This window comes from Atractosteus spatula, chromosome 4 (assembly GCF_055471065.1).
Source record: "Atractosteus spatula isolate fAtrSpa1 chromosome 4, fAtrSpa1.hap1, whole genome shotgun sequence".
In the NCBI taxonomy this organism is placed as follows: Eukaryota; Metazoa; Chordata; class Actinopteri; order Semionotiformes; family Lepisosteidae; genus Atractosteus; species Atractosteus spatula.
This window is the reverse complement of record NC_142709.1, coordinates 12,258,326-12,502,118: the sequence shown is the minus strand read 5'-3', so window position 1 is coordinate 12,502,118 and position 243,793 is coordinate 12,258,326. Positions and strand designations below refer to the sequence as shown.

General features: G+C 38.5%; 2 protein-coding genes across 15 annotated transcripts; both read left to right on the top strand.

Annotated features, from left to right (window-relative positions):
• The first annotated feature begins 323 nt into the window (after positions 1-323).
• Positions 324-76,410, top strand: herc2 (HECT and RLD domain containing E3 ubiquitin protein ligase 2). Of its 14 annotated transcripts, none has more exons than XM_088913090.1 (94): positions 324-401; positions 1,271-1,381; positions 7,926-8,019; positions 9,332-9,463; positions 14,027-14,249; positions 14,770-14,870; positions 16,321-16,462; positions 16,906-17,016; positions 17,453-17,624; positions 17,871-18,044; positions 18,662-18,679; positions 19,569-19,757; positions 19,865-20,016; positions 20,505-20,662; positions 20,989-21,102; positions 21,709-21,960; positions 22,262-22,455; positions 24,654-24,854; positions 25,130-25,358; positions 25,648-25,772; positions 26,225-26,403; positions 26,602-26,786; positions 27,404-27,559; positions 27,822-28,007; positions 28,691-28,846; positions 29,062-29,165; positions 29,412-29,562; positions 29,984-30,198; positions 30,865-30,997; positions 31,416-31,543; positions 32,015-32,210; positions 33,084-33,220; positions 33,375-33,551; positions 33,677-33,813; positions 34,167-34,318; positions 34,673-34,864; positions 35,354-35,541; positions 35,825-36,017; positions 36,235-36,447; positions 36,967-37,154; positions 37,496-37,643; positions 37,897-38,093; positions 38,622-38,852; positions 39,325-39,463; positions 39,732-39,875; positions 40,377-40,516; positions 40,966-41,233; positions 41,679-41,821; positions 42,303-42,401; positions 42,688-42,856; positions 42,949-43,074; positions 43,361-43,469; positions 43,971-44,110; positions 45,099-45,289; positions 45,601-45,706; positions 45,835-45,926; positions 46,174-46,391; positions 47,718-47,829; positions 48,121-48,202; positions 48,326-48,469; positions 49,057-49,147; positions 49,321-49,498; positions 49,938-50,019; positions 50,136-50,307; positions 50,528-50,672; positions 51,367-51,592; positions 51,710-51,881; positions 52,114-52,300; positions 54,301-54,444; positions 54,691-54,882; positions 55,116-55,269; positions 56,121-56,228; positions 56,545-56,676; positions 57,111-57,269; positions 57,698-57,816; positions 58,156-58,281; positions 58,423-58,578; positions 58,938-59,053; positions 59,590-59,788; positions 60,875-61,089; positions 63,059-63,236; positions 64,182-64,343; positions 64,746-64,837; positions 65,663-65,802; positions 66,642-66,829; positions 67,292-67,489; positions 67,990-68,073; positions 69,084-69,225; positions 69,687-69,881; positions 70,039-70,151; positions 71,378-71,568; positions 72,705-72,810; positions 73,986-74,198; positions 74,593-76,410. In XM_088913090.1, exons 2-94 carry the CDS (start codon positions 1,310-1,312, stop codon positions 74,863-74,865), a joined length of 14,565 nt encoding a protein of 4,854 aa, XP_088769216.1. In that variant the 5' UTR covers positions 324-401; positions 1,271-1,309; the 3' UTR covers positions 74,866-76,410. The 14 variants fall into 14 exon arrangements, with proteins under 14 accessions (XP_088769216.1, XP_088769221.1, XP_088769219.1 ...); XM_088913095.1 differs by having other exon boundaries at positions 28,676-28,846; positions 36,265-36,447; positions 36,970-37,154; positions 46,174-46,349; XM_088913093.1 differs by having other exon boundaries at positions 28,676-28,846; positions 36,265-36,447; positions 36,970-37,154.
• Positions 76,411-88,762: 12,352 nt separating this feature from the next.
• Positions 88,763-221,853, top strand: oca2 (oculocutaneous albinism II). The gene is made up of 24 exons (XM_088913271.1): positions 88,763-89,038; positions 95,812-96,047; positions 123,041-123,139; positions 127,041-127,232; positions 129,897-129,954; positions 130,408-130,480; positions 135,247-135,404; positions 136,253-136,335; positions 136,871-137,024; positions 143,261-143,332; positions 144,895-144,960; positions 147,620-147,676; positions 150,494-150,618; positions 152,687-152,825; positions 164,102-164,234; positions 173,069-173,216; positions 174,847-174,904; positions 175,331-175,439; positions 183,253-183,380; positions 184,521-184,580; positions 186,893-186,997; positions 193,948-194,041; positions 197,564-197,657; positions 221,663-221,853. Exons 2-24 carry the CDS (start codon positions 95,839-95,841, stop codon positions 221,748-221,750), a joined length of 2,502 nt encoding a protein of 833 aa, XP_088769397.1. The 5' UTR covers positions 88,763-89,038; positions 95,812-95,838; the 3' UTR covers positions 221,751-221,853.
• The last annotated feature ends 21,940 nt before the right edge of the window (positions 221,854-243,793 follow it).

Below are 243,793 nucleotides of genomic sequence, written 5' to 3'. Positions count from 1 at the left end.
CACCATTATGACAATTGTACAGATAATTTGCAATAGCATGTTGCTAGTGTTTAGGGTGCCCTCATTAAAATGTTTAAAAAATATTGACACTGTTTTATTAAACCTGAACATTTCAAGCCCATCTATTAATAGCAGAACAACAACAACAACAACAACAAAAAAATGATGTAATGCCCTCTGTCCCTTTAAATTTAGGCTCGGACCCTTTGATGAGTCTACCAAGCTTTAACAAGGCTCACACGATACCTCCCCCTTTACCCGTTGTGTCTTCAGCCATTGGCTTCGTTTCCTAAACCTCGTTGGCGTACGCGCATGTCAATCATGGTCCAACATGGATGGGATTAGAATGCAGTAGGGCTGGTAACGGGGGAGTCGGTGATTAAATAAGTCAAATTAAACAGGTAAGTTTAGCAGCGTTTTACATGATGGACAATCCGCTCTTGGGGGCGTTATACCAGCGAAAGCAAGAGCGATAATGTCGGGGGGCACTCGGGATTTTGGATAGCGTCGTCCCATCTTTCCGCGTATGTCGGGGACTGTCTACACTTGATGCAGCACCAACATCAACAGCCTGAAACCAGCCGGGAGTAGTCAGGACAGTCGGTGACATTGCTAAAATAATGTAATGATAAATCTGTAGCTGTAGACCACAGCCCTAGTGGCTTGCTGTCGTTTCCTTTAAAGGCCCAGACCTTGCACTTAACCTGTTCAACGATGGTGTCCCTATGTAACTAAGCTGCTTGAAATGAAAGTACATTCTGGACAGCCTCGGCGTCTGTAATGCTGTCTTGTTAATAAGGTGTCGGCGTAAGCGACATTTTATGTTGCCAGGTACAAATGCTCTCACTAGTAATAATATAACTAAAAAGAACCAAGATATGTGAAAGCTTTTAGCATGTTTGGATTTTAGACATGCACAATGTTAAAAAAAATGCAAGTGTCTCTGCATTGCCTGGATGCTATCACCTGCACGTTTCGAAACTTTAATTTCTTTCCCTACTGGAGGAACAAGGAGCACAAATATGTAGAGCCTGGACAGGTGAAAAGCTTATTTTTGAAGCCCTTAAGGTGCAGTATAAACCCCAGAGTAGTGAATTAAATTTCTTAAAATACACGTAGTTCGTATATAGCGTAGTAAGTGTAATTGCAAGGTTTTGCTTTGGGCAAGATAAACTAATCGTCAACTAATATCGTCAACTTGCGTCAGTGAAGCTAGAACGGTACACGTAATTAATAAGATTTGTGTGGTACAATTTCTCTGTGGTTATAGGATTGGCTGCTAGAGCAGCCAGGGGAGACGAGGGAAAAGATGCCTTCTCCGTCTTTCTCCCTGAATGCCCAGTCAAGGTTTGATTCCAAATGGCTGAAGACAGACTTGCAGGTAAGCGGGTTTTACAGATATTTTTTTCCTCCCCTATAGTGTGATAAAGGTGTCACAACGATTATTGGCATGGACGATTACAAGCTTTTTACGCGTTGTGTTTATTTTCTGGGTAAACGAGGAAGTTTTTAAAATCAACCTTTTTGCTGCCCTTTAGAGTTAGTCTTCAGCTTGATTGTTAAGCACCTCGACGTTGTTTAGCTTTGAGAAACTTCATCATACAAGGTGGTTCAAACTACTGAAATGGAGTGGCCATAAACATGTTAGCACATGTATGGAAAAATCAATATTCTTGCCCATTAATCATTTTTTAAGTTCATGTCACGGTCTGGACCTTTGCTTCACACAGGTAGGAATTCTCTCTCTTCATTGATGACCTCTCTGTTGTTTCTTTGTACTTGGACCTGAGTATTAGAAAAACCTGCTACAGTAGAAATTATTCTTCCAAGGTGGTTAGAGTAAAAAATTTTAGCTGCAATATTTCATACACTCCATTATTTGTACTGTTTTATTCTGGATTGCCAGAATAAAACGGTAGAAATAATCGGGCAATGTTCGGTGCTGTTTTGGTGCAAATGTTTCCTTTCAGATGTTTTATTGTGGTAGTAAGATTTCAGCAAGAGGGAACTGGCAATTTTCTTACCTTTATGGCCACAGTTGTTCATTAAGCACCTTGTAACTCAGATGAGGCTCAGTATGTTTCTGGAGGATAGCTTTGTGTCTGCTGATGAGAGACAGGAACGTGATGATACCAAGTACTACTCTAATAATGGCATGTTCTTTCAATTTCAGAGGCTTGTGTGGATAATCTGCTAGTGCTGGCTGTTTACTTCTGAAATTCTGTTGTGCAGGGAATATCCTCATTGTGAGTCCATGATTGAGTGAGGAATGGGAAGTTGTTGTGTCTCTTGGCAGGTGACTGACTCATCCCCTGAGTTAGGAGCCCTGTGCTCACTTCTCCTGGGTTCGGTAGCTTAGCAACGTCCTCAGAGCCTCACTGTTCCATGTTTTGGGTGGTTATTTTATAGTTACATACCCTCCTTTAAAGGTATCATTGTGTCTCAATTTGATTCTGATTAATTGCCATCGGGGGTTTGAGATGGTTATTTTATTATTCATCATTATTTAAAATATGACCTTTCTGATGAATAAACATGCAACCACAAACACAATTAACAGTTGGGAATTTGCAGGACTGAATGGGAGTTAACAGGCAGAAGGGTCAGTGATCAATGTCACCTGTACATTGAGCTAGAGGAATTGGTGAGAAAAAGAGCCAAGGGGCTGAGATGTCAAGAAGCATCTTGCCTTGTTTCGGAATTTACCAGTATTGTTTTTTAAGTTTAAAGGAGCTTCACATGGCAAAAATAAAAAGTATCAACTCAGAATATTTGTCAAGTAAAGACAAATACAAGGGTATTCTATACTTTCACTTAGGTTATAACTGGGAAACAAAATTTAAATATGGTTAGGACCAAAAAAAAAAGGCCTGATTGGAGATTTGCCCCATATTTCCAATTCTTTGGTATTTTTGCGGATTCTCTGTCCTTTGCTCCTCTTGCTTTATGTCTCTGTCCTTTACTCCTTCACACCTGAAGTTGTGAACCCTCAACAGGAGAGAAATTTCCTAAGTGTAGAATTAACCCCCTTAAAATAGCTAATATCTGAATTTTCCCCCCAAAAAAGCTCTTGTCGGCTTTCAACTCGGAAAGGGAGAATAAAATAAAATGTTCTGCCATGCAGCTTCCCGTCTGTTTTGCTGTCTGTTGCCCAGTTCCTTCTTAAGTGTGTTAATGCGGGCCTGTTTCATGCTCTGGCAGGCAGCTGGCAAGCCAGTGTTTTGACTGTTACTGTCAATGGCCAAGGAATACAATAGACAGATGTTTACCTACTGTACTTTCAGCAAGCATTTTCCATTCCTTGTCTTAAGGCATCGTCCTCAGGTCTTGTGCATCATGAGATAAAGGCCTGTGTAGATGTAGGCCTTTTAATACAAGGTTTTCTGTTACCGTTCACTTTCTCCCTTTTGTAAGAGGATGAGTGATCCGTGTCAGTGAAAAGTAAGTGTGAGAGAGCAACTATGTTGTGGTGGCAAATCCGAACATTACATGATGTAACTGGGAAGTATGGGTGACCAGATCTCCAACCCTCTGACTTCCACAAGTCAGAGATGTAACATGGTTCCTAGGCCCATCCACATCATTTAATCGTAATCAGGTTTAGAAATTTCACTACAATATGAAACTAAAAAGGCTTTTGGTTTTCTTGATGTGTACTGTAAAATGTCATCTATGGGTACTGTTTTTTTAAATGACAAGTGACCACCCATCTAGCATTTACCAGTGGAGCAGCTGTACTCTGCATTAGCAAGGTGATTGAGATTTCTCCTTAGCTGCCTTACTAAACTTTTAACAAATGATTTCTGCTGATAGCATCTGGAGCTGAAGTTCAAATGATAAATGAAGAGCCCATTTCCTTTCTTAATGGCTGTGGAGATCCTCTTTTAGTTCTACCGGCTTTTTGCGCAGAGTGCTTTTATGCATATTTAATTGGACGTTCTGTTTATTGAAAATGTTGCACATGGTTTCATATTGCCTCACAGTTGTTTGAATAATTCAGTACTTTCTGGTCTATTTTTAAATTGATTGTGTCCTGAAACAGAAGAAAAACTGCAAGCCTTGCTGTTTTAGGTGTTTATTTTGTTGTGCTTTTGATGGATAACTAAGCAGAGTCATACTGAGCATGAATAAAAAGGATATTGAATAATTAATGGGGCAATTCGTGAAAGGTGTTCTTCATTGAGGAAAATATTTTGTGTTTGAAATGAACAGCACTGGAATTTGCTTTAGGGTTTAATCTTTAACATTGCTGTTTCTACAACACTCTACAGTGACACAGCTGTGGACTATAGGTTTATCATTATTGGGATATCATTTTTATTTTAGCATCAATTATTTGAATTGAAGTCACATACTATATATTGTGTAATATGATACAAGTAAGAGTTTAAATGTCATTTTAAACCTTTTGGTTTCAGGCAAATGTTGATCTGTAGTTTTAGGGAAGTCTGACATTTATAGCCTGTGATAAAACTAGGCCTTCTGGAGTACCAAATATGGGATCTAGATGCTGTATTGTGGTTTATAAGGTCTAAGGCTATGAATACTTGAAGCTCATTACTGTGGAGACAAGATATAGTACTCGGAATGTTTAGAAAACTAAGAAGGCGGCCAGATGACATTTGTAATCCTGCTTTTTTTGTCTGTTTCAACAAAAGGTTGAATTCCAGCACATCATTTACAGGGTGGATGTTACAATATGCATCTCCTGATCATTTTGCGCTTGAAGTGCAATTGAGAAAGGGAAATACCTAATCCATGAATCTATCCAGTTGTAGACCTACAGTATCTTTTCACAATTTTAATAAAATTATTATTATATAGATGTAAAGTAAAAGATATATGCTGTTGTGTTCCTTTAATTCACAAAGAGGAGATCCTTCTCAAGTCAGGCTTGCCATTAGAAGGTACTTACATTATTGGACTTTCAGTGGTCTTGACTCTTGTTGATACTTGAAATAAATGAGATACTTATGAGTCTTGTTGTAATGCCAGCCTTTCTGTTCCTAAACACTGCTAAAAGTTCATAGCCCCAGTCAGCTGCTCGCTGTATTGCTCTGCAGAATATCCCATGCATGTTTGCTTTGAAAGATATTTGACACAGTCTTGCACAAGGATTAGGATGTGTACTTGTAGCCAGAATTAGAATGGCTTCAATGGTTTCTAATGAAAGACGCGTCTCACAGCACTGCTCTGAAGTGTAGGGTGTGTTTAGTGTCGCATTTAATTTATTTCAGCATCTGAAACGGAGATCATGGGAATAAAATATCAGATGGTTTTGAAACTTGCTGTGATGATAGTTGTATGGTTATTGTTTTTTAGTAAAATTACTTAGATCTGATTAATAAGCTGTATCCCATGGATCATAATTTTGATTTGAATCTACAAATGCAATAAGCTTTCAGTAGACTGGGTGGCTGATAGAACATTTATAAACCACATTTGAAGCTAGTAAATTATTTTTTCTCTTTTGAAGTTTGTTGAGAATTAAAAAACTCTTCAATATTGGAGCTGTGGACGATCAGACTATTCATTCATTGGCTTTATGTACCATTACCGTTTATTAAACGAGCGTCGTTGTTCATAATTGCACGTAAACATGAATATTTTGAATGTTACTTGCAGTGCTTGCTGGGATGGACCCTGCATTGGATGAAGAGGTTGGGAAATAGATGTTTCTTTCTGTCAAGAAATGCATTTGTAGTCTGAGATAGACTTAGCTGTGTTAATACTAGATTTCTAAAATGTGAACCCAAGACATGAACATCTTTAGCTATCTGAGAAAAGCTATTGCTCAATAAGACTTTGGATTTTTTTATTGTTTTCTGGGCTCTTTCCTGACATTTGTGAAAACAAAAGGCTGTTGAAGAGCAAAGTTGTGTGTGTCTGGGAGACTGTTTGCAGGGTAGCTGGGTGTCCAGTGATCTTTTGATGTCTGTAGACCTTCAAGATCATTAATTCATGATTTGCTTGTAATTGCTTGTAGCAGTGCTATGATTTGAAATGGGATAGTAAAACACCATTGTTTCAATCAAGTTGTACAGAACCCTGTTAGTAAAGATCAATTCTAAAATGGCGGCCTCTGGTTAGTTTCTGTTTGGCATAGTTTGGGGGGGAAAGCTATTCTGATTTTTTTAAAAATATATTCAGAACTGGCCTATTTTCTTAGCAATTTTTAACTGGGTTATGAGTAAATGTTTAACAAAAAATAATTACCATTGATGAAGATTAAATGAATGTCGAGGCATACATTAGGGAACATGTATTTTGTTTTTTAATGGTTTAAAAATGTGAGTAGTTTTGACCAAGTATAGGGCTGTTCTTGTAAGTTTTAAACCCGTTACCCCTGAAGGGTGCGACAGCCTGTTCTGCTGCACATGAGTTCTAATAATGTAGCTGCATGAGATTTGCTGGGCGGCTTGTCGCAGGTTTCTCCCGTCCTCCTGTGACCCTGATGGACAGCTAAAAGGAGGCAGAGTGGACTTGCCACTTCACTGATTCTTCAGCGTTCCACTTGCTGCTTTAAGACTCGCTGTCAAATGTTTTTTTTGGAATTTCATGTGACCCCCCCCCCCCCCACCCCTACTGCATTTGGGTCACTTTTATAGCACAGTCTCTCTCTCTCTCTCTCTCTCTCTCTCTCTCCCTCCTTGAGTTGAAAGCTGCTTTTTAGGTAGAACTGAGGAAGAAAGATGTTCAGTTTATTTGTCATATGCACAAGTGCAATTAAATGCTTATTTGCACGTATGCTCCAATACAAACATGAAAGGAATCACCAAAAACATAAACACTGAACAGCAGCAGCAGCAGCAACAAGTTAAATATAGAGCTTAAAAAAAAAAAGGTCAGACAAGCAGTGTGAGCAAAAAAAATCAGTGTGAGCTAGAGGTAGAGTTTGGTAATCTGACAGTTCGTGGGGAGAAACTGTCTCTGAATCTGGAAGTTCGTGCCTTTATGAGATGTAGGATCCCTTCTGAGAATTTAGGATCTGGCTGTAGAGCCTAGGCTACCTGTCATAGCAGTGGGCAGCACCAGGAAGGGCTGTGTAATGTACAATGTGTGTGCATGGTTTGTGCCTTTGTGTGACACTGTACTTTTCAGTTTACTAATAATACTTGCAGGTAGAATAGAAGTATGATGTTCTTATGAAAATGAGTACTTCACTATTTGGTAGATGAATATGTACTTACTATGAAAATCCCTGTGAAGACAGGCTTGAAGAACTATGTCTAAAGCTGCCTTGAACTTGGGCTGTAACAGTGATAGGAATGTAGGGCAGGCAGTCCTCTTATCTTTCAGTACATGTTGTGAAGGCATGTCTGTTGAGGCATAACTCTAAATGTTTGCAAAACAATTAATTTTATGTCTCACTCTCTCCCATCCCTGTCCTAAACTAACTTTTGATTCAGTTTCAAAACTTCCTGGATCCAGTTTACTTGGTGACCTTTTTTTATGTAAGTGAAGGACAGACTGAAAAGTGTTTGCTGATAAGCGTCTAGACCAAAGACTCTTCTTGATGCTGTTATGCCTGACTTTGAATATGATCTGTTGTGGACACTTGGCAGCTGTTTCAAGTACAGTATATTACACCTTTATACAATGTGGAATAATAAGTATTTGCAATTTCTTATTGAAATATTTATGAATTTGACTTTTGAATTCCTCTAAGCGTCGTGTTCTTAGAAATAAATCACTAGCTTCCTCAGTAAGAGATTTGCAAGTTCCATTAAGGCGAGATCACCTTGTACACCCTATTGCTTGCCTGTTTCTTAAAAGCTTCTCTCCACCAGCTGCGTGACTTACTGTTTGCAAAATTAAACGTAGCAGTAATTGTTTCCAGTGTTTTGCATTAAGTGTAAAACGTTTATTGACATTTTTTAAATGGTAAATGTGGGGAAAAAATATGAATGCCTTTTCTTTTGCAGCGTGTATTTTCTCCAGATGGGTTATGTGAGTTATGGAATGAGTTGGTAAAAGATGAAGAAATTACTTGCAATGGAGAAGAATCTGCACAGCCAGGTGAGGCTTTCACTAGTTCTTACTAGTGATGGCAAAAGGTATTTGCTCTTGATGTCAGTGCCTACTGTATTAGTCCATTACAAATAGTATTTAAGTATTAGAAACTACAGTATGTGGATACATCTCGTCTCACCCCAAGGTGGCTTACTTGAAGAATTATTTTTTACATGCACAATCCTCTAAAAATTCAGTGCGGAACAAAATAACGAGGAACTGATTAGAAATATAAAAGAAAATGGAAGATGTGTTGATATTCGACTGTCGGTATGTTAGCACCGGATAAAATGAAGACCAGTTTTTATTACAAAACGTTTACCAATGAGGTGAGGCCATGCAGCCCATTGTGGGCATTTGGCTGGTAGTAGTTTAATGATTCAGGAATTCTATCTCCCAACACAGTGGTTCTCAATCTTTCAAACACACTGCCCTGCTTTCGGTTAACCCAGCACGACAGGACCCACCTTAGCGTGTGGGCTAATAATCATGAGCATGATTTTTTTTTTGCAAAATGATTGAATTTCAGCTGCTGTTTGTGAATGTGATCTTGCATCCATGAAAAATATTTTTTTTAATTTAAAAAAATCGTAAGGACACGTTGAAGGTAATCCGGATTCACGTTGGAATCTTCATGAAAGGTCTGCTTAACGGGTTTTTATTCTCAAACTGCTGTGAATGCATCAAGATTTGTCTATGGGGAATTTGCTAGCTAAACTTTTGTTTCAAAGAATTTGCTGGTGTGCCGCAAATACATGTCGGTGACTAAAACACTGAATATCGGGAGAAGCATGATTATAAGGCGAATGCTCGTTTATACTTCTAAATTGCTGTAACAGACATGGCCGTGTGGTTGGAAAAATTTGGTACGCATCTCGAATCGGCTGTGTATAAAGAGATCTCTCACCCCCTTTGGATCCTCGTATGCCCCTCTAGGGGGCTGTGACCCACCGGTTGAGAACCCCCGTTCTAAAGCATTCCACAGAGTCGGCTTCACCAGCTGAATCCCAACCTGACCACCTACTGGGAAGAGGAAGGGTCTGAAATTTCCGTTGAGTTCACATTTACGCGTGTGCATCGCCGTAAAGACCTGGGTAAAGAATGTGGATTGGCTACGCGTATTCAGTCATATTGAGGGTGGCCGGGGCTTAGTCGGAAAAGCAGTTTTGTTAGCTCGCACGAGAATGTTGAAATGGGCGTATATCATCTAGGAAACTCGCAGTAGATCCTAGTGTTTATCCCCACGAAGAGTTGGCTTGTACTGTGTTAAGGTATGTGCCTGGCACACGGTAACCTGGATTGGTTTTATCCCTCCCAGAAGACAGCGTGGATTGTGTTGGAAGCCAGAAGAAGGATGAGTCTAATGACAAGGAGAAGAAAGAGGAAGAAGAAGCGTCAACGTCTGTCCATCACTCCATCATTGAGACATGGGACTGGGGCCGGCAGCCAGGTAGGCCACGCACGGCACTTGTATGGCACAACCAGGCCTCCATAATTGTTGAAGCGAAGGATTGGTGTTGCTGAAAGCTGCTGCCATGTTGGATCGGCTTAGCTTTGCGACTATCTTAGTTCACCAGCCATTGCTTTCTGCCTATGCTCCTGTAAGACCATAACAGAAATTACAAGTGAAAAAAGGCCATTTGACCCATCTGGCTTAGCTACTAGTAGCTAATTGATCTGAGGATCTTTTACAGCCTTCTTAAAAGGAAACAGGGGTGGTTTGTTGCTTGTTCCAGACTCCCACTGCTTTTTGTGGAATCAAAACTGTTCAAAGTTTTAAATCTCCACATAGTTTCCATCTGGTTTTTCTTGCTTGTTTTTTTGTTGATTCTAAAGAGGCCATTAATGTTGCTTTTGTTTGGTTTGGTGATTTTGAATAGTTGAATCCAACCCCTTTGTATTCTTCTCTGTTCAAGACTAAAAAGGTTAACTTCTTTTAGTCTATGTAGAAAACATCCCTGAGCCTGCGAACGGACCAGTTACATTTGCCTTTTTAATTGCTTCTTCACATTGTCTAGGTTTTAGATTTTTAGAAGAATCTTTTTCAGGCGTGGCATTTCCCATTTTATACTCATAGTTTTTTCTACTTGCACATAACACTTGTTCTTGTTTACATTTAATGTAAACTGCCTGGTGTCTGCCAGTGTTGCATTATGTCTAAATAATTCTGATTTTTTGAATGTTATGGTTGGCCACTCATCATCTTTTTGTATCACTTGCAAACATGACATTATGTGATTAGAAAGAGCCATTACAAAACCTTTTGGTTCTCTGCTAATGACATCATGAAAGCAAAATTTCCTTCAGCCAGTTGCTTGTCAGGTTGTCTGAATAGTTTTCATCGAATGTTGATATAATATCACATAATTTGTCATGTCTTATCGATACCTAATATTACACATCAGATCCCTTTTGGTTAAATTTCAGCTTCAAATGAGATGTTTTCAACAAAAAGACATCTTCCAAGATGGTGGATGTGAAAAGCTTCAGGAAGTCTCTATAGGTTGTGAATGGACAGGAGCTGGTACATCTGTCATGGAAGTCTTTGATATTGTGTTTTAGATTGATTAGCTTTGATTTGCACGTGTTCCATCTTGGAATCGGTGTGTTCAGAAAAGGAATTCAAAGCTGCTAAATGACATTTTATTATCGGAATATTTAATCCAGTTCCTAGATAGATCTTGCTTGTTTGCTCAGGGAATACATTTGGTATTTTTAACTCGTGTTCCAGGAAAACGAAAATCGACTCTACTTGGCCAGAGTGAAATTTTGTCACCTAGTATTTAGATTGCGACAATTAATAGAACAGGCTGTATATATCCATGCGAAGCCCTGGCTAATAATAGCTTGTTGGTTGATTCCGAGTCGATGGTTAGAGAAACCTATCCATGTGTTCCAGAAATATTAAGCCACAGGACTGTGTTTACTTACAGAGTAAAAACATGTTGCAACACATGCGTAATGAGCCAGTGTCAACATTAAGACATGGAAATTATGACCCGACGCCATGTCTTCATGATAAGTACTGTAAGGCCTAGTGTGCTTTTGTTGCGTAACTGTGTATTTCTCTGTCACACTGCGAAGAATCCTTGACGCTTGTGAAGTTTAAGAAAAAAGCTGAAGAGCAAAAAGAGCAAACCTGAAGCTGAGATTTAATAGAACTAGTAACATTTTTCACAGCTTTGAGGATCCCTAAAGTTCTAAAAACTATCACTTCTGGTCGGAAAGCTCTGTTTTTAGAAGAGCACTTGTCTTTAACAAAATGACCCCCGTCAGTTCTTTCGTGATGCTTTCAAAGGTAATGATCAGTTACCGCTACACAGTAATTATAGCTCAAAAATCTGAACCTAATGTCTAACTGAATGTATAGTATTATTTTTATTTTGAATGTTGGCCTTTCCTTGTTTATTTTTCCCACTCCGACGTCGTCACTGGGAACTGCTCTGGGGATCAGTGAGCATGTGACATCAGGACACCTTTTCCTTCTCCAGCTCCTGAACGGATACAGCTGGGCTCTAGAGGATGGAGTTCTGGCATCTTCCTCCCGCGCAGGGCAGCACTGCTGTTTGTGGCCTCTTTGTCCTTTTTATAGAACCAGCACTTCTCGCATAATTTCCCCAAATATTGTATTTGTCTGCCTCTGATGTTTTGGCCTGATGAGGCTAGCCCTCGTTTATCGGGCGCGCGCTGAGGGGGGGCTGTTTTCAGTGGATGCTACTCTTATAGCCCATATATGAGGTCTTGGCTGTAAATTTAGGGTGAATTTTATGGCTATTATGTGGCACTCCTGATCCCTCCCCCCCCACAAAAAATCTTTGTCCTTAGCATATTATTTGCCGTAGGCCTCTTCCCTGTCCATGTCTCAAATCCTGGTTAGAGTTGCACGTTATTTCTGCAGGGAGTAAGATGTTTATGGCCAGCAGTTGCACTTGTCACAGCATAAATGGAACTGCACAAAGAAAATATCCGTATTTAATGACAATCCGGTGCTGTCTTTGAATATGCCGATCATCCTGCCTCTATTACTTCTACCCTGCGAGTAAAGTTTCTCTTAATGTGTTTGTGTCCCCTGCCACACGTGCCTGCGTGGGGGAGGTTACGTATCTGCACAGACTGTCTGCAGGAGCTCTATTTTTATACACCCGCAGTCTGGGCCTTGACTTGACAGGCCTGGGAGCTTGAATCGGAGAACGTGGTTGTTTTCTGTCTGCAGTGACCAGTTTGTTTACGGCCCGGTCTGGGTGGGGCTGCAGGGTTATCTCGAGAGATAAGGAGCTGTCAGTGCATTTTGCATGGAGACAGGGGAGGCGGTTTGGTATGCGCTGCAGCTGAGAGGTGCGCCAGTGCAGTTGGCTGGATTTTACCCACAGTGTGAAGTGCATTCCGCTATGAAAATGCGTCAGAATGCTTGGTTAATGAAACACTGTTTGAGTTCTGTATCTGCATGTGTCTTTAGGCCTTTTAACGTTATTGGTTTGTTACAACTCGAGCCTTCACTGAATCAGTATTTTCTGCCCCATGGTGTCCTGTGTATTTATACTTGACCTGCCCTTTTTGCAGCTCTACAAGAAATGGTTATTCCCCTAGGAAAACTGTTTCCTCTCCAGAATTACCATTTACTGTGGAGGATGTGTTCTATAACGGCTTTGTATTTGGGGAAGTTGAGGGGGTGTTCCTTTTTACATTTTTTTTTATACACAGCCTAATTTAAGCACTCAAAATTCTCAGGCTTAGAAAATATTGTAGTATTTATATGGGAAAGGCATAAATAAATGAATTTCATATGAATCACTTTTATTATGGATTTTTCTGTATACATAGTGTTGAAGTATTGAATCAAAACAGTTACTGCATGGTTAGTTAAGTACAGCTTGAAGAGCAATAGAAACAGATTTAATAAAAATGGATACTTCTCTACATTATTTTAATATACTGTAGTATTTGTAATATTGCTGGAGTATCATACTTTCTGTTTAATAGTCCTGGGTTGGAATTTATTGGCAAAATTAGTATATGGTCCCTTTTGGAATAAAGGCTCATAGGAACAACTAGCTAGCTGGGTCAGCCTGAGACTGTATGTTCACATATATTATCTTGGCTCTAGTTACAATTCAGAAGGAAAATAATGTTTTCAAGAATTTTTCTTTAAGGATGAATGTGTATCTGGGCTTGGATGTCCTTGCTCTACCTCCAGTGTTTCAGAAAATTCAGGATTGTAAAGTGTGGGTGAAGTTGTCTTTGACTTCATTTTGGAGTAGTATAACTTTAAATTGCCCTACCTCCAAAATAAAGGGATAAAATGATCGGTTACATAGGCTCCTCGGCAGTAAGCCGTGTTCTTGTTATTAAAATACTTTCTCCAACACGATCAGTGTTGCACATTTCTTGACACGGTGCAAAGTCATGTAGGCTTCTCCTGTACTCTGTCAAAACCTGGCATACTGACAGCAGTTGTTTTCTGGCATTTCAAAAATCAGGATTTGTCAGCATTTAAAAAAAAGCAGGACCTTTTCTTGTCTAGATAAATGGATACTTTATTGATCCCATGAGGGAAATTGCAGAATGTCTGTGTTAAGTGTTAGGACTGGGGCATCCAGTTTCTTCCCGTTTCCCATGCTTGTTAAGCTCTAGGTTGCCACAACCCTTGCCAGGGTTAAGTGTCTTTCTCATAATTGGTGGACAAATTGAATGTGTATGGTATTGATTGTTAAGGAAACAACTATCAGTGCTGTAGAATGAAAGGGATGTTTGCGGTTTGGTTTTGGGATTCTTGTTGACTTTTCCGATGCTTAACATCTTGATCTTTCTTTTTGGTATGACGGGCGTTAACTGCTGTGAACCTAATGTTGTACTAGGCGTTCTGTGAGTGAGACCCGGTGTTTTACAGGAGATTACTGCTAGCTAATGTCTTCTGTTGAATCATGCAAGCAATTGCCCTGCTAAAGGGCTTCAGCAGCCTCGGGCTGTGCCTTGGGCATCTCTTGACGGGTTTCCTGGCTCTCTCCCCGCGCAGACGAGAGCGAGCTGAAGGAGTGCCTGATGGTGCTGGTGGATGACCAGCAGAAGCTGGCGGCCACCACGGCCAAGAGCACGCTGTCCGCGGTGCGGCTGCGGCAGAGGCTGGCCGTCCTGGAGCGCTACCTCATCGCGCTGAGCCGGAGCATGCGGGAGGAGAAGTACAAGGCCCGGTGGAAGAGCTCGCCCAGCCCCCCGCTGCCGGCCGCTGACAAGAAAAGGTACACCACCCGCCCGGCCTCGCTCCTCCGTCCCCTTTCTCTGCGTTTCGTCCTGCCACTTGACGGCCCTCTGATCTAGTGCTCTTCACGGGATCAGGCTTTCCCCTTCGCCCCAAAATCAGAGCCCGTGTTTGCTCCCCGAAAGGCTCCTGCGTAAGATTAAAAAGTAGTTTTAAAATGTATACATGTTGAGAGGCAGCTTTGTGCTTTGGGTCACAAAAATAGTTCATTTTTAATATGATCGGCATTTCATAAAACATGTAGGTTTTTTAATTATATCCTAGCATTTTTTAATATCCTGTGATTATATTTTCAACTCTCCTGTACAGACAGTTGAAATATCAAGTCCTTTGTATAATGTGGTATTTGTGCACTTGACGGACCTTATCTGTAGTGCACACACTGCCTACTGCTTTGAAAAATAATTTTTCCTCTTGGGGCAAATTTCTCTGTTTTCTGTGTGTGTGTGGTGGGAGATGTTAAGGAGAGGGGTGCATTCATGTGGTTCCTGTGATTGCAGCTCACGGCCTGCTGGCAAGGGGGTGGAAGGCCTGGCCAGGGTGGGCTCCAGGGCGGCGCTCTCCTTCGCTTTCGCATTCCTTCGCAGAGCATGGAGGTCAGGTAGGCTTCCGACTGCACACCGTGCCCCATAATTACAGTGCGCAGATATTTCGGGACCTGAGACCTTCTTCATTCCACGTGATAAAACGGGATCAGCATTTCAAGAAAAGCAAGGCCTTCACTTAACCAAAGCAAACCTCTGAGGAGTGGCTTTCGTTGGAGCTGGCGCGTGGAAATGCGTGCAGCTCTGCCCTGGGCACCTCAGACATGCTTGAAAGTCAAAAACAAGGGTCGGAGTTATTTTCTAATGCTGGATGTAGTTGAATGAGCTGCAGGCTGAGGTACCAAGCACAACAGAGACACGCCAGCTCTGCCAGTGGAATTGGCATTGCTGTTCATGAATTGTTTCCAAGATATCAAGGTCAGAGGCTTGTAGAGCTCCGAGTGTTTTGCAATCTATGTAGGTCTTTTTGATTATCCCCTCCATAACACTGCAATCGGTTTTGGGCTGTCTTGGCATGCTTTGTCCAAATCTGTTAGTTTTTAGGATTTGTTAGTGTTCCTGATTGAATTAAAACATTTTCCAGCGATACACTTTACTATTGATTATGCAGTTCATTTATTAACATTTTATTTAAATTATAGATCTTGTCCTTTCACATGTGCTCGATCTTTTAATGATGTGCCTAGTATTTGTTTGGTTTCTAATGTACTGTATGCCATCAAGGACATAAGCTGTATAATAAAGCACATGTTCAAATTAAAGTATTAATAACCTGTAAGCAATATTTCTCTTAATGAGGGAAAAGCACCAGTAAAAATAATTTACTCATTTATTACTTTAAGTTATGAGGGTTTTAATGCAAGTGATTTTAGCAGGTACAACAGGTGCACAGCCAGCAAAATTGGACGAGTACTCCAGCCTAATGATTTATACAGTGTACTGTGCACATGTATTTAATAGATTAGTTACCAACAGGATCAGTTAACTTCTGTTAAACAGGCTAGATGGACTGAATGGCCACCACACACAGTTCTTACAGCCCGGCTTGTAACGGTGTTCTCACAATATGGCTTGGAAGAGTGCTGGCAGCTGTCCTTGTGGACTGGGTGGGAGGTGGTGTGCTTGGCTCTGTCAGTGTAGTTAGTGTGTTAAAAGCTCCTGCCAAATGCATGTCATGCGGATAAGCTGACTCAGTGGGACTCAATTTCTAACGGATTGGAGAAGAGCATTAAAGATCAAGTTGAAGGGAGAACTGCTTGGGGGGAAAAAATGACAGTCATCCTTTATTTCATGTTGTTTTCCCTCTACAATCGATCTTAATCATAACCACTGTAATCGAGATTGACCACAGGTCAATTGAACGACTACAACTACAATTGAATTGAAGCCGCAAGGGGATTTGTTAAATACTGACCCATAAATCCTAGCTCCCTCAAGACAATGTTCTTTCCACCATATGCCCACAATCCAGATGGGGCCTGACTTGTCTTGTCTCTTACGGGTCAGGTGAGGATGCTGATCTGTGCAGCGAGCTGCTTCAGGAGTCCCTTGATGCTCTCCGGGCTCTGCCAGAGGCCTCTCTGTTTGACGAGGGAACAGTGTCGTCTGTGTGGCTGGAAGTGGTGGAGAGGGCAACCAAATTCCTGAGGTGGGTGGCTGAACCGGATGTGATGGACCGGTGGCATCCCATCGTTTTCATCTTTGACGACTTGTCGAGCTGTCATTTGTCCTCTAAAAGATGCATTAGATGTCTATAACGAAAAGGGCTTTAAGATTCTTTTGTGGTCTTTTTTGAAAAAAACAATAGATCTAAAACCTGATCTCACTAGTACTTGTTCAGCGTTATAGTGGTGCTTGGTTTTGCAAGTGGCCACAGCCTGTTAACTGTCGTCAGTATAGGGACTGTAACTGTTAACGTCATCAGTATAGAGAGTCAACAGCATGACACCATTTTCCCAGGTCATTAGTGCAAGGTGACTAAAGAAATGACTGACTATGCAGCTATAGAATTTGGAGACTTGCAACTTGCTTCATGTATTGTTGCGTGTTACAATGCATGTTTTTTTTTAATACTTTGCCTGGTTCAAGCAGTGATGTCCACGGAAGTCCAAGCGTCAAAGGACCAGGGAACATTCCGCTGCAGGATCAGCACTTAGCTCTGGCAATCCTGCTGGAGCTGGCAGTGCAGAGGGGCACCCTGAGGTGAGGAGGGCATATGGGCTGGCGGCTTCTTTACGAATGACAGCAGTGGAGACGTCAACCTGACCCCTGTCTAGAAAGGAACCGAGAAGAATTTCCACTGCTGGGAGGTGTAACCACGAAAGTGCAAAGCTGTAGTTTTAGATCTAAAATGCTTAAGGTTTAGGTTATTTCTTAAAGTCTATTATAAAGTGTCTCCGCTGGGACTAGCATCTTGTATTACACAGTATAGTGTGATTTACAAACCACCTTTCACACTCTGAAAAAATAAAACTTTTATTATATAGCCATTCTGCGCCACAGGACCTTATAGTAGCCTATATGTATGGAAATCAACAGTTTAATATCCCCGTCTCTTCAAATATATATCGTAGTGTAACTCAGAACCCTCAGTTTGCCTCACTATGCTGGTCCAAGCTCCCTTCCCTCCGTTTTGCAGTCAGCTGTTGTCTGCTGTATTGTTGCTGCTGCGTCTGTGGGACAGTGGCACCAGGGAGACGGACAATGAGCGATCAGCTCAGGGCACCAGTGCCCCTCTCCTGCCCCTGCTTCAGCGATTTCAGAACATACACTGCAGCAAAGACCTGCCCAGCACCGAGGAGGAGATGGAGGTTAGTGAAGCTCATTGGGAATGATACTTCTTTTAATGTAGAAAATGTAACCTTGACCCTAGGTGGTTTTTGCACTGGGGTTTGGACTAGCACCTAAAGGCTACTCTAAGTCTAATCTTATCATTCATCCTATCTTTAGCCATAGTCTTAAACCTAATCCTGTTCACAAAATATTAAATACCACATTTAAAAAACATTTGAGTTTTTTTCCAGTATTAGCTGCGAATGTTTCTTCGTTTCTTTCAGATTTTGACTGCACCACTGAGCCCCAATGAAAGCTTTCTGCGCTACCTGACTCTGCCGCAGGACAATGACCTTGCTATTGACCTCCGGCAGACAGCGGTGGTGATAATGGCCCACCTGGATCGTCTGGCAGGCCCCTGTAGCCCCCCACAGTGCAGCTCACCAACCTCCCACAAGGTACAGTACCACCACGGAAGTACACCCTTTACCTTCTTGAAAGATAAGAGAAGGATAATCAGATTAATCTGGTTAAAAGAAGCAGAAGAAACATTCCAATTTGTGTTCAACAAGGAGTCCTGTACTTGTATTATGACAATAGGCGTCTACCACCAAAGTGATGAAAAACAGTGATGAATTTAAATGTACTCACCCCGTCATATCTACAAAGTGCTATGGGACCTGTATTCTTTAACCTAGGGAGTGATTTACTAGTTTCAACAGTTACCACACTGACTAAGTGTAAATATCTAAGGGTTTTGTGTCTGTGATGTTTTCTAGTTTCAAATAAGTCCTTTAACTATGTGAGCTAGGCCATAGACTTAATATGGATATAGTCCAGGACAATTTTGACCCACCCTTTAAACTTAAACGCTAGCTAATCACAGTGGATATTGTTCCATTATGATGTGGGATCTTAGATTTTCATAAGAACCAAATAAAAAATCAGATCTTTGTTATTAAAGTAGCATGCAGCACATTTTCAGTGTCAGGGACGTGATTTTTTTCTGAGTAATATACGTAGAGCTGTGCTATCTTCAGCTCTCTGTTTTTCTCTCCTTGTCTCTGTACTTTAGGACCTTGGAATTCTACAGGTATTCCAAACGCATTCCTTGTGCATGAATGTTTTTTTTACCCTCGTTTGCAAAAAGAAAGTCCTGTTGCTCTTGTGTTTTTGATTTGCTCGGATGCTGTCATTCTGCTTCAGAAAAAAAATAATTTGAATCAAGAGCTTTGCTGGAGGAGGATGGTGTGCTGTAAGAGATTTGAATTAGTTACCATATTGAATACTGTGCTTCCACTCTATTTAGCTTTTTTAAAAGCCTTTGCTCTGAGATTTTCAATAACTTAACTTATTGTCATTATATGGTGAAAAAAATTAGAGGTTCATCAGTAATGTTTTCCATGACAAATATGCATAACTTGTAAAAGCACAGAGGAACTGTAGATCAAAATCTTTGCATTTCCACAGTTTACTTTCTTGCTGATCTTAAATCATTTTCTAAGGTCTCTTAATGCCTTTCTTTGACTCATCAGTACATCTATAAAATCTTAATTAGCGGAGAAATCAATGGACAGAAGTTTTGTGGTGTTCAGGCAATAGATGATAATTCGTTTTAATTTGGTGCTTGCTTGTGCAGAGCTGTGAGAGCCTGCAGAGTCAAAGGGCCCTTGGTATTTACAATACTTTGAGACGGGGCAATGTATAGACATAAAAAAATAAGAACTGTGCCATTATGTAAACAGATATTAAGCAAATGTGTTCAGATATCGAGAAAGTGTATTCACTTCAATTACTGTTGGGTTCTTATACATTATCCAGAGGGGTATTTAATGGGCTGTGAGTGCTGTGCTTTTGATTGTTGATCATGATGGTCTGTTTTCACAGTTTGGTGCATCATTCCAAATTAAGGTCTGCTTCGCATAGTTGCAGGAGAGTCCTGTGGCCCTGCAGTCACTGATGCAGTTGTTCGGCTTCTTCAGGGCACTCTGCAGGAGGTGATCGGCTGGGGGATGCTGGGCTGGAAAGCCCACGCGAATGTGAGCGGTCCAGTGCAGTGCAAGACTCTGGCTAACCTTGGAGTCATTCAGATTGTGTGCTCAGAGAAGGGCTTCCTGATCCTCTCAAGGAATGGAGGAGTCTACACCCAGAATTATAAGAGCACCACCCTGGTAAGCTGCTTGTGTACTTTTGTGTTCTTCTCTGAAGAGAAGTCCAGGCCCCATGGCTGATCTGAGCCTGCACGGTTCCTGAGAATGCCGCGGGTGTGTTATTCCAGGCTCCAGTGCTGGTGCAGGGCCTGGCCTCCAGGAAGATTGTGAAGATTGCGGCCCATCCCGATGGGCAGCACTACCTGGCGCTGTCGGCCAATGGGGAGGTTTTCTCTTGGGGCTGCGGGGACGGAGGCCGCCTGGGGCATGGGGACACCACGTATGTATTTACCACACCATCCGCGGGGATATGAGGGATGTAATTGATTTTCTGTGTTGTCCTTGGTTAGACTACAGCAATTTAAACGATAAAACATGCAGGAATAGAAATATGTAGCTGCTGGAAATTTACAGCTAGAGTTAAGGGTTGTGGTAATGTTAAGGATTTTGTTTCCACCAAGTTAACGAAAATTGATATTTGTCGTTTTAGCTGTTGGAATGTTTGTTGTAGTGATGCTTATTGAGTTTCAGCCAATGTGTTGCACTACAATTTACCTAAGAATTTCTAACAACACAGCGAGCAAGTTCATTGTAAATATTCTCCACAAGGTCTGTTGGCGGTTATCTGAAGAAGATGTATTTATTAAGATCTTTTCTATTTTTGCTATTTGTTTGTTTTTGGTACCTGGTCACTGCATGAAACGGGGCTTTCTAGTTTGTGTATACTTACATGTCAGATATGTGAAGTGGTTGGCCCCTTTTCCGCAGGTACCTGGAAGAGCCGGCGATGATCTCTGCCTTCACGGGGAAGCAGTCTGGGAAACACGTTGTGCACGTCGCCTGCGGGAGCACGTATAGCGCCGCCATTACTGCAGACGGGGAGCTGTACACCTGGGGCAGAGGAAACTATGGCCGACTTGGACACGGTACCTGGTGCTCTTTATACGGTTTAGTTTATCGGAATAGGTTACATGACAAAGTCATCTTTTGTATCTAAACAAATTCACTTCAGGATTCTTCTGTCCTGAAGGCATCAGATGAAAGGAGCCTCATCAGCTCTGCTACCTTCATACTTTGTCACTATTATGGGTGTTTGTTTGCGTACAAGTACAGGTATGAAGTTTAACTATGAGCCGACGATCTTGTACTCCTCTCTTACCAGCGAGGTAAACATGCTTAAAATGCCACGGTGGATGGTAGAGGAGCAAGAAAATAAAATAAAACTGCTGTCATTCATTGTTTTTTTTCACAGGATCCAGTGAAGATCAGACCACTCCCATGCTTGTCACTGGGCTCAAGGGTCTGAAGGTCATTGATGTGGCCTGTGGAAGTGGGGATGCTCAGACACTGGCGGTTACGGAGAACGGTGAGTGAGGGGCAGATTCCTTTGTATGAGAAATCATGAGCCAGCAGCCCACTAAATCCTTGCTGTCACTTTAGATCCTTTCTTTAGGAGGGAAAAGGAAAAGCCAAAACCTAGGGAGAACTGGGTTTCTTCTTTAAGAGTTGTTGTTGGACCAGTAGGTGGTGCTCTTCTTCCCTCTAGTTCACCATTTACAAAATTCATGCCTCAGTGTAGTGACCGTGGATGTTGTGTTGGAGGAGATGCCATTCTTTGTATAAAACTCGGATCCGAGCTGCATGGTCTTCAAAGATCTAATGGCACTGTTTGAAAGTTTAGGGAAGTTAACCTTGGTGTCCTGGCTAAATTAAACTCTGGGCTCCTTTATTTTCTGTTATTAATTCAGCCGGTGAACCATTTGCTCTTTTCTTCACCCGATAGAGCATAATGGATGTTGCGCATCACCCAGGTGTGTGCTGCACTCTTATATGTGAGGAGGTCCTTTGGGTTGAGGTTACGCCATTAACGATGTTTACAGCGCAATACCTGCAATTTCGTGTTTTTCGAGACGGTAACTTCTGTGTTTTTTCTTGACTTTTATGTGGCGCGTTTTCATCTGGCCTCCTGCAGGTCAGGTGTGGTCCTGGGGTGACGGGGACTATGGGAAGCTGGGAAGGGGGGGGAGCGACGGCTGCAAGACCCCCAAGCTGGTAGAGAAGCTGCAGGACCTGGACATCGTGAAGGTGTGCTGCGGGAGCCAGTTCTCCGTGGCTCTGACGAAGGATGGCCAGGTGTACACGTGGGGCAAGGGGGACAACCAGCGCCTTGGCCACGGCACAGACGAGCACGTCCGGTACCCCAAGCTGCTGGACAGTTTACAAGGTGCACTCTCTCGGCCAGGTTACGGCTCCTCTCTTTGAATTTATCTTTATCAGTTAGTGCGTAATTCGCTTTTGTGTAGAGGCATACCTCTCTGACTGCTCCCCCTGTCAGGAAATAGTGTACAAGTGTCACACCTGGGGTCTTTCAGGATGTGTGAAAAGTGGTGATGTTATGCTTCGACAGGGTGTGAGTGCGATGTGTGATGTGAGGTCCTTGTAAAGTCAGAGGAAAATCAGTGTTTCTGCACGGTCAGGAATAATACTACGCTTTCTTGCTCAAAGTCATTTTTCCTTTCAAATAGGCAAAAAAGTGGTCGACATTGCAGTTGGTTCTACGCATTGCTTAGCCCTCACTGACGAAGGGGAAGTGCATAGCTGGGGCAGCAACGACAAGTTCCAGCATTTCGACACGCTGTTCTCCAACAAAAAACAGCCCAAAGCTCTGCCCGGTCTCAATTCCAAACATATTGTGGGAATTTCCTGTGGCCCTGGTCAGGTATGTTTACCAAGCTGAATGAAGTCTTTAGAGTACTATATGTTGCATGTTAAAGGGCTCTGAAATGAAAGAGAAAGAAAAGCAAAAAATTGGCTCTCACAGTTGAAGCATGTTGATCAGAAAACAAGAACACTTAAAGCTTTAGTTTAACAGGATGCTTAGTTTTTTCTATGGGAGACATTTACAGTTGATAGAAAAAGTTTGTGAACCCTTTGGAACTACCTGGATTTCTGCATTAATTACTCATAAAAATGTGGTCTGATCTTCAACCAAGTCACAATAATAGATGAACACAATCTGCTTAAACTGATAACACAGAAACAATTGTACTTCTTGGCAGTACTGAACACAAAGCTGGAAAAGGCTACAAAAGCATTTCTAAAGTCCTGGGTGTTCATCAATCCACAGTAAGACAAATTGTCTACAAATGGAGGAAATTCAGTGCTACTTTCCCTAGGAGTGGGCGTCCTGCAAAGATCACAGCAAGAGTGTAGTGTGCAGGAGGTGAAAAAGAACCCTAGGATAACAGCAAAGGACCTGCAGAAATCTCTTGAACTTGCCAAAGTCTCTGTTCATGTGTCCACTGTAAGAAAAACACTGAACAAGAATGGTGTTAATGGAAGGACACCACGGTGGAAACCACTGTTCTCCAAAAGAAAAACATTGCTGCCCGTCTCAAGTTTGCAAAAGACCACCTGGATGTTCCACAATGCTTCTGAGACAATGTTCTGTGGACGGATAAGACAAAAGTTGAACTCTTTGGCAGAAACGCGCAACGATATGTTTGGAGGAAGAAAAGCACTGCACACCAACACCAAAACCTCATCCCACCCGTGAAGCATGGTGGAGGGAGCATCATAGTTTGGGGCTGCTTTGCAGCCTCAGGGCCTGGACAGCTTGCTTTCATAGAGGGAACAATTAATTCAAAATTGTATCAAGAAATTTTACAGGAGAATGTCAGGGTAGCGGTCTGTCACCTGAAGCTTAATAGAAGTTGGGTGATGCAACAAGACAGTGACCCGAAACACAGGAGTAAATCAACAACAGAATGGCTGAAACAGAGGAAAATTAGTCCAGACCTCAACCCAACTGAGATGCTGTGGCCATGACCTGAAGAGAGCTGTTCATGCAAGAAATCCCAGAAATATCAATGAACTGAAACAGTTTTGTAAGGAGGAATAGTCTAAAATTCCTCCTAACCATTGTGCAAGTCTCATCAGCAGCTACAGGAAACGTTTGGTGGAGGTTATTGCTGCTAAAGGAGGTTCTACCAGTTACTAAGTACAAGGGTTCACATACTTTTTTCAGCCTGGGCTGTGAATGTTTAAACGATGTGTTCAATATTGACAGGGAGTACAATTGTGTACTTCTAGTTTAAGCAGATTGTGTCTGTCTACTATTGTGACTTAATTGAAGATCAGACCACATTTTTATGAGTAATTAATGCAGTAATCCAGGTAATTCCAAAGGGTTCATAAACATTTTCTTGCTACTGTATTTATGGCATGCTTACATACCCAGGAGTATGTGGAATCTGGTTTTTATTCTCACACTGATCTAAATGACCTAACTGATCTTGAATCATTTGGAAAAACAATCATCAGTTGGCTTGAATTAGTTGCTGGTTGAAAAATCCATGTAAAACATGCAGCAGTCTGGCTCTCAAGAGCTGGAGTTCCTCACCTCTGCCTAGAAAGAGAACTCCATATTTATGAGCTGCCCCGTGTTTTCTTGGCTTTGGTGTTCAGTATCCATATCCTTCCATTTACAATTGTCTTGGACAGCTTTGATAGATTACTCAAAAAGGCATTTTATAGATTTTGTTTTTAGATGCGTTGTAATAAAAATAACTCAATATAAAAATAATTTATTATATGCTCAGCAGCCATTCCCTGCAGTGGAAAACCTTGTAAATTTTGAAGTCTAATGGATCGCTGCTTGGCCTTACTTGCATGGTGGACTGAAGAAAGTACCTGTACACAAAGGAATTGATGCTGTGACAATCATGACTCTAGCTCTGATGTTTGCCTGTTGATCACAATCACTGTTGAAAGCAGCAGAGGATTTACTGTACAAATGTGGAGGTCTGAATCGCACATTAAGTGCCGTGTGTCATTTTTAACCTGGCAGCTTGTGGGGTTCAGAGCACTCTCGAAAACAAAGGTCTGAGAGAGATGGTGGTATGGTTGCCGTTGCAGAGTTTTGCCTGGTCTTCGTGTTCGGAGTGGTCCATCGGCCTGCGGGTGCCGTTTGTGGTGGACGTGTGCCCCATGACCTTTGAGCAGCTGGACCTGCTGCTGCGGCAAGTGAGCGAGGGAATGGACGGCAGCTCCGACTGGCCCCCTCCGCAGGAGAAGGAGTGTATGGTGGTGGCCACGCTCAACCTGCTGAGGCTTCAGGTATCGCGCAAGTGAGCTGCAGCTGGGGGCTCAGTGAATATCCCAGTTCCTTTTTGCATCTTGCATTATGCATTGCATGTAGGGCACCTAAAATTGATTTTTTATATTAAATGAATGGGGTGTATCTAATGTGCTGGATTCTCGAAGTGCGAATCCTTGAAGTCTTGACGCTCTAAGATCAAGCATCCGATTGCTATTAGCCGCACCAGCTACTTGGAATAAAGTTAGTTCAGCGGTTAAAATTGCTCCCTTGTTGCCCTGTTGTTCTGTTGCAGCTTCACGCGGCCATCAGTAACCAGGTGGACCCTGAAGTCCTGGGCCTGGGCTTAGGCAGTGTGCTCCTGAACAGCCTGAAGCAGACGGTGGTGACCCTGGCCAGCAACGCCGGGGTCCTCAACACGGTGCAGTCCGCAGCCCAAGCGGTTCTCCAGAGCGGCTGGTCGGTGCTGCTGCCCACGGCGGAGGAAAGAGCAAGAGCTCTCTCTGCGCTTTTGCCAAACGCAGGTCAGAGTCCTCTCTTCGCACCTGCTGGGGTTGAGCCTGTGCGGGGTCTTTCCTTCGTGTAACCCCGGCAACTTCCCATGCAGGAGAAAGGAATTTTGGTTTTCCTGTTATTCATAGGATAATGCTGTCTCTGAAGACTGATGGTGACAGTCGAGTGTGTTTTCTGACATTCAACAGGTGTTCTCACTTGGGTTTGATAAAAGCTTGCACAAAGCCCGTTCTAACTGGTTAAAGTCATTGGCATTTGCTCTTTGCATAAGGCACGGCTTTTCTGGAATGTATTTTGCAGTGTTGGGAAATGAGACGAGTGTGAGCCCTGGTCGTCGTTTCATGATCGATCTCCTAGTGAGCAGCCTCATGGCGGACGGAGGCCTGGAATCGGCACTGAGTGCTGCTATTACTGCTGAAATACAGGTTGTTTTTTTAATACTAGGTGGTCCTTCTACTTCTTGGAATAAATTATTATTCAGTGATTTAAAATGAAGGCAGTTTGCTATTATTTCTGTTGCATTTGTGTTCAATTGCGTTTCAAATGCGTAATTTCCTCCATGGTTCTTGTGTCTTGAAATAAAGTGGCTGCTGTTTTCTGTTTGGCAAATAAGTAATGCCTTCAGTGAATGGCATCTTGGGCTACAAGATATGTTTAACTTAGTAAAAGTTTTTTTTTTCCTGTATAGATGTTAAATCTGTACAGATAAATTCCGTACATGATAATGTAAGTAGCTGGGCTTACTCGGGGTCTGTAGTGCGAATGGTTTGGATTTGTGATTCTCCTTTTTTGGGAGAAAGAAAATTTAAAATGCAATAGTGAAACATAGAGGAATTCAATGCAATAAATGTACTGATGTGTTGGGAACTTTTCTTAGGACATTGAGGCTAAGAAGGAGGCCCAGAAGGAAAAGGAAATAGACGAACAGGAAGCTAACGCATCGACACTGCACCGCAGCAGGACTCCCCTGGACAAGGACCTCATTAACACCGGGATCTACGAGTCGGCTGGGAAGCAGAGCCTGCCTCTGGTGCAACTTGTTCAGCAGTTACTTAGGTAAGGCCCAGACCCAGGTCTTTGCTTGAACGATCGTTATTTCAACCATCGTTTCTTGGGTATTGTTTTATTTGAACCTTTTTGGCTGTATCCAAAAAATATCCAAGAATTATAATGCTACGACTTAGTCCCTGATATGTCTCCATTTTCATGGCAGTTTTAAAACTAAGACACGACTGGGGTTTCCTTTGTTTGTAGGAATATAGCCTCCCAGACGATAGCCAGGCTGAAGGATGTAGCCCGGCGGATTTCTAATTGTCTGGATGCGGAACACTTCAGCAAGGAGAGGTCGGCTTCCCTGGACCTGCTGCTGCGCTTTCAGAGGCTGCTGGTCAGCAAACTGTACCTTGGGGTGAACGGACCAGAGGGTGTTGGTGGATACAGTGAGTATTAGTAAAGCAGTCCGTCTCATCTTTAAGAAACATGAGATGGCATGGCCAAACAAATTCACCCTGTCTTCTATATCAAATAATCAAATATGCAATGATTAGGGTTCTGGACTCGCACCTGGAGGGGTGTGGGTTCAAATCCCAGGTGAGACACTGCCGTTCTAACCTTGAGCAAGGTACATGACCTGAATTGTTCCAATCAAATACCAAGCTGTAGAAATGAGTGCAAATCGAAGTCGCTTTGGATAAAAGGGCCAGTTGAATAAATGCGTAATTTGTAGATATTTTAGAAATTAGTGAAAATCTAGTGAAAAGAAATAATGAAATGGATTATTTTCTAGATTTTCTTCTGCCTGATAGTATCGCAGATGTTTCTTTTGTTTTTCTCAAATATTGTTTGTGGTATTGGATATTCATCCACATTTCAAGACATGCCAAGCATCTCTAAATAAGCATATGTAGAAATGTTTACAGGTGTCCTTTTTGGAATGAATGTATCGGCATCCTGATGGAGAAAGTCATTTGTTTTTCTTTTTGGACATTATTTTACTTGTTTAGTTATGCCACCTATGTTAAATGCATAGCAGTCAGTCCATCTCTTCTGCTTCCAGGCCCGGAGCTTTTGGGAGTGGGGTCCTTGTTGAAGAAATACATTGCACTGCTATGTACGCACATTGGAGACATCCTTCCTGTAGCCACCAGCATCGCATTCACTGGTTACAGGCCTTTTGCAGAGGTGTCTCGTATCATTGAAGGTGACCTGACAGGTAACTCTTTTTGTTTCTTAACTGCTTGTATGAATTTGTTGATTCTGGTCTGAATATTCAATATTTTAAAAGTTACTGCATCAAGAATCTGCACTGTGCAAGAGCTTCGACATGGAAATTATGATACTTAGTGGTTAACTGGACATTTACCCACCATGTATGGTATTTTTGTATGGGGATTGCTAGGTTTTTTCTTGTCTGCATAAACACAATTATAATTTGTTTAAATAGCTGTATGACTTTTGGGTATTGTCTGTTCCAGGTGTGTTGCTGCCTGAGTTAGTCGTGTCTATAGTTCTCTTACTGACCATGGATGCAGGTTTAATGCAAGAGACTGGGTCCATTCCTTTGTTGGCTGGATTACTGGAACATCTGGATCGATTCAATCACCTGGCGCCAGGGAGGGAGAGAGATGATAATGAAGACCTGGCCTGGCCTGGGATAATGGGTAAACCTGGGTCCTAGCTTTGTGGAATTCAGTAGCTGAAATTATATTGCATTTAGTAACACAGCAGCCTGTTTTAATTGCCATTTCTTTAAGACTTTAATACTTGAGCAAGGAAGACAGTACTGTCTTGACTAAAATTGGTCATCAAAGCCTGCTTCAAGATACATGTGACAAATGTCCAAGTTTAATTTTCAGCGCTGTCTAACTTTGCTTCATAATCTGGAAGATATAAGGCAATTTACTCCTGTAGAAATATAAGAGGTAACAGAAAAGTTGGTAAAATTAGCATTTTCTTCTATTTTACTCATTGTATACACTGACCTTTTATAGTGATGATTCATAACCAGAAGGAGGATCCCAGATCATTTCTCATCAGTCCACCTTTATGACGTGTTAATTGTAGCTTGACTTTTTATAGTACATTAGGGCCAAAAACAGAACAAGTAAAGATTAATATTATGCTGAAAAATCTTTCTGCTTTTCAAAATGGAATTAAACTGGTTCTATTTACTGCTCATTTAACTGCAGATCAGCAACTGGCTTACCAAAATTAAGGCAGAAGAATACTTTTAATGTGTAATGCCAACCAAAAATTAATTAAATTGGTTTTTGAAATTGGAGGGGTGTCTTTTTCTGTTCACTTAAGATGTGATATTCTGCTGTTGAAGGTTCATTCTTCACAGGACAGAGTTCTAGGAACAATGAGGAAGTGTCTCTCATTCGCAAAGCTGACCTGGAGAACCACAACAAAGATGGAGGCTTCTGGACTGTGATTGATGGGAAGGTTTATGACATCAAGGATTTCCAGGCTCAGTCCCTGACAGGAAACAGCATTCTTGGTACCAATCTGAATCTTCATAATGTACAGTTTTTAACTTTAGAGTAAGAACATCAGCTGATTAGTACCTTCTTCTGCAGCTAAATTGAGTTCACTGAAGTGCTAAAACTAGCCAAATCTGAAAGTAATTTGACATTTTTTGGTCAGCATTTTGTAAAATCTGTTGCTAAACAGCCCTGGGGAAATCCTTGTTTAACAATATTATTTACAATTCAGCCCAGTTTGCAGGAGAGGACCCTGTTGTTGCTTTAGAAGCTGCCCTGCAGTTTGAAGACACCAGGGAATCCATGCAGGCCTTTTGTGTTGGCCAGTACATAGAGGTCAGTATGATCTTGTGTTTCCCAGATCGACATGTCTTACCTTGTGCCAGTATTACTGTTACTGAATCGTACCTCGCTGACAAATTAACCACAACTCTAAACATCTGTTTTGTGATCCTTATGTTAAATAATATTGGTTTAACATAAGAATATTGCATTCCTTTAATTTGTTTGCCTCTTGGTTTTTTTGGGGGCTGTGAAGTGCATCTTCACTTACCAGGCCTACGTTGTCTCCCCTGTCCTCAGCCTAACCAGGAGACAGTGACTACTCCTGACCTTGGCAGTCTTTCGTCCCCTCTGATGGACACGGAGAGAAACCTGGGGCTTCTGCTAGGCTTGCATGCCTCCTATCTGGTCATGAGCACACCGCTTTCCCCAATGGAGATTGAATGTGCTAGTAAGTTTGCCGCATCTATAAATCTGCTCTGTAACCACTACACACTGCTGTGGCACATAGTCCAAATATATCTTCCATAATGTCCTGTCAGTTGAATCGGTTCCTGTCTGTTCGGTTCCCCGTCTTGTTAAAAAAAATGGGGATGTTTTCCTTTGTAAGCTGACTTAGCTACATAGTGCAAAGGTTATACACCTTAGGCTTTAGAGAATAAAGTTCAAATTGTGGAGTAACTTATCAGGCCTTCAGAACAAATTCATCAGACCCTACAAATAAACTAGGCTAATTTTATTTCACTGGATCAGTTCACCTTAAATATTAGTAAGAGCCAGACTCAAAGTTTTCTACAAAAAAAATAGAAGTTTGGTAATAACCATGATATTCAAACATCTTTGCCTAATTATTTTGTATTTCTTTTGTGCAGAATGGCTTCAGTCCTCCATTTTCTCTGGAGGACTGCAGACCAGCCAGATCCACTACAACTACAATGAGGAGAAAGATGAAGATCACTGCAGTTCCCCTGGGACCACCACCCCAGACAAGTCCAAACTGTATTCCCGGAGGCTCACACTCAGTGACCATTCCCAGCCCTTCTTACAAGCCATTGCGGACAACAACATCCAGGACCACACTGTGAAGGTACTGCCTGGCTCAGAGAGGAGCAGTGCAGGTTTTGGGATGAACTCCGGCAGCATAAAATTGAAACGCGGCATCGAATTCTGATGATTTTTGCAGTTGATCCTTTTAATGAAAATATTCCGTAACTGCGTCTTGCATTGCTGGAAGGTGTGATGTGGGGCTTCCACATAAAATTGTGAAAAGCGTGTAATCGCTGTTTGTCTTTGTAATAGTGCTTGGTATCCTGAAGGACTCCAGTGCGCTTCACATATAGCTGCAGTCCACTCACCACTAAAGTGTAGCTCCCACTTTGGCGACATACAGCAGCCACTGTGAGCCAGCAAGGCTCTCGTAGGGAAGTGAAAAATAGGATTTGTCTAGATCGGTTAATTTAAGCGTGAAATTTACTGAGGCCGCATTGTGTAAGCCCAATGGAAATTTAGTCAGGATACTGGAGTAATGCCCCTTAACAATTTGGTAAGCTTGATGTGACCCATCAGGCTACAAAGCGATAACACTTGTGGACTCCTTACAAAGTGAGTGTATTTTAGTGAACTTCACAGATGGCTGTCCACAAGTAATGCATAAATCTTGAAATATTTGCTGAATGTTGTGAGGTCTGGGGATAAGTAAGTAGACAGTTGAGTTTCAGTGCTTTAATACACTTTCAACTTTTCTAATTTCTAGGACTTTTTATGCCAAATTGAGCGTTGCTGCAAGCAGTACCACCTCATCACACCCATCATATTCCCTCCAGAGCACCCCGTGGAAGAAGTAGGCCGTCTGCTTCTGTGCTGTCTTCTCAAACACCAGGACTTGGGTAAACTGGATTAGTTTGGCACTTTGTGAGAACTAGCGCACATGCTGGAGAAAATATACGTTTCTTTCTACAGACTGTAAACGCGAGCAAAATTATGTGAATTCACTTAAAAAGAATGTGCTAAATAATGACTTTGTAGAAAGCACTCGGATTGTTTGCCATCCTGACACCAGGACTTATTAAATCCTTCGTGCTATATTTCTTGGCTTTGTGAAATATTTTTTGCCTTCTTACAGTCTTCAGATACCAGTGAGCTTTTTTTACTTTTTGTATTTATTTCAGTCTTTTCTGTAGTCAGGTTTTCAATGTTTGTTTTTTTAGGGATCTGTTCCTGCGTGTTTTACATTTTTATTTTTGCCTGTTTGAATGCTGTCATCTGCAGTAAGATTCATTGTTTTGCATACTGCCTTTCCTCCAGGTCATGTTGCTCTTTCCCTTGTGAATCAAAGTGCCTTGGGTGTCGATCAGGGAAAACAGCGATCACTTCCTAAATCAGTGACTGATGTCTGTCGCATGGTGTACCAGGCTAAGTGCTCATTGATAAAGGTAAAAACAGCTGAGTTTTTGTTTTTCTTCAATGACTGGTGTTTTTTTGGAAATGCTTGTTAAGGACATTTATAATAAACCTAAAATCAAAAGAGACTTATGTCAATCAAAAAAAGCGTAACCATTTTATCAGCCTTTGACATTGCTGTGTGTCCAATTTTTTGACTACCTAATTTCATTACATCTTAAACCTTATAAAAGCTGACCGTGTATATCTTTCCTTTTTATTTGGAATTTTGTTTTATTATTCCCATTCTAAGAAATCGGAATCTGTAACTAAGTGAGGAAATGATATTAGTAGGACAGGATCTGACAATGTGTTGCAAATGACAAAAAGTTAGGTTGCTATGTGTTACACAAACTTGATTTCTATCTACACCTAGAAATGACCTGATTACTGCCAAGTCTGCTGGTTATTTGCATTAAGGTGGCCAGTGTGGTGTGTTACCTGTTCTCCGTTTTGCTTTGCAGACTCACCAGGAGCAGGGACGCTCCTATAAAGAGGTGTGTGCTCCAGTCATAGAGCGCCTTCGCTTCCTGTTCAACGAGCTGCGTCCAGCTGTCAGCAATGACCTGTCTATCATGTCCAAGCTGAAGCTACTGAGCTCCCAGCCTCGATGGAAGAGAATCGTACAGAAGCTTATTCGTGATTGCCGGAAAAAGAAAGGTAGCCTCTCAGGAGCGTTTCATTGTCTATTGGCAAATGCTTTGACCTTAGACTTTAAGGAGTTGTTTTGGAGGTAGGAGTTCTTCTGTTTATATAAAATGGAGGGAGAAAATGGTAATCTGTATGTAATGATATTCCTTTGAAACATACAAAGCCATAAAGTTGTCTGTCCTGCTTGTTTTTCACATACACGGAACTAGCATAGAGCAACGTGCTGTATCTTATGCCTAATGTATTGCAAAATAGAAAATATACCTTACATTATTGTCCCAGTTGGGGAAACTTGCTTTGCAGACCGGTAAAAGACAACACATTACACAATACCTTTAACACAACACATGACTGTATTTACTGTACAAATAAGATACGTATATGTATGATGAGAAACATAATAAAATATTTAAAATATACAGTCAGTTGTCCAAATTGAGCAGGTTAATTGTGGTGGGAATAAAAGGTGACGTAATCCTTTTGCACTTGAATCTAGGCAGTCTAAATCAACCCACCACTGTGCAAGGGGTGGTCCTGACAGACCAATATAAGACTGTAATTTTACTCTATTGACTGTAAATTTAGCTTTTTAGAGCGTAATGTCAAATTGAAATACATCATATAGAATATGCATTGAGGGCTCTTTGTAATGAATAGAATCAGACGTGACATTTTCTGTAGTTCACAGCAGTAGAGTTTGTACGTGAATGGGGTGCAGTGTTTTGTCATAAGCAGTGTTGTGAAGATGATGCCAAGGTTATGTGAAGGAGAAATGAAAAACCCCTGCAAAATTAAATGCAGTTATTGTTTGTAATTTTACAATTTGAGGTTAACTGACAGTAAATTGTTTATCTTTTTTCTGTTGATTTTTGTCCTCTGCAGTTCCTAAGAAGTCTGAGTCTGCTGATGTAGAAGAGTCTAAAATGGAAAATGAAGAGACCAATTCAGAAGACCCCCGTGTGGGCCCCATCAGTCCAGCCCCAGTTGATAAGAAGCCACTGCCCGTGAAATCACCCAAGGTGAACCTTAAAGGACATCAAAATGTCCTTTAGAACATTTTTTAGGCACTAAGTGCATTGAAATTTGCACAACATTCCAAAATAGTGAGTAATAGCTCCTAAGCAAAATATAAGAAATTGGGAAATTAACAGATTTTTTTCTTGATCTTTTTAGCAGGACAAGTGGCAGCCTCTGTTGAGCACAGTGACCAGCGTCCAGAGGTACAAGTGGCTTAAACACACCGTTAAGGGGGTCTTTCCTCAGTCAGCCCTCATGGCCACCATTGTGGAATTTGCGCTGAAAGAGGAGCCCTTGGATGTAGAGAAAATGAGGAAGTGTCTCTTAAAACAGGTGAGGAAAGAAAATAGGATTTCGGACTGTTGTGACCTCCTCCTAATATGTTTTTAAGAGCCATGTGTTAAAGTCTGCTGCCTCCGTTAAACCCCAGGTCCTGTTTTTTTCCCTCTTCCGCACAGCTGGAACGGGCAGAGGTGCGGCTGGAAGGAATCGACACGATGCTGAAGCTGGCATCGAAGAGCTTCCTGCTCCCCTCAGTGCAGTATGCCATGCTGTGTGGCTGGCAGAGGCTCATTCCCGAAGGGACCAATATAGGGCACGTATTTGTTTTATTTGTCCAGTTTCACACCAGTCCTTCGGAAAAGAAACATCAATGTCCTTGGAATTGTCTAAAAAAATGCAACCAGTTCTGTAGGATTTTCACATTTCAGTTTGAGCTGTCTCATACTTACAGCTGGCTTTCTAAAGAAACTGGCATCTAATCACCATTTCTAAGAATCCACATGTCCGTGTTAGGTGACAGGTTAATTGCCATGAGCCTTTTACAGAGCTGTAAATAATTTTAAAGTTTTAGTAACTTTTTCCTCTTGTATCTTGCCGCCACTAAAACTTGATCAGTCTGTGAACAGGGATCTTCTGCTGTTGTAAATGTGGTTTAAAATCTTGCAGGGAACCGCTGTCAGACTGCTTGAAGGATGTGGATCTTATTCCTCCTTTTAACCGAATGCTGCTTGAAGTTACTTTTGGTAAACTGTATGCTTGGGCGATTCAAAATGTCCGCAATATTCTGCTGGATGCCAGTACCAGGTTTAAAGAACTTGGTAAGTCACCTACAAATACCTAGCACCCTGCCTATTGGAATTATATCATAGTTTTTGAAAATTGCTTTATATGACACTGTTAGATGTGTTGAAAGACAAATGAATGCCTTTGTTCAGCAGGATATTTTTTCAACTGAAATTATGGCACATATTTAAAAATATTCTAAAATACTGCACATCTGTAGACTCATGTCAAAGACTATATGTTTCTTCCTGTTTGATTTAAAAAGTAACATCTTTATAAACTGTGTAGCAGAATTAAATGAATAATGCAGTTGACTGAATGCTCATGCATCCAGATAAAGATTTAAAAAGCTGACACTGCTACCTGTTGGGGTCTCTCTGTGAGCGCAGGTGTACAGCCTGTTCCTTTGCAAACCATCACCAATGAAAACCCAGCGGGACCAAGTCTTGGCACCATTCCACAAGCTCGCTTCCTCCTGGTCATGTTGAACATGCTGTCCTTGAAACACGGAGCCAACAGCCTCAGCCTGCTCCTGAATTCAGGCATGCTGGCCCTGACACAGTCCATCCTTCGACTGATCGGTGAGCAGTACTGACATTTCAGCAGAGCTGTTGAATTGATTAAAAAAAATCAATTTTTGTAGTGTAGTTCTCCAAGACACTGTATTCAGTTAACAACGTTTCACTGCTTGCTTCTATGTGCTCCCTAAATGGAGACCATACTGGGGTTTATATCATTGGCATTCATTGCTGAAAATTAATTGTTCCTGCTGGACTCTGAGATAAAAATGTGTATGAATCTCCAAGATATATTGTGTGCAGAAAATGCACTTTTATAGCATAATGCATATATCCAGTATAAACAAGAGATTAAGAATCTTTAGAATTTGCCATGTCTGTAATCTGGACACCTAGTTCTTTTCCTTGCGAGTGCTGTGGTGTTCAGAAACGAAATCTGTATGAGAAAAGTGGAGTTAATGTCGGGTGGTGTGTCATGGTGCTGCTCTGATACTTGGAGAGTCAATAGAACTAGGTTCCTGCTGTTCATCTGTTTCTGTGCTGTGTGGACAGGTCCCAGCTCTGACACCAACGAGGAGGACCTGGGCTCCAATGTCCATGGGGGTTCGGCAACAGTGCTGGAGGAGTCCAGGAAGGAATCGGCTCCGATCCCCTTGCCTGCTTCCGGTCCCGAGCTGGCTGCCATGATGAAGATAGGGACTAGAGTGATGAGGGGAGTGGACTGGAAATGGGGGGATCAGGTGAGCTATCCAGGTGTTCCTCTTCTGTAAAACCAAACCCCTGGGAACCCAGCTTAAAGAAAATGCAAAGCTGGATGGAATCTTTCGTATCTTCTATGTATGGGGTGTTTTATCCTGCTTATAAATCAATTGAACTGCATCGCATGTACCCCAGCTGCAGCACAAATGTTGAACAAAGAGAAAAAGTCCTGCATTTAACAAACCGTTCCTGCCGGGAACAGTTTCTCGTCATTCGTCCCAGATGACGGTCTAGAATGCTGACACCCCATATGGATGTTTACAGGACGGCCCAGCTCCGGGGCTGGGGCGTGTGATTGGAGAGCTGGGAGAGGACGGTTGGATCAGGGTCCAGTGGGACACGGGCAGCACCAACTCTTACAGAATGGGCAAGGAGGGCAAATACGATCTGAAGCTGGCAGAGTCTCCGCCTGCCGCCCAGCCTACAACGGAGGACTCCGACACGGAAGATGATGCGGGTGAGCGCCCATGTGGTGATGTGCTTTGTAAGCCATGTGGAAAGGCTTGACCAATGCCATGCTGTTCCCTGTGCGTTGGATCCTTGGATGCCTTTAGTCAGCCTGAAATCTATCAGTAATACACAGCTAGGAATTAAGCATAAAACAAGCTAAACAAGGTCTCTTCCCTCAGCTCGGGCTGGTAAAGCAGTCGTTTTCCCGTTGGTATTCTATACAGTTCATTCACCTCTGCCTCTGTGGTTGCCAGAAGGAGAGCCCGCAGAGAGGAGCGTCCACCCCACTGCCATGATGCTGACCAGCACTGTGAACCTGCTCAAGACTCTGGCCCTTTCTGCTGGGATCCACGCTGACGTGATGCAGACTGAAGCCATTAAGACCCTCTGCGGCCTACTGCGAATGCTGGTGGAAAATGGAACCACAGACAAAACAAGTAATTGCTTTATCACTTCATAAATCTTTTGCTGTTAATTTATTCTAATGAAATAAAGCAGTAGAGAGCCCATTAGTCTAGTTGGGGAGTAAGGTTTCTTATTTAAGACCTTGTTTTGTCAAGCAAATTAGTTCATAGTGCAGGATGACCACAGTTTGATTACATAAAAGCATATGCTAAGATCAGCCAGGAATTACTTTCTTGATGTTAATTATCCTCTTTTGTTTGGACAGCAATTCCGTAGGCACTGCAGAAGTGCAGTTTAAACTCTGTTAAATTCTTTTGTGTCCTCTGTCAAGATTGATCAGTTCATATCACAGTTAAATATAGAAGTTAAAGAAGTTATTGTAATGTTACTTCTGCTGAAGTTAGATGATTTCTGCAGAATGTTGACTGTAGAATTTAGAGAGTATGTAAATCAGGTTCAGGGCACAAGCCTTCTAAGTCCCCTTGCATATCTGTACATCACGTGCATGTTAGTCCACATAGGTAGAATGTTTTTTTGCTGTTTGTGGGCAGCAGGTTGCTCTACAAGTAAGCAAGTGTCCAGGGAGCAACATAAGAGCTGGTGCACTCTGGGCTTTATCCGAAGCATTGCTCTGATGCCCCAGATGTGCAGCACACTCAGCACCTCCCAGTGGATCAACCTGCTCATCAAGATTGTTGAGGGACACCAGTCATTTACTGCTGTCACTCTGCAGAGACAGGTGAGTGTTCAGACAGAAGAGAGAGACATGCTGAAGATACCAAGGCTAAAATATTACTGTATCAGTCATATCGTGATGATTCTTGGCTCCTGTACAGTGGAATTTGTTCTTGCCATTAATATTAATTACTGCGACAATAAAATAATGATACTTTGTAATAAAAAAATTCAGTTTAATTAATATACTACTTTTTTTATTTAAATTATGATTTATTCTTGAGGTCTTTAAATATTTAAACATATTTAAATACTTGTTTAAGGTGTGTAAGTATTTGGATACTTCCGATTATTACTCTTGTTCCCACGTTTTTCTAACCCTGTTGTGTTCTTGAATTCCTGCAGATCTTAGCTCTCCGTCTACTTCAGGCGGTTCTTCCTTCCTGGGATAAAATGGAAAGATCTCAGGATATGAAGTTCCTGGTGGAGAAGCTCTTTGGATTTTTGGGGAGTTTGCTGGCTACCTGCTCATCGGATCTCCCGCTTTTAAGAGGTGGCGTTCATAACACCGCAACTTTCAGAGATTTAGAAAGCTAAAACGATTAGTTTGAAGCCAGTGACTTTTGCCCAGCTGGGTACTTCAACAGAGACGTGTAAGAGGTTGAAATGAGATCTCCAAGACGCCTGAGTAGGAAAATTGTGGAGTTTTCTGGAAATTTCTTAGTGTTTCTTGTCTTTGAAAAGAGCTAATGCGAAGTGCGTTGCGTAGCTGATGCTAATCTCGTTGTCACTCTCTCGTTGCACAGAAGGTTCCCTGAGGAGGCGGAAGTCTCGGCCTCAGGCGTCCCTCACTGCCACCCACAGCAGCACTCTGGCGGAGGAAATTGTGGCAGTGCTCCGGAGCCTGCACTCCCTCGGCCAGTGGAACGGCCTCATCAACGACTACATCAACTCCCAGCTCAGCTGCATCAGCGACGTCATGGCCGGGAGGCAGGCCGAAGCGGTAGGCTTTCAGCAGGGTTGCCACGTTTCACAAGTCGGGGAATAAAAAGGACACTTCGTTGACGAGGGGGTGAAGCAGACGTTTGTCCAAGTATCAAATTTAGGTTTACTGTGTTTGAACTTCCACATGAGACACTCCTGTTGATGTGTACCTTTATCCGTGAAATCCAGGGTTTCTACAAGGGCAGGTTTGAATATAAAACCTGTGGGGGAAATGAATAAGGGAAACATTTCATACATATTTTAAGATTTTTGAAAATTACTCCCTGATGGAGGAGGACATGCTAAGGAAAATCTGGACATGTGGTAACCCTGCTTTCAAAGGCATGCGGAAATAAAAAGTAAATGGAAAAACACAGCTTGTGCTATTCAACCGGTGGCAAACTGAAATTAAGTCAGGGGCAGATTTGCTTCATTGTGTAGGTTTAATAGCTTCTTATAACAGTGCTGCATGGTTTTAGAAAGCTTGTGAGCTCGAGAGACCCTCTTCAGCCCTGTCCTCGTTGTTTTCCTCACGCGTGGCCTGCAGACTCTCCTGGAGGAGTACTTCCCTGACTCGGAGGGCCCTGAGGTGGGCAGCCTAATGGCTGTCTTGGCAGTGATTGGAGGGATAGACAGCCGGCTGCGCCTCGGGGGCCAGGTCACCCACGAGGAGTACGGAGAGGGCACCGTGACCCGGATCACCCCCAAGGGCAGGATCACGGTGCAGTTCCACGACATGCGGACCTGTCGCGTGTGTCCCCTGAGCCAGCTCAAACCGGTAACGTACAAACTGCGGCAAGGGCAGACGAGTGCAGGAATAAAGCAGGAGCTATGAGAGGGTGGGAAATAAGGAGACCTGAATGTAATCACTTACACTAGCTAATAGTCCATAATCATGCTTTTTAAACTAAAAAATTTGAAGGTGTTCATAGTTTCTGTTCTTCTTACATAGAATTATTTGTCAATCACTTGGGCGTTCCTATAGCATCTAGGTAGTTCAGGAGGTAGTTGTAACTTATGATCTCTGCAGCAATTTTAGGTTGTTTTGTTTACAAAATGGCAGGGATTTATGAATGATTTTCATAATTGCATTAACTGATGTTATGCACAAAATGGGACACTTAAGCATTCAGTTGCCTGACGCTATACTTAACTCCTCTCTTTTCATTTTGTTTATTAGCTTTCTGGTTGCCAATAAAAGATAAATAATTTGGATCCTGGATGCGACTCATCCTGTTGTGTCCCCTCAGCTGCCGGTGATGGCCTTCAGTGTGAATAACTTGCCCTTCACCGAGCCCATGCTGGCAGTCTGGGCCCAGCTGGTCAACCTGGCAGGGAGCAAACTGGAGAAGCACCGGCTGAAGAAGCCCCCCGGGCGGGGTCTGCCAGGTACAGTGGCCGTGACGGGCCCCTCTCTCGAGGCAGGGAGACTCCTCCACAGCTCTGGGATCTTCACAGGCAGGGAAACCCATGGGAGGCATTTTGTGTTGTCACTTGTCTGTTTCAATGTCTAGAAATATTTAAAATACATCTTTAAGGGTAAAAATCTGCCTTAGTAACCTATTTTTCCTGTATTTTTAGTAGAAGTTTCTTTTGCCTTTGCTGAAAATTGAAATGTGAAATAAACGTTTTCTTTTTGCTGTCCCCACCCTCGCAGATCAAGTGGACTTGCACTTGCTGAGATGTCAGCAGCTGCGGTTATACATCCTAAAAGCAGCCAGGGCTTTGCTTTCCCATCAGGACAAACTGCGACAGATTCTGTCTCAGCCGGCCGTCCTGGAAGTGGGATCCAATCATGGGGGTGAGTGCTAAAACCTGATTGTCCTTCCTCAAATTTCAGTGAGTCGAGAATGAAGAGGCTTCATCCTCATTTTTATTCCAAAATGTAAAGTTTCCCGTTTTTTTTTTTACCTTTTAAATCAGCCAGTTTTCAAAAGGCTGATAGCTCAGCTTAGATCTCTTGCAATGTTTTGTTAAGGCGTTTCCTTATCGTCACTCTTCAAGGCCGGAGTTCAGACACCGTGGTCTTCATGTGAAGCAGGGGTCTCACATGGCCCTTAGTGACCTACCGGTGCCGCTGTCACCCAATCTGGTCTGCTAGATGCATGGCGTAGATTTGCAACGGCAGTCTTTGGACGTCTTTGTCATGCACATACAGTACTTTCCCTTTATTAAAAATCCGGGGACCTTCCAGCTGCTCGTGTGTAGTAAATGCTTCATATCTTCCTTTACTGAAGAAGGAAGTGGGGGGTGGCTAGGCTATTGTAGCAGTGTGTGACTCATAGGCTGTCCCCCTGTGCAGAAGAAGTGGCGTCGTCTCCTGACGTGGGGGACCTGTCCCCCGAGGGCCCCCTGCCCCCACTCATCCTCCTGCAGCAGCTGCTGTCCGCAGCCACGCAGCCCTCCCCGGTCAAGGCCATCTTCGACAGGCAGGAGCTCGAGGTAAGCTGCGCTCTGTGGAGGCGGAAGCATGGGTAGGGTCTACAGCCGCTCGGGTTACCCTCCTTTTCTTTCTCCCTCCCATGGAGAGATGGCAGTATGCATTGATGAGATTTGTATGGTTAAGGAGAAGAGCTTGCTGAAGACGGAGAATGGGATCTCGCAGCCTAAGATAAAAAGGGAATATTTCACTTTAAAAAATAAACTTTATGGAAACTCCGTGTGTGCCTTTTGGTGCATCACCCATTATTTTTTATCCTTTTCCTCGTGCTATTTTGAAAACGGTAATAAAACTCATCCTGAAATAATTGAGCTATTTCAGTTGTTAAGTATATAACCTAAGGACAAAAATAATGGGAGTCCCCATCAATTAGACCTGTACTCGAATATTCCAGGTAAAACACTGGTTTCCTTGCTGTAACTTGCTTCTGCTTCTGTCTGTCCATTTGTAGGCCGCAGCCCTGGCTGTGTGTCAGTATCTGGCAGTGGAGTCCACACACCCCTCATCCCCACTGTTCGACGACAGCAGCTCCAGCGAGGCCACCACACCAGTCACCGTGCAGCAAGTTCGGCCCCCAAGGCCAAAGAAGCACAAGGCTTCGCCGATACCACCACTGCCCATTGTCGTCCAGCTGATGGAAATGGGCTTCCAGAGGAAGAATATAGAGTTTGCACTGAAGTCCTTGTCGGGGACTACTGGGAGTGCATCTGGGCTGCCAGGTAAAACCCTGTTAGAGGACGTTGCCCAAAGCTGTCTTCCAAGCAAAAAGAAATACATTATTTTAAGAATCTTGTTTTTTTTTTATTTGTATGTAATGTTAAAGTGTTAGCACTCTGCATGCCGAAATTGACATAAAACAACTAATTTATTTAAACAGGGAAAAATGTATAGGTCTGTTTAGTTACGTTTCATTTATTATAAAGGTTTGTGGTCAGCATTCTACATGGTTCCCCGATACATGATTTTGTTAAAGGTCAGCATGAACCAGCTCAATTTGCAGTTACAGTTTTGTGCAGTACTGACAAACGTGTGCAGGGCAGCTGGGTTCTGCCAGGTCTTCACCCTGGGTCTTGATGCCCACACAAGTGCAGAGAACACCTGTAGAAAGCCCTGTTCCGCGGTGCCTTCCTGCACTGACCCCTGCCCATCCTCTTGGTGCCGCAGGTGTGGAGGCGCTGGTGGGCTGGCTGCTGGATCACCCCGACGTGCAGATCGCTGACCTGTCCGATGCTGACACCGTCTCCGATGAGTATTCGGATGATGAGGTCCTGGATGACTTGGAGGAGCCCGAGGCTGCCTATCCTGTGGTCTGTATTGATTGGCCTGAAATTACGCACATTACTGATCAGCTGCCTGGAATTAAATTAAGCTAAATGAAAGTTTCATAGATTTGACAATGAAAGGATTTTCATTACGTCATGAATTAATGATAGCCTATAGCGAAATAGAAACGCAAGTTAAACGTGGTTCAGCTGAGTATTATTCCAATTATAAAAGCTTGTTTTTTCAGGCTAATGCAAAACAAACCCATAACATGACAATTCCTTCAGAATAGTTAAGTATTCAGTCCGTTTACTAATCAAATACTTTATATTGTCTGATTCTTTTTAATATGATAATTGTGTACCATTTCTCTTGCAGTCTGAGAGGGGATTTCATAGAACTTAAATAGGTTGTAAAATTAGTTGTATTTTCAAGCAGATACAGTATACAGCTACTGTTAAAAATGCACAGCGAAGTGGCAGAATATTTCCAGCAGGGTCTACATTTTTTCTGTTGATTTTGCAGCCCCTTGGTGCCGTGGTGACGGAGAGTCAGACATTCAAGAAGAGATCCGATTTTCAAAGCAATGATGATTATGCTGTGTACGTGCGAGAGAACATCCAGGTAAAGCTTTACCGCTTGAGAATATGTAGTTTAGAACTGTCGTTATTCACTTTTCGGTGTTGTCTTATGTGGGAATTGAAGTCGAAGAGAGTTAGTGAAATCCAGTTCACTTTCAGCATGTTTTCGGTAAATTTGTATTTTGATTAAAATTGCAGCAGTGACAGTACCTAGAAAACAGTCCGTTCTTATTTTCTAGTTTAATTGACTTGCCTTAACGGAGAAATCCCCAAAGCTGGGTAACATGCTAACCCATGGGTCCTGCTGCTGAGCCACTGTGTTTGTGCAGGTGGGGATGATGGTGAGGTGCTGCAGGACATACGAGGAGGTGTATGAAGGGGACGTCGGGAAAGTCATTAAACTGGACAGAGATGGACTTCATGACCTGAATGTGCAGTGTGACTGGCAGCAAAAAGGTGGCACGTACTGGGTCAGATACATCCACACGGAACTCCTGGGTACGATGAGCGTTCGTTTCCTCTTCGTTTCGGCGGGCTCTGTTTTTCAAAGCACCCTGTGACAGGCTCGCGGGTCTCTTTCTTCCCTCCAGGTTTCCCACCGCAGAACTCTCCCTCGCACATTAAGATCGGGGATAAAGTGAGAGTCAAGCCTTCAGTCACGACTCCAAAGTACAAATGGGGCTCTGTTACTCATCGGAGTGTGGGAGTTGTGAAAGGTATCTTTTTTTTTCTTCCGCCAGAATCGTGAGGTTAAAGAATTTGTTGAAGATTTGTGTACGGTGTGGAAAAAATAAACATCCTGCTTGGAAGTAGGTTTGTCCTATTCTGTAAGACCTTGATGCCTTAGTCCTGTTTTATTTACTCACCAGAGCGTTACTTTTATTTAGTTTTGTTCGGTGTGCCTGATGCAAAAATGAGGCTTTTGAATATGCTTGTTAAGGACTGGTTGGTCTTTAGTGTTAATATCAGAAAGGAAGAGCGCATCATTGCCTTTTCCCTCAGCTTTCAGTGCCAACGGCAAAGATGTGATAGTGGACTTCCCTCAGCAGTCTCACTGGACAGGCTTGCTGTCCGAAATGGAGTTGGTGCCCAGTGTTCACCCTGGAGTCAGGTAAGAACTGCGGACAGCTTGTAGCTACTGTTCTCTGAGGTTGGGCACTCTTAAGTGTAGTTTTTCCCTGGTCACCACTAGCTGGAAGAAGACACTGGAACGCCACCGACAGTCAAATTTGCTTCAACAATAAAATAAAGTAATTTGCCAATGAACTACAAAGTTTTTTTTTAAATAATTAGTTTTGAAACATCTACGCACCCATTGTGGAACATGTTTTGAGCATTAAATCTTTGTAGAAATCTGATATTTTTTAAGTAGTGGACCCTGTAGAGTACCCAAGGTATATGCATAATGATGCTAATATCTGAGCTGAAAGACTGCTGGAAACCTTTTGTTTTAATGCCTTCCATAATATAACTGTCTGTATGAAAGAGTTACATTTGGATGGAATATGCAGTATTTGGTGGTTTGTCCTCCTGTGTTTCTTCTAAATGTCATTGTAAAATGTTGTAAGACTCTGGCTCTCGGTAATGTTGAAATGGTTGCTTGCTGTTACAGATGTGATGGCTGCCAGATGTTCCCCATCAATGGCCCCAGATTCAAGTGCAGAAACTGTGATGATTTTGACTTCTGTGAAAACTGTTTCAAAACTCGGAAGCACAACACCAGGCACACGTTTGGCAGGATAAATGAACCAGGTTAGTTTAAAAAATGCACAATGAATGAGGAAGAAAGTCATTTTGTAGCTTTAATTCAAGGTCTAATTTGCATTTTGTTCCCTATGAATTTGGTAATTGACATGAATTCAAGCGAGAACCAACCTGTGAATTCTTTCAAATTGTCTGTCAAGACCTTTGTCCAATAAATACAAATATTTTAAATTGCGCCCTTAGGCTTATAGATGTTGGTATAAGATTTGCTTTTCGGGTAAAACCAGACTGGATTAGATCTATCCATCTTTTCTAACTTTTCAAGTTTTCGAGTTAGATTATTGGATTTGATTATACCCTCACTTTCCTTTAGCCTGTGTTAAAAAAATTATTGGAGTCCCTTCTCCTATAATTTCTACAAGTATGTTTTGTTTCATTTTCATTTTTTACCTTCAGTAAGAACACTTCTTACTGAAGTGTTCTTACTCGTTAGTAGAGTCATTATAAACTTTCAGAGTTTTCAGGATTGTTTTGGGGGTCATTATCAACTTTCAGAGTTTTCAGGATTGTTTTGGGGGGTTTAGCCAAGCCCAAAGGCTCTTACTGAAATCCTAGTGCTCAGAAACCATTGTATCATCCTTTGTAAGTGGCAATAACATTATCTAAGTTAATTACCTGACTTAGATGTCTTTGTGAGAAAGAGCATTGTTGCAGGTTATTAAAGAAGCTATTATTTTGCTTCTTTAATAACCTGCACCAATTTATTATCAAAATAAAGTAGAATTTTCTGTTTCACCCTAAGTCATATAAAATTATCAGAGCTGGCTTAAATTGTCTTAATATAGTGTATCTGCTTACATTTTGTCATCCACAGCTCTTTACATTTCAGCTCTAATTGAAAGCGCATACAGCCAGAGTTAGAGTTAAAGCTTTGGCAGTTAAGCATGTTCTTGTAGTGCCTTTCAGAGAGGAGATCCTGGCTTTCCCGTCAGTGTCCTTCAGTGTCTGCCTCTGTGCCTGCCCGCACGTTTTCCAGGTCAGTCCCCAGCTTTCTGCGGACGCTCCGGGAAGCAGCTGAAACGGCACCACAGCAGCCAGCGGGGCATGCTGATAGACGAGTGGTCCCGGGCGGTGAAGACCCTCAGCGTCTCGTCCTCCGTGAACCAGGCCTCTCGCCTCGTGGATGGCAGCGAGCAGTGCTGGCAGTCCTCGGGGTCACAGGGCAAAGTAAGTAGAGCCTAGCTGCCTCCCTCAAAAGAAACCGCTGGCCGCAGTCTGAAATGAGCCTTAGTATCGTCAAGGATGGCAGCTAATTGATGATGGTTTCATGGCAGCTAATTGATGGTTCATTAGAATAATGTACAGAAGATGGGTGTATCGTTTATCGCACCTAAAAAGGGACAGAATATCGTCTCAGCAGTTTTTTTGTTCAACCCTTGCAGTAATCTGCAGTTAGTTATACCTTGATGTCTGCTGTCAAAGGCTTGACATTTTTTTCCAGGGGCAGCACTTTCATATCTCCTTCTCCTCTGTCTTAGCACTGGATTCGCTTGGAGCTCTTCCCAGACGTGCTTGTTCACAGGCTGAAGATGATTGTGGACCCTGCAGACAGCAGCTACATGCCTTCTCTCGTGGTGGTCTCAGGTATGATGCATCTGAGCTCTGGTGCTTGCAGGTGAAGGACCCACACCTGTTGATTGCACTTGTTTTTTTATGTGCGCTGGGACTACCATGGCTTATTTTGCTTTCGTTTCACAATGCTTCATTTGTAGGTGGGAATTCCCTGAATAACCTTATTGAACTGAAAACCATCAACATCAACCCCACAGACACCACTGTTCCCCTGCTGAGTGACTGCTCTGAGGTAGGATGTTGAAGAAGGTTCCTCGACTGATTGCATGGTCCCTCATCTGTAAAGTTACAGACAAAAGCTTTGCCCCTTTCATTTGAAAGTGTTCTTAACTAAATTTAAAAATACAATTGTTTAGAACACAAGAGACATGTAAATGAAAATGATCCTAAAGAGCTAGCAGCGTTGAGTAGGAAAACTAATACATCTGCTTTGTCGAGCTCTGGAGCATATTTTGACTGTTTTTCTTATCTGGGGTCAGTACCACCGGTATATTGAAATAGCCATCAAGCAGTGTCGCAGCTCTGGGATAGACTGCAAGATCCATGGCCTGGGCATTGTGGGCCGCATCAGAGCAGAGGACGAAGACCTGGCCACTGTACCATTCCTGGCGTCCGACAACGAGGAGGATGATGACGACAAGGCTAATACTGGAAGGTATCAGCGTAGATGTGCCATTTTTATAAACTGGACACGTCGGTACGTTTTCTGCTGAGAATACATTTAATGAAGTTGAAAGGGCAGTGGCCTCTCTGCACTTGGCATATGGCAGGCTTTAGTGTTTCTGGGAGATTGTATGACTGCCGATGTGTCTTTTTTCTAAAGGCTTGTGATTTACTTAGTTATGCATGACAAGCTTGATTAACATGCAAGTGAATCCAAACCTCTGCAGTGCCATCTTGGGATTACTCTGTAACACAATTATCAGATTGTTCAGCGATTTGAAATACGTGCAAGACTAGCTCCTTTTTGGTTGAGTACGTAATCTGGCAGTTTGACAAGGCAATGTACAAAGGCCTTGATTCAGGAAGATGAAGGGGGGGGGGGGGAGGTTAAGTCGTTACACAAAAGCAAAGCTGTGGGAAGCTCCTTAAGGTCAGTCATATCAGTGGGTGTCTTTTCTTCTGGAGCACTAAGGCGGATTGGTAAGGATTTACTTACTACTGCTGTGAGTCAGGAATGTTTCCTTCATACTGCAGCATAATGAAAAATGGATGTTTTTATCTCAATATAGCAACTACACGCATCTCAAAGTACACATCAGACAGTAATGTTTTATAATTATATAGAATTATGTGTCTGCCCACACAGTGGAAGAACAATCTTACAGCAATTAAGACAACACAATTCAAAGAGCCAAGCAGTAAAGGACCACATATAGTCACGGACAAGATACGCCTGAGAACCTGTCTTGAATAAAGGATGCATTAAATATACTAAAGGCAGAAGCTTTTTTGTGAGAGACTTGGCCAAGAGAGAGTGCTCTATTATACTAAATTAGCTGTTAGGCATTTGTTAAGAATAATACAGAAGCCACACATCACATGATTTGTTTTAAACTCGCAACAGCATTCATCTGTTCATTGGGGAAATCTCAAAACCTCTTATTCCTTTGAATTCAATATATACATCTTATGACGCATTGTAAGGTTTGGGTGGCTGATTACTTGATATCATGCCATTGTGTTTTTCTTGGGCACTCATTTAAAAACGTCCAGAGAAGTCTGAAGAGCCTTCGTGAATGCATTGAAAAGCAAAGAATAATATAGTAATATAGAAATCATACCAAACGAACAGTTTTTCTCTTTATAAAGTGCAGGACTGGAAAAATGTGACTTAAACTAACATCCATTAAGCTTTCTTTTCCATTGCACTTGTTTGACTTAAATGTCGTCTGACAAATGTGCACGTTCAACAGAATACTGAGGAATACAACTAAAAAGTGGAAAATAAACGTTGTTCATTAAAATAGTCACGTTGGTGTCCTGAAATGCTTGCTGGCGTTTCTGCTTCCTCCTTGGCTAGCCTCGTTCGAAAGAAATCTGCTGGGCTGGAGTCGGCAGCCACCGTTAGAACCAAAGTCTTCGTCTGGGGGCTGAATGATAAAGACCAGCTTGGTGGACTCAAGGGTTCGAAGGTACTGTCAACTCTACTGTTTCTAGCAAGTCACTGGTGCTGTTTTGTTTTTTGAGAGCTTAATTTCTCCCTTTTTTGGCCTTTTCTTGTGTACTTATCAAATATTTGTCAGTTATTTCAGTTCACTCATCAAGGTATCAGTAGTCTAGGAATAGGAAAATGTCTGAACAATTTATTACCTTCATTGTAACGAGGAGCCCCAAAGTGCACATAGCTGATGGGTTTAAGAGAATTAGTGAATTATTCTGCTTTCATACTAATCTCGGTCTGTTCAATTTGCTTGTTTTTGTAGATAAAGGTGCCTTCCTTTTCCGAAACGCTGTCCGCACTCAATGTGGTGCAGGTTGCTGGCGGTTCAAAGAGCTTGTTTGCAGGTAAGCCTCCTTTCTTACCTGCTGTCCCTGTGACGCGCAGATGGAGGGTTGGGGTGTTAGGTGTGCTACGATCAGCTTGATGTCCCAAAGCATCTGCTGGCTCATGCCCTGCTGTGTTCACAGTGACGGCAGAGGGAAAGGTGTACGCCTGTGGCGAAGCCACCAATGGCAGGCTAGGCTTGGGGCTCTCCAGTGGAACCATACCCATTCCCAGGCAGATCACTGCTCTCAGCAACTACGTGGTGAAGAAGGTGGCTGTGCACTCAGGTGAGTACATGTCTTTACACAGGACCCGATCAGATGTTTGGGCTTTATAGATTGAAGTTCTACTGTACTTAATTGTAGCCTTCATTGTGATCTTTCTTACCTGATAGATCCTTTTATTTTGGAATTTCTATTATGAATCTAGGTTGTTTGAGGCACAGATTGGTTTGGTGGCGTGTATTTAATGAGCTGAGTGTTGAGGATGTGCAGGGCCTTTGCAGATTTAAATGGGTATTGTGCACGTTCCCCAGTTTTGTCTAGTACTAAATGCTTGTGGCTCTGCATGTAAGGTGATTGCTCATTATTGCCAAGTCTGTGACATGACATAGATGTTACAGAGTAATGTTAACTGCTGTGTCATGAGGAAAAAAAATCCTTAGATGAGATGGCAGAGTACAGTGCCTTTCTGACGTTCAACAATAGCAATAATTTTCTTAAATGAGTTGCTGGAATTGCTGATTGTAATATGTACTGATTATTGCTTACAAAAACAAATGTAAAACGATGGCTGTAGGGCAACGTTTTCTTTTTCTGCTGGTATTGAAAATAATATTCGGAGTCTGCTTCACAATGCCATCCTGTTCTTTCAGGTGGGCGCCATGCAATGGCTCTAACAGTGGATGGGAAGGTCTTTTCTTGGGGAGAAGGAGATGATGGAAAACTTGGACACTTCAGTAGAATGTAAGGAATTGTAGTTTTTAATCTAATTTATAATGCATTTAAAACCTACCTTTCCCAACATTTGGTACCATTGTTGTGGTGATAACACTTCCATTTGTGTTAATTGCACATTCCCTGTATGTAATAATATCTCCAGGGCATTTGAAATAAATGTATACTTTTGCCACATGCAGGAACTGCGACAAACCGCGGCTCATTGAGGCCTTGAAGACCAAGCGAATCCGGGACATTGCCTGTGGGAGCTCCCACAGCGCAGCCATCACCTCCAGTGGGGAGCTGTACACCTGGGGCCTGGGCGAGTATGGCAGGCTGGGCCACGGTGACAACACGACTCAGCTGAGGCCCAAACTGGTGGGTTCTCTCAGAGGTCTGCTGGCGCCGTTGCTTTCAATACTGACAAGCCAGCCCCAGTCAGTAGGGTAGTCGCTAGAAGCTCAGTAAAGCAATTTGAATTGTCTTTGACAGGATGAGAGACCACATGTTCATGTTATTTTCTCATTGTCTGTAATTATTCTCAGCAGTAAACTGAGTAACCGCCATCAGTCTTTAAGTATTCAGCAGCCTAAAAACCGAGTTTCTTGACAGGTTTATGTCTGGTACATAGTGTATTGCTGGAAAGTCCTGCTACTCCTGTGTTTCAGTTTTGCCAGAGGTGTTTTTACTTAACACAGATTCCTTTAGTTCTGGACTGCACACATAACAGGCTACATTGAAGTACATTGCACCCAATATTGTGTAAATTCTCCTCGTATATACTTGATTTGAAATGATTCTCATTTCCTTCCCTCAGGTGAAAGTCCTTCTGGGTCATCGCGTTATTCAAGTGGCCTGTGGAAGCAGAGATGCTCAGACATTGGCTTTGACTGATGAAGGTAACTCGTTTTGTTTCTCCGATTTTGTTCAGTTTTAGTCCCTGCAAAAGAACCGCGAGGATCTTTTTTGCGTTTGTGGTGCTGTCCCTTTAAGACGGTGCTCTATAACCTTACAGGGCTGGTGTTCTCCTGGGGAGACGGGGACTTTGGGAAGCTCGGCCGAGGGGGAAGCGAGGGCTGCAACGTTCCCCAGAACATCGAGAGGCTCAATGGCCAAGGAGTGTGTCAGATTGAGTGCGGAGCCCAGTTCTCCTTGGCCTTGACCAAGTCGGGAGTGGTGTGGACCTGGTAGGCTTCTTGGAAAAGAAGGAAGCATTTCACTTTTGCCTTCTTTTTAATCAGCTGAACAAATCTCCTTTTCTGACATCTAAATTTCAAATGTAGAAGTATTATTTTTTTGGTACAGTACGTATTTTTATTTGTAAATTTAATTCTAAATGTCTGAGAGGCAATAACGTATGTACATGGGAATTCAGCATTTGATCACAGCTTTTTTTTTTTAATCAAGGGGAAAGGGAGACTACTTCAGACTGGGTCATGGGACAGATGTCCATGTTCGCAAACCACAGGTTGTGGAGGGTCTGAGAGGCAAGAAGATTGTCCATGTGGCTGTGGGGGCGCTGCACTGTCTTGCCGTCACAGACGCAGGACAAGTATGTCTCATCTCCTTCTTATTTTTGTTCTGAATTGCAGTTCTTTGTTCGGGTGTAATGTAACTGGCACAGAGTTCTTGGAGTTCTTGTGGTTAATGAAAATAAATTGGGAAAACTTATTTTCCTGAAGCATTTGGAATCGGTTGTTGTTTTTCGTTTTATACCCATTCAGTTTGTGCATCACCAAATGTCTATGAAGTTAGTTTTGTAGCTACAGTCCCTGTACTGTATGACGAGATTAAAAACACTTCTCCGCTATTCCTCAGCTGAGGCAGAGTTAGAGCACTGGTGTGTCAGGCAGGCGTTTCTCAGGTCCCTAGAGCCACTCCACTCTGGAAATCTTTGGCCACTATTGCACTGGCCCTGGCACATGACATGGCTGTGATTGACCTGGCCGTGTGTGGACTGACAGCTCAACCGGCACTCTTATTAGCACGTTTAGGAACCACGTGAAAGAACTTTAAATCTCTTAAATGAAAGATCAAAATTAAACCTTTTCATTTGCTTTGACTGTCTTGTAATTTTGTTATTGTTACATTACCTGATAATTCACATCAATATTGTTAACATGGGAAACCAGCCACTGTCAGTTGAGCAACTGAATTGCACATCAGGGCAGGAGACCATAGGTAACAAGCAAGGTTAAGCAATCCTTAAGAGTTCTGCAGCTTTTAAATGTGACTTTTCCTGACAGGTGTATGCCTGGGGTGACAATGACCATGGCCAACAGGGGAATGGGACCACCACTGTCAACAGAAAGCCCACCCTGGTGCAGGGTCTGGAGGGCCAGAAGATCACCCGTGTGGCCTGTGGCTCATCCCACAGCGTCGCATGGACCACTGTGGATGTCACCACTCCCTCCGTGCATGAGCCAGTCCTCTTTCAGACCGCCAGGGATCCACTGGGAGCCTCCTATTTAGGTAACCCCTGCCTCCTGCCCTTTTCTCCTAAATGACCAGCCTTCTTGCCCAAATTAAGCCGTATTAACAGCTGTTATGTTGGCGGAAAGCAAAGTGTTTAAATATTTCATTTTCCAGGTGTGCAATCAGACAGTGATTCTTCCACAGTCAGCAATAAAATCAGTGGTCAGAGTAACGTCAAGCCCAACCGGCCCTCCTTGGCCAAAATCCTGCTGTCCCTGGATGGAAACCTGGCCAAGCAGCAGGCCCTGTCTCATGTGCTCACTGCTCTGCAGATCATGTATGCCAGGTAGGCGTGGCAGTGCCTAGCATTCCCTTTTTCCTCTAGATGACCCATTGGTTTTGGTTGTTCGCCTTTGACTTGGGCGTCAACACATCTGTTTCCTGGTTTATAGAATTAAAACGGGGTGTTAGAAGAAGGAAAAGGTTGAACGCCTCCTTGTTAATGATTATGTATGAGAAGGGGTGTGTGCAGTGCGCACGCTGGCTGTTTCCTGCGGCTGACGGTACTGTCTGTGCAGAGATGCGGTGGTTGGAGCCCTGATGCCCGCCAGTATGATCGTGCCGAAGGAATGCCCTTCCAGCTCCCCAGTGCCACCCCCCGACTCCTCCGCTGCCTCCAGCCCTGTGGAGGCAGAGGGGCCCCCTTTACCAGCCGAGGTGGAGGAGCGCCTCAGCCCAAACCCCTGGCAGGACCGCAGGGGGGAGGTGAGGACAGCAGCACATCCCGAGCCTTCAGTCACCTTCTGCTTGCTACCTATCCAGAGATTCTCACTTGTTTATTCCTTTCTTCATCTGAGAAAACGAATCCTTTTGTGATGGTAACTTTTTTTTTTGGTGTTGGTGGTGGAAGAGAATCTTGTGGCTCAGTGTTTCTTTCTCCTTGAAATTTCAATTTTCTCTTCATAGTTCATTTTTATACATACTCACACAATTAGGAATGGCTTCAGAGCTACAGCCTCCTACGTCACACCTGCCTGCCAGAACCGTTTGTCTTTGGCATTTGCTTCCAAGGGAGCTCTGACTAGAGGGGCACATTTTTATCATTGGCATCACTGCAGGCCTTGCCTTAAGTCACTCAGGTTGGCGTTTCCACAAAGCCAAGAGATCCCTGGCCAGCTTCTGCCCATCGTGGCCTGTGGCACTTTAAAAGTTATGTGCAGCTTTTTGCAAAAACGCTGGTTTCATGATATGGGAAGCCCTTTGTTAAAAGTCTTCAAATTAAAGCTAAAACATTTTGTTACCGTACTGATGTTTTGAAGAAGATATGAGTCTCTTAGAATCGTGGGGCACAGCGTTACAGACAACGGAGTCATTAAATAAATTTACACTAATGATATATCCCCTCCAACATTAACATCGTACCTGTAATTTAATTTTGTCCGTTATATTATTTAAATCTTTATTACAGTTGTTTTAGAATTGGCATAAACGGATCCAAATTAAGTCTTCAGCCTTTTAGCTATACAAGCAATGAGAAGTTTACACATTCAAATAATGAAAGATACAAAAGTTTTACACTTAATACACCAAACAGTAACAAACTGAATTGCAGTCTTACGAGATTCTCAAGATAATGATACTAATCTTAAACTGAGAGGAAACTAGTTTTGGTCTGTTGTTTAACCTCACAACACCAATCGAAAGCTGTTTCCCTGTTCCACGCTCCTGATGGAGATTATCCAGTCTCATGATTGTTGCGGATAGGAGAAAACACTGGCAACCAGTCCTGGCAACTTCTTCTCTGTGCTGCATTGCACTTTATTACCATAAGAAGAGAAGCAGCAAGTCTTTTCTGACGCATCTGCCCTTTACGATGGCAGTTCTCAGAACATAAAACAAAAATGAGCTCCTGGAACGGAGTATTAGAAACTTCTTTCATTACCATGCCTGGTTTCAAGACCTCGCATACACACTGTGTGAACATGCTATCACTGATCTTGGATGTATTGGGCTACAAGGCAGGACTATACCCTGGATAGGGTGTCAGTCCATCTCGGGGCATTGGGACAACTTAAAAATAGGAGAACCAGGAAAACATGCAAATTCCACAGAGAAACCTGTCTGAAATTGAACCCAGGATCCAAAAGCTGTAAGGCAGCAGTGTTAAATGCCATGCCACTGGGCCATTAATGTTAAAACTTCTTTTTAATAGATCTTGGTAATTCCACCAATGCTGGAAACTTTTCAGGGACAGGTTTGCTATTCATTTTTTAAAAGAAATCAGTTGTGTGACGTTCTGTAATGCTCTTCAATGCAGTTATGAACTGCGTGACTTTGAAGATTTATTTTCCTTCCTCAAAATAGTTGACTTCATGTGAGAATGCTGAAGGCTTAGACTATGGAAAACCGTTTCATCATCAGTTTTTTTTAAGGTGTTACGTCCTTAAATTGTAATACTACTTCTGTCAGTCCTGGGTGAATTGAATCTTAAATTGAACTTTCGTAAAAAAACTTATCCGGAAGTTCTCGATTGTATAAAAAGCCATAACATGGCTTGGAAATTGGATGCATTATGCAAATCAGTATTATTTTCATTTTACGCATTTTTACTCGTATTGTTTTTTTTTCTGTACATAAGAAAAATGTTCATGTCTAAGATGTACAGTATTTTAAATGGCAGCAGGTGATGTGACTAATCGCATATTTTGACAGCAGGGGTTTTGCAGAAGGTGTTGACTGTGCGATGGTGTGGTTTGTGTGAACAGGTCGGTTCTTCAGAAGATGCCATCACGCCTTCTTCTGCAGTGACCCCATCTGCTGTCGCTGCCTCCTCACGCCCCTTCATCCCCGTCACTGATGACCCAGGTGCTGCCAGCATCATCGCCGAGACCATGACAAAAACCAAAGAGGTCAGCTTTTCTTATTTTTTAAAAGAGGTTCATCAAGTCATTCGCTTTTTTGTTCTCCAAAAATTGCATCTCAGATGGGGAAAGTAGGTCCATGCGAGATGTTTAACGTAACTGTGAAGGGGGAAAATTATGGAATTTATTGTGTAGATTGCTCGATATGTTTAATGTTCTGATCCACATCGTGTTCACATGTTTCAGATTTTGATCAGCTTGATTCTCTGAGCACGTCTTCATTTGTCTGAGCAGGATGCTGAGAGCCAAAACAAAACAACTGGCCCCGAGCCCCAGTACTTGGACGAGTTCACCAGCCTGCTGGTTCCCGATGACACTCGCGTTATGGTGGACCTGCTGAAGCTGGGAGTGTCTGCCCGCTCGGGGGAGAAGGGAAAGGAAGTCCTGTCCGCGGTTCTGTCTGGCATGGGCACAGCCTACCCACAGGTCTGTGCCCAATTTACAACACTCCAACAAATGAAAACTACAGCTTGAAAATTTTTTGGTACCTGGCCCTTCTACAGTATGTCTATCCCTTTACCTTTTGCAGTGTATTTCAGATAAGTTATTAGACAAGCCTGCTGTCTATGTTGGGTTTGTGAACAGTGTAAAACTAAAAGTCAATGCATCGAAGTGGACTTTCCTAAAGGGTTGCTTCCCCCCCGCCTGCCTGTCTCTAGGTGGCTGATATGCTGCTAGAGCTGTGTGTGACAGAGCTGGAGGATGTGGCCACTGACTCCCAGAGCGGCCGCCTGTCTTCCCAGCCTGTAGTGGTGGAAAGCAGCCACCCCTACACTGATGACACCTCTACCAGCGGCACCGTCAAAATACCAGGTAACTGGTCATCTGGGCGACTGGAGATAATTGATGAAAAAAAGAAAAATAATTGCCTGGATATTTTTTATTTAAAGTACCTGTAATGGTAATAATTCTTTACAGTTTTATAGCACTTTCTGGGCACTCCACTCATAGCACTTTACAGGTAATGGGGAACCCCACTACCACCACCAATGTGCAGCCCCACCTGGAAGATGTGAGGTTAGCCATAGTGGGGAGGAGAACAGAGTAATGAAGCCAATTCATAGATGGGGATTATTAGAAGGCCATGATTTGTAAAGGCCAAGGGAGGGAAATCTGGTCATTTGACAAATGCCATGAGATCTTTAATGACCACTGTGAGTCGGGACCTTGGTTTTATGTCCCATCCGAAGGACGGCACCTTTTTTTTACAGCATAGTGTCCCAGTCACTTTACTGGGGAATTAGGACCCACACAGACCACAGTGTGAGCAAACCCTACTGGTCCCACTAACACCTTTTCCAGCAGCAGTCTTACCTTTCCCAGGAGGTCTCCCATCCAGATACTGACCAGGCTCACACCTGCGCAGCTTCAGTGGGCTGCCAGTTGATTTGTAGGGTGATATAGCTGCTGGTTATATCCTGGTAATGTAGTTTTAAAGCCCAGACAGAGGGGTGCTTCCCTCCACTGTGGAGCATGCATTTGTTTTGTTTTTTGTTCAAGTGGATAGTTTTTAGTAATTGAACACAAAGAATAAAAGATCTATAGTATTTAATTTCTATGCCTACAAACATGAACATATATATTTCTGATAAGGCAAGGTAGTGTGTCTGTCTGTCGTTTGGCTTATATTGCTAAGCCAATTGATCACTGCTTGCGTGGATTAGGTGCGGAAGGACTGAGAGTGGAATTCGACCGTCAGTGTTCCACTGAAAGACGCCATGATCCACTCACCATCATGGATGGAGCCAACAGGATAGTGTCTGTCCGATCAGGTGAGCTCGGCTTTCTCAAGGAGACTGTCTTAGGATTTTCTTTAAGATTGTGAATAATATTTGAAGTAAACGCCTCCTTTTCATTATGCAGCGTGTTCACAAAATGCAGGTATCAAAATGTATTTGAACATTTTCTAATGCACCTTTAATGTTCGCTTAAAGCACAATGTGTTTTGCTGTGTTCTTTGTTGATGGGATCAGCCCTTATTTTGTGCTTCGGGGCGCACGGGAGCTGATCCTTCTCTCGCTCTCACGGTGTCTGGGGAGGGCTGCCTGCCTGCGCCAGTCTCCGGTCTGATTGTTGTGTGCGCCGCAGGTAGGGAGTGGTCCGATTGGTCCAGCGAGCTGCGCATTCCCGGAGACGAGCTGAAGTGGAAGTTCACCAGCGATGGCTCCGTCAACGGCTGGGGCTGGCGCTTCACGGTTTATCCCATCATGCCCGCTGCAGGTACTGCCATGGCCATTCCCCCTCATTTGGGATTTAATCTGAAATGCAGAAAAAGCGCAGCTGTGTAAAACTTCAGGCTTTGTATTTGAAACATTTCCAGAAACTGGCCTCACTTTTTGCCTCACTAGACTGGGACACTTACTAGCAAAGTTCCCTTGGAAAAAGCAATGTGCTTGATGTTAGGACAGATTGTGAAATATTTTTCGCTTTGTTGTTTATTCGAAATATGCAGTGGTTTTTCCTATCGGTAATATAATTCGTAGCCAGCTTGTGTGTTGTTTTGGGGAATTTACTGGAAGAGTGAGATCTCAGACTGGTCATTTGCAGTTTAGCACGGACCGTCAGCTGTGCCACAGAGAGATTGCACTCCCTGGACTTGAAGTGAGGGAAGATTTTACGGGTAATTTTAAAGCAATCCGGCTCTTTTGGTCCAGGGCCCAAGGATCTGCTGTCCGATCGCTGCATCCTTTCCTGTCCCTCGATGGACCTTGTCACCTGTCTGCTGGATTTCCGCCTCAACTTCGCCTCTAACCGGGGGATCGTTCCTCGGCTGGCCGCCTCACTGGCAGCCTGTGCTCAGCTCAGTGCGCTGGGTAAGCTCACGGTGCTGTTACAGCACTCCCCGTGGGGCAGAGCACTGCTTGGCCTAATGCTCCTTTAAATGTCCATTTCAGTGTCTTAAATGTATAACATCGTTATTGTAAAAAGTGATCAAATTTATATATTTTTTTCCTGTTAATACAAATATCCTTTCAGGGATGTTTTGGGAGGGTTTTGGTGCCAAAAGATTATTTTGATTAAGTCGGATTAATCCAGAGAAAGCAAGAAATGAAGTTTCTAGTCATTTTAAAGACTTTATTTTAAATTACTAACGTCTGCTCCTCCCATGCTGGTCAGGGATACACAAGCTCGAATATGTAATTATCCAGACGTACGTCTGGCAGGTTTTTGTAATGGTTTTAGGTCATCTCGTGACCGTGCAGAACGGTGTCTGACTACTCCCTCTCCCTCTCTTCTTCAGCTGCAGGGCATCGCATGTGGGCCCTGCAGAGGCTTCGCAAGCTCCTCACCACAGAGTTCGGCCAGTCCATCAATATCAACAGGCTGCTGGGAGATTCCGAGGGGGAAGCGCGCTCCATGGTATGCCGTCTGCCTGGGTTGTCTTGAGTTAATAGAACATTTCGTTATTTGAAGTCTGTCGTTCTCCCGGGGACATCCCAGAAAAAACAAGTGGCAGCTCCTCAGCGATGGGGTCGGACTGAAAATAAAGGCATCTCGTTACCCCACCTGTGTTATTATCTCGAAATATTTGGAAGAGCCTGGAATGTCTTGGTAATTCATTGCTCTGGTTTGCAGACTGGCTGTTGGGTCACTTACTGCACATGATAATCAATTCATCCTCAACGGTGCTTTATTAGTAATCAGCTCAGTGTTGGCAGGGAAGCTAATTCTGCCGTCTCTCCTTCACTGCTCTTGCAGAGTTTTACAGGCAGTGCCTTGGCAGCTTTGGTGAAGGGACTTCCGGAGGCCCTGCAACGACAGTATGAATACGAAGATCCGATTGTGAGAGGAGGCAAGCAGCTGCTCCACAGTCCATTCTTCAAGGTACTTGCGACCATAAGCAGTCATCCCACAGACTTCGCAGAAGGACAGACATGTAAAATGCATTGCAGTATTTCTCGTAGGCTTCACGTGTGCTGTCGGTTGTGATGCTGTGGTTCTCAGGTATTTGTCTTCGCTGTGCAGGTGCTGGTAGCCCTGGCCTGTGACCTGGAACTGGACACTCTGCCCTGCTGTGCAGAGACGCACAAGTGGGCCTGGTTCAGGAGATACTGCACAGCCTCCAGAGTGGCTGTAGCCTTGGATAAGAGAACGCCTTTGCCTCGCCAGTTTCTTGATGAGGTAGTTTGTGTTTTTAGCTGCTACACTCTACAAGGATACCCTCCTGATATTTCTATTAGTTTATAATCTTACCGTTTCCAAGAATTGGTATTGAGTTCATTGGAGTTATACAAAGGTTTGTTTCTTTGCTTTGCTGACAAGTAGTTTTATCAGTACATTAATTCATTAATACTCTTATGTTGGATAACTGAGCTTCTAAAAGCTTTTACATGGTCTCCATTCAGCTGCTGACTCAGTGTCCGAGCCCCCCCCTGCACTTCTTGATATCACTGTACTTGTAGTCAGTTCATGAGCCCTTTTATTTTAAAATGGATTTATTGCTTTGAATGAAATTCCTGCATTTTGTCTTTTTTTTTTAGGTGGCCAAGAAAATCAGAGAGCTGATGGCGGACAATGAGAACATGAATGTCCTTCATGAAAGTCACGAAGTGTTCAAGAGGGAGCAGGATGAACAGCTGGTGCAGTGGATGAACAGGTGGGATCGAGCAGGACGGCCTTCAGAGCAGATAAACAGATGTGCTTCTCAAAAATTGAGGTTTTTTTTTTCATCCTTTAAAGGGGAACTGCTGTCTGAATTTCTCAGACAGTCAAATCTTGGTAACAAAAAAAAATGATTAACCGTATCGCAAAATGTTACAAATTCCAAATTAAGCGCCATATTGTCACAAAGCCATGAGATCAAGAGTTTGTGAGGATTGTGATGTGAAGCCCTCCTACTCATTAGTCACTATAGTGACTAATGTAATCTGATGTACGAGCAAATGAGTTCAGGTTTTGCAGCAGACATTTCACCACAGAATTTGTGATGAAAATTGGAGGTTTTACACGTTAATGTATGTCTAAATGTTACTTTTATTGTGGTTTGAAATGCACTTATCAATGCTGACTCTCTCTAGCCCTGCAATATAAAAATAGTGTTGCATTTCCCCTTTAAATAAGAGTAGGCGGACAAATTTTAAATTTAAAAATTCTAAATTCGTAAGCCATGACTCGGTAAGATGCCCATTGCAGGAGGCCGGATGACTGGACCTTATCCGCTGGGGGAAGTGGGACCATCTACGGCTGGGGCCATAACCACAGAGGGCAACTTGGGGGCATCGAAGGGGCAAAGGTCAAAGTTCCTACCCCATGTGAAGCCCTGGCCACTCTGAGGCCCGTGCAGCTGATCGGCGGAGAGCAGACTCTCTTCGCAGTGACAGCTGATGGGAAGGTGAGCAGCCGCCTGCTGTTTAGAATGACGTTATCTTATTGTGCTGAAACTTTCCAGGGAGTGGAAAAGATGCATTTTCACTGTACAAGGCACTTGCCACTTCTGTGTTGCACAGAAAAATTGAATAGAGGATGGCATTCTCTCATACTTTAGGGTAAGAGTCAGAGGAAGTCACTTGCCCTGTCCTTCATGTTCCATATTAAAAGGGGAATCTGGACTTCAATATGTGTCTTATTTCCAGGGATTTGTAAGGGATTTGATTGATATCTTCAGAAGTTTAGTATCATATTCAGATATGCACCATTTGTATCTCATTCTTTTCCTAAATATTAACCTAAGAGTTTTTGAATGGTTAAGAAAAGATGGTGCCTTTCGTAATTTTGTAGTTTGCATAATCTTGCCGTTTATCTTTATCTTTACAGTAAAGCAAAAGAGATGTATAGAAAAGAAACAGTAAATTGAGTTTTATTAAGATGTAGTATAAACTTGAGTTAAAAAGGGATTTGAAAGAACTAATTGATTTACGAGGTGTATTATGGGCTGGGTGCTCTTGGTTGCTGGATTGCCTTGGAGCATCAGAAGAGAAAACACAATCTTTGGCAGTGAGTGGGGAAAAAGGCGAATGACATGTACAGTAGGTGTCCAGGGATTTAATGGTTCACTGATGCAAGTCAGGAGCCAAATCATTCCAAGTCCTTAAAAGGAAAGGAGCAGTATTTTGAATTTTATTCTCCATTGTCGGAAGATGCAAAATGAGTGTAAAGTTAACATGTTCAGATCATATTACCATTTGAACCTTTTTTTTCCCCCAGTATCGTTTTGATTGAGGGAATGTTATACTGTCATCTGTAGGAGCCAGTGTACCTCTTTTGCATTTTGATTTGAAATGTGTTGATCTGTGGGCAGTCGGCAGCATAGTGATAGTGAGAGCACGTTTCTGGGCCCCACGTCCCCCCACCCACCCTTGGAGAAGATGCCAGCCCATCGCAGAATCATAGAGTAACCTCCCTGCCACGGTACTGCCCAAAGCGTGATTGTGTATTTCTGATTCTGCCTTGCCTTTTTTTAAATTCCTTTTCCCTGTAGCTGTATGCTACAGGCTACGGCGCAGGAGGAAGGCTGGGGATTGGCGGCACTGAGTCAGTGTCCACGCCCACTCTCCTGGAGTCCATCCAGCACGTCTTCATCAAGAAGGTGGCTGTGAACTCCGGGGGCAAGCACTGCCTGGCCCTCTCCTCGGAGGGGGAGGTGTATTCCTGGGGCGAGGCCGAGGATGGCAAGCTGGGCCACGGCAACAGGAGGTGAGCGCGGAGTGGCACACGTTGACGTCGCGATAACGCAATGCTGGACTCTCTCACCAACTGATGAGCGAGGCTCGATGTACAGGGAAACTGTTACCTGTGACGCCGTTACTCATACTTTCCAAATTAGGAAATTAGTTCAAGTGATGTTTTGTTGATATGAATGAATGTCCCCGTTTTGTCTGTCAGTTTGAGAATGGAGTGTACATAGGAGATTTTATCAGGATTTTAAAAATGAAAAGGGCTGAAGTTTATGGTTTAAATGGGGAGTTTTCAGGTTGAGTCCTTTGTTTTACGAAGTGTCCGGAGCCCCTGCTCCTACCTGTCTAGTATATTATTAAAAAGTGATTATTTGATTTACTTCCGAATGGGGCTTATTGAAGTACACTTTCCTATGAGCCTGTGTTGCGAGTGTCGCAGTCCTTCTGGCGAAAGGTAATGCTCACTGTAAGAGATTAGTCTCTGAGTAGGTCTGAGGCAGTTGTCAATGCAGAGACAGAAAGCTGAACATAGTGTTGTGAAAAAGTAAGTACAGCCCATGAAATGGTTTCTTTTTTTACATTTTTATACAAAAGGATATTTGATCATCATTTCAACAATGTTGATAGATAAAGGTGATCTAATTAAAAAAAATAACATTAGAAAATCAGATTTTGCACTCATTTGTATTATTTAAATCAACAGAAATGCAATTTCTGTTGTACACCCCTACCTTTATCATTGCATCAAATGCCTAAAATTAGAATCAGGTGCGACAAAACAGGTGCAAATGATCAGAACATCATAAGAGTAACTTGGAGGGCACTGCTTTATATAAACATCAGAAACCTGTTTCTTCATGCCAAGATCGAAAGAGCTCTTTGAGGCACTTGGGGAAAAAAGATTGTTGATGCCCATGAGTCTGGGAAGGGTTTTAAAGCCATTTCCAAGCAATTTGTAGTCAATCACTGTCCGAAAAATCATCTACAAATGGAGAAAATTTTAAACCCTTGCCAGTCTATCCAGGCCAGGTCGTCCCACCAAATTCAGCCCAAGAGCTGACCAAAAAATGCTGTAGGAAGTCTCCGAGAACCCCAGGGTAACATCAAGGGATTTACAGGCAAGTCTTGCCTCAGTCAGCGTCAAAGTGCATGAGTCAACCATCCGAAAGAGACTGCACAACTTTGCCCTACATGCAAGGTCAGGAAGAACTGACTGAAGTTTGCCAGACAACACCTAGGTGAAGATCAGGACTATTGGAACAATGTACTCTGGGCGGATGAGACAAAGGTAGAGCTGTTTGGCCACAGTGCCATCATTGTCATGTTTGGCGAAAACCGAAAACTGCCTTTGACCAAAAGAACCTCATACCAACTGTAAAGCATGGTGGAGTTCTACATTGTACCAGAAAGGACTTGAATGTGAGGCCGTCTTTCAAAAAGAGGCAGCACCAGCAGTTGAAGCTAGGTGGTGTACTTATTCTTTCCACAGCAGACAATTGCATTTCTGACTTTTTTGGTTGAATAAATGATTGCATAATTTTCATTGTTATTTTTTAACTTTGATCACCTTTATCAGTATTGTTGAAATGAAGATCAAGTATCCATACAGTACATGCAAATATTTTAAAAAACACACTCCTTTTCATGGGGTGTATTTACTTTTTCACAGCCCTGTTGAAGATCTGCTGAGCTCTCTGTGCATTACTGATTTGAACCACTAGAGGCCAGTGATGTCCAGCTTTTTTTGAAGTGTACGGTTTGGTGTTTCATTACATTTTAACACCCTAGGAATTCATGAAGTAGCCCTGATAAATGGAATTTGTTGATTTATATATATTTTAAATAATTTCAGTGATTAGAGGAAGAGTATTACAAATGTATTTTTTGTTTGTAGGGTATTTTGTACTGTTCTTGGGGAATAATTGTATCTTTGTAGGTTTCTAATTTAAAAAAAATGCCAAAGCTTCTGTTTCCTTGAATGTCCCCAGCCCTTGTGACCGCCCCCGTGTGATTGAGTCTCTGAGAGGCATCGAGGTGGTAGATATCGCCGCAGGGGGCGCTCACAGTGCCTGCATCACGGCCAGTGGGGAGCTGTACACCTGGGGCAAAGGTCGCTACGGGCGCCTGGGACACGGAGACAGCGAGGATCAACTCAAACCCAAACTGGTGTGTGTCTGTCTTCTCAAAGCACTTAGTGAGGCGAGCTCATAAACAATAAGAAGCTGGCATTGCAGCTTGAAGAAGAGGCCCATGAAACTCAACCGACAACTCGGAGCTTCACAGCATTTAAAGAAAGATTTCAAAGTATTCTCAGTGCTTGGTGTTAAAGCCTCAAAAGCCAAACTTGCTCCCGTTGTAATGTACTAAAGAAGTGATTTATATTCTCTCCATGCAAAAGACTAGCTTTATTAACTCCCAGAACAGATTGCATGGCATTTGCACTGTTTGCCATGACCTTTAATAACCTGTCTTGCCGTCTGCGGAGAGACAGAAGGGGAGAGCCTTTGGAGAGTGCTTCATCAATATTCATTCTTTATTGTTTGCATATTCCATATAGCGCTAATCTGATTCTAAGAAGTGACATCTTCGATGTCTAGAATTTTCCCCGTGTTCAGCTTTTGAGTGAACAGGTCTTGCATACCATACCATGTCTGCTGTATCTGTCATTTTGGTTTTTGAAACCCTGAAAAACTGGGCAGCACACAAGATCACAAAGTGGCTGGCAGTAGTCATGGACTCCATAGAAATAGGGGAAAATGCTTGTGTTTGCAGAACATAGGCCTGTGGGCTTGAGTAACTGTGGTTAGTGTATCTGAAGCTTGTTTTCTAGCTACAGTAGATAGTAGTAGAGAATTTTATTGCCATCTGTACATTGGAATTCTTATTTGTTCTGATCTCTCGGGACATACACAGTACAACAGACAACACCACACAAGGATAGGACATTACAAACGATAAATAATAATCACAGGAACAATGACTATGTGCAGTAGTAATGACCTGAGTGTGGGAAGTACAATCGCCGGTTGTCGCCCCGCAATACCGCGCGGGGCCCCGTACAGCAGCCCGTTGTGGGGCGGGCGCCGCTGACCCTGCCCGCGGTCTCCTCAGGTGGACGCCCTGCAGGGCCACCGCGTGATCGACGTGGCCTGCGGCAGCGGGGACGCCCAGACGCTCTGCTTGACGGACGACGACACGGTGTGGTCCTGGGGGGACGGGGACTACGGCAAGCTGGGGAGGGGAGGCAGCGACGGCTGCAAGGTCCCCATGAAGGTAGGGGGGGCCGCCCAGGGTTTCCCCACTTTCGACACGATTCGCACACTTTTCAGAAACGTCAGCGCCAACGTGGTTCGTCATTTTATTACTAAATTCTGCAAAAATTAAAGTACCGTCCACAGGAGAAGCTGTAAATTTTTTACTTGCTGAACTTGCACCAGCCGGTCCTGTTGCGAGTTAGCCTAAGAGAACAGCAACTTCCTGACAAGTTAAAACAAAGCATCTTTTAAACAGGGTTGTGTTCTTAATGACGGAGAATGCAGTTAATGGTTTGATTTTGAGTTTTGGACTCATTCATGTGAACTGGACTGGAGCAGTTTTCCTCTCTTCTGCCGGAGATTTCACTCTTGCTGGGTCAGTAGTCCATACTAATTTTTTTTTCTTTTTATTTTATTACAGATTGATTCTCTTACTGGCCTTGGAGTTATTAAGGTCGAGTGTGGCTCTCAGTTTTCTGTGGCATTAACCAAGTCTGGAGCTGTTTATACATGGTACGCTTTAAGGAAATTGTTACACTATATAAATCTGTGATACAGTTAGACATAACGGTAGTTGTAAATTCAGACATAATGATGCTGTCAGCAAAGGCTTTTTGTGAAACAATCCGAGTCATTCTGTTGAGCTCCCCGAGAAAGTACTGTGAAGCATCAAACTTATTTTTTCACCCTGTAATCTTTTTCGCTTTTTTACACCAAAAGCATTTTGACTCCTGACATTGTTGTTGTTGGTTGTTAATCTTAATTTTTCAGGGATACATATTTACAGTGCCATAAGCCTTATCAATTTCAGGCGAGGCAAATAAACACAGCAACATCCTGCTAATCCCATACATGGCTTGGATTATGCACTCCATTGTTTGCATGACTGCTTATTTTAAATAGGGAAACCCAGATAAAGCTCTGCAGCGATCTAAGAGATAAAGGGTGACCTTATGTAGCTCTGAACGAAGATCTACAGTAACTCTGAACTGAAAGGGAAATATTCTGGTAGTATTTCACTCTTGGCTTCAGCCATTCCAATCCTCCTTAACTCTGGTGAAAGTTTCTAAAACTCGTGGCCATGCATCATACCACATACAGGTGAATACATTTTTATTAGGAACAAAGTTGAGGTTAAACCTGTGCTGAGAAATAAGAGTTTTTCAGATGTCTTCTTTTCATCATGGAGTTCACCTCTGTTTGTTCGTTTTGCAGCCTGCACGTTTAGACTGGCTCTTTGCTGGAACTTTATTTCTTGCCTTAAGTCACGCTTTTTAAAAAAAATAAATACAGTTGAAGAATGTAGCTTCATTTCCTGTGCTCTGTCTCGCCATTCAGGGGGAAAGGGGACTACCATAGGCTGGGCCACGGCTCTGATGATCATGTGAGGAGGCCGAGGCAGGTCCAGGGCCTGCAGGGCAAGAAAGTGATCGCCATCGCCACGGGCTCCCTGCACTGTGTCTCCTGCACTGAGGATGGTGAGACGAGACGAGAGCATGCGAGCGTGCGCACACACGAGCAAGCACTTTGCTCGGCCGCAGTGCCGCCTATAATCCTTAGACATAGCCTCCGCCACCTCCAGCCTGTGGTAAATATTGAATGGGTATATCATGGGAGCTGCTCGTTAAGCACGGAGAGGTGAATGGGGGTGATCAGCTGGGCGCTGTGGTAATGTGAAAGCCCCTTTCGCTCCTCTGATTAATGCGGAGCTCTAGCATTGCCTCGTTTGTTCTGTACCACAGCGCTGTCCAAACTTGTCTTGGGAGTTTTTTTTTTTATACACAGTTGTTGTTTTTTACTTTGTAACATTTGTTAGTCGACTGTTGAACCACTTATTCTTACAGCACACATTTATCCCTGGGCTTCATTATGGCATCTTTGTGTTGAAAGTTTTGTATTTATGAATCCATAGCATACAGTAATCATACGCCTAGAAAGGATATATTGCATTTGTGAGTCATTTACTGCTGCTCTCGTTTGGGCGGAACAGAGTATTAGGTACGTTTTAATTAAGTCTTTGTGTGATTAAATCTTTGTTTTTAGTAATAGCAAAAACAAATCTCCTATGCAATTTCTGTCTCTGCTTTGGAGGATTTGTGCTCATAAAGAAACCTTTTTCAAGCCTTATCTGAAATTAAAGTATAAAAAACAAGCAATAAAAATCCATTCTTCAACCAGTAAATTATATGTCATTTATAATAGCTGTACATTTCCAAAGATTCCAAGTCGTGCCGAGCTGCAAGTGCAGTCGAAGCTCCGCTCGTGGCGCGAGTGGCAGTGTTGTCAGGGCAAGGTGACACTCTCTTGTCTGAACCAGGGGAAGTGTACACGTGGGGAGACAACGACGAAGGGCAGCTGGGAGACGGCACCACCAACGCCATCCAGAGGCCTCGGCTGGTGGCGGCGCTTCAGGGGAAGAAGATAAACCGGGTGGCCTGCGGCTCAGCACACACTCTGGCCTGGTCCACCAGCAAGCCTGCCAACGCTGGCAAGCTGCCTGCTCAGGTAGGCTGCCTCCCTGAGGAACATACCAGTGTTGGCGAACAGGAGAGAGTTATCAAAACTACAGATGGGAAAGAATTTGTTGGAGTGAGGAGAATATAGATACTCATCCTACTTTTCCTCTTTTTGGTTATGTGTGTATAAAGCTCAGTGATGTAAGTATCTTAAGACTGTAGCTAGATTGGGGCTCTTTAGCCCTGTTCCTGGGTTTAGAAATCACCCATCTCTAAAGATTGACAGCATTTAAAAGGTATTGGTCAATTAAGCAAGTAATTTGTTCAATTGTGAGAATTCTGGTCCTAGAGGGCTGGACCACACTTGGGTTTTTGTTCCATATCCTTGAATGCGTGCTTGATCACTGATGCCTATATACAGTAATTCTACCTATATAAATCTGCTTTTTTAGGATAGAGCGCCAGTATTTGAGGCCTCCATTGTAGGTGAGCATTCCCTTCTATCTTTCAGGTTCCCATGGAGTACAATCACCTCCAGGAGATTCCCATCATTGCCCTGCGGAACAGGCTGCTCCTGCTGCATCACATTTCCGAGCTCTTCTGCCCCTGTATTCCCATGTTTGACCTGGAGGGACGCCTGGGGGAGACGGGCCAGGGGCCTTCAGTGGGGTTTGACACACTCAGGGGAATACTGATATCGCAAGGCAAGGTGAGGAGAATCATCCCACCCACATAGCCAGAGGTTAACGCTTCTGAGGTACTAATAGGACTTGGAAGTACAAAATGAAACTGAAACATGAAATGAGTAGGATGGCAAATGAAGAGTAGCGGTCTGGGTAGAGAATTGCTGTGTGATGCATGGTTCTGTTAATAACATTGAACTTGCTGCTAGGGCAGGGCAGTAAGTAGGGCCCATTTTGATCTCAAAGTATAGTTCTTGTAAATTAATGCAGCATCAAGTCTTGAATGAAGTATTGAAATGATCTTTCTGGCCTATATTTATAAAAATGTATTAAAAAAAAAAGTCATTTGGGAGTTTGCTGCTTACAAAAAAAAGTCATTCAGTAAACACCGTTTTTTTCTAAGTCATCGAAGATAATAGATGCATTACTGTGGAGCTGGTTGAATCCAGGCTTTTTAAAACCAAAGCACACGCATAAGGTCGTTAGGTGTCTGTTGTCTGTATATGATCTGAACCTTCTCTCCTAGGAAGCTGCGTTTCGAAAGGTGGTTCAAGCCACCATGGTTAGGGATCGTCAGCATGGACCTGTGGTTGAACTGAACAGAATTCAGGTAATGTGAGAAAGGCAGGTCCAAGATGATCTTGAATCTGCAAAAGAAGGACCAGTGGCAGCATTAAGGTCATTTTAAGCGGTTTCCTGTTTTGTATGTGAAATGTATTTGAAACAGATTTAATTACATCACAATTCAGAATGATTATATCTTCAGTTCTGTTTTTTTGCAAGACAGTTTTTCCTTTGGAATTCTGTGGAAAACTCTTTGTGTAATGCTTATGGTCTCTTCTAATCACTCTTGTACTGAACTGAAATTTTGACCTATCTATTTTCTAAAACTGCAGTTCACTTTTTAAGGGCCTAAATACATTCAGTACCACTGTTTTTTAAATGTAGCCCTGGTGAAGTTATTCGGTTGTCCAGTTCCCTGTAGGAGCGTCAGAGGTGAAATGGGGTTTTTAGAGAGCCAGCGTTTCAGTCAGCGGATCTAAGTAATTCCCTGGGAGCAGCAGCTCGTGAATCTGTGCTGACTGCTGATATTTCCCCTCTGTCTGACCAGCATAGCTCCTCGGCTTCTGGTGTTTTGCTCTAGGTCCCTGACTGTGCTCTACATGTGATTTCTTTCATAATGAAAAAGATTATTATCCATGTGTGTGAGCCTTCTTTATCTTCCCCGTGTTGTCAGATGAATTTAACTTTTCATTTCGTCTGTCTTGGATATTGCTTAATAGTGGTCCTGAATTCAGGCCACTGCACCTTGACCCCCAGTAATTAGGCAATGTAACTGTATCAAGTCCTTGTTAAAAACCTCCCATATTATCATTGTATCTAGATCATTTTGCTTCTTGGAAGTAAGGCTGTGACATTAATATTTTGAAAGAAGCTACTGGTTTTCCACAGTTTTCTAAAGAACAGAGTTGATGGAACTTCTGTAGCGGTTGTAAGTTTCATGTTTTCAGGAGCGAGTTTGAGAGGACAACGTTTGTGCATCATTTCAGTGGAGAATGCCGTAGCACTCTGTACATCTCCTGTACTTGAAGATCAGTGCTTGTATTGTCTGTGTTCTAGGTGAAACGTTCCAGAAGTAAAGGAGGTTTAGCAGGACCTGATGGCACCAAGTCCGTCTTCGGGCAGATGTGTGCCAAAATGACCTCCTTCAGCCCAGACAGCCTGCTCCTTCCGCACCGCGTCTGGAAGGTCAAGTTTGTGGGTATGTTAACGTTCAGCTTCATGGGGGGGAAGAAAACATCTGTCCTTTAATGTCCGGAATCTGCTAGGAAGAGCATGTAATAAAATATCAGATGGACTTTATGGCACCTGTTATTCTAAGTTGTCCATCACTGCATTAGGCACAATTTACTAAATGTATATGAACTAGAACTTGGGAGTATATTTAAAGACATAAGAAAAAGGAGAGCCCCACAGTGAAATTCATTATTACCACCATTAACACAAAATAAGGAATTACTTGCAGTGGGTTTTTTTCATGTTCTTTTTTTTTCTTGAGCCAAGATGTTTATCTCATTGAAGTCCATCCTCTGATCTCTGAGCCATTCAAGTACAACATTTGCAAAACAAATCTCCAAGGAAGCTGCCTGTAACCTTGAAAGACAGTTTTAAGTAGCGATGTTCCATTACGCCACTCTCGTGTGTGTGTGGGGGCGCTTGCAGGGGAGTCTGTTGATGACTGTGGAGGAGGGTACAGCGAGTCCATAGCGGAGATGTGCGAGGAGCTGCAGAACGGCCTGACTCCGCTGCTCATCGTCACCCCCAACGGAAGAGACGAGTCGGGAGCCAATCGGGACTGCTTCCTCCTTAACCCGGCCGCCAAGTCGCCACTGCACATGAACATGTTCCGCTTTTTAGGCAAGTTAGACCAGCATCGGGGGCTGAAGGGGGCGGGGGTGTGGGGGCAGCATGTGCCCTCTGTGATGCGTGTGTGTGTGTGTGTATATATATGCTATTGATTTCTGTAGTTTAGATTGATCGATCTGTATCTGTTGTGACCACTTTCTTCTCTCAGGTGTGCTCCTGGGCATCGCAATCCGCACTGGAAGCCCACTGAGCCTCAACCTGGCTGAGCCTGTTTGGAAGCAGCTGGCTGGCATGAACCTGACAATTGCTGACCTCAGTGAGGTAGCTTTCGTTTTTTTTTGTTTTTACGGCTTGTGCCAACAGTATGGGAGAGAGTTACTGTTTATGTGGTCTGTAGTAGGACAGTAAAACAGCAGATGCTTGTGAAGTTTTAAGAGTTCAATCTGACAATGAGACCTCCCAGACTCTTACTCCGCCAGGTGACAGCATATTGAAACAGTCTAATTGCAAGGCCCCTAACGATTATTCTCAAACCATTTGTCTTAAAGTTATCAGCTGTTGGATGTGTTCTTGTATTTTATGCAGAATTTGTTTGTTTTTTTTCATTTCATGTTCATACGTCATCTGAGCAAAAAAGGTTTTCCAAAGGCAGTGGTTCAGAAATAGATTGATATTTATCTATGCTGGTAAACATTGTGCACTGAAGTGTGTTACCCAGATAAAGTTCCCAACAGCATTTCTTGTCATTTGGTTTTGTGAACTGAATCAGTTAATTGGCATGGAAAATGATTTTAGCAGAAATAGAATAATATAGAGCTCATAACTGAGCAAACAGAGTAACAGGAAAGTAATTTCTGCAATTGAATCCTCCTTTGCTATTAAATATGAAATACAAAATAAACAAATGACTTGTGATTTTAGCTTAAAGTGGTTCTGATTTAAAAGTATTAAAAATAGGAGTTTCAGCTTTGTCATTTAAGATAAAGTAATGTGTGTCTTTAATTTTGTTGCCTGAGTTTGTGTTTTTGTATATTGTATAATGGCCATTTTTAAGTGCTTTGTAAATTGTGAACATCCACCACTAACTCTTGATACGCCCTTTATGAAGTACTGTGCATGTCTATACAATGTCTTGTATATCGGAAATGCTTGCGAATTCTTTTTCGAACTGCCCTATTTTAAAGCCCAACACTAAAAAGAATCTTTGCTTTTTCCTGTGTGTGATGGTTTTTCCCTTGAGCTCATGATTTAATCATGAGCTTCCTAACGTGTTCAGATATAGTATTTGATCATAAACGATCTCAGTTAATGACTTCGCTTGTTACAGAGCCGGCTGTTGTTGAACAGTTTTGCCTCGAGGTATTTGAAAGGTTAACTGAAAGATACTTGTGCATGTGGCTTTTGAATGGTAACTTTTCAGCTCCTTAACCCTGACGATGCGTATTGTTAGCTGCCTTACTGAGCTAGTTGTAATTGGATAGGATAGTAGGTTGATTGCCATTGACTAATTGAATATGTAATGTGGCTGTGAATTTTTCCTCCAACAGGTTGATAAAGACTTTATCCCGGGGCTCATGTACATCCGTGATAATGAGGCTACAGCTGAGGAATTTGAAGCCATGACCCTTCCTTTCACTGTGCCAAATGCTAGTGGCCAAGACATTCAATTGAGCTCCAAATATTCGCATATAACACTGGAGAACCGTGCAGAGTATGTGAGATTAGCAATAAATTACAGGTGAGTCCTAGAACTAGGGCTATACTTATTTGACCTTTTTTGGGTTACTCATAAGTACTTATTTTTAGCCAATTTAAGATTTTGAAGTCTTTTTTCTAAACTCAGTACTTAATAATGCATAACACTGATTTCATATACTGTACATTTTCACTCTTCAGTGTAGACGATTATTAGATGAGTATTAAAATGAACAATAATAATAATAATAATAACATCACTTTATTAACCCTTTACAATTTCTTGTTATTATCTTTTATCAATTATCTTTTCGCATATCCCAGCTTGCTCTCCATGAGACACACAGACACACAGATAGGGAGAGAGCCTGGGGTCAGAGCGCAGGGTCAGCCATTGTACGGCGCCCCTGGAGCAGTTGGGGTTAAGGGCCTTGCTCAGGAGCCCGACGGAGCAGGATTCCTCTGCCGGCTGCGGCATTTAAACCGGAAACCTTCCAGCCACAGGCGCAGATCCTTAACCACAGAGCCACCGCTCCTCCCAAATGATAACTATGATAACTTTTCCCATTCAAATGCATAATTATTTTAGGTTTTGTGTTCGCATTATGAGATATTGAACTAGAATTTTGAAATACAAGATTATTCTTAGTGCAGCAGTTTCAGAACTGCTATGTTATATGATATGGTATATAGGTAAATAATTTTAAGAAAATTGAATTTCTAGAAACATTCTCTGTTCTGTGCAGACATCCAGGACGCAGTGATTCCACTACAGTGCTGCTTCACACATCCTGGTTACTCTCTTCACTTGAGGATTAGAATGTCTAGGAGGCAGTCTGTGCTGCAGAAGAGTTCTGTGTTTAGCAGCCCCCTTTTTGTTCTTTGCATAAAATAGTGTGTAATGCATAGCATCGCAATCACAGCTATCTCAATGCAGTAGGTTCACAGATAATGGGAAGCATCGCCTTGTAAAATAAGAAATGCACTGTTGAGTAAAGAGTAAAATTGACATCTTGCTGTCCACCTTTTATTGCAAAAAATTAGCCAGACTCGTAGCTGACAGTCAAAAGCTTGAATTCCTAGAGACCTGCTTGTGTAGTAGGCGTCGGGCAGTGCCGGTGCTGGTGACTCATTGCCGTTGTCCCTCACTCTTGTCCTGTGCTGCTGTGTTCCCCTCAGGCTCCATGAGTTTGATGAGCAGGTGTCCGCAGTGCGGGAGGGAATGGCTCGAGTGGTGCCTGTGCCTCTCCTTTCACTCTTCACCGGATATGAGCTGGAAACCATGGTAAATTGTCTGATCTTCTCCCAAGACCTTATGATGGCAAAGTCTAAGTCCATTTGGAAAGCGTTTTTTTCGGAATCCAATTTTATACTATAGGTTTCTCTAGAATCTTTTGGGTGTGACCACCGTCCATCATGGCATTTGTTTTTGTATGAAAAAATAGCCATTGTTATTCAGCAATAATTCTGACTGTTATTGTGTTGGGACTTTAGTTTTCACATTCTTGATAATGGTAAAGGATGGGACATTTTGCTAGTTTTATCCTCATCATTGTTGTGGAGAGATGTACTTGGAATTCCTCTTGATATCTGAGGCAAGATGAAATAATGAGAACATTTGCAGAAACATACTGGTAGGTCAGACAGCAGATCTTAATGAATCAGACTGGGAACGTAGGATGGGATGATGCTGTACAGTCAGAGGCAAAATGACTAGCGGTGTGTAATATAGTCTTGTACTCCGGTTGTAAAAGAAGTAAAACAAAGGAAACAGTGTTGAGGTCTGTGGAAGTCACTAGCAGCTCTAAGGTTTTTTTAAAAGAAGAGCAGTGTCTTCCCAGAGATTATAAGAAGAGAACACATCTATTTATATAACTTAATATGAGAATGCTCAGTTGTGCGTCTTTTAACCAGGGTAATTATACCTCCCATTCGACTGTAAGGGCGAAGTTATGAGTAGAAGAGGACGGCTGTTACTATTCTTCATTGTTCAATATCCATATGGACACCTAATTAAATGTGATTCATAAAACTCTCACAAACACACTGTACCACAAAGACCCATCTTCAGTATTGTAAGAGGCATTAAATCCAACTCAAACCTTGTATTCAGTACTCATGTTGTAATACCTCTCAGGATATTAATAAAGAGAAGCTGAAAATGATCATAAAGCAGTTAAGCTTAGTGTTGAGCTAAACTGTTTAACTTGTTTGTTGGAGCAGGTCTTGTTCTTCCTACCTCCTGTCCTGTTTGTGTGGCCATGAAGTGAATTGTAGAGTGTACAGTATGTCCAGTGTTGTCCAGGAGCATGTGAATGTCAGAGGAAGGGTAGGAAGAAGCAGCCTAGTGCAGCTGCCAAGCACTGAAGAGTCACAGCCCAGTCAGGCGGCTCTCCCCTTCCCCACCTCAGATCCATTTCTCTGGCGTGTGTGTTTGCTAACTGCACTGGTGTTTTGTAGGTGTGTGGGAGCCCAGATATCCCTCTCCATCTCCTGAAGTCAGTCGCTACATACAAAGGCGTGGAACCCACTGCCCCTCTGATCCAGTGGTTCTGGGAGGTGATGGAGTCCTTCTCCAACACGGAGAGGTCTCTGTTCCTCAGATTTGTGTGGGGCAGGACCAGGCTCCCCAGGACCATCGCTGACTTCCGAGGCCGTGACTTCGTTGTTCAGGTAAGGAGCTCTGCTTGAGGAAAGTCGTCTGTAGAAAGGGTTTCATGTCACTGACTTCAGGGCTTTGTACTGAAACTACAGAAGCCTTATGTGGACATAGCATTTCTTTTTCCCTTAACAGTTGCACACTTAGGGATGATGAATAAAGCCAAGGGCAAAGGTTTAGTTTGTGGCTCAACATGAACACATCGGTGGTGTGTTGATCAAAATCCGTTTTGTGTCCGATTTAAACAGATTGAAGTTCTACTCAAGATTGAAAGAATATTTTCCAAAACATATCAGCACTGTGTCCCGAACCTACACACGCAGAATGTTGTTTAGAATGAAGTCAACTGTATTTTCTTTCATGTAAGGTGTACTGGGGAAAAAAAAACAAAGCCATTCCTATTTTCAGGTGCTGGATAAATACAATCCCCCAGATCACTTCCTGCCGGAGTCGTATACCTGCTTCTTCCTGCTGAAACTGCCCAGGTACTCCTGCAGGCAGGTCCTAGAGGAGAAGCTGAAGTACGCCATTCACTTCTGCAAGTCCATAGACACGGACGACTACGCGCGCATCGCCCTGACCGGGGAGCCGGCTGCTGATGACAGCAGTGAGGACTCAGACAATGAGGACGCAGACTCCTTTGCCTCAGACTCCACACAAGACTACTTAACAGGGCACTGAGGAGACTTTCTCCCCACTACTGAAGGAAGCGCATCAGTAACAGGGGAATGCAAAGCTGCCACACAAACTGATCCAATAGTTTGTTTTAACTATCCTTACCAATTCAGAAATCCTAGTTGTATAAGAGTCCTGTAAATGATGATATTGAATTAGCTTTGAAGGCACTGTAACCTGAAGTAGGTTCTCCATTTTTTTTTCCTAAAAAAAGAAAACTGCACAGTTTAGCTTTTGTGTTTACTTATGCCATGTAAATGTTTATATATTATTATTACAAGAAGTGAGACATCCCAAAAAGGGCATTAAGCCTGGCACTGTGGTAGACTTTTCCCATTAGTTTGTGATCTTCACATTAGTTTGTTGTATATTGAAGCTAATGTGCAACAAATGACTAGTATTAGAGGTGCGGTAGTCTCTCAGTAATTCATTTTAGGGATAAACTGTCAAATTTTGAAACCACCTTCTTGCCTTCTAAAAAAAAAGTAAAACATGTTTTACTGAAGCCCACTGATCTTTCACCAAGTTTGGTAATTTGAAATCCGTATTAAATTGTGGTGATTGTTATACACTTTGCTGGAGGATTTGTTGTAAATGCCTTTCCGGTGCTGAAATTCTTTAGGCAGGGGCATTGAGAAGAATTGATACACAATCAAAAATTTGGGCAGCTCATTTTTCTGTAGCCTTCTCAATTCAGCTTTCTGAAACTTCTTCCATCTTGTGTCTTCTCTCTCTGTTACAGTGATCCAAGCCTGTAGAAATTTCAGAAAGCTGAACTGAGAAGGCTACAGAAAAACGACCTGTCCAAATGTTTTGTGTATCAGTTCTTCTCAATGTAAACATTGTCCTTGTATCACTGGGGATCCAATGAGCTTATTTTATGTAGGAGATCAGTTGCTGGTGTAAAATATAAGGAAAAAGCTCAGTTCAGAGTTTTAACTCCATGTAACATCTCTGTTGGGAGGTCAAGGGAGTTTGACTTAATTCAGGAATCTGAATAGTGAAGTGTTGGTGTACTTTAAAAAAAAAAGCTTCTGGTTTTACTGTTAAAATCAACAGCATTTGATTTGAAAAAGAATTAATTTTGAACTCCTCAACCTGTCCTCAAAAGGTTTCATACTGTATCAGCGGGCTGTTGGTTTCTTTGTCTCTTAGTACTCCAGCTGGGCGTTCCATATTCCAGTGATGTTTGAATATGGGGAAAAATCTGCTGTAAAATAACTTTCCACTTGAGACTTAGTGTGAAGGTTTCTTAGGAGAGACTAGCTCCTTGAAGTTACTGAGAGATTACTGCATGTCATTTGATGGTAATAGCAGTGTTTCTTTATAAGAACTGTTCTTGGATTATGATAGGATCAGTATTTCTCACTCCACAGACGTGAAACACGGCCCAGTGATGTATCATTTTAGAAAGCTTGTGTGTCTTTAATTACCTTCTCAAATGTATGTGTGCACTGTCGTCATCCTGGAATGTATATAATATGATTGTGTCATGTATACACAAAGAGCGGCTCATTTTCTGTGAATAAATTTAATCCAAGATTACCAAAATTTGTGTTTAGTTTTGTAACAGGATGAAGATAGCCATCTTTGTTTTGCAATGTCAAGTCTTGTTCAAATTCATACCTTATCATTTTAAGAAATTAGGAAAACTCAGAACCTGTTAGGAGACTTGGAGCATGAGGTGCAATGGGAAAGGAGCATTGCAAAGAAATGTTTGGATTTGTCATCTTGCATTTCAGTTTAAACTGTAAGCATCTTGATTTCTTATCTTCCGTGAGATCCTGTTGTGTGTCATTTTTACCACTTCTTTTTCTGTCTTCAAACAAAAAGACAAGAGGATTTCCTTTAGAAAATTATTTTAAGTAGAAAGCATTTTTTCCTCTAGAACACTAGAATATCAGCATGTTAAAAGATGCTATTATTTATTCATTCATTCAGATTTGGTTCACTGCATTAGAAAAAATCACATTGGCTCAAAAGCCTGTAAACAATGTAGCATAAACCTCTACTGTAGGTATCTAAAATATTGCTTATTTTTCCTTGAATCAGAGTGAATAAGAGTATAGCACATCTGAATCCTTATATTTACAGTACTTCTCAATAGTTACTTAAGATGAACATATTTTAGGTAAATGTTTAATTTGGGTTTTCCTTAAAGTATTCACAAAATAAAAAAAAAAACTAAGTCTCATTCACAGACTTTTCTGGTATTTCATGTTTTAACTAAAAAAATGCCCACACAGCAGAAAAGTTTTTAATACAAATTCTAGGACACAGCTGATTTAGAATGCTTACCTGGGATTTCTACAAAGTAAGCGTGACATCTAATTAATTTTCAAAGCGCCATCTAATACATCAGTCTGCTGCCTTCAGGGGGTCTAACATTGCAGATGGAGTGAAAAATGAATCGCGTGTGAGTGGTGAGTGTTCAATTTTGGTAATAAATTTCACAAATGGAAGGATCGGAGGAGGGGTACTTTAGTCTGCCAGTTGGTCTGTCTTATAAGAAATACAATTTTACATAAAGTTGTAATGAATTAGGGAATGTTCATATTAGGTTTTCCTTGTAAGATGTTTGCACCTATTTCACCCAAATTAGCGTTGCCCAGCTTATGAACCCTATTAAGAATGAAACAGCTTTTGTGGCTACTTACAAATGCCAAGCAGCGTTGTCTAATTAGATGGTTTTGCATTCCAGTGTTGTGAAATGTCCAGACCTAATTCACATTACCATTCCCATAATATCACCAATAGTGCTTACTCTTAAAAGGTCATAGTCTTTAAAGTTATTCCTTGTAAGATTTATTTGCCTGTTTCAATGGTCCAATTTAGAATGGCAGTGCCCGACTAATAAACCCTAATAAAGATGAAGCATCTGTCGGTAGCTGCTGACTTAGGCTTCATGTATGTTGAGTGCAAGTACAGGTCTATTAGAGGTTTCTCTTTCCCTTGCGCAACAATGAGAGCTGCTTAATATTCACAATCCCAACCTACCTGTAGGTGGTCCATTGCTATTAAAACATGCCATATCCCTGAAACGTGCTCCTTTTAAAATCTCAGTCTTAGTAAATATTCAGAAACTTTTACAGGTAAAGTGATTAACAGAAATGTATCTAATGTATTTAAGGCAACTTATCTTATCTCCTCTCGTTTTCTAACCACTAAGTCCTATTGAGGGCTGCCTGGAGTTGAGGCAGCTTATAAGTAGTGTAATTAGTTGACATTGCAACATGCATATACTGTAGTTCTTTCCTGTTCTTATCTTCACAGGTATTATCCAATAAAATGTCCTGGAAACCTGTTCTGTGCACTGCACTCTGGTATGTACAGTACAGTATAATGTTGGTATTCACAGGCCATTAAAGCCTGTACAAAATACAGCAATGAGATTCAGCCACTGAAAGCACAGTGCCTTATATGTTTCTTTGCCTCACAGAAGTCAAGATTTCAGATGACTGCAAAAAAATCTGATTTTCAGTATATTAAGATCTCTTTCAGTGCTTTTTAGGAGTCCTGATGATTTGCACACCTGTATGGGAAAAAAACTGAATCATCTCATTTTTACATTTACTCTAAAAGGCAGTCTATGAAGTACAATGCTTTATGGAATTTATAATCTCTACTCAAATAGCTTTCAGAACAGTCCTAGCAGTGGTACTCATTGGTACTCAGAATTTTTTTTTAATGTTTAGGTCTTAAAGGCCAATTTACTTCATATGCTTTTTTATTCCCAAAGTTCAGCTTCGGTTCACATGTGTTTCTTTTCTTGTGGCTCTTAATTAGCCGATTATGCCAAAGTTCACTTGTATGTTTTTTTTTTTCCGCCCCACTTCAAAAATATATAGCCATACCAGGTCTACTGTAGTTCAAAGGACTGCAGTTCCACATGATAAAACATGGTATTTTATCATGGCTTAATTTGGCTTAAAATGATAAGCATACTTCATGGACTTAGCCTGTCATTTTTAGAAAAATTACAGTCAGGTGCTGCTTTCATGTGCGTCTCTGCAGGCAGTGGAAGTGTGTGTAAACCCAGCCCAGGAAAGCAGAAGGCAAAAACAGTAACAATTATACAAGGCAAATGGTTTGTAGTATCAATATCTAATCAACAAATGCTTCTAAAACTTAGAGAAATCAGTCTGAACCCTGTGAAACTTGTTTGTTCAATTCTTAATGTTTCAGCCTCCTCTGAGTATCTGTACTTAATTGTTAACAAAGTCCTGTGGAGGATGGATTTAACAATACCTTTTCTGCAGGATTCCTGGCAGAGAGATCATGCATTGCTATCAATATAATGTATGCTTGTGTATTTTTGAGAATGTGATTGCATTGAGGATATTGATGTAGTTTTTCATATGAAAATTGCTATATATGCTATATAGAAAGGACATCTAGACGATGTGGGGAAAATTAAAAAGGGACACAAAGTTTTAGGATATATAGTTCAAAGTCTAGAATTTAAATCAATTTTAAAATTGTTTAATATAAAATTGTGAACAATTTTGTTTGCACTGTTACGGTAAAAAGCGTTGCATTCTGGGATTGAGGGAAATATCCTATACTGACAGGCTGAGACTGAATCTTTTCACCCTTGAACAGAGAAGAGTTCAAGGTGACCCGATACAAGTTTTCAAAATTCTCAAAGGCATCAACAGTCAGTCCAGCACATTTCCTCAGACTGAACTGTGAATGAACGTGGAGAAACTGAATCTGTAGATTTAAAATTGAGAACAGGAGGCACTTCGAATGTTTTGCTTTGTATTTTTCCTTTGCATTCAACTGACTGGAAGAAGCGAGAGATTCATGGGCATGCTATCATCTCTATAACTCTATACCTCCATCCCCATTCTTGTCACCAGTAAAATCATAGTAACACCTGAGAAGCTCCATGCAAAGCTTGAGTGGGCCGCAAATCATTATTTCCAACCCAGACATTCAATTAAAGCTTTATTTTCAAAAGCGGCGTAATGCTAACAGGTTTTGTAGACATAAAGTATGCGATGTTGATCACAGTCGTGTATGGAACAGCTGTGACGATTTTTGAGAGAAAAGATCTCCAGCAAGGAGTGGTCTATCATTTGTGCAGATGAGTTGTTGCCATTTATAGAAGGCGTGTACCTGGACTATAGTCAGAAACCACAAAAAAAGCAGAAATATAATACTGACACATCCTTCAATCATAACTTGATCAATTTTATCAGTGAGACATACTGTAGGTAGCTTCAGATTCTGGGTATGTCCGTGCAATGTATGATAACCAGAAAAAAGTTTACCCCAGTTGACCCCCTGAAGACCACAGCCCGGGAATTTATCACAGACTGGTAAAAAGCAGATGGTACTCTGAAGTCCAACCATACCTGAGATTTTCTCGCAGGAAGCTGATGTCGCAGATGATGTACAGTATGACTTCTGCAACTAAGGACCTGAGCTGGACCATTACCTTTCTGGTGAGTGAAAAGGCACCTGACAAGGTTGGTATCCCAGCCAAAATTCTTGAAATTGGGAAAACACCTCTTATAAAACCTCGACAGACTTTCTGCTCTGGTGGAGAAAGGGAAAGGTTTCCTGAAAAAGCCTGTGGAACTTGGCTGATTGTATTTACCCTTAAGGCTGACTGTAGAAGTATTTTCTGTCTAGAAGCTAAATGTAAAGAGCACGGAGAAAAGAAAACCAATTTAGTCTCTTGTTGACACTATCAGCAGAGTAGGTTTGTTCAGAGTACTTGAGAAAATGGGCTATCTTCCCAGACGTCCAGGGCTGATCCACTCCTTCAATAAGAAACTGCAAGCTGCAGTCTGAGGAATGTACTGCAACAATTTTGAAGTTTAAAGTGGTGTGAAAGTAAGCTGTGTACTAATCCTGATTGGCTTGATTTTCTCCATAGGTCTTAATTTTACTCTTCTGGGAATCATGCAATCATATGTACCGAAAGTTTTAGAACCTGTCTTGACTCACAAGCTAAGAGTGAGCCCCAAAGTCATCAGGAACCAAATCTTTGCACTTGCAGCCCGTAAAAAAGTTCTTCAGGAACTTGTCCCTTTTGTGCATGTGAACTCTTTGCCACAGTGAGGGGTTCATGTGAGGTAGAGGTTTATATTTGATACCTTCTATCCCTTCCTGGGAATTAATCATTTGGCTATTGTGGCTAAATATATGCATTGGAGTGGCCACTGCTACCTTTGCTATACTATACAGTATACTCTAAAGAAACAAGTAATACTGTAGGTATATTCCATGCTAAAAAATGAAGAAAGAAAACACGTTTTGGCTGTGGAGCCTTCTAAACCTATTACTTGTTCCTTTGCAGACCACGCATGCTAACGCAGCTACCCACCCGAACTACTGTACTTCAGCCTACTTCTGCTGCGACCCACTTTGCCTTCTTTTAAATCTATTTCTAGATCTCTTTGTCATTCCTTCTCCATTTCCCTGGGCTACTTGCCCCCTTCTCTTACTAAACCAGCATTCCTTCTCTTCACATCGATCTGTTCCAAGACCAGGCTTTCTAACCACCTCCTATTCCTTTACAGATGTTGTCGTTCTAATATAATTCCTAAAGGATTTCGCCCTTAAACCCAAAGAAGGCTCCACAGCCGAAACGTTGCATTTTCTTTCTTCTCTATTCAGTATGGAATAAACCTTTACTTGTTCCTTTGCAGCCTACGCATGCTGACGCAGCTACTCACCTGAGCTACTTCAGTATACAGTATATTCTTAAGTACTTTAAATGATCCTAATACTCTAAATGAGCCTAAAACAAGTCAGTTCACAATGAAACCCAAAGTGTTCATCTGTCAGAATAGTGCACTAAACATACAAGACAGCAGTGAGACTAGACTATAACATTCAAGGAGAAGCACACCTTCCACCTCTGATATCTACATTATATTTTAGATATCAGTAGAATGTAGAATGTGCTCTCTGAGGTCACTGTGCAAAAAGCTTGACTACTCCTTAAGCAGAGAAGCCTGTGATGGCTAGGCCACCCCTACAGAATGATGATGATAAGAATGGATGATGGCTGTATTCTGCAAGACTTCCTCAAGAGAGAGTGTCCAATGTTTTGTTTTTTTAAAGCCAGCTGCCCACACAAAATGACCATTGAAATTGCATTAATGCACTCTCCGTGGTCTGAATTGAAGAATCGTGCTCGTTACTGAGATGCCTGGAGCCTGCAGTGTTAGTGAGTTTGTTTTTCATGATGCTTTGTGAAAGCAGGACATGAAGTCTTTTGGAAATGATCCAAATCAATGCGAGGTATTGGCAGCAGACTGAGACAGATGGCAGCACGCTCTCCAGCACGGAATCCAGCATCACAGTAAGAACATTTGCAACTGCAACAGAAACCAGACCACGTGGAACAACAGGATAGACGTGTTCCATCGACATCTGTTGTAGTATAAAACTGCGAAACTGTGTGCCAATTCAGAATTAGTTTTCGCAGCCGCCAAACCAAATACAATACATTCTACTGAACAGTATACTCAAATGATGCTGAAAGACATCTTTCTGAGAAGAAATTGATGCTAATGATAGTGGTTAGCACAATTTGGTCTACAGAAAATGGCAAAGACATTTTAAACACCATTGAAGTTTATTTTTAGGTCTATAGGTGTAGTGTTCACAGGAGTGGAAGTTAGTTGGAGACCACATTTTTTTCCTTTGTATGGTGTTGCAAGTGCTCTGTGATTTTTTTATCTATATAGTTTAATTGCTGAGCAGAGTAATTACGATTTGACCAGATGGTGCAATCATCCCTAATTTTCAAAGTTTCCTTATTTGTGCATATCATAAGAAGCTACATTCTAGGCATTGTAAACTATCATGTCCTGTTTTATCCATTCAGAATTTAAAATCCCATTTCTTCATGTTCTGAAATGAAGCAAGGTTCTTTGAATGTGCAGCTTTTTGAAGATCTTTTGAAGGTCCTTCCTATTGCTTCAGTGTTTCAGATGTCTGGTTAATGACAGCAGTATTGCCTTCGTGCCTGATTAAGCATGGCTGGTCCTGGTTGGTACAGTGGTACAGAGATGGGAAACCTCTAAGGTAAGCAGTGTTGATATTTCAGTATAGTGACCATAGTTTCATGTTGTAAAAGGTGCTATACGTCTGATAAGACAATTGGAAATGTTGTCCTGTTTTGGTTTAGATTAGAAGTATTTGGATTAGAGGTATTAACCAACCTGTCCTGGCTTAATTACACTCTAGGCTTGTACAATCTTGCCTCTATAAAGTCCCCCCCTTAATTCAAATGCTGAAACAATTTCTCATTTCTCTACCTTATCTGGCACATAATAGCTACTGCACGTCACTCAGATACTGGATGAAGTGGCTTATCTCCTGTATTTAAAGTGCTTTGGGTTCCTTTGTAATGTAAATCACACTATAAATCCAGATAATATTATTATCAATGTTACTTCACCAAGTGCTACATTTTGGAGATGCCTGGTTTCTGCAACATTATTGTATTTGCATTAAATTATGCAAGTTCCACATGGAATATGCCTTCTTGCAGAGAAGCACATCTTGTCTTTACTCACTGTTGCTCACTGTAGTTGGGCCTGGTGATGTTGAGGTAGGCTTGGCAACATGGGGCCGAGAGTCACACTGTATTATAGCAACAAGTAATAGGTTCATTCCATGCTGAAAAGAGAAGAAAGAAAACACTACGTTGTGTTTTCTTTCTCCTCTTTTCAGCATTGAATAAACCTATTACTTGTTCCTTTGCATCCTACGCATGCTGACGCAGCTACCCACCTGAACTACTGTATTACAGTATATTGTACCATAGATTGTTCATTTTACTTTATATATATTTTTTCTTTCTCGTTATCCATGTATGGCTCTTATTTGTTTACAGGTTCATGTTCATGTGTTAAATGCACTGTGTGCTATGTTATGTCTTTTACGTGCCCGAAAAGCAATTTTTCCATCTGGGACAATAAAAGGAAGTAACTTTATTAACAGACACCAGAAGTTCAGTACTTCAGTTGATGGTGATGGGTGAGACATGCACAAGTGGAATAATGTACTTAAAAGCTAAAGTTAACAGTGCATTTTAATGTAATAACAGTACTAAGCTACTAACCTCCCCAAATATGTCTGGCAACTATCTGAATTTGCATTACATTCATGAGAATGATGTTTGGTATCCATACCTCTATAAAAATCCAAGCTTCTGAATTCTGCACATGTACTGTAGATCATTTGGTTGAACTGTAATATACACACATTTTCCACCAGTATTCAAGCAAGTCTGTTTTTCATTTCCTTTCTCTATTTCAGCTTATGTACAGTATGTGAACTGGGTCTGAAACTTGGGTTTCATTGTAATTTAATATTATACAGAGTATCTTTCTTCTTTTACTTAAATGTTTTAAACTTTTATATTCTTTCTGTGTGGTCTAATTGAGCTATGGATTCACAGAAGTTAAGGATTCTAAGACAGGAAGGGATTAATAGTTATTCTGGATTTATAAAAGGAGCTGTTACCCTTGCATCAGTTCACTGCTAAATACGAGTTAAAAAGGTAATGAAGACTAGTTCAGTTTGCTGGTTCATTATAAATGAGTTCTGCAGAGTACAACCAAAAAGGACATAAAATTGTTGTGCTTACATCTTTAATCAGTTAGTTACTTTGTAAAAAGTAGCCAAATATGAGGATTTATTCAGGCTTAAAATAAAATGTTATTTTTTTAATGAAAATGCCATCATTTATATTTAAATACTAATGAAACATAAATTTTTAATAGGATAGATGTTTTCCTGTACAAGCCCACTTAAATCTCTAATTTTCATTTTTGTATTGTATGCAGTCCAGTTATATTGTTATATGTTATCATATTCAACATGCATGCTTTTTTTAAGGTAACCACTAATAGCAGTTAGAATTTAACTGTTGTGAAATTTGTGTAACAGTTGTAAAATTTAACTTCTGTTCATTAAAACAATGACTTCTTTAGACCAAAACCAATCTTGATTATTCACATATTCTAGAAAACAATCACATGATTAAATCATTGCTGAGTCTTGAAGTACTATTTTCTTTTTTTTTCTTTGAGTTTCAGCACCCCGTGTGCTGTAACTACTTTTTAAAATTCAGTTTAAAACATCTTTCCGTAAATATAAAGTTTTTAAACCTTTGCAGAGTTTATGGAAACTATACAGTAAATATCATTGAGATGTTAATACAAGCTGAATCGCTAAAATAATGTGCTCTTGCAAACAAATGAGTACGTTTTCTAAGAACGATATTATGTAGTGAACGTACACGAGCCCAAGAGGTTTGGTGCTCTGTCACATGAGAATCAGATTCATCTCACAAGTCCTCTGATGAAACAGCTCCAGATGATCCATGTGGGCTCTGTTAATTACTCTTAAACGGATCCTCTGATGCACAGCACTGAGTCACATGCGGCATCCTTCTTCCAGGACAGCCTACTCCCTCCCTCCTGAGATCCTGCAGCAAGGCTTCATGTGATTAAGTGGATAGTGCAGTCTCCATGAAATTAATGAGCAAACTTGTTTCCCTGAGAAAGAATGAGTTTGGGAGGGGAGGGGGGCAAAATGAGCCTTTCCCTGGATTCTTGCAATAGAAACATAGTACAGTTGGAGACAAAAGTGGGACATTATTTGGCCTGTCTATTTTGTTTGATTTCTAGATGAAGATTTTCCAAGGATCTTACCCATCTGTTTCTTGAGAAAGAGCTGGGCTTGTCCTCCTGTTTCTATTCTTGCTACATCCTATATTTTTATATAGATAGAATCCCTTACTGTTATCAGGGAATTACTTATAAACAACTACTATATATATCATAGTTGTTTATACAGTATATCGTATAATGTTTACAATCTACAGTATAACCAGGGAGTGATCAGGGTTGTAGTGTTTTAAAGTGGAAAACGTTTACAAAGTTATTGATAAGGTCTACTTAAACTTATCCTTTCGCACCCCGTATGTTGTTAGTTTTTTTATTTGTATTGACTGCCTTGTCCGTGAACATTTTGTGGAGCTTAACAAATATTTCAAGGCACCACCCTCCTCTTATTTTGACATAACTAAAATAATCAAACTAATGAGTAGATATTAATTGCAATGGATAATTAAATATGTCAGAAAACAATCACATTTGTTTGCAGGAGAGAAAATACCGAACGGTATTTAACACAAGCAATAGTTAAAATCACAAACGCCAGCTGAAATTGTGTATGTAAAGACGTAACAATCACATTTTCAGGATTAGAACTAACTTGAATCATAGGGTTGGTATTTTTCATTTTGGGAAAATCATATTATTTTATGGTTTTTCCATCTTTTCTCAATTTATTTTAGCAATTTTTCGATCGATGAATTACCTCACGATTTAAATAAGGAGTACAGACTGAATAAAGTACGTGTTTCCGTGTGTTACACTGCTTTTAAATTATATATCACGCAAGTCCTGCTCCAATTCCTGAGGTAAAATGAATTACCTCACGATTTTAATAAGGAGTACAGACTGAATAAAGTACGTGTTTCCGTGTGTTACACTGCTTTTAAATTATATATCACGCAATTCCTGCTCCAATTCCTGAGGTAAAATGAATTACCTCACGATTTTAATAAGGAGTACAGACTGAATAAAGTACGTGTTTCCGTGTGTTACACTGCTTTTAAATTATATATCACGCAATTCCTGCTCAATCGGTTTAGAATTCCATTCAGACCCCCCACGTGCAACCAACAAGAAAGGTTTCCCTTTTCTTTTCTTGTCATATGTTACGGCCGCAACTTCTAATGTGACGCTCCTCAGGCGTAAGAACAAACTTATTCCTTCTGGCACTGCATCGCAACACGGCAGTCGAGCACTGATGTAGGGAAAAAAAAGCCATTGATTTTAAATAAGGTGATTGTTAACTCAAAGGACTTCATTGTGTTTAGATAGTAGTCATGATGCGCATGCATAGCAACTGATCATTCTTCTGAAGAACATTTTTATCCGTAATAAGGACGGGAGCACATACTCTAAAACTATCCGACGACGATCATTTTTTATCTGTTATTTTTTTAGAGGGTTCAAACAAAATGATCAGAGGTAGTCAGTGCAAAGCAATGTTGTTTTTCTCCAAAAAGAGTCTTGTGCAATGGCTTTTTTTAAAACTCACCCTCCTCCTCCTATTCTCTCTGTCAAAAACTATAATCCTACCAAAAAGTGCATTTTGTGGTTTATTGGCCCACTTTCAATCAAATAAAAAGTGACCTTAAAAATATGTTTAGAAAACTTTCAGAATGATTTAAAGCGATGCTGGTTTAGGCGGTATGGTGGCTAGTATTGCTACCTTGCAGAGCTTAAGCCCTGAGTCCAATTCTGCACCTGGGGTGCAATCTGTGTGGAGGCTGCATGCTCGCCCTGTGTTTAATGGGCTTTCCACGAGGTGGTCCTGTTTCCTACCCCTGTCCAAAAAAGTACTGTCAGGTTAATTGGCTTGTGGGAAAATTGGCTTTGGTGTGAATGTTAAGGCCCTGAAAGGATTGCTGTGCTAAATGAGCCCAAATGAGCCCAAAAAATAATAATAATAATAATAATAATAAATAAAAATAATAATACAATTTAAATTTTACATCAGGGTAATTTTCAGGGTAATATGATGCAAAGGAAAAACCAAACATACATGTACAGCATATATGCCATAATGCCATATAACATACATGTACAGTATAATGCCATACTGCCATTCTCTAAAGTGACTCTTCACCAGAAGGCATTATATAGTCTCTTCACTGTAGCCCTTGGGTCAAGAACAAAGACTTCTCTAGCTCAGTGGTCTCAAACTCTCAACCTGGAGGGCCTTGGGTCATCTGGTTTTATTCCAACCTGAATAGTCAATTAAACATTAAACCTAATTATATTCTAAATGAGACATGTATAGGATTTTTCTTAAGGTTGAGCGCACAAGACATTCTCTTCATTAAAGGCACAGTTACCTACAAATTGCCTCGTCGCCTGGTTAGAAGTATTATAATTACGCAGCTAATTAAACACTTAGACAGACTAACTGGGAACAAGTACCAAAAGACATGAGACCCTCCTGGGAACATTCAGAAATTTCATTTCTGGTCCTCTATCCTAGGTTGTTAGATATTATAAAGTTACGTTTAACCAACTTGTTCTGTGTATGTAAATATTTGTATCAAAAGAAATACAATAAATAAAATAGCGCTTGCTAAGGCTCAGAAATACATGGCAAAAGCAAATTTTCCTGTACGAAGTGCTACAGTAGCTCAATCTCGAGAACTATAATGCTATAATATCTAGATACATTATACAGAGAACGTCTTATTAATTACTTGTACACAACAGGCAGCTAATTGTACTTTGTACAAAGCCTTCTTATTTATATTGTTGCTGAAATAATACAAACACTCCACAAATAGTAATCATAAACTGTCTCAAGCGGCAGCTTCCCAGCATGTCATCTCAATGTTACTCGGGGTTTGTTTGGATGAATGCTCTTAATATGTACTGAGTACAAACATTATGTGTATCTGTCACACAAGAGGTAACAAATGTCAACTAGTACTTGAATATACTGGAGTGGTGAAAAGGGCAATGAAGATCAACATTCAGAGGTTTGAATTGGGATTCACTTTCAATTAACCTAAGCAAATCTCACAGACTGCTCCTAAAAAGCAGCCCAATTTGTGTTTTGTTTAGAAGGCAAAGAGCACAGCCACTTCCTGTGGTTTACAGGTCTCTCTTCAGGATTAGCAGAAGAAAAACTGCCTATTCCGGTCAAATAAAACATAGCTTGGTAATCAGGCATCACGTGACAGGAAAAACCCTAAGCAGTTCGTCTTTTTATGTCAATGTAGAAAAGTTGGAAAAAGCCCCTCCCACCTGCTGCAAGATTTTGCCTTGCAGTAAACTGGTCCCTTTTCTCCTGAGAGCCCAGCCAGAGAACAGCTCAACTGATGTTTCTTCCAAGGCAAATCTGAGGATCTGTGTCAGTCATTTTAGAAACGGCAACATTTGTGTTTCACTGCGTCTCCTGTTACCCTCACCCTTGACATTTCTACCGTTTCTTATGGGACATTTGATTATATTTGCAATTGTGGTTGTGTTCTCGTTGTCGTCATCACCGTCACCACCATCATCATCATCATTATCACTGCCCTCCTTTTTCTCATCATTTAAAGGTAAATGTTTGAGTTTTTATGGTATTTATTGTCTCTTTACTAATATTCTCATTTTCATGGAACATGTCTTATGCTCTGTAATTGTTTTCAGGAGGCATTACGTTGTTTTAGTGGTGTTATGGGAATGTGATATCTTTGAAGAAATAAAGTTTGTTATGCAGAACTTTTCACATCCATGTTTCTTTAGTTTTACTTTGTAGCACTAATTGCTGTCAATCTGCTTGTGTTGCCATAGCACCGGTACAACCAAAATCCTTCCTAATTTCCTTTAACTCACGTTTCAATTGAACAAATGTTTAAGAATTACTTCAAATCCATAACTATTACATCTGCAGACGTTTTGAGTCTGAAACAAAATTTAAAAAATACAGATTAATAACATTTCACAGCTGACATTTTTTTTATAGGAGAAAAAAATGACATATTGGTACAGTAAATAGACCACAGTGACTTCAAGTTAGTCTCCAGTTTATTTGGGGGAAAATCCCATTGTGACAAAAAATATTTTTTAATTACAAGCATCTGCAGAATAAATTTCATGTTTAGGGTTAGTGTTAACTCATTGTTCAGTTCACAACTGATATGAAAGTGAATCACGCCATTGGGTTACTCTGAGCAGTTGACTTACTGAATGTCTGCATGAAATGAGTGAAACATTTGATAGGAGGCCAGCAATTTTCCCATTTCCTCATTTCTCTATTAAAATAAGGTCAGGGCACTATTTTATCCTGATACGAGGTTAACAAAAAGTTGTTTTTAAATAAGCAGTTTTACTATTTTTGTGACACCATTATGAAATGAGAAATGAGGTTAAATGCTGTTGTTTTAATTAAATAATTGAAAAAGTCATTTGCTTAGTTGTCTTGTCTCCATATAGTGAGTTCAGGCCAAACTACATAATCCTGCATAGACCTCTGGTTTTATGGAAAAACAAGGTATTTTCTGAATTCTTGTGATCTTAAGGGATAAGTGCAGGAAATTAAAGCTTAAAGTGTGATGAGGAATTATGGGTATTAAATCCAGTTCAATGTATCACATTCATATTCAATGTCAATTTACAGTATCACATAAAAGAGATGACAATATATCAGCTATTGGCTGATTTACAATCCTGACTAGTGAGGCACTTCTATTTCATTACAGTTCTTCCATTAATTGTGACCATTATTACAACGTTCAAAGCAAAATGGAGCTGAGTATTGATTGGGTTTCATGCCAATGATAAATCTGACTGACAATAAGTTCAATTTCTTTTCCCAAATTGATGCATATAACAAGAGATGCACAGTATGTATAGTACATTCATGTTCAAAACTGTCAACAAAGCTGTGTGCTTATAAATCACCAGTTAAAGTCACAGAATCACAGTGATTCTTCATCAATTTCTCCTGCAAATTGCTGAGTAGCTGATCAATAAGTAACCGGGAATGGCTAGTGGAAACTTTATTCATTCACACATTCTATTTGTTCATTGTGTTTTTAAACAGGCATGGAATAAACAATGAAACAACAATATGAACACATTGCTTGGAAGCTTGGAAATTAGTAAAAGAAAAGCCTTTTATTTTCACTACTGCTATTATCAGGATATAATCTTTGGGAGTTTTATTATGAAATGTCTTTCTCTGATAGTATTAGTAATTTCTTCCTTGGTAAAGTGGATTAGCAGCTGCTGACTGTAATCGTATGAGTGCATTATGTACCAATGGCTTAAGAGCTGAGGTATTAAAAGAGCTTAATACTTCATCTACAAGCCTGTCAGAGTCTTGGAATTCCTGTTTTATCAGAAAGAGTACCCTGAAACGGAATTGAAAACCCAGAGGGGGGAAATACAAAAATACATTGTATTCTTTTGCACAACGCAAAAAGAAGTCAGCCAGTGGTGGAATAAAATGTTTGTATGCGGAAAAGGAATAAAATGCTTGTGACAGAGGTTTAATTTCCATTTTGCAGATAAAAGTATTGCATGGAAAAAATAATGAGGTAAGTATGAATTTGATGAAATCGCAATTGACATTTTATTTCACCTTGGAAAGCAAGAAGGAAAGGTCTACAACAAATTTAGTTTATCCAGATGAAATTAAAGTGCAAGAGTTGATGTGGGTGAATTTTTGCACTAAAGTCATTGGTGTTACAGTATGTATGTTTCGTATTTTTAAAGCCATATTAACCTCACCCTGTAAATAACAGCTCAATTCTTATAGAGAAAGGATCTTACACATTTACATAAAATGCTGAAACTTCATCCTGAAAAGTGTTAGTAGTTTTATATCTCACTCAATATAGCTATAAGGAATTTACAACGTCTGATGCTAGCAATATTGATGTTGAAAGGATTATGAATGTGGCCAATGGGAATTTAGAACCTAATCCTGTTATTGCAGAAACCATTTAAGAGTTTAATCTCCCTGTAGCACTACAAACAGCTTTTTGTTTCCCTTTTGTCTCTTCTTGCGACTCTCTCTTTTGAAACCGAACATAGAAGTTTCCGTTTGCTCACCCACACTGAAGCCATTTCTCTTGATTATTCAAATCCTTCATTTTTAAGCAAACACATCTTAAATGATTAGTCACAGTTAAAATACATGGAAATCAATCGGGAAGCTAATATCTCATTATATATTTGATTTAAGGAGAAAAACTGATTACCCTTTCATAAAGATGTCATGCTCGTAACTGAATTTTATGCAAGGCCTGACTTTCTTCCCCCCTTAGGGGACACCAGCTTCTTTTCTGAATGAACATGAAAATGGAGAAATAATTGCATATTCAAACTGGCAATTGAACTCGGAGACACCCCACAGAAAGACCACACAATGATTATCTTTGTATACTGTCAAAATGACTCTGGTGCTCTTCCTGTAAGCAGTAAAATGCAGTCTAAAGTCAACAAATGCTGGGCTGCTTTAACTCATTTAACACTCGTTTAAAAAAACCTCAAATATATGCATCTGGTGAATCCACCTTCTTTCTATGGTAGTTTCATAACAGCCCTTCAATCGACTATATTTATGTCAGTAGATGTTGGATCTACATTTAATACTGACTTTTGCTTTGATAGATTTAAAAAACAGGTAAGCTTTTTCCAGGTTTCTGTTTTTTCTTGGTTTTATTTCGCTCTTTGTCTTGGAGAACAGAATTCTGGCGGTTCCACAGAGTCAGTCTCTAGAGTCTGTTAAAAATAAAATAAAAAAAACACTTTTATGAATTGGAAGGGCCAGCCTGATGGAAGGCTGTCAGCGTCAAATATATTTTCTAGTCATTATTTCATTGGCTGGTCCAGCGTGGAAGTTTAATTTGTGCAACACCACCACTGAGTTTATGGTTCATCCTGCTTTTTGACATTCCTCCTCTGGGGGCAGGCTGTCTAAAACTGTTCTGTAAAAGGTGAAATAAATTCTGTCTTACAAAGAACACAGGCAAATATCCATGGGGAGTATCGTTATTAACTTTGTTACACAGCTCTCTTCCTAGAGAATAGATGGCTCAGACTACCAGTGCAAGGCCACGGAGGCCATGTCAGTGAGTGTTCATTTCAAATAAAACTAAACGAGTCAGAAAGGAAAATGGGTTTTCTAAACGTTTTTAGCTGTTGGTGTCACTGAAGATCGACGACACATCGCAATAACTTGAACTTAATCCATATACTGTACTTCTGGTTTAGATTTCATAAGTAGTGATGAGTTAATATATTGAAAAACGGTAACGCTTTGGAAAGAATTACAGGGTGAAGGCTTCATCTGAGAGAGCTATCAGGAGGAGGTATACTGTACATTCTTTGTCACAGCAACACCATATTGTAAACTGTTTTTTTTAATTATCTCCTATATGAGAAAACCTGATCTAGAATAATCACCATGTGCCAATATACAATCCTTAATTAAAAAAAAACATCTGGAAAGAAAATTCAATTAGACTAAATATATGGTAGTCTGCTTTCAACAAGATAGTGCAAGCTGTTCCCTTTCTATTTAAGTATGTTGCTCTAGGGCTTAATTCAAAAGATTACTACCTGGGTTATTTAAAACTTCTATTAAAGAGTATAGCTAAATTTTCAGTCACCTCCTTACAAAAAAATCGAATTGAGACTTAGAAAAAAAATTATAGTCCCAGCGGAGAATTCCTATTAACCCGCTTTCACAATTCAGCCTCAAAACACTTCAAGAGTTGAAAGCTGTGCAAAGGTTTAAAAAAACGGCTGTCTAACCATTTAATAAGGAATGTCTCTATTTAGATTGTGGAGCTTTTTAAACTACCATAACAAACCATAGTGATAAAACAGAAAACGATTGCAAAGTCGAAAGCTTGAACCTCGCTGGTAACTTAAAAAAAGCACAAGTTTTTCTCAAAAAATATCTTAGGCTCACTTTGGAATGGGTTCTCAAGATGAGGATGCCAGCGCTGAAGGTTCAAATATGTTTTAGGCCTTTCATTGGGAAAATACTTTTCCTCTTCTCTCGATAATGTATGTAGTAACAGTTCATGTAAGCCCCGTCAACATGCACGGCACACTGTATTTACTTTGTAATTGACGATCTTTACACAAGGTGTCACTGTATACCTTGTTTCAATGCCGAAGGGAGAACCGAATCAGACGTTTATTTTACAGATAATATCTAAATACCCTTCAAAAAGCATTTGTAGTGTAAAATAATAGGTTAACAGAAATATCAAACGCAACGCATTTAGGCCAATCAATCTGAATTTAAAGGCTTTTATCGCCCACAAGCTGTTTACATATTTAGATCGTTGATTAGAAGAGCAGTCAGCTCGGCTATAATGGCAGTACCCTGCGACTATATTCAAAAACAGCTACAGTGGAACAGCAAATGTTTCTTTTTGCTCAAAATCTCGAACGCTGACCAGCGGAAAGCCTTCAAATCATTTAGTTTTAAAGTCATCCTCTCCTGACAGGGTTTCTTTTTTTTTTGTCTGCTCAAAGATCATGAAGTTAACACCAACACTCTTAAAAGTGGAGCTATATTCTCCAGAAGCGAACCTATTTAATACTGTAAGATTCCTAGCTAAAGCTAAATGTTTGCGCCTAGTTTCAATTCCGAACCTTATCACCTGTAAATTCCAACGTATTTTATTTACTGAGGTTGTTACGTCTACGTTAATTCTACAATATCAGTTTGTCACCTGGTTTTCTCCAGCGTGATGAAGTACAGTATATACACAATGAAATGTCAGAAATTGCTTGGAGCGGTACAGTACAGCCTGTTGCTGTAAATGTGCTTCTTGTTTTAGGAAACCTAGTACAGATGCTATGAGCATATATAAAACTTCTTAATGCAATCAATTCTAGTTCCGTACCGTGTATCTTTACTGTATGAAATTTTAAGACACGTTTTAGTTTGTAAAACAATTTAGCAAAAAAAAACACTTAAAAACTTGCTTAAAGATCGTGTTCTGGTCTTGCTGAGGAGACTCCTTCGTTGTGAATGATACTGGCAGTGGATCATGACCACATTCACAGAAATTCAACTGCTATAGAGAGAACAGGTATTTCACGTGCATTGTGCAACACTGCAGGAATACTAGGTTGCTAGATCAAAGCATTTCATATTTACTCATCCATTAGCCTGCTACGTTTTTGATTGTACTGTACATACTATATTTTTTCCACGAGTCTGACGTAGAATTTAATGACACTTTGACATCATCTATACACTTAGGTATATTAAGTACAGTGCGTATTGTAATAGTAGTCTCCCTTCTTAGATCTAATTATTAGGGATAAGGAAGGTGTGCAGTAGGCTAGATTATTAACATAAAGGTAACAGTTTCATTGCTCGTCACTGATGCGGATTTATATAGTGATGGAAAACAGTGAGCGAACCATCCATTATACATCCAGAATGGGAAACAGTGATCTTGAAGAAGCCACATAGGCATGTAAGTTGACATCCCTTACATCTTCAATACAATTTGAGGGGGGATAAAAAATACAATCTTAGAACGTAGAGCTCAAAATGTGTAATTTAAGAGATGCTACTGTATGTTAAAACCGTAAATTGCACTGGTAAGACTTTATTTAGAATACTGTGTACTATTTTGGACATTGTGTTGCAAGGATATTCCTGATGTACAGAACCGCTCCAGAGAAGGGCGAGCAGATACTGTACATCGCTTGGCTTAATTTGTGGTATAGCCTTGAATAGAGAAGGCTTAAGAGAAGAAGGGTCCGAATTCACGTATACAATATCCTCAGAGCCCCAACTTCAGAAAGTCTACCCAGTGGAATGCTTGAGATTCAACAGTGAAATATGAACTTCTGGACCCAGGTGGAAACTACAATGAAGAACACTTAAAACTCAGAAGAGGGGGGTCACGTCTTTACACAAGAGCATGTAGGAGTATAGAACAGGACACCCAGACATAGAATGTAGTACAGGGTTTCTAACGAAGACCCCAGGCGGTGCTGATATACATTCTCACGCCGAACTAGCTAGCGAGGGGGGGACAGTTAGAGGGCCCCCTAGTGGTGCACAATGGGAAATCCCTTCCCACTGTCACAATGGATGAGATACTGTATGTAAATCATGCGTTATGAAGGATTGGGTTTCCTAGTAAAAGCCCGAGAAACACATTTCATGAAAATGTAGAAAAAAAGTGCATCGATTGCGCATATTATATATTTTTTGTAATGTGCACACTCACAGAATTTGTCTTGGAAGTTTTCACGTAATTTTTTAGATCCACACTGCTTTAATTTTTGTTTCCCACCCGTTTTAATTTCTGTTTCTCTGTTTCTCTTTGGCTCATTACAGGTGCCAGAATTTGATGTTCCTGCAGACATGTACTTGGAAAACAAGAACAACCTAGAAGTGGAACTAACACAAAAGGGAGCCCAGAGTAACCAGAGCCACAGGAAATCTAAAGCTGTGGCCAACAATTTTGGTGGGCTGAGGCTACTCGAGGGCTTCTCTGAAATGAGAGAGACCGTTACTCCCAGTCACTGTGTTGTCTATGAAGAGGATTTCAGCCCAGTCCATGAAGAAGAGAGGTAAAAGAAATATCCATTATCTTAAACATGCCATAATAGGTGAGAAATTAGTGAAACCTACTTGTCTCCAACAAAGAGCATCATGGGGAATGTTCATTACAGCAGAACAGTAAGCCCTGAAGAGTATTCATTCATTTTGAATTGTGATAGGTAAAGTAGAGGAGATATAGCTGCTGTTACATTTGGAAATTACAGCATTGAAAGCTGAATTTAGAATCTTCTGAAAATTAGGCATGACACGGTCATAGAATGTCTTAAGAGAGTTTGACGAGATCAAATGGCTCTTGCTATTAACGTTTATATTCTCAAATAGCTTGTAATTGCTTTATATTAAGCTTGATGTCAGGTGACAGAGTTTAAAACTGAATGAGGTTTTTGACTCATAGCAAAAGTACATTTGTTAAGCACACCTGTACAGTGTATGCTAAGTCAAGATCATAATGAGATATTGTTTCATTGTGTGCTTTAAACAAGTTTTCAATGCAATTTCTGAGGATTATGTAGGCAATTTAGATTTTACTTTACTTGTTCTAGTGGTAGAAACCTTATACCTTTAAACCACTACTGATTTGAGACAAATCACATCAGTAGCATTTTTAAACCTTTTTAGCTGCACCAAAAATAGTATTGCATTAAACACCTCATCTCTAAACCAGATTAAGAATATAGCAGTAGACAATCTTGTACAGCTGCTGAGACTGGCATACTGTATATGGGTATTTTGCCTTCGGATGAAGACTAACTTAATGATTACAGATTTTAATGAGCAATTTTGTGAACGTAATGTTATATTTATGGTTCTCAAGGTTATTCTGTTAATTTGGCATATGGAAAAGGCTTTCTGGGATATATATAGCAGAAAAAAACCAAAGCAAAACAAACTACTTCTTAAATGTCATAGAAATTCTTTGAAAATAGTATAATATTATATTTATTATTATATTATTTTTTGAAGTCATGGACAAAATTTCTTTACTGCTGTGCATTGTACAGTATCTCAGTATCCCTTAATGAATCAAAGAAATCAATTTGAATTACAAAATGACAATTGTTTGTATATATATAGTAAAATAATTTATGCAGTGAATCTCATAATCAGAGAGTCCCATAATTATGGACATCCTATACATTTGTAATGTGGTGACAGAATGCAGTCATACTCAGAATACAGTCAGGTTCAACTAGCTTGTTTGGTTGCCAGTAGCTACGATACAGATAGTGTAATGGGAGGCTCCCGTGAAGTGTGTAGTTAGGACCCTATGCAGACGGTATAATCCGGAAGTAAGTGGAGAAGGACAACAGGGAAAACACGATGAGGATCAGGACGGGTTGACAGACAGGGGGGCGTGACGACGGTGATCGGTGCTCGGGGGGCGTGGCGCAGGCAAACAAGTCCAAACAAGTCCAAGGGGGGAAATCCAGGGCGCAGTCCAGGGTCCAGGTGCCGGGAGAACCGTCCAAGACAGACAAAATTAAAATCCGGAATAGGATCTGGAACAGGAACAAGGAGTTGAAAATAGGATAACGAGGCCAGGCGCTCCGAGGCCTGGACTCAGACGGTCAGGATGCCGTGAGGAAGCCGATGCTGTTGGGTCTCTCCTGGACCCGCTGGTAGGCGGGCTTCCGGGCGTCCGTCTTCCAATGCTGAGCCAGGAATAGCGAGAGCGTCAGGCTTAAATAATAACAGGCAAAACTGGGGAGAGGTGCACGTAATAAACTAAAATACGAAAGGGTCGGAGCGCCCTTAAAAGGAGGGATGACGATTGTGACAGATAGGTGATCTGGGAAGCCTTGGAATCATCTGTGACAGTATGGTTTGGTAGCTTACCTCAAACATCACCAATCTCTGGGGTAGAAATTGCCTTCAGCTCTCAGTTCTAAATGCTCTCCCTATAGTTTCCACTTGTGTCTTCTAATTGATTTTTCAGTATTGTTTCTGAAGAAGTCCAACAGATTGCCTTGGCCACAGCACTAGAGGGTTTTGAATACTTGAATCAGGTGGGAGAGACAGGTTAGGTTTTATCTGCCCCGGAAGGGGACACCGTTATACTGTTTTATCGGTTACAAATCCCAGTGCAGATTGGGGCTGTTGAGGTGTCTAGACCAGGTGACTCACTGGGGAAAGGAGCAATGCTCCAGTGTCACAGCAGTATGCAGTGAAATGACTCTTCGGCATCCTGTGAACTGGATGTCCACAAGTGAAGGTTTGTGGGCTCCCACAGCGAGTAGGCCCTTGCGTTGCAAGAGATGGTAGTAGGGAGTAATTCCTGAATCAGTTGCCTGGGGATAGCACCCCCGGCCTCAGTGGATCATTGAGAGCTTCCCAAAAGGGAAATCAGAGTGTTTCATATTCCCAGAGGGGACTTCAAACTAATGAACCATTGGCTGTACATGGAAGAGAAGCCAGACAGGTTACATGGTACAGGCTTATGTTATTGGTTATGGTTATAGATCAGGGTTTATGGTTATGGGTGATGATTGTGGTTTATGGTGTTCGTAGGTTAATGATTGGTGTGTGATCACATGAAGATTTCTAGGTTATGTTTAATAATTTACCATATAGGTTACTGTTCTTTATTCTCTGGTTATACAGTAGGTTTCCAGTATGGGATTATGGTTATTAACACTTCTCCCTGTGAGACTCTGTGAAGCTTGGGATGTCACCAAAGGCTGTGTGTCTGGTCCTCTCGGTTGTGGTTTGTAGACTGCAGATTACAGGCACCTCAGTGCAGTGAACTGACAGGACCATAGAAAGAAATCCAGTTGCAGGTCAGGAAAAATGCCTACAAAGCTGCAAAACCGCTGTTTATGATGAGAAAAATGGGTTGTCACGGTGCTCACACAGGTGACGAGCGAGGGCATACTGTAGCAACAGCCCCCTTATTTTCTTCTCTGTTTAGAGTGAACAGGTGCAGTTCTCTTAGCTTGTCAGACCAGAGCATTCCTTTAAGCCCAGAGATGCTGCTGGTCTCACCTCTCTGGACTTGTACCAGGACAACAATCTTATGCTGCAGCTGACATCGGTACAAAGACATGTTTGCGGACTCTGACCTCCTAGCACTAAGGTTTTGGGCTCAAATCCTGAGAGGAGGGAGTGCTGTTGGAACTTCGCTCAAAGCGCATCAGCCCAGCTGGGTGAATGGATACAAATGTAAATTGTTTCGGATAAAAGCAGCCAAATTCATTGTAATTACAGCCCATAACAAAAGCTGCTTTGGCAGATATTTTAACCTTTTTGATTGAAACATAATCCTTGTGAGTTCCGGCACCATTGAGTTGCATGTATTATACTATGCATGCATTTTAAAGAAGCATATTTTAAGTAAAAGAAATCAAGGGCAATTTTCCTTTCTATACAAAGTTTAACATTTTACAGTTTAGCTATTGTTTCTCATTCATTTGAGTTTTTGCTGACCAATCAGTGCTGAAGATTTTTTTTAAGGAGATGAACAGCAGAATATAAATCAAGTAAGAAATGAAAGTACTGTATTAAAAGGTATTCTATAGTACTGTCATTAATCACTTCAATATCTGTATGATAAAAGTAGGTGCTACATAGAGTGAAGCTTTGTTACAGTAATGGTAAAAATCCATTTGGATGAATATACCATAGAAAGCCTCATTGTACATTTATTAACATCAAAAATTAACTTCTGCTTCTTGACTCCGAACAGCAGGTGAAGTGAACATATAACTGAAAAAAGTGAAAAGCGCAACTGAGTTATGAATTTTAACTCCAAAAGTCATTCTGTGATGTATGGAATACTTGTCAGTTTGGATACATTCATGAATCATCGTTGGTGCAACAGCTTTTTATGCAGATGATGGTTTTGCTTAGATTTGATAGTTTCTGCCAAAGCACAAGGTTAGAACGGCAGAATTGGTGTTGTGTGCTGCTCCAGTTGGCAGTAATGTACCTCCTTTATCATTCTTTGTCTTTTAAACCTATCAAAGCAGGATATCAGATATGCTTCATCCTTGTTTACAAAAGGGTATTGTTTAGTATTGGTCCACATGAAATCTTAAATCTGAGACTATATGAAAGCTTTATATTATGGCATCTGTAATATAACCTTTAGTCTTATCTGCACTGTACTGGATTTGTCAGAATAATTGCCTTTATGTACTGAACTGTTACTATGCAAAAATCTAATCAATTGTTCAATTTTACCCTGGCATCTGAAGCTGCTGTAACCAGGCACAGACAAGGGTTAAATGAAAATCACAGATACATGCCAAATCCATCAGTGATCCAATGGTACAAGACAGCAGTGGAGTTTGAGTTTGTGATTGGCCAAGTTTTGATTTAATCCCAGCCCTAATATATTTTTGTAAACTTAAGAAATTGAATCACACAAAACAGTTACGTTTGAACAACTATTTCAAAATTATATTGCATGTTCAAACACAATATATTATCTAAAATACCTAGAAAAAAGTTTATAGTAGAATATAGTAACTGTCTAGTCTTTCCCTGGGTTGATATTCCTATATGTCCTTTCTTGATAGATATATAAAGTAACTATATATCAAATATTGTAAATGATTTGATTTGCAAGTTTTTAGATTGGAGCCCTGTATGCTTCTGTCTACATTGAGAAAAAAGACAGTATAACAGTATAAGTGAATTTGTGTTATTAAGAATAGTTGCATCTAAAGATCCAAGCATTCTGGACAATAGAAATATCTGAAGCTGAGTTTAAAGTTTTCTGACGTGTAATTGTTTTACATTAATTATCAAATGAAAGACTGATCTCAAAATAGAACTTTAAATATTATTCTGTGACATGTGACTACATCTAGTATTTCATGTTGCATTTTAAAGTACTTCTTTACCTCTTTAAATGTACTTAGTTTAAATATTTTTTTACTCCTATTTTATATTTCTATAAATTTTAAAAATGCGTGGTCTTAGTTTAAGGTCAGTCAATTATTTAATGTAGGTCCTGTTCATGGTAAGATACTGGATTACAATTAGGGCGGTGCGGTGGCTCTTTGGCTAAGGATCTGCACCTGTGGCTAGAAGATTGCCAGTTCGTATCCCGTAGCCGGCAGAGGAATCCTACTCTGTTGGGCCCCTGAGCAAGGCCCCTTAACTGCCCCAGTGGCACTGTATAAATGACTGATTCTGTGCTCTGACCCCAAGCTTCTCTCCCTGTCTGTGTGTCTCATGGAGAGCAAGTTGGGGTCTGTGAAAAATGACAAATTCCTAATACAAGAAATTCTGTATGGCCAATAATGTAATCTTATCTTATTATAAGATAAAAGCAGAATATACTCTATATTCAGATGAAGTGAAAATGACTGGAAAAATAGATAGAAATGTATATTTGTTATATACAAGTATATACTGTAAATGTATTATTGTATTCTAATTTATTTATCCACTCTAATATTTTATACTATTTTATATATGCATATATTTAAATATACAGAAGAGAACACGTTTTGCATATTTTTGAAAAGCAGCCCTTCTGGCAGTCAAGTGTGACTGATGGTGATGATAATTCCCTGTCAACAGGTCTCTGGTAGGCAGGTGTCCTCCCTCATTCACTCTTAATCAGAACATTCAGCAGATGACAGCCATTTCAAACAGACTGGAGTGTGGATGCTTAGCCTCTCTCAGCAAACCATTTATGCTCAAGAGAACGGTATGGCCTGCCTGAATAGAAAAAATAGCAAACTTCAATATACTTCCCCTAAAATCAAATGACGGATTACTGTTTGCCAGTGTAAATGCTTCTTCCTTGCTACTAAACTCGGTAAAAATCTGTAAAGTTTTGTGACTATGGCAACAGAGGTCAAAGTTACACTAGTCCTCTGCCTTCATGACAAGTGGGCAGCTATTCTTAATCCACACAAAGGAAAACGTAGGAAGTGCTGTGTGCTGCAGATGCCTGATGTGAGTGAAGTTTGCTGCCTAGTGAAGAACAATGACAAGGCCACAGCTTGACAAAATGACCATTGCTCATGACCTTAAAAGGATTTGCCCTTTGATGTCTTCATTGCATCTCAGCCATGTACCTTCATACTCCTTTTGCACTATTTCTTTCTTAATAAATCTTCCTGCGAGCTTTCTTTCTGCACACCTGAGGCTATCAGCTAGCTGTCTGCCTTTTCAAAAGCCAGACGCCACAGCTAAGGGCAACAACAGCTTTTTTTAGATGGATAATAATTGACTGTTCTTGCTGAACTTTTAACAGAGACATCTCTTGCTGTTTGTAGCACAGCTGAGCAATAGCATTGAATCCAATGTGGTAGCTTTTGAAACAGTTCGGGAATATTCTTGTGCATTTTCAGCTTGTGCGTTCTGCACCACCTGTGAGTAACAAGAAATAATGCAGGAAATCTACAAATGACAACTGTCTGTAGTTTAGTTATTATTAATTTCACAATTATTGTGATTAGTATTTTAGTGTAATGTAAATGTAAATTCTAGCATGTTTCACTATAAAATGTTTACTAGGTATGTTTTAGAAGCCTGTTTAGTAAATTTTGAAGTCTAATTTATTGTATTATAACTGGTTTGAATTCTTTTTTTTGCTTTTGTTATACTCAAAGCTATCTAATAAATATAGACATTAATGAATTTTATTTTGTAATAAGAAAAAAATAATGGTTTATCATTCTACATATGAACAAGGTGGATGTATAGATTTGAGAAGTGCAATAGCATAACATAACATTTCTTTTTGCCTGGATATTACATAGACTTATTGCAATGTTTTCATAGTCCATATGCACTGGATTATGGATTATTAGACTAAGACTGCTGTCATGTGGTTTATAATCCATTGATCTATTCAGTGTTTTCCTTCTTCAAAATGAGCATTTATGAAACAGCAGTTTGATTTTTGCATTATTCTGAGAAAATGTTTGCTGTATTAGTGAAAGACAGCAATACACATTTAAGCCCAAAATGTGTTTAAAAGTATTTAATTAACCTTCACCCCTCTCTGATATTCAGTTTATTGTGTTTATGTAATTAATTTGTCCCTGAAAAATAGTAACCAATTCATAACTAGCCCAATCTGTACAGCTTTGACCTGTCATCAATGGAAGAGTTATTTAGTTAATATAACTTTAATTGCTACAGTAATTCTTGCTTTTCAGTAAGAATGTAATCACTTGACTCTATCCTGTTACCTGAATGGCTTTGATGGAGAAATGTGGGAACTCCAGACATCTACTGCTTTTCTCACTATGACATTGCAGAGTACAAATGGGCTTTGTGTCAGGTTGAGGACTGATAAGGCTCAGAGCTGGAGGCACCTGTCCAGTGATGTGAGATTGTACAACCATGTTATGCTTCACTTCCTCAACCTACTGCACTCTCCTTAGCTCAGCCTCAGCACTGCTCAGCCAGTTGAGTAATTCCGCCCAGTAACACCCAATTACAATTCCCCAGTGGCATAGCCTCTGTACTAGAATCTCTCTATGTACTGTATACTAGAAACCTCTGAAATGTAATGCCCTTTCTGCACATTAATTGGAAGCTTTAAGATGAGTCACATGGGGTTCACCCTCCCTTACTTTTGAATTATTGACTGCATCTGTGGCATCTCTAATCCTGAACTGAGCATCTACAGATTTTGGTGACTCAAAGATGCTTTTGGAAAATCAGTTGTAGAAGCTTTTTCCCCCCCTCAATCACTTTTGCTCAGGAAACAGGAAGTCCTGTTTTTGTTTTGTAGCTTTTGCACCAATATAGCAAAGGATCCTGAATTACAGATGTTCTAACTGTCCATCTTTTCTACTTGAACACAAAATCCCTTGAACCTTGACAGTGAGTTAGCCACTTCTCTAATCCTCTGTGCTTTCACCCTTTTATTTTAAGTACTCCCTCGAAGACGTGTGTCCATGAGTTTCTCTAGTAGTGCAGCTTGTGTGATATTGTAAAAGACACAGCCTTAGTCTTTACACAGTATTTCACTTAACGTATTCACTGCAGTCCCCTATGGCAGTGAGATGAAAGTTTTTATATTCAGAATGCTACACTTCCTCATTTGTGTATTCATTCATTGATTTAAAAATGCTGCTTAATTGAAAAACCGATGAACATACTGTACAGGTACAGTAGAGTTCCAAGTGTTATACACAGGACAACAGTTACCGAGGGCACCTTGCACGAGGTATTTTTCCCATGATGCAACTCCACTGAGGAGACAGCAATTCGCACCTTTGAAAGACAGAGAAAAAGAGATTCCGGGAATGGAGTTTAGTAAGGTGACTTTTCTGTGTTAAAAAAAAAGTGCATTCTGGTTTACCAGCTGGAAGGCTCAGTGGACAGGAAGTGCACAGATGGGAAGGTGGGAATATGGGGATAACACGTCTCTCAAGAACCCGAACGGCAGCTTTCATGTAATAGATCTAGGCCTCTCAGAGTGGCAATATGAATCTAAAAGTCTTAAGAAGTCGTGGATTCCATAACCAGGACCCACCTGTTCTATTCAGGCTTGTAAAGTTTTACATAACTCTAGTGCCATGCAAAATACTTTGATAGGGCCAGTTGGAGTTTTACACCTAACTGTAGTTTAAAGTGATATAAAATATGTAGCCTCATGTAAAAGTGATGAAAGAAAGTCCCCAAGAGCCCCCGAAAAAAAACAAAAGCTGTCCTGTGCTGTGTTTCAAGGTAATGGAAATTGTATTTTCTTTTACTTTCTGAATTCCTTCTGGAAATCTAATGGCTTTATCATTTTAGCAACTTGATGCTAGTCCCTTTTTTTCACTGTAAGAGGTTTAATAGGTGAAACAGCTGTTAATAAACTCCAAAGAGGATTGAATCTCACATGTTTCATCGTGTTATGTCTGTCACATAATTTTCACTGCCTGGTGGGGGGAGGAAGGGGAGACAGATCAGAATTTCCTTAAGAGACTAACCAAATGAAATTACATAAAACAGTCTTCAGTCACTTTCAAATGTTAAGTGCTAATCCCTCTTTTGTGACTGAGCCTTAACTGAGCGAAAAGGTAAACAGTTATACAGTACCATACCAAAGACACATTTCTTCCATTTTAACATGTCAAGTGATGTTGGATTAATGGGTCAATCAGAAGTGAACCATTCACATTTGCACATTGCAAATGCTCAGGAGTATCTACAGACTCTAATGCATAGTCTTTAGCTGACTCTTTGAGACAATTTTGTGTATGTCAACAAATCTGTCGCTGATAATTTTGCAGTGTAATGGCATTTGACAAATCCATCCTGAAACTGGGAGTTGACCTGGACCGAGAACAACATTTATTTGGGACTCTCTTCCTTCCCCGTACCTGGTTTAGAAGATGCACTTGTTTGTACTTCCAGAACTGATCGTGGAGTTCTAGATTTACCTTGTGCCTCTGAATCATTCGTTCCAGAGTTAACAGCATTATTGACAAGAAATAGGCAAGTCACTTATTGTCTTTAAAAGCATATACCGTCTATTTGACATAAAAAAACTAAAACAAATTAAAAATATAGCACAAATGAGAATGATGCAATGATTTTGTTTACCACTGATCTTTATACACTTTATTTTTCTTTGTATCTTTTATTTTTGTTACAAATGTATGGTAGTTTTCTTTATGTAGTATTAAGAAAAAACAATTATATTGTCCCCCGAAAAAAAAAAAATCTTGTATGCTGTATATATTGTATTCTTTATTCCTGGACTCTGTGTGCTGTGGAGCTTGAGAAGATGAGGCAATCTCTCTATCATTTGTACTTCACAGCAGAGAGGGAGCTAACATTACAAATCTCTTCACAGTTGTATAACAGTGTTTGAGAGGATTAGAGTGCCTGAAATATACCATCTGATCTATTTACTTTGTGAAAATCCCTCGCATCTCCAGGAGTCCACCGAATTGTGAAATCTTTCCAGTATTTCGCGAAACTAACTACAGCTGTTTTGCTCCATGCTGCGCTGCTTTTTGTTTTGGAAATGGAATTCTAAGAATGAATATACGTTGCAGTAGGAATCATACAGTCAGGCAGACGTTTAGTCCATTGCGGTTCAGCAGGAATTATAATCACAGTACATTTTTTCTTCTCTTTGATAATGATTATCATCATGAAGATGGGTGGTAATTTGAACCTGTGAAGAATAAATTTTGAAATAAGAATATTGTTACTAAAACCAGGTCTGTTAGGTGCGTGGAACTAATAAAATGCATAAGGGACAAAGTATTTCAACATAGGGATGCTTAATATTAGGAAACATATGTATATAAAGTGCCCATCAAAAACATTTGGGCTCTTGTTTGTTGCTTTAAATTTTGCTGTTATTATACTTTGAAGTGTCGGTTAATACTGTGTGTCTTATATACTGTACACAACTTTACAAATTCAAAGCAAAAAAGAAATAAATCATTAATATGAAAGAAAATGGAAGTCATGATTGCATAAGTATTCACACCCTTTGCCTTGGAAAACCTAAAGTTTAAAAAAAATGTGTACACACGATTTTATCATTTCAAGGAAGGGTCTGCATACTTTTACATGGCATGGTACACTGTACTTTAAGATTAAGTATGATATGTATTAAATGAATATTTTTTTCAGGTGTTTACCAAGGAAGAAATAGACAACATGCCCCAGTGAGAGCAAAGATAAGAGATCTAATATTAAATATTGAATTAAATATTGTAGAGGTAGAAATATAAAAGTTACTAGAAGCACTCAAGATAAACAAAACTTCAAGAGACATTATTCAAAGGCTGTTAACACAATTCTTACAAATTAGGAATGAATCATTAGCACTAAATTAGAGGACCACCTGTATGAAAATCAGATAAGAAATATCATGTATTTAGAATACAGTAGGCAGGGCCTGACTGACTTGTTAGAAGTTTTCAAACACAGACCATATGATGTGGCGAATTAAGATGTTCAGAAGTATGTTTTTGATAACATTCCCGATAAAAGATTCATTATTAAATTACGGGTGGAAGGCATTTAGGAAAACCTTTATTTTAGGGTTGAGAATAGGATTAAATGTAGAATACAGATAAGGGAAGAATGCTCAAAATGGGTTGATATAATTAGTGGGATACCACAGGAATCTGTACTAGGACCATTTCCTACTTTAAATCAAATCAAATAAATTATCTAGATTCTTGTTTAGTTAGTAAACAAGTTGTATTCACAGATGATGCCAATTAAGAAGGATTGCCAAACCTGGTAGCATGAGCAAATGGAACTAAAAAAAATAAATAAGAAAGGGCAAACACCTTCCAGATGATGTGTAATGTACTGTAGATAAAGGCAAGGTTTCGCATGCCTGTAGCAAAAACCAAATAGAAATACAAAATTGGAAATATTTTTATGTTAAAATGTTATTTATGAACTTTGTTTACTGGATAATAACGGAAAGCAATACAAATGCATACAAAATGCTAGTATGTGTAAGCATAGAATTTTAATAGAGGAATATTATGTTACAATTGTGCAACACACTAGTGTAGAAATCTGACTTTGGCCTGGGGTCATTACTCCTGACCTGGCCTGAGTGCATTTTAAACAGACACTTGCTGTATGTGACATGTCTGAAATTACTCTTGTATGTGGCACCTCAGGAGTAACTGAAAAGCAAGGATAACATTATCAGGAATAGCCCTGTGCCATTACTAGAATTATTTTCTATGGTTCCAATACGTTGGTCACTCAACACCGATTCATGGTAATAACATAGCAATACCATGGCCGTATATAGACTATAAAAACTCTGTAACAATGGTGGAATTCAGGACACTGCAGGGAGATACAACTTGACTGTCTTTTCTTCCGGTGTTTTCTGGAAAATGGCCTTTTTAGTCCCAAATTAAAACTCATCTCTAACCCTCACTGAACATGCGCTTTGACTCCTTGCATAATCGTGTTCACTACATTCCAAAACAGATTGTTCTTTTCAGACAAGGGGTCAGTATCCCGATGCAGGGAACCAGAGTGGTTTCATTCCAGTCATGATCTTTACTTAAACTGAATCCTTAATTGAATTGTGGAAGTCTGGAACAAAACAGCCGGCCAGTTTGTCTGAACTGATTCCCTGACTTACTGAGAACTAATGGGTTACTATCAAATCAGTTATTAGCAACCAAACAAGTTAAATGGGCTGAATGCCCTCTCTAGTTTGTAACCTTTCAAATGTTCTTACGGTAGTAAGCTATATTATGTGGTGCAATAGATATCTACGCTTGGACCTGTTTTAATTTTACTGTAGAGTAATGAGCAAGGTGTAAAGTAAATACTGTATGTCCAAGGTTTTGCTCATGCTGGGAGCTAGTGATTCACAGATCACTGTGACCTAGGCTTTGAAGAAAGTCTATTAACTACTGTATAAGCTAGAAAGAACGTCTGCTATGATAGTGGTCTCTCTAAAGGCTTCTCTGGCAGGAGGGGGTTAAGGTCTGCGGGGTGCCTCTCATTACTATTCAGCAGTGCAAAATCACTGAACTTCTAATTTGGATGAAACCTCATGAGGCTTTTCTTTCTTGTTGTCCTTCTGAAAAGATAGATATTTTGCTCCCATCGAAAGTACATTTTTGATTTTAAGAACTAAGTGAACAAACATAACTCATATCCTGTGCATATTAATGTGCCACTTTAATTGCTGATTAAAGTTTCATGTAGCAAGACATGTTGCAAACATTTGGTGACTAGATGTTTGGATTGACTTTGTATTTATTCATTATCAGTATTTGTTGTTTCACTATCATTTGCAACATAATGAAGTCTGAGATCATTGAATTTTTAAATGATGTTATTTTATTTGTATTTTAGGATGTCTGGATTTCTTTTTGTAAAATCATTTCTTCAGAACTATAAATTATAAGTCATCAATTGCAAAATAATATAATTATACAATTCTAGCACAATTATACAATTCTACCCGTAACAGTCTTAATAAAACTGTGCTCAACACAAGCTGTAATGTACAAGATGTATCCAGTTATCTTCTCAATTTAGTTGATGTATTGTAAACAGAAGAAAAAAATGTAAATTGCAAAAGATAGGCAGAGTGTGTCCAATACTATTTTTCAATTTTTTTATTGGAATACTTATTTGACAGTTCTCAAATGTTTTTCTTTCCTTTGAGTTTTAAGGATATTTTCTTGTTGGGAAATAGATCTGATGTGTTTGGAACAGCACTATAGTTAACATCTGAACATATACCACTCCTGTCTAGAAAGCCGATGTGGGTTACAGTTACAGTAGATGATGTTGCTGTACTGTAAGCCTAGTGGGTGGACCAGCAGGGGGCACTCTTTCTTCTGGACCGTATTTTCAAGTCAGTGCCTCCAGAACTATGACCAGGGATGCTGTGCTGTAGGATGTGTAGTCCTTCAGGTGAGACTTTAAGCTGGTTCATTATTAAAAATCGCATGGCATATTTTAAAAGAGGAGCAAACCCTTCCATCCTGGCTAAATTACTCTCTGGGCTATCTAGAGGGGCTACCTACTCTACCTGCGTTATTAATTTGCTGAATTCATTTTTCGTTTCTTTGCCTGTTCTGCTGTGTAGAGACTCCATGTGATATGAAAAGATTCTCCGATGGTCGCTAATTGTAATTAATTGTTAATTGAACCCAGGTGGGTGCTGCATTTAAGTGATGGGTGAAGTGGGTGTCCTCCGACAGTATATGTAAATCACTCCTGAGAGCCATTGGGATTAAAAATGCTAAATATAAGGATTTTGTTTCAAGTACTCAATTTATTTTGTTATACTGTATCATAGTACACAGGAAATGGGTTTGTTGCTTGGATTGTGCGAGCTTTCATCCTAATTGACAGCCTGGGACTAGAGTCCTTTTAGGATTAAAAGATTAGAGGTGAGAGGCTACTAATTAGCTAAAGTTCCGTCTGTAATATTTTCATTTCCAGCCGTGGCTTGTTTGCTTTGGGATCATATGGTGCACCTAAAGTAACCATTTTCAAATTAGCTAAAAGAGAAGAAGCAGATGCAAAGAGTATCGCAGACTTTCAACTGAAAGCCTTATCGATGTGTTTATGTAAATGAAGATATTTTGCTTTTCAAGGGCTTAGAAAGATTACAAATGAGAGGAGGCCTTTTGGCCAATCTAGCACGTTTGATCATTAGTACCTACTTGATCTAAGTATCTCATCCAGCTGTTTCTTGAAAGTAGTCAGTGTACTGCATTCAGCAACATGACTGGGGAGCTTCATTGCTCAATACTCTCACAACCCTTTAGGTAAAGATGTGCCTTCTGTTCTCGGTCTTGAAAGCACTTCCACATAGTTTCCACTTGTGAGCTCTGTTCTTATTCATTACCATTATTTATTGTTTTCACTACATCAAAGTTTGTGACCACTGATTTTTGAAATGGCATTATTTTCTATGCATTTTAGGATGTCAGTATTTCTTTTTGTAAAGTCACTTCTTCACAGTTATGAATTACAAGTTGACAATTACATAAAAAATATTCAATTATACCCATAGCAGTCTCGGTTTTTCAATCATAGAACAAAAGTGCACTGATTTACAATTCTAAGTCCTTTATCTGTACAGTGAAAGTACTGTAAACTTCAAAGATGCCTCTATATTTAATACTGTTTCACAACAACAAAAACGAAGGGCATGTTATTTTCCTTAATTGAAAGGAAGTAGATGTTTTTGAAAAAAAATATAAAGCAGATCCAAAAAAGGTTCACCATCCTGCCTTTCTATCCTATTATCTGCAATTGCAATTGTCTTTAAATGCCCCATAGAGTAACTCTAAAAGATACTGGAAGGCATAGGCAAATCATTCAGGTAGCACACTGTACTGCTATCCAGTTAAAGCAATGCTAGTGTAAATAGAATTGTACAGTGTGTATTATAAAGTATTTTTCTTTAATAACCAAAATACCCTGTTACAATCCAGTAAAATATTCCTTCATTGTGTTGAAAACATAAATATTATTCTGTTGTTGAAAGAGAAGGGCACCTGTTTGACTTTTGAATAAGTACAAAACAGTAACTTTTCCTCATTTACATTCAGCACTGTAAGAAGAATATATATGTAATGGTCTGTCTAGGATGTCAAAGGGGCACGATACTGATATAGAGGCCAGTCCTCTACTCACTGTCCCCATGTCATGATCTCTCATAATCAATCACTTAACCTTCCTACTGTAAACGCCGGCACATTCCCATTCCCATCAGACACCAGCTCGATCCAATTCTCAGAAACGACAGCGCACTAAGTAATCATCCTATCACGCCTCTCACCTCTCACCGCACCTGCTATTTATACCTTCCTCAAACCACACTTCATCGCTTGGAAGGAAACAGCGGCTGTTCTCCTTGCTCGTCCACTGGTTCCAAAACCTTTCTAAAGATATCCTTTCGTCTCAGCCTTCTGGATCTCGACTCGGCCTGCCTCACTGACGCCGACCTTGCCCACCTTTTGGATTTGATGATAAGCCTTCTCTGTCTGCCTGGATATCGACTCTCAGCCTGCCTTACCGACACTGACCTTCCCTTGCCCAATTGATTTCATTCACTATCTGCATAGGGTTCTTCAGAGCGCTCGTTATACCCCAGGACTAAAGCAGGGACTTCTGGTGATCGTGCGCTCTCTGTCGCTGCTCCGGTGTTCTGGAACGACCCTCCTCAGACCTTACGAGAGACAACTCTCTCTTCAAATCTAAATTTAAAACTTACAAGTACTTGTACCTTTTTACCAAGGCCTACGTGTGATTGCCTACAGTCAATTTGTGAAAACCTGTATGCTCTTGTTTTTTTTTTCTTCATTTACAGTACTTTTATTGTACTTGTCTTTTTCTTTATTCATAATGTACAGCATCCTTGGGTTTGGAAAGCTGCTTTATAAATACAAGTTATTATTATTACAATAATAATGCACAATATTTGTCATTACATGATTACCCCGGATAGAAAATGCTATTATTGTGTTTTAAAGCTTTATCTTTCAGTAGAATGAAACAAACAATTCTGTTGAAAAAGAAGACTGATTCAGATTTCCACATGGTTATAAAGAGGGTTTACACTGGCTGATTGTCTTCTTTTAGCAAAGAATATTCCCAACAGACTGCACTGAAAGCTGCCTGCAATACTGATAACTTGTATTTAATCAAAGTGAAAAAGGAATGTTATTTGAATACAAAAAGACCTGCATTTCACTTATCATTACAAAAGTGTTTCAGATGTACTCAGAGTACCCTGCTGAATAAATGAAATAGCTTTTTCGGGTGAAACACCCTTGTATATGAATTAGAAACCTACTTGTATGTCTTTGGAGGCTGAGGTGAGAACAGTGTGAGGTAGATAACACCCGGTTGGGTCCAAGGTAATTTACTGGCAAATTTACTGAAGCAGAAAAAAGAAGAATATACAGTAAGAAAGATGTGCTTTCTTTAAAGAAGCCAAGGTATCCAATTAAACAAATAGGTGTAGTGTTTCATAGCCGTTCAGGGACGCCAAATATGTAATCATAGTGGCTCTCTGAAGGCACCAGTTCTGTAGGGTTTGGGCATTTACTGAGACAATTATTAATTGTAGCAGTAAATCACAAAATTGATTCTTTTGATGGCTTTAGAATCCAACCATGCGACATAACTCAAACAACGCACACACACAGGTACTAATACACGAGGATACATTTATTAATACATAGAATATGCATGTAAACCTAACAGATCTTATCGAGAAGGTTATCAGAATACAAAAGATACTGTATATATTCAATCAGTTACGAAGTGTTACACATATCAAGAGGACATACGTTCAGTATATCATTCATTAAGACCGTTTCGTAAAGTGAACTTGGTTACAACTTCTACATTAGATACTCAAAACAAGTACATAACTCTTAGGAATTAAATTGATATCAACTGGTTGGGATAACAATTGAATTCTCGAGCTGTAATGCATTGAAGTTGAATACTCATCCAATTTCTGGGGATTCAGATCTCCTGCAGGCACAAACAATCAGCTGCAGGCTTGTTGCTGTCCAATCCGCGCTCTCTGGCTCCGTGCCAGGCTGTGCTGTGCGGCTTGCGATGGTGCGCTGCTGATGCTCACTGACCGGCTAGTTAGTGTTGGCTTTAACTAGCAAAGTTTGTGCACAGGAGAAAAGATGACTGTGGATCCCAGCAAGTCAGGAAGAGGACCGGTTCGTTCCTGATGAAGAGCTAGTTCTGAATAGTGATTCAGCTGTCCACAGTTCTGACCTGTCCACGAGGCCTGCTGCTGGTTACTCTCTGGCAACCTCCACTCTAGACTCTTAGAACAAAGGAAAGTTCTGGCACTCGGACACACTGGCCGTTCCGTGGTTGTCCGGGCTGAGTCTCGGGATGGTCAGGAGGCGCGCTGCGAGAATGTCCTGCCCTTGGGAGCCTTCTGCTCCTGGGCCGTCCTGCCCTGGAATTCTCCTTTGAATTCCCTTTAGAACAGTCCACAGAATCCTCTCCAGAATCTTACTGAATCTCCCGAATCTGAATCTTGTTGAATCTGAATCTCCAGGCCTGTGTTGCCTGTTTTTACCTGGAGGAACTTCAGCTTGTTGATTGGCTGAAAGTTCCATGGGCATCAGAGTCCCACGTGGGTTACTCAGCCCTACCAGTCCCTGATTGGTTGATCAAGGTGAGATATGAGTCACTTAGTCCTGACACTTAGTAATGCAGTCCAGATGTCCATCCGGCACTCCCTAGACTGATAGGCGCCAGTGGATGACCATTGATCATGATAGCCAGACTTAGCTAAGTGCATCCCCCTTTGGGAGCTTGCTTCTTATCAAAAGAAAAACATCTTAAATCAACTTGCATGAATTCTTTCTCTGTGGTTGCACCACAGAGATGGAGGGTGAGATGGGGCCTCCTTTAGGAGCATACCAATGCTTAACTCTGTCTTATTACAAGCATTGCCGCTACATATCCCCCCTTTTTGAAGGTCACGAGGTCCTGAGGCGTTGTTGCCTTCAAAACAAAACAGAGTTAAGTGATGTCCCTTGCCATTAGAACATTAATCTTAAATGTCTACATTACTCCTCGAGAATTCATACCGGAACCAGCATTGGGAACAAATAGGATGAATAACATCTGGAGTATGTATAAACACGGTAGGAGACATTATCTCAGTCTAGGAATTACAAATCAGGAAGTTCGCTGTCAATATCTGATACCTCTGTAGTAGATATTTGGGGAGAAGTCACTTCCTTTCTTTTGACATGCTACCTTTGACTCATTCATGCTACCCGGAGTACATCTTGATGTGAGAGTACATCATTCAGAGTACACTGTCAGTCATGATCCAGCTACCCGGCAGCAGTGTTACAATAACACCAGTTCCTGTTCCCAGCCCCCCGATAAACCAGAACACCTGTGTTGGGTATCTGCTAGGGTGGTTTGGAGGTTTGTTCCATTAAAGCAAACTCAACTACCTGTACCTCTTCAGGGCTTACTGTTTCTTGGATTTCTATCCAATTCAATAGTGTGGCACCTGAAGGCATCCATGACCTCAAGTTTGGTCTTATATTGTCTGGTTCCAGACCGTACAGTGTTAAGTTCAAGCTGTACTATGGCCTCCTCGGGAACTTACAGGAACTGTTTGATTAGGTAGCTGCATTGCGGTAGCTGTATCATGCCTGTCACAAGTCATAGTGTCAGTTAAATGTGGTGTGTTGACCAGCCATTTACGTCCCACCTGCTCTTCATGGGGTTCATTAACCTCCCTCTGCCCATTAGTAGCTTTACACCCTTCATTGGTGAATCGTTTAGACACAGCCAATGGATAGCTTTGGTAGCCATACCCATCTCAAGATTTGGAACCGAATTCAATCTTGGATTGCCTTCTGGGTGAGCTATGAGCGATGGGGTTAATGTCACATACTCCTCTACTGAGAAGAGTGGAATCAAGTGGGTTGGGAATTGTGCCGTGGCTAGACTGGCTACAGTGGCACTAAACTCCCTTAACAGGTCTTGTGTCAACATTCTGGCCTGTTGCACACAAGCATAAACCCACTGTATAACACCAACAATCATGTCCACTGGTTGGGGAATAAGGTTTAACCCTGTTGCATAGGAAGTTGCCTGTAGGATTTTCCCTAAGCTTTCCAACTTTTGCTGCTGTCGATACAGTCTGTCACTACCCTCTGGCCTCTCTGACACCTGCCTTCTTGGGGCAGTCAGGGTGAGAGTGCCAGTAGCACACAAACCTACCAAAAAGAGCAAATGCACAACAGTGGTGGCAGCAATCAGTCCTCCCAAAAGTCTTTTAGGGTGGCTGATCCCAGTCATCTCCTTCTGAGTGACTGTTGCCTTTCTAAGCTGGCGCAGCGTGTACATGGTGTCTTTCTCAGTATGCCATGTGGCATCTTGGGCACCAACATCCTGGAAATCTGGGGAGATCTGACACAGCTGCTGATGCTGCTCCTCCATTTCCAGGGCATCTGCTTTTTCGATTTGTTCATGCCTGTGCTCTAGGAACCCTGCAGGGGGTGGTGCAGCGGTGGAGCATGCCTGACCCTCGGCTCAGTGGTCATCTGGAGCACCTGAGTGATCTGGGATTGTTATCCCATTCTCACTGTTCAGGTCCACCCTGCACACCTCCTGATTGAGGAATCCCTCTATCGGCATGTTTACAATCGTTCGCTGGGGGTAGGTGTAGGACACCTGCTCGCTCCCCCCTTCCCTCGCTAGGGGTTCAGGGGGCAGCCCCAGCACTGGGATAGCTAGTTCATTGTCTTTGAACTTACTATCACCCACCAGGCCCATGTCAGTGCAGGCGGGGATTCTGACACCCCTCTTTGCGATGTCCTGCACTGGCAGGCGGGTGGCTTGACCATCCAGCTCCAGTCTGGCTGAACCACTGTTGGTCAGACTCAGACTGACAGACTGAGCTGGTGGCTGTAAGAAAACCGGCTCGGCTTTCATTCCCTGTCCCTTCTGGGGGACTGGGTGTGTTGGAAACCCTGCTGTCGAGGCAGGAACAATCAGGTCAGTCTCACTCACTACCTGGTAGTTGTGAGAAATAATGTTACCTGACTGCAGGTTCCCTGGGTCACAGCAGAGGGAATCGGCATCTGGGATCAGGTGTGTCCACAGCGCAGTAGTCTCAGCGTCCAGCTGGACCTCCTGTCTAACCTGTGAATGTTGCACCAGGGGCACCTGGTGGTGGCCCCATGACAGCTGCTCAAGCAGATCCTCACTAATAGAGGACCTCTCAGGGCTAAGGGTGAGGGCTACATCACCAACCTGCTCTCCTGCCATCTGGATCCCTTCCACCACTGCGGGGTGGTGGTCCTGACCCCTCTTGGGTGCCAGGGTGCACAGGGAAAGCTCCTTTTCATCGCCAGGTGGGGAGATCTGCTCCTCTTTAGGGATGTAAAAGGGGTGTGCTTTACCTGGTGGATCAGGCGGCTGCTTGGAGCACCGCTCCTGTGGCATGGAGGCTGTTGTGACCTTGGCCAGGGCACGACTTCCCTGTATATCTGGGAAACAAGATAATATTTTTATTTCTTGTCCAGAGGGAACAGAAGGAATCTCCGCATAGGCTTCTGTGTTCGGTGGGCACTGTGTGAGCACAGTCTGCCTCTTGGCCCCCCTTTCCTTCTGTACAGAAGGCTTAGGAGCCTTGACCTGTTTCCACACTTTGCCTTTCTGGTGATCCACCAAAGGTTCCTCTCTGAGTCGCATGCCCTTTTCTTTTTCTACCCGTTTGAGCTTGCCGTGTGACATCAAACACCTTTCAACCTCAGTGTCAATCAGTGTCTCACTGGGTAAGACATCTCCCATGGCAGCCTTGAGGTAAAAGCTTCCTGCTTTTCCTCTGTGTTTTACTGCCTGCTCTGTGACTTTAGGGGTGGAGTCAGCACTCGCTTGGGAGTGGCTGACCTCATCCAGGCAGGAACCCTTCCGCTCAATCAGATAGACTGAGGGAGGGAGAGGGGGCGGGTCTCCGCCTCCTCCAGTGGAGAGTATCAGCTCATTCACGCTTCCGGCAGCCTTGGGGAGCGGTTGTCCCTGTCCTAATAAAACTTGTTCAAGCCTGGCCAGGCGGGCGGCTACTGAATCCTTTTGTTCAGCTTTATCTAGCCCTTTTCCTCCCCCGGTGTTCTCATGGCACTTAGGACGCTGGGTGCGGTCCTGTGTGCATGCTTTGGAACGGGGCTTAGCCAGCTCAGGAGCCTGTGCTCCTTCAAGCAGGAGGGAATTAACCCTGCTGGCTCTGACGGCGAACACGGTCGCTTTAGCAGCTTTTTGCTCAGAGCGACTTTGGACATCATACTCCCAGGCTTTCTGCACGAATCTCTTAATATCAGTCATTTTCATGGTCTATGCATCTGTATGCATTAAGATCATCTTTCTGACTGATGGGTGGAGATTCGCAATGAATAAACCCTTGAAATGTGTGTTCTCTTCGCAACCCTCATCATTTCGCCCTGCAAAATAAGTTCGTCTAAGTCTCTCGTAATATTCGCGAGGGGACTCTGCTCTCTCGTGCTTAATGTTAAGAGCGGCGGCTATCGCGGCAGTCGGGTCAATAAACGCACTGTATTCTTCGATAAGTGCATGACAAAGCTGTTCAAAGTCATTACAGACTTCTTTCATCTGCCTAGCCATCCACTCATGTACAGCTCTGCTGGTAGTTTTCCTGACCAGAAACACTTTCTCCTGTTCTGTGGCGTTTGGCAGGTACTGCAGGTTATACCTGAGGTCTTGAATATAACTCTCGATATTATTCTCTGACACTGCGGGGTCAAATCTCTCTACGTCCTTCGCTAGCTCTCTCAGAGAATGGAGGTTTATTCTTCTAGCTTCTCCGCTGACGGAGATATGGAAGAGATCGTGGTCAGACTTGTCGCTGCTAGAGAGAGTGCTTAATAGCGACTCGAATTCAGACCTTTTAGCAACCATCGTTAAACTTAAAGAGTATTACTTTTAAGTACGAAATCACAGTTTTACCACAGAAAACCACAAGATCAAGTATGCAATCAACCCGGTAGATTGCAAAAGATCACAAAACAATCAAGCACTGCTTAAAGAGCAAGGGGAACTTTTTTTCTTTCGGCTTTCAGCACACTGTTGTAGCGGCGAGGCTTAATAATAAGGCAGAATTAAGTGTTTCTGAGCTTCCCAAATGAGGCCCCATTTCTCTGTTCATCTCTGTGGTGCAGCCACAGAGAAACTATTCATGCAAGATGATTTAAGGTTTCCTAGGACAGCTCCCAAAGGGGGATGCACTTAGCTAAGTCTGGCTATCATGATCAATGGTCATCCACTGGCGCCTATCAGTCTAGGGAGTGCCGGATGGACATCTGGACTGCATTACTAAGTGTCAGGACTAAGTGACTCATATCTCACCTTGATCAACCAATCAGGGACTGGTAGGGCTGAGTAACCCACGTGGGACTCTGATGCCCATGGAACTTTCAGCCAATCAACAAGCTGAAGTTCCTCCAGGTAAAAACAGGCAACACAGGCCTGGAGATTCAGATTCAACAAGATTCAGATTCGGGAGATTCAGTAAGATTCTGGAGAGGATTCTGTGGACTGTTCTAAAGGGAATTCAAAGGAGAATTCCAGGGCAGGACGGCCCAGGATCAGAAGGCTCCCAAGGGCAGGACATTCTCGCAGCGCGCCTCCTGACCATCCTGAGACTCAGCCCGGACAACCACGGAACGGCCGGTGTGTCCGAGTGCCAGAACTTTCCTTTGTTCTAAGAGTCTAGAGTGGAGGTTGCCAGAGAGTAACCAGCAGCAGGCCTCGTGGACAGGTCAGAACTGTGGACAGCTGAATCACTATTCAGAACTAGCTCTTCATCAGGAACGAACCGGTCCTCTTCCTGACTTGCTGGGATCCACAGTCATCTTTTCTCCTGTGCACAAACTTTGCTAGTTAAAGCCAACACTAACTAGCCGGTCAGTGAGCATCAGCAGCGCACCGTCGCAAGCCGCACAGCACAGCCTGGCACGGAGCCAGAGAGCGCGGATTGGACAGCAACAAGCCTGCAGCTGATTGTTTGTGCCTGCAGGAGATCTGAATCCCCAGAGATTGGATGAGTATTCAACTTCAATGCATTACAGCTCGAGAATTCAATTGTTATCCCAACCAGTTGATATCAATTTAATTCCTAAGAGTTATGTACTTGTTTTGAGTATCTAATGTAGAAGTTGTAACCAAGTTCACTTTACGAAACGGTCTTAATGAATGATATACTGAACGTATGTCCTCTTGATGTGTAACACTTCGTAACTGATTGAATATATACCTTTTGTATTCTGATAACCCTCTCGATAAGATCTGTTAGGTTTACATGCATATTCTATGTATTAATAAATGTATCCTCGTGTATTAGTACCTGTGTGTGTGCGTTGTTTGAGTTATATCGCATGGTTGGATTCTAAAGCCATCAAAAGAATCAACTTTGTGATTTACTGCTACAATTGAAAATTGTCTCAGTAAATGCCCAAACCCTACAGAACTGGTGCCTTCAGAGAGCCACTATGATTACATATTTGGCGTCCCTGAACGGCTATGAAACACTACACTGTATTGTCGTGTATGAAACCCGCGGCGTTTTATATGAATTATTCCGCTTGGTTGATTCATTTCAGTCTTGCCACGCCCACCCAGGGACGCCATAAATGTAGTGTTTCATAGCCGTTCAGGGACGCCAAATATGTAATCATAGTGGCTCTCTGAAGGCACCAGTTCTGTAAGGTTTGGGCATTTACTGAGACAATTATTAATTGTAGCAGTAAATCACAAAATTGATTCTTTTGATGGCTTTAGAATCCAACCATGCGACATAACTCAAACAACGCACACACACAGGTACTAATACACGAGGATACATTTATTAATACATAGAATATGCATGTAAACCTAACAGATCTTATCGAGAAGGTTATCAGAATACAAAAGATATATATTCAATCAGTTACGAAGTGTTACACATATCAAGAGGACATACGTTCAGTATATCATTCATTAAGACCGTTTCGTAAAGTGAACTTGGTTACAACTTCTACATTAGATACTCAAAACAAGTACATAACTCTTAGGAATTAAATTGATATCAACTGGTTGGGATAACAATTGAATTCTCGAGCTGTAATGCATTGAAGTTGAATACTCATCCAATTTCTGGGGATTCAGATCTCCTGCAGGCACAAACAATCAGCTGCAGGCTTGTTGCGGTCCAATCCGCGCTCTCTGGCTCCGTGCCAGGCTGTGCTGTGCGGCTTGCGATGGTGCGCTGCTGATGCTCACTGACCGGCTAGTTAGTGTTGGCTTTAACTAGCAAAGTTTGTGCACAGGAGAAAAGATGACTGTGGATCCCAGCAAGTCAGGAAGAGGACCGGTTCGTTCCTGATGAAGAGCTAGTTCTGAATAGTGATTCAGCTGTCCACAGTTCTGACCTGTCCACGAGGCCTGCTGCTGGTTACTCTCTGGCAACCTCCACTCTAGACTCTTAGAACAAAGGAAAGTTCTGGCACTCGGACACACTGGCCGTTCCGTGGTTGTCCGGGCTGAGTCTCGGGATGGTCAGGAGGCGCGCTGCGAGAATGTCCTGCCCTTGGGAGCCTTCTGCTCCTGGGCCGTCCTGCCCTGGAATTCTCCTTTGAATTCCCTTTAGAACAGTCCACAGAATCCTCTCCAGAATCTTACTGAATCTCCCGAATCTGAATCTTGTTGAATCTGAATCTCCAGGCCTGTGTTGCCTGTTTTTACCTGGAGGAACTTCAGCTTGTTGATTGGCTGAAAGTTCCATGGGCATCAGAGTCCCACGTGGGTTACTCAGCCCTACCAGTCCCTGATTGGTTGATCAAGGTGAGATATGAGTCACTTAGTCCTGACACTTAGTAATGCAGTCCAGATGTCCATCCGGCACTCCCTAGACTGATAGGCGCCAGTGGATGACCATTGATCATGATAGCCAGACTTAGCTAAGTGCATCCCCCTTTGGGAGCTTGCTTCTTATCAAAAGAAAAACATCTTAAATCAACTTGCATGAATTCTTTCTCTGTGGTTGCACCACAGAGATGGAGGGTGAGATGGGGCCTCCTTTAGGAGCATACCAATGCTTAACTCTGTCTTATTACAAGCATTGCCGCTACATAGGTAACCTAGTTGAGTAAAGACACTTTACTGTTTGTGTTACAAAATGCCCCCTGTTCCCAGTTTTAAATGCATTTCTCTGTTAGTTTCCACTGGTGTCTATTTATTCAAAGGTTATTGTAAATATGGAATACAAAACCATGATCTTAAATGTGTGTACGAGTTAAGGACTGGATGAAATGTTTGGTTTTTGGTTGTATGTTTTATTGGGTGCGTTAGAACAGCTCTCCATGTTTTAACACCAGCTCCAAATAATCAACGAGAATGGTTATGCAAGAAGGAACAGGAACAAAACATGTGGTCTGCCGGCTACATCAAATAAAGATATAAAAACGCACACAAATCCGGTTTATTTAGAAGTTGAATTACTAAATGGCAGAAATTCTTGAGATTATAGACACCCTTGTAAGCACTGTTCTCAACAACATTGGTGTGCTCTCTATGACTCCATGACTTGTTCTGCATAAGCTATAGAATGCAGTGATGTTTGTCAGTCAATTTCTGGCTATCCACCCGGCTCCTGAAAGACAGAACTGTACATTTCATTTACTACAGTTGGCACACTCATTGCCCAAAGCATATACAGTATAAAATATTTATTTCATAAGAGATCTGGAATCAAAGGGTACAGGCTTCTTGTGCACCTACTGTAAGTCATATCTCATGTGCTTTAGGTCCAGACTAGACTTTGAACAGAGATATGGTACAATACAATGGCAGAAATTAATTTCTTTTCAATTCACAGCTCAACACTTGCTACCCACACATATGGTAAAGGTGGAATAAAATGGAGTATCCTGAGACACATTACTGTCAGAGGAGAGGGCACAGAACCAAAGCGGTCGAATTCTGAATCAGAATGCCAGGCTGAGTACCTGCACAGTGCAAACAATCTATTGCATCTATAATGCTACTGTGCTGGATAAAGAACTTCTTAATAGATGCTTAAATGTCCAGATAAAAGCTGCTTCTGTGAACCTTTGTAAATGTACATGACTCTGAAACAGGAATACTTTTTATAGCTGTTTTAATGAACTGTTTGAGAGCTGTGGTGAGCCAAGGACACCTGCTGCTCAAAACCCTCAGTGTAGCCCAGAACGTATAGAACTGTGCTGTATCTAAAATGAACTGCAGCTTGAAATACCTCAAGAAAAAACTGGATCATGGGGCAGAATGTTCTAAGTAAGACATTCCCTTTGTTCACTTCAAAGTAGTTGGGTTTGTGGAAAAAAAAAGGAAGTTTTAATTGTTGTTGGCTAAAAAGAAACCATAAAACTCAGAAAAACTTAAAAGGAAAAAAGGTATGAAGGTGAAGCAGATAGAGAGCTTCATTTCCACTTTGACAGGTTTAAGATGATTAGCATGACAGCTGACAGATATGAAGATGGGGCCCACTTAAGAAATACTGTATTTCTATGTGAGAAGTGAAGGCACCCCTTTCTCTTTAGTGTAGCATCTTGAATTGGGATAATTATTTAAAAAGAATGTTTGGTGACTTTCTTTGTTTTAGTGCTGTAAAGAAAGCTTATGAAACATTCTTCCACTGAAGGAAGACTTGAAAGTTTAGAACTGAAAATTACTTCCATAGAAGAAAAATGGAAAAATAGGGCAGGGCAACTCATTCATAGTGACATGACAATGTGAGGAGTTTTTTTGAAAAGTGTAGTTTCTGCTGCATGCAAGAACTAAGCAGGTATCTTCAACACATTCTCTATTGTTACCAAGGCTTTTGAAATTGGCAGGAGCAGCTTTTCTTTTGGAGCTATGATGAACACAATTAAAAAACAAAGAAATGAATAACAAAAGCAGACTTATCAGTATGTTTAAAAATGAAACTACTTCATCTACATGTTTTCTTTATGAGGTGGCAGAGCCCAGTCATTGCTTTTTATTAACTTTCATAAATTCATTTTTCTCTCTTTTCTAGCAATAACTTCAGTGTAATTAAATTCCTGAAAGGCAAGACCAAGAGAAGTGGTTACAATGAGAAATCTCCATTGCTGAAAATGTCTTCTGAAGATGAAGGGTATGTTTTTTTTTTGGATTCTCTTCAGATTGAATAGTGGTTACCCCAGGTAAACTTAATTCTAAGCTTGTCATGCAAACCAAGAAAGCATTTCAGCCTAAAATGTACAGTAGGTTTATGCAGGTTTCATTTCTGTGGGTATTGTGGAATCTTAGGGAAGACTCTGGATATTTTAACAGTCTCATGCATTCACTGTTTTATCAAGATTTGGAATCTGGATGTTAAAAATACTGTATATTTAGATCTTAAAAACAGATACAAGCAGAAAAAAGGATGTAAGATTTAGTTACTTGCTCTACAATTCTTCTGAAGATCTTTGAACCAAAATGTGTGAATTACTAGTCTTGATAGCTCATGATATGTACTGCATTAACAGAGTTACAGTATTTAACTTGAACCTCCTTTTTATTTCTCTTATTCGACATGGAGGAAAAGGGTGAACCCTGTTATGCAAGTTATTGTCACAGCCAGGGAATGAAATTGGAAACCTTAGGTTAAACAGAAGTCCTTTCCTTGATCTTTAAGCCCAGATTCTTCTCTCATGCAGTGACAGTACTGATTTATACTTCCCAAAGGCATTTGATAACTTTAATCTAAAGTATCACCCTGCTGTGTCACCACACTGTTCTAGTCATGTGCAATCCTTCTTGCAATGTGAGAAATGATCTGAAATTAGAAACATAAATAACCTATTTCCCCTTTCATCATTGTTCATTTCTAGATGTAGAATATTAGGAATATTGGAGGTTACGAATCACAGGTTCCACGCCAGTGCAGTTTTAAGAATGAAAGCAATTAACTCTTCAATAAAACCTCCTCATGACTTGCTATTATAGTCTGCTTCTATTTCAGCTTTCTGCTCAGAAAGCTATTAAATGTTATACTGCTCAGCACAATTTATCACTTCCCACTCCAAAATGCATAAACGGTTTTCCTGAGAGTGTTGACCTTAAGAAACCCTTGTCTACTACAGTTCTTGAAATCATGAGAAGAGTGAAAGTTGTAGTTAGTAGGTTTAACATTCATGGAAGGAAATGTATGACCATATGTCATTTAGAGCATCCAGATAAATCATTTATTCGCTCATAAAAGGTTAAAACAAAGGTGTTCTTCACAGTGAACTTCTACTTTTTCTTGACCCATTTAAAAATAACTTGACAGCGCTGAGCTGCATTTTTTATACTGTATTTTAGACATAGATTATTCCCATAGAATCACAAGGTTGCAGATTTACTTGCTGCATTTTTTCAATAGATTTTTATTTCACATCTGATGCGGGTGAAGTAGCTTTCAAAATAGTAAGGACAGAGTAGAGAAACATTTACAGAACTAACCATGATTATATGTCAATTATATATGAAAATATTATGTCAGACTTTATCTCCATTATGATCTTGAACAATTGTGCTACTGTATTTGTAGAGGACTAGTTAGTCAAAAAGTCTTCAGGTTTATGAAATATTAAACACTTCAAACAAGAATACACCCAAATTAAATGTGCACAGATTATCAGAATAATCCATAAATGACATTTTCACAAGTTTTATACAATTTTACGATTCACAGTTTTTTTTTTGTCTTGGAGTCAGTAAAAACCAGAACTACAGTTTCATCTACTTTCTTGTAAAATTTAATCAATAGATAAGTCATCTTTACATCCTGATTTGAAGAAGTCTGTGCATTGTCACTTTTTAAAATTTGCTTCTGCCAAAAAATGTGGAGATTTGAAATTGGCTCGTGATTAATTTGTCAATTCATAGCTCTTCAAACAAAATATTTTCTTGTTAAAATATTAGAGAACAGAAAAACTCTGTGAGGATAAACTTTTGCTTTGGACAGTCAATCTGGAATTAACAGCTATTTGTTTTTTGCAGTGAAACTGCAGAACAGCTATTTGTCATCTGCCAGTGGTAAAATTAATCAGGAAACAACAGTCGGGTCAAAGACATGGTTAAAGGGACACTGTAGGACCAAACCATATACCGGAAAAACTGTATCTGTTGTGGAAACTTATTTTGATCACCCAGATAAACATGACTTACTGAAACTTATGTAAAATATGCCGAATGCTGATTTAAATATTATTGCATTTTCATAACATTTAAAAAGTGGCTTTACTTACTGTACAAACCCAAATACAGTACATGTGATGATATTCATATGACGTTTTTTACTGACTAAAGAAACATGTAATACTTAACAGCTCTCTGTTGTTTTTTTTTCCCTCTCATGCTTTTTATTTCTGGGTTTTATGTCTTCACTCAGACATTTGCATTGCCTCCCCATTGATCACAATTTCTTGATATGCTTTAATACTTCTACAATAGCACCTGATACCACTCTCATACAATTTTCATGAGATATCTTCATCTGAGCTACAATTGATTATAATATCTGTCAGCTGAAATCAAATGCCTTGAAAAATAAAAGTACTCAGTCTTCTCTGTAAACCTTTGATTTGACAGTAATCTATTTCTGTATCTTCAGTTCTTCGTCAATATTTATCTCGCATTTCATGGTCTTGACGTACACCTGTCTGAAAGAACAGCCTGTCTATTATTTATAAAAACAATTATATAATTCCTTTCTTTTGTCCTTTCTTTCTGTCATGCTACTCTGTATCCTTTTTATAGCTTTAGAAAAAAAAACAGATAACCCAAATGTATCCTTAAATTACTGTGATGTTTGTGATTGAGGTTCAGAAATTATAGATCCTGTCATCCTTTGCTGTCTCTAATATTGGAAGTTTATCATATTTAAAAAAAATAGGATTAAAAAACAGTGAGAATTCTCTGCATGGGTATTAACAATGTGCTTGTTAGGATGCACCAGTTTCTTTCTTTAGGGTCAGATTTCAATTTAATTTTGTGCTTCCTTATTGTAGGTTAGCAGACTGTACAGGCATCTCTGTGATTGTATACAGCAAACAGAGCAATAGCTAATATGACCAACATATTGATGTTCCAGGGATTTTTATTAAATATTAATCTACTGTATTGATAGGATCATTTCATGAATACACTGTGAGTTTTAACCATTACATACAGTAGATGGTTAGCTTTAATGACAATTACATAATCTTGGAAATTTATTGGTTTAACTATCATGATGATTTCCCTGTTAAACTCTTTTTAGGTGGCATAAATCACATTTGGAACATTTTGTATTATTTAAGAGTGTCTCTTAAGTACATTAGAACTGCAACTCCTGCCTTTCAGTGAAACTCTGTGTACTGGATATAGAGAGTAACACAGGACTTGTTACTCTGTGTTTTTGTCACAGCAGAAGTGTTTTGTATTTGGTTTCCATTGTTCAGTCAGAAAACTCTGTAGACCACTCTTTAATACTCAATATCAGTAATATATGATTGAATGATGGAAGTTAACTTGGTGTTATGGCATGCTTTGACATGGATTGAGACAAAAGAACAGCTGAGTACTCGTTTATTTAAATTAACAGAGCTTGGACTGGTTGATTCTGTAGTGTCCAATCTGTGCTTGTGCATCAAGGTCCTGGGTTCAATCCCAGGTAGGGGCAAGTAATGTATCTTGCTCCAATTCCTTCCAGACGGCTCCCAGGTCCACTCAGCCTGCTTTCCAAATGAGTACCGGGGGGTTAATCCTTCTGGGGGTAATAGGCTGGCTGGAGCGTGATGCTGACCACATCACCTCCACCTCCAGTGTCGGATGGTTGAGAAAAATGGTGGCCTTTCCCCCTCATTCTCCATGGGCCTTCATGGAAAGGGGACCTAACCTACCTACCATGTCATTTTACTAAATTTAACCAATTAATGCTTCTTTCATGTAATCAACATTGACATCATCTAGAAACATAGTTTTCACTTAGAAAAAATTTTTCAGTCTATTAAGTGGTACCTATTTGTTCTGTTTTTACTCCACAGTATTACTTATATGGCACTTCACGATCCCACTTTCACAAATGGAGATGAATCTTGGGAAAGCAGTTCTGCAGAGCTGGAAAAAAGGTGTCATCTTGGAAGTGAAGTTACAAGTCTTTCAAGATCTACTTCCACTGAGAAATCTGATCCGCTGGATAACCTTAATTTAAACTTCACTCTGTCCAACAGTTTAAGGTAATCTTACTTTCTTCATCTACAAAAGTTGAATAGCATACTTTTGTTCTAGAGTGGTAACAGAATGTGAGCTGTAAATTGAGCCAGGGTTTGTACTTTAGTCCTCAGATACTAAACAGATCCTTTAATTAAATCAATCCACTTAATTGTTTAAATATGGGAAGAAAGTGTTGATATTTTTCTAATAAAGAAAAGTATTTTTTCTATGGAGTAACTGAAAAGAATTGAACCAGATTGTGCTGTTGCCCTGGTGTGATGGAGACACACATCCAGCTTATAGGTTGTAAGGGAATCCATTCAGGGATTAATTTATCCTATGTAAAACACACACGTTTGACTAGGTACAATCAATTGGTTCAATTTTTGATGCCAGTACTTAAATAGTTGGTCATCCAACTCAACCAATTCTAACATCACATAAATAATCTTTACTTCTTGGTGCATAAAATTATACTTAAAATAAAATAGTAGGCAAAAGATAAAGCCAATTTTCTGAGGCCTACTGTAGAATTAGTATACTTCTCGTATTTGGCAACAGTGTTACCACCTTACAGCCTGATCTCTTTAGCTCTCAGAAGCTAAGCAAGGCTGGCCCTAGACAGTACTACTAGGATAAGAAATATTCAAGGCAAACTAGGTTGCTGTTACAAAGGATTGTTGATGGCCCAATTTGATTGTCCTATACAGTAGTAGCACTCTTCAGTATGAACCTACAGTAAATTCCAAATCAACACCCTTACTCCATGCTAACAGAAGTCTTTGTGCCACAGAAGGTGTTTTTTTTATTAAACTACTGTAGTGTCCTCCTACTATAAAGAAAAAAATGAATAAACCTAGGGTGTACATTTTAAATGTTAATAAAATACATGGTTACAATGCTGGTAATTGAAAATTAAGTTGAAAAAAATGCTACAAAGGTGAATTATTCAAATAGTTCAAATGGTTTAGTAAAACGTTCACCATCTTTACAGACAGATATTACCCCTGCAATATGTACTTTATACTGTATATTGTTATATTTAAAAACAAAATCTCAGCGTCTATATCCAGCCAAGGTTTTGCCAGGAATAACTGAAGAACAATCATATGGAGCCCTTACAAATTAGTGTTGTGAATAACCCACTCATCTGAGGGCTAATCAGTGTAGTGACAGAAACATGTTGGATTGGATGCATTTTTATGGATGCAAAAGAAAAAACAATTTTTCAAGGCAGTATTTGCTCTTGCTTATAAACTAGCACACTCACCACATTTCTTTCTCTAATCAGGTTAAACATCCATGAAACCGCTATGAATGTGAGTCTATCCTCAGTGTTTTCCAGTAATTTCAGTTTTTCATGCCATCCTTTGCCCATCCTCATACTGTATATCTGGCATCTTTGGGCTGAAACAATTGAACAGAAGATCACTAGTTAAGAAACAGAGATGGGGTGGTGTGCTTGTGTGCAGTGCACAACTATTCCTCCGGCAGACCTGTCAGCAACTGTTTATGTGCCTGTCTGCTGAGCTTTTGCTGAATATGGGACTCTTTTGTCTTGCTTGCTGCAGCAAGGTGTCTGTAATACATGTCAGCACAGGTTTTGCTGTGCCTGGAAAAGTGGAACAGAAAACAAATAAATGGATTTTAAAAACAAGAGCTTGAGGGTCTGTATCAGAAATACAGTAATCCCTGAACATAATTGTGTAGCTCTAATTGGGTATATAAAGTGGGGCATCTTATTTTAAAGAGATTTAAATATTTTTGGCTGGATACCAAGGTACACAGGATAGGCCTAAATTGCTCAAGTGTGTTGCAAGTACAGTACCAAGAGCTTTGTGGTAATACTCCTCAATCTAGATTTAGTTTTTTAGCCTGTACTGTACATTCATTATTCGGCCGCAGTGTATACATAAAACTGATTTGTAAGATCTTGAGCTTAAAAAGGAAAAAAATACATATGGGTTTTCTTTGTTGCCAGTTTGCACATGGCGTAAGTGCTTGCTGTACCTGGACTTGACCTGGAAAATGATTGTACTGTAGGTTGGGATAGAAAGATTTGTTTTAGCAAATCTTTTCTAGATATTTTTTTTTTTTTTTTGGTAAATCATTGTGATGTTTTCCAGCTCGGTATTTAATTTGCTTTTGTTTAAAACACAATAAAAAGCGAAAGTAGACTAGATTAGGACCTAACTTTTCACCAAACTTCTGTTATAAACTCAATTTGCTACAGTTTTGTCACAGTAGTTGAAATCTACATGTTGATAGCACTTGCCTTGGAGCAATTTATCTCTTGGGTTCAAGCTTAACACACAATACCTGGAGATAGAATGATCTTAGTATTATCAGTCTCTCAGTATTGTGGATTGTTTTGAAGTATTTTATTATATACATAATGTAGCCTTAAACAACTAGGAAAACATCATAATTCTTACATCAAGAATTCTATTATACATGAAAACAGCTTAATATTTTGACCACATATCTTTCAAAAATATATTTGGTAGGGGAAACAAAATTCTTCACAATAACATTATCACAAACAATATGCAGTTTTTTACTGAGGTAAACATGATGCACACTGCTACAGTAATTGTTTCACAAACATTGAAGAAAAGCTCCACATTCCAAGAGTAATAAAGAGCATCTTCTTAAATTAGCTCAAATAAGTATAATTTCTCTTCCAGGTATTGCTTAAGCATTTGCAAAATATCCACTATTTTTGCCATCGTTATCATCTGTTCAGTAAGTATGGTTTGCAATGTTTTGGACATTTAGGACAGTATAACCGCCTGCCTGTTTTACTCTGGATATATTCATTTTGCTTGTTCTGCTCAGAATACTGAATATCATATCTGTGTACAATTATTAATACAATGCGGGCACAAGACAGTACAATATTTTGCTTTTGTCATATTTACAGTTCTTAGACTGTTATTATTTGAGGGTACAGGACTCTATGCTGAATGAGTTAGTGCAGTAACAAAGGGCAAGAGTCTTGTACTTAGGATTTTTGTTTGGGATATAGGACATTTTCTACTTTGGCAGGGTGTTTCACATTTCTGCAGAGTTTGGGAGGTCCAGAAAAGTTAATAAATAATAAGAAAGAATAAGAATGAATCATTATTCCTATTACAAAGGTATACAGTTAATTTAACATGGCTTTTACAGGGGTGTCCTTTTTTGTCCTCATTTCAGCTACTTTTCAGCATGTACCCTGATCGTGAAAGCCCCTGGCAAATGATAGCTGTTTCAGCTGATGAACGCTTTTGTATCCTTTGTTCCTGATTATTTCAGAGGTGTCAGTTTTTTTTTTTCCTTGTTTATGCTTTTTGTGGACTGGTGGGTGTTTCGCTGATGGTCTGATAAAGCCTGATAAGACTGACAGTTTAAATATGCTATTGCAGACTCAGCTGGCTGCAGCACTTGTCTGATGGATGGAGTTTTCCAGTGTCTACTGATTTACTTGTCTTTTTTGGACAGCAGTTCTTGGTATTACGTTTGCCGGCATAAGGAATAGGTCACTTCATTTAAAATTATATGTTAGCTTTCCATTTTGTTTACTTAGCAAATTGGAATGAGAAACAATGAGTAGCTTTCCAGCATTTCATTCTCAGTACAGTATTTTGAAGCCATTGTCGTTTGGTAAAAATGGATAGTAAGATAACGTAACATTACACATTCAAATTATATTAGTGTCTTCTACTTGTAAATCCCCAACTGTTATTTGTCCCAGGCTCATATAGAGGCTTTCTTGAATGTTGGGAAAAACAAGAAGAAGCAACCTTTATAAGGTAACAATATGTCTGAGATTTAGTAAAATCCTCTCACAAAGCCTAACAGAAAATGAAGAAGTTAATGTAGTTGGATACATGTGTACAAAATGAAATTCAGTGATTTTTCATGGCAGGTTTTCTCTTTCATTTTAACCAAACCCCAAAGAATAATATTATGCTGGTTTTTGTACTGTATGTTGCAAGTATTCTATATAAATATTCCTGTCTGTTCAGGAGGGATGACTACAACTTTAATCTCAACTGTTTTCAATCATAATGATTCCTGTCGTACTTTCTTGTAAGTTATACATATCAAATTCTAATTCCTCTTTGTTGCATTTTGTCATCCCTCCTCCTCCACCTCATCTTCACCATCGGGAACAGTATGGCTTGGTTGCCTTTGTTAACTTAGCCAAGCAGGTTAAGTTACTGTACATGTCAGCACACTAAAAATACTCATTGAACAACCCCACACATATCTATTTCATGGGTGTCATCACATCCCACAAATATTTTCACTTTTGTTTTAATTAATTTACGCTAAATATTCTTTTGGTGAGAGAGCGTGTTTCACCAAATCCCCTGTCTGATTTAAAGTATTGACACTGGCACAGACCCACCCTGTCCATGTGTTTTACAAACCAAAATACTGGCTTTTGCTAGAATTCTCTTGCATTGTCCTCAGACCTGTGCTGTATACTGTATCTACTGAAGACATTTCTCATCAAAACTGTTAAATCACTTTTGTCTTCTAGTTGCCTTACAATTCATCATTCTCTAGTTTCTACTGTTATTTTAAAAAATTTGCTTAGTACAGGTAAATATTGAACCATCCAAAGCCTTATCAAATAACAGGGTTAACGTAGTACAATGGCTATATGATAATGATAATATCCAGATTCTTCATTATGCATGCAGCTGTCTTTGCTTTGAGAAAACTGATACTTTATGGTGAATATAATATTTTATTATGTCCTCTAGAAACCTAGTAGGCCGAGTCAGGCCAGGAGAATATTGGATTAATGGATGTTTACATTTGAAAGACTATCAAACGTTTGCAAGTGTGTCCTTACTCTGGTCAGTAACCTCCAAAGTAAATGTTCTGAATGGTCATTGTACTGTATATTTATACAATAATTATGTTTTGGAAAACAGGAGCATTTTGAATGTTCCAGGGATAAAACTGATAAAAACTAATTTAACACGTTTTCAATAACATCAAAAACATGCACATACTGTATAGTAAATCCAAATTTCTGCCTTGCCAAGGTTCAAAGGAAACTCAGCCTTTACGTGTCTAAATCAAGGACAGAGATTTAAGCAGACTCATTAGTATGAACTGGTCTTCATACTGTATAAGCTGATGGAAATTCAAGGGATGGAAGCTGTGAGACATTATGGGTAGGTGCCGGATGCTGCCCAAATTCGTGACTTCAGTGACCCTTCTCTTCCCACTGGGCCTCATACCGTACTTGATATGTGTGGTCAAGAGTTGGTGTGAAGGCAAACACAGAGAACTGTCCCATAAAACTTACACTAATGTCACGTCATATCAAGCAATTGTACCACTTCTCATTCTTTTCTTCAATATGCTATTGCTCCCTAAATGGGGGAGAGCAAAACTTAAATATCCTCTGCCCCCTAGAGCGCACCTACCCACCAGAGACTGGCATTTCAGCATTAATGAAATGACCGGGATCGTAATTTGCAATGATTACCTGAAGCCCCAGAGCATGTGTTGGATGTAATTTGTTCATCACAGCCCTCAGAGGCAGAAAGCACTACAGGTGAGGCAAGGTCAGCATTCAAATGATTATCACTTAACAAGATCTCTGAGGAGGACTCATTAATATTCGTTCCTTGAAAAGGCTGTCTACTTTTCTAATTGAGGTGTTCAAAATGGGTAATGGCTCTGACCATCTGCAAGAGGTAGCAGCCCAGACATGGAAAGTCATTTGTATTTTGTTACAGTGTTTGAATGTTATACAAAACAATGCAGTTATAAGTAGAAGAGGAAATTTCAAAGTTAAAGGAATGAGGAACTCAACTGTAAAACAGTGTACTGTATTAGGCCCACCCATACACAGTTTTTACTGTACTTTGACAGTTGGCTCTGACCTTCTAGCATTCTCTAGCAGTCTCCCTTATACTAAATTTGAGAATAAGAATATATTTCACCTTCTGCATATGCTTCACCATGGGAAGCAAACTTCAAAGGGAAAAATGGATTTTCCCAGAGCTAATCCTGTATTCCCAAATGTAAATGGAAACAGTAAGCACATATGGTATCCTTTCCTGACTCAAAGAAGGGCACTGTTAAGTCTTGTTTAGTAAGAAATTAGAGAACAGTTGGAAAAGCTTTGTCTGTTAGTGCAAATGTCATCTAATGAATTGGATAAAGTACTAAAGTACTTGTACGTCAACACAATCCAGTGAATTAATTATCTGTCACCTTGCTTAGCTACAGTGCATTTTGCTGAATTACAAATGAAGTATACAGTACACATTTCACATACAAGTGAATATTTTTTTATCAAAATTAAATAAACTCAGCCTGAACATTTTCATGAGTGAAAGAAAATGCAAAGACCAATCAAAATACAGCACAGTATATAGATTGCACAACTATACATGCCCTTTGCTAAATAAAACTAAATTATTTAATGTGCACGAAATGAACTTAAATGTGTCACACAATTAGTTGCTTAATCTCTGTGTGAAAGTGGTTGATTTTAGAATAATTACACCTTATAGCAAATCTACGACCACCGTCTTTTGGAGGTCCTGACTCTCTGTGGTCATTAAAAATCCCAGGGTGTTTCTCGAAAAGAGTAGGGGTGTAACCCCGGCGTCCTGGCCAAATTTCCCATGCCTCCTAATAATCCCCCTCTATGAATTGGCTACATTACTTTGTTCTCCTTCTCCACTCCGACGGCAGGCGGAGCGACGCGCCGGTTGGAAGTATTCTCGGTCGCATTTAATGACAACGTCAGCTCAAAGATTTGGTTCAAACCACCAAATGGAGAGGGGCATGCCGACAAGCGGACCCTGCTGATGCAGGATTAACGCTAGGAAAGAGAGAGAGCAAATCTACGACCAGACATGAAATTTGGTAACCATCAGTGAAACCTCATGCTTTTAACTTTTAAAATGTATCATTCATCAATTAATATAAAAAGAATAGTTTAAAATCATCACCTTTACTACTGTGGTTGTTATTCTGGATACAAATGGTTCTAAAAAAGCACCATGGTGTACTGAATGATAATATCCTTTATTATGTTACAACTGCTTCTTGTACACGAATTATTGAAATTGACATAAATAATTTTCTTTTGCAGGTACACTGTGCAGAAGACCCTTTGTATTACACTAGTCAATACAGACAAATGTTGTGGTGTTCCTTTGAAAAAAAAGGTTAAATTTTAGGACACATTATATTTTTACATGATCTCAGTCATAATGTAGAAAAAAAATATTTTTTATAATTTAAGATTATTTTGTAGTCTTGGTGAAGAAGACGACAGCCTTGAGTTTTGTGAATTTTGGGGGAAAAAAGCTTGCTGAACACATTACCTCTGTTCTCTGTTCAGTTCTAATGTCCCACTCTGACTAATGATTGCACTTTTTTAACAGACAAAGAGACCTTCACATATCAGATCAATCGGATATTATTTGTAAAGTGGCATTTTATTCCTTGCATCTCAAGGTGTTGTGGAAAAATAACTAAAAGATGTTAAGAATAAGACAATACAAAAATTATTTCTTATTTTTAAAAAAGTGCAGAGGAAAATTTAATCTGATGCACACACATCTGAAGACAGTTCTGTCTTCTATTGGTCGCAATTTACCAACCAATTTGTGAGGTCAATTTGAATGTCATTGGCATAAAAATGACAAGCAGTGCCATATTTTTAAAGTATTTGACCAAAGGTTAACATAGGATATTATTGCTGTTGTCCAATTACTGTTATTTGAATCAATTCTATCCTCTTCTCTCTGTACAGCATTTCATTTAACAGGGTGCAGGGGAGTATACGGGAAATTGCAATTTCAACACAGTGCTCACATTTTTAGGCAGCACTGTGGAATCTTTTGAGTTACAGAATGAAAATACACACAGTAGTACAACTTTGTTAAATGTGTACTTTTTTTACTTACACAATGCCACAATGAGCTGAATAGTTCCTTTATAAAATGTGATGTATTTTACAGTTTGCCTTCACTTCCAAGGTTACTGTCTTTAACAGATTGGTTCCAGCTATGAATCTTACAGAGTTCAGAGACAATGCCCTTTTAAAAGTCCAAGTGGCAGGACCCTTCATTGATAATATGGCTGGTGAGACAACGGAGGAGTACGTTGTTGTCCAGGTGGACCAGAATGAAGAAGCTGGGATGAGGAGGAGACGCCCCCAGCAGGTTCTGATGACCTATGGCATTGATCCCTTCAGTCTACCCTTCTTTTCCCCGGGCTGGCCAGAGATCAATTTTCATGATCATTTTCTTCTAATATATTATGCTGCAAGACCACTCCTCATTGGTGGTTCTGGTGACAAAACCATTGATTTCCCTATCGATTGGTTTACTTGCGTACATCATCTCTGCTGCTTGTTTTCAGGATTCAGTTTGTCACTTGTAAAAAGTGAAAATGAAACTTAATGCAGATTAAAAGAGGAAGCTAAGTAATACTATTTCAGATAAAACTCTTTAAAACTGAGCCAAGACTTCGCTGAATTATCAAGAAATGGAGTGAATGAGACCAGTAGATTGACTGTTGTGTTATGTAATTGACATCATAGTACCAAGAATGGCATATCTGCTAGAAATGTATTGTAAAGGTAAATGAAAAAGAAAAGGTTTTCCAGTTTGAGAAAATAATTATTTTTTCTTGGTTCTGAATTGTATTCTACTGTAAATCTTATATGTAATATAAGACACACATTTATCCTACTTCTATAGCAAAAAGTTAGTTATTTTGTTTAAAAAACCTCTTAGTAAACTTCACATGAGAAAGATTTACAGCTTGCTCAGAATGTCTTGTCTTGGTTTGGTTTTCTTCTTAGTGGTATCTTGTTACAATTCCCACGTGAAGCTCAAGATGTGCTCGGTTCTTGAAGCTGTACCTACAGTAGATAAAGCAAACAGACCTTAATTAGAAATAACACGCAGTAATAACATATACAACATACCGTACACAAAAAGTGAGAAAGGTACAGAAAAAAACGCACACAAAAAAAGAGAAGCTAGTTGTGTTCTTTTGTGCGCAGGTAATTTACAACTGGACCATACCGGTAAATTCCCAAAGAAATGATCAGATACTGAAAACTAGGACCTTTGAGGTGATCAACAGGTAGGTTTTATATTGCACTTGACAACAAATATATATATATATTATTGTAGCTAAACAATGAACAGTGGGCTGATACATACTGTATTTTTTCATTAAATATTCAACAGAGCTTTCCACAGTGTCTATGAAGGATATTGTATATCAGTCCTTAATAATAGTTGAGAAGGTCATCTTTGTTCTGGGGATCTCATATTTTAGGATGAAATTCCCTTATTTACTGTACCCTTCTATTTTCATTCAGACTTTCTCTTCAATGAGATAAACCAAATCATAAAAACAGGGAAACATATTAATGGTGCAGGTGTTAATGGAAGGATTTTGTAAAAGCCCAGGAGCAATTTTATAGCTGGAATAACTGTTTTTGTTTTGTTATTTACAGATACTGTATGTGAAAACACTAAGTGAAAAAGCTCTGTGTAGTGTTTAAAGTCTTACCTAGCAGACTGTACAGTGTGTATTGTGTAAGAGCAGGAAAATGCAGACAAATCGACAACAGAGACCTTTGTTCATTATTTTCTTTTGCTTGTCTCTGCAGTGGCCCCATCTCTATAAGCATCCAGGCACTTCTGCAGGACACTCAGGTTGTTCCATTGTCGATGAGCCTTCAGTCCCTCTATGCCAGTGTGGAGACTCAAGTTGTAATCGCAGGAGTCATCCTAGCTGGAGTTTATGCTCTTATTATATTTGAGGTAACAGGTCACTTATTTAATCTGTGCATCTGCTGACCCTATTCTCTGTTTTTCGCCCACTGTTTCACTGTTCCAGATGGTACATATCTGGAATCTCATCCAGTGGCTTGTCTGTACAGTATTTCTAACTTTGAGAGCGCAACTTACTGGACTATGAAAAAAACAGAGATTTGTCTAATTAGTGGATGTGAAGTTTCCATCTTCAAGCTGTGCTGTAGAGTTTAATTATTTTTAAACCCTACCTTAATATCTATATCTGTAGAGTTTTCATTTTGGTAAATGTATTATTTCCCCCTTCTCCTTAAACATCTCTCTCCTCAATTCAAAAAAATCTTATTTTTAGCAGAAATAAACAGAGAATGATGTATGGCAGAAGATGTCTTTCAAAGTGAGGTTCATTTCAGTTTTACCTTTAGCTACAGTATGCATGGAGTATACATTATTACTGCTGTATTCTTGCTACAGGATTGCTGCCCTAAAACACCACAAGTGAAACATGCCACAGCTCATGTGAAATCTGGTACTAGACTTGTCATTTTGTTCACCACTGGGTGGTGCTAAGGTTTACAGTGTGAATGTGTTGTTGTTTACTGATGGTTTTTACTTAAGCCACGACCCTGAAAAACAGTCTGGCATTATACCGTATAATGAGGAACAAAGCAATATTTATAATGCTTTCAGTTATTATTTTTATAAATAGACATGAATTGTACTGAAGATGTCTGGATGAACTTTAGAAATGTATAAAGTTCGCTTCTGCAGCTGTAGTACTACTGTGAGACAATGTGCCCTTACTGCCTCCCCCTTTTTTTTAGAACATATGTGAAATTAGTTTTCATACCCCTTTGGCTTTATCTTCACCAGGAAAAAAAAATCAGGCTAGGTATTTATTTGCTACCTTTCACCTTGAATTCTTCACTACTGCCTGCATTTGCGTAATTAAAACACACAGAGTTACAACAGACAGCCTTAAAGTTAAATCAGGACAGTAATATAATTGCTGTCAATCCTCAACAATATACGAGTACATTTTTAGAAATTCTGGAGAGTATGCCTTCCTTTTTAATCAAATGAGCCATTGTTTACTTTCTAACAAATTCTTTTATTTCTTCTTACTCTGCTCCAGTTCATTGCCTCAAATTGGTTTTCATTTCCTTTTTCTGATAATGTATAAAGTATAATGTATAAGGTAAATGTATTATGTTGTTTTTTCTTAGTGTTATTTGTAAAGACAGTCAAATGTCTTGAACATTCATGTCACTCACTATCACAGCTCATTCTAACAATAGTTTTATAAGACCTTAAGGTAAAGAATAAATATTTCAATCTGTTATGTATTGAAGCTAATTATTTAATCACAGCAAGCATTTATAACACAGTTCATATACAGTGGATACTGTAGGTGGCCTTATTGTAACAGAATATTTGAAAGACAATGCTGTAAAAATTGACATCTCTGCTTATACACAATGTTGGTATACAGTACATTTAATTTTAAAACTATATATGACTACATTGTTCTTCCTCTATGGTTTCCAGATGTCCAAGTTCTGAGGCATCTGTAGACAATTTCAAAACAAGTTTTGACTTTGGTAAATGTACTTTTGGTACAGTAGTTACTGTTTCTAGTTTTGACAAATTGTCTTTGATATACAGTACAGTATTTCAAATCCAGTGCTATTGTGATTAAACAGCATTAAGGGATTCTTTTCAAATCTGGATGGCGGTGAAAGAAATACTTCTTCTTGTTAGGAAAACAATATTGCCGCCTGCCTGGAAGCAAAAACAAAAGAAAAAATGGACACAGCTCTTCTTCATTGCTGGCTTGGAGGAACACCATGACATTATGGCAGCTTCCAGGCATACTGTAAGGCCGTTTGCAATTAATAAGAGTGTGCTAAGAGACATAGAGGTGATCCATAACCTAAACCATGTGTTAACCAATTTTTCTACTTCTTGCTGAGTAAACCTGTGCATTTTGATGTGCTGTAACGTAATATTATACAAACCATTTACAATAGCTGAGAAGTTTCAAAACCTGAGTTTTTTTTTCTCCCTTATTTCCCCTTCTCAGTGGGTGCTGCTTATGCATGTGTTGTTTTGCTTGACACTTTTTGTTTTGGTGATTTACTGTATATTCATTGAGTGACCCAGTTTGCTGACATTTTAGCGATTGCATAAAAGTTCAATAAAAAAATGCGAGTCAGTTGTAATTGAACTGACATGTTCAGCATTTCCTTTTCATTTTTAATGCTGGACTCCACATTTTAGAACAGGACATTGTGTCTCTGTGGATTTAAATTGTTTAGACAATAAAATGACCCATGAAAGATTTCCATAGTATCTTTGGTTTCCTGGGGCCTTCTAAATGCTAGCTGTTAACTTAAGAAGTATCCCCAAAATTTTCTGATCATCTTGTTTGCTAGCAAGAGGATGAAATGAAAAAAAAATGCAGCAAAATGAGAAATAATTTACATTTTCTTATGAATTATTCAATAGTTGATGCTTACTTAATCTTCAGTGCATTTCAGTAGAACTGTCCAGGTGTACTCATTGTATATGTGAATTGTATATAAATGTACAGGCATGTATTTTTTGTCATTTATACAATTAAAAGAAAATCAGTGCAATATCATTTGCCAGAGAAGTACTCAAACCATGTACCAGAGACACTGGAAACAGCAGGTGTCCTTATGTACTGTAAGACAGCTGGCACTTTTTCTTGTGCCAAGTCTCTACCGTCAGTGTTTGTAACTTCCAAGGTCAATATTAAGCTGCCTTTTACTTGTCTGCCTCTGATTGGAATGTAGCAATGACATGTTGGAGTGCTCCTTTTGAAGTCCAAACTAATTGAATTTTCTGTAGTTCCAGAAAATAAATGATAAGACTATGAAAAACTAGAGAAATCACCTGCTGGAATATGATATAATGAAAAGCTGCAATATGCTTGTAAAAATGTCAGGGCTCACTTCCTCCCTTTTCAGAGTTACCTCCTGAATGGACTGACAGCAAAGTGTGCACAGTGCACAGCGCATGCACAGAAAGAAACATGCGCTTGTTAGTTTGCATGCATACTTGTGACTCAAAGTGTGACTACGCCACAATTCATTTAAGCAATAAGACATTCTGGGCATGTTGCTTGCAGGAACATCACAACATAAATTTATTAGGGCATTCAGTGACCATCTGATCACTGTTACTAGACTCTGGTATCGGTGCCAAGTGACCTATGATTAGCCATGACCTGCATAACTATGAATAATTTCACATTAGGGACAGATATGGGATCATTTCCACAGAGCATCAACTAAATCTGGTCCCACAAATGGGCTTCATGGAGAACCCATAAACCTGATTATACTCATCAGATGGCCGAGAGCTGCCAGTATTTGATGCAGGTGCTGCTGAATTCGTGACATCTTTACTCAATATCAGTGGGCTGCATGGCTGACTCACTGATGAATCCTTGTTCTGTGTCTCATTTGGCAATAGGTGAGCATCTGTTTGCAGGTGAAATAATGTAAGGTTTGCTGAGGACAGTGTAAGGAAAAAATATTAGTTTAGTGGTGGTAGTGTAATGGATTTGTGGTTCATGAATGACAGTTTTTGGAGTTGGCTAGATGCTGTTCAGAGTACCCTTGTCATGCAGTATTCTGTGACCAATATTTTCTGAACTAGGCTCCACCTGTTCTTAAAAGAACATCAATGTCAGTGCAATCTTTTTTTTACCAAAATATCTGCCCCTCACAGCAGTGGCCTCCTAAGACTTTCTGCTTCGAACTGGGATTAGCGTCATGTCCTGGCCCACTCTCTTGCTTGATCTTAACCTAATCAAGTACCTGTAGGATGAGCTGTGTAGACACATACATCCCATAATGAAGCTTATCTGGCAGTTCATTTACAGATTGAGTCGAGGAATGTCCCTGCGGTCTGCATGCAATGTCTCTGACAATCTGTGACAGGCTGTGTGCATGCTTGTGTTCGCTTCTGGAAATCTGCCTGACTTGAATGCACTATGAGGCTCATAGCACATGTAATTTTTAGAGGTGTCTTGTCAGAAACATTAAAAAATGAAGACTTCTTGTTACAGCTGTAATTTAAAGAGCATACCCAACTCTATATGTATAGAGTTATATGTTTATTGAATGTTTAGTTTAATGTTTATCTTGAATCGGGGGTTGTGATTCTAAATACAGTATACTGTACAGTATGTGTTATTTTGGTGAGCATAGTTACAATACCTAAGATTACACGAGACACCTACTACAAAATTGTCAGTCTTTGGAAGGGCAAGGATTTAATACCTTTTCCTTCTCATGGCTGTTTCATTTTTTGGAAAAACTGAAAAACGGCCCATCTTTTAAAAGAAAAGTTTGGGTACCTGAGAAAAGTCATCAGGAAATGTGGGATGCATTGTCAACCTATAAATAATGTTTTTCACTTTTATTGACGTCCCGAAAAGTGACTGAGATGGAACTAAGGAGAGAGCTCCAAATACTTTAATACATGCTAATGTAGTCTCACTCATTCATGTCAGTAAAAACTTAATTTATATACAAGAAAGAACATACTGTATTTAAATATATTTAAAATACTGAAGAATTTCTGGACGGTCAATAAGAGGCTTCACTGGTGACAGTGAATTTTAATGAGTATGATATTGTTTTCTAATCTTTTAAGTTCAATATGAAGAGTGTTTTGAAATTAGGTTATCTGGATGTTATTTCGTTCTGCATAGTCCTCTCTGTCTTCTAATGAGGCCTCACATCTTCAATGTGATGATTATGAACATCTTGAATCGCAATTCCTCCCCATTGGTATCAATTTATAACAGTGAGAAATTAAAGTTCAGAGATGTCTGTCATTAGTGCTGCTGCTGCTCCTTTGATGCAACCTTTACTGAAGTCTTTTTTGTTTCTAACCACCCCTGAGTGATTGCACAAGCTTGGAAAGAGGCACTCCTGCATTATAATCAGTCAAATATCAGCAGCCTTGGTTTAGGAAAGGTCCAGAAAGACAAATATGCTCCAACGTTGAATTTTATGACATGTCTTACCTTGTTACTACATTCAATTGTAAAATGATTTATTTGTGCTACAGTAACTCTCCTTAATCCAGATGGATTTTATGATATGTTTTATTTCTCTAATGAGATTGACTGCTGTGGAAACTCATCAGAGGAAGTAATCTTGAAAAAAGGATGCTTGACACAAATGACCAAAATCTTAATAATTATGTAGAAAAGTAAAAGATTTTGTGTTCATCACTAAAAGAAATGTAGATATGGGAATGGTTTTACAGATTATGTGAAAAACATGACAGTTATGATCAAGGTACAAGTATGTCCCAATTATAGAGTGAAGATGTGTAAAGGCTAACAAAATCTGTAGAAATAAATATGCAACTCTAGGAGAAAAACAGGCTTCACAAATGTAATTTATAATGTTGTGATTTAGCAGTTTTTATTACTTTAAGGATAATCACATACACGTTATGGGAGACATTAGCAGCCTAATCATCTTCACATTTTATCCACACAAATTATGAGAATCTGTAGAGGACCTATTTATTACATAGAATTATCTTCATAAAATCCCTTCTAATATAATTTGGGGATAATGTTGTCTGACAATTTACCTAATTTATTTTGTTAAAGTATGAGACATCTGGTATTATTTGCACAAAACAAATTAACCCATTCAAAACAAAATGAAGAAAATAGGGTTACCCTTTCAAAGAGAAAAGTGATGTTAAATGATTTCCAGGAATATATCAGTTAATATCTTTTACGGACTTCAAACCCACAGCATTCTGTCTTTTTTTCCCCCTACTAGTGCTTCTGTGTTTGCTCCATACTGCCATCCAGGTTTCGCGGCACATTTCAGCTTTCAGGATGAAAGAGTCTTTTTCCCTGAACTGGGTGTATAATCCTAACGGACTACATAAGCTCTGGCTTCTGGGTCACAATGGATCCAGATAAGGCTCACAATGTTCTGACCTATGCCCTTGCATCTGGGTGACATGTGTATTTATACTGTATTTAGGGTATTTTTGGGCAAGCAAAAAACTGGAAAATCGCACAAGGTTGCGTTCCATAATAAACATTGTGAAATCAGTGACGTGCTGTAGAGAGAATTTGTTTCTCCCTGTTTACGACAGCAACCCTGTTGGTAGAGTAAATCATTTTCAGGACAAGATGCTTTACATCTGACAGCAATGTTCTTGTGTCTCTGCAGATTGTTCACAGGACCCTTGCTGCTATGCTGGGATCTCTGGCTGCTTTGGCTGCCCTGGCTGTCATTGGAGATGTAAGACTTGAAACACCTTCTCAGTCAGATCTCTTAAAATTCAGCTGGGGATGGGGGGTTCTTAAAACAGACCTTATACTTTTCCCTGCTTAATTAAAACATTGGTAGACTTATATTTTGTTCTGTTCTCAAGACCCAGTTAGCTTGTTTTTGTGATTAAGGGCTGAATTAAAAGCTCTGAACCTCAGTTCAATGCCAAATGTTTTTTTTTCTCCTTCAGAGGCAGGGCACGCTCTGCAGGTGTGCCATTTGACTTCTTCCAGGAAGAAACAAATTCTTTGAATGATTACTGTTGCCTGCATTTATTAACTAGTAATACAACTGTAGCGTCCCATGGTGTTACAGTGGACAGTAAGTCACAACAGTGAATAAACGTTGTATGCCCTGTAGCAGGTACTGAAAAGAGGGTGTGAAAAACGTTTGAAGCAACATACAGCAGTTTGTACATTTCTTCATTTAAAGCTCTTCTGCCTTAATTGGTTGCATCTCTTTCTAAAAGAGACTTTGTGTTCAATTGACTTATTTGGTTAATTACACATACTGTATATTCAAACCTTCTACTGCAAAGGAATAAATATCAAGATGTTAAGCAAATGCAGACAAAGTCTAGTCAACATACGTACAGTAGTGTAAACGGCTGTAGTAAAACCTGGGAAAGATTTTTCTGAATCCTGCTGTTTGCAGTGCATAATGATGACCCGTTCAAAATAAAACTTGCCCAACTTGGGATTTTTTTTAATAAATGCTACTGCTCAGGAATACAAGCCATCAAATTTCCTTGACATTGCGTCCCTGAACAGTCAAATTTATGACACGTACAGTAAGGCGTTTTATGCTGATTATGAAATAACTAACTACACAATCTCATGCATTAGCGATTCTTTAAAGTCTAAACTGTCTTATGGGGACCCAGTGATATGTCTGTGTCACCAGTGATTTTGCAAGGCCAGAGGCAAAATAAATATTAATTTTGCACTACTTATTTTAGGTGTCATACTGTACATACAGTACTGTAGTACTAGAAACCTTTAAACAAAGACATGGCTATAACTCCAATTTGGTCCTTTAGGCTAAATACATCTGAGATTTTCTTTACTTGGTTATCCCTTGTATTGTCGATCAGTAAATGAATGTAAAGTAGTGCATTCTGCACCATTGCACAATTCAACAGAGAACATTGAATCTGTAAGAACAGTTTTCTGAAGACCACAGGCATTTACTCCCTATACATTCTGTAACCCCCTACATAGTATGTAACATCACTGACATTCTATGTCAGGGAGGGCCAACACCTTAGCCTTACAGTTTTTAATCCATTTCCCGAAAATTATTGAAATAGTGAATGATTACCTACTAGTAAATTAGTTCACACAGAAAAATTAAGAGGAGCACATTGGTCTTTGAGAATTTCATTTTGGGTACCAAAATGTCATTGTTGTCCATTAGCATTTCTGTACAAAATGTCCTGTATGGTAGATGAACGGGCCATAATTTTCTACACAGTTAAAAGTAATTCAGACAGAGCTGACATTAAAGATGTGCATGTCATTCTTTGTTTGCAGAGACCAAGTCTGGTAATGGTGGTGGAGTGGATTGATTACGAAACACTGGCACTTTTGTTTGGCATGGTAATTAAAATCTTTCAAGCATGGCATGAATTAAGCGAGAAGAAATATATTTAGTTGTCTTGTTTCATCTTATATCTTTTTGATGGTGCTGTCCTCAAAGACTTGAAATGGTTTTACCTTGAATATCTGCAGTAGCCACTGAGAGCGAAAACCTATTTGTTACACTTTTTTTGAAACAGCTGAATTATTGTACAAACACCACCTCATCTGAGATCCAGCAAGGTTCAGAATCTGTCTCCATGACAACAAACAAGCACAGCCACTTTAAATGCAAGATGGCTGCTTGCGTTGAAAATGTCTTGTGGGAAAAAGAAGGGGTGGCTTTGAAAAGAAAAATTACTTGCACTTAGACTGGGCCCACTACAGGAACAACATAAGCTGTATATTAAAATATATGTAAAAATGTTTCACTTTTTTCAGACTGATTTCTAATTTAAAATATGATGATTTTAATGTCTTTGCTGATTGCTTTTCAATACAACTGACTGCATTTGCTAATATATGACAGATTTGTTATAAGGGTCTTTATATGAACAAAACAAAACTGGTATCTTTGAAAAATAGCAAGACAACAGGGATCATTTTCATGGAAACAACTCATTTTAATATTCATTAAGAAAAAAATCACAGTTTGTATCGATCTTAGTCATACAATATGCATTGTCTTAATTATGTTTCCCTCAGAATTGGCCTCATTTATTTTCAAACTAATCTAGCAAGAAAATCTGAGATAGTCATACGTGTGTTTGCTGCAGATCTCTGCCATTGTACTGAAATTGTATAGTTTTAAGAACATTACCTGCAATAATTATTGCACCATATCTGTTCCATATAAAAACAAAATCAATCCAAAACAAAACCCTATGTCTACAGACAATATCTGAATGTCATGATATATTGGTGACATTAGGATATTTTGATGGCAGATTACTGTGCTGAAAATCATGCGAGTTTAAAGATGATACAAGCACATTAGCTAAGAAACAGAAAAAATGGCTAAAATGCTTTTCTTTTTGGGATTACCAGCCCTTTAGTGTTTATTAGGTCTCCAATCTTTAATGTCATATTTAGGCACTGTTAGAACAGGAATCCATACCACATCAAGTCCATAAATGTGAGCATTATTTTTTTTCTTTTGCTCAGATAATACAAATATGACTCGATAGCTTTGTATAGATAAAGATCTAGTGTAAGCACCGGGGTACTAGGATGTACAGTATGTTTTACTATGATAGGGTGACAGGCTTCTCAGTACTGAATTGGGAGTGTGTAATTGAACAAATGTTAATTTTTCACCAGGTAATGAATGCCACAGCCTTCAGGGAAAGCAATGGCCCCGCTTGTTCAACTGTTTTTTTTCTCAGCAGTGTAGCCTTTGTAAATCTTGGCATTACAGCTGGGACTCTGAAATTAATTCTGCGCAGGAATCCCAAGACAAGTGTATTTGCCGAGGGGACAAGCATATAATTATTTTAAACAATCTGAAATGTTTAATTAGGACAAATTACTTTTTCATGTTAGGTTATCAGAGAAGAAAAGAACAGGAATTACAGTTTACATTGGATGTTACAGATAGAGAAAACCTATCATTCATAATTTACCTTTTTCACCAATTTTTTATATTCTGTTACAAGTGGTTGGTCTTAAAAGCAAGTTCACCTGTTACCGCATTTGAGATACTCTTTTCAGAGATATCCTGTAGTTTATTTGGATTAACTTGTGACTTGATTTACACTACTTGTGACAGTAAATTATGAACTGTAAATTATTACCATTTAATGTTTTACCTTTTTAAAAATGGTGATATGCTTTTCTAGATATTTTACAGAGACTGAAATTGAAAATGAAAATAGGGATACTTTTAAAATTTGAATTGTTCGAAACGCAGACCAAAAGGCTATGAAATTGTGTAAGATTAAAATGGTTAAAAACTGTACATGCATTCTTCATGTGCCAGTTTACTTCCTGGGATGTTTATTTACATATATAATGTTAATCCACATGTTAGAGAGGAATTACATAAAGCATTATGGATTGTATTTATAGTGGTTTTAGAAAAAAAGTGTTTACTTAGATTTTTTGCAATGATAATAATGATGTGAGAGATACTTTATTCTTTTAAAGAAAGGTTTCTATTAGAAAGCTGAAATTCATTATCTATCACTGTGAAATTTCCCTAGTACAGGCAAAGTACATACTGTAACCAATATTGTTGTTATCCACCTCATAAACAGCCACTTAATAATCATCGGTCAGATGCAAATTCATAGTGTTTAGTCTCCTGTACCTGATTAATAATAACAAGCTGAACTTATTGATTTCTTGTGAATATACAGTATATTTTGTTGGAGTAGTTTTAGTTCAGCATATGGAATCTGTGATCTCACTGTGAATCCATGGTAGTATGGAAGTAAGGTACTGTAGCACTAAAGGTCACTCAAATATTCTCATACGTCTTCAGAATAGAAGAAGCATACAAGTAATTACAATTTGGTTTTTGACTTCCTTTAATTATGTCCTTATCAGATTAGACTGATTGTGAGTGCTTCTTAAACAAATAGGGTTATTTTCTGCAACCTGTAGACATGCTTATTTTTTTAATAATCTAATAACATGTTTAACTCTTTCTTGTTAATTTATTGCTCTATGTTTTTTACAGATGATTTTGGTGGCAATATTTTCCGAGACGGGATTCTTTGACTACTGTGCAGTAAAGGTAAACCAACGTAGTTTGGGGGGGGGGGTTGAATTTGAATAGTGGAACCTTTGTCTTGACTAATGCCTCAGCTGGGGTTAGGAAGTGTAAATGTTCAAATCTTTTAAATATACCTAGAGCTTTATACTGTAGGTGTTTCCATAGCTTCAGTCGGCACCATTTCTTTTACCTGTGCTGTAGATAATTTTTATCATTTTTTATTCAAGAAATATTTATTCAGTCTACTTGAAGTTGGACTGCGTTCCAGAAAGTTAAATCGGTCCTAAAAGGTTGGCAAAATACATTTGTTGCTTATGATGCACTAAGCATGTGTCCTGTGCAGTGATATTTGAGTGGTGATCAATTTTAAAACCCCTGGAATTGTGAAAAGGCCGTCCTAGAGGAAATATAGCATTTACAGTATACTGTATGTTCCAGCTTAATCCCACAGAAGAAGGGATTTACAGGCTACTTTTCTTCTTCTGTTGAGGATCACGGAAATCTACCATGATGAGCTAAATGTAAAATCATTGACATTTGCTGTCTGTTGCAGGGCCATAAAGCCTGTTTTACTTTCAACTCATAGTACTATGTCGAGGCCCTTCATAGCACCTGAAAAATGACATTTATCAGACAAATTCTGCCTGGACATGATAAAAGTATTTAAGTCCCACTCAGTATGCTTTATGGAGTATAAAGCTGTTCTACAAAATGTTGGCTCATACTGTTCGGGCTCCAGTATGATGGACAATGGAGTCCTGATTTTCAATCTTGAATAAATACCAGTGGGGCTTCCAAGTAGCTCAGCTTGTAAAGGTGCTCACTCTGTGAATGATATTCCCCAGATGGCTTAGCACCACCAGGGCCATTTGTGATTAATTTGCTCTTCTTAGCTCTCAGCTGCTAGAAAAGGGCAACCCTCAAAACTTGCTCAGTGCCTGCAGGATTGCACCAACATCAGTGAAACTCATGCTGCTTCTCCAGACGCACTAACTCTCCTGTCAGGCACTCTGAAACTTGTAACATGTAGAATCATGAATGAGGATGGAGTGCTTGTAGATGATACTTTTCTCATTTGTGCCCGGGCAAGTACAAGAGACAATGATGACGACTCATAAAATATCTGAGGAAATGTGGTGGACATCTAAAAAAAAAAAACAGGTATAGAATAGATACTCCTTCCTGATTCATGCGTGTGGCCATAACAGATACCTGTTATGGCATGCAGTGACTCTGGTGATGATAAAATATATATAAAAAATTAATTAGGGATTGGAAAATGATGCTTATGCATTGACCATTTTAACAAAATCATTTACTGTATTTTCTTTAACTTTGCCAAAATGCACTAAAATCTGGTCCATTCCAAGAAAATACATTAAAAGCTAACAAGTCTATTTTGTCCACTTACTGTAATTCTTTTTAAAATAGTCTGGTTTATTACATTTTGTATGCATTTTTAATATGGAATATGATTTCTATTATTTCACTGCTTTTTTTTTGTATGGTTTATGCAAAACACAGTATCCTTAGTACTTAGATCCAAGTCCATAAGTCCAAAGGACTAAAACCTTAGTCCTTTATCTGAGAGGTACAGTAGGACAACCATCAAGCACAGCTTCTGGGTTTGCACTTATTGTTTTCCCTTTTGTCTTAATTGTTTCTTAATAAAAAAGGAAAATCACACAGATCTAAACCATTTATTTTTCAAGAAATCAGAACGAAAATGCATACAAAAGGTTTACAGCTATTTCAAGCCTATTACAGCACATACCATCCACCATCTGTGCTTTATGAGAGCTTAACCGGCAGCTACCTTATCAGGGATAGGTGACAGCCCCTGGCTTATCAAATTCACAATCACAGGGAACAGCACAAGGCTTTCAGTACATTCTGTAGGCAACTATGTTTCAGATTGTTTTTTTTAATTCCTGCAAAGTATAATCAAGTTATGGGGCAGTCCATGATGATACAATTTAATCATTTTTCATCATTCCATCACAGAGATCTTTTCTTTATTTAGGAAAGCAAAATTAAAAGTGTTTGTGTATCTTCTTAGTAACTTTTTAAATGAGATTTAAGCATTAAATTAGAGCTAGATGACTAGTGAAATATTGATTACTGCTGAGTTTCAAGCAGCAGGGGCTAACCTATTAACATTTTAATGGTATGTCTTTTCCATTCAACCAAAAGTATCTGTGAGTGTTATAAAGTTAATTTTTGATTTTTCTGCATTCTCCTCACACCAGTTCATCTTGGCAGTTGAACGAGGTTCAATAAAACAAACATTTTCTATAGGTTTTGCATGGCTGGTTGTTGGAATATTTAAATGAGATTGTGAAGTGTTAGCAAGTGGTCTCTTGAATACTTATTAAACCAGCAGCCTCTATAGGAGCACCCCGCTTCATAGACAGCTGTGTTACAGGAGCAACTTTGATAGTAATTTATTGCATTTTGCTATGAGATTAAACTCTTTGAGAAAACCTATGCATTTTCTGATCATCTTAATGATGGGATTGTCATGCATGATTGTCCCAAGCTGTTATCTTAATGCCCCTGTAGGTGATGAGAGAACAGCCCAGCAATTGTTCATTTGAACCTTCAAGCTTATAGGTTGGGGACTAAAATAATTCTGCAGGAATTTCTTTATTGCTTGAGACTGATATTTCTGGGAGGGGTGAGATTAGTGCATGTTGGGGTGATTTAGTACAACAGCTGAAGAACAGCGGTGTAAATTTGAACTGATTAACTGTAAGCAGTCAGGAAGAGTAATGCTCCTTTGAAGAGGCATAAAATGTGTGTGTCTCTTTTTGTGACTCCCAAACTCTTTTTCTGTAGGCTTATCAGCTGTCCCGAGGAAGAGTGTGGCCAATGATCATTATCCTGTGCCTCATTGCAGCAATTCTTTCGGCCTTTCTTGACAATGTTACCACAATGCTACTCTTTACCCCAGTAACTATAAGGTAAGCACTGTGCCACATGCTCTGTACTTGAATTGCACTCGCCAACCACCAGTGATGTCATCTGATGTACGAGAGGTGGCTATCTCCCAAAACAAATAAAATGGCACACTGACAGGGTTGGGAAGTACTGTTCAAGGAGTGTGGTGGAGTGTGTGCCAGAGTTTGTCACATTAGTCTTTGATATTCTTTAGTTTTTAGTGGTCTTTCCTGTTATTTTAAGCCCTTCCAATTATTCTCACCAACTCATCACTCTCTGTCTTCATTAATCATCCAATTCTCAGTCTTTACTAATCAATTTAACACAACCAGGCACTGGAGAATTCATCTCAGTTAACTCTGTGTCAACCCCATCTCAATCTTTACTATTCGCATTAACACATCACTGGGTCTGACTTTTGAGCCAAGAGAGTGGCTGTCTCACCAAGCCACTCTCTACATATACATTCTTTTACTGTATTTCACACCTTTGTGTAATAAAATGAAAAATATACAGAATTTCTTATACGTTACATGAATAATGACTAAGAGGTGCAAAAACATATATAAATGCGTATAAATGCACCAAACTGGAAAATAACGCAATAATTACACGTTTTGTTTTCTGGAACAACGTCTGGAAAGTCCCTGTCTTTTGTAAAAAGTATTGATGAAAAATAATTATACTTGAGGAACGTGCACACTAGGCTGGGATTAAATGTCAGTAAACCTTAAAATGGAGTAAGTGTAAATGTAAGGCATGTCCTATTCTGTTAACTACATCTCACTTTCCTATAGGTCCTTAGACATTAATTATTACCATTACACTAAGTGAAAGCAATCCTCTAAATTTGTAGATTTTAGATGTTAGATTTTAGAGTCTAGGAGTGTCAAGTTTCAGACAACCCCAAATCTCTTTTACCTTCTCAGGTTTCACTTTTTAAATTGTCTGGAGACCTCACAGCCTCCTTCCTTCTACTGCAGTTCGATAATTCACTTTCATTTAAAATAGCTCTCTTTAAGTAAATTCCTTGCATACAGCATTAAATGCTTTTTGATTCCAATTAGCAGCTACTGTATGTTTTAGACATTTCTCTTCTCACCTAAGGAAGGGTTACAGTGGGATGTGAGAGAGCTCTGCAGAGTGTGTTTCTTACTTTATGTTTTATGCAGTATGACACTAAGTTGTAGTCTTCCCCTCCAACTTGTCCTGTCTTTCACACTGTCTCATTCATTTTAAAGTAATTTCAAAGCCCAGCATTGGCAATCACAAACCTCTGAGAGCAAAAAGGGATGTTGAACAAATAGCTGTATTTTTCTTAATTTCTTAAAATATGTTTGGAGTTCTATGAACTTCTGCCTTTTCCCATTATATTCATCAAGTTTACATCCTGAAGGGACGGTAGTAATTCTCCAGCACCTAAACGTCAGTGTTTGTATCTGATTTTACATCTCTCTGTGGGGCAACTGGTGCCAGAACATTATCCCATATCTCATGTGTGTGGTGTCAGTGTGTTCTGTTTATCATAGAAAAAAAGATTCTTAAATGTTGTCAACAACCCCTAAATGTGAGAGAACATTCCCTGATCCTCAACATAAATATGTTATTATTTCACCTCTGTAAGATTAATTTAGAGGAAGAATGTTTTTCAAAGGGATAATTCTTCAGTGAAGCATCATCTCTAGAGAGATGTGGAGAATATTTATTAGGTTTATGCAGCAATTGATGTTTTATAAGCATTGAGCCATTAAAGCTGAATGTATTTTATTCAGTTTGTGTGCTGCCAAGAATATGATTATGCAATATCCTAGCACCTCCCTATCTTAAATTGCTTGTCCAGTGACAGGGATTTTAGTGTTTGGGTCTAAAGCAGCCCTCATAATTCACACATAGCTCTTCTTTTCTATGGCTTAGGTATCATTATCTGAGCTAGTATTCCGTCTACACGATTTGTCATTCTGCTTCAGTTTTCACACTGATGTTGCACCTTCAGGACTGTTTGGACAGCTTGAGTGCTGTAAATCAAGTTATGGTTTTCAGCAATCTAATCAAGACTTAAGGGCTTTTCTGTTTCTGTTCTTTATCCTGCAGGTTGTGTGAGGTGCTTAATCTAGACCCCAGACATGTCCTGATTGCAGAAGTAATCTTCACAAACATTGGAGGAGCTGCCACAGCTGTCGGGGATCCACCGAATGTGATTATAGTCTCAAACCAGGACCTGCGGAAGAAAGTATGCAATTTTCAGCACTTCTGATAAATCTAGGAATTTAACCAGGGGATTCTACAGTGGCCACAGTAACTGATCCATTCATTGAATGTTTCATCTAAATCTTCATTTTAGACGTTTTAGGGTGCTCTCTAAGAAGAAATCTAGGCATGGTTTAAATGTAGTTTATACAGTAGGGTTGGGATGCCTTTGATATTGTTATGCTTGAATATTTAACAATATGCAATTCAGGACTTATTTTTTTACCACACAATATCACCAATTAAAATCCAAGAGTTAGGTCCTGAAGCAGTTGTTCTTTTTCCGAGGCCAAAGTCATGGTAGGTTTTGTCCACTCATACATTTTCTAACTATGTTATCCAGTACAGGATCATGGGTGTTTATCCTCGGTGCTTACCCTCGGAAGCAACAAGCGCAAGTCAGGGCACACCCTAGACGAGATGGACAGGGCACACACAGAGACAAACACGCACACACAAACACCAAGGTCAATTTTCCCAGAAGCCAATTAAGCCAATTAACCCACAAGTATGCGGTTGGACTGTGGGAGGAAACCCTCTCGAACATGGGGAGAACCTACAGATGGGCCGCAGTTCTAACCACTGCACTGCTGTGCTGCAGTAGGTTTTGTCAATCTCTTTAAATAATCAAGAACTCAGAGAAAAAGAGTTATTAAATTAATTGTATTTAACGAATAGCTAATTCAATTAGGCAATTTGTGACTCACAGGAATCAAAGACTAAAAATATTTTGCACCTCGAAGGCCTGGTCTTGTGAATTCATACTTAAGATATTGTTTGTGACATCAGATCTAGAAAGTAAGTCGAATTAACGATTTTTTTCTTGTGTTTAAGACTTGATGCCTCAGAGTTATTTTTCCCCAGCCGACATAGAGTTATGTGTCTGGCACAAATAATATTTAGATTTATTTAATATGCTTTCTTTCATTAATCAAAAAGTTATAATAAGAACATACACGTAAAATAATTTAATTCATAGGACAGTGATGTGTTAGTTTCAGAATGCAACAAGAAATCCATAAGTAATACAATACGATACAAAGTGGATAGATATGTTCCAAGAAAAGAGTCCAGCTCTGATCTGTGGGATCACTGGCAAAGAGCTGATGGGGGATGAGGCCAAGGCCAAACATTCAGGTGGTGTACAAGGCAAAGGTGACATTCTGAGGTCTGACAGAGATAAGATGGTTGGTTACCTGTTTCAAAGACAGTTAAGATTTCAAGAAGGTTTAGGAAGGAGGAAAGTCAGGCATCGTGATGACTAGGAAAATATTAAGAGTGGGAAATCAGAGTTGCCTCTGTAGATTGTGTAGAACAGAACCTTGCTCTTGTGGTAGACTGCCTGTCAATGGGATTTCAACAGGAAATGCATCATTCTCATAAATCTGGAATCTGGATGGAAAGTAATATTGGTGACAAATTCAGTTAATGAAAAAAATAAAATAAAACAAATAATATTTTCTAACCTAAATAATAGAAGCTGAGTCAAAAATTAATGTTGGTCCATACTGCTGCAGTTCTTCATTTTAGTAATTTTTCTGTGAAGGGGTTATTAAGTCTTAAAAGATCATGCACTGTGACAGTACCTCTGCGTTGAAGTGAACAGAAACAGTCCTTTCATCAGAAATGTGTTTTTTTTTAAATAATCAACCGTGGATGTAGCCTGGTTTTGTTGGTACTCAGGACTGTAGAGAGAAGAGTTTTCTTTCCAGTAAGCTAATGATGTGTTTCTCTGTAAGTTGAAACAAACCTATTTCTCTTATGGTGACAGTGGGGGAGGAGTAATACTCCACTGATAGTGCTGTTCAGGCAGGGACTGATGATCTTTGATGGGGTCTGAGTACTTTCTCTGGAAACTTATTCCTTTATCACTGTGTATCAAAACGGGTTTGTCTTGCCTTCATTCTGACAAATAAGTTCATACTTTTGTGTCTGATACCTACAGTTGAATGAACACAAAGCTTAAAAAATACACTCTATGTTATATTTTTGTAAATATTTATAAAGGCCATGCAAATATAAAAAAACCCAAACATACCAGGTATGATTTTTGTTACAGACGACCTTGTTTTATGTATTAGAAATTAGTAACATTTATGTCTTAAAGACATACCAATGAAGAAAATACTTAAAAGTTACAAATTTTTGCTACTTCAAAGTGTCATGGCTGCAATCTTTAAAGAAACAAATTGTAAGAAAACTGTGCAAGAGTCTGAATACTTTTCTAAGGCCCTGTAATTACAGTATAGCCTGCTTAAGAGAAAACTGTATATTATGTGAAAAACACAGGACGTAAGTTTAGACATGGTTTAAGGATGGTTGTGACCTAATTCTGTGCTAAAGTCCCCTATCATTGTAGTTCCATGTTCACCTTATTTTTAAAAGTCTAAAAGAGTGCATATTCTTACAGAGAAAATCTTAGCAGTCTTAGCAGAAATCTTGGAAAGAAACTAGATTCTAAAGAATGTTCCAAGATGTGTTTTTGAAAAAAAAATCCTATTCCCTTTTTCTAATAAAGATGATTAATACGGAACTGTATACTGTAACTCAGTAAATGTTCTTATTTGTCAGACTCAGTAATTGCAAAAATTACTTGGAACTGTTAAAATGGGAAAATAATTTAGATTTCTTTGCTATTTTTATTTGATATATTTCTAATAAAATGAAAAAAACACTTTAGTTTACAGACAAATTATACTAAGCATGAGGTTGGTGGTCTACTGTTTCCTGAATGTATTTGTGTTTGTACTGGTGAAAGTAGTCATTCACAGCAGAGATAGTGAAACCCTGAGAACAATGGGTGTGCATTGTGTTGAAATTCTTTTTCAAAAGTAAAATAAAAAGAAAGAACAGCCTAATGCATCACTGCTGCTTTAATTTCTACTTCTGGGTGCTGAGCTTTCCAGGCTCTATAGGGGTATTTGACATCTGTTCACCTTGCTTCAGAATTTACACCCATTGGCCCATGAGAGAAGGTTGGAGCAGCAAAGGTTGTCATTGCTCAGCAGAGCCAGCTCCCTCTAGGTGATAGCACAAGCCAGTCAAAATTACCACAGCAGAAGGCAGAAACAGGGCTGACCTGACCTTTTAACTTTTAAGGTGCTCCACAGACAATGTGGTAAGCCAGGATGGGTTCCTATTAAATTATTTTCTTTTATCCTTTTCTATGTTTTCAACTTACCGGAGTTTGAAAGTTATTTTGGCTGTAAGGGAGAAGGATGGAGATTATCTTAAAAGATCTTCTGCTGTACAATATACTGTATAGGTCTTTTTAAATGGCTCGTCAATTAAGAAGTTAACATTGTATACAGTAAGTCAAAAACAGAATAAAATACACTATGACAAAACTCATAGGGAATGCTTAGTAATATATATTTTTTTATATTACAGACAAATGTAATGTAGTATTCTTATTTAGTATTGCATACCTGACATATTTCCTTACACTTTCTACTATAAGTAACAGGGGCTATGCATCAGCAGCTGTTAAGCTTTGTGGTAAATGTACTTCAGGACACCTTTCAGTAGATACAGTATGTATAAGAGAAGTCTTTCCTGTTATCAAGATCAAAAACTTCTTTTGAGAGTTGGAAACAGCAGCCTAAATAAACCTGAAGACCTCTGAATACGTCACAGGCTAACCTCCCTTCTCCCAGAAACAACCTTTTCAGATAATATTTTTGATGCAAGCACACACATAATGACTCAATGAAAAACCATACCTCTTTGAATGCCTTAAAGATAAAGAGGTCATTTAAATAGCGTTTCCTCTCTTTTTTTAGTGAAACTTACATTGACTCATGTTATCACCTTAGTGGACTTTCCCTAGAGCACTCCCTGCAGTTCAAGTCTCCTCATCTTAGTTCAGAATTGAAGTGATCATTTTGTGTCACAAGTCGGTGAAAGGGCACAGTCCTGTAAGTCTTCTACACTACCGGTATAACGGCTGCTCACAAGATTATTGACCTCTGATATCTCCACCTTTAATGCAGTATAGTGGAGAAGTGTTAAGTTGTTAAGTGACCTGGAACTGGACTGGAAGGTTGTTGATTCTCTAGGTTCTCTGAATTTGTTCTCTAAGTCTGAGAGTTTGTTCCCAATTATCTTATCTGGAGGACAGATACAGTATAATAGGAGCTGTAAAATGAGAACAAATAATAGCTCTAATACAACTTTACTTCCAATGGATCCAGTCTTATATAACAGTTAATTGCAGTCATTCCTTGGCCTAACAGGCCATAAACACTCGTTATTTGTTTGGTGATTTCTAATTTAAAAACAAACATATCCTGAGGGAGATTTTCATGTCATATATTTCAGTAATAGAGAGCATGGGTATTTCCAATATCAGGAAGACTACAGAGGAGAGGAGGCAATTTAGTCCATCATTTTCATTTTGTTCAATTTCTCCATGTTCTTAGAGCCAGCAATTGTTGTACTAGGAACAAGCATGAAATACCGCACCTTTTAAAACCCTCTTCTGAAAGGGACAATTTACAGCAGCTGATTGATTTAAACTACTTTAGGAGAAAACTAGAAGCACCTGGTGAATACTCATGAGAACACAGGGAAACAGCCATTAGGCAATAGTACAAACCGACATACTACCCTGCTGTAAAAAGGCCTGATGACCGGTCGAGTCAAATGGGGCACTAATCGTGACTCCTTTTTGAAGTATTCTTTAAAATTGGGAAGTATTAGTGTTTGAAATTATGCCCTCTCTGAGAAAATAATCTGGCAATTCATGGGTCTTAGTGGCTGCTTGGATCTTCTGCAATGATAAATAAGTTCAGTCTTCTTTTGCCAGTTTGGCATTTTCTAGTTTACTGCAAAAATGCCATGCACTGACATATTCGTCTATGCTTAATCCTACATATGTTCTTTTGAACCTGTTGTGAATTTTGATGTTTTCCTTTTAGTTGTTCTTCTTTTCATCTAGTACTATTATTGATTTATTTGGCTGATGCTTTTATTGAAAGCATCCTTCATTTGTACCCATTTATAGCACAAAGCTTTTTATGGGGCCAATCTGAGTAAAGTATCTTTTGCAAGGTTATGATAGCAGTGCCTCATCCAGGATTTGAAAGCACTGATGTCTAATATGAGTCCAGGGCACTAACCACTATTACACACTCTCCAATAACAACATATACCTGCAATGTAAGAAAACAACTGTGTCAGCTGTGTTTTGCTGTTCTTGGCTGCATTTTTCCTTGCAGGTACAGAACACATACATGTCCTTTTGATACCCAAGTACCACAAATTAATTATTTCATACATCAGATCTTTTTAATCATAAACAGGTTGTTATAATGTATGTAATGCATTATATATATATAATGTATGGTTGTTATAATGTAGTAGTAAGATGGGTCATTTGGCACTGACATTTTTTCACAGAGAATTTCAATTTCAATTCAGTTTTTATTTGCAATAGTATTCCTTGCAATGAATTGCCACAGAGTGCTTTTCCAAATCATTTTTGAGTACATCATAGAGGAGTACTTTGGAGTAGACAGAACAGTCATTAGGCATGGTGGAAAAAAAAGAAACAACTCTGAAGGAGAAAGAAAGTCTGTGAGGGTCTGATGAATAACTTACAAGCCCGTTTAAGCCATTTGGTAATTATTATGCTATTGATACAAGACTTTCATCCAGATCTTTCATGAAATAAACCAGGGTACCGACTTCAGCCATATTGCTCCATATTCCAATGATCCTTTGTGTAAAGTGCCTCTTGTTCTTGGTTTTAAATGCACTTCTGTATGAATTCCATTTGGGCCCTCTGGTCACTGTTCTTTCTCGAGAAATCCTCTTCATTGACATTGTCAGTGCCTAGAGGATTTTGAGTCCTTGTATCTGGTTCCCTCTTAGTCTTCTCTGTTCAAGAAAGCTTCAGTTCAGAACTCTTGATATATTTAGTTATCCATGTGTGCTGGGTGGTTTCAGGGGGCTGGGAGATTCCTGAAAGCAGGTTAATCAAATCCCAATGGGCACAAATTACACATGTGTCACTTGTCATATGTCATTTACAATTCCAGTGAGAACTGCACTGAAGAATACATTTTCGGGTCCATTGAAACTGATCTGAAAAAAGTAAACATTTTCTAAATGCACAACGAAGTAATGCGTGGAATTGTCTTCAACATTTCACAGGCAATGAAAACCTTCACCTTGGGCTGTAGAGACTACAGAGATGTCAGGTCTCACTCATTAAGTGGCTCATTCCGATGCCCTCTCACACGTACATGCTTAGCCCCTGAAATCTCTTGCTTTGCACTCAAAGAGATAGTTACAATACAGTACTCATGGAAAAAAAAAACTTTCGTAAGGTGAACCAAAAAAGGTTGCAAAAGCCCTGGGGAAAAAAACGAAGCAATGGTGATTTCCAAAGTGAAGCACAAATATTTTATTCTGTAAACTGTCAATTAAAACAACCCTGCTGAATACTTGGTGATTACAATCAATGCGTTATTTTCAGTGTCAGTCAATGACAAGCGAAAAACTAAGCCCGTCTCCACTTGTTTCTGCTAATCAGAGCATATGCAAATATACTGTATGGAAGTTTTAAAGAAAATTCAGGATGGTTGACATCAACCAAGGTCACTCTCACCTCTGCTACTCTAACCCATAATTCTCCATGAGGTCACAAAAAAGTATAAATACCATAGTATGTTTCTCTCGCTTGCATTTGTTTTTCTGCATTTCTCCTCCACCCCGTCTCCACCTCTGCAGCTACATTTCGGATATATTCTCTCTCTCTGTCAGGGGGTCCTAACCTTCATATCCTACTGTGTGGCCAGGTGGTTGGCCCTCAGCCAAGTGGGTTAAGCTTTCATTTGTCATTTTCCCATTGCATTTTTAATTCCTTATTCAGTGATGTTATTTCCTAGTAAAGTTATAGTAGTAGGGATTTAAGTATTGGAACAGATAAACAAATCCTATATAATGCAGTACTGTATGGTGATTCAAATATCACAAGCAAATAATGATGAAAAAATTAACCTCTGACATTGTCCCTTTGAGTTGTCTGATTCTGAGTACCATAAAGTACATAGCCATAGAAAAGGACGGGAAGATAACTCTTTATTCAACATGTTCTAGCAGTTTCTGTATCGTTTTAATTATGGAAAATCGAGTTGAAATGGGAGATAATCTGAAATCTCCTTGAATTAGCATGTGCTTCACTTTATGCATCGTTCCTGACTCACATGGCAGACAGCAAGTTGGAAAGAAAATGTGAAAAATTTGCAAGCCCCCTGAAAGTGCTTTTCAGTTGATATCCTCCATTATTAGGACAGCCAACCCTTGCTATCTGTCACGAGTATAGTCCCTCCTCCTTAAGGGTGCTCCAGCCCTTTCACTTCAGACTTAATTCTGTGCACCTGACCCCTTTTCCCAGCCCACCTTAAAAGCCAGGCACTGACGTTCATCCTGGCTCTGCATCTGGTTTCCGCACCGTGTGAGTCCGGGACCTGGAAGCGCCTGGTCCCGTTAAGGTTTTAACCTCTGTTCCTGTTCCTTGTCCGCCGGTTCCGACCCGGTTCGTGTTTTTAATTCCTTGTTTGGATGGATCTCCTGGCTATGGACTTTCTTGCGTTTTTGGATTCCCTCTATGGATTACTTTTGGATTGTTTGCCTCGGCCACACCTCCCCCGTGCACTAGCGCACTTTGGACACGCCCCCCCCCCTGTTTTCATCCCCGTATTCCTGCATGACTTTTTCCTAGTGTTTCCCCACTTCTTCAGATTGTGTCGTCCGCATAGGGTCCGGAAAGAACTGTTCGTTACAGTATATCTATACAGATAGTGTGCAGTGAACTACAAAGGTGTTTGTAAAGGATTATACCACAATCTTGCAAAAACTATTTGACTTCATGAATTCAAAGAAATTAAGACATAAAAGTTCATGAGAAATCAGGTAGCCTTCTCTTTGAGTCCAAGGGTTTTATAACAAAAATGTGCTGTTAGTTAGCCTCAGTCCAAGTTTGCTTCAGCATTTAAGATACAAAAAATGTAATCAAAAATGTAATCAAAAAAGCTGATTGAACCAGTCTCAAGCCCGGTGGATTGAAAAACAATGAAGTCTAAAAGAGCTGTACAGTATACGTTTAGCAAACATTGAACACAGTTGTAGTTTATGTTTTACCACTTCAAGTCATTTGCCTTTTGTAATCTAGCATTAATATCACAATGGGAAGAGGCACAGTGTCTGAAAAATACGTCTAAGAGTTTTCTTGGGAAATACAGTTATACTTCATGAGAACTCTAGGTCCTCTATTCAGGAATATTTCAATAATCACAGGCAAAATGTGCTACATTTTTTGAATGAAACTAAAAAATTGATAATTCACAGCAGGTTTAGCTTTGATCAAGTGTATTGATTTTATTCACAATTTGTTTGAGCTAAATTTCTGCCAATGTAAAAATGCAATCACCATTGCTGTGTATTATGAGAGATTATTGACAGTGCAATTGTGACAGTGAAATCCATGGAACAAGTATGATTCTTTGAGGACATCTATAAATGTATTATGTGAGCGTTTCGCTAGGCAAACAATTTTACTTTAAAAATTGCCAGGTGCACCATCTCTTTTTGTTATCGTTCCCATATTTATACAACTGCTGTTTTTTATTAGTATACTCTGGTACTTTTCTGATGACAGAGGAAACTTAAAATCAACAGAAACACCCATATGAAACATAGGAGATCTTAGCAGTAAATAACACGTACAAATACTTCAAAGAAGTATATGAAACGGAAGGGGTTCCATTATATGAACAAACAATGCTTTGATACTCATCATTTTGGATACTGATCACACCATTGGCAAATGGAGAAGTGGACACAAGCATAATTTTCTCTCTTTAGATGTCAAGACTATTACTACTGCTTACTTTCCTCTTTCCACTGAAAGGAGTTTGAAAGCTTTTTGAAACCATTCCTGTTTAAATCTATGACACTCAAAGTAATACAAGTACTTTTGGTTTCCAGACAGTGTCACAAAGAAGTTTTTATTTTTATTAAGTGGACTTCTAATGGTTCTGGTGAAACAGCGGAGGAAATAATGTACTGCAATACGATAGACAGTAACCTTCTTTCAAATTTCAGGACTGCCATTATACTGTAGAGACAGAGATTGCTTTTATAACTGTGTATCAACTATTAATAAAGTATTAATTCGTTTGCAGGGTTATACAGAAGTTTTCTTTGTGTATATAGATTTAGATATTACATTTTATTTTTAAACATTTATTAGTATATACAGTAGTTCCCAGTCTTACAGAAATATGTGCCTGAAAAAAATAGTAGCATGGACACATACTGTATATGCGCTATATACTGTATATAACATTGTCCCCCTTGTTTGTATTAGTGTATAAATGAAAACAATCCTTAAATAGCTTTTGTCTACGGCTGACTTGTATCTTTAACAGCAGATTGATTATATGAGTTGAGAAAAACAGCACATCCTAGCTTAACTCATCTGTTAAGCTCCAATCATCCGTTCTATCCTTGTAGCAAATGGAACCGTAATGAAACCCCCCTTACATACTAATGAATAGATAATACCACAGTCTAAGGCTTAATGAAAATGATGGTGGCCATGTGTGTTACATAAGCGAAGCATGGCATTCTGAACAGGGGGGTATAAATGAACATTAAGTTCTTGCTGCTTTACAACAGAAATAATGGTGTTTTTGATTGGATGGCATTTAATCAGACCCAGTGATAAATCATGTTTTCCTGTTCATAATTGTAATGCTGTGTTTGCCCAGACTTGCGTGGGTGACAGCTAGTTGATTAAAAAAAAAACAAGTAACAGAAGGCTGCGGATATTCACTTTTACAATCTCCTCATAGTAAGCCTCAAAAGATAGACCTGTGCTGTCTCAAAAATAGAAAAAGCACAAAAGGGTGCTGTTTTGTAAAGCCGTAAGATATGCTTCCTTAACTCACCCAAAGCTTGTAGTTTTCCATTGTATTTAGAAACTGTAAACATTGCTTATTGAAACAGATTTCCAGACATTTTAGTTAGACATTTAATATGCCTTAAGGAAAAAACATGTTGTGTTTTTTTTGTAAAACACATATTTAATCAGTTCATGTTTTTGTTTAATTTATTTAAGAATGGGTGCTTTTTAAAAAGTATTAACAGGAGTCCGAAATAGACTATTAATCGTATGTTTTTGAATAAATTAATCAATGCCTGGGTAGGGAAAGCATTTGCATTCATTATTAATTAAAAAGGATCTATGCACATTCAGCAAAATCACAGGCAGTTCATTTTCCTTACTTATGTACATGTACTTTAATCAGGTTTGCTTAAATTTCCTTTGTGTTTCTTCAGTAATAAGCCAGGCTTTGGAGTCTTAGTCTGTGCTTCTCATTCTTTCTATTCTGTTTGTTTCAAGTTGACAAATCAGAGTATAAATGATGCAAGAGTAATATGGTAATTCTGTACTAACTCATGGTTTGAGAAAACCTCCATAAAGTATTTGCTTGCCTGAGGGTTGAGGTTACTGCTGCAGTGGTGAGACTTCGAGACTTATATGTATAGAATAACATTTTCAAAAGACTTCAAAAGTGATTATGGTTACAAATTCCCTTTGCAAATGCCTTTTTTGATCAGAAACGTTTACCTAAAGGTTTTTTTGTTCAGTAAGCTGCATATTGATATCACCACATTTACCATTTACCACATTTACAAACTACTGCAGTGCAGACGATTACAACTGGCCTAGGCCTTAGTAAAGAAGTTGTGTTTTTTGTCTTAAAACAGAAGTGGCAGAGACGATGGTAGGAGAAACTATTAGCCACTAAATAGATTCCATGCACCAATACAGTTAAGGCTTCAATTATAATCTGAAGCAATTATTTTTATTACTGAATTATGTGGTTCCTTTAAATAAACAAAAAAGCTACTAACATACTTTAAAATTTGTATCTCCGAATGCATTTTCTGCAGGTATTTAGATATGAGCTGTTGTGTCTCTAAATTTAAATTATGTTGTAAAGCTTCTAGAACAACACATTTTTCTTCAGTGATATCAACAATATTTAGAAGTGGAATAAAAGGTAAGGGTACAGTACATTAAAGTATTAATTATTTTTTAGTGCTGCAATTCACTGACAGGACATATGCGACTGCAGACGTTTGTTGTATGTTACTAAAAGGTAGTCTGCTGTTTGTTGTGAATTACTTTTAACACTCCAGAAGATCTGAAACTCAGTATTAACCATTTTCCCTTTTTTGTAGGGGATTGATTTTGCTGCATTTACAGGACATATGTTTCTTGGAATATGTCTTGTTCTCCTGACATCGTTTCCTTTTCTACGAATGCTTTTCTGGAACAAAAAACTATACAACAAGGAACCTAGTGAGATTGTTGGTAAGTCGTGTTGTTTCCAGGCTTCTTTCACCATCTAGGATAACCTTCATAATTCATTAGTCTGTATTATACTAATGCTTGTCAATTGAAAACAGTATAGTACACAATACATTATGTGATCACGTATATACAATGTCTTGTAGAAATGAAAATGCATGTAACCGCTCAAAGATTCTGACCACTGACCACTTTATTTATAAATTTAGATATCTACCCTCTTTATATACATGTATATATAATTGTATACGTATATACATCAAATTTGTGCTACACTATCAACTGTAAAAAAATACTTTTTTCAAGGTACCGCTGTATTCAACATTACAACTGCAATTAAACTCTACTGTTAAAAAGAATACTTCCTTCAGATTATGTTATAGATTGTAGATATGAAATTGTTTTATCTATAGAAAGCTGCTTTTTGTGTTGCTCACTTGCTTTCCCAATTTTTTGTTACATGACTAGAAAATGAAAACATTGGGAAGATGTTTCCTGTAAAATAAGAGACTGTAAAATACACATTTGTTTCCTGTAATTACTCACTATTGGCTTACTCTATCCATCTTCCTTTCTCAAAAATGAAGTAAACCCCGAAGCAAAAGCACAGTTCCAGTAGCAAATTCATAATTCAATAATTACCAGACATCTAGAAAACACAAGATGTTTTCAGTGTCTTTATTCACTCTTAATATTGTTTTTTTTTTAATTAAGATAAAACATTTTAAATTATTTCAGCATCTGTTTAGCTTGCTGTGAATTACTTTGACAGATATACTGTACATGTAGGTTATTTAACACCTAAAGAAGCTGTTATAGAATTGATTTCATCCTATAAAAGATTCTACAAATGTTCAGTGAAATGTTCTGTTTTTTGGCTATAAAATGAGTTATGAGTATACAGGAATAAATACATCATATTTATGAACAAGCACAGTCCTGTACACTTTTCTAAGTTTACTTACTGTACGTTGTAGACAAATGGGGGGAAATAAAAATAAATGACTATACAGTTCTGAACAGAATGTTCCATTATTGAATTCAGTTTCTTCAAAGTACAGCAGGCGATTGCACAAATACATGTCAGAACCACTAGGTATTGTGAAGGTATGTAATCTAAAACAAATGTACACTTTTATAATGAGTAGAAGCCTGTTTCCATTTTTTATCACAAAACTGAACATACTGTAGCAAGACTGCACTTGCAAAAATGGCTTAATTAGTGTTGTTTGTTGAAGAAAGAAAATTATATATATTTGAAAACCCAGCTGTGGAAAGAACCAAAATTACAGTATTCTTACATTTCTGCTTTTTCAGCGGAAATTTAACAGTGTGAAATTTACACTGCGGAACTTGCAGGTGTCCCAGAACTTCATCTTTTTTGGTTTTCACAAGGAGAACACGCAGGATGTTTTCACATTTTTTTAACTTAATTTCTACTGAAAGCACTAAAAAACAGAGTGCTGACCTGCATCTCCGAGAGACAGTAATTTTGTCCTAAGAAAAAAAAAATCACATCAAAAACTGCCCAAGAAGTGCTTGCTTTTCTCTTAATTCATATTATGAAGTCCTGTTGCTAATAATAGTACGGAGGCTATTATAGACCATTATATCTCTTATCTTGCTGCGGTGGACGAATAAAACTGCAGTGGTTCAGAGATTAATAAATCATATTCAGGTTGTCTTTTACAGTAGGCTACTGCTGTCTTCTCTAGTTAATGTAGTGACCTCAGTGAAATATTGTAATCGACCGAGGGTCTGCGTTTTCCTCATTCAGGGACCAGAATTTGCATCACAGATGTCTTCTTTCTGAATCTGCATAATATACTATGCAGGTTTTTATTTAATGTATTATTATCTTTAGGATAATATAGGTTTTCTGTCAGGTTGTATTAAGGAGCATTTTCTCTTGTTTATTATATTCTTATTGGCATCCTCAAATTTTCTCATTACTTTTGAAATCTCATTTACATTTGTCACTTCAAATAGTAAGTTATTTTCAAAAATAATCAGACTTCATGAAATGTCATGTGTCATGCCTCACACACTGACTTACATTTGGTTTTTTGACATCCCAGAATATCCTGTGTTATTTGCTGGTTGGACAAAACATTGAGGGAATGTCAGAAAACCTGCTGGAAAATGATTATATAGCTGCTAAATAAAAGGGGGATCATATTTTTAGAAGAAAAAATAAAAATGAATCATATGTTGTCAAGGGACTCATTTTAGACCTCAGACATTTCTTCTCAGCCTAAGTCTTCCTTGTCTCTACCAGATAAATAAAAATATGCATGGATTAAACTGAAAGTTTAGAACTCATTTTGCTGAGACCTGAAATTTTGTTCAAATTCACTAGTACTCTAGTGTTTTCAAAGGATTGGCTGTTCTAAATCACCGGATTGTCTATCCATCCATTTTCTAACTGCTTTATCCAACACAACGTCATGTCGGAGCCAGAGCCCACTGTATCTTGGCAAAACGATGGGCAAAACGCAGGATACACCCTGGACAGGATGCCAGCCTATCACAGGGCACACAGACACAAACACACACATTCACACCAGGAGCAATTTCACCACCACCCAATTAACCTACCAGCATGACTTTGGACTGTGGGAGGAAACCGGAGCGCCTGGAGGAAACCCGCATGATCGCAGGGAGAACATACAAACCCCACTCAGACTGTATCTTGGAAAGTGATGGGAATGGAAGCCAGGGCCCCAGTGCTGTGAGGCAGCAATGTGAACCACTATGCCATCACGCTTCCCTGCTGGATTATCTTTAACATTTGTCTGATATTTGCAGGAAAAGCAATTTCCAGACATATTGATTTAAAACCTTCTCTATATTACCGCCACCAATGATTTATTATTGTCCGGGTCTTGTTTATTAGCTAAAAAAATAGTGTATGCATCAGTGGAACAGCAGGTGGTACTCCTCCCCGCTAATCCAGGATTTGCTGAGAGAATCCTTCAATATGGCGGTGGTGGTCTTTGGGATAAGACGTTGATTGTCTAGATATCTATAAAGATCCTAGGGCACTCTTTGTAAGAGTGGTACCCTGGTGCCCAGGCTAAATTCTGCTTTGGTTTGGCTCATTCCCCTTTAGCTAAATTGGAGATGTAGTGGGGCTGTTGGCACAGAATGATTGTTATGTGTTCCCCAAGTGGTTTCTGTACTTCACTGATGGATGATGTGGTTCTTGTCTTGTATTTGAAAGCACTCTGGTATTATTATTCTCATCATAGCACTGCAATGTGGCTAAATGTCTTGAAGTGTATAAACAGAAGTATGCTTTATATTGTAGAATCTCTGTTTTGGCTTTGAAAGATCTACTATTATTGGACTATTAGCTCAAATACAATAATTAAAATTATTAAACAATCATGCATATACTAGATACTGCATTATTGTTCTCTTTTACTTGTATCCCCATACAGTACATTATAGAGAAGAGAAATGGAGTAATCTTGCCCTTGAGTTAAATTGAAAACACCAAATAGAAATAATGAAGTAAAGGCTTTTCCCAATACAATATGTTATTTAAATGCCATCTGCAGAAGTTAAGGACTAAAGTGATGGTGCTTATGCTTTTAATAAGATAATAACTGCTGCTGCATGAGGTGTACTCTATAATGATTTTTAAAAAGATATTCCATTCAGGGCAAAGCTAGACTGGACTGGCCAGGTAAATTTATTGTAGAAACCTGCCCCTTGATGGCACTCTTTGTTCTGACATGTTTGTGTTGTTAATGAAAAGACTGGCCTTGCGTTATGCATCAGATGAAGCAAGGGTGACAATTGAGGCAGCGTGCATGGCAAAAGTGAAAGCTCACCTTTGCAATGGCAAATCTGCAGCCTGGCTAAAACAAGATTAGTGTTTTTAAGCAGAGTGTATATAATTTACAGAAATATTTTGCCACTTTTATTTTTTAAACACTCTACGTTGCCATTTTGACGAGGGGGTTAGAAGTTATTTTACAGAAAGCTGGTAGCACACTGACAAAAAGGAAAAAAAAAAAGCCAATTACAGAAGCAGCCCTGCAGAGGAAAGCGCTTTAGAACTCTGCAGTACTGTATTGTATTGTCAGAACTATTTCATTTTGCAGTGTCTAACTGTTGCTATTCAGACTTTGCAAGTAAAATGCAGTGAAGTGCTGTACAATTTAAAATATAATCCAGAGTACACCAAACTAACTTGCTTCCTTAAATGTCTTCTAGCTCCCTGACTGTTATGACTTTGACTTTTCACATTTTGCAAACTAGTTTCCTGGTGTGCAAATTTAAACATTTTATAAATGTGAGCATGTCTGCCTGGAGAACTACAATCATCGGCAGAAGCTTCACTATAACATTTAAAAGGAGAAACAGCTCGGTTTCCCTTTCCCTTGTATGATTTTATTTCTAAGGTATTTCTAACAATGTAAGTTTTTTCATGGCTTAAATTTGTCTTTTTTTTTCGAATGCAGAACGTATCATAATTCTTAGGATGACCTCTCCTGTACTGTAAAACCTGGCAGCATCTGAGAACATGTTCTGCACAGGGTTTGAATTTTCTAATTCACAGATATGCCTTGACTGCCTGACTCACAACTGTAGAATCCTAAACATTTCACAAACAGCTAGCATGATGACAGAGAAGACATGTCTTGTTTCTGTTCTGTTGATACTGTACTGTATATCAAATACTGTAATAATTGATACATATTATGAACTGTATATTTGTAATTAATAGTGTGCTCTGCTGGCATTTTTATATACCTTAGGAAAGGGAAATTGTGGTATGATCAATGTTCAATCTTTAAATGTCATAATCATTGATGTTGAATCATTAAACATTAAATAGCAATATATTAATCTGGTTTATGGTTCTGTCACAAACCTGATCAAAATGACACAAAAATAATAATATAGAAAGATGAACAGTATGTATTATGTCATTTTATTCATAGCTGATTGAAGTTACTGTACAATATATACTGTATGTGCCGCTGAGGATTGTCAGATATGGTACTTCAAGAAAGGACTGTAGTTAATGTAGGTCTGCCACTAGAGGTCACAATGCAGGCAGCTTCAAACAGTACATTAGAAATGGAGCTCACCTGTTGTTCAAAGATCACTGGCGGGCACTAGCTGTCTGAGTGAAATTGATGTCAGAATTTTCTTGGGTTTTACCTGTATAAAAATGGTGTATCACTTAGGTAGAGAGGAGATTGTGGTGAAAAGTTTATGGTGTTTATTAAGGGTTTATTAAGCTTAGGGAACTGCAGGCTAGGACTGATTTTGATAGAAAAAAGTTTTGATTATTGTACAAGGTATGAGTAAAATACATCTTTACTGGAGTGGCGGTTTCATGCATAAAGGTACAGTACCTTAGCCACACTACCAAAAGTGGGGTTCTTACACATAAATTCAGCTGCCGCTTCCAGAGATGTTGATAGCTTAACACCAAAGCACAGTATGTAACCATCTCATTTCTGATATCTACTTAGCTGCTGGGAGAATAGAGGCAGGCTTGAAACCATCACTGCTTTTCGAGTTCATCTTTCCATGTTCAAACAGTATTGCTGGCTCTCCCAGAAGTCATCTGTGTGTTAGATCATATTATACCTGCATTATATCTTTGTTCACCCTCAGTTACATGCTTGCTTTCTGCTTTCTGAGCTGCTGCTTGACTGAGTTAGCATTATTTTCAGTTGAGTGAGAGAATGAGCAACACAGGGGACAGTTTGACAATGTCAGTGTTATTCTGTCCTTCTGTCCCAGTTCTTGGAGGGTGTTTCTGTCGTAAAGCTGGATGGACTTAACCCCTGCTCCACACTGTAGTGTTCTGAGTGTTTACCTTCAGAAAACACTCCCAGTAACCTCGAATCTTAGTCATGTTAAAAAATTTGTGTCATTAAATACTTTGAATGGTTGGCAGGGGACATATATGGTCAATAATCAGGGACCAGAGTTGGACAGTTAGCACAGCATTAATACATTATTTATTTGATCTTGGTGTGGTGAAAGCAGTCAACACATTACAGTAACTGAAAATAGTTGCATAGTGTAATGGCTCTATTAATTGGTTTTACTTGAAAGCTTGACATCGGAATGTCATTTTAGTTTGGAAATGAGCAAATTGTCATGAGATTTGATCTATAATGCTTTCAAAACCTAAAAATGGGATAATTTTATGTACTGTATAATGTGTACAGTATATACACGGTGTGTGTACTGTATCTACATGATCTACTAAAATATTAGGGAACAGTATGCTCACAAAGTGTGAACCTTCCTGTCCAAAGTAGTAGACAGACAAAACATGTGGTATGTCTCATGATTCATGAGAACTGTAAAGTAGCTGCAGGCCAGGCCTTTGCCACATGCTATTTTGTTAGGGAATTAGACTGATGCAATTAAAACTCTCCGGAGGTACGATTGTAGGTACACATGCCTCTTGTACTTTGCTGAAGGCAGCAGTAAATCTGATTAGTATGTCAATTCAGGCAACATCATGGGTTTAGAGGCTGATAGTAGATAGTAGATCAGGGGTGACCAATCCTGGCCTTAGAGGGCGAGTGTGTCTGCAGGATTTGAATGTGTCATTAAAACAGCAGCACCTAAAGAGCTGGGAAAAGCTTTTAATTCGGTCCAACAAAGCCAGTAACTAGGTGATTTAGCTCTTCCAGAGCTGAGATAGAATGAAAATATCGCACTGGACCTCCAGGACCAGGAATGCACTCCTCTGCAGAATATGTTATGTAATGTAAAAAATAACAGGAAGCATAATTGAAGGCTGCAAGACGTAGCTGAACCTTTACCCTCATCCCATGCCAAGCTGCATCAAGTTCTGCTGTCTGATCCCACATCTTCTTAGTCATCTGTGAACATGTAGTTGGAATTGATGCTGTAACATGTCACAGCTGTAATTACTATTATAAGTGGACTGATCTGCTACTAGAAGTATTTGCTAAGACTGTGATTTAGAAATATATAAAGTATGGGTGTATTTTTGGATAGAAATAGTGTTAGTATGTCTACAGTATGTGTGTACAAATACTGTATTTTATAATACTTATCATTTTTAATTTGGTACTTTTTTGAATTAATGAATATCTGACATGGAAATGATCTATAGTACAGAAGACAGGTTTTTTTTTTCCGAGATGTATTGGGGGAGGGAAACTGTCAGTGGGATCATAAAACAGGTTAAAATCATTCTGGGTGACTGTCATTAAATCAATGTAGGTAAGATTTAAAACTACATAAATCATTGGAAATAATTGACATTGGAAATAATTGACAACTGTACCTTATGGTGCTAGCATACGATGTCATGTCAGTGTAAAATCGTGTGGAGATGCACTCAATTACTTCATCATGCCCCATGTAGTAGGAGCTGCTTATCTTCATTGCGTTGTCATGCTGAGCATTCATTACTGCTTAATCGTAGGTGGACTGACACAATCTTCCTGTGGGCCCTAACCAGTGCTTGTGTCTGTATGTAGAATTACCCAAAGGTCCTGGTTAAAAAAAAGGGAATGGTCATGTATTTCCCTTGCAAAATAACTGCATAGCAAAGGCAGCATGAAAATAGAAGTTTTAATAATTTAGTTTCCATAAATAAATACCACCCAGTCCTAATTTAATGTTGTTACAGATAGATTATTGATGACATTAGAACCAATATGAAAAACTGGAACTTTCATTTTGGAAAATGTGGACAAAGTCAGGAAGGTTTTGCACTGGAGAGTTCTAAAGAATCACAGTACATTTCTGCCTGATTTTTAGCAGGTGATAAAGTAAGATATTTAAGAATCTGATTCCCGCTGATTATCTAAACCAACCTCTGCTGCTTTGTTTTGACTTTAAAGAATGATATCTCATTCTGGACCATTGTATAAAATTAATTTGTTGGAATGACAGCGCTTAGAAGGATAAAAGCCATTAATCATTTTGGCAGCAAGATCTGAAAGCTAAAGCATGTTATTTGACTTTAATTCAAAGTATAGCAACTGCCAGGACGCACTGTACAACTCGACAGAATATTTATATGACCCCTCTTCCCCGTTTTCTTCAAAATAAGTGGCAGAAAAATACATGATCTTGGCGAGCACATAACTGTGAGAGCACAACATGAAATCTCATCAGCTAATCATAGCTTATGTGGTGATTTTGTTTCAGTGCACATAACTTATTATTACTGTATTTAAGTGCATTCAGTCTAATCACTTCCTGTTGAAGAGAGGCATGCCAGCTGCACAGGGCCGTTAGAGCTCAGCACGTAGTGAGCCTGGAGCAGGAAGTACAGCAGAGCCTCTCTGAAGGTGACTGGTCGATGAAAATTGAAAAGAAAATCCATAAAGTTCATCACGGCGAGTTGGTAATTTATAAAGCCGCCATATTCACATAGGTGGCTAAACAGCTGGTCTAAGGTCTTGCAGTGACATCAGTTCTGAGGCTCACTGTGAAATGTAATTGTGCTGATGTATGAACATTTTTTTCAGGTTTAATTAGATCTTATTAATGGTGCTCTCTTGAACGCATAGCAACCTGCTGACAACAGTCTGCAGGAACCTTCATATATTGTATCAGTGCTTTTCTGACCTCAAGCCAGTTTTTTTTTTGCCTCCTCAGGGTCTTATCAAATCTTATTTTTGCCCTGTTAAGATTAAAGCTCTGGGTAAAAGAGAGGAGTTACATTATTATGTCTGCACTGTTCAACACTGTTGAACCTTACACGTTTAAACAGCCATTATGACGTAATTGAAAGCTGAAGGAATTGTGTGCTTTAAGGGTAGGTGTATTTTCCTTAATCTTACTTGTGCCGCTTTGTTGGTCTCTTGTAGAACTGAAGCATGAAATTCTTGTGTGGAGACTAACGGCTCAACGCATTAACCCTGCCAGTCGAGAAGAGACAGCTGTAAAATATCTCTTAATGCAAAAAGTGCTCACTTTGGAAAGCCTTTTGCGAAAGAAGCTTAAAACCTTTCAAAGGTAACATCATTTATTTATACTTTTTTCAAGGTTGCAAAGGAAAATGCTGAATGGATTGAAAATGCAAAGCGCAATTGCTTTATAGCCTTTGTTCTGCACACACATTGCTTTTAAAAATATTAAGGGTTGAAGGTCTAATACTTCTTCTACAACATTTCATCTTTAATAGAGAGCTATGATTTAGTCTTCATCTTAAAACTGATTTTCATATACAGTACATACTGTATATTCATATACATTTCCCTCCACAGTGTATGTTTCATGTATGCCAACAGGGCACAGCAGCAGTAAATTCTGTGGGTGTATCAAATCAAAGCCCACATCAGCAAAATGGAATAGCCACAGGCGTAAAGAACATTAAAATCAATCTTCATTCCTAATTAGCAGAGCGCCTTTATATAATATACAATATGATTACACCACACAATAGGGTAGTAGAGTGAAGTAGTGGTTAGGTGTCTGGGCTTGTAACAAGAGTGTTGTGGGGTCAGACTCCACCCGAGCTGCTCCACTGAAACGCTGAGCTGACTAAATGGGTGCAATTGTAAGTTGCTTTAGATATAATGTCAACCACATAGTTTCATAATAAAGCAATTAACTTCAATTTCAAAATGTGATGACTGAAGAGTGAAGGCTTAAAAACATAAAGACACACCAGGGTGTGTACGGTGGTTCTGTGGCCCAGTGTCTGCTCCTGTGGCTGGAAGGTTGACAATTCGAATCCCATGACTGGCAGAGGAATCCTAATCTGTTGGGCCTCTGAACAAGGCCCTTAACCCCAACTGCTCCAGGGGTGCTGTATAAATGGCTGACGCTGTGCTCTGTCCCCAAGCTTCTCTCCCTGTCTGTGTGTCTCATGGAGAGTAAGTTGCTGCAAAAACTGCAGGTGTTTTCTGTTTTTCTTCTCACATGTTCCACATATACAGTAATTAATCGAATTGGGTGTGAATGATTTCTTGGCTCTAAGTGGCTAATGTTTGTATGTGGGGAAATGTTACAGGGGCTGTGCCTCATGTGTCTGTTGTAAAACCTTCATGGCGTTATCAGCCCATGATTTCCTCTATTTATCTTAGTATAACAGTATGTGTTTGTGTGCAGAAGAGCATACGTAGATTTGAGAATGTTTTACTTAGCTCACTCCAGCTGCCACATTCCTGGCGCACACACATAAGGCAAAATGAAAAAGAGAGCAATAAGATACATGGAAAGCAAAGTCGCACTGAATTTGGGAGAGGAAAATAATTAGAATATATGTTAGATAGAAATGTGAGCTTTAATAGTCTCTACATAATTCTAAGTTAAAATCAATTTTCCATTAATTGAAATAAATAGTTCTTCATTTTCTCTATATAATAATGCATACGCTAAATTGTAGATTTAAGGGGTATAACTCTTAAAACAGCAACGGCAAAACTGTTACAGGAATGTTGGTGTCAGGGACATTTTTTTCTATTAAAATTGGATTTGATAATATTCCATTTTCAATGTTCTTATCAAATAGAGTGTCTAATAGATGCTTTCAGTATGCTTCATTATGCTCCATATGACCAGGTTATTCACTGTCTAAATAAAATGTTTGAATAATAGACTTAGGCGAGTATCCCTTTGATCACATTTGCTGTAATTTCAGGCAAATTTCACAAGAAGACAAAAACTGGGAGACAAATATTCAAGAACTACAGAAAAAGGTAAGCAAACATGAGAAAAACAAGGGTACTATACCCAAGTATAAAAACCCAACAACACATTTCCTAGTATTATTATTCAGCTATATATACAATATTATTGTATTAATTGGTGGTTATGGGTTAGTTAAATTTTAAGTTAAACAGCATTGCTACTTGATTTAATACTGTACATTTTCCTGATTTATACGGTTATTATTAGTTATTCATGTGTGCAAGGCAATTATGTTGATACAGATATAATAATTATTCAAAGAGGTTAAGGCTAACACTGCCTGACAATGCAGATTTCCAATAGGTTTCATGAGTTTTGGATTTAATTTCCTAATTACTGGGGAAGGCAACTGCTGTGAGTCAAGTTTCAAAACTATATTTTTATTCATATTTGCAATGAGTGAAGATTCTCCCTTTCCTTTTCCCGTTTTACAGCACAGAATATCTGACAAAATCCTTTTGGTCAAATGCATTTCTGTCCTGGGAGTTGTTATTTTCACATTCTTTCTCAATTCTTTTATTCCTGGTATACATCTTGATCTTGGTAAGTGATGGATTTTCATTGTTATTATAAAGGAAATGGATAATTAAATTTGTCACTAGTTTTGTCCTTTCATATCCACAGTGTAGTTATAGGTTGCAGTTCGTAATTATACAGCAAAGCTTCCTTTTTTCTAGGAAGTGTTTGTTTGAAATGATCCATAATTATAGAATAACAGAGAAATGGCAATAGAAAATTTCATGAATATTTATTCAGATCTGCCAAATCTATTTATATATTCTCTAGTTAATTATCACTAAAATAAATGTAGACACTTTTATCTAATATATTTAATCTTTCACACAATGTATTTCAAAATGCTATAAATTAACATGTTAATATAAAATATATTTTGTTACCATCTCAATACATACCTTTTTAGTCTAGTTACATTGCAATAGCTTTTGTGTAAGAAAGCACACTTTCATTATTTTAATCAGCTACATTACTGTAGGAAGCCATAAATTAAATGTAATTTGGTTGTTTTCTGAACAGTATCTCTCAGCCAAGTGAATGCCAATTAAACAGAATTAGAGCTATTTTTTCGGTTGCTTGTGGGGCAGCATTCATCTCTTTATATATAAGGTTTTCCAACTAAGCTTGCCTTTTGTGGCTATCATTGATTTTTCATTTGGTTGAAGTCACATAAATTTACTTTTGTTGTTATCCAGACCACCCCTAAAATGCGACTCAAATAGCCTTTTCCCATTTCTCTAAAGTTAACTGCTGCTTTTATTATTTATTCATATATTTATTTTTCTATGTTAGCTTAAGTATCATTTGCATTATAGATTTGTCTTCTATATTTTCTTGCCACTGAATTAAAAAACACCCGCACATCCTCACCTTAAAAAATTGAATTCTGTTTACACTGAGTTTTAACTGGAGATAAACTAACCTTGAGACCTGGGAGAAGGGATGCATTGGTTTGCTTAAGTAAATAATTAGTTCAGTCAACAAATAATAGATGAGTGGGATTCAGCCTTTATACTGAGCCCTTCAAGAACCTGAGCTATATGTAAGCTCTAAGATTTCCATCATACCGAACATCTGTTCTGGAATAGCTACTACTAATATACAGTAACAATTAATGTACTGTAACTATTCTGGTATGAAAGCCTTACTTACTTACCCTTTTGGACCAGTAGGTGGTGGTAAGGTTGCCATTATATAGACCTACTGCTTTTTAAAGCAACAAGAGTGAAGTGTCGGTATAATCTGTACATTTCTCACCTTATCTTTCATATTTCCTATATACCGTACTGTGTATGAGTGTTAGTATTAACCTGGGCCCATATTGAGCTTGGAGTATTTTTTTTCTGCAAAATAACAGTTCTCAGCAATTCCAAATGTTTTACAATTGTGCTTTATTTGGAATCTTCTGATAATACTATTGTGGAAATGTATTTCCTTTAATATTATTTATGAAACTTAAAAACAGATGTCAGTGTTTAAAATCCTGCAATGGTTTTCCCTAAGATAGAATATGACTCTTTTTTAAGTGTAACTTATCCGTGGTTTTTTAAATAGATTTAAATTAATTGTGACTGTAAAAGAGACACAGGATATTTCACACGTTGTAAAATATGCTACTGCAGGGAAATGAGGAGGTCGTTTGATAAATTACAGTGCTTGTACTTCCTCGTGCTGTTTTTCTTAATTGTGACACAAATTTAACCTGTGAAACTGTAAGTATCAAATTTTGCTTAAAAATACGAGTCTTTCTTCAAATGCTTCTCATTAACACTAGTTAAAGGCTTTGATGAAATACGAATGGTAACAGTTTATTAATTTGAAGGTGTTGTGAAAATCAGCTGTCATTTAAGTCTCATTAAATTGATACTGCCAGGTTTAATTTGCCCTTTAAAACAGCTTGGCCACTTAAGCCATAAGAACTGTATAACATTTAAATACATGTGGTTTTTTATTGGCTCTGTGAATTCCTCTTAAGTGGAAACTAGACTATAAAGCAACATGTCTTATACCTTAAACACTGTTGGAGGTGCTCCTGTGGAAAATGATGACAACTGAATCTGAGTGACATATACTGTAAGTCGATTGAAATAGTGACTTGAAAATTGAGTCTCTCCTACATACAGTGTAAGCATTCAAATTTTAATCAAACGAATAAAATATCAATGGGCATTGTTCTGTTTAGCTGTTTCTTTTAAATGTTTTAACATAAAACAAGACATTTTTGAGGTAAACGTTAATCTTTCGCAGAAGATATAATAATGATATTAGTCAAGCAGGACTATCACTTTTTGCATTTTGCTACAATTACAAGAAGATGTACAGTACGCATCTGTTTTTAAATAATTAAGGTATTGAGACATTTGTCTTTGTCATGTTTCTAATCTGTCACATGGCTTTAAGTGATAAATGAGACCAGATACACTTGTTCAGTCCTCAGGATAAACAATGTTTAATTGGAAAACATTTGTGGTCTGCTGTGGTTTTTCCTGGATTAGAGGGACACCATAGGGAATTGCTGTGTATATGAGAAAATCAAAAGTTATTACAGTGTTGTTTTCAAGAGTTATTAATATGGATTTTATTAATTTTCTCTCAAGTAAAATGACAGTTTGTGTATTACAGGTACAGTATGTAACTGATGTGTATTAGAATTGTTATTTTTCCAGAGGTCCCAGTGTCCTCAAAACACTGTCTTTGTGGGAATCCCGACCTCTCAGTTCTGCTCTTATACTTGTTTTTCATTTCATTTTCTGAGCTTTTTAAGAAAAATAAAAATTGTGTTAATTTTTTGTGTAATGCTACTGATGTACTGTATTTGTTTCGTGGATTATTCTTTGTTCACAAGATGGATTTAAAGATAGTCCACAACATACATTTTATTGAGTATGAAATCCTCAGTCAACTTCGCAACAGGCAAAGAGCAATAACAGCAATCATATAATGAAACTATGCTGTGAGGAGTCCTAAGTGTCCCAGCCACTAATGGCTCCCTCTGAGGCACAGGTTGCATCCTGTAGTCCATAGGCTGCTTGTTTGTATCTAGACTGGGTCAGGAGCTGACTATGACTGGGATTCCTAAAGAGACAGCACACAATAGAATGACCTATACTGGAGTTGCATTGTAGGATCAAAAAACACAGAGCCTTTTGCCTGAGGAAGCTCTTTTGTGGTTGTAGGATTGTCAGAAACTGTATCAATCAAGTCTCTATCCAATGCGAATTTTACTGTGGTTTGTACTGTGTTCAAGGAAATGTGACGATTGTTAATAGTGCCGCTAAATAGCTATTTGGTTTTCATTGTAATAATATCAGAGGCACTTATTAAACCAACAGCATTCTTTAGTGCTTCTAGGCAACTTACCAAGAAGCCTGGCTTGAGTACAGTTCCAGGGTGGATGGGCACCACAAGTATGAAGAAAGCTCTTTAATGAATTTCATTCAATGGCTCCACAGCACTAAGATAATGCTGACACTATCCACAAATTACCCCTCAGAGGGTTTAGGATGTATTTATGTATATTGGGTGATGACATGGAGAAGACCAAAAGCTAGTATGACAGTACAAGCATTTAGAATTCATTTTGTCAGAACAATGACTTGAGTGCAAGACATTCAAGGATGTTTCAAGGCAATAGGCTACTGTGCCCCTAGAAAATGGATTTGATAAAAGGCAATGAAATATTTTATTCTATTAAACTGTAGAATATTTATTGGAGCTTTTTTCTCCTTAGTCATTTGAGTGCAAAAATGAATGTTAATTCCCTACCAGCTGTTATTGTTCTTATTCGTAACCATCATGGGGGGTATTTAAGCAGAAACTTATCACTCAACTTTTCTGTATCTGATACTGAGATTTACAGTGTGAATATGAAGGTTTTTCACTCACCTTTGAGTTTTGTGAAAAAAGAGCAATTGAGCTTGTGGTCGTGTTTTTATGCACCTGCTCCAGACATTGTGACTGAAACATGTGACTTGGGTGAGATGGAGTTTTGCAAACTTTCCAGAAACATAAGAAATAATATTTTTTTCTAGAGTCATAGGCAGGATTCCAATTGAACAGAGAGAAATAAGTCAAACAATAAGTCATGTGTGCAAAGTAAGCCATCTTTATTTATTATCGCTAGCCTAAAACACATCTGATAGCTCTGATTGTTCTTTTTTAAGCTCTGGAGAATGAGATTTTTTTAACTGAAAGCAATTGGTTTCCTCTTAATAAGACAGAAACCAACAGCTGCTTTCTTTGACCAGATACCATGATCTCTAATTTCACATTGTCATTGCATGCACAAAACAAAGGCACAGTTGACCTTTTTTTTAAAAAAAAGCCTATTCTTGATTCTTATAAGCAAAGTGAACAAATGTTAAAAAAGTCCTGTGTTGCTCCTAAATTCTCCTCTTGCAGCAGCAAGCAGCAGCACAGTGATTTACCCCAGGCAACCATTCAGACTCACCTGTATGAGGGATCAATTCCCCTTTTTGACAAGCTCATTATTTTCAGACATTGACTATAAAAACATAGAATCCCTGATATACAGTATGGTTCATATTTAAAAATATGATGCTTTGAAATGCAAAGACCAAGCTAAGAAAAATGATAAAGTTTAGTCACAACTTTAGAACTTGCTGTGCATTTAAAATATATTTGAACTGCTTGTTTCCTTTTAAATTACTCAGTCTGGGAACAATTCAAAGTATTGACTTGATAGAATGCCTAAAACAGATATTTTATATGCATTGAAAAATAGCAGTAGAGTCACTTTAATTAGCATAAGCCTATTCATGGATTGTCACTCATCTTTTTCCGGTTGACATTGTAAATGGTTGTAATTGGTGCTTGGAATTTTCTAACTGGAAATTAGCATAATATTTGCCACTGCCTTGAAAATTGTTCACTGCCACTATGAAAATCACCACTTTTATGTTGAAATCATGACTGACAGCATCAGAATGTGACATAATGGTAGAGAAACTATTAAGATGCCTCTATATCAACTGACATCACCATGGTCTAGGTGGCTTTCAGGAATTTCAAGATATTTACAGGCTGAACAATATGCTACAAAGGAACTCTACTCTAGTTGAAAACTGTTTTCAGCAAGGAATATCTGTACAGCACAGGAAAATGAAATGATTCCAATGAATGTGTTAACTCTGTTGAATCTAAAATGAGTGTTTTGTGCTAGACTACAGTATATTGATCTACATCTAGCGTCTGCATTGGGTACAGTCACGAGAAACAGTCTAGAATGTACAGTATAGTTAATTTTTTATTAAGAATAAGCAAGATTTTTACCTTTTCTCTTTCTTTTGGTGACACATAAATTATCAAATGACAGAACTTTCAGTTAAATGCACTAAAAGTAAAATTAGTTTCTGCTAATGATACGTCCCGCAATCTGGTGTGTGAATACTGTACCTGCTCTAGTAAATCTAGATTAGAGTGGTTTCTTTTAACCCATAAATCAGAGTTGTAAAACAAGTTTGTCAACAAAGTTGTTTTAAATAAGTCAGTTTTTGGCAATATACTGTGGCAGTTTTGAATCAATGTGAAAGACATATTGCAACTAAACTAACTGTGTGTTTTCATTACAAACTGGCAGTTTTCTACACAATTTAAAACAGATATTTACTAGGGTCTGTTTGTTCTCATTTTTAGCCATTTATTTAGAAATTAAAAGATGACTACTGGAACTGAATTCTGTGAAAACTGCTGTTCTGGAGATCATGAGGGTACCGAGATAAAGGGATTTTCAGTTAGCGTACTAGATAGTCATGTTAGTCTTAATTTACCATGTCTATTTTATTAAGGTGTAGAAGATGTAGTGAATTTAATCCTGTTGCTTTTCCTAGAATACTTATTCATTATGAAGCATTTAATAAATGCAGGTGTTGACATGTTTAAAGCAAAGATGTAAAATAGCTTATTTTAAAATGTAAATTTATTAACTTTTGATATTTTATATTATTTCCCTCATTATTCCTTTATCACATTCCATTTCTCCTTTGATTTATTAAAATTATTTCTTCTAGTTCCATAACAGTTTAATTGTGCAGAAATCAAGTCCACATTTTATAAACCAGCAAAACACAGAAAAGACTGAAATACCTTGGTCATACACTTTTAGCCTGTAACAGGAGCAACATTTAAAAAAGGATTCATTATTATAATATGGAATAATGAGTACAACACAAAAGTTACTTAAATCCTGCTTTCAAATTTGGATAATATTTTAGCCATCCTGATGGTGGCGGATAATGAAGTACAGCTGGTACCATCTTATATTACATGGAATTAATTAAAACACTTTATTTCTGTAGGTTCACTAGTAATTGCAAACACTTATTATTCCCTTTGCAGCACTCTTTCCAGCTGAAAGTTAATTTAATTAGCTGTAATGCACTCGCAATATTTTTCCATATTAATACATTTATTGTAACATTATTTCCCAGCTGCTGATGTTTTCACTTGCCACTCTTTCTGTTTTATATGTATTTTTAAGCCTCCCAGCAGATGCCATAAAGATTTCTTTTCTTTGAAATCAAATATTCAGAAGGACATTCAAGTAGAAGCTTAGTAAGGCAATGGGCCAAGCTACACCACTCTTTACCCATGTCTTCAGAAACAATTAATTACTGATACTCACTGAATTGTAAAAATCAGTTCATACTGGAACTTCTGTGTATTGAAAAAAATGTGTGTTTGTCCTGTATACAGTAGGTTTGTGCATGATAACAACTCTGTTATTAGGCTGTGCCAGGTGACAGTAGACCCATGTGCCATGTAACATTTGGTATTCCCTGACTGGGAGTTGGGGTGGAAATATTATTCATTATAATTTGGTGTTAATATAAGCTGGTGTCAGAACCTAATCTTTATATTGATGTACTAGACACCTTGAAATTGTATCACACATCAGATTTATACTGTAACAGTATTTCTGCTTTCATGGAAAATAATCTTTTTTGTTTTGGATCTTTTGGCTCAAACTGATTTGGACTTTTGGAAAATTGCTATGAATGAATGCACAGTATCACAATTTGGATGGGTTCATCCATCTTTGTCTTGAATTAGAGATTTTTTCGAAAAAGTTTTCAGTCTTTTACAGTGATAAGATGTTAAAGTATATTTGAGGCCACTTAACTAGTGGGCTCAGCATTAGTTTATAGAAAGAGGTTATTCAAGCAAGGTTCTCTATTTACATTTTTTGAAAGGCATGGCCTATCTGGGTCTTATGCAGAGTTCTTCTTCACTGCAGAGTCTTCACTGTTATTAAAGAAAAGAATTATCTTATTTTGTGTGCCATTTTGCTTCAGATTTCTCAGATTTTTCAAGCTGCAAAATAACAGTTGTTAATCTCCTTTTCTACTGAGTGCATTACAATTAATTTAACGGTGAACAAAAGTATATGCCTTTTACATACAGTAAATATACAGTAGTTCCAGTAAGTATCTTTAATATTTTATGTCTCAGTTTTGAGAAGTGAAGAACCTTATATTTAAGGTACACTTACTGTAAACATGTTTTTCCTGGATATTTGCAAGTTGCTTTTGTTGATAAGAAGGGCAAAAAAAAAATCATTGTAGCAATGGGGAAAGAATATAACATCTTATTAGAAATCTATGAAGGCACAAACACATTATTAGTGTTGATCCCAAAATGATTCTTAAAAAGTAATTGTGCATAGATATACATAGTCAAACACATACACTTCATTCTGACATTGTTTTTTTTTAAATAATAGCTTTTTCTTCCTTTATAAAAATGCCCCTCAAGGCTGAATCCATTTTGAACTTAATTCTAAGCTGCGCTGAAGGGATGCTCCTGGTCATATCTCTTTCAGGATGGATAGCTATGTTGGGGGCTCTATGGCTGCTGGTTCTAGCTGATATTCAAGACTTTGAGATCATTCTGCACCGGGTGGAATGGGCGACTCTGTTGTTTTTTGCTGCGCTCTTTGTTCTGATGGAGGTACATGGTCTTTAATTTCATTCCTTTCAATCACGTCACCACATTTGCCACCTTCAGTTTCATTTCATTTTTTGAAAAACATATCCACACAATGTACAGTACACTGTGCAGAGCTATTTAGTCATTTCATGTCACTACTTAAATTAGGTCTTAATTCTCTTAAAACTCTTGAAAACAGTTAAGACAGGACACTAAAAGCTGTGAATGTTTCTTATCATAAGTAAGACCAGCCCCCATGTCACCATCTTTACTTCTTCATAAACACTGCACATCACGTTGTTACTTTAACAGATGGTGTTTTTTTTGTGTGGTGTAGTGTTTGTGAAGGCTTCCGTAACCTGATTCAAGGCGTTAGTTTAATTATCCCTTTCTTCTGCAGAACTTTAATGTAAAAAAGGCTTTCCTGGCTTTTTATATAACAGTTTCATTTTCAATTTGTGCTCAGCTCAGCATAGACAATGCACTCAATGAGCCTGTTTTGCTAGTCTTGACACAGAAGTGTATCCCAAGAAAAGAAAATCGTAAATCAAAACAATTAATTTGTAAATGTACTATTCATTATTCATCACGTACTGTAAAGCGTATTTTGTATTGATTAAATGGCCTTTAGGTTTTAAGTACGACGTGCTGCATTTTCATTGTGTATTAGTACATACCATATTCTGTTAAGACCAATAAAATACAGTAGAGGTTAAGATAGCGTTAAATTTAAGGTCACAGAAGAAACTGTTTGCGAACTATTTCTACTTTTTATCCTTTATTTTCTGTAAGGCACAAATGTACGTAGAAACACAACCTTATGTCCCTTTTGGAAGCTTAATGTAAGTCAAGAATAAACAGTAAGCTTAACAGAACGCTGCCAGCCAAACTGTGTAACATATGGGTTATTGCATTGCTGCCAAAAAGACGTTAGCACCTTATTCACAGACCGGTACATAGGACTTAACCACTTTGTACAAACCATTAGCTTGTTATTGTGCTTTTTTAAAAGGAATAATAAATTATCCTCCATCATTCCGAGAACTGCTTTAAGTTTTATGTTAGATTCAGTTTGGCAAGGATTTGCCACACATCGATACTGAAAATACAGTGGGTGTGGAAAGGAACACGATGTTCATGTTTACCGTGAATTTCTTTTAGGCTCTGGCCCAACTCCAACTGATTGATTATATTGGACAGCAAACAGCTGTTTTGATAAAGGTAAGTGCACATAATTACATTGCTGATGAAGCACATAGTTGATAATATTGTATTATACTTCTTTTCTACTGGAAATACTAGATGGTAACAAATGCTTATTGTTTTAAGAAAAATATCAACTTGTCGTGTGGAGATTATAGCCGTTATGTGGCCCATCTGTCTACTTTAGTTCTACTTTGGCACTTGTGCATATATTATATATCGATTTCCTGCTAATCTGAGACAAAGGGTCATGAAAAAGACAAAAGTGCTTGCTGTTTCCAACAGGAGACATGGGAAGGTGTTTGATGATTTCATTCTTCATGGCAAATCCAACTCCAGGAGGTTTACTTTCTTTAATTTGCCTCTCAAGAAGAAAGTATAACGACCTCCATATTAGTGGAAACAACCTTATCCATCTAGCTGGGTTTAACCTACAGTGGCGTTGCCAATGTCATATCTCTGGAGTTCTGGAGCCTCAAACACAGTTTGGCTTTATGCCTGTGACAATGCAGGAGGGTCCTGAAGTTCCATTTTCCAAATTTTAATACTGTAGTGTTTGGACTGCAGAAAGATGTTCCCTCTGGCACACTATGTTTAGCACACTTTATCTTCCCTCTTCCCCAAATGCGAGAGCAGAGCAGATCTTAGAAAGTCCTGCTCATTCTTAGTTACGGCTGCAGGAAAGTACTTCTGCCTCAGCTCAGATGTTTTGTAACAGCAGCTAACGTGCCAGAACATGATTTGTGGCCACCAGAAAACACTACAGGGTGATCACTACAGCTGAACACCGAAGCACTTGCAAACCGTGCTGTGGAAGGCAAACGCCTGAGTGTGACATATTTTCATTGAGAAACCTTTGCACACCATAATCCACACATATCTTTTCAAAACACAACCTTTATCCAATAGTACAGAAATCAAGATGATTGGAAGCCTCATTCAGCTACAGTCATAATCTGCCAGAACAAATGTGGAGATATTTCTGGTCGTACAGATATTTCTTGGTGACCAGAGCCCTGTTTGCTCAATATGCAGGATGCATAAATCCTAACAGCCCATACGTTTTACCATCATGACTCTAGGTCTGAATGGACCTTTGGGTACTCACCCTACATACTGTATCTGTATTTTACACTTTGATTTTGGCATTTTAAAAATAATTTTTAAATGCTTATCATTTGAATTTTGATCCAGATCCCTTTGTGCTACTCGTTGGTCCTGAACATATACATTTTTAGGAACATTATCAAACAGAAACCACATTTCTTTAGATCCAGCTACTAAGATGAACCCTTTGAAAATATTGTAACGCTTTGGGGTTCACGTGGGCGCCCTCACCTGCTGCTGCATCAGGTCGGCCCCCCACCGTTGGGGACTCAAACCCGGGCCTCCAGCGTCACTCAACAGGGACCCAGCCTGTTGAGCTAAAGAGAGATCTCCCTCTAGCCCAGCGGCTGTGGTCCTGCTATTACAGGGAAGGGTGGTGACGTCACCGCTCTGGTAAGCCGGCTCTTACACACTCACTGGTGGCCGTATGCGTTACAATATAATACTGGATTCACATCTGCTTACTCATAAGCTGTTGCAGTTGTTGTTTTGTGTTATGTAGCAGCACAGTTTTCACTTTGCCATGGATAAGACACTGGAACCAGTTCAAACACTTTTGTGTCTTTATAATACAGGCACTTTGGAACCAGCAGATTTCTAATGGAATTACAGTATAGTCAGATTGATATGTTAGGTTTCATTTGGGTGGGAAGATTTTGCTCGGTTTAACAACATATGACATCCTGAGCACAGCTCTGACTTTTCTTTATAGAAACTAAAGTGAAAACATAATGAAAGAGGATATGGTAGATCCGTTTTTTTTTTCTAGTGCAAGAGAAAAGATCTGAAGCATTAATAAATCCTAGGATTCTGCAATAATACCATGCTTCACTGCATCACAGTGCTTTGTGAAGAAGGACATAGCCTGATACATTGCATGGGTCTAAGACTTGAAACATATTAGTTGTGGTTCATAAATATAACAGGGCAATATCTTCCCTTACAGGATTGTCAACAGTTTAGGCGTTTTCATCTCACTGAATATATCCTGGTAACAGAAGTCTAAATTGAGAACATAACAGGACTTGTTTAGTTTGACCTTCGGATATTTGCACAGATTTTGTGTGTACTGCAAGCTACTGTATGTGGTGCAGTGAAAATAACAACAACAACAACAACAAAAAAAACAACAAACAGAAAATAATTTATCTGGAATTAATCGCACACGTTTGAAATACTGTAATAACATCATCTTTTTTTTTTCACGATTTTTGTTAACCCAGGCTGTACCCGAGGACCACCGCCTGGCAATCGCTGTTATTTTGGTGATTTGGGTTTCTGCTCTGGTGTCATCTCTCATTGATAACATCCCTTTCACCGCCACAATGGTGAGCAGCGGATGTACACGACTGTGAGGCGCAGTTCGTGTGCATGCATGCATGTAATACTGGTGACAAAACCTGAGAAAATCTCCCAGATAATAACTCCTGAGAAACAGATGTCCCCACAATGCATATGTATATATATATATGTATATGTATATACCACAAATGGCAATTTCTTACAAATCTAAAAATGCTAATATATTTGTTATGTGTGTATTTTTACTCCAAGTGGATTTTCATTTAAGTGGTGTTTGAAACAGTAAAAAAAAACCAAACAGAATGAACATCAATGGGAATTACTCACAAAAATAGGACCACAAATGTGTGTGTATACCTCTCAATGTGGGAGATCAATCTGCAGAAATAACCGCACAAAAATAGTAAACATTGACAAGCATTGTGAGCATTTTTTTTATGAATTACATGTATATATATAATTACATTTAAACAGGTGTGCACTTACTGCAATAGACATCTGTCTTTTCCCATTGATTTCTCAAATTTTGTGAATCTGTTGTTGTGTGCTTTTTACAAATGAGTAAAAATATATACGAACAATAACAGAGTCACTAAGATCACAGGCACTAAGTAGGAACATAAATGATATGGAAAAAGCAGACACTATAAAATACTCTTATGAAGTTGTGTGTGGACATAAAAATAAATCATTATATATGCGCTGTACAATGGCTGACCCTGCGCTCTGACCCCAAGCTTCTCTCCCTGTCTGTGTGTCTGTGTCTCATGGAGAGCAAGCTGGGGTATGCAAAAAAAGACGGATTCCTAATGCAAGAAATTGTATAGGGCTAATAAAGCAACATTATCATTATTATTATATCTATTTTTTAACACAAAGGTTTTTAACTTGTCTGGTAAATCAGGGAGTGGACAGACTTCAAGTGTCTAACTTCATTTTTGTGTGTTGAAGTCAGAAATGTTTCTCTCATAACAAATGCAGTGAGTACTAGAACCAATAGCACTTGTTTTTAATGTAGTACTATTCATCGAAGAGTTTATTGATATTTTGACCTTTATATGGTGTTTTTGGTATTTTGTAGGATACCTGATACCAAATTTAAAATATTCTGATAAAATCCACAAGTCTTGAGTGCTTTTTTAAAATCAGAATAAGAATTAACTCATGGAAAAAATATTGACTTTGAGGAGACAGCAGTGTGTTCCTAAAGGAAGTTGCACTGGGCTGATTCCTCAAAAGCTTCAAGATATAGTAAATGCGGTGGTCCAGATTTTTTTAGAGCAAGGCGATACAAAAGAAAGGTACAGTACTTGTAGAACACAATCATTCACTGTTTATTCTGTTTATTGTATTAACTGCTGCTTGTAATTAAGTAACTTTTAATTAGTTTAATGGATTATATGGATGTTCATAGCCTTCAGAAAAAAACAATGCTAACACTAAATGAGTGGAAAATACTTTGATTACAGAGCCTATTGAAATTTAAAAGTGCTATTGACTCAGGTTACTGTTCTTTTTAATTGATACAAAGGAGAAAAACAAAAGATACATCACATTTCCAGCAAGGGATATAAAGAAAATGAACAACATATCAATGAGAAGAAAAATACAAATTCAGTTAACAACTCCCTTGACTTTTAGTTCAATTAGATTCACAGGCTTGTGAGCACTGAACTTCAGTACTTGCCACCTGTGTTTTGCAGCTACAGTACAAATAAGGCTAAACAGTATAGTGAGTAGTGTGAGCAGGACATGAAGAGCAACAATTTTTTCATAATTAGCAGATTTCAGATTATTCCCAATAAAAAGCAAGTTGCATTGTTTTGGAGAGTCAAGTGTGCAGGGTTTTACCAGTGAGTTCAGATCTAATTTCATAATATTATATAATATTATGAAATATATACTAGTATATATAGTATAATATATACTTAACTATCCTCTTACTGTGGCCTCACAGCTCCTTCAGAGTCAGGATCACTTCTGGCTAGGTTAACTGGTACCTGTACAGTAAATTGACAATGGAGTTTATTTAACTAAAGTTCGGGAGGGATGACAACAACCACGCTCAATCATCCCCAGCCTTCAGCGATTAGCAATCACTCCCTTTGTCCTTCCTACACTGAATGCTATAAATACCAAATGCGATATCTCCCTCTCCCTCGCGTGCGACTTTTGCATCCCAACTCCACCTCTGCAGCTGCCCCTTGGTTACCTTGCAGGGGGGTCCTGGCCTCCTCGTCCTATGGCCAGGAGGTCGGCCCTCAGCCAAGCGGGTTAAGCCAAATATTCACTCCACAATAGTTCGCCACACTTTGATTTTGGGGCGTTGTCATTCCTCGTGAATTGTTTGTGGTGTGTGTTATGTGTGCACGCACTCTGCTATGGAAGTGCTATGCTGTCCGGGATGTAGCCCGGCCTTGCTCCATGTACTATCACAAATAAACTCCAGGGTGTCCAGATCCTTACCAGGAATCATTTTTAAAAACTGAAATTTCAGATATTAATTATCCCCCACCCCCACCCTCAATGACTCTCTAACTGTACCACTACCACTTCCCTGTTAAGGCATTTCCTAAAGTTCCCCAGCACCACAGAAAGAAGCTACAGTAATTAACTCTAAGGAAAGTTGCAGATACTGTACTAAACAGTGTTTCTCAACCTCTTTTGTACCATGAATCCCCAATGTCCTCCTGATTTGGGGACTGCCGGTGCTTAAAACAATGAAAGAAAAAATATGGAATTCATCCATTCCAGCTATGCCTCACTGTCTCTGTCTGTGTGGTCTGTGGGACTGGTCAGGATTGCTCTAGGGACTGGTGCCGGTGCACAGCAGCTTTTCAAGTTAAAAAGCCATGTATGCCTTACTCAATAATTAGCATATTTAGGCATTGGTAATTAATTATAATAAAAATAATCACTACTATCATTATCATAATTATTGCTTTTAACATTGAAATACTCCCCTACTCTCCTTATTCTCCTTATATTAAAAAATGCAATCGTAACTCCTATAACGTAACATGTTTAAATGTTTAAATATTTAAAGTTTAATTTTGGGTGTTTGGGGACAGAAAGTAAATGAAGTCCTGATCCTCGGTTTTTCATCACAGCCCCCTCCACACACACACTTACACTTCCAAGCACTGTTATGATAATCTGGTGCAAAATCGTTTTGATAATGCTTTTCTCTGCAAACTTCTGAAAGTAATTACATTCCCTTTCAAACCATCTTTTGCAAGCATATGGACTGTACATAATATGATACAACAATATAACCAGAGACACATTTACAGTGCAAACTGTGGTCATGCAGTCTGTGTTATCGGAAATTTGCAGCTATGAAATGTGACATGCTCTAAATCAGATATAAAGTATCACATTCTGAACAAATAATGGTTCATTTGTAATCAGGCTGCCATGAAAGATTATAAAGCATAAGTGCTGTGTTTCTTGCACACTGTTTGTGCTTCCATAAACTACAGTGAATTATGTGTTTGACAGTGGGAAATAACTTTAGAAAAAATTATCACAATCTTTCATTTAATGAGCTCAGACCAAATTCCATTGACAAGGCAAAGTAAGCCAGGAGTAGTACGTACAGTAGTTATAGTTCAGGTGGGTAGCTGCGTCAGCATGCATAGGCTGCAAAGGAACAAATAATAGGTTTATTCCATACTGAAAATAGAAGACAGCAATCACAATGTTTTGACTGTGGAGCTTTCTCCGGGTGTGGAATACGAAGAAGGCTTCACAGCTGAAATGTTATGTTTCCTTTCTTCTCTTTTCAGCATAGAATAAATATATTACTTGTTCTCGTACAGAAGTTACTCTACGTCTTCTACATTTCATTCAGAAAATGACCGCATTTAATGAAACATATTTTAACGTTTTAAGAAAAAGAAAGATATTCCTACTGGTGCCCCACCCAGGGTATATCCTACCTGGACAGGCTCCAGATCACCTGCCCCCCTTTATTGAATAAAGTGGTTAGAAAAAGGATGGATAGATGGAAAGATGTGTTTTTCTGAAGAAATTACATCCTTTTGAGGGAGCCATGTTTCCCAGATAACCTCAGTCATGATCTAACATAACATCACTTAATTAGCCCTATACAATTTCTTGCATTAGGAATTCATCTTTTTGCATACCCCAGCTTGCTCTCCATGAGACACAGACAGGGAAAGAGAAGCTTGGGGTCAGAGCACAGGGTCAGCTGTTGTACAACACCCCTGTAGCAGTTGGGGTTAAGGGCCTTGCTCAGGGGCCCAATGGAGTAGAATTCCTCTGCCAGCTGTGGGACTTGAACTGGCAACCTTCCAGCCACAGGTGCAGATCCTTAGCCACAGAGCCACCTCTCCGCCCCAGAGCCATCGCTCCGCTTATGTGAGATACCCAGAGAAAAAGGGTGAATTACCAGTATAATAAGTACTTCCAATAGACTAGGTATGAACAATACTGACAAAATGGCAAGAATATTCACCGTGCCTACATGACTAAAGCACTGATTGTGAATAAGCTTGTCATTCCCCTACATTCCTTGCCCATTTCACTATGGCTTTGACATGTCTGTCGGTTGTTGGTGTAGCATTGTGAAGACAGTTAAGTCAGTGTTATACAAACTACATTATGCCCCCTGGACAGTAGGTGAAGCGTGACCCATACCTTTAGGTGAACCATTCTTATACCTATGTTATCTGTAGCGCCTTCGTTAGTATGTGTCAAGCCTCCCAATTTATCCTTGTCAGCATGAAGGATTGCTAAAGATGTGAATAACCGCTTATATGTCTAAAGTGACATTTCATTTAGAAAACAACAAAAGATGGAAGAAACCTCTCCTCTCCCATTCACGGTTTTATATTTCACCATCTCTATCACAAATCACTTATATGGAAAGGTTTTTAAAAATAAAATGACGTCACTATAAAGGCACTGATTAATACACCTTCAAAAAGGTGAGCACATTTAAGTGAAAAGTCATTTGTTCTACTAGATGTTAAAAACCTGGGAAATCAAAGGACCCTTTGTGAAATAGGTGCATCATAGTTGTACAGCATCTGTCCATTCGTTCAGTTTTGCTTTTAGTAAAAGGGAGAGTCAGCTCTGCAATCCAAGTCATTGTAGGGATGCAGGCAGAAGTTTTATTTCCACCCATTTCAGTTGCTTCTTTCAATTGAACAGTATTCTTCAAGTTTTGGACTTTTCTTTTTTTCAAATAAAGCCCGATTTATCTCAGGCTGTCAGTATTACAGAGTTCTATCCAGGACCTGAAGGTGCTTTTAGTGCTTCTATGGATAGATACAGTAACTTGAAGTCAAGGAATGACTTTATGTTTTTTTTAAAATTATATTATCATTCACTATGGATTAAGGACTAAGGAGTGACTGCACAAGAATTTGAAACAGTACAGTGTATGCAAAACACTGAGCTTTCACCATTTTTATATTTTCTAATAAAGATTGTATAATACTACACATATTGTATGTACTGTAGTAGATGTTTAGTATTCAGTTAATGTACAGAACTTAAAGGAATCCCAGATAATTAATGCAATGTGGATGGTGAAGAGAGGGGCAATTTGTTTTACAGCAGCAAACAAAACACATACAGTATACAGTACATGCACAAGAGAACCATTTGTTAAAGGGGAGCTGCAGTCCCAATTTGTCAGACTGGTTATTATGTCTCTGTAAGAAAATAAATGAATTGACCGTATCGCACAATTTTACAAATTCTGAATTAAGCACAAAATCATGAACTTTGTACAAATACTGGATAATTGCCATGTTGTTGAAAACCTCACAGGCAGGAGCAAGAGTTCACATGAACTCACGATTCACAGATTCAAACTCACATCCCCACGAATTGCGACATGAAAGGACCTTCCCACTCACTAGCCACTGCAATGACTAATGTAATGTGACGTATGAGCGGATGAGTACAGCTTGTGCAGCAGACATTTCACCGCAGTAATGTTCCAACGCGATCTGCATGCAGAGTTAACGAGTAAGTTATATTTGTCAGAAACACCATCTTGAAGTCGAGAGCAATATTTCTATTGGATTAAAAATGATGTATTCATAAGCCTGCTTGTTTATATTGTAATAGGGCTGCTTCACCTCAGTGGAAGTTTTGTTGCCTCATTCTGAATTGCAGAATGTAGCACTGTGCGTACCAGGAAATTTCATCTATTTTGTGATGTAAATTGGAGGTTTAACAGGTTACTATGTACATTTTACTTTCATTGTGGTTTGAAATGGGCTAATCAATGTAGATTCTTTCTAATCCCAAAATATAAAAATAGCATTGCAGTTCCACTTTAAGCAAGGTTATGGCCACAGGTACAGTATAAATGACAACTTAAACCTATTTGGGAAATCTGTATCTGTGTTAACATTTGGAATTCTTTAAACAAGTGTGAAGGGTCCTCTAGAATAGAATATGCTTTATACTGTACAAAACCCAACTTTCTGGCAGTTTTACAATATACCCCGATTTGTTATTTCTCCTTAGATTTAGATTTCCAAACCACCAAATCAGGGTAAAAGTAAAAAAAAAGTTTTTTTTTTAAAAAGGATTCAATAAAAGACTGAAAAAACATTACCAACATTTGTTATCAATTATTATTCTTGATTATGAATTATCAACCTAAAAATGTTTTAGCTTCCTTAAGAAAAATAGACACTGTTGCCCTTTCTCGAAAAAAGAATCGATGTTCACCTCAAAAGAGAATTCAAATTCAATAAATGTATTATTGCAGGTAACCATACTGGCCATGATGCATTTAAGGTTTTCCCCAATTCATATATTATTTGATCTCTTTGGAAATGTTTCAGATTCAAAATCAGATTTCTGTAACACTGGTTTTGTAAACTGCATCTAACAAAGAAAGCAATGTTGTTTTTTTAGGTGGCATATTGTTGTGAGCCGTTTATCAATCCATTGAAGATATTCACAGTTATTTCATTTTTCTGTTCAGATACCAGTGCTCCTTAATCTTAGTCAAGATGCTGATGTGAACTTGCCAGTAAAGCCTCTCATTTTTGCACTAGCAATGGGGGCTTGCCTTGGAGGTAAGTGACACCGTGATTCTGATTCTATTTGTGATGCAACAACTGTGTTGTTGAGTTGCCTACATGTGTAACATCATACTCTAAAGATTATAACTCTAGATATACAGTATTATTTGTCGAGCTTCTAGTATGGATTTGCATATACTGTAAGTAAGCCTGCCAAAAGAGCATTTGAGCTCTGATGCATTGCTCTTGTATTTGTCCCCACCTGCATTGCTCATTCAAATGAAATGTGTGCAGCCAATTTCTAACAACACCAGTGTTCTGTAAATGGGATTTCAAATGATCTTTTTTAAGAAATTAGTTGTAAGACGTCATGGTGGCACTGTCATTAGGGTGTACACAGAGTGTATTCAGCATTGCACCCATTGGTTGCTGAGAAGATAGGCTCTGGTTCTACTGTGGCCCTATATTGGAAGAAGAGATTCGAAAATGGATGTATGTATTAGTTTTGTTTCATTAATGTTAATGTGTTTTTTATTACTATATACAGTATACTTTGCAAGGTGATCCTGTCTGTGAAAATGAATCGCATCTAAATGTCTTGAATTGCATATATTCCAAGTAAAGAAATAGTTATCTGTGGCATTTGGGATTTGTCAATTTTATTATTTCACTGATCAGAGTCTCTCAGATAAGAGGTTTGTATTGAAGTGCTGTCAGAGAAACACGGCAACTCAACAGCTGGAAAATGACAGGCTCTTAGGAACCAACATAAAACATGTTGTTTATTTCAAGCCTGTTGTTAAGAATCCATATTGTAAAACCGTTTTTTCAATTATCTGAGTTGTACTACGTGACGTTTTTTTCTGATGTGAAATGTACAGTACAGTACGTGAGATAGAAACAGAATGCAAACAATGAGAAACACTATTTGCACTAAGGCCAGACTACAGTAGAAGATCCGCAAATCCTCTTTTCAGAACATTTCTCTTTAATTAAAAAATAAGACTAATTTCAATGATGTTAACACCCACTTAGTAGCCTTGTCTAACTTAAATACAGTAAGTTAGCCCACAGGGATCAATGTGTCCATTTGATGTTGTTCCTATTTTCTTTTGTACTGTTTTCACTTTTGTCACTCATTTTGCCTTAGTCCCTCTCCAGCTTCTGTCATTTTAAAGATGATTAATGAGGTCCTTGTAAAAAAGTAACTAAGGGACTGTCCAAAAAAATGGTAAAAATACCAAAACACAGAAAAGAGGTGAATGAATTGAAACTTTTTGAATGTTTTCTGATTAAGGTTTTTCAACCCTCCAAAATAATATAAACTCTTTTCATATTTTGTAATTCTCAGCGATCACAGTGAACCTTTTCTGATTCGAGAAAAGCTAGGTGCTCTTTATGTAAAATGACAAAAGACTGACACATTCCCAAATGTGTCCAATTAAACATTCATTTTATGATACCAAGACATGGTATATTAAAGAGTTTGAAAGTTATAAAATTGGAATTTTTCCTAGATTAATTAATGACTGAAGGGTGCATTTTTTTGAGACATTACAACAAAAAAAAGAAGCAGGTCGAGCTCTTGTCCCTGGTGCGAACACTGCTGTTGTATGCTTTACGAAGGTATTTATCCCTTCTTGCTCCAGTTCATCCAGTTGGATATACTGTAGTACTGTACATGGTACCCGCAGTGCTGTACTGTATATAACCCTGCAATAGATAAGCATCTCATCCAGGATGGAGCCATATACTCTCAGTCCTCCCATACTACTAAAACCAGAGTAGCTGACTAGATGATAAGTCTGTAGACGAGTATTTTTTATTTATCTCTTAAGAAGGGATAAATGACTTGCAGCATGATTTTGTGTTAAGGATGGAAGTTAGGTACGACTTACTATATTTACCTCAGCGGGAACCTTAGCTTTCTCATTACCCTCCCTCATAATACAGTTTGACAATTCTCTACCAGATATTGAAGCAATAGTTGATAACAGTGGGTAATAATTATGGTTCCACTTAAGGAAATTAGGGTGGCAATAGCATTTTAACAGTATGGTGTATTTACAGTATGGTGCCATAGTGGTTAGCACTGCCACCTCACTGTCCTGGGGTCCTGGGTTCAATTACTAGGGTGTAATCTGTGTATAGCATGTCTTCTCCATGTTTGTGTGGTTTGTGAGTTCCTCTGGGTGATCTGGTTTCCCCCCACAGTTCAGAGACATATTGGAAGGTTAACTGGCTTCTGGAAAAACTCATCCTGGTGTGAGTGTGTGCGTGTTTGTGGCCTGTGATGGACTAATGTGGTATCCTGTTTTCTCCCCTGCAACCCTGTATTGATTAAAGCAGTATGAAAATGGAGGGATGGGTATGTGCAGTATCCAGTGTCTAAAAAATAAGCAGATATCCTAAATGATAGGGATGATAGGGTAGAGGTGTGTGGTAGCATATTGGTATCTGTGTAGGCAGAAAAAAAACGTATTGTTACAATTTAGCCTAATCACCAACACTCTGACAGCTTCTTATCGATTGAGGACATGATTGTCATTGCTGATTGTGTTTCTTTCCCTACCCCAGCTTCTTCTGCGGGGCATACTGGAGAATGACATCTGTTTAGCAGAAATTATATTGAGTTACGTTGCCTGCAGGCATCCACCTGGCTAGGCTTTTAGGTTCAAAAGTTGACAGAATTCTTTTTAACCAGAAAACCTCATAAGACTGTGTTATGAGCAATTCTGTTGGCATGAGGGGCAATTATTACTGAATGAAAACCTGTGTAAACTGACATTATGAGTATTGCTGCTTTCAATAAATGGGTGCACACTGAGAATTGCTTTTCAGACTTCCAGTGGTGGCCTGAAGTGCTTGTGCTCTGATTAATTTGGTCTTCCTGTAATTTAGGTCTTTTTGCAATTGAAATTCTGCAATTAAGAAAGCTTTTTCTGATGCATTCACATTAGGCAAGAATTCTCCATATAATTTAAGACATATAATTTGTCTTAATACAAAAGATTACATAAAACTGAAAGGGCTCTGGTGTAAGGTGTTATTTTCTCGGGTGGCTTTGCAATCGGAACTGATCTTTGAATAACTTCAGCTATTTTCTCTCTAACAATTTTATATTGCACCTCATTAGGCCTAAATGCACAAAAAGAGTGATTGCTCTTTTTAAAAAATTTGATTAGCAATCAGTACAACTGAAGTGATTCTGCTGAAGTGTTTACTGGCCATTAATATTTGCAATTCTGACAGCAAAAAAAAAAAGCATTTTAATCGCATTCCATATTTCCTTATGGTTAACTGGAAACGTTTAATGGTTACAAGATCATTTGACTTCATTTTGGGATGTAATCATATCTAAAAAGTATGATCTCTCTGATATAATTTTATTATGCAGAATTGTGTAATGTTATCTACAAATGTATTATACATGTTTGCATTTGTTAAAAATGCATCAAACAAGGCTTGCCAAAATTGAAATTATGTAGCAGCGACATGTAAAATGATTGCTTTTTATCATTTTTGCTAACTTAAGTTGAAGGCAATGTTCAATTAATTGTGTTTTTTTTTTTTCAGGAAATGGTACACTAATTGGGGCCTCTGCAAATGTGGTGTGTGCTGGAATTGCTGAGCAACACGGTTATGGATTTTCCTTCATGGAGTTCTTTAGGTAAATACTGTGCTAACTTTAAGCAACACCTCAGTTTTACATGTTGCTGCTACCTGTTTATCCCTTTCGGCAACTGGCTAGTTTCAACAGTGACATCCGTTAATCGCTAGTCAGTCATTGCAATGTGTTTACAGTTCAGTGGGATCTCAGTGATTAAGACATGATTTGCGTCTTTTCTGTATGTAATAGATAATCTGCCAATATACACTTAAGGAAAGAATTCAGTGTCGGTGAACCTTATTCTAAATTTTGCTCATAAATATACGTGCTGCATAAAACAAAACGATTCTTTAAGATGAGATGTTTTCCATGGACATTTTTTATGTCAGATGCCTCACTTACTCTTCCAATTTTCCACTCTGCAGTGGTGTAGGCATTTAATTTTCTCCATGAAATAAAGCAAATTGAATTACGGTATATATAAAATGAAATGCTGAGTTAAAAAAAATCTTAGAGCTTCATTTTAGAGAAGCCAGTTGACCTAATTGACAAATACCTTCAGACCTTACATTTCTGGTGAGGAATGTTACACTTTGAATTCTGAAAAGACTTACGGAATTGTTCCTGACATGGTACTTGGTTCCAGTGGTCTGTATAATTGAAATTAAGTACCTATCTTGTGACTTAAATTGCATGAAAATAAACCTATTATGTTGAAGCAGTGCAGTTTTTGACACAACTATCGATTTACAGAAAATGCTTTGTACTGCTTAGACATACAGTACAGCCCTTGTGTAAAAGAATACTCATCTCTTACTAAAAGCAGCCAAGATATTGCCCTCTTTTCTCAATGGGATTTTGGTATAATCAATTTTTATACTCGGTTGATATCAACCCTTTATTAATCTGTAACTAAATATTAGTTATAAAAAAGCCACCAGATGTAACAAAGCTTTTGAAAATCATTATCTTTATAGGTCACACCATAATTTGAACTTGTCTCATTCTAGGTAATAGATTTAAGATTGAATATAACTTTGATCCGCAAATTCGAACTTGGTGTTACTAGAACACATGGTTACTGGTCTTCATTTGTCTTATAAGTCAAAAGATTTTGGAGTATAAAAAGTGTTTTTTTTTTCATTTTATTTGAAGTGAATGCTTGAACATTTAAATTTTCTTATAATCGTTCATAGTACAGGGCCAAAGTTATTGTTGGCTGAGAAATACTTGAATATTTTTTTGCTGGACTGGAGTTCTATTTTAATAATTATAACAACAACACCATCACCAACATCAATAATTGCTCGCATTTGTATAGTGCCTTTTCTTCCCAAAGGATCCCAAAGCACATTGAATACAGGACGGGACCCTCTTAATCAGCAGACATTAAGCACCTGTACCCCTATTACACAGGGCATCAGGCAGAGAGGTGAAAACGTTTTTCATCAAGTCAATTAAGTCAATTAATGGGTGGGATTTGGGTCAACCTGAATGTATGAGCGCACGTTTTGCAGTGTCTAGATGCCATAATGGCAACCATTCATGTTATAATCAACATCATGATTCATCAATTTCCCTTCGGGATCAATAAAGTCTTATCTATCTACAGTATGATTGTTTCTGAAACATTTCTGCCATGCTTCACTCCAACTGTTTGTGAATCCACAGCAGGGTGGACATAGGATAGATCATTTTGGCTTTCTAGATTTTCCTTTAGGTACTAGTGAAGAATAGCTGAATAACAGATAACAAATGAATGACAAAGATAAGCATACATTGTAAATTGTACTGATGGACTGGCCTACATGAATGACTGTAGGTTTATTGTCATCAGGTAGTGAATACTTATGAGTATTATCCAATACACTAGATTGAGCACTGTGTTTACCTGCTTTCTGAAGCTTGGTCAGTACAATACCTGTGTCAGGGGGACAAACTACTGGCAGATTGCTAAGGTACAGTTGAGAACAGATGAGGGAAGGTTGGGGGGTTGGAAAATAGAGGAATTTTATCCAAGTCCCACAGTGGACAAAATAAATTCTTGAGTGCTTTCCGCATTTCATTAACACCCCCAGGCTTGAAAATGAGGTGCAAAGCTTCAGCAATTTGTCCCATCTGTCCCCTGGAATGTGGGTAATATTTTGATCTGTTTATAAATTTATCAGCCTCTCTGACAGCTTTCAGATGAACCCCTACCTTCTTGGCTTCAGGCTGTACAGTTTTCTGTTTGCAAATGTGATATATTGCTTTCCTTAGATACAGTGCAGATAACTGTGATGAAAGAATGTTAAATTCATCCCTGCTTTTAACCTTACGTTATTTTCTGTGAATTTCTGATATAATTTGTGGCCATTCCCATCTGAAGTGAACATAGGATCTTTATCAAGACATTTTTAAGGATCACAGTAATAATACAGCTGTGCAAACATATTTTAGAGTGATTTCTGTGTTGGTTATGTTACATGCAGGACGTGTGACATGTAAAGGAACAAAGTGAATGGGAGATCTAAAATGTACGTGAAGAATTGAAAGCATAAGAATTTAGCAAAATCAGACCAATTCAATTTTACAACAGAAAGTAACAGTTTTAAAGCAAATTGATTTAAGAAGCATTTCAGACTTGGAATTTTTAAAGGAATTATTGAATTGTGGGTCATGTGTGTTAAACACATCTTTCATTTTTATTTTTGCATTGCTTTTCTTCAAACATGCCACCTGCTATATGGTTAATGGAAGTGGTTTTCGTACTAATGTCAATAACTGGTCTCTCACAGTTTCACAGCCTGAAAAGCACAAGTGATCAATAGAAGAGAATAAAAACTTGAATACTAGCTTGATTATGCTATAACTGCACGCTATGGGGCTTGTTGTGCCTTTCAGTTTATAATATACATCTAACTGAGAACTGTAGACATGCCAGACATATTGCAACACAGTGTGATCGTTGTCTTAGAATGCCTTTTGAATAGAAGCTGTATTGAAATACCTCAATCATTAAAGTTTTCCTAAATTGAGATCTGCAAAGACTATATGTATTACAAAAACAGTCAAATGGGGATGAAAGGTGTTGCTTTCCTTTTTTACTTCTATAAAACACTGAAAGTGACTTGGTTGTTCATAGGTAATAATAAATACTTTAGATAACAGACAGTAGCTCCTTTGTCATAAATTGAACCATTTAAATGATACACTGGTAAGGTTGGTATAACAAGATATAGTGCTGAATTTCTTTCCTGCAGTGCAAAACCAGACTTTATTAGCAGGAATGCATGTCTCAGTGTATCCTCCATTTCACTCAGAAGCCATTACATGGTACTTGTGTACCAGTGTAGATGCAGGGTCATATTCTAGTTTTGAAATATAGACTCAGACACTGACTATCAGGAATTGTCCAGAATACAGTGATTTGAACTTTTGACCGCTGTGTATGGAAAGAGGTGACTTGTTCATAAATTCAGCTAAGTATAGAAAATGGTAACTAAGGAGAACCATGCCATTTCTGAGAAAGCTAACAGAGAAAAACATTTCTGTGCAAAACATTCAGGCTTTATAGACAAGCACATCTTTGCCCTTCTCTGAACCACCAGGAAGAGTTCATTCCAAGCTTTTATTAAGGGTTCACTTTTGTTCCATTTTAATTTTTTTAAAAAAGTCAGGATTTTTTAAGTATTTAATTTTTAATGAAGATTAAAAAAAATACAAAAACATAACATTGCATTTTCTCATGCTAATTTCCAAATGCAAATTAAAAAGATAAAACATACATACAGTATTATTGAAACATCTTCTATAGGTTCTGACCAAAATAAATAATTCTTGTTCAGGTGATTTATTAGTATACCTGTATTGTGTCAGTTTGTGGTACCATGTCAGCACCGATCAAAATTTTTCAGTTGTGCCTTCCCTTCTAGAGCAGAAAAAATAATTTTGAGTTTAGTTGTTCTTAATTAGTTTACTATTAGACTTCCAGCATTGGATAAATCTCCAGATTCTACTAAAGTCAACAATAACTTAACCTGGCTCTACCTGTGTTGTGTCTAAGTTGCTTTCAACTTTCAAACCTTTGTTTTCAAGTTTTGCTTTAGCAACAAAACAGTAGATTCCTAACAAATGTCGAAACACTGTTTGCCAGTTTTATACTTCGAGAGGCAAGCTAATCACTCACAACTGATCCTCATCACACGGTAGTCCAGCTAATCAGTATTACCCCTTTTTTACCTGGCAATGTAATTTCATCTTTGGAACAGAATGTAGGAAATTACAGACTTAAGCAAACAGGGTTAATGTGGGTGGGGACTCTTCCAAACTCTTGGTCCGAAATATAGTCCCTTCTATAAACATGTCCCATATTCTGTCACATAATATAGTCCATAAGATGATTTTTCATCACTCTATAAATATTGACAGGGAAATCTGTATATACTTTACTATTTAATAAAATTTGTTATATTTTACTATGGCCTTGTGTACCTAGCAGAAGCTTTGATTAGATAATTGTAATAATGATCTCAGAAAGATTTAATTTGTGATTTAAAACTAATAACCATAAAGAAAGCAGTTTGGTCAGTTTCCAGTTACATAATACCCTCTTACCTTTATAACATGCTTTGTAGCAATATCCCATTGCTTCTGAGGATCAGACTCGTGTTTTCCTTTAATTGGCTATGGTGAAATAACATGTATTTGATGGCAGTTGTAAGAATTCCCTGTCTTGAAAAGAAGGGACCATGCACTCTGTTGTGTAATGTATGGCTTAAATTTTTATATCAGACGAGAAGCACACTTTGAGATGAGATAGAATCAATTTATTCCAGCCTGATATAAGTCACAAATCAATCGCAAAATCCATAGTTAGAATCTATTTTTGTACTCCATGTTTGTACTAAAACTTTTCCAAATCTAAGAATTACCGTACTTCACAAAAATCAATATCTAATAAAAGTGTGGTGTTTCTTTGAATGAAAATTCGCTTCATACATTAACGAATTTCACCTGCTGCAATCATTTGTTACAGGAGTGGACTTTATTGGATTGTCTTTTGTTTATCCATTTTTATGAGGATCGAATTCAATACTTCATTTTTCTGTATACAAATAGATCTGTCCCCCTGATTAATTTCTGTATATTTTACATTTAATAAACATGTACAGAAAAAAAATAATAGAGACTTCCCCAAAAAGACGTACAGCTGTAATTGCTGCCAATGGAGCTTCCACCAGATATTGACTCAGGAGGCAAATAATTGGATCAAACAAATGTAAGTGTTTTCTTTCACTCATAAATGTGTTCAGTTTAAACAATCAAGTTGACAGTGGCTAATTTTATTAAAAAAGGCAAAATGGAACATCATTGGAAAGCAATCAATACTTTAGCAAGACACTATAATGAACACCAAAAGAAACCTATTTATGTAAGATTTTACAACAATATAGTATACAGATTTGTATGTGGAATAAATGTTTTTGTCATACGTTTGATGAGGTTAACCTAATAGATTACTTGTGCACAACAATGAAACACAGACTTATTGGTACAATTTGAAATTACCAGGAACAGCATTTAAGGGAGAAGATTACAGTCTTTAATTTACACAGAAAGTTGAAACAAACTTCCTAGTCTCGTTGGTTAGTATTGATTGGTTTCACTATTTTAAATACATTGACAAGAAAAGGCTAGAAGAATTCCTCAAATCAATAAGCTGCTAACATTCAAATCAGGAAGATGGGTTAATGGTCTCCTTTCTTGTCTTACATTTTTATTGTTCTTTTCTTCCTATGGGTCTTAAAAAGAAAACAACCCTGGCATTTAAACTGTAGAATAGAAATTAGAAGCAAATTTGAAAACTGTGTCACCAAGATCCTTATTTTTTAAAATGAGCATTACGTTCAGATCCTGAAAAGGTGAAAGTGGAATTAATTTAGACTGTGTCTGTGGACTGCATACAAAATTGTCACTGTGGTTAGTTGTTGATGAGAAGTATGTTTTACCGTGAAAAACCTTGTACTTCATTTAATGCGAAGCCTTAAATTAAGAAAATAATCTTTCCTATTTTAATGAATGATTGGAATCTACACAAATACTTATTACCTATTTGGTACTGTAACTCAGAATCTGTGAATTCAATCACACAGCTTTCTGTAGAATTTTACTGTGTCCAGAGCTGTTGCTTGAAAGACAAAAGGGGGCAAAATCGATCAGATATTATGTTTAAAAGAGGAAAAATAGCCACTACAAATTAAGAAAAAATAGAAATGGTGTCCGAACATCATTTAATACTACCTAGCAAATGGTGACCATAGTAACAGAATGAATGGTGTCATTTCTAGCAAGAGGTGCAGTATGTCCTGGTGAGAGCTTTTCTGGTCTTGTGGCACATTCACATAGTTTAGCTGTTCCTTCACATTATGTGCAGTTTTAAGGTTGTTCGCACTTACGGTATCAGCTCCACGGAGAATTCCTTGAGTAGGTAACACAGCTGGGTGGGCTGTGTTACGTGAGCAGAATTGCCTCAGGTTTCACAGTGGCTGAAAAACAAGCAGGGAGACAACAGATGGTTTGATAATTGCTCATTTATCATTGGACACCCTGCATTATTGGGAATAAAATTTAGTTAGATAATTATTATTGGCAGCCAAAAGTCATTTGAAGAGTTCACTGAGAAAATATAAAAAAAAAAATTGCTAGCCACAGCTGGTTGTGTCCTATTAGGATTCCTTCATTTTCTGATTAAAAAATGTCCCTTTTCTCTCATTTTAATGTTTTTAATAACTTTTGCTCATGAATCATTCGGTATCACTGGAAACAAACTGTCTGCAAGAAGAATAGGTGTGTAAACATCACTGAAGGAGTATTAATCAGAAGTACTCGTTGAGCATCATTCTCACTCTAAAGAGCGTATCCATCCCAATGTCTCTCCCAGAGCTAAAAGCAGGAGTCATCCACGTGTCCACATAATGTTCTAGTTAGGTGTTTGTCACCTTGATATGGGATCCCATATTTCCCTTTTATGAGGGAAATGGACCCAAATTCTTTATTGCCTGTTGTTGTCTGTAATCAGAACTTACTGCATTACCATGGAAAAGCTAGATACGCCTCAACTCTAGCAATTCTTGTTGTCCAGCTTACCGTATGTTTCCACTGAACCATATCAATATACAGTATTTCAATAATAATACATTTTTTATTTAATGTAGCACGTTTTCCACATGATTAAAAAATAAATTCTAGTCTTCAATAGTTTCTCACAGTGTATTCTAGATGGTTTATACACACCTTTTTTTTTCTTTCTGGAATACAGATAAATGCAGCATGCTTATCCATTCATGCAATGTAAAGTCTTATTGCAAAATACTAGTATTACTCTGAAAGGTTCTTAATCTGTGAGACCCATATAAAGTGCTGAAGTAGGAGAGTACAATTTTATTTCTAAAGGATACAAAATCTACCAGGTCACTTTGTAGTACAGGTACCCTATATTTTCAACTCCTGTGGATAATAATGTCACTTTCTAGGACTGCATTTGTGTACAGCTGTGCTAGAGTTAAACTGAAAAATGAAGCTATAGAAAATGAATGAATATTTATAGTTGTATTCAAATACACTACATGTACTTGTAAATGTCAAAGTTTGAGTATCCCGTATTCTGTCTTTCAGTATGTCTTTCATTAAATATGGAAAGAATAGTTTAATTGTCAAATAATTTCTCACTGTTGAAAATATTAATAAAAACCATGAGTGTAGCTTAAAACATATTGTTTAGTACCACAATGGAAATTATTAAAAAAAGGTTTCAGATTAGATCTGTGTTCAGCCACAAACAGAAATCAGAGGTTTGGGGTTGCAGACCCACTGCAAATTATTTTAATTGGTGGGTTGGCTATTGGTGTTAAGGGTGAGGTGTGTTGGATATATTTTGAACATTACTATGATATGAAACATTATTTAGAATTCATTGCAGAAACTAAACCAAATGTGGCAGGATTAAATGTTTTTTTTAGTATTGCAGAGGTATAGGCATAACATTTGTTTTCTTTTTAAGATAATTTAAATGGCATGTGATAATCACAATTCTGTCTTTAAGAATTTTCATTCCTGTTGTCTTAAACTTATATATAGGCTGTGATGGATCTGTAGAAAAAATATTTGATGCCCTGTAATGTTAATTCAGTGTGGCAGATCAACTCAGAAGGAGAAAATAAAAGTCACTGCTGCAGACTGCTAAGGGACAGCTGTTTGTTATCTGTCTAGTAAATAACCAATCACCTATCTTGGAATAAGTGAGCATGAATGGCTATCCATTCTAAGACAGGAAATCTAATTATCCACAGGAAGACAGACAAATTTCAGTCAGAGCACACAAAGGCTGCAGCTCTGTTTGTATTTTGTATTTCACACGAAAAGTATCCATGGTCAAGGGACAACGTTTGATCAAGGAAAATGCCTGATGAGTGGAATTAGTGTACTGTAGTAATAGTAGTAGTGAATATATTAAATAAGTAGAGAATTTTTCTTTTGTTTTTTGGAATCCTGTCAGAGTGAGAGCAGATACTGTAGTACACTAAGGTTTGTTTGTGTGTTTTGGGAGGGGGCTCTGACTCCGTCCTTTGTTAAAATGTTTGACTGGTTCCAGACTTATAGAGGGGTCACCTGACAATACAGAGTGACTTTGCACATGAGCAGATGCTACTTTGAAGAGATAAGAAATGGACATTATCTTTTTGTGGTCAATGTTCTCCGGATATAGAAAATCGATGATGAATCACTTAATGGAAAAGAAAGCCTTGACTTTTGAAGTAAGGCACTTTTCTGCGAAAACTATGGTGGTCTTATTAGTGTAACAAACACAACAGCAGTCTAGACACTGGATCACCTTTTTTTATTGGGTATCTTGGAGTGTGAGCAACAGTTATTACTTTCTCTGGAATTTCCACCATTAAGTTCTCTATGAACTGTGGCCCTGTGACCTTTGTATAGGTCTGTGATGGAACAAAAGCTTCTTCCCTGCTGAAGGAACATGCTGGCAGTGGCTTGTTCTCTTGGATGTTAGTGGCAGTAAGTGTCGAATTCCGCTCAACAGAAATTGCCAGCAGCCATGAAAAGCACCAGACTGTGTCCAAAGCATCCCTTATGTAAAATTCTTAATGAATATAATTAACTTGCATTAACTTGGCACATTCTAACTCCTTGCTTGACATTTTTATGTATAATATTAGCTTACTTTCCTCTCCTATTTGTTGCTGGAGTGACCCTTTTCTGTCTGATTACGACTGTAGTCAAGATTTAACAGCTGACCTGCTGTTAACCCACTTTACAGTGAATGGATTTTATAGATGTATTGAGATTAGAGGTGCTGCATAAATTCCCATTCAGACACATTTACAGGTGTTTGGAAACTGTGAGCTTTTAAAGCTCAGTGGGTTAGAATTTTATTGGAGCAGCCATATAGGTTAGAGGGTAATGAAATAACATTGAAAATGTTAAATCTGGTCATTCCCAAAGAAAGTGCTTCCAGAGTAATAAAAACACCCTCACAATACCTTTTCTATGTGACTAATTCTGCACATAGCCTCTCAACTCTGAAGTAACTTACCAGGTCTTTTTTGTTGTAAACGGACAGAAAAAAATCATTGATCATCTTAGTCCATTTAGAAAATTGGTATAGCAATTTACAATTATGCTTCAATGATGTTGTAAAAGAACCACATTAGAATTCATTCTGGAGCTTTAATTTTAATTATCCCTTTAAATAACAAGACTAATCGTTGCATGGGACCAAGAATATTGGTTGATACTAATTCTTTGTCTATCCTGTAAGTTCACAGCAGTAGTTTGTTTCAATGGTTTGGGGTATATTATTGTGGTATAAATCTTATTCGTTAGTTGTATGTGAAGGAACTGCTGGGTTTCAGACTAAATTTAATTCAAGATAAAATGCTTCCTGTTGTTGGATTTTCCCATTTGCCTTTTGTAGGATCTGTGGAAGGACCACCAACTATTCCCTGAATCCTTTAACTGTAATATAACAATTTCCACCTGTCGTGACTGACAAAGTGATACTGTTGAAGTAAGGAATGAATTTGTTGTGCCAGCCTATCAGCGCAGCTGTGTAGTCCTCAGTGGCACCTCACATCACTTCTGAAATAGAATCGCACACAATCACACGATAAATAATTTCGTGCCTCTGTTCCTATTGAGCTCTATCTTGCTAAATGGAGCATGCCTTCCACTGAGAAATCTTTCTGGAATAATTATTTTCAAAGACCTGAAGAAATCTTGCCATTTAGCTCCTGTAGAATAGATAACAACAACAACAACAAAACAATATACGTCCTGTTAATCTTGGTCTACATTTTTAAATGTCACACATTTATTTTTGTTTTTAATGTTTAATCTAGTAGATGTTGTTACCTCCACCCTCCACTTTCATGATATATTAATTACTTTAATAGCACTGTTTCTTCTTACATTTTCATACCAGCTTTGAGAAAGTATATTTATCTGATTTCTATAAAATAATTGTGTAGATATACTAGTAAAATACAGAAACCTCAAGTGATTTAGTTTTATGTTGTTTCTATAAATGTTTAATTCTTTTTTTATTCTATTTCAATATTACAGAATAATATTATTATTCAACAAGCCTCACTGTATCACTTACTGTACATTATGTGTTTTTATTTAGAAACAATGAATAAAATCAACATCCTGACTATTTATTTTTAAATAACTTTAACAGCATAATGTACAGTACATAAAATGTAATGACATCATTTTCAGAAAGTTGTCAGGTCTCCAAAGACATGTTATTTGACACCCTAGCCCTCACATCATTATCTTCACAGTTAGTCTCACAAAATAAATGTTTTCTTTCACAATTTCAGTTTGTGTGTTTACATTGCTACTTTGTCTACCAAAACAGGAGACTAATGATCTGATGACCAGGGGAAATAACAGACTTTATATATATATGGCATTTTTTAGATAAAATAGAAACATCTCTTTAATATGGGATATAAGCCATCTTGCAAAAAAAAGCAGTGTAAAATCATATTTAAGTAGCAAAGAAACTTTAGGATTTTAGTAATCCATGATGTAAATAAGATCCACATGTTCATATAAAGTTCACTTCTAACAGAGTAGTAGTGTTTTAGTCGACTAAAATATAATTCATCTGTATAATTAGTGAATATGATTAGTAGTCAATATATTTAATATATGAATGCTTCATTGTGAATAATATATACACCACAAATGTATTATACTGTATATACTGTACAGTAGAGTAATTATATTTTAATTCATGTTTGGCTGATGCTTGTATCTAAAGCAACTTTAATTTGTACCCATTTATACAGCTGCTGAAGTGAAGCTCCTTGCTCCATGATATAAAAGTAGTGTCCCACTGGGGATTTGAACCCAAGACCTACGGTATGAGTCCAGAGCTATGATCATTACATCACACTGCTTCCTAACATCTTAAAGCATTAAACACTTTAAAAACATTATGGTAGGGGCTAATGTCCCATTTGTATATGATGGAGTGTGCATTGATTATAATAGATTTGAAATGGAATATGCAAAATGTGTCTACACTGATAAACATGGTTTCACACTTCTCTAAATGTCTGCATTAGTGGATACCAGTTGGTAAGATGATGGTAAACATGAGTAGTACTTATTAGTAGTATGTAATAAAACTAAAGATTTCTTTTGGTGATCATCTATCTACTGTATGTTAATTTTTTAGATTTAGAATCATCCACTTTTCTGAAAATGGGCTAAAGAGGAGTTAATTTCAAAGTGGTATTTTCCTGAATTATCTGAGAACACTAAGATCAAGCAAGAAACATTTTGACATTGTTTTTCCAGGCACAAAGCAATCGCTGTCAAATAACCAGTCATCTAGAATGTGATGAGGTTTGACTTTAGCCATAGATCAAGATTATATCAGGACTTACAAAGAAGTTCAATGGTCTCTAATTAAATCACAGCTGGAGCTTGCTAAGTAAAATTGGATTATCTGTCAAGGTGAACTGTTCTTCAATTTTGAATTTCTGAGTGTTCTTTTCTGCAGCTTTCACACTCTTACTGTACAAAACACATTTAATTGAAGAAGCGTTTTTTGAAGAAAGCTCTAAAGCATTAAGCTCCAGATTGAAGCTTGCAGGAACTTTCCACTTGTCTGTTATTAGATTTTTTGTGCCTGGTTCTGCATTGTGGATACTGAGCCTGAAGCCACAATGAAACATTTAAATGCAGGTAAGCAGCACACTGAAAAGCTAAATGCTCTTGTATTGACCTGTTCATCATCTAAGCACTACAGTATATTTAAATGAGCTTTTCCATTTCTTTAAATTATTTATGGATGCTTACAGTATAGACATTTTCTAAAATAAGGATTTTTTTTACAAACACGGATAATTTCTAGATATATATGGATTTTCATTAAGCAGAGAGAGCAGTGGCTGTGATAAAACTGAAAAGTGTGGTGTATTGTGTAATGAAATAGAGATTTTTTTATAAATTATGTAGAATTACAATGTCTGTGTCCTTTCATGCCAGTGCAGACAGCATGCTTGGTTATGATTGAAAATACTAGGCTACTAAGAAATCAAAAGAGATTATTTCAAGATGAATTGTGTGATATAATGTACTTTTCATAATTTTATCATTTCGTATCTAATTTAAATGTCTAACTTGCATGGGATGTAGTTTCTGGTGGTGATTAAAAGGCCATTATAACTGATGGAAATGACCCAGTTTCCATCTATTTTTAGAGCAGCTGTTCTGTCTCATTGTGTGGATGCTGGATAGGATAATATGTTCTGCTTTAATTAAAAAAGGTTGCAGATTGATAACATCTTTGGTAAATTAATGATTGGTTTCATTTGGGAAAAGGTCTTGACTGTGAGGGTCTTTGGCATAAGTATTGCTCTGTACATTAATAAGGTTATCCCCTTGAATCTTGCTTTCACTTAAATGTATTTACAGGATCTTAACAGTGCTGATTTCATCTTTAGATTGCATTATGTTGGTTTGCAGGGCCTATAAATGTCTCTAGATGTCATTTAATTATTCTAATACTTTTTGGAGCTTCAGTGTAGCATATGAAATTAAGGCATGATTTCTTTGGAATTCATCCTTTCACCAGGACATAGAGTCAAGTTAAGAGATTCTGAATTACTGTAGATGGAACTGTAAACTAGACAGAATTCAGGAATGGCATTTAAGTTGGTGTAACTCTTAATTTACTGTAATTATAATGCAATTCCATTTGTTGTTACAACTGAATCTGGACCTATTGCTGTACTGGCAATTATGCCATGAAATTGATATAATTGGGCAGCACAGTGGTGCAGTGTTTAACATTGCTGCCTCAGAGTGCTGGGGCCCCGGGTTCAATTTGTGGGGTCTCGTCTGCACGGAGGAATATGTTCCCCCTGTGCTCATATGGGTTTCCAGAGACATGCTGGTACTGTAGGTTAATTGGCTTCTATAAAAATTGTCCCTGGTGCGAGCGTGTGAGTGCTGTTGTTTGTGTGCAGTGCTATGGACTGGCATCTCATCGGTGGTGAATCCCTCCTTGCGCCAATTGTTGCCAGGTTAGGGTCGGGCTCCCCCTCACGACCCTGTATTGGATGAGTGGAATTTGTACAATTGATATAGCTAGAGTTCAGTTAAAACCTTATGTGACATACACCTTTAGACTTTCTTAACTCAGTTTCAGATTCTGGCAATATCCTGTTTTGTCGGTTTCCAGATACGTATACACAGTTTTTTAAAGAGAATATTTGACATAAAATTTTGGAAACGCGAACTGGGTAAAGGAGTCTAAATGGCAGCAAAAACTGCAAAGAATTATCAAAAATGAAAAAACGATTTTGTGGGGTCTGACCACAAAACCTTTTGCCTCATGTTTGCAGTCTCACTTACTGCAAGTGCTTTCTTGACAACTCCATGCGAGATAATAATAATAATAATTGCTTACACTTATATAGCGCTTTTCTGGACACTCCACTCAAAGCGCTTTACAGGTAATGGGGACTCCCCTCCACCTCCATCAATGTGCAGCCCCACCTGGATGATGCGACGGCAGCCATAGTGCACCAGAACGCTCTACACACATCAGCTATCAGTGGGGAGGAGAGCAGAGTGATGAAGCCAGTTTATAGATGGGGATTATTAGGAGGCCATGATTGGTAAGGGCCAATGGGATATTTGGCCAGGACGCCGGGGTTACACCCCTACTCTTTTCGAGAAATGCCCTGGGATTTTTAATGACCAGAGAGTCAGAACCTTGGTTTTACATCTCATCCGAAGGACGGCGCCTGTTTACAGTATAGTGTCCCCGTCACTATACTGGGGCATTAGGACCCACATGGACCGCAGGGTGAGCACCCCCTGCTGGCTCCACTAACACCTCTTCCTCTGCTAAAGTATTTTGGTTTTTGATTTTTCTTTGCAGTTTTTGCCCATATTCAACTTATTCCACCTACAGTATAAAAGTGTTTGGTTTAAGCATTCAAGTTTTGATTAAACATATTCACTGTAAAGAAATGCGCATATATCATTTATAATTTATCCAAATTGCACTTCATTGGAAGGGGGATTACTTTTGCAAGACACTGTAAATATGAACTGCAAACTAGTTATTCACAGCTCAATGTTGCATTTGCATTATAATTTACATTTGCATTCCACATCTGTGAGAGTTCCCAGGGGCATAGAGTCTCAGGTTCTAGCAAAAGCAATGGTATTGCTATTGCTATTGCTAATGAGACGATCCTCATTTGTTAGTACAAATGAAAGTAATATAAATGCATCTATAATTGATCTTGTTGCTGTATTTACACGAAATAAATGAAGGTAAATAAAATATATTAGTGTTAGATTATGCTGTTATTTTTTTTAATTTTGTTTTTCTCTTCTGTTATGTAACTTAATTTGTTTTATCTTTTCATTCTTTTTATAACTTTTTTAAACCTTAGGTTTTTAATGTCCCTATTTTCCTTCCAAAAGAGAATTAACTCTGCATTGTGGATTTTCACTTTTTACTGTGTTCTTCATTATTATTATTGTTGTTTTTGTGTTTGTTGTATGTCACTCAAGGTAAAATATCTAAAATTTGCTTTGTTCTTTCATCACATAACTTGGGTAACAACTTACCTGAAGTCATGTACAAACCTTTGGAATGATGTTATCAAAGGATTTTATCCTCTTCCAAATCTCCTTTGAAAATAACTCTTGGCATTCATTTATTTTGCTGAGCTAGACTTCATTAATGATTGGTGATTAGTTTTTATTGGGTACATGAAAGACCAGCAGATTTCCAACTCTTTATTGCATAAACATACATGTTTATGGCTAAATAAATATTTAAATCAGCCATTTTTACATAAAAATATATACCTGAAGAATTTCCAAAAGCAATAAGCAATTCTATTACATTACATTTACAGTGCTTTTAATTTAACTAATTGCCTGCACATAATTTTAAAAATGTCCTTGAATGATACAATAAAATATGATTAATCGATATACTGTATATATTGGGCTTATTCTGCTTACTACATGGAAATTAAATCAAATATAAACACTTGGATTCACAAATACACACCAAGCTTCTAAAAAAACCTTTTTGTATTTTCCCAAAGACTGCTACAGCTAAAAGGCTTTTAGAAAGAACATTTCTAAATGGGTTTTTAAGAGTGTTCTGATTCAGCAAATCTTGCATAAAGAGGCTGAGAGTGAATCACTAAAGCAGAGCTAAACCATCCCATTTCTCAGGAAATGAAAAGTTTGAAATGAACATGATCAGCTATTAATTGGAACTTGGAGCTGCGCTGAGCTTATTGCTTTTCAGTGACACATGAAGAGAGAACTCATTTATACTCATACAGTGTAAAAAGAGGAGATAGGTGGTTGTTCAAATCCTAGTTATGAATACTGGACAATGGTCTCTTTAGGATTGGGAAATCCTAATTTTGGGTTTTGTTTCACTATCCTAAAGAATATACCTAATTCTGTAGCTGAATTAACAATGATTAAATAATGGAATACACTAGTCGAATGACTGCAGATTCAGAATAAGTATTAGACATTGTTAGATGTATTGCAAACATTTTGAGTATGATGTAATGTTTGTAAACATGCTTCAAAATACAAAACTCAAGAGTCTCAAATCTGAGACTTTGTCGTTTTGAAACAAATGTATAGTATGTTTCATATGGTGTATTCAACTGTAATGCCATTGCATACAACTTTGGATTGGATTCCCAATCCTGGTCCTGGGAACCCCTGCTGCTGCTGCATTGCAGGCGAACATTTTATTTAAATGAATCCCGAATTGAACTAAGTTGCTTGGTTAAAAATGTTGCAGCTATCCTGCACTTTTAAGTATAGGCACTCTCTAGATTATAAACCAAACGTTCAGTCTTCTCCTTTACTTCCATCGGCTTTTTGGTTTTGGCTTTTTTTTGTGTGTCATTTTCAGCATCTATTTGCTGGTATGAATTTTCCTCCTCCTGTGGCAGAACACACTCTTTTTAAATTTTACTCACACTCTTCTTTCGCTCACTGTTTTGCTGTCGGAGTAGTTGAAGACTATGGGTCACATACTTGTACCTTTCAGCAGGACTCTCTTCCTCCAGCCCGCAGATGTGGGCCTTCTCCATTCCCAAAACACCAATAAAAAATAGTTCCTGGTTCATACTGCAGGCTTGATCTTCTCCCTTGTTTACTGGTCTTCTGAGGCTTCTGGGAACTATAGTTTTTCCCTGACTCTTCCTGGAATAGAATAAAATGTATTTCTGCCCTGTTTGCGCTGTTTCTGTGTTTGCCTGTGTTATTATTTTTTGGTGGGAAAATGTAACAGAGAAGAAATCAGAGGGCTGGTTTCCCTTTGGTTCTAAAGTCCTTAGTTAGACTTCTTGTCCCCTCAGCCTGTCATCCTGTCTCCCATCTTCCTCATCTCTCTAAAATGCTCAAGCAGTTGGTACAACACCAACTCGTTGCTTTTTTCTTCCAGCGTGTTCTGCTTGAGCCTATACTGTATGACTTTTATTTGGCAAACTCAAGAGCAACTGCTCTCCTCTCCTTTCCCATCACTCGGGTTATGCTTTCTCCCTCACCTCTGCGTTAATCATTTTTTGATAATCCTCTCTTCCGCCTTTGACTTCATGAATCAGTTTGTTCTCGTCAACGTGTGCTGACACAGGAATGTCTGGCGTTGCTTGTGGTTTGTTCTTCTACCACCTGACTTGTCACACAAACCAGTTCTCAGTCTCTTCCCCTTAAACTCTCTCCACTGTTTTGCTTTCCAGCATCTGTCCTGTGTCCACTACTTCTCCATATACAGTATATCCACTCCTGGACCCCTCTCATTACTTCCCACAGCTTTTTCCTTTGGTGATTTTGTCACCCACTTTAGTCATGTTCTCCTGGATGCACTCCCATAGTTGTTACGGTACTTTAAATGATACAATTTTAACCTAACACTTTTCCCTTCCACTTCCCCCTCTGTGGACCTTTCCATCTGTTTTCTGCGTGACTCCTCCCTACCCCTCTCCTCTGTGTCACACTTGACTACTCCCTCTCCTACATCAAAAACATCTTTTCCCTGGCAGTCTCCTGTTGTTCTTCTGAAAAAAACGTCTGCAGAACCTGCCCCTTCCTTGCCAGCTATTCTACAAAATCTGTACTTTCCTGCCAAGATTACTGTTACTCCCTTTCACTTGGCCTCTCTGCTGATGCCATCTATCAGGTTGGTGTACCTCCACATATTACAAGTGCACTTTTAGATTATCCTCAGCAGCAGTAACAGTTTTGTTTTTGTTACGGTGACAGTGTTTATTTTGATGTGAAACTGCAATTATGCAGCCTGGTAACAATGTATGGATACCTTTAGATTAATGGATTTTTTGTGTCCATACAGTATTTGATGCTATGCAGAAAACATCTTTCAGTGCTGCCTCCGAACTGTATTATCTTTTCTTTCAGGTTTATCATGCATTTGATAGTTCTATGTCCATCAATCAGTTGCTGGCTTTTTGTGGATTGCAGTGATTAGGGCTAGATGAACCCTGAATGCCCTATAGACGTTATGTGACCATATTTCTGCAAATTCACTCTTTCCCGCTTAGGAGAGTAACTGTTGCAATTTGATTAACACTGGTGAATCCCTCTTCCTTTCATAATGTAACCTAACTACCACTTCTTTCAGTGCACCTTTTCGCACTTTTTGTCACTTAATACTCACAGATTTTAATTTAAATTTAATCTAAAATATTCTGCAGACAAATAACAGCCTGTCATAATGTCATGCTCAAACAAGTTAGCATTGCCACATCAACAGTTAAGAATGAACTGCTTACCTTCTCTCAGGTATTTTGATGTAACAGATCAAAATAAAAATACCAATAGATCTCTATTGGAGGTCTGCAATTGTAATGATTATTTTAAGTTATAATGTGAAAGATGTTTCTACTGCATCTGCTGAAGCAAACATTGCCTTTTGTCTGTTTCGAGGAATAGTTGTATTTACTATTTAATTTTTGAGCGTTCACTGTTTTTAATGTGTTTAGTTATGCATGATTACTAAATATTGAATATCACATATAAACACATTTTTAAATTTTTATAATTTTAACACTAGTTTATTGATCAAGGCTACAGTATAAAGTGCATCACAGACATTTCTCTATGGAAACTAGTTATTAAAAATTAACAAATTATTAATATAACTTTGTTATAATATTTATTTTAGTAATTTAATTAGATATACTCATTTCAAATTAAAATAGCAAATAATATTTAATAAGGTCTCTACTTTCTGATTTAAGATATACATAGTTATAGTACATATACTGTATCAAATGGTATAATAGGCAGGACCTGGAGAATTTTGTTCCCACTTAACCAGTTGATTCTCTGTTCATAGCATTTATTTGTGAACACATTCGAAATTTGAACCCCAGTATGTTTTATTTGTATAAATTAAGGGATTTATAAGCATTTTAAATCACAGAAACACAAAATTAAAGAAACATGGTGGACAAATTTGGCTGTGATGTGGATTTTCATATACAGGATGAGAAGTTAAACTCACAATCAATTTCTAAGACATGAGTTAGTATAAACTGCAATACTGTAACTGTTGATATACTGTACTGCTCCATAAGCTCCATTTGGGATTCCTTCAGGTGGATCTTCCTCCAGGTACTGTCTGTCTCACTTTCTGTACAGTTTTGCAACTATCTACAATATATATTCTGTATATATAAGACTTTTCCACAGCTGAAATGTTACTGTCTGTCTCTTTTCTTTTCCTTTCAGCAGGGAATAAACCTTTACCTACCTGTTCCCATGCAGGAAATAGGCAGACTGGAAATTTGGTGGAGAGAGATGGCTAATGGGAGCACAGCCTACTGTGAGGTGTAAGACTGAACTATATGAGGCTGAAAATTAGATTACAGAGCTTGCTGAGTGCTACTAGTTGTAAAATAATTGTAATCCATCATGTTGTGCTGGAACTACTGTAGGATAGATGATTGTCCATTGTCTTGGGTTTTGAACATGACAATGAGATAAACGTTCTGCATCCTGAACTCCAGAGAAAGGAAGTGGTCAGAATGCTACTGCTTATGAATTCAACCTTTAGAAATTGCTTTACCCTGCTAGAGTATGCTGGATGAAAATATCGACTTTTCAATTTTACAAAGGGCAATTCTTCCTATTGTTATGTTTTTGTTGTCTAAGACCTCTAACAAGCAGCTAGTACAGCTGAATTGCTATACTTATACACTGTGGATACTCTATTTAAACAAGTATTTGTGCTCATCAATCACTCTTTTCTAGTTACTACACCTCTTTTCGTCCCCATGTCAACTTTTTATAAATCTCTGAAAACATGCTCCTGAAATAACTAACTTTCAAGCGATGGTAGTATATATTTAAAATATTAACTCTAAATCAGAACTGAAGATTGAATCTATTATAATTAACTCTAAATTGTAGCTTGCAGTGCTGAGCTTGTTTATTTCCCAAAACACGACTGGCCACTGCATTTACATTAGCTTGACTTGGCTATTAGACTAATGTGTATTCAAACCAAATTTCACAGTGTACTGTATTTATTTGGCACAAAAACATCTCAAATACATAATGCTTAGAGATTTAATCTAAAGTAATGTTTTGTATAAGGAATTAATACTATATGAACATTGTACAGTTACTGTGATAACTGTGATAAGCATCTGCAATAATTGTTTTGGTAGGAAAAAAATACTCCATTGGTAGGACTAATAAACGTTAATGAAAAAAACAGCTGATACTGTCAGTAAGATACTCTCTTCATAAAGGATATTCTTATTGTTCCTCAAGGACATGAGTGAAGTAGTCCTGATGATTAAAAAATACAGTACAGTATATCCTGATTACTACTGATTTTAGTTTTTTTTTAATGTATATTGCAATTAGGTAGATAGGGGGGTACCTTTTCAGAAAGAAAATTAAACATTTATTTTTTATCACTTTTGCTACCTGCCATCCAAAAACTTTTTTTTTATTTAACCACCTTTTTGCTCACAGCAAAAGAGGGATAAGGGATGAGGGAGAGAAGGTTATCTTCCAAAATCGCCACCCATCCAGGTAGTTTTCTCACAGTAACTGGAAAGGATTCATCTTAGGCTGTGTTCAGCTGTACTGGACAGCTATAGGAGTAACTGGGCAATGTAAATCAAATCAGTCCCATGGTATTTTCTGGTCATTTTCAAGTAGGCAGATTGCAGAAGGAAGTTTGAAAAGTGTCCCCTTCTTTTGCTAAAATAATGTAGAGTATTGTATATTGGTTGGAAGCTGAAGTTTAAAATAAGCCAATGATTAGCTCTCAAGGTACATTCTGGTTCATTATTTTTTATGGCTAAATTGAATGTAAAAACTCTTTCCAAGAAAACTAAAAACCAGACACATTATATATTCTTTCCTCTTATTAATGGAAAACAAGTATTTGAAAGCTGACTAATGCATGATCTTAATTAGATAATGAAGATGACCTTTACAGCATCAGGTGTCTAATAAATGGTTCTGTTTTCACTTGTTGAATGATTATGGTCTTCTTTAATACTGAATTTATTTTGCTCTCATTATAAGGACAATCTTCTTCAAGATTTCTATTAACCCATGATTAAAGTTTACTGCTCAAAATATACCCTTTTACACCACTTGTCACACGTGGCTGATGGTGTACATAAAGGAACCTCCTGAATGTATGATCATGTGTATCCTGCTAAGCATAGCACAATCCACTGAACTGCATGCTGATTGCTAAAGTACCTTTTAGTTGTGTGGTTACTCATTATAGAGTGAAGCTGTGAATTTAGTGTGCAAGACAGTAACCAAATAACCTTTCTGTGTATTCTAGCACCTACAGTATAGAACTAAGCAGTTTTGAACTATAACATAATATTTAGTCTGTATGTTTTTGTCTGTCTTTTTCTCGTAGTGCCCTTTTAGTTGCTAGCATCTCATCTTTACAAGTGCCGGTAATTTGTTTCTGTGATTCCCTTAAAACAAGCATCGAGGATTTTAAATGCTTGCTCAGGCAAAAAAAAATTAAATGTTGTTATCATCATATTTCCTAAGGCAAAGCAGAGAAATTGCAATGGATTCAGTAAAGGAAAAGACATCCTGTGCAGTGTGACAGAATTTTCAGATTAGAGTGCTACACAGCACTGATTACACTTGTAATGCTTTAGGGTGGATTATAAATGTTTTAGAATCAAGCAGATAAAGCACTTTAATGTCAGAGGGACTCATACTATACAGTGAACGTTAAATCTAGCAAAGCTGCTTAAATTGTGTTGCTGTGTAGAAAGTTCTGAGTTCACTTTAATGCATGCTTAATGTTGTTTGAATAGCTCTATAACGTAGAGTGAGAAAATTACTTTTAAGGTTTGTTCTTCATCAAAGCCCATGGGCCTTTTAGTTTTAAAAACTGTGCCTCACTCATAATAAGTCCAGATGAATTACAATAATGTATTCTGGGTGACAAGAGTGTAATATCTGGAAATGCTTGAAATACACTTCCAGGCTTTGATTATAGCAACATAGCTTTCATGTCTTGAATGTCATCTCCTTGTTTTGTTTTGTTATAAGTAGTGTTTTAGTAACACACTGTAATAATCACTAAATGTTGAGTTACATCATCACTACAGTTGCTTTAGAACCAATGAAGAGATACAGCAGATGAAGAACAGAGCAAGCAATTGCGATTTGATTTCTAAAAAGTATAAACTAAGCCTGAGCCTTGTGTGGCCCAGGTGTATAGTGTTTAGCATTGCTGCCTGGCAGTGCTTGGGCCCTGGGTTCAGTTTCTGGGGTGCTATCTGCATGGAGTTTATACTGTATATTGTCCCCGTGTTCACATGGGTTTCCTCCAGAAGCTCCAGTTTCCTCCCACGGTTAAGAGACATACTGTACAGTACTAGCAGGTTAATTGGCTTTTCTAAGATTGTCTCTGGTGTGAGTGTGCATGTCTGTGTTTGTATGCGTGTGTGCCCTGCCACGGACTGGCATCCCATCCAGGGTGTATCCTGCCTTGCGCCCATTGCTTTCCAGATTAGGCTCCAGCTTCCCCTGCGACCATGTACTGGATAAAACAAAAATGGATACATGTAGAGCCTTTTGATCATCATTAGGAGTCCTGTTAAGCAACAAAGTATTTGTTCTAGTATGACCTTATTAGGCATGTGGAGCCAGTGCTTTATTACAATATGTAATAAAAACAGAAATTAGATGTATGCATTCTTCTTAAAATTACTAAATAAACTTTCACTGTCCACTGAATTCAAAGTGTACAAACTCAGTTTGCAGATACACAAATAACATTCATGCAAAATGTATTTTGATCAAACATTTATATTTATTATTGATTCTAAAGAAGTAAAAAAAAAAACTAAGGCAGTTCTTAACCTGGGATGCACTCACCCCTGGGGAGAGACATGCCTGGTTTTTTTAAAAGGTAAACTATTGAAACTACACCCACTTTGTATCATTAAGCCTAGGTATATTAAGATGAACTTAAAAAGTCTGTAATTGTTAACATTTTCAATGTTACCACAAAATTAAAATAAAAATATAATTAATCTCTTTCTTTCCATAGTTATGTTTCTTAGGTTTAAAGATAGACCTGCTTATTTTGACTGTACGATTGTGGATAAAGGTGTGAGAACACATTCTGAGAACAAAAGGGGAGGCAGGCTGTAGGGAAGCTTAAGAACCATTGCTTTAGGGATACAACCAAGTGCCTGCAAAGGTCTTCAACATATGCTGAAACATCATACACAAATTAACTAGATCATTAATAGTAGCTGATTAATAACAGAAAATAGAAATTAAGTGTATTGTATGACTTCTTCATATTATGGTGTGCAGAAGAAATATTTTCATATTGCCTCAATGTCTCTTATTGAATAACTGTAATAAAGCTCTTTGACTGTCATTTAACAATGAAACAATGAAAGTTTATGGCAGTATTATCTATGCTAGACTATATTGAATTCAATGTAACTACTGTCTCTACATCTTTGCTTAATGAACTAAAATTAGGCTACGAACTAGCCTTTAATCTTTTACTATTTGTCTGAGATAGCACCACTAAACAATGACAGTAATATCCTACCTCTTCCATATACTTAAACCAAAAAAAAACGTTGTTCTTGTTTCAGCCATATTTGTGATCATAAGAGCAATTATGGAAGGTTTTAGAAAACAAACTATGGACTGGGCATCAACTTGGCAAATTAATTGTAATGTTTACAAATGCAAAGTGATCCATGCTTTTGAATATCAGTATTTACAAATGTACATTCAATTTCAGTACTCTGAGGCCTGCAAATAGTAGTAGTAAGGGTAGAGGTGAGAGTATTGGGTGGGTGGGAAGCAGGTGAGTAATCCATGTGCAGTAGATATTGAATTAAATTTTCATTTAGATATGTTTCTATTTTTGCCGCACCTGAACTTGGTTCTGATGACAGCACCTGATGTTGGTATGATTTATGTTACAGGCTGGGATTTCCCATGATGCTCATGACCACGACAGTCGGTATGTTCTATCTCCTGGCCATTCACGTTGGACTTGGCTGGAACACCTAAGCCCACCTCACTCAAGGACCAAAGAAAACAGCCTGTGTGTTTTTCTTTTTGTGATATGCTTTCACAATCTCTGAAATAAAGGAGACTGATCCCCTGAGACAAATTGCAGCCCAATGTTCGATCACATTCCAGGTTTAATTGTACAATATACTGTACAAAGTAGTTGTGTGTTCTGGACAGCCAAGTCTTTATTTGTTCGTGTGTGTTGTATTCCACTTAACAACATAAGGGAAGAAATTACAATTTGTGCTACAAGCCTACACCATATTATATTTTTAGATACTACTCATTTAATTTTTTTAAGAACTGGGGTAGGTATCATCCCTTATGTAAGGTTGTGGCTTATATTTACCAGCAGGAACTAACAATTTGAATGTATTATTGTACTGATTTTAGGAAAGTTTTATTTTCACCTTAAACTGAAAATGTCAGCCACAAATATAGAAACTAGAACTATAACAAAACGTATATAAAAAAAAGTCATCTGGAGATGAGAACTCTCTTTACTTTTTGTTATAGGAACTTTTGGAAATCCATAAATTAATTTGAAGGCACCATAAAAAAGTACTGAAAGGGATTTATATTTGTCTTGTTTTAATTCAGTTCTTGAAAACATAAGAATTGATTTAGGTAATTTTGCCTAATTTTGATTCTTTACTCAGTTCTTTTTCTCTGGTGTCATGCATTACAGAATTCTCACTCATGATGTAGTCAAAGAACAACATTAACAATTTAGAGAAAATATTAAACAGAATAAGTCTTTAAAAAACTTTCTACACAAAGACTTTAAAAACAAATGAAATATTAGAAAAAGATGTGTTATACTCAGAAGCAGTTCTTTTTTAAAAATGTGATGTATCAGGGCTTCTGGTTTTCAACAAGAGTGCTGCTTGGGATGACTCATTCTTCCACTTGTCACCCACCTGGCTCTGCAGCTACGTGAATTTATCTGGTGTATTAGTTGATCTGTGGCTGTGTTTTTCTTCAAACTTCATTGCTCATGGGAGAATGTACTCCCTGAAGGCATAGAACCATGCTACCTCCAGAACCAGACAACCAGCCTTACCATTAGCTTTAAAAGGTTCTAGGGGAAGTTTTCATTTTCACACACACCAACTCCCTTTGGGATAATTGATAACCATAGCCTTTTTGGGGAGATTTATCAGTTTATGCACTGAGACAGCATCCTTTCCTCTAGGTTGCCTACATATAGCTACCCCTTATCATACCTCCATTTCTTGGGCATGCTCCCTTGGTACTGCTTCTCTTTGGGTTACAGCCTCATAGATACACACTCACTTGCCTGGCCAGTCACGGAGTCCTGAATCTCCAACACACCAAACCCTCTCCAGGATTTGTGCAAAACTTTATCCCCTTGCAGACGATAGAAAGATTGGCTGTCCTTGGCTCTTCTTTCCCTCAATACTTCTGTAACGCTGAGCCTAAATCTTGCAGGCTGATCCTGTTTGGCCTGTTGACACTTCTCAATGTCAAATGCGGTAGCAGTTGGGTTAGCTGTGACCATCCCTCACATCTTGACTGTAGCTTTGCCCAAACTAGCAGATGCAGATACCACTTCCACCAGAGAGCACCAACCTCTTTTTTCCTAACAGCAAACTAGAAAGTGAGTTTACTGGTGGTGGCTAAAGGTAATTGTCAGGAAAGCGAACTGTGCATTTACCCTCATGTATCTAATGCTCAGCTAACATTTTTCCCCCTGAAGGTTAGAGCAGTTCTTATACTGTCACTCTTTAATCCATGGAGTACTCATTGGGAAACCAAACTATGTTTTCCCCATGTTTTTTTAGCTATATCCATAAATACTCCCCAACTGAGAGACTAACCTTTAGCTTCCTCTTCGGTGCTGACTCTCACCACCCAAACAAGTGGTCATGACAGACTAATCTAACCAAGGCTGGTCTAACGGGGAGGCTCCTTTTCTTGAGTTCTTAAAGAGAAACACAATTAGAATCAAACACAGCAGAACACTTTGTTGCACCTATGTACAAATGTCCATACCTATTTTTCTTAAAACCATCTTTAAGCTGCCTTACAGACATCTACACCAACAAGACTGTTTAGAGTGACAGCTTCTCCATTAAACTTGAAAGAGTAACCTTTATAACATTGGTTAGATTTAAAGTAGAATGTTATTGGCATAACAGGTACAGTATTAAAACATTCTTTTTAGTGCTTTAACTCAATTTGGACTGACCAGTTGTGAAATAAAGTGATACTGTTCTTCCAATGTAAGTACACTGTACATGATCACAAACAATAAAACATTTAGCAAATGGCTTGTATATTTACTTCATTTTGCTTTTTAACACACTCAGAATGGTTTTTGCTATTGTTTTTTTTTCTACAGTATTTTAAAGCTAATCTTGGGTGAATTACTGGTGGAACTTTTAAAATTAAAATACATTTTGAAAAATCAAACGTTTACGATGCTAAGCTGATAAAACTGACGTTCTTTAAGAAAAGGTTTCAAAAAGGTTTTGAATTCTGGGTTGTTAGGAAAGCAAAGCAGACTGGAAATATAATATAAATCCAATTGTGACTGGTGCTTCAATACATTTTTGTATGCACTGAACTGCATAAGATGGCAAGATAATTCAGGTAACCCAGCAGAAATTAAACTGTCAAGAACAAAAGGAAAATTAATTAGATTTTATATGTTTTATACACCAAGCAAAAATGTATCCATAAAATCCATCCTATCTGCAGGGAAAGTACTGCAGCTGCATCGTGAAGCTGAAAACAACAGGGAAGAAGTACTTTAGTTCAGACTCCACAAGGAGGGTTTCATGGCTTCTAATAATAATTCAAGATAGAACTAACGACAGTTCACATCACTGCTTCAATAAAGCGTACGTAAATTGAGAATGCAACTTCTTTCTTCAATTGTCTACCATAAGTAATACTGTACATCTAAATGACTGGCATTTGTACAGAACAATAGGCTTCCTGATTCTAAGATCTTTGTGATGAACCAATAATTGTCAAGTTATTCTGTTGAAGTCAGAACAATGCAGAAGGTTTTTTTTCCCAGAACAGGAAGTAATAATTCCTTATGGTTGTGTAATGCTTTTCATCCAAACCTACCTACATAAATGGATGGACTATCTACAGTATGCAGCTTCATCTCATCTTTTCATATTAATATAATTATTTCTTCAACAGTGCATGTTTTCCCATATCTTAATTAAATCTTAACTCGGACCATCCAGTCCCATAAAATTGTTGGGAATAAGACAATACTTTTCTAGTGATCAAGGTTAAAGTAAGATGTCAATATTTAAAATAGGTTGACCGACTAGCATACTCAATATGTCTGATGAAAATTAACATGACATAATTCTTTTTGAAGTCAAACTAGATGTTCAGATATCATAGAAATATATCACACATACAGTAGTTCTACCAATTTATTCAAACTCTTTTTCAACATTTTGAAAATCAAGACTCCATCATGTGCATATATCTGTTTTAGACTGGATGTTTGTAAATTTTCACCAGGTAATTCATGACCATGTATAACCTACATAGAGTACCAGGAAACATACCTGCAATTAATCTCAGGAGGGACCGCCTCACGCACAGAGAGGTGTTATTTGAGCACATCTGATGGTGAAAGTCAATTTACTATAATCTGTGTAAAAACAGCCTTCATCATAAATTAGATTAATAAACTACTAGGAACTACTGTAGGTCAAGCATGACATGTCCAAAGACCTGCTTGCATAAGCCTCATCATGTCTCATGCTACCAAAATTACATTTGAACTGTAGTCTATAATATATTACTTTATCCAGCATTCACTTTCCGATATCTATCAATATCTATGAGCTGGCGTCCAGTTCTGCGTGTATCCAGCATAGCGCCCGTTGCTTGCTTGTATAGGCTCTGCAACACTATATTAGATAAAGCACTTAGAAACTGGATGGATGGATGGATGGATGGGAGAAGTCTTTCATAAGGACATGAGGATAGTTACATTCGAGAGGCCATTCGGCTGCTAAACTAGGTTTGGTAGTAATTAATTGATTCAAGGATCACATTTACTGTAGGTGTTTCTTGAATGAAGTCGAAGTACTGGCTTCAACAGTGCTGCATATTCTGAACTCCCACAAACCTTTGTGTAAAGAAATGCCTTCTATTCTTGTGTCTTCTGTACTTCAGTTTACCATATCAATGATCCTTAGCTTAGTTCTATTTGTTTCCATAATCATACATGTAATGGAAGTAAGGCTTATTGATCTACATTTACATGGTTTGGTTTTGTCACCCTTTTTATGGATGGGTGCTACATTAGCAATTTTACAGTCAATAAGTACTTACAGTAAGTGATTACTAGCTTTCTAATAGTGTATGAATAATACATATTTATGTCAGTACAGTTAAAGTATAATGCTTAAGTGCTCTTCAATGTTTATATTATTTAACAGCTTTATACAGTATTTATATTATTCCATAGATTTGTCTTTCTTCAGTGTAAGGCATGTTATTAACTTATTCCATGATAAATACAGTATATGAATTAAATATTAATTTAATACCTCAAATATTTCCTTTCAGTCATCAATACGTTTCCTATATTTCTTAGACACTGCATGTCTTTGTTGTTATTTGGTGCTGTGATGATGAAAAAGTATTTCTATTATTTTGTGGCTGCCATTGCAATATTGTATCTTGTGTCTTAGACCTTTTAATATCTGTTATTATATTCTTTTTAACTGTATTCTGTTTGTCTTTAATAATATCAATGCTTTCTTTCATGTTTTTTATATTGATTTACAGTAGTAAACTGCTTTCTGGGCTTTGATTTGCTTATGGGATGAATCTGCTCTGTGGTTCATGCAGGTGCGAAACATCCTGGAGTGGGGAGATCATAAACACGCTTATTTATAGGCAGGTCTAGGTAAAACAGACACCCCAAACAGCTGTAACTCAGAAAACCCTAAACACAAGCGTAAGCCAGTTGGTTAAGCTGCTTACCTACTACAAAATAAAAGCAGATGGTCCCTCTCAGAGACTCTTCCAAAACACAAAATTCAACATTTTACAAAGGTTACTTGCCTGATCAGTCACTTGTTTCCCTTTCTTAGTTGGGTGTGGTATCAGAGGATACTGTATTTCTCTGCAGATAACTAGAGGTTGAGCAGAGGAGACAGCAGATGTTGACCGTCTCCAGAAGCCTCAGTTTCTTGCTTTTTACACAGTCATGTGACTCCGGGCAAGGCCTTCCGCACAGCTTTCTGCAGAATATGCAGCAGTTCAGACAAGAGCTGTCAATTTGTCTGGGCCTACTGCCCCCACAGCAGGGTTCTGTACCTGTGTCACCCCATCTACTTCTCTAAAGCTACTGTATATCTTATACTTGCGTACTTCTCTCTTTTGCAATTGTAAACATGCATTTTGGACTCCATCTTAAGTACACTTCACAGCTATATTACAATGCACTTCTATAATGATTCTCTCATGACTATTGTCCTCACTCTATCCTGACTGTTATAAGACAGTTGATCAATAGAGACATTCCCTCTAATAGGTGTTCTTAAGAATGTAAGGAAAATTAAAAATCTCTCACAACAACCACTTCTTCGAGATACACGTCCGTTTGCATTATATTACACTTTTATAACTGCATTATGATTTCTATATGATGTTGGTGTTCTGTAGCATAGTCCTATTATGTTGACCTTTCAAATTATATTTTATAATTATTATATATATATAAATGACTCAATAGATTCTGAGCCAATTGATTCATTAAGGTTAGGTTCCTGTGAATGACTGCTCTTTGTGATGTATAGTGCTGCACATCCACCTCTTTATTTTTTCTGTCTCTTTGGAATGTTGTGTACCCACTAATGCTGTATTCATCCACATTGCTCTCTGCTGGCTCTGTTTCAGTGATTTCAATTACATCATAATTGCATGCTAATGAATTAACTTCTATTTCTTGCATTTTGTTTCTAATACTCCTGCCATTAAGGTATAAGCATTTAATTATCTTGTTCTTTGATGTTTTGTTTTTCCCTTGAGTTCTCATTTTGACTTTTCTCTTTTTGTGCCTGTCTTGCAGAAGTTCTTTGGATTTCAGCCCCTTCCATTCTTGTTTAAATGTTTTTTTTTCCTGTAGTTCCTGGTTTCCATTTAATTCTGATTACATCAGTACTGGTACCTACAAAAACATTTCTTGTAGCTGAAAAGGTTGAAGGTTTGTGTTAAGGGATTAACAGTTGTTTGCCTTTAAGTGTTGTGGGCATTACTTTAGAGAAAACCACTGATTTAGTCCTTCTCTTCAGTTTCCAAGGTCTATGTTTGTGTGGAAAACACACTGCTTATGCCAACGTTGTTTGTCACAGCCTGAACAGCACCTAGGTCTTCTCTTGCATCCCTTCCCTTTGTTAAGAGCCTTTCTAGCCTTTGGGTGATGTTTGCCACCTCAGCTGAAGGGGGACAGCAAATAGTGCCTGATTGATGTTGTTGAAAGTGATCCTGCTTTCCTGGGAGCTACTGCCTTGAGCTTCCAAGCACTGGCTACTTCCAGGTCCTGGAGTGAAGTAAATGTATATGGCAACCTGGGATATTAAGCTGTTAAAATAAAAGCTGTTTTATTTTATTTCCCTCCTTAACCTAATACCTTCTCTTCTCTGTCAAAAAATCTGAGCTGTTGCTCTGAAGATATGGGTTGTATACCACCATGCATATTGGATTCCCTCTTCATCCCATCCATCTCATGATCCAGTCTGAGTTTCTATAACATCATCTCCAGCACAAATCTCCAGATTTTGGGGAACGGAACCCCCAGTTACCAGCTCCAAAGCCGAGATCCCATTGCCGTAAAGCCTAGACAACCTGGCAAGGCAGCAACTTGTTTCATTCTCTTAGCCACAGTGTAAACATACCACAGACTGTACCACCATACCACTATACCAGAACTGAGACACCAAGCAGCACAACAACACACCACAGTGTGGACCCATGAGAGCAGTTCCATTATACTGGCCTCCTGTCAGCAGCTGCAGAAAACCCCCACAGGTTTTTATCTTACTATATTCTACACTAATTTTAACACTTGTAGGGATCAAGGGCCAAGCTGTGGAAGTCTATTGAACACACTAGTCCTAAAAACTTGCTTGTTATTTCTTCACCAAAAGACCCAGACTGTGACATCCTAGTGATTCTATTCACTGTTGTATACACAGCCTTTCAAAACATAGTGATCCCCTGGAAATACACACCTGTTAAGATGGATAACAGCACAGCCGCAGACTAAAATATGCAGCCTTGCGATTCTGCAGGTGTGCTTCAACAGATATAAATAGTAACAATTGTACACATATCTGGGAATCTTTGTTTCCTTGGTTTATTACTCTGTGGCTAAGGATCTTCGCCTGTGGCTGTTGCCGGTTTGTATCCCGCGCCCGGTAGAGGAATCCTACTCCGTTGGGCCCCTGCCCTGAGCGAGGCCCTTAACCCCAACTGCTCCAGGGGCGCTGTACAATGGCTGACCCTGCGCTCTGACCCCAAGCTTCTCTCCTGTCTGTGTGTCTCATGGAGAGCAAGTTGGGGTCTGCGAAAAGACAAATTCCTAATACAAGAAATTGTATATGGCTAATAAAGTGATCTTATTAAAATTGTGAACTTACACAGAGATTGTTTCTAATACATGTTATCTATACACTAGTGACATGTACAGGCAGCACTTTGAATTATTTTGAGTTTTTCTGTGATAAACAGCAGTGTACAAGTGCAATCAATTGATCTGATCATCAGGTTCCTTTAGGTAGGACCTACCCATGAATCTTTAGATGCAGTATACAGTACAGTACATGGGAGCTGTTGGCTGTAGGGAGAAATTTCCCTCCACAATTTCCACAATAATTAAAGAAAAACTAAAGGCAAGTATCCCGCAATTTAAAATTCTAATTTCAACATATAACAGAAAAATATACTTTCTATTCTCAGTTTTGAATGTTTTGTTAATTCTTATAAAGAGGAAACAAATCAAAAGTAGAATTAGTTTTTGAAAGAACTTGTAATAGAAGATTTGTTTATTTGATATAAAATCAGTCATGTTTAATTCACAGAGTATTGTATTTAAATGTTATCAAATCCATTTACATTAAACCATATAAAACACACAAATAAGCTGTTTTTGCATTGTACTGTAGTAAAACAGCACAAATTAAAAATAATACCTAGATTACATACTGCATCTACTGTATAATCAGTTTTAGTACTTTATGAGGTGCATTTAGTGACTAATTTCAAACTTTTCCATACCTGCTTTCTGGAATAATGACATATTTCAAACCCACACAGCATAGCCTCATCAAATCTTTCACTGCAGGCCAGCAGCAGAAGAAATGCTTTCCAGACACAACTCAGACAATTCTTTCCTGGCTGAGGCTAAAAAAAACACCAACAGTTATAATGCTGCCTTTGCGTTCTCGCTTTCTTCTCCATATGTTTGATATATTTGGTACTTATCATAGAACAGGATTTTGATAGATACTAGATAACTGATAAAAGTGTATGTTTACATGCACTGTATAATAAGCAAAGGAGCACTGACGGTGTATTAGTGCCTGTATGGAGTTCAAATTACAGCAACTGTTATTTATAAATATGTGTTATTTATAAATAATATTTTTTTCCAATTTGTTTTTTTTATCTTATAACATTAGAACTGTTGGACAATTCAACCCCCAAAAAGTATGTTATTCTTGATGGTGAGAATTCAATTAAATGACTAACGCTTGAATGTATTCATGTTTTTTTCTGAGTGTAATTAGTTATTTAAGAGATGCATCATTATCCCCATTTAAATATTAATTGCTGACACAGATTAACCGAGTCGAAGATGGCTGTGTCTTTTGAAAAAGAGCTTAAGATCAGTACACTCTTTAAATGAAAAAGCCATAGCCAAAACAAGAAAAGGTGGATATGTCTGACATTTGGAAGGGAAACTCATTTTGACAGGAAACCATTGAAATATCACTAAAAGAAAAAAAATAAAAAGGGACACTACAATATGAACTACACATCTGCTAGATACTTTTCTGCATGTAGAATTTACTGTAGCTGAAGGAGCAGAATTGAAAGTTTTTTTTTACCTAATCCATGACAACTGTGATAAGCTTTTGAATGTCCCTTGATTATTCATTTTGTGAGTTTCTTGATTACAATATTCAAAATCTCACTTTTCCCCTGATTATTTTTGATTATTACTTTTCCAACTGATTATTTTTGATGTTTGAAAACATGGTAATTTCAAAATACTGTAGCTCACAGGTTCCATCAAGTTTGATTTGCCCTGCTGCGGTCTTTTTTTATTACAGTATAATAAAGTTTTTTAAAATCATTTTTGGAAGGTGCTGTTCCTTTGGTTTCCTTTCTATCAGCTTCTTCCAGTATACCTACAGTAAAATGTGGTACATTGAAAGGATGGAGATAAGGACACAGATGTGTGCATATGTAGCCAGGGGCCTAGGTGGAGGCACAGGTGTGAGGGGTAGTGTCCTCGCACAGGCTGACAGTTAGTTCCCCACTACCAGTTCTACTGCAGTACTCTTGTCCTGTGTCATCCTGTAAAAATTTTTGGAAAGCCTTCCATGATATTTTCTAAATAAACCTTTAAATAAAGGGATCTCGTGCGAGTCCATTTTGATGCATTCCTGTTGACTTACTCTGGTTGTTTAGCCGCCTGTGCAGCGTGATGAAAATGCACCTACGAGTACTGTCAAGCCCTCCCTCTGTGATGTGTTCGTTAGTATGATGGAGAAGAAAGTGATGTGGATCGGCTTTCTTTCCCCTGCTCCTTGTTGCCAGAGTGGCATGATCCAAATCCAGACAACTGAAAATACACCTGTCTCACAATTCCAGTTCCAAGAGAACTGTATACAAAAGAGGCAGCCATCTGTCGCTCCAAGTGGGAAGAAAGAGTGATCAGTGCAGAACTGATTTATTTAACAGTGTTCTAGCATGTTCCACTATTTTGGCAACTGGTGTAATTAATACTATGGGAAACATTTGTGAATTTACCCCCTTTTAAATTTAGCTACCGAGGTATAACTAATTATGCCAATACAAAATCTTAGCCCAAAGTTAACTACATCTAATTTATACTAAAATCGAATTTCTGCCCAACCCCAGGGGAAAACCTACAGTGTTACTAGCCAGTGTCACCATCCTGCAAGTAGCACACAATTAAACACTAAACGATTGACACATGGCTTGTAATTCATTAGATTAAATTCAATCCGCAACACCTTTTTTTAGTCTTTTCAGAGCTGTTTAATAATTTAAGGCTGTCTGAGACTGTGTTGTAAGTTAGAAATGGGGAAAAAAAAGAATTAAAAATGAAAGAAATACTCCATTTAAGCTTTATCTGAATCATATCGAAAAAGTCTGAAATCGCGAATTCTTCTTTTTTATACAACCACCAAATTTGCAATTTTGAGTTGTTCCATGACGTAACTGTCCTTCAATGACTCTTATACCCACTCGGGAGGGAATGAGACATGCAGATCTAATCCTCCAACACAACCATCCAAAAAGCCATTTGTCATTTCTGACACATTGCAAGCTCCATAATGCTGCACAGGACAGTAGCACTGATTGCAGAATTGCAAAGCTGAGAGAGTCATGCCAGCCCTGCCCAGATGAAACTCAGCCTGCTGTGCATCACCATTAGAAGAATGCCGATCACAGCTGGGTAGTGATATGACCAGGACTTGGGCAGGTGATGTGTGAGGGATGCAGTTCAACCTGGATGTGTTAATTGATTGATACACACAGGCGCCTCATCAGATCAAAATATTAATGCCAATTCATACAGTACCTACCACGCTTAGTCTAACTATTCTGGATACTGTATTTGAATCATCAATGTGAAGCAAGAGGACAAACACGTTGCTAAGAAAATAAAAGCAAGTCAAATATGTCACATTGCACATTTTATTTTGGAATCTTCAGTTTTGCATTAATTACAGTTCTAGTTTGAAATCTACAAGTGTATTCATTTGGGTGAGATTAATCAGCACTTATTCATTGTCAACTGCTAGTATCAAAACATTAATTTCAAGTATGAATGTTCTATTGATGTGGCTTTTGCATTTTCTATTCTGATTTTGCCAAAAATAACTTAAAACAATAAAACGCTTAAAAGCCATCATATTATATATGACAATTTGGCATCATACAATGAACTTTATTAATAACTAAGTCCTAAGAGGGAGATTAAAATGACTGGAATACAGCCAATCTCTTTTGATAACAGCAGATGTTGCCTTTTGTGGTTGGAAGTGCAACTGAATAAATTAGAGGTTCCTTAGGAAATGGATCCTTTGAAATCTGAAAATAGTTTTTTTTTTTCTTAAAAGTAAATAGATATTTACATCATTCAGTGCATGTTTTCTATTTTAAACATCAATGTTAAAAAGCTTGCATTGGTGGTATGCTCCCATAAATCCACTGTGTTGTCTACAAGAGCAGAGGATGGAACTGTGCAAATGATTGAGATTACCATAATCCACATAATTTTAGACAACAATTTGGAGAATGGATTTAAACATATTTAAATGAAACGTATTCTTTGAAATCTTAGGAGGTATTGGCACATGATAGGATTTTTGTGTATGTAGTAGAATAAATGACTTGATTTAATTATTAGGCCATTCAGTTCATAAAGCAGGACACTTTTTATATCCTGCAAGTGAGTTAGACCTTTCAGCAGTGCTGAATGAAACCGAACCTCCCACTTTCAACTGTAGGCTTTAATAAGGGCTGCTCATTCTTCTCTGCTGTAACACAATGAACATTAGATTTATTCAAATAATTTTAAAAATAAGATTATAAAGTTAAATTCTTGGGTTTTATGTGGGTCCAGAAACAGACAAATTGACTACAAAACATTATATTAGGAGTATGAGTATTGCATCTACCACCTAATCCTTTAGAAATACAGCTCTTAGGCCCATGAAGAGTCTCCGGTGTTAATTTTGAATATAAGACATCAAGAACTGGATATAAATTCTAAAATGAGTTTGCCCTTAAAATATTGTGGTTTGGAAAAGGAGCTGGGTAGCTCTCTTAAAGAAGCACCACAACATTGGTTGTGGAGTGATAATTACAACAACTATTATGACAGTGTAGTGCTTTTTATGAGGTTTAGGCAGATGTTAAATGACTAGAACAGCTCATCTGGCAAGATGAATTGACTTCTATTTCTAGTGGGGAATGAATCTGATATTTTCAAAGAAAATCTGAAAGTTATATGGTAAGTGATTTTGAAATTTAAAACTCATATTCTTCTCCTACTGTAAGTCATTCTATGAAGTACATCTTGACACATGTGCATCTATTGATTGTATTAAGCCTCCTGCAGCCTGCTGGACAGATGTATTTGATATTGACCCTCTCCCTCATAGATATTGCTAAAGGACCATGGTTTTCAAATCGGCTTATTCAAAATGAGAAGCCTGACTAAAATGAATCGGATTTGACTAGACATGACATTTCGCCATTTATAAATCAATTGAACTTTTGTTTTCTTATACAGTCATAAAAAAAGACACCATATACAGTAAGTTATTTTAGAGACTACGTAAAGACAGATATATTGGCCTGTTGATCTTTTTTGTTTTTAAAATGTTCAACTAACTTAGTCTGTTTCATTTTACATTGACATTTTCATAGAATTTAAATTCTTTTCTATAATTTAAAGGACTTTTTTAAATTACAGCAATTATTGTAACAGCCATTTTTTTCAGAGTTCTGCATTTGATGATTTTCTCTAGATCAAAAGATACACATTTGAAGATACCATTGACAACTACATTGACGTCACATATGAGTACATTCAGTGTCCATTGTATGGCCTCCTGCTGCAGCAATTAGTGACAGGAGACTTTTTGTCAGTGTTAGGAATAGATTTTATATAAGTATAGCTCTGCAATAGCTAATGCAGCCTTAACAATACAGTGTTGCTAAAGAAAAAAATAAAGTTGTTATTTTCTTTGAATGCATATTGTAAAACGTTTTTATTTAGAGTGGAGGTTTATAGAGAAAGATGGGGGAGGAGTTGCAATATGGGCAGTTAAAGTTATGGCTTGTGTTTATTAAGTGAAACAAATGCTTAACACATTCAAATACTGTACATAGTATTCCAGACTTTAGTCTTTTTGAGTTTTCACTTCACACACCAACTTAAAAGCCTCCTCATTACTATTTCAAAGTACTTCTATGCGGTAACTATGCAAGTTGTCTGTATGTCTCACAATACACGAGCTACCACTGCCAAAAATTCAAATATATTCACTTGCTACCAAACGTATAAATTGGTAAGCAGATTTTTTTTGTGCAGAGACCAATCAAGTGATTTGTTCTTGAAAATACCCTTTAATATTTAAAATTAAAATTTTAGTTTTAGTTTTGAGTTTTAGAAGTTATACAGATTTTAAAAATCCAGTAATTGAATTCAGAAGGAAATTATCATTGGCCAGTTTCTCACTTTTAGTTCAAAGTTCACTTTGGAGAATATTTTTTTCAAAACATGATTTTAACTCATTTTTTTCAGGTCAGATTAACTAAATTATGTTCAAAGTCAGGTATGCATGTTGCATTACTTTTGTTATGAAGGTGAAATAAGAAAAATAAGTATACTAAAGGACTACTAAAGTATACTAAATGGTAAAAAATGCATGTAGAAATATTTTCTTCTACAATTTGACATAAGAAGCTTTGGCTTAATCCACTTGTCTGAGGGCCAACCACCTGGATGTTGGATGAGGAAGTTAGGACCCACATGCAGAGCAAGGAGGTAATTAAGGGGGAGCTGAAAAGGTGGAAATAGAATAGAGGAGGATTACAGAAAACCAACGCAGATAAGAGAGATTGGTATAGAATGGCAATTATACCTTAGTGGGAAGTGACGTCATTGATAATTATGATTTTAAAGTAGCAGAGGTTAATAAGACCTCGGTTGGTGTCATCCATCCCAAACTTCTGTTAAAATCTCCAATTTTTTTTGTATGTATCACATTAGAGCTATTCCAGACCCCCCCTCCCAGTAACATGACAACTTTAGAGTGGAGAATCCTGGTATTCACTTTAATTCACAGAATTCATTATTGATATGCCCTGAGGAAAGCTGCAAAACAAAGCTCTGCATCTATGTATTTAAAAACATATCACATCATTAGCTTCAACAACAATTCTGACACATTAAAAATTAAACGAAGAGCGAAATTTTATGGAATACTGAGAAGACACAACTGCAATAAGAAACCACAAATTGAAGAGACTTGAATCAATCCTACTAAAATGACATGACAAACAAAATTAATACAAATCATGGTCTGCTTCTATTGATCAAGGGTGCAATGCCTGCCAGTGTTTGGGATGTGAGATGCACTGAAAGGTTTGGCCAATGCTAAAAAGCATTTATAACTTTCCCTAAATTGATCTGTACAAATTCCCTAAGGTTTCTGAATAGCTTTGCATTCACTGTACATGTATAGTATCACATCATATCTGATCTTTGGAGGTTTGAAATGAAACTTATTGAGCATTTACCTGACAGTGTGATTCTATTAAGGTCCTTTACTGCTGAGAAACTCAGTCGTTTGCGCACTGAATTGGAAATTATTAGAATAATGGAACATTAGTGTGGTCTACTGGCTACACACAGGTTAAGTGAATCATCACATAAAAAGCTGGATGGTACAGGCTAATGAGATGAAAACAAAAGGTTTCAACAGTTTAGAGTGTTTTGAATGTGCTGTGTATGTCAGTGTGTGGGTGCAGGGGAGTCACTAATTCATTCTGAATACTGTGCAAATAGACATAGCTTGCCTTTAAGTATTCATAGCATGTTGTCAGAACATTTTTATGTGATGAATACTTAATGTCAAGTTATATCCCTTAGCAGGGCATGTGTGAAACATTATGCACAACAAGGTTATAATAGGTTATGGCAGTTAGAATAGCAATATTGAAAGGCATGAAGTTGTGTTGATTACAACTTGAGGTGTCTAGATGGAGTGGGAGTGAGGTATGGTAGACGATGGGCAGAATTTTCTCCTGTATATCTTTCTATTAGTTATTAATTTGTTTAGATTTATTTAGGCTTTGTGTTTTTTTTTCTATTCAGTATTTATAAGGTCATTATTTTCAAAATTACAGTGGTCATGCAACACATCAAAAGTCGATAAATGGGTATACAAGGGTGAGAATAGAATATGCATTTGCTCACACGTAGTGTTTTCAAACAAACTGAAATGTCAGTAATCTTGCATAAACTAGGACTGTTTAATCACAATAATGTTTTGACTCCAATACAGCTCATCAGTCATTGGCAATGTGAGTGACTTTTGGACAACACCAAGGGAACTTACCGGAAAATATATTTTAAAAAAAAACTAACCTGGCAAGATAATTTGAGTTTTAACCTGTTAGTGTTGAATCACTTACCATTTTATTACAGTTCACATAAAATACTTATCATCAGGAATGAGAACCCATCTCCTTAATGAAGTGTTAATACATTGAGAAATCATTTGGGACATATGTCCTTCTATAATTACTGCAACAATGTACTGTATCTAGCCTGAGCATTATATAATCATTCATCTGTGTACTGTATACAACACTTCTAACATACACCTTAGCATGCACAGCTGAAAGCAGGGAGCAGATGGCCAGGTTAACAAGCATTAAATGACAATCTGACACTCGCTCCTTATATAAAGTATTCATGATGATCATGATTCGTCTGGATTACCATGCTGTATCATCTGGTACTGCACATGATGATAAATTTGTTAGGATGTTGGGCTAATTGTATAACATGTACTGGAGAACCATAGATTTAAAGACTGAAGGGTTTCCTAAATATTGGTGCTGGAAACCCTTAATTTGTTTCTCTAGGCCAGCTACAGTATAAGTTTTCTTTAGATTTATCCTACAGCCAATCACTCTACTTCTAATATATTCCTTCACAAATGCCTAACCATGTATTGGTTATATTCACCTTGTTACAGTACATGTGCTTCTCATTAAACTAAATATTTCCAAATTTAAGAACTTTCCAAATGTCATAAATTTGCTACATTTATCCTACTATGACATTAACTTCCTCTTCAGCTAAGATCTTTGGTGTTACCATGACTTACTCTCTTCCTCTTAACCCATTCTCCTAAGCATTTTTTTCTGACATCTCTTTATAACACCTGTAAGAAATGCTGTTTCTTAACAACACACAGTACTCTATTTATCTACTAGGTAATGCTCTATTTCTTTCTAGATATGGGTATTGCAAATTTCTTTTGACTGGTCTCAACGTGTCAACAACCTGTTCTTTCCAACCAACATTCAAAATTTATGTTGTCTAGGATTTTTGTCACTTTTACGCACAATTGCTCATTGCCAGTCTCTAGCATCCATTTTAAAATACAATTTCAATTTCTTGTCCATATTTTAACTTGCACTGTACTTTTGCTTGACATTGTATTCTATTTTCAGCAGATATCTACTGTTAAAAACTCTGCTTAATACTTTTATGTGCCATACTTATAATGCAGTTTCTGTATGTTATCTTAAGTAAAAGCGTCGACCAATTGACTCAATATGCTATCCAACTTACAGTGGATCCTTATATTGGCTATAATTAGATTGCAATGAGAAACACATTGCTGGTGTACAGTATATTAAATTTAATGACTTGAATAAATTCAAGAAACAGAATCACAAAGCTAGTATTCCAGTTCTCACACTCCTGTAAAGACCACTTACAAACTCAGCAGAATGCATTTTGTTTTATATGTGGAATGCGGAATATGATCTGTCTCCAACAAGATTTTATCATTGAAACAAACAGCAGCCTGCTGATCAAATCATCTAGTTCACATCAAACATTATTCACTTCAAAGTGATAGCAATGTTTAGAAAAACAAAAAGTCTTTGTATTGGGACATAATCGTTTAGATGTCTTTATTCTTGATTTATGAAGTAAAAAGCTATTACACCAATCAGATAATTTTACATATAGTTTCATAGTTTTAGCAATAACTAAATACTTTGCTTTTAATGTAGCTGGGGATACAACATGCTTGACAAACTATTAGGCAAATTTCCTAAAGATCACAATAACTAAAAGATTTGTAAGGATCTTCTTTGCGCAAACTGTTTCATTACATTATTTACAAAAGTGCATTAAAAGGCTAAAGGGAAACATAATAATTTTGAATTGCAGACACACAATGTCTTACTGTTTGACCTCTTAATCACCCTTTGTTTTATTTCTAAATCTCACATACTCTGTAAACACTTCTCAGATCTTTGGGGGAGAGTACAGACTTAACATATTCTTATCAGCATGTCCAGATAAAAGTTATAAGTCAAACTGATATATTTTATGTTTTTCTTTGTTTCTCAGGTTACCCTTCCAGTTTTATTTTATTTCTAGCTATTAATCGGAGCAGTTAATTATCATGTTATCAGTTATCAGGTCACAATTACATGTACCATGTTCCCTTGGTGCAGACAAAAGGACAGAAGGCTCTCCATTTAATGTCTTTTAGTCTTTCCATATACAGTAAGTGTTTCTGTTCTGTGTGTAAGTTCACTATATATATATAAATATACAGCATGTATATACTCTTATTACAGACTGTAAGGAATGAAAAAACACAGTGTCAGGTTGAGGACTGCAAAGGAAACCATTGTTCTCTATTACTGTTGTACAGGTGGAAGCATATTGTAATTATAGACAGTGTGCGTTTGAGTTTTGCCTGATTAGCGCTGAATGACTTAAGCGATAAAAAGATTGTGCCGGATCTCAGAGAAGATGGATCGTTGTACAGTAGATTGGGATAGGTATGGCAAGGCAAATAAGTGTATGGACCATAGTGGGGATCCCATGAAATGTCTAGGTGGCTTCCTGAATCATTATGTTTATGTGTGGTCATTTTATACATTGGTTATTTGATTTAGGACAGAAGGTCTGTCCACCTCCTAGACCCTGTGGACACAATAGCATTTAAAATTTTGAAACTAGGGCTGCAATTGGTAATTTCCCAATTGGTAAAGATTTTGTAATTCCCAACTTGTCAACATAATGTAATTTATAATGAATGCTAAAGAAAGAGTAATTATTCAACACATTCAGGGAATTATTCTTTTTGTGTAAGTGTGTTACGTCCCAGTGTGTGTTCTGTGTGTGTTCTTTCTGTTATGTCCACACTGCTGACCCTTGATTGTTCTCCCTTCCCCGTTGGCCCACCATTACACCACACTTTCAGTTAATGTCATCATCAATTAGCTCTCAGCCAATCAGAACACATCTTATTCAGCATATAACATGGAGGTTTTCAGCAAGGAGAGGCCTTTCGTTTGACTTCGGTCCCGTTTGGTTTTGGTTATCGCTTCGCTTCCCTTCGCTTCTGGTTATTGCTTCGGCTTCGTTTGTTGGTTTGTTTTGCTTTGTGTGTGTATTTTCGTATAGCTTCGGCTTTGTTGTTTTGTGGGTTTTTTTGTAAGTTTCTTTGTATTTTCGTTTGTTTGTGTTCATCCTTGTTTTGTCATTACCTTGCCCCAGTGTTACATGTTCAACTTTTGTGTTCTTTTGTACCTTGCTCCTGTTGATTACTCTTGTTTTCCCTTATTTGTATTCCTGGTTCACTTGTGTTTTTGTGTGAACTTTTGTATATAAGGTTAGTTTAGGTTGCTGGGTACACTTTACACACTTAGTTGATTTTGTATTAGTACACTAGTTAGTACGGGTGAGTGCCGTTTGTCTTGTATGGTTTTGGGTAGTCAGTGCAGGTTAGCGAGGGTGTTGAAGACGCCGAAGACCGTGTGTTTCGGGTTTTCTTTTGTAGTCAGATTAGCTTTCCCTCACTGTCCTAGCCAGCTCCATTTTTGTTTATTTTCTTTCCTTTGGCACCACTCTAGTTCCTTACCCTTGTTATCACGCTTCCTAGTCCTTCACCAAAACCCCCCCTGCTTCCAAAAGAATTATCCTAAATGTTACACCCCTTTACCCCTAGACACTTGGGGTCGTAAAAAAGTGATTTTTGGGATTTGCGGTAAAACTGGACCTTTAATGTTTCAAACAAAGGAAGATTTTAGGTGACTGGAGAATTGTTATTCATATACTGTATATAGATATGAAGGGGGTTGACAGTTCCCTCTCAAGTATTAGCTTCACACAGTGCATCTACCTGTTAATAAACATGTCAGAAATTAAAATCTGCATTTTATTTCCAAAACTTTGGTTTTTCTATTTTTTTTTCTTTAAGGATAACATTGGCTGCTTTTTTTAATCATTTCTTTTTACTTTCTCTTTTCTGTGAAAGGACAGTGGTATTAAATCACCAGAGCACTTACTCTCAACACATTATAATCTACACTTTGTAAGTAGTGCTCTCTTATTAGAATATATTTAACAACAAAGGTAAAAGTCTCCTCTATCACTGCACAGGCACATTAAAAATAGATAACAAATAATCAAAATGAATGATTTGTATGCCTTTCATATACATCATAGCAGCAGATATTGCTGCTAGACTTCACAAAGATAATGCAATTTTTAAAGTAATGTGATTTGCCTTTTGAATGTTAGACATTAATTTAAATATGACATGCACTTCTTTTAAAGTGCTGAAAAAACAGACTAAAATCCAAGCTTTTGTTACGATTCACAAAAGTAAGTTACATTTTAAAAAGGGGTTAAAAAATTGCAAAATGCGGTGTCGTTGAACAATCTAAAGTTCACATTGTAATTCTCTCACTGATCACTTTTCTATACATTTAGAATTTCAAAGTTCACATTAAATGGCTTAATCCAAAAGGCACTTGTCAGTCACCATCTTTAAAGAACAATAATGAAACCAATACTTGGCACTGCATAATTATACTTGCTAATGAGCTCACCTGCTGGTTGGCTATATCTAAGCAGGAAACTGACAAGAATTTTAATGTTTTTATACCTTAATAGTAAAATGTCGGCAGAAAAATCTTTAATTTTAAAAACTTACTTTACACCACTATTTCCTGTCCATAGTTGCTTAATGAGGGCAGACTGCTTGGTTCTTTTTTAAGCAACCACTACACTTGTACAGTATGAACTTAAAGATTGCATTTGGTTGCAGACATAGCATATCACAAAGGCTTTTTTTTATCAAATCAGCAGTGGTTAGAAGAGGGATAATTTGCAATGATACTGAAAATGACCACACACATTAGTAATTAAATCATCCTAATTAACTTGAAAAATTAATTATTCCTTATTCATATTTTCTCTGTGGCAGACCCTAAGTGGCCTCTGCTTTCTCTTTTTTTTAAACTAACCCACAGCTTGCCCTGTCATTTTCCCCCAGAGAGATTATACTAACCTGATGACATTTGAAAGGGTGGAACTTATCGAATTATTACTTTATCCAATTTCCTCCACTTTCCCTCAAATGTAATCGTCTTGAGATTATACTTTATATATCATTTTTCTGAGGTATCACCTTTAACTGCACTAAAGCTATTATTTTACAAATCAAAGGTGAATTATTAATTCACAGCTGTAAAGGGATGCAGTCTGTTGGGTCTTGTCTGAGCTTTTCATTAGAAGTGATCTTTGAGTTACTTGAAAACACCTCTCTTTGAAAGAACTTACTTTCCTGAAATATATGGTCAAGAACAGCAGTATCAGTAACATTAGTAGTATGGATTACAAAACATAGCGTATTATGTTCTCATTAACTACATTACAGAAAAAAACTCAAAAAAGCTCTATATTCAGTGATGGTAAAGATTAATAAGCTGTAACTGACAGGAAAATCCCTACCCAATGTGTCATTGTGCTATTTCTATGAGTGGTTGTTTGTATATGAAGTTGATATGCATAGACATCTGGCAGAAAAAAATTGAGACATTGATGAAACACCCACTGAGAAATATGGGTTAATGCTGATTTACACATGAAAAAGATATAAAATAAAAGAATAACAAAACAAAAAAAAATGCTTCTTGGTTTGCCTTATTTTTTTACAGGATTTTTCACATTCATTCTAAATGTGGATAGTGCTTCAAACTACCGAGAGAACAAAAGAAAAAGAACAGGAAAAATATGCTACATGTTTCGACTTCGCCAAGTATTTTTATGACATTAATTCTATACATGGACTATGATTCAAACAGCAAGCAGGAAAGCAAAAACAAGACACAACAAAAGAGAAAAATATGCTATTTGTTTCACATTTGCCTCCCACATTATTCTCACGTTGTCTCATTCATTCTATATGTGGATCTTGCTCCACACAACAAACAGGTAAACAAGAAAAATAAGACCAAACAAAAGAAAACTATACACTACTGTTTTGCATTTGCTTTGCTTTTCTATTGCATTCACTCTCTATGTGGACTGTGCTTCAAACAAGCAGGAAAATGAAAACACAACAGAACGAAAGATGAAATATGTTCCTTAGCTGGCCTTCACTTCACACTCTATTTGTCTATGTGCAGACCATGCCCCTCAGAATTTGAAGCCCTTTGTCTTCTTTCTTCCTTCATGTTCTTTAATTTAGTCCCGACTCGTCCTTCTTACCTCTGTATTGTTTCTCTTCCCTAGTGTTCAGTTTGGGCCTGGGCTCCTCTCTCTTGGCCCTGCTGCACCTGTTAACCCCTCCCTTTGCTCCAGGTCTGGCCGGTGCCCTACCTGCAGCTCAGCCAGCAGGAGTTGTACAGTTGACACTATCTCTGGTGTCCAAGCCAGCCCCAGGTTCCCCCACTCTTGGCCCTCTGCTTGGCCCCGGACCTGTCTAGCATCCTCCTTCTGGCCCAGTCAGCAGGCATCCCTCGGCTGTTTCTGCGTGGTTGGTTCTTGTGGGGTGGGAACAGCTCCAGGTTCCTCCCTCTTGGCTCCTGCTGCAAAATTATAATTATAAAAATTATAAATTACAATTATAAAAATGACCATATTACAGAATGCATTGTAAATGTTACACTCTTTACAACATTTTAAAAATCCATCCATTTTA

What these genes read in the sequence shown, in the direction of transcription:
- herc2 (XM_088913085.1), top strand. Translation starts at nt 1,310, where the DNA reads ATGCCTTCTCCGTCTTTCTCCCTGAATGCCCAGTCAAGGTTTGATTCC. An exon ending in CCCGAAGGGACCAATATAGG is followed by an intron (nt 33,814 to 34,166) that starts GCACGTATTTGT and finishes AAAATCTTGCAG; the next exon opens with GGAACCGCTGTCAGACTGCT. An exon ending in TTGAACTGAACAGAATTCAG is followed by an intron (nt 68,074 to 69,083) that starts GTAATGTGAGAA and finishes TCTGTGTTCTAG; the next exon opens with GTGAAACGTTCCAGAAGTAA.
- oca2 (XM_088913271.1), top strand. Translation starts at nt 95,839, where the DNA reads ATGTACTTGGAAAACAAGAACAACCTAGAAGTGGAACTAACACAAAAG. An exon ending in TTCAGCTGATGAACGCTTTT is followed by an intron (nt 130,481 to 135,246) that starts GTATCCTTTGTT and finishes GATTGGTTCCAG; the next exon opens with CTATGAATCTTACAGAGTTC. An exon ending in ACCAGGACCTGCGGAAGAAA is followed by an intron (nt 152,826 to 164,101) that starts GTATGCAATTTT and finishes CCTTTTTTGTAG; the next exon opens with GGGATTGATTTTGCTGCATT.